At 40.2% G+C, this 259,693-nt stretch overlaps 6 protein-coding genes and 1 long non-coding RNA gene across 10 annotated transcripts; 2 read left to right on the top strand and 5 right to left on the bottom strand.

Moving 5' to 3' along the window:
* Positions 1-5,907: 5,907 nt before the first annotated feature.
* Positions 5,908-39,249, bottom strand: slc26a3 (solute carrier family 26 member 3). 2 transcript variants are annotated; one of them, XM_062981704.1, is made up of 20 exons: positions 38,792-39,249; positions 34,862-35,001; positions 34,626-34,736; positions 33,693-33,862; positions 29,961-30,125; positions 29,362-29,514; positions 28,943-29,025; positions 25,681-25,828; positions 25,471-25,584; positions 25,310-25,387; positions 24,739-24,834; positions 22,707-22,813; positions 19,575-19,644; positions 19,399-19,491; positions 18,270-18,365; positions 13,982-14,215; positions 12,172-12,226; positions 10,946-11,094; positions 9,797-9,868; positions 5,908-6,392 (listed from the first exon to the last, which is right to left on the bottom strand). In XM_062981704.1, the coding sequence occupies exons 1-20, from the start codon at positions 38,920-38,922 to the stop codon at positions 6,369-6,371; spliced, it is 2,289 nt and encodes a 762-aa protein (XP_062837774.1). In that variant the 5' UTR covers positions 38,923-39,249; the 3' UTR covers positions 5,908-6,368. The 2 variants fall into 2 exon arrangements, with proteins under 2 accessions (XP_062837774.1, XP_062837773.1); XM_062981703.1 differs by lacking the exon at positions 5,908-6,392 and having other exon boundaries at positions 7,040-9,868.
* Positions 39,250-76,870: 37,621 nt separating this feature from the next.
* On the top strand, positions 76,871-91,087 carry LOC103278961 (uncharacterized). The gene is made up of 3 exons (XR_506451.3): positions 76,871-77,194; positions 79,546-79,773; positions 90,011-91,087. It is a non-coding gene; the product is annotated as an uncharacterized LOC103278961 (long non-coding RNA).
* An 8,273-nt stretch (positions 91,088-99,360) lies between these two features.
* pkdrej (polycystin family receptor for egg jelly) lies at positions 99,361-105,637 on the bottom strand. The gene has a single exon (XM_016994182.2). It carries the CDS (start codon positions 105,130-105,132, stop codon positions 99,634-99,636), a length of 5,499 nt encoding a protein of 1,832 aa, XP_016849671.2. The 5' UTR covers positions 105,133-105,637; the 3' UTR covers positions 99,361-99,633.
* A 2,710-nt stretch (positions 105,638-108,347) lies between these two features.
* On the bottom strand, positions 108,348-135,206 carry LOC107982938 (polycystin family receptor for egg jelly-like). Of its 2 annotated transcripts, XM_062981700.1 has the most exons (3): positions 134,156-135,206; positions 111,507-111,685; positions 108,348-109,798 (listed from the first exon to the last, which is right to left on the bottom strand). In XM_062981700.1, the coding sequence occupies exon 3, from the start codon at positions 109,764-109,766 to the stop codon at positions 108,411-108,413; it is 1,356 nt and encodes a 451-aa protein (XP_062837770.1). In that variant the 5' UTR covers positions 109,767-109,798; positions 111,507-111,685; positions 134,156-135,206; the 3' UTR covers positions 108,348-108,410. The 2 variants fall into 2 exon arrangements, with proteins under 2 accessions (XP_062837770.1, XP_016849672.2); XM_016994183.2 differs by having other exon boundaries at positions 108,348-111,685.
* Positions 124,416-134,165, bottom strand: LOC103278971 (polycystin family receptor for egg jelly). The gene has a single exon (XM_062981699.1). It carries the CDS (start codon positions 132,196-132,198, stop codon positions 124,450-124,452), a length of 7,749 nt encoding a protein of 2,582 aa, XP_062837769.1. The 5' UTR covers positions 132,199-134,165; the 3' UTR covers positions 124,416-124,449.
* A 46-nt stretch (positions 135,207-135,252) lies between the features above and the next one.
* On the top strand, positions 135,253-158,903 carry dld (dihydrolipoamide dehydrogenase). 2 transcript variants are annotated; one of them, XM_062981702.1, is made up of 14 exons: positions 135,253-135,423; positions 140,014-140,089; positions 141,577-141,656; positions 143,615-143,683; positions 145,050-145,119; positions 145,837-145,937; positions 147,020-147,163; positions 147,322-147,423; positions 148,962-149,152; positions 151,057-151,227; positions 152,707-152,896; positions 154,821-154,958; positions 155,664-155,734; positions 156,219-156,308. In XM_062981702.1, the coding sequence occupies exons 1-13, from the start codon at positions 135,385-135,387 to the stop codon at positions 155,727-155,729; spliced, it is 1,437 nt and encodes a 478-aa protein (XP_062837772.1). In that variant the 5' UTR covers positions 135,253-135,384; the 3' UTR covers positions 155,730-155,734; positions 156,219-156,308. The 2 variants fall into 2 exon arrangements, with proteins under 2 accessions (XP_062837772.1, XP_062837771.1); XM_062981701.1 differs by lacking the exon at positions 155,664-155,734 and adding an exon at positions 156,678-158,903 and having other exon boundaries at positions 135,255-135,423.
* Positions 158,820-259,425, bottom strand: lamb1 (laminin subunit beta 1). Its single transcript, XM_016994011.2, has 33 exons — positions 259,191-259,425; positions 243,855-244,027; positions 235,924-236,059; positions 231,900-231,973; positions 227,603-227,791; positions 227,454-227,517; positions 225,101-225,303; positions 223,737-223,857; positions 221,890-222,078; positions 219,973-220,152; positions 218,968-219,080; positions 217,737-217,816; positions 214,504-214,639; positions 212,462-212,620; positions 211,429-211,556; positions 211,083-211,203; positions 209,368-209,572; positions 207,682-207,825; positions 206,771-207,002; positions 202,255-202,418; positions 200,977-201,201; positions 197,001-197,218; positions 194,859-194,955; positions 182,306-182,675; positions 175,376-175,560; positions 172,729-172,970; positions 170,045-170,248; positions 168,933-169,077; positions 164,428-164,635; positions 163,378-163,519; positions 161,828-162,004; positions 159,502-159,661; positions 158,820-159,210 (listed from the first exon to the last, which is right to left on the bottom strand). Exons 1-33 carry the CDS (start codon positions 259,225-259,227, stop codon positions 159,077-159,079), a joined length of 5,355 nt encoding a protein of 1,784 aa, XP_016849500.2. The 5' UTR covers positions 259,228-259,425; the 3' UTR covers positions 158,820-159,076.
* Between the last annotated feature and the right edge of the window lie 268 nt (positions 259,426-259,693).

The following is a 259,693-nucleotide window of genomic DNA, read 5'->3' as shown; positions in this document are numbered from 1 at the left end:
TTTTGTTATGTAGTGTAATGGATTTGTGATTACTATGTCGTTTCCGGGATAAGATGTTGGGTCTTTTCCAAGAGTGAGTGAAACGAATGGGTAAATATTACTGAACAAGCACAAAAACTTGAATCATACTGCTCTTTAAAATGTGTACTGAGGTTGAAGTCTTGTGTTCTTATCTAGAATGGGTCTTATTGTCTTCAGTGGGATGTATGGCTGATTATACATATATATATACTGGAATTCCCTGTCTGAGAAAGTTTTGCTTCACTTTCCAATGGACAACATTGATGTTTGCCTTAAAGCAATAACACAACAGCAAACAAGCTTATATTTGTTGTTGAAGGTTTTCATGGCCGGAATCACTGGGTTGCTGTGAGTTTTCCAGGCTGTATGGCCATGTTCCAGAAGCATTCTCTCCTATCGTTTTGCCCACATCTGTGGCAGGCATCCTCAGAGGTTGTGAGTTATATATGAAACTAGGCTAGTGAGGTTTATATATCTGTGGAATGTCCAGGGTGAGAAAAAGAAAGTTCCTCCAGCAGACAAGAGTTATTTCTCCCACCCTGGACTTTCCATGGATATATAAACCCACTAGCCTAGTTTCCAATATACCTCATGACCTCTGAGGATGCCTGCCATAGATGTGGGCGAAACGTTAGGAGACAATGCTTCTGGAACCTTGCCATACAGCCTGGAAAACTCACAGTAACCCAACCTTATATTTATTCCAAGCAAAAATAGAGTCCACAGCCTTAAGGATAGCTCAGATTGAAGTCATTATGATGCTAAAAACACAATGTTTTTTTCTTCCCACAATCACTTCTTAGGTAGTAAAGATGGCTTTGTATCCTCAGTTTCATGCCTTTCCATTCCTTATGGATGTACAGTATTTCGAAAAGTTTATAACATGTATATAAAAAGTAATATTGGTGTGAAAAAGATAAAGTGTGTGTGTGCACCAAATTAGTGCTTGCCACTGTGTGCATCATACAGGGATATATCAACTTCTACTAGACACATCTGTTTGTGATAGTAAACATAACTTGCTGCCATGTAATCTGTGAAGTGGCAACAGATTCATTCATGTACTATGTAAAATATTCACATTTAGGAATTTGATGCTATTCTATTGCTGGGAAGAGAATCTCACTCAAATCAGTAAAACGAGTCTCGCACACATATTTGCTAGGGAGTTCATCCCATTGGACACAACAGGTTCCACTAAACAATGGGCTTTTGAGCAGATACCCAAAAATCTTCACTAAATAGTTTTATTTTCTGCTTAAAAGATTTAAAAACTCAAATTTTCCTAAGAGCTTTCACACTTCACATGTATTTATTAGGCATATATGTTTCCCCTACCTTTTGACATCTCGCTTTCAGTGTTTGCGATTTATAGACAGGTTTCATTAATTTGATGAGGGGAGGGGGTCAGGTCTGGTCTTTTGTCCGTTCTTGCCTAAAAACCTTGCTTGGGACTGCTTACATGCACAGTAGCAAGACTTGCCTATAGAAAGAGCAGGTCCCTCATCAAATCACTTTCAGTGTGTCCAAAAGCGCTTTCAGCTTTTTCAAAATGTGCTGTTTAATTTTTTTTCAGTGGGCAAAGTGCATTTGCAAGCTAGAATAAGCTCTGCTCCAATTTTCAACTGATTTACTTTCTGACAGTGTTCCAGCCCCTAGCTCACCAGATAAATGGTGGCTTCCTGTGCTGTTAAGAATTAAACACTTTGTTTCGTATTAGTCCAAATATCATCTACCCCCTTAATCTGCACAGACACTCATAACAGTGAATAAGAGTCACCAGGATTTTCAATTTGATTTAAAGCTGTTTAACAAACTACGGGGTGTTTGAAAAAGAACTCCCTATTTCACAATTTAATTAAATGATGAAATAGGGAGTTCTTTTTCAAACACCCTGTATTTTGGGAGAGCATATTCTTCAATTGCATTTACTGTCAGAACAGATGGGACCTGTGTGCAACAAGAATGAAAATGAGAGCAAAACCTGCGCTTGATTTAAACTGCAGTGAACAACCTTGTTTTAATACATGTGCTATTTTTTTAGCGCTTACATTTACAGGGTGTCTCTTTTCTGTTTATTGCTTTTATTGATCTGCTATATAATTTTTATTGTGTTGGGAACTTCTCAAGAACTCTTAAAATGAAGGTTGTAAGAAACATGCCATGTTCTACTTTATGTTCTTGAATTGTTTTTGGTACTGACAGCATCCCCTTTGTGGTTCCACATACTTCCCACCTGCCCCAATTTGGCAAGGAGAATCCCTATTAATCCTCAGTCATCCCGTTTTTTCAGCTGCTTTTAAGGCATCCCAGTTTCTCACACTTTCCCCCTTTGTGCTCAGCTTCCTTGAGTTGTTGTAATCTGAGTTCAAAGTGCAGAAGGGATTTACACTCAGTTAAATCAGCGGGCCAAACCACTGAGGTGTTGAATTTGCTGACCAAAAGGTTGGTGGTTCGAATCCATGGAGTGGAGTGAGCTCCCACTGTTAGACCCAGCTTCTCCCAACCTAGCAGTTCGAAAACATGCAAATGTGAGTAGATCAGTAGATACTGCTTCTCCGGGAAGGTAACGGCATACCATGCTGTCGTGCTGGCTACATGACCTAGGAGGTGTTTTTGGTCAACGCTTGCTTTTCAGCTTAGAAATGGAGATGACCCTGAGAGTCCGACATGACTAGACTTAACGTCAGAGGAAACCTTTCAACAGGGGGAAAGAACAAAGGAGGGCAAAATCTCACTCTTTTCTGTAGGCTCAGGCAAAAGCAAACTGCTGCAGCCTCTCTTAGCTTTGTCATTGCTATCTTAACCACTTTGAGTTTGCTTGGCTTCATGTGTCCTGGTTTCCACCTGTAAAATGTTGGATGGCATTGTTCTATTCTTGGTATGAACCCATAAAACCCATTTTTCCATTTTGTTCTTGTTCAAATTATACTGAATTTGCATTCTAAAAGGGAAGATAAGCAAAATCTATTTGGCCATTGTTGCTTTGACCAATGATGAAGGTCAAGAAGAAGAAAATATATGAAGGGTGGAGGAGACAGGGCTGGGAAAAACTTGAAAAGAAGGATCTTCCTGACCTTGTTTGAAATGTTAGAATGAAAGCTCTCTGGTACATGCTGGCAAAACAAGAAAATCTTGTCAAACTGGCAAGATGCAATACCCATATTGACACCATATACCCTGAAAAACTTTTTTAAAGTTCCAAAAGATACAGGGCTCGAAGTTTCTAGAAGATCCATTAACTCATTACTAGAGGTGAGCCATCTTCAAAGGATTAAGAGATGCTACCAGTCAAAATGACTCACTTGAAAAAAAAGATGTCAACATTTTAGGTCAGTAGGAACCCAGATATTTGTTTTGTAGCTTATTTTTAAACAAAGGAATGAAGAACAGAACATTTCTTACTGATGTGAAGAACTGACCTCTGACCGCTCATCTCATTAAGGACTTTATTCCACTTTATTTTTGTATTGCAACAGACCTAACTTTGAAGGCCAAGTTATGTGTAATAGCGAGCACCATCACTATGAAAGATAATGGAGATCATGCAAGCAACATTTATGAATCAGGATAGGAACTGAGAGAACAGGACTCCCTGAAATGACTGAGTTGGGAGCATGCACAGAGAAAAAGATCTTCCAGAACAGATAAACAAAACTCATGATGAATATAACTGGGATGAAATAGTGTAATGTCCTAAAATCTGTCCAAACTACTAGTTTTTGTGCAGAAGATGTGCAGTTTTTAATTGAACAGGGAAAGATTTGTGTCCTTAATGCAATTCTTCTCTTGCAAGTTTAAGTAGTTAAATCCCATAAAAATATGTATATCTTGTCCCCTCCTTTGTGTTTCTTAAAATGATACTTGAGGAAAATGATTGTATACACTTTATGGGAATATTTTGCATACTGCTAACAACATTACTGTTTTCATCTTCTATATACAGTCCTTGTATTGCTTTATGAATAATATTTATGCATAATAACTTCACACAAAAGCTCTATCCTTGATCAAAGTATTTCTCCAGAGGAACCATGTCTCTAGAGAGACTAACCCCTCCTCAAGAGTAGTGATTTTCAGTGTTTGCCCTTCTAGATGTTTTGGACTTCCAGTTCTCGGAGTTGCTAACTATAGGCCATGCTGGCTAGAGCTTCTGACATTTGGAAATATTTGAAAAAAATAAATGTCTGTTCTTCAACTATAGTTGGCTCTACACATTCACAAGTTTTAACTTTTGCAAATTTGGTTAATTTGTGGATTTCATTAATATGTTCTCTCAAGGAATTTGTAGTTCATCCAGCTGTTTCTATTATGGTCAGCTTCTGCCAGAGGTTGACCATAGATTTACCTGGGAGGACTTAAGAGATTTCTAGCAAGGTATTTTCTCAGTTTAAAAAAGATAGTGTTTTTTTATTTGCTGTTTTGCCACTTTCGTGGAGGATGTTTGTGTCCTGCACCCCTAACTCTATGAAAGTAGAGGATCTCCTGTGCTTCTCTCAAAATCTGCAGCTCTAAACACCTTTGCAGAAGCATACAAGAAGCTCGGCCTCTCATTGAACATCGGGAAAACCAAAGTGCTCTTCCAGCAGGCACCAGCTGATCCCTCTGCAATGCCAGAAATACAGCTTAATGTTGTACCATTAGAAAATGTTGACCATTTCTACTACCTTGGTAGCCACCTCTCCACAAAAGTCAATATTGACCCTGAAATACAACACCGCCTGAGCTCTGTGAGTGCAGCATTCTTCTGAATGAAGCAGAGTGCTTGAGGATCGGGACATCCATTGGGATACCAAGGTGCTTGTTTATAAAGCTGTTGTCCTCCCAACCCTGTGAAACGTGAACTGTCTACAGACGTCACACTCAACTCCTGGAACGATTCCACCAGCGTTGCGTCCGAAAAATCCTGCAAATCTCTTAAGAAGACAGGTGGACAAATGTCAGCGTGCTGCAAGAAGTAAAGACCACCAGCATTGAAGTGATGCTCCTACACAATCAATTCTGCTGGACTGGCCACATTGTCTGAATGCCCGATCACCATCTCCCAAAGCAGTTACTGTACTCCCAACTCAAGAATGGAAATTGGAATGTTGTTGGACAGGAAAAAAGATTTAAAGATGGGCTCAAAGCCAACCTTAAAAACTGTGGCATAGACACAGAACTGGGAAGCCCTGGCGCTTCAGCGTTCTAACTGGAGGTCAGCTGTGACCAGCAGTGCACTGGAATTCGAAGAGGCACGAATGAAGTGTGAAAAGGAGAAACGTGCCAAGAGGAAGGTGCATCAAGCCAACCCTGACCAGGACCACCTTCTACCTGGAAACAGATGCCCTCACTGCAGAAGAACATGCGGGTCAAGAATAGGTCTCCACAGTCACCTACATACCCACTACTAAGACACTACCACTTGGAGGACCATCATACTCAGACGAGGGATCGCCTAAGTAAGTAAGTAAGTTTGTGTCCTGCACCCCTAACTCAAAGTAGAGGATCTCCTGTACTTCTCTCAAAATCTGCAACAGACAAATGTCTTGTCTTTTATTTGAAATATATATTCTGAGGTTAATCCCCTTTCCACATTTTTCTGATATATGTTGAGAACCTGCAAGGAGAACCTTTATGTCAAATTTGGATTGGTTACCTACATGTAAAATGTTGACGTCTGAGATGGAGATGCTTTCATCACTGAACGAAAATAGCAATCTGTCTTTGTCAAAGGCCTGCTTTTAATGATCTCAAATTCCCCTAAATAAGTAATTGTGGAAGGATGTAAGAACAGTTACTTCAAATTGTAATAAAGATGAAACAATGTGCCGGTTGTGCATGGGTATCATCCTGCCAGTGGTTTTGGAAACCTTTTGTTTAATCAATAATTGATTACATTTTTGAAGGTATAAATATACTTTTAATAAGAATAATATAATTCATAGAATTCATTTGTATGGTACTTTGCAAAGTAAATTCATTTGAAAATTTAACAAGATAGAGAAGAGCTTTGAAAAACTCTGAATGTAATTCATACAAAATAAAATATGTTTTGTATAAAATGTAAAACATTTTGAAATACAATATAAACCAAGTATGCAATAGTGACTGTACAATGCACCTATAACCTGACTTATTTACAAATATACATGAATATAAATTACATTTATATTTAATTTTTGGATAATTCAAGATTGTATAAAATCAGAACTTTCACATAATTTTGATATTCTACATATATACACGCAGATAGACAAAGTTACACAGCACTTTCCTGAAATCGTCCACTATAGTGGCAATGCTTCCATTCTGTCTCAGCTTTTTATATTCCGGCGGTTTACTTTCTCATTGTAAAAATTTATGAATTAAAATTTTGTTTCTGGTGGTGCCTGTGGGCAGAAAGAAGAAAAACGTGTTACCCTTTGATCTCAAGAGAATATAAGGCATTTTCGATATGTAATCCTGAGCACAGTCCTGTTTTGTTTACTGCATCAGACTGAAGGATCTTTTAACTTTTGAAACACACTAATGAATAGTCTCTTACAAACTGAGGGTTGAACCAGTCCAAATTTAGTGGTGGAGTGACCATGGCAGTTTTCCTTAGCCTTAGCTATGGAAATACAGGTTGAGTATCTCTTATCCGAAATGCTTATGACCAAAAGTATTCAATATTTTAATTTGGGGGAGGGGATTTTGGAATACAGTAGAGTCTCACTTATCCAACCTTCGCTTATCCAGCATTCTGGATTATCCAACGCAGTTTGCCTTTTAGTAGTCAATGCTTTTGTAGTCAATGTTTTCAATACAGTGCAATGTTTTGGTGCCAAATTCATAAACACAGTAATTACTACATAACATTACCATGTATTTAACTGCTTTTTCTGTCGATTTGTTGTAAAACATGTTTTGGTGCTTCATTTGTAAAATTATAACATAATTTGACATTTAATAGGCTTTTCTTTAATCCCTCCTTATTATCCGACATTTTCACTTATCCAACGTTCTGCCGGCCCGTTTATGTTAGGTAAGCCAGAGGGGGTTTGGCCGAGTGGGTGAAGGTGGTGGTGAATGCCTCCCTTCGGGAGGGCAAGTTTCCAGCGAGCCTAAAAATGGCTGTGATCAAGCCGCTGTTGAAAAAGCCATCATTGGATCCCACTCAATTCGGAAACTTTCGGCCTATTTCCAATCTCCCCTATTTGGGCAAGGTCTTGGAACATGTGGTTGCTTCGCAGCTCCAGGGATTCTTGGTTGACACTGATTTTCTGGATCCGGCACAGTCTGGCTTCAGGCCGGGACATGGTACCGAGACAGCCTTGGTCGCCTTAGTCGATGATCTTCGCCGGGAACTGGACAGGGGGAGTGTGTCCCTGCTGGTTCTGCTGGACCTCTCAGCGGCCTTCGATACCGTCGATCACGGTATCCTTCTGGGACGCCTCGCGGGAATGGGACTTGGAGGTACTGTCTTGCAGTGGCTCCACTCATTCCTGGAGGGTCGGTCCCAGATGGTGTTATTGGGGGACGCCTGCTCGGCCCCACAACCGTTGACTTGTGGGGTCCCGCAGGGCTCTGTATTGTCTCCCATGTTGTTTAACATCTACATGAAGCCGCTGGGAGAGATCATCAGGAGTTTCGGGGTCCGGTGTCATCTGTACGCAGATGATGTCCAGCTCTGTCACTCCTTCCCACCTGTCACTAAGGAGGCTGTCCAGGTCCTGAACCGGTGTCTGGCCGCTGTGTCGGACTGGATGAGGGCTAACAAATTGAAATTGAATCCAGACAAGACAGAGGTCCTCCTGGTCAGTCGGAAGGCCGAACAGGGTATAGGGTTACAGCCTGTGCTGGATGGGGTCACACTCCCCCTGAAGGTGCAGGTGCGCAGTCTGGGGGTGATCCTGGACTCATAGTTGAGCCTGGAGCCCCAGGTCTCAGCGGTGGCTAGGGGAGCCTTCGCACAATTAAAACTTGTGCACCAGCTGCGACCGTACCTTGGGAAGCCAGACTTGGCCACGGTGGTCCACGCCCTTGTTACATCCCGTTTAGACTACTGCAATGCACTCTACGTGGGGCTGCCTTTGAAGACTGTTCGGAAGCTTCAGTTAGTCCAACGGGAGGCTGCCAGGTTAATAACTGGAGCGGTGTACAGGGAGCGTACCACTCCTCTGTTACGTCAGCTCCACTGGCTGCCGATTAGCTACCGAGCACAATTCAAGGTGCTGGCTTTAGCCTATAAAGCTCTAAACAGTTCCGGCCCAGCTTATCTGTCCGAACGTGTCTCCCGCTATGACCCACCTCGAAGCTTAAGATCGTCGGATGAGGCCCTGCTCGCGGTCCCGTCAGCCTCACAGGTGCGGCTGGCGGGGACGAGAGACAGGGCCTTTTCAGTAGTGGCTCCCCGCCTATGGAACGCCCTCCCCATTGAAATCAGGCAGGCTCCCTCCCTCCTATCCTTCCGTAGGAAGGTAAAAACTTGGTTGTGGGGCCAGGCTTTCGAATAAGAATCAGCAGCATTAATTACTATTATGTATGCTGGAACTCAATTGACAGACCCAGTCTTTTAAACTTGTACACGCCTATCTATATTTTATAAATGCATTTTATGAATGTTTATGTAAGTTAATTTTTAACTGATTTATAGTGTATTGTACTGTTTTTATATGTCTGTTTTATTGTAAGCCGCCCTGAGTCCCCTGTTGGGTGAGAAGGGCGGGATATATATATTGTAATAAATAAACAAATAAATAAGCGAGACTCTACTGTACTTATAATTACATATATTTGTTTTGCTGTTTGTGCCCCTGTTTAGAAGATTTCACCTCACTTTCTGTTCCGGTGACAATTAGACGTAGAAAAAAATAGACTTGTTGTGGAAATAAGGATTGGTGAGAAAGCTTCACTGGAGACACCTTTTCTCCATGATAACTCTTTCAGGAGTGGATTTCTTCTCTGAGGGATAGAGTTCTCTCACTTCCTGTTGCCTCACCCCTGTAGTTAACTATGAGTTGTTTGTAAGTTGGATGTTTGTAACTCGGAGACTGTTTGTACATATACACAGATATTTTGGAGATGGGACCCACGTCTAAACATAAAACTCGTTTATGTTTCTTAAACACCTTATACCTGTAACCTAAAGGGACAGCAGTGGCGCAATGGGTTAATCCTTGTGACGCTGAACTGCTGGAAAAAGGCAATGAAGATGCTTCAAGCGGCAACACAACCAGGAGGTGTTTATGGACAACACAGGCTCCTCGGCTTCAAAATGGAGAAGAGCACCTCCCTCAGAGCCTGAGATGAGCACTGCCTCCAGAGCCGGAAATGAAAGGAGAAGCCTTATCTGTTTATTTGTATTTTGTCTCATTGTCATTGTAACAAGGCACTGAATGTTTGCCTGTGTCTGTTTATATGTTGTAATTTGCTCAGAGTCCCCTTGGGGATAAGGGTGGAATATAAAATGTTATTATACATTATTACTATTGACACAAAGACAGAGTATGACACAACAATCCAGATATATATGCTGGATTTCGTATCACAGAATCACTAGTCGAACACTTCCCAAGTGTTTAGAATTGTGAGATATATACTGTATTATTATAATAATAGTCCCTGAAATTCTGAAGAATATACAGATTCATAGCAGTTGTTGTTGTGTTATTATTATTGAACCATCTCAGCTATTCAAGTGTCAATTTTAGATAAGGTATTTAGTCATTGGTACTAGGGGTGCTACTTCAGGACAGTCATGCTGTTAACCTAAGCAATTATTTAAAAACGTGGACAAAATAGTTGGCCTTACTGTGAATTCCCGATTGCGTAGTCCTCCATTTGTATTGATTATAAAATTATCTTTGTTTTCCTTTTCCTTCTCCTGTGGTGAAAAACATATTGCAGAGTGAGGGATTTTTCATTTTTTTCATGCACCTTTACAAAGCACTTGATTTGTAACATTGCTATCCTGATAGTAGTTGCTCTTCTATTAGTTCAAAATTGTTCTCATAATAGGAACAGTATTTTGTTAACTAAGGGCACATGCAGTGATGAAAATGTCTCCAGATTTTGCTCCTGATCTTTCTGATTTTATTGACTTAAATTTCTCAGATCATACCAGGATTGACAGAAAGTATTTCACCCCTCTCCGAGGATGCCTAAAACCACAAATAACACTACCGTATGTAACAAAATTTGAAAATAAATTGCTCCTGGTTTGAAAGTGTTATTTTCTGTTTAATTGTGCAGTACTTACTTTGAAATTAGTTGTTATACTCCAGAAAATTCATTTTTGTGGCTGCTACAAACTATGTTGAATTGTTTGAGACTCTATGAGTTATTCCTTGTAACAAAATGTGCAGCAGGATGTTCCGCAAAAACAAAGTTTCCGCAGTTGAATAAACCTTTTCCATGTTTTTATGATATAACCAATTAGGAAATGACATTTTAACCCAGGAACAAAAATCGTGTTACATCGTGTAATAGCTAATCCTGAATTTCAATTATACTTGAGCTGGACACATGATATAGAATTGTACTGGAGGACCACAAACACTTCTATGACAGAGTATTTTTTGGATTGTGGGTAAGTGAAAGCGTGAATATTGAATTCATGGTTAAAGGTGCTATATTATACTACGTATTTCTCTCTCTTTCTGTATGTGCCTTCAAGTCTACTTATGGTGACCCATTAATTTCATGGGTTTTTTTAAAGGTAAGGAATACCCAGAGGTGGTTTTGCCAGCTCCTTCCTCTGGAATATAGTATACAGCACTTGTTATTTCTTGGTGGTCTCCCATCCAAGTGACCCTGCTTTTCTTCCAGCATCAGACAAGATTGAATGCCTTTAGGGCATCTACCAAGGCTTAGATGTAAAAGTACAGCAGTGACCTTTACGGTAAGGTCCACAAAATTCACTTACGTATGATAGTTAAGATGCGATCTAGTAAATTCTTACCATAATGGATGTGTACTTTGGTAAACTTTCCACAATGCCTTTTTCCCTCATTACATATATAACTGCATCGTGAATAGTAACGAAGAACATAGATGGTTGAATTTCATCATCAAAGAATCCACATCTTTCCAGTTTGTCCAGAAGGCCCTCTGCAAGATAAAGGAACAAATAAGATTTTCAGGCACAGAAAACAATTTGGGGGTGGGGACAAAGTGCTATTCTGCTTCTGGATTTTACATCTAATGTTGGGTCCCATATAATAATAATAATAATAATAATAATAATAATAATAATAATAATAATAATAATAATAATAATAATATAAAGATACCCTAGCATATCTATCTTGTTTGCTGTGTCATACTATGTCATTGTGTCAATAATAATAATAATAATAATAATAATAATAATAATAATAATAATAATAATATTATTTTTATATCCTGCCTCCATCTTCCTGAAAGGACTCGGGGCAGCTTACATGGGGACAAGCCCAACGTCAACATAGATTAAAACACAATCCATGAATTAAAACATAACAGTCTGGAAAACTCACAGCAACTCAGTGATTCCAGCCATGAAATGCTAAATAAAACGCAGCACAAAAGTAAGATTTTTTAAAATCCAGCCATATCCCAATATACTGTGGCTTCGTCCACTCTTTTTTTCCCCTATGTAAACTGTAGTGTAAGTAGGGTTTCTGTTCCTCCCCATCATCCCCATCATAGGAACCCCCGGTGGCGCAGTGAGTTAAACCCTTGTGCCGGCAGGACTGCTGATATGAAGGTTGGGTTGCCTGACCTAAAGGCTGCCGGTTTGAATCTCTCTTTGACAGTTTTGCCCCTGAATATTGTGGTTTTATTTCATTGGCCTTTGCATTATTATTATTATTGACGACACAAAGACATAGTATGACACAGCAAATGAGATATATATGCTGAATTTCGTATCACAAAATCACAAGTTGAACACTTCCGAAGTGTTCAGGACTGTGTGATGTATTATTATTATTATTATTATTATTATTATTATTATTATTATTATTATTATTCTCCCATCAAGTAGTGAGGTTTTGGCCAGGCTGGATAAGCACATGTTTCCCCCAGGTTTAAGCACTTGATCTCAAGCCCATTGTTTTGTTTCTTTGGGACATTAAAGATTGGCTAATAAACACACATAGACCATGCTACATGGCTTGAATGATATATGGAACTGGATCAGCTTACCATGTGCTCCTACAATATATACATCCACATCAATCCGGATAAACTCTTTCAAGGACTGTTAAAGAAGAAATGGATAGTCATTAGCAATTAGTTGACATTACCGTACAGAGCAAACATTAAGAAAAGTTTAATCTTCTAAGCAGAGATTAAAGTGTTGCCATATAAGGAAGCACAGACCATTTATGTTCAATACAGTGTGTGTTGTGATTAGCGGCACATTTGGCCAGAAGCTATTCTGCTATTTGGTTGTCACAGTGTCACAAAGGATGTCACAGTGAGGAGGGTGCAGACTTGTTTTCACCTGCTCTGATAACTAGGATGCAGAGCAATGGATTCAAATGGCAGGAACAGAGATTCCAACTAAACATCAGGAAGAACTTCCTGATGAGAAGGGTTATCCAAAAGTGGAATATACTGTCTCACAAGGTGGTGGAATCTCCTTTTCTGGAGGTTTTTAAGCAGAGGCTGAATGATCATCTGTCTAGGTGCTTTGATAGTATGTTTCTGCATGGCAAAGGCTTAGAATAGACAGCCCTGTGGTCTCTTTCAACTCTATGATTTTATAATTTTAACACTAAAATCAGAATTATGCCAATTTACACTCTCAACAACTGCTAAAACTGTTGTAGATCCTTAGCATCTTGAACAAATAGCAATCCTAAACATCAACCTTCCCTTTGACCATATTTTCAGATATTGATAGCATTATATGTTTATGGTAATATACGAGGGCTATCCAGAAAGTAGATTACGTTTTGGAATTAAAAATGAACAAAGTATAGGAGAAAACATTTACTAAATGCAGTTGAAAGCCACACCCAAATACCACTTCTCAACATAGTCGCCATTCAAATCTAGGCACTTATAGTGATGAATGAGCTTTGCAACTCCTTCCCCACAAAACTCTGCCGCTTGCGTCCTCAACCACTTGTTTGCAACAATGGGGGCATGGCTGGCAACGCAGCGTTTTGGCGACGATGCGCAGCTGCGGAAAGGGGTGACTAGCTGGTTGAGGACGCAAGAGGCAGAGTTTTGTGGGGAAGGAGTTGCAAAGCTCATTCATCACTATGATAAGTGCCTAGATTTGAATGGCGACTATGTTGAGAAGTGGTATTTGGGTGTGGCTTTCAACTGCATATGGTAAATGTTTTCTCCTATACTTTATTCATTTTTAATTCCAAAACGTAATCTACTTTCTGGATAACCCTCATATATCTATTCTCCATAATTGCTCTGCCACACTTCAACTGATGCTCGTTTTTCAGGGTCCTTTTAAACTACCTTGTTATAGCACTGATTCTATTTGTAACAACCATGGCAACATCCTATAAAATATTGTGTTTGTGTTTGTGAGGCGCTAGAACTCTCTGCCAACCTAGCAATTCGAAAACATGCAAATGTGAGTAGATCAATAGGTACCACTCCGGTGGGAAGGTAACGATGCTCCATGCAGTCATGCTGGCCACATGACCTTGCAGGTGTCTGTGGACAATGCCGGCTCTTCGGCTTAGAAATGGAGATGAGCACCAACCTCCAGAGTCAGACACGACTAGACTTTATGTCAGGGGAAACCTTTATCTTAGAACTCTCTAGCTGAGAATATTAAATACTTAACTGCAAATCCCAGGATTCCATGACAATTAAAATTAAATTATAGTGCTATAATAGGATAGTGGTAAAGGATACCAAGTTAGGGTTGAGGGGAGAAAGATTAGGGTGCCATCAGTTGCTTAGGAGTGTAAAAAGATAGAAATGGAAAACAATTCCACTTCTACATCCACTGTCTGGACCGTATGTGGAAGACAATTACCTCTTTGAGGACTCTCATTGCAGAAACATCAAGAAATGACACTGCAGAGAAATCAAGAACGAGGCTGTGAATATCGACCGTTGGAACGGTGATGTTGGGAGGAAGGCTGGAAGTCCAGTCTATCTGAATTGGCAAGTCTTTGGTATCTGTGGGCTGATCCAGTTCTTCAATGTGGTTGTTATCCAGTTCTTCGTCGGAATCATTCACAGAATTAACAGTGCAAATAAAACCTTTCTGTATAGAAAAAGAACCATGTAAAAATGAATGATATATAAGAAGATGTTATAAGACTCTTACTGCTATTCAAGGTAAGCTGCTTACCTGTGTCTTCTATGGAGAAGGGGACTGAAAATAACACCCAAAACAAGAGTTTTCATTCTGAAATAGTTCAGCTATCGGGATCTGTAGAATTACAACTCCTATAATTTTCCATCTGACCAAAAGCTTTCCAATGTATTATAATCTCAATAATCCATTTATTATAATATATGGCATAGGGGGCCTTGGGTTAAACCACTGAGCTGCAGAACTTGCTGACCGGAAGGTCGGCAGTTACGAATCCACGGGATGGGGTGAGCTCCTATTGTTAGCCTCAGTTTTTGCCAACCTAACAGTTCAAAAACAATATGGATGCTTAAGTCTAACAAGGCAAATAGGTTAATGACTAATTTCACCCCTAATAGATTTCTCACCAAATTATCCTTCAAAGCCATGTATTTTTTGCCCTGACAGTGATTTACCCTCACCCTAATATTGCCACCAGCCATCTATATGTGTATGTGTGTGTGTGTGTGTGTGTGTGTGTGTGTGTTATCACACACGCATATAGATGGAGCCCCCGGTGGAACAGCAGCTTAAACTGCTGAGCTGCTGAACTTGCTGACCAAAAGGTTGGTGGTTTGAATCCGGGGAGTGGGGTGAGCTCCCGCTATTAGCCCCAGCTTCTGCCAACCTAGCAGTTTGAAAACATGCAAATGTGAGTAGATCAATAGGTACTGCTTCAATGGAAAGGTAACGGTGCTCCGTGCAGTCATGCTGGCCACATGACCTAGGAGATGTCTATGGACAACGCCAGCTCTTCAGTTTAGAAATGGAGATGAGCACCAACTCCGAGTCGGACTCAACTACATGCAATATTTGACCACGATTATAAATTGGCACGAGAGATGTTTTGCAAGGAAGAGTATTTCTCTGCTCTGTGCATCTAGACACAGTGACCTCTGTATCTTTACATGGCCAGATTTAAAACCATCCATGATCTGAGGGTTGTCTTTCTTTTCATGCTACACTTTCGCACAAAACAGTTCACTGGAGTTCAAGCAGTAAATGTTTAAAAGCCTTTACTGCTTACCCTCTGCCTACTTGCTTTTCCCAGAATTAACTTGTTATATTTGAGAGGGTGTTATTTTCATTCTTCCTTTGCAACACAATGCACAACTTTAATTTCAAGATTGTGGGGGAAGATAGGACTGGGCAATGGATTCCATTCAGAAGGAAGAGATCCGGAATGGCTGGATTCTCATTACTTAACCAGATTGTCCTTTGGCAGAGAACGCTGAAGTTCTCTCCTAAATCTCTGTCAATTCCTCCCAAAACCTTGCTTCATTTTCTGTTAGTCTTGAGGGTTCTGGCTCAATTATATCCTTGGTGGGGTTCAAGGGGTTCTTTGATTGAAGGTGAACTATAAATCCCAGTAACTGCAACTCCCAAATGTCAAGGTCTATTTTCCCCAAACTCCTCCAGTGTTCAAATTTGGGCATATTGAGTATTAATGCCAAGTTTGGTCCAGATGTAGGTGAACTACAACTCCAAAACTCAAGGTCAATGCCCACCAAATTCTTCCAGTATTTTCTGTTCATCATGGGTCTGCTATGTGCCAAGTTTGGTTTAGTTCCCTTGTTGGCGGAGTTTAGAATGCTCTTTGATTGGAGGTGAACTATAAATCCCAGCAACTACAACTCCCAAATATCAAGATCTATTTCCCCCAAACTCCACAATTGTTCACATTTGGGCATATTGAGTATTGGTGCCAAGTTTGGTCCTGATCCATCATTGTTTCAGTCCAGTGCTCTCTGATATAGGTGAACTACAACTCCAAAACTCAAGGTCAATGCCCACCAAACCTATCCAGTATTTCCTGTTGGTCATGGAAGTTCTGAGTGCTAACTTTGATTCAATTCCATTGTTGGTTGAGTTCAGAATGCTCTTTGATTGTAGGTGAACTATAAATCCCAGCAACTGCAACTCCCAAATGACAAAATCATTCCCCACCCCACCAGTTTTCAAATTTGGGTGTATCGGGTATTTATGCCAAATTTGGTCCAGTGAATATACATCCTGCACATCAGATATTTACATTACGATTCATAACAGTGGCAAAATTACAGTTAAGAATTAGCAACGAAAATAATTTTATGGTTGGGGGTCACCACAACATGAGGAACTGTATTACATGGTCGTGGCATTAGGAAGGTTGAGAACCATTATCTTAGTTCTTTCTTGACTGAAGCTTGACAGGAAGTTTAAACACTTGATTGGAAGACTACTTTTTCCCACACTAGGGCTATAAATCTTATCTTTATGAATGTGGTCATAAAGTCTCTTTTTCTGTTTTCCCTTTTGTACTTTGACAAGCAATGATGTACATTAAGCATGACAACGTGTCTGGGCCCCTGTTTAGAAGGTTTCACCACACTTTCTGTCCGTATTACAATTGGATTTTGGGGGGAAAAAAGGCTTGCTATGGAAACAAAAATTTGTGAGAAAGCTTCAGTTGAGACACCTTTTCACCATAAGAAGATTCATGGACCCTGGGAAACTGCAATTCCCAAGACCATGGCATTTAAAGTAAGGCCCAACTGCATTCATTCCACAGAGTAGATGCATCCAGATAAGGATATGGACCTTGGGAAACAATAACTCCCAGAAGGACTCAATCGCTTGGAGCCATGGCATTTAAATAGGGTGCAAGGACATTCATTCCATACTGTAAATGCACCAAGAGAAGGGTATGGACCTTGGAAAAATATGACTCCCAGGACTGCATAACATGGAGACATAGCATAATAATAATAATAATAATAATAATAATAATAATAATAATAATAATAATAATAGGCCCCTACTGCATTTATTCTCCAGTGCAGATGCACCAGAGAAGGGGAACTATAACTCCTAGGAACGCATAGTATGGGGCTATAGTATTTAAAGTGGGGTCCAAAAACATTCATTCCATAGCGTAAATGCACCCAGAGAAGAGCATGGACCTTGAGAAACTATAACTTCCAGGAACGCATAGTATGGAGCTATGGTATTTAAAGTAAGGTCCAACTGCATTCATTCCACAGCGTAGATGCAGCCAGAGAAGGGTATGGACTTTGGGAAACTATAACTCCCAGGAGGACTCCATCACATGGAGCCATGGCATTTAAAGTGGGGTGCAAGGGAATTCATTCCATATGGTAAATGCACCAAGAGAAGGGTATGGACCTTGGAAAACTATGACTCCCAGGACTGAACAGCATGGAGACATGGCATAATAATAGTAGTAGTAGTAGTAGTAGTAGTAGTAGTAATAATAATAATAATAATAATAATAATAATAATAATAATAATGGTACCATGGGCCCTTACTGCATTTATTCTCCAGTGCAGATGCACCCAGGGGTATGGACCTTGGAAAACTATAACTCTCAAGAACGCATAGTATGGAGCTATGGTACTTAAAGTAGGGTCCAAGAGTATTCATTCCATAGTGTAAATGCACCCAGAGAAGAGTATGGCCCTTGGGAAACTATAACTCCCAAGAATGCATAGTAGGAGCTATGGTAATTAAAGTGGGGTCCAAGAGCATTCATTCTATAGTGTAAATGAAACTAGAGAAGGATGTGGACCTTGGGAAACTATAACTCCCAGGACTGCAGAGCATGGAAACAGGGCATAATAAACTTTCCCTAACTTTCCCTAACAAGGGTATCTTGGCTCCTCCCACAATTTCCCCACCCACAAATTGGGGAAATGTCTCAATTTAATCCTGAGAGCAACGAATGCCATCACATTACTCAATTAGCCATTCATCCAGATCATTCCCCCAAAATCCACTTCCCCACCATCTCCTGAAACGTTTGAAAAGAATGCTGGCCCCCATGCTTAAAATACGCAATGAATGCTCTACCCTACATTTGAACCCAACCTAATGTGATGAACACAGTGGGTGACCGGATTTTAAGTACAGGACTCGGTGGAATTTAGTAAACACGATGAAGTGGCAAGACGGGTTCATACTTACAGGTGTCACTTGAAGCTCTCCTTTCTTCAGCATCCTTCTGATTTTCCTCAAAGCTTTGTTACGCTTGCGTAGCACTCTCAATGGTTTGAAACCGACCTGGTTTTATAAAAATCAAGATTACAGAAACCAGCTTACTTTCACTGCAGTGCAGGCAAATGCTAAATAGCTTTCTAAGTAAGTAATACAGACCTTGGTTTAAAAATGATTTTAAGTATGCATATAGAGCTAGTAGTAAATACTATTTATATAGTGACTAGCCAAGACTCGTAATCCTGTCCCAAACTGTAACAGGTTTTAAAATACCGTATATACTCGAGTATAAGCCGACACGAATATAAGTCGAGGCAACTAATTTTACCACAAAAAACTGGGATAACTTATTGACCCAAGTATAAACCGAGGGTGGGAAATGAAGCAACTACTGGTAAATTTCAAAATAAAAATAGATACCAATAAAATTACATTAATCGAGGCATCAATAGGTTAAATAATGCATATATATGGGTACAGATATACAGGTACATGGATCTATATGTATATAGGATTTGCAAGGACCTGCAAACATGAGGGGAAAATTTATATATAAAATTAATGTATATAGAGATAGATAGATAGATAGATAGATAGATAGATAGATAGATAGATAGATAGATAGAGATATGTAAGTACATAGGGATTGCAAATGCATGCCTATATATCTGTAGGAGAGATTAACAAATATTTCAGGGGAAAATGCTTTTATAAGGTTAATGGAAATATATATTTCTTCTTCCTGACTTGCAAGGGCGTCTTTCCCTTTTCAAAACATTCCCTTGGTTAAGAATGTGGGAGGCTTTGGAAAACACACTGATAAGGGAGGGTAAGAGAGAAATATATCATATATTGCAAGCAATGGCCTCCAGATTCTTTTGCCTGGCCTTGACCTTGACCCCATTATAAGCTGAGGGAGGCTTTTTCAGCTCAAAAAAGGGCTAAAAAACTCGGCTTATCTTCGAGTATATACGGTACATCAAGCAAAATAGCCGGACTTTCCTCTCAATGCTCCATTAAATAAGGCAGAGTTCCATCATTCCTAAAGGAAGCAGTTATAAAATCACTACTGAAAAAATATTACTAGTAAAGTACTTACAGCTGCTGTCAATTTGTCCTTGAAGAAGTCAATATTAGCAAAGAAGATTGGGGATGGACATCTGAATATCTTCACACCCTCTGGCTCATATATCTAGGTTCCAAAATATGAACTATTAATATACTCCATCCTATCATAAACAGCTCAGATATGGTAGCATAAAATAATATACTTACATCTGTGTAATCCTTTCTGTTTCTGTAGATATCTTTTCTTCCAACGTTGGCTAGGAGTGTGCACTTTGGACTGTAAAAACAAAAGCCTTATATCAGACTTATATAGCCACAAAGACTTATATCACAGAATATCAAGGCAAAAGCATATTTACTAGTTATAATATCTACCAATTTGCTTATTTCAAGGCCAGAAATATAGTAATTTGTTGAGGACAGGGAGAACTATCTTGCAAAATACCTAGGGAGATCCATATAAGATTGCAGGCTAGGAAACTGGTTGTTGGTTCGATGCCTTTTTATATATTGTTATAATGTTGTTGTTTTATTTCATCTTATATTGTTGTTATGCATTTTAAATGTATTACATATTAAACTGTGTCATCCAGGCTTGGCCCCATGTAAGCTGCCCCGAGTCCCTTCGGGGAGATGGAGGCAGGGTACAAAAATAAAGTTATTAATATTATTAATATTTTTATTTTATAAGGCAGAAACCCCTACAACATCTGAACTGGAATATATGGCAGTGTGGACTCAAATAACCCAGTTCAAAGCAGATACTGTGGGTTTTTTGGCCTTGATATTCTGGCTTGTGTGGTTGTGTGGAATGGCCCATAGCAACAATTACAGCAACTGCCCAGCACGTTTGCTCTGTTTTGAGGAGACCAGTCCCAATATTAGTGGTATATTTATTATAATGCTGACATTTGTAAAGCCTTATAACTATATGTGGCTTCATAAACAAAAGCATATTTACTAGTTATAATATCTACCAATTTGCTTACTTCAAGGCCAGAAATATAGTAATTTGTTCAGGACAGTGAGAACTATCTTACAAAATATCTAGGGAGAACCATATAATATTGCAGGCTAGGAAACCTTCATCTCTTCTTCTGTCCTGTCTGAATGCTGTTGTCAGTGTTAAAACACAGACAAGGTGGATGGGAGGAAAGTGTCTTTTGTATAATAGAACAGTGTTTTACAATATTCGTATTCAGGCAGTCCCTGACTTACAAACATCTGATTTACAACCAACTCATAGTTACAAACGGGGCGAGACAACAAGAAGTGAGAGAAATCTACTCCTTGGAAGGGCAATTGACTCCCAAAAGAGTTATCATGGGGGAAAAGATGTCTCCACTGAAGCTTTCTCACCAATCCTTGCTTCCACAAGAAGCCACATTTTTTCAGACTCCAATGATCACAGGGACAGAAAGTGAGGAGGGAATCTTCTGAACAGGGGCAGAGAGCAAAACAAATACTGCAGGGGGTTAATCTTTCCCTATGATATCTATCTATCTATCTATCTATCTATCTATCTATCTATCTAAATTGGCAGATCTAAAATCTGCTTTAAGGGCTGCAAAACATGAATGCATTCTTCTGCACTCTCCGCTTGTCCCTATCTCTCCCACAAAGTTTCTCACTTCATCTATACCTAATTTCCTCCTCCCTGAGAGCCAGCCGAGAATGTTTATCTAAATCCACTGTTCCCTCAGATTAGCTCATGGTATCTCTCGGCTGCGGTTACTAGGTGAGAGTTCACGTCCCTGACTGCTGGAGACCAAAACATTAGTCCTTTCACACGGTTGCTCTAATAGCACCTCCTGTCCAGTTTTATCTGAATTCAGCATTCCCCCTGGCTCTGAAACTGCATCTCCCAGTCTCCCAGGCCCAAACACAAATCCCTCAATGTCATCAGGCTGAACTACAACACCCTGAAAATTTTCAGGTAAAAAACCCCTGGTTTACTCATGAATTTTAACTGGTTAACCAAATCTCCATGCCATGAGAAGCAAAAATTAGAGTCCCTTCAGAACTGTAAGCACTATCTCAACCAGAAGCTGTGTCATTGTTAGACCTTGGACTTTATTTCAACAAGACTGTTTCTGATGAGCAAGTAAAACTCAATTGGTGCAAAATCCACAGACTCCATTTTCAGGATATGTATTTCCTGTGGATAAGATGAGGCATCTAAGATTTCAACCCTCATGGTTCAGAAGATTTCCCTGGCTAACCTACCAATTTCATCTACAAGGTGCATCTGTGGAATTGTGGAAACTATTGTCCTTCGTGGCCGACAAGTACTGGCTTAAAGAGGGAGAAATGATTCAGGACGTATTACCTGTGAAGAACCTTTGCACAATGATGGTAATTTCAGGGGCTTGTTGAGATCTTGTGCCAGATCAGGAGACACTGACCTCAAAAGTCATCTCAGAAAAAAAGGTTCAACCTCTCTCAATTTTTTTTTCTGGCTACGGGCCTGGTTAGGTTATCATTACATCTGATGATGCCATCCTTCAAAACCCTATCTTTCAAGATCGGCAGTGCCACAACTAAAGTGTTTCCAATGAGATATTGGGGAATTACATCTGAAAAACTCCCCGGTTGTAGCATATCATGAAAAGACAGTTGGAGAGGTCCCGTGGGATTTTTGGGTCATTTGAAATACAGTAGAGTCTCACTTATCCAACATAAACGGGCCGGCAGAATGTTGGATAAGTGAATATGTTGGATAATAAGGAGGGGTCAAGGAAAAGTCTATTAAACATCAAATTAGGTTATGATTTTACAAATTAAACACCAAAATATCATGTTATACAACAAATTTGACAGAAAAAGTAGTTCAATATGCAGTAATGCTGTGTAGTAATTACTGTATTTACGAATTTAGCATCAAAATATCACGATGTATTGAAAACATTGACTAGAAAAATGCGTTGGATAATCCAGAATGTTGGATAAGCGAATGTTGGATAAGTGAGACTCTACTGTACTTGCATTTAGATAAGGCAAACAGATATCTTGGAGATGGGAGCCATGTCTGAACACAAAATGTATTTGTGTTTCATACACAGCTCATACATATAGCCTGAAGTTAATTTTATACACAGTCGTTCATGACCGTAACCATGAATCCCCAACAGTTATGAGCTTATGAATCCAGCTTGCAATCTCATAATTGCTGAACAGCATGCCAGCCTATAGCTAATTAATTTGATTACTGTGCTAATTACTTGGTTAACTACTTAGTTCATTACTATAACAAATACTTAAAAATAACTTTCAAAACTTTCGCTGCTACAAGGGTTTCAGGTGACAAGTTGGATAGACATGGTATAAACGTTTACTCACAATTGCGCACGGAATATAACAGTTAGGAGTTCAAATCCGAGCCCAGCTGCAAGTCCAAGATCCAGCCCCAGTAAAATAGCAGCCAGGAAGGTAACAATCCAGATAAACTGACAAATAAACAAGAAAACAAATAAATATCAAACAATCAGATAATGAGAATACATTCAGTTATTTTTTTTTAAAAAAAAGAAACATGGAGATGCAAGGCATTCTGGGCCCTCACTTCTAATAGCAATGGTAAAAGTATGGTAAAAGAGTGAGTTGAGGAGAGAAGCCATGCTAAAGGTAGTAGCAAGGATCAGAGTTTGGAAAGTTACTTTTTGGATCATAATTCCCAGATTTCCTAGCCAACATAAATTTCTCATGCTCTGTGGATGATTAACAGAAGATATATGTAGTCATAAAGTTTATCACTTAGGGTTTAGATTTAGACATTGACTAGAGTGATCTTTGACTAGAGATGTAAGGAACATAATAATTTGGCACCTTCTATATTTCCATATAAAATCCAGATTATCTACTTTGGATTATATGGCAGTGTAGACTCATATAATCCAGCTCAAAGCAGATAATGTGGATTATCTGCCTCTTTCTTGGGTCCCGTTTTTTGTTCAATAGAGTTTTAGGGAACAGAGAGATAGCCCTTGGACACAATGAGTTAAATCCTTGTGCTGCTGAACTGCTGACCTGAAGATTGGCAGTTTGAATCTGTGGGATGGGGTGAGCTCCCGTTGTTAGCCCTAGCTCCTGTCAACCTATCAGTTCAAAAACATACGAATGTGAGTAGATCAATAGATACTGCTCTGGTGGGAAAAGGCAAAAGATGCCTCAAGCAGTCATGCCGGCCACACGACCAGGAGGTGTCTAGGGATGCAAGCTCTTTGGCTTGGAAATGGAGAAGGAGTACCGCTTCCAGAGCTGGAAATGAAAGGAGAAGCCTTTGCCTTTGTTTGTGTATTTGTGTCTTATTGTATGTCATGTAACAAGGCACTGAATGTTTGCCTGTGTCTGTTTATATATATTGTAATCCACTCTGAGTCTCTTTGGGGAGAAGGGTGGGATATAAATAAAGTGTTGTTGTTGTTATTATTATCATAATCATGTTGTGCATTATGTTCTTTGAGACAATCAAAATCAAAACAGAGTGTCATAAGCTACTTAGGACAAAAAACTAAAAGGGATACTATACATTTTCCAGATAGTATTCGAATTCCTTTCTCCAAAAACAACTTTAAAACACAGGTGTTGCCAGAAATCTGGAAAAACACAGTATCTAAATTAAAGGACTTTTAATTTAAATCAAAATAGATAAAGGTAAAGGTCTTCCCCTGACATTAAGTCTAGTTATTTTTGACTCTGAGGGTTAGTGCTCATCTCCATTTCTAAGCCGGAGAGCCAGTGCCGTCCATAGACTCCTCCAAGGTCATGTGGTCAGCATGACTACATGGTGCGCTGTTACCTTCCCGCCAGAGCAGTACGTATTGATTTACTCACATTTGCATGTTTTCGAACTGCTAGGTTGGCAGAAGCTGGGGCTAATAGCGGGAGCTCATCCCGCTCCCTGAATTCAAACCGCTGGTCTTTCGGTTAGCAAGTTCAACAGCTCAGCAGTTTAACCTGCTGCACCACCAGGGGCAAATCATAGGAATAGTCATGCCTAATTATATGTTCATTTCTTTCTCTGGTAACTCTGAGTGCACAGGTAAACTATCCCTTATTCAAAATGCCTACAATCAGAATTGTTAGATTATTTTTGGATTTTGGAATACTTGCATATACATAATGAGATATTTTGGACTTAGGACCCAAGAATAAAAATACAAAACACATTTATTTTCATATACCTCTTATCCATATAACCTAAAGGTATTTTTATACACAATATTTTGTGCATGAAAGAGAATTCACTAAAGCCCTGATGCTGATTTGTAAAATTGTGATTTACAGTATTACTTGCATGTACTTCTAACCAATCACAAATGGAATTGCACCAGGATTTCATGCTGGTTTTTTTAAATCATTATGTACTTACACAGTCATACTTGTCCTTTTTCCACAAAACTCCAATCTCTTTGAACTGCATCAGCATTCCTTTTAAATTGCCAAGAGCCAGAGCTGCAAGGACGGACTGGTGGTGGAAAACAACAACACCATAATACACTTTAAAGCTTTCAAGTTTTTAAAGAGAGAAATTAATACTTAGACGGGTCCACCACATATTATCTGACTGAGATTCCCACCTACCTTATCCGTTGTAAGGTCAAGGATTATGGGTTCTAAAAATTTCAGTTCCCATAATCCTTGACTTTACAATGGATAGTACAGATGGAGATCTCAGTCCGACAATATGTGGTGGGCCATGCCTTTTCCACTCTGTCTTAAACAGTCACCAATCCCGTAATTATATTGGTACTAGATCTCAGTATTAAACTGCATTTAAATTCAGGGAATATTTGGCAATCATTTATGGCATCGGTTTCTACTGAAAATAACACAATTTCCCATCTGTCTTATAAGAAAGAATAAACGGCGTTGTTATTGAACAACAAGTTGTTTTTTGGATGAAGAAGAAAGAGACTGTTGCTGTGCAGAAAATCCATTACCTTCTGCAGTGGTTCCAAGAGATGACTAATGGCAAGGATGACAATCATGACAATAACTGCTGAGAGGAGTCCAGCAATCTGAATGAGAAAAAAGTCCATTGTAAAACTTCATCCTAGAATATACACTATCCACTGGTAAATAAGTCTTGGTTATGCAATACCTGTGTTTTGCCTCCTGTGCTTTCCTGTACACCAGACCTCGACAGTGACGTGCTTGCAGCAAATCCTTTGAATGAACCACCAAAAATGTTGCCTATTCCAAAGGCGATTAGTTCCTTTAAAAAGAATCAAAACAATTGTATTACCAACCAACCCAAATGTTTCTTTGACTGGCATAGGGACAGATCAATAGAAAGATGTAGAGCGATTACCTGGTTGGCATCAATGGCGTAATCGTGCTTGATGGAATACACTTTAGCTACGGAGAAGGCTACAGCGAAACCAACAATGGCAATGGAGAAACCATCACCCAAACAGCTTTGGAGGATATTCCCATCAGGTGCAACGGGAGCCTGGAACCTAAAAGTGAAAGTGAAGCAAGAGAAGCGCTTTAAAAACCAGTAGGTTATGTGTGTGCATAAAATGTTATCAGCAGGTAATTTCCTACAACCAGTTCTCATGTCACATAAAATGAATATACAATGTATGTGTACGTGCTTTCAAGTCACCCCATGGCGACCGCATGAATTTCATAGGGTTTTCTAAGGCAAGAGTTTGTGCCTCTGTTCGGCTCTATAATATCTGGCATTTCTAGGGCCCTTCTACACTGCCATATAATTCAGATTATCAAAACAGATAATCCATATTACCTGCTTTCAACTGGATTATATGAATCCTCACTGCCATATAGCCCAGTCCAAAGCAGATAATCTAGATTTTATATGGCAGTGTAGGGCTGGATTTACACTGCCCTCTATCTCAGGATCTGATCTCAGATTATTTATTTATTTTTTATTTATATTCCGCCCTTCTCACCCCAAAGGGGACTCAATAATAATAATAATAATAATAATAATAATAATTATTATTATTATTATTTTATTTTTGTACCCCGCCACCATCTCCCCAGAGGGACTCGGGGCGGCTTACAGATATAAAACCAGCATACAGTAATATCAAATGCAAAAACACACAAGGCAGATCACAATGCACATATACGTGGCTAACATTCAATGCCATTAGACATACAACATATATACACAGACACAGAGGCAATTTAACATTCCAGCTTCCGGCTTCATGAGGGTATGCTTGATTCCAGCCAGAGGGGGAGCTGCTGCTTCACCGTCCACTTGTGACACTGAGTCCTTGATGGAGTACTTCCTCATTTTTCCACATGCTGCTGAAAGGTTTTGTGGTGTCGTAAATTCATTAAATTAGCCTCCCCACATAAAGTGGTACCTAAATTTTCTTCTTGACAAATGCAGCTGTCTTTCGGGCTGCATAGATCAATAGAAAGTTAGACGATTAATGGGGTTGTTGTGTGTTTTCCGGGCTGTATGGCCATGTTCCAGAAGCATTATCTCCTGACGTTTCACCCACATCTATGGCAGGCATCCTCAGAGGTTGTGAGGACACAACCCAGCCATGAAAGCCTTCAAAAGCCTTTACTTTGTTATTGTATAGGCATTTTATTGGAAGTTGTTGTGTGTCTTGTATGTATTTTATGTTGTTTTATTGTAATTGTTTGGGCTTGGCCGCGTGGTAGCTGCCCCAAGTCCCTTCGGGGAGATGGAGGCGGGATACAAAATTATTATTATTATTATTATTATTATTATTATTATTTGACAACACATAGACTATTAATGGTTGGGAGCTTACTCTGACCCGGGCTGGCTTCTTGGTCAGTAGTGATTTATTGCAAATGGCTACTAACCAGCTGCCACAGCCCGCTTCTAGTTCTTCCACAATGGCTACCCCAAATTTTTCATCAAATTTGAAGGCATAGGATAGCCCAGATTATCCACTTTGAACTGGATTATATGAGTCTACACTGCCAATAATAATAATAATACTAATAATAATTCATTTATTTATTTATTTACAGTATTTATGTTCCGCCCTTCTCACCCCGAAGGGGACTCAGGGCGGATCACATTATATACACATAGGGGAAACATTCAATGCCCATATACATATAGAACTGAGACAGAGACAGACGCAGAGGCAATTTAACCTTCTCCTGAGGGGATGTTCGATTCTGGCCACAGGGGGGAGCAGCTGCTTCATCATCCACTGTGACGGCACTTCCTCATTCCAACGTCGTAAATTAGTTAAATTTGCCTCCCCACTTTATAAGTGGTACCTTATTTCCTACTTGATGGATGCAACTATCTTTCGGGTTGCTAGGTCAGCAACGAGCAGGGGCTATTTTTTTATTTTTTTAATTGACGGGTGCTCACCCTGCCACGGGCTGGCCTCGAACTCATGACCTCATGGTCAGAGTGATTTATTGCAGCAGGCTGCTCACCAGCCTGCGCCACAGCCCGGCGATACAAAAATAATACTTTATTTTTGTATCCCGCCTTCATCTCCCTGAAGGGACTCAGGGCGGCTCACATAGGGACAAGTTTAAAACACAGATCCATAAAATTAAAACGTTGTAAAAAATATAAAACAACATACAACACAGCAAAATTGAAAACCTGGACAATAATAATAACTGGATATTCAGAGAGTAAAATTGTGCAGAAGTATGATAGTCTGGGATAAACAGATAATCTGGGATCAGATCCTGGGATAAAGCGCAGTGTAGATCCAGCCTAGAAGGGCCTAGGTGGTATCCAATCCAACCAGGGCTGCTTGCTTAGGCTGGATCTACACTGCCATATAATGCAGCCTGAACTGCATTATATGGTTAGTATGCAGTTTGATGCAGTTCCAACTGCATTATATGAGCCTACAATGGCCATATAATGCATTTCAGACTTTATAACCATACTAGCTGTGCCCTGCCACACGTTGCTGTGGCAAAGTATGGTGGTATGGGAAATAAAGTATTGAGGAATTGGTGGTAGTCAAGGTAAAGGATAAAAGTTTTCCTCTGACATTGTCCATTATAAATGGGTTATATAGCTGTGTGGAAGGGCCTTGAGTCTACACTGCCATATAATCCAGTTAAAATCAGATAATCTGTATTTTATAGGCAGTGTGGAAGAGGCCTAAGTGAGGCCTAACTCTGCCTGTCCCCTGGGCTGCATGGGTTGCTAGGAGACCAAGTGGGCGGAGTTTAGCCTTCTAACTGGCAGCAATTGGATAAAAACAATGCTTCCTCTACTTCTAATTAGGACTTTATTTTTCTTTTCTTTTTGTTGTATCAACCTAGAGGCATGGATGAGGGGTTGTGCTGTCAATTTTCTATGTTGTGGGGTGTTTAGTTTTGTTGTTTTGTTGGTCGCTGGGATTCCATCACTCTTTTATATATATAGATCTATAAAACCATCAGAGAATATATACACAGACAGCAGTCCCTTCCTCTCAATTTTCCATCTCTTCGCTATTCCAGGTATTTCAACTATCTTTGAAATTTCAGTTATGGTATGACAAAACATTCCTCCCACAACTTACACATATAACAAAGTAATTTATACAAAAGATGCAGCCTGCCATTATAGGGTAAACAATATAACTTACCCTGCTTCTAGCTTTCCCACAATGGCTACCCCAAATTTTTTATCAAATTCGAAGGCATAGGATAGACCAGTTGCTATGACTGTCTGAAAAGAAGCACAACATTTCAGTGAGGTGATTCTCATGATTTTCCTCTCTTTGTTAGCAGTATAATTAGACAATTATTTGTTTTTATATTACTGAACATTCCAGTGTGATATTAATGTAGATAAGCTGGACTTCTTGACGATAATTTGATACGGTCCCATGATGTACCGCTGAATATGGGTGCATCTACATTGTAGAATGAATGCTGTTTGAAACTACTTTAACTGCCATGGCTCAATGCTATAGGTGCATGTGTGTATTATGTGGGAGGGGAGGTTCTTAAACAATAATCTACCCTGGAACCATTTTTTAAAAAAACAAACCAAAATCTTTACCACAATGAGTTCGATGGGAATAGGTGCTGGGAGCTTGGCTTTGTAGCGTTCATTGATTTCTTTGACCACAAATACAATGACCAGGATTATAAGTGACGTGACGAGATCGGCAATGTTTGTATTTGTTATTTGACTGAAAACATCTCTTAGTACCTGTTACAGAATGGAAAGAGAAACAGAATGTTACAATGGATAGCAATAACATACATAGCATTCTGAAATTTCATATGGAATATAAAGATTTAGCAACCTAGGGACCAGATCCAGCATTATGTAGTGGTTAGAATGCAAGACAAGGACTAAAGCCCCATCCACATTGCCATATAAAATCCAGATTATGTGATTTGAGCTGAATTATATGGCAGTGTAGACTCATATAATCCAGTTCAAAGCAGATATTGTGGATTATCTGCCTTGATATTTCTGGTTATATATGGCTGTGTGGAAGGGCTCTGTGAAGACTGAGAAAATGGTGGCTTTTGTAGGATTGAGACAAACAGCACTCTTGTACGTACATTTCTTGTGGTTTACTATTTTACAAAAATAAAACCCAGAGAGGTTCTCTGAGGTATAATCACACATGAGTTTGAGATACTTACCCATATAATTCCCAATGGTGTATTATAACCAGGAACTGGCAGTTGAAATATGAATTTCAGCTGAGACATTACCACATGGATAGCTGCAGCTGTTGTAAATCCACTTATTAATGATTGAGATAAATACATAACTATGAAACCAATCCGCAGGACACCCAACAGCAGCTGGAATACAAGAAACATATTGTGTTTGGATATATGTACATATTTAATACAAAAACCATAGTAAAACCAAAAGAAAGGTCATCACAAATTCATCACCAAGCAGGTGATTTTTAGACTGTGCTTGGCCCCTAATAATAATACAGTAGAGTCTCACTTATCTAACCTTCGATTATCCAGCGTTCTGTATTATCCAACACAGTCTGCCTCCCACCCAGATCCATAGCTGTTTCTTTTTTGTAATAATTTGTATTAAGGTTTTCCAATAAAATATGATAAAACAACAGAAGAAAGGGAAAGAAAAACATAGGAAAAAGGTGAGTATATTGCAAGGGTATAGAGAGGGATGGGTAGATAAAATTTTTAAAAGCCAGGGCATAAGGGTGGTCAAAGAGTAAGCATGGGGATAGTAAGTGGGGGAGTTTCTTGACCTCCAATCTCTTTCCTAGAGATTAACAGTCTTTATTTGTAGTTTAATCTTCTCTGTCTCGAACCTCCCATTTGATTTTGTTTTCCTATAGTTTAATTATTATTTTCATTTTACTTGTTTCGTGTTTTCTTTGACTAATGTCCAATCTGTTGTTTTTCTTGGGACCCTTGGTTATTTTTAAGCTGTTGTGTTAAGTTGTCCATATTCATAATGTCTAATATGTTAAGTAGCCAATCTTCTACTGATGAAATTTCTTTCTGTTTCCAATTTCTTGCGTAAACTATTCTTGCTGCTGTTGCCAGGTAGTTAAACAATATGTCTTTATTTAAATCTATTTCTACGTCTATCATTCCTAAAAGGAAGTATTCTGGTTTCATTCGCATTTTTATTTTCAATGTTTCCTGTTTTTTTTTTTTCATGAATTTTTTCCCCCAATAATGATTTGCTATTTTACATGACCACCACATGTGGAGAAATGATCCCTCCTGGGTCTCACATTTCCAACATTTGTCCTGTAGATTTTTGTATCATCTAGCCAATTTTTGAGGGGTTATATACCATAGATACATCATTTTGTACCAGTTCTCTTTTATGTCATACACGTACGTATATTTCAGTTTTTTATTCCAGCTTCTTTCCCAATCTTCCAATTTAATTGAATGGCCTATATTAGAGGCCCATTTTGACCCACAGCTTTTTCTCTAGGCAGCAAGGACTGAGCTTTTTACAGATTTAACTTCTGACAGAGTTGTTCCTGTAAGTTCATTTTATGCAATTCTATCTTTATTTGTAATCAATTTTTTTAGTAGTTAATGTTTTTGTAGTTAATGTTTTCAATACATTGTGATGCTTTGGTGTTAAATTTGTAAATTCAGTAATTACTACATAATGTTACCATGTATTGAACTGCTTTTTCTGTCGATTTGTTGTAAAACATGATGTTTTGGTGCTTAATTTGTAAAATCATCACGTAATTTGACGTTTAATAGGCTTTTCCTTAACCCCTCCTTATTATCCAACATTTTTATCCAACATTATTATCCTTTTTATCCAACATTTTCGCTTATCCAAAGTTCTGTCGGCCTGTTTATGTTGAATAAGTGAGACTTTACTGTACGTAACATCCACATATTACTCTTTTATGTGCTGAAAGCACTTCACATACTAGTTCTGAGGTTATCTCATGTGCACTGGAGTATGTTGCCCAAATGTATATAGCTAATGAATGCCTGTGCCATTGCCACTAGGCATAAGCTAAGTCTGGCATATGCCGGTAATTAAAACATCATATCCCGATATAAAAACCCAATTAAGATATCAAATAAAACAATTTTTAAACTTACAACAAGCACCATATTAAAGATATCCATAACCTCTGGCCACTGAAGTTATTAGTCAAGTATTACAAAAAAAAATCCGACTGGCAGTGCCTATTTTCATTCATCTGGAAAGGCCTGGCTCCACAGAAAGGTTTAGCCACCATGGAGCTGATTCCGCTCCCCTTTGTGCTAAGAGATCAGTGTAGACATACCGACTCAGAGATATGGGTACCCAATGAGTTCATTGCTGAGCTGAAATTTCAACCTGGGGTTTCTTGATTCATTGCTTGTGCCTTTAACTACACCAGTCCTTTGGCACTTGCATGGAATCATAGAATCATAGAGTTGGAAAAGACCTTGTGGGTCATCCAGTCCAACCCCATGCCAAGAAGCAGGAAAATCACATTCAAAGCACCCCCGACAGATGGCCATCCAGCCTCTGCTTAAAAACTTCCAAAGAAGGAGCTCCACACACTCCAGGGCAGAAAGTTCCACTGCTGAACAGCTCTCACAGTCAGGAAGTTCTTCCTAATGATCAGGTGGAACCTACTTTCCTGTAGTTTGAAGCTGTTGTTCCGAGTCCTAGTCTCCAGGGAAGTAGAAAACAAGCTTGCTTGCTCCTCTCTATGACTTCCCCTCACATCTTTATATATGACTATCATGTCTCCCCTCAGCCTTCTCTTCTGCAGACTAAACATACCCAGCTCTTTAAGCCACTGCTCATAGGGTTTGTTCTCCAGACCCTTGATCATTTTAGTCACCCTCATCTGGACACATTCCAACAACAAACTGTTGCCTAAGGGAGCTTCTAGACAGGGGTAAAACCCATGCTGAAGTGGGTTAAAAATACGTTTTTGTCCTCACAAGCTTCCCCAAACCTGGGTTTTTTTCCAGGCAGGGTGTCTAGATGCCATCTCAGTAATTACAGAGATGGCACCCAGCCACCCAGAAGCCACCCAAATTATGCTTGAAATTTTTCTAAACGTGCTCGGCAGCCATAAAAGTACTCCTTGAGTCCTCTTGATACATAGAAATGATGCTCCAGGAGACTGGAGGTGGAGAGGGAAAATCGTCCCCTCCCAGCATCTCCTGGCGCATCATTTCTATGCACCAGGAGGACTCAAGAAGTACCTTAATGGTGGACAGGTATGGTTTTGTTACACTTTAAGGCTTGTTTTGGGGTTTCGGGGGAGGGGCCAGGTGTGCTCTCAATATTTTAGGCTCATGAACCCCGAAAACCAAGATGGGTATGTAGATGGGGCCTGGGCATCATGTGATGCAGTCCCTCCAGCCCAATCTATATAGGGCCCACACCTTGTAAGGTCCAGATCTTATTGAAGATCCAGGTCCTACCAGGTATCTAATTAATTCGGAACAGTGCAGGGAAATCCTGCTTTCTACCGAATTCATTTGGTTTTACCGGAGGCATCATTTAGATGCCTCCGGTAAAACTGAGACAGGTCTCGGGTTAAAGGTTGGTCTGGATGGGCTCTCAGTTTTCCAGCCTCTTGACTCTCCCTACTCCTTGCTCCGTACAGAGAATCCACACTGATAGCTTTGTTATTTTGTTGAGATGAACGTTATCACTATGTTCCATATGAGAGGCTTTTCCAATGTCAAACATGGAGATGAAGTCAATTTGAACGACTTGCATTTCAGGCCCATTTGTACAACATCCTTGCTTTCTACTCGTGATAAATTTTATGGCGTGACTCATGGTTGATGAATAGGTAAATCAGGAATGGAAGTTGTAATTCAAAAATTCTGGAGAGCTACATCTCCCCCACCCTTCATTCAATATATTGTTCCGGAAATACCCACCTGAATGATGCCAGCAAGGACAGTCACAGATGCGGCTACCATTACTCTTTTCTGATCAATCAATGAATCGTTTTGTGTGGCATTGCTGTCAACTATGCTGTCTTCAGGTGTATCTGGGACAATTCTCAAAACTGCTGCTCCTACCATCAAGCTCAGGACAGGGAAAGGACCTGTGTGGTATAAGTGTCACAAGAGGAAACATTAATCTTTGTTTGTAGCTTAGAACATTCTGTCAATGGAGGAGATGTACGATATGGATGCTTAAGTCTGAAAAGGCAAATAGGTTAATGACTAATTTCACCCCTAATGGATTTCTCACCAAATTTTCCTTTAAAGTCATGCTTTTTTTTTTTTTTTTTTGCCCTGACAGTGATTTACTCTTACCCTAATATTGCCAACCCACTTCCCTGGAAACAATGCATAGGAACTTTCTTAAAAGTTAGTCTATGAGAATTTTTACCATGCATGTCCTGGTTTTCCTTTACGAAATGTTGGAGGGTATGTCATGCTATAGTGTAAAATCTCAGTGTGAGATTATTTATATAGGTAAAGGTAAAGGTTTCCCCCTGACATTAAGTCCAGTCGTGTATGACTCTGGGGGTTGGTGCTCATCTCCATTTCTAAGCTAAAGAGCCAGCGTTGTCCATAGACACCTCCAAGATCATGTGGCCGGCATGACTGCATGGAGCACTGTTACTTTCCTGTTGGAGCGGTACCTATTGATCTACTCATATTTGAAAGTTTTCGAACTGCTAGGTTAGCAGAAGCTGGGGCTAATAGCAGGTGCTCACTCCGCTCCCTGGATTTTAACCTGCGACCTTTCGGTCTGCAAGTTCAGCAGCTCAGCGCTTTAATATGCTGCGCTACCGGAGGCTCCTATGCTTGGAGGAAATATCATAGCCCAAATTTACATCAGTATATCACTCAACTTACCAACTGAAATATGTCTGGAAGTGCCAAAGAAAAAATAGATAATTACTGGGAAAAAGGCTGCATACAGTCCATAGCTTGGAGGTATATTTACCAGCAAAGCAAAGGCAAGACCTGAAATGAAAGAGAAGGAAATTCACATCACACTGAAGAATATATGAGTACACTCGAGACTGCATGGAGATTTCTATAGAGATGAATGCTTTACTAGTCAAATAACAAATGAATAAATAGGTTACCTTGTAAGACAGCTACCAGCCCCGTGCTAATTCCTGAGACAATGTCACTGAGGATCCAGTCCTTAACACGATATGCAGGGAGCCAGGAGATGATAGGAAACAAATTTAGAGCAATTTTCTTGGCCTTCTGTGGAGTGCAGCTGAAAAGACACCGTGCAATAGCTTAAATGCTCATGTTTTTGTGACATCGAACAAAGAACAATATAATAGAAAGATATTTGATTCAAATTTATATTCTGCTGCTAGGGTTAGTAATAAAAGTTTATTCAGGAAAGTCAGTAGACACTATCAGTGCTCTGTTCCCCCCCCCCCCCCAAGAAATAATATAATGATTGGTTGGTTGATTAGGCACTTCCTTGAAGAACTAATGTAACTAATAAAGGAGTCAAGAACCATACCATAACCAGGTTAAGTTTGCTTAGCAAACTTCAATGGGAGCACAATGGTTCTACAACCTATGCTAGGAAACAATTCTCTAAAGGGTTGTCTAGCTCATGTTTGATAATAGAAAACAGTGTGAAGGGAGAACAAGGACCCTATGTTGTCCCTTCATGTTAATTTTTTTGGAACATCTCCCCCCTCGCCCAATCACTCAAAAGTATTCCCATTTTAGCATTTGGAAAGTAGACTAATTAGCTCCAAGAGTCACTTCTGTCAAACATTCCATACTGTTGGGATATGTACTGTTTCTGATAATAATAATAATAATAATAATAATAATAATAATAATAATAATAATAATAATAATCTAAACGTTTGGATTATTGATGTAGCCATACCAGGAGACAGTCAAATTGATGAAAAACAGCAGCAAAAACTCAGCCGTTATCAGGACCTCAAAATCGAACTGCAAAGGCTCTGGCATAAACCAGTGCAGGTGGTCCCAGTGGTAATCGGCACACTGGGTGCCGTGCCAAAAGATTTCAGCCAGAATTTGAAAACAATAATCATTGACAAAATCACGATCTGTCAACTGCAAAAGGCCACCCTACTGGGATCTGCGTGCATCATTCAAAATACATCACACAGTCCTAAATGCTTGGGAAGTGTTCGACTTGCGATTTTGTGACACAAAATCCAGCTTGTACATCTTGTTTGCTGTGTTTTTGTGTTAGCAAAATAATAATAATAATAATAATAATTCTATTTTCTACCTGCCTCTCCTCATGGCACGAGGTGGATTACAGAATAATTAAAACATGAACATTGTAAAAATACCACAAATACACATATTAACATGTATTTCTATAAAAAGATATATATTAAAACATATTTCTATAAAATACATATTAAAAACACAAAACAGATTAAACAAAGAACACGAGTTTAAAATTCATGCTTAAATGTTTTTATTTATGTTGATGTTTTTTACTGGGATAATTGTTTTATTGCTTTGTTACTGTTTTGTTTGTTTTATCGGGCCTGGCCCCATGTAAGCCGCCCCGAGTCCCTTCGGGGAGATGGGGCGGGGTATAAAAATAAAGTTGTTGTTGTTGTTGTTATTATTATTATTATTATTATTATTATTATTATTATTATTATTAAAAACTGGCTGGGTAAGGCCTGCTGAAAGGGAAAGGTTTTTAGAAGGACTCAGTGCCCTGAGTCCCTTCGGGGAGATAGGACGGTATGTAAATAAAGTTTTATTATTATATTATTATTACTATTTTTAAATTCCAACAGCTCATTTAGCTGTTGGAGCTCTTCCAACAGGTCATTCCAGAGTTTTGGGGTGGTGAATGAAAAGGTCCTCTGGGTGGTGGTTGCCAGTCGGGTTTTGGCTGGTTGGAGTAGCCACCCCGCAGAGGGCCTAAGTGCTCAGGATAGATTGTATGGAAGAAGCCAATCCTTTAGGTAACCTGGACCCAAAACCATGTATAGTTTTAAAGGTCAAAACCAACCCTTTTTGAACTAGTTGGAGTTTCCGAGCTTGGTACAAAGGTGCATTGCAGAAGTCCAACCTTGAGGTTAGCAGTGTGTGCAATACTATCTTCAGGTCCTCCAAATCTAGGAAGGAGCATAGCTAGAATATCAGCTGAAGATGATAGTAAGCATTCCTGACCGTTGCATCTACCTGGGCTGACACTTGGAGAGAGAGATTCCCAAGTTGTGAACACAACCTTTCAGGGGAGTGTAACCCCATGGTATTGAAGGCTGCTGAGAGGTCTAGAAGCATCAATAGGGATGTCGTTGTTGAGTTGGAGATCATCCACTAAGGCAGTGGTTCAGCTGGTAAACTGACTGGGATTTTTGGGAGTTGTAAGCCAAAACATCTGGGGTTGAGAACCACTGCACTAAGGCGACCATAGCAGTCTCAACTCTGTATCCTGCTCTGAAGCCAGTTTGAAATGGGTCAAGGAAGTCTACATCATCCAAGACTGCCTGGAGTTGGAGGGCAACTGCCTTTTCAACCACCTTGCCCAAAAAGGAAGGTTACACACTGGTCTGTAATGATTAAAGTCCAGAGGATCCAGAGAGGGCTTTTTCAGCAGCAGTAACTACGACTTCTTTTAAACAGGATGGAAGTTTCTTTCCCTGAGAGATGCCTTAATAATTTGTTGTATTTGAGATCTAATTGCAATTCCTCCCTGGATGTCAAGCCAAGATGGATAGGGATTAAGAAATCAGGTTGTTCTCCTTATTTGCCCCAGGAGATCATCCTCTAGAGGTGTATTTGTTGTTGCTGTTGAGTACCTTCATTTCCAACTTATGGCAAACCTGTCACAAAACTGTCTTGGCAAGATTTGCTGTTTTTGAGACTGAGGCCCCTTGTACACTGCCATATAAAATCCATATTATCTGCTTTGAACTGGATTATATGGCAGTGTAGACTAAGATAACCCAGTTCAAATCAGATAATGTGGATATTTGATTACCTGGGTTATCTGGCAGTGTAGAAGGGGTCTTAGATAGTGGGACTTGCCCAAGGTTTTGTTCTTCCAAAACAAGCTGGTCCAGATATTTTCTGTGGACTTCGGATGGACTGGCTCTGTCATCCAGATGTCAGTGACTCTCAGCATGATGCGAACAGCATGACTGAATAAAATAGAAGGCACTTTGTATTTCAACATGCCCTTCTAGAATATGGAAAACTCACTGGGAATAATTTATTTGGAAATTCTTTACAGAAAATGATAATATAAACTGTATTAATATGGTTAAAAATTGAGACCATCCACACTTCGGAATTTGTTATGGCATTAAGGCTCTGTGGCAGAGAAAGGTAAATCCCTCACAAAACCACAAATCCCAGAATTTCATAGCATTGAGCCATGCAGTCAATGTGGTCTCAAGCTGCTATAATTTCCAGTAATTATTACTGTTCAGGTTTTAAATTGCTGTTGATGTTGTTTTATGTGGTTATAATGTTGTTAATTTTACTGATCTATGTTTTAATCTATGTTGATTGGGCTTGTTCCCATGTGAGCTGCCCCAAGTCTCTTTGGGGAGATGGAGGTGGGATACAACAACAACAACAACAACTATTATTATTATTATTATTATTATTATTATTGACACAACGACGTTGTACGACACAGCAAACAAGATAGACATGCTGGATTTCGTTTCACAAAACCACAAGTCAAACACTTCCCAAGTGTCTAGGACTGTGTGATGTATTTTCGGATGATGCGTGCAGATCCCAGCAGGGTGACCTTTTGCAGTTGGCAGATCGTAATTTTGTCAATGTCTATTGTTTCCAAAAGCCGGCTGAGATCTTTTGGCACGGCACCCAGTGTGCCCATCACCACCGGGACCACCTGCACTGGTTTCTGCCAGAGTCTTTGGAGTTCAATCTTGAATTATTATTATTATTATTATTATTATTATTATTATTATTATTATTATTATTATTCTGCCTTGTGGACACAGCCCGTGCACATAACTCTTTGTCTCTAATATTAATGTTTACGAAAGAAGAGCTCTTACCTAAAGCATACTCGGAGGTGATCCATGAAGGTTTTGTGATATCTATGCACTTTCTCGTGCTCTTGATCAAATAAGATGTCTGAATACACTGGCCGTGCCACAACATACTGGTTGCCAGCTGGTTCCACCATTTCTCCAGAAAATTCTTCCTGCCAGGGTTTTGATTCTGCCTTATTATAATGTCTCCAGAAACTCTGAAAATAAATGGCAAAGCGTGCTTTTAAAATATCTTGGACTCCACAGATGAGTAAACTCCAAGTTGAGCATTACCACCTTTGAAGATCAAACAAAACCGGATTATGACATTGAAATCTAGTTTTTACAACAACATTCCTCCTCCCTTTTCACACTCCAAACAGCTGTAAACCGTAAGTGCCTGGTTGTTTATCTCTGAGTCACTAGCTAAAGATAAAAAAGATCAAGTATTTTTTAAAAAAATCCAGTCATAATGGTGAGAAAAAAAGATCATTGCTGTCTTCTGGGAAAGGATGAATGCTTAGCTAGATTTGTATAACTATGTCAATGTTAATGATGGACTTGGCCCAAACCATGAAATTTTATCCTCTTTGTGTTCCTGACAATTCAGTAATCCAAGCCCAGGCTTTTTATTTAGATCTATAGAGATTTACAATTCTATCAATCAACGGTTGTTTCCTTTAAGAGGTTTTTGGAAACTGGACCTTGCAAAATATGAGGACATCCTCAAATATGGAAAATTAACTCATTTGTTATACGAGAGAAAATTGTATGTGTTTTATTATTTTTGTTTTGTTTTGTTATTCTCATTCCTAGGCTCCTTCTATACTGCCACATAAAATCCATATACTGTAACTGGATTATATGGAAGTAGACGTATATAATCGAGTTCAAAGCAGATAATGTGGATTACCTGCTTTGATAATCTAGATTATTTGGCAGTGCAGATCCAGCCTTATACTGGCTTTTCAAGTGTATGATTTTTGTGTTTGTGGATCTTTGGCCGTTCTGATTGCTTAATTTTAATAATTTTTCTCTTTCTTATTTATAATTTTAAGAAAAATAAACACCTGGGTTAATGGTAGATATACTACGACCAATACAGTAGAGTCTCACTTATCCAACACTCGCTTATCCAATGTTCTGGATTATCCAACGCATTTTTGTAGTCAATGTTTTCAATATATCATGATATTTTGGTGCTAAATTCGTAAATACAGTAATTACTACATAGCATTACTGTGTATTAAACTACTTTTTTCTGTCAAATTTGTTGTATAACATGATATTTTGGTGCTTAATTTGTAAAATCATAACCTAATTTAATGTTTAATAGGCTTTTCCTTAATCTCTCCTTATTATCCAACATATTCGCTTATCCAACATTCTGCTGGCCTGTTTAGGTTGGATAAGCGAGACTCTACTGTATATCTTTCCTCCTTTTAGCATATAGCTAGACAGGGGGATAGATATTTTGTTGTTGTTGGTGTCTTCTCACCACTTCTGACTCCGGCCCCTTTTACGCTGCCATATAAAATCCAGATTATCTGCTTTGAGCTGGATTATATGGCAGTATAGAAGGGGCTTCATAGTAATCTCAGCACAGGCATTTCTTGCCAAGATTTATTCTGAAGGGGTTTGTCTTTGTCTTTGCCTTTGCGTGAGGCAGATAATCCACTTTTTTTTTTGCTTTGAACTGGATTATATGAGTCTACACTGCCATATAATCTAGTGAATTGCCCAAGGTCAACCAGTGGGCTTTCACAGCTGAGTGGGGATTCCAATCTAGGCCCCTCCTACACCACCATATAATCCAGGTTATCAAAGCAGATAATCCACGTTTTTTGCTTTGAACTGGATTATATGTCTACACCGCCATATAATCCAGTGACTTGCCCAAGGTCAGCTAGTGGGCTTTCACAGCTGAGTGGGGATTCCAATCTAGGCCTCTCCTACATCATCACATAATCCAGATTATCAAAGTAGATAATCCACATTTTTTGCTTTGAACTGGATTATACGAGTCTACACTGCCATATAATCCAGCGATTTGCCCAAGGTCAACCAGTGGGCTTTCATGGCTGAGTGGGGATTCCAATCTAGGCCCCTCCTATACCACCATATAATCCAGGTTATCAAAGCAGATAATCCACATTTTTTGCTTTGAACTGGATTATATGTCTACACTGCCATATAATCCAGTGACTTGCCCAAGGTCAGCTAGTGGGCTTTCATGGCTGAGTGGGGATTCCAATCTAGGCCTCTCCTACATCATCACATAATCCAGATTATCAAAGCAGATAATCCACATTTTTTGCTTTGAACTGGATTATATGAGTCTACACTGCCATATAATCCAGTTCAAAGCAGATAATCTGGATTTTATATGACAGTGTAGAAGGGGCCCTAGTTTCCCAATTTTGCCAAAGTGGCTTCTGTATGAATTTTACAAACACCTTAATAGGCTTAGGGCCCTGTCACACAGCCATGTAACCCAGAATATCAAGGCAGATAATCCACAATATCTACTTTGAACTAGATTATCTGAGTCCACACTGCCATTTAATCCAGTTCAATGTGGATTTTATGCAGCTGTGTGGAAGGGCCAACGGGTTAAACTGCTGAGCTGGTGAGCTTGCTGATGGAAAGGTAGGCGGTTCGAATCCGGGGAGCGGAGTGAGCTCCCACTATTAGCCCCAGCTTTTGCCAACCTAGCAATTCAAAAACATGCAAATTAATAGGTACGGCTTCTGCTGAAAGGTAACAGTGCTACATGCAGTCATGCTGGCCACATGATCTAGTAGGTGTCTATGGACAACGCAGGCTCTTTGGCTTAGAAATGGAGATAAGCACCAACCCCCAGAGTCGGACACGACTAGACTTAATGTCAGGGGAAACCTGTCCTGTGTGGAAAGGGTCTAAATAATTTTTTATCTTGGTTTCATTGCTCTTGCAATTATTATGTATCACATCTCTTTCCTAGACTTCTTTCCTCCCTGAAACGCCATTCTCCAAACACATCTTCAGTCTGACTAATCTAGATGATAGCAGAAAGTTGATAATTTGTAATGTACCTATTTTTCAACAGATCCGGGATTTCCTGTGAATGTGTGTGCAAATGAACACTTCTAGAAAAGGATTATAAACCTACGTTAGTACAGGACATGAGTCCATTTCCTGCCAACCATTGGATATCAATGGAGAGAAGTGAAGTATTGCACTTAATAATTAATTGGAAGAGTACATCTTGTAACACCTCAGACTTTCTATTCATTTCTGGAGAAGTACTTCAGCGTGGAGGGTAATTGAAATGGGAACAGCATTCGATTTTGACGGGAGAAATTCCTTTATCAGAAAAGTTTTCAAAATATTATAATCCTTGTAAAGGATTTATTTAAGTTCTGGTTTGCCGGTAAAACTGAATGACTGAATGATGCGTGTCCAAACCGTGCGAAATATTTGGAAAGCTCGCGTTTAGAGCCTTCTTCTTGTCAATAAGTAGGGCATTGACATGTTAGTCCATAAATACTTACTTCTGTGCAAGCCTGCTTTTGAGCTTAGACCCTGGTTTCCCTTCAAAACGGTTATTAACAATGTAAACTATTTACTGCCACATGCTTACACAACACTCCAGTTCGATTACTTTGTTTGCTTAGCTCTGGTTTATGTTTGGAAATGCAGGCAGAGGGAACCAAACCTCCGCACAGTTTGTTAATTATTTTTAGACGCCATTTCTTCATTTCCTTTTTTATTTACTCTGTTTATTGCTTTAAACTATTTCGATTGTCACAGGGCACTTAGCTGATGCTTGGGCTCTGCAGGGAAGACGGATTTGACTGTAACTTTGTTCTACTATCGCCATACAAGGTCAGCTTAACCATTAGGGGAGTGAGGCAACCGCTTCAGGAAACAGATGATGAAGTGCTGGGAATGGACAGAGCTGAGTTTCATTGCCTTGCTTGGTACTAAAGATGCTGTCCCATTGTCAGTGCTGAAGTACAAGCTTGTCTGCCTTATCATTTGCTTCAAGCAAAAAATTTTTTTATCTTGGATTGGTTCTGTTCTCATATGAAACATGCCCAGAACAGTGTCAAACCAGGGTGCATCTACACAGCAGAATTAAAGCAGTTTGAGCCCACTTAAATTGCTGTAGTTTACAAGATCTTTAGCCTTCCCTAAAGACTGCTGGCACCACATCAAACTACAACTGCCATGATTTCATAGCATTGGGCTATGTAGTATCAAACTGAATTGATTCTACAGTACGGATGCACCCTTAGTTTATATCCAGTTTCTAAACCCAACTAGAATAGATCTGCTGAATCAATGGGATTTACCCAAGTGCCAATTTACTAGGTTGTTGTGCATTTTGCGAGCTGTATGGCCATGTTCCAGAAGCATTCTCTCCTGACGTTTTGCCCACATCTATGGCAGGCATCCTCAGAGGTTGTCAGGTATATTGGAAAACTAAGCAAGGGAGGATTATATACAGTAGAGTCTCACTTATCCAACATAAATGGGCGGGCAGAACATTGGATAAGTGAAAATATTGGATAATAAGGAGGGAATAAGGAAAAGCCTATTAAATGGCAAATTACGTTATGATTTTACAAATTAAGCACCAAAACATCATGTTTTACAACAAATTGACAGAAAAAGCAGTTCGATACACTTTATGTAGTAATACTGTATTTACGAATTTAGCACCAAAACATTGAAAACATTGACTACTAAAAGGCAGACTGCATTGGATAATACAGAACGTTGGATAAGCGAAAGTTGGATAAGTGAGACTCGACTGTATCTGTGGAAGGTCTAGGGTGGAAAAAAGGACTCTTGTCTGTTGCAGCCCAGTGTGAATGTTGTAATTAATCACCTTGATTAGCATTATGGCCTTGCAAGCTTCATTCCTGCCTGGGGGAATCCTTTGTTCGGAGGATTTAGCTGGCCCTGATTGAGTCCTGTCTGTAATTCCTCTGTTTTCAGAGTGTTATCTTTATTTACTATTCTGATTTCAGAGTTTTTCAATACTGGTAGTCAGATTTTGTTCATTTTCATGCTTTCCTTCCTTCTGTTGAAACTGTCCCCGTTTTTGTTGTCCACATGTTTGTGAACTACCAAACGCAGCAATGCCCATGAAAGAACATGAAAGGCACTGCAGACTAACTCAATCAGAGAAATCAGCCATAGCAGAACACTTGATGAAGCAACCTGAACACAGCATATTATTTGAGAACACAGAAATGCTGGACCACTCCAACAACTATCATGTCAGACTACACAGAGAAGCCACTGAAATCCACAAGCATCCACAAGAAAGGAGGAAACAATGAAAATGAATAAAATCTGGTTATCAGTATTAAAAAACTTTAAAATCAGAACAGTAAATAAAGAACAACACTCTGAAAACAAGGAAAATCCAGAAATGAAACAATCAGGGGCAGCTAACACCTCCGAACAAAGGATTCCCTCAGGCAGGAATGAAGCTTGCAAGGCCATTAATGCTAATCAAGGTGATTAATTACAACATTTACACTGGCCTCTAACAGACAAGAGTTCTTCCTCCCACCCTGGACCTTCCACAGATATATAAACCTCCCTTGCTTAGTTTTCTAATATAACTCACAACCTTTGAGGATGCCTGCCATAGATGTGGGTGAAACATCAGGAGAGAATGCTTCCAGAACATGGTCATACAGCCTGGAAAATGCACAACAACCCAGTGATTTCAGCCATGAAAACCTTCGACAACATGCCAGTTAACATTTGAGGTAAATGAGCTATTCTAACTAGGGCTGGATCTATTATGCCTTATATCCAGGATCTGAGCACAGATTATCTGCTTTGACCTGGATTATATGAGTTGCCACAGCCATATAATCTGGGATCAGATCCTGGGATATAGGGCAGTATAGAAGGGGCCTGAGATTAGCCATTGGAGATAGACCAAAGTATTTGGATTACTCCTTCAGCCCTTTTCCAGTTTACCAGTGGTGCCTTTGATCAGATAATAAGATACAGGAAAGTTGTGTGTAACAAAGGTCACGGCACCTGGATACTGGAAATGTTTAGTTACCAGATACAGGTGCCTACTTTGAGCTGACCATCTTAAAGGGAAATACAACTTCAAATGTGTACCTTAGAATTACTATTTAAACCTAAGGTCTTTATGAAACTCTGAAACACTTTCTTTTACACTTACTGTTTAAAAAGGAATTGTAGGAACTGTCGAAGGCTTTCATGGCCGGAATCACAGGCTTGTTGTGTGTTTTCCGGGCTGTATGGCCATGTTCCAGAAGCATTCTCTCCTGACGTTTCACCCACATCTATGGCAGGCATCCTCAGAGGCTTTGAGGTGAAACGTCAGGAGAGAATGCTTCTGGAACATGGCCATACAGCCAGAAAACACAATACAACCCAACTGTAGGAACTATCCAATAATTCCAAAGCCTGTCCTCTTACCAACTAAGAATCTAAGTGTTATGTGTTTCTGATCCCCTCGTCTTTATATCCCAACTAATGTTCTGCTTTTCCTCCAATTTCAGATTCTAGAGCCACAATGCCATATAAGGGACAAGTGCAATTTTGAAAAGTGGATAGTCCTGCATGAGAGGAAAAAATAGAACCCTCAATCAAATTTCTTTTATTTAATTAGTTTGGTGATATTCCTATCTATCTAGCTATCTTTGATAGCATATGGAAGGGTTAACATCCCCATGGTGTTTGTTTGGTCTCTGTATTCCTATTCAGAAGATTTCACCTCACTTTGTGTCCCTGCGATCCTTCGATTTTGAAAGATTTGGCTTGTGGTGGAAACAAGGATTGGTGAAACAATGAAAGCTTTCGTTGAGACACCTTATCCCCATAGAATCCTAGAATAGTAGAGTTGGAAGAGACCTCATGGGCCATCCAGTCCAACCCCCTGCTAAGAAGCAGGAAATCGCATTCAAAGCACCCCCGACAGATGGCCATCCAGCCTCTGTTTAAAAGCCTCCTTATCCCCATGATAATAACTCTTCCAGGAATGAATTTTCCTTCCCAGGAGTAGATTTATCTCACTTCCTGTTGTCTCACCCCCATTTGTAACTATGAGTCAGTTGTAAGTCTGTAGGTCGGGAACTGCCTGTACTATACTATATTGGTTCATTATCATGTACATTATTATTGTTTTAAGAGCCCCTGATACCTCAGCGGGTTAAACTGCTGAGCTGCTGCACTTGCTGACCGGAAGATTGGCGGTTCAAATCCAAGGAGTTGAGTGAGCTCCCACTGTTAGCCCCAGCTTCTGCCAACCTAGCAGTTCAAATACATGCAAATGTGAGTAGATCAATAGGTACCGCTTCAGTGGGAAGGTAATGGCGCTCCAAGAAGTCATGCCAGCTACATGATCTTGGGGGTGTCTACGGACAACGCTGGCTCTTTGGCTTAGAAATGGAGATGAGCACCAACTCCCAGAGTCGGACACGACTAGACTTAATGTCAATGGAAAACCTTTACTTTTACCTTTTATTGCTCTTTAGCATTGAAAGCAATTTCTCATGTCCTGTTTGTGAAGAAGACAAGTCTAGGGTTTATGTTTTGTCTGATTGGATCATTTTCCTTCAATGGTTTCTCCTTCTGTGTCTTCATACATAGATCCTGCATCCACAGATGCTGCCATCCACAACTTGAAAATATTCCACTGCTACACTTTGGTTTTGAATTTTTTTTAAGGGACACTATTTTGCTACACCATTGTAGATAATGGGACTTGAACATCCACAGACTTTAGTCCTAGAACCAAACCCCAGCAGATATAACACTAAGAGTATTTTTTTAATCGTGTCAGAAGCGACTTCAGAACATACTGCAAGTCATTTCTGGTGTGAGAGAATTGGCTGTCTACAGGGACGTTGCCCAGGGGATGCCCAGAAGTGTTGCTAGGAGGCTTCACCACTATTTTATGACCCTGTTCTTTGTGGTTTTTATTCTTATTTCTTTTCTCACCCCGAGTTTTAACTTAGTGTTCATGTGGCCCGCCCTTGTTTTTATTGTTCTGCTGATTTTGCGTTGTAATGTATATTATCATTTATTGTATTGGTATGATTTGTTGTTCTTTTATATTCTGTTATATTGTATTGTTCTGGGCATGGCCCCATGTAAGCTGCCCCGAGTCCCCATTGGGGAGATGGTGGCGGGGTATAAATAAAGTTTATTATTATTATTATTATTATTATTATTATTATTATTATTATTATTCTCTCATGTCCCTGCAAGATAGAGCTGACAGATGGGAGCTCAACCCATCCCGTGGATTCAAAGTGCCAACCTTCAGGTCAGCAACACAACCTTCAATTCAGCAGTTCATCCGGCACAAGGGTTTAAGCCATTGCACCACCACGGCTCCTGGCACTAGCAGTATGATCCTACAATTAAAAGTACTTGTTGGGGGTCACATTTTAGGAAATGAATATAATTTGACAATCATTTGACAATGATCACCCAAGAGATGACAGTGATCCTTCTTAATATGGTTCAGTCGATTGCTTCCTATGATTACAAAGCATATGTGCATTCGTCATAAGAAAATGCTTAATTTTTAGTCTATGGATATCACTTGAGTTCTAGTGAATTGGCCGCTCTCTGTCAAGAATGATTGAGGTGAATGTCAGCATTCCATATACAGTAGAGTCTCGCTTATCCAACATAAATATGCCGGCAGAACGTTGGATAAGCGAAAATGTTGTATTAAAGAAAAACCTATTAAACGTCAAATTACGTTGTGATTTTACCAATTAGGCAACAAAACATCATGTTTTAAAACAAATTGACAGAAAAAGCAGTTCAATACATGATAATGTTATATAGTAATTACTGTATTTGCGAATTTAGCACTGAATTTAGCATCTTACCTGAGGAAGTCTTCAGCTGAGTTCTGTAGATGTATTCAACTCGATTACTCAAGGAAGATGGGCAAATTCAGCAGAAGAAATCATTTCAAGGGTTCTGCTTATATAGCTGTGGAAGACAATCAGCTGTAATAGCTAACTTCCATTAACTTTTACGGTGTATGAAGATTTCATAGTGTCCTTGACCATTGAATCTGTGATCAATAAGGATGATAAGGATGGGCCCCTGAAGTTTTCTTGGCGATTGCATAACACGGTTAGCAAATTGCAGGTTTGGGTAGGTAAATACGTGGTTAAAGAACAGCAATGAGCCATGATGGTGTATTCCAAATGATGGGAAATAACTATACATATTGTAAAAGGAATGGTTGCAATTTTCATAAAGAGATTATATAGTAAAAGGTGACAGCTCCTGAATAACAGGATTCAGGTTCAGTGGAGGATGTTACAATTCTCTCACACCAGAAGCGACTTGCAGTTTCTCAAGTCGCTCCTGACACAGAAAAAAAAAAGTGGAGGATCTTCTCCTATTGACAACATTGTATTAACATTCAAGTGCCAACTCTATGGGATGCCATTGTGTCCATTGCTTCAGGCTGCCCTATATCCTAGGATCTGATGCCAATTTAGCGGCTTTGAACTGGATTATATAAGTCTCCACTGCCATATAATCTGGAATAAACAGAAAATCTGGGATCAGATCCTGGGATACAGGGCCTGTATAGAAGGTTCCTTACTCAACAAAATGTCTTGAATCCGGATACAAAAAGATTATCCCATTGTCTCTGTGGGCTGAGAAAAAAAAAGCATCTGTTGCAGGTCCTTTTCCATGGTCATTGGTGTTTCTGAAACACAGTGAGGAATGCAGTAATGGGGAAACATTTAATCAGCTGGATTTCTGCCTGTCAGGTATGGAGGGGCTAATAACAATAATAATAATAATAATAATAATAATAATAATAATAATAACCAGTGCAGGTGGTCCCGGTGGTGATGGGCACACTGGGTGCCGTGCCAAAAGATCTCAGCCGGCATTTGGAAACAATAGACATTGACAAAATTACGATCTGCCAACTGCAAAAGGCCACCCTACTGGGATCAACACGCATCATCCGAAAATACATCACACAGTCCTAGACACTTGGGAAGTGTTCAACTTGTGATTTTGTGATACGAAATCCAGCATATTTATCTTGTTTGCTGTGTCATAATAATATAATAATAATACAGTAGAGTCTCACTTATCCAACACTCACTTATCCAACGTTCTGGATTATCCAACGCATTTTTGTAGTCAATGTTTTCAATATATCGTGATATTTTGGTGCTAAATTCGTAAATACAGTAATTACTACATAGCATTACTGTGTTATGAACTACTTTTTCTGCCAAATTTGTTGTCTAACATGATGTTTTGGTGTTTCATTTGTAAAATCATAACCTAATTTGATGTTTAATAGGCTTTTCCTTAATGCCTCCTTATTATCCAACATATTATCCACATTCTGCCGGCCTGTTTACGTTGGATAAGTGAGACTCTACTGTAATAACTTTATTTTTTATACCTCGCCACTATCCCCCCACGGAGACTTGGGGCGGGCAACATGGGGCCAAGCCCAGATAACCACAATAAAATATATTCAGAACAAAAGCATCATCAACGAGAAAAATATAAACAGAATAAAACATCATATTAAACAATAATATAGTAATTAAAGAATAAAAGGAACCCTGTACATAACATCTGCATTTATTACACTATGTAACACAATTTTTGTTCCTGGGTTACAAATGTCATTTCCTAATTGGATCTATCATAAAAACATGGAAAAAATTTATTAAACTGCCAAAACTTTGTCTTTGCGGGACATCCTGCAGCACATAGTTTTTCGATGAATATCTCCTAGAGCCTCAAGCAATTCAACATAAAATGTTGTTTCTGGAGTATAACAACTACCTTCAAAGTAAGTACAGGAAATAACACTTTCAAACCAGGGACAGGAATTTTTTCAAAATTTGGGCTGCTGTGAGTTTTCTGGGCTGCATGGTCATATTCCAGAAGCAGCATAATAATAATAATAATAATAATAATAATAATAATAATAATAATAATAATAATAATAATAATACAAACTAGAGCTGACAGCTGACACAACAAAGCATTGCATGGACAGTTCCTTGACAAAATTGAAGGAAAAGCTGATAAGGAGAAGACCTGGCTATGGCTCATGAATGGGACCCTGAAGAAGGAGACAGAAGGCCTGATCCTTGCAGCCCAGGAGAAAGCCATCAGAACAAATGCAATTAAGGCCAAGATCGAAAAATCAGCTGATGACCCAAAATGCAGACTGTGCAAGGAAGCTGATGAAACCGTTGATCATATCCTCAGCTGCTGTAAGAAAATTGCACAGACAGACTACAAACAGAGGCACAACTGTATGGCCCAAATGATCCATTAGAACTTATGCCTCAAGTACCACCTCCCAGCAGCAAAGAACTGGTGGGATCACAAACCAGCAAAGGTCATGGAAAATGAACATGCAAAGATACTGTGGGACTTCCGAATCCAGTTCTGGAACACAACACACCAGACATCACAGTTGTGGAAAAGAACAAGGTATAGATAATTGATGTTGCCATCCCAGGTGACAGTCGCATTGATGAAAAACAACAGGAAAAACTCAGCCGCTATCAGGACCTCAAGATTGAACTTCAAAGACTCTGGCAGAAACCAGTGCAGGTGGTCCCGGTGGTGATGGGCACACTGGGTGCCGTGCCAAAAGATCTCAGCTGGCATTTGGAAACAATAGACATTGACAAAATTACGATCTGCCAACTGCAAAAGGCCACCCTACTGGGATCTGCATGCATCATCCGAAAATACATCACACAGTCCTAGACACTTGGGAAGTGTTCGACTTGTGATTTTGTGATATGAAATCCAGCATATCTATCTTGTTTGCTGTGTCATAATAATAATAATAATAATAATAATAATAATAATAATAATAATAATAATAATAATAATAATGCTTTATTTATATACCACCCCCTCTTCCAAAAGGGACTCAGAGCAGCTTACAACATGAGAAGACAATATACATGGCATCAATAACACAATAAAAAATAAATCAAATTAACAAATCAAAGACAGATCACAATAAATAAAAAACAAATAAAATCCAATAAACATAATTACTTACAATTTATAGACACCACTCATATAAATATAAGATTTTAAACAATTAAGACTATTAAGCTATCGGCTCATAGCTCTGTGAACTCTTTCATCTTTGCTGTGCTTCATTTGGAGGAATAGTTTTAAATTGGAATCACAAAACAAATGAAAACTGAAAAGTAAAAAAAAGTAAGTCGTTAAAGACATCACAGGTCCTACTCTCAATGGTAGAAACAATAAAAACTCTCTCTTGATGTTTCGCCCACATGTATGGTAGGCATCCTCAGAGGTTGTGAGGTCTCTTGGAAACTAGGCAAATGGAGTTTATATATCTGTGGAAGGTCCAGGGTGGGAGAAAGAACTCTTGTCTGTTTGAGGCAAGTGTTAGTGTTGCAATTGGCCACCTTGATTAGCAGTGAAAAGCCTTGCAGCTTCAAAGCCTGGCTGCTTCCTGATGATGTAGCTGATGAAGAAACACAATCTACAAATTATCTACAGATCCACTAAGAAAATCCAACGAATGCTACCTGTATGCTGAATACATGAAGGTTGTGAGTAAACCAGATATGTTACTTTTACCGAAGTCTACTTTATTTTTCTCTCTTGAGAGCATGATATGGAAACAAGATATTTTGTGGGAGAGTAGATGTATTTTTGGGCATTCTGAAACTCTGCTGTTTTTGTGCACTGGCATAATCTCTGTTCCTTACAGATCAGAGACGACTAGGTTATCAGTCTAGTAACTGAAAGCCAAATTGCCTTGCATAAAAATGTGGTCATATACCACTGAAGAGAAGATTTTACTTAAACGAGTTTTTGACTCTTCTCTGGAAGATCATACTTCTACAAATGGTTATGATTTTCAAATTGTTGTGAATGCCATTATTCTCCAAAAAGGTTATGGAGAATCTGGTTTTCCAAAAGTTTATGATCTTTAAAAGGTAATGCCTTTTCAAAAGCAATTCATGGCCTGCTTCCAATAAATGATAAATAATGCATTTTTTTAACTTTTCAGTTATCATTTGTTTTGTGATTCCAATTTAAAAATATTCCTCCAAATGAAGCACAACAAAGATGAAAGAGTTCACAGAGCTATGAGCCAATAGCTTTATCCAAATACTTCTGGCACAGAAGCATTTCTTCCTCTAGTGCCTTGGCAGGATCATCAATTGTTGCAGAATGGTGCAATTTCATTGCAGCAGAGAACATGATATTCCTGCCGATGTGTGCAATTAGACGGGGAAGAAAGGCTGCTGGAGTGGGCAATTGCATAGCTATTGCGAGCTTATATGAGTCACATCTTACTGTCATTCACAGAGGCGGTTCAACCACCAGGCCAACTAGGCAGTTGCCTATGGCGCCATATTGTTGGGGGCGCCATCGAGGCAACTCGTATCTCCTGCGGCCTGCCTCCGCAAGGTATTGTACTGCTTTTTCTGTTGATTTGTTGTAAAACATGATGTTTTAGTGCATAATTTGTAAAATCTTAATGTAATTTGATGTTTAATAAACTTTTCCTTAATCCCTCCTTATTTTCAAACATTTTCACTTATCCAACGCTTTTATTTTTCAGTGATTGGCGAGGGGGAGGGGGCGCCAAAATTCTGTTCGCCTACACTTGAAAAATACCTAGGGCATCTACATAGTGAAGATGTATTTCTTCTGAGCTGCACAAGAGTTTATCAAATCAGTAACAAACATGAGAAGTCAGAGTGTTTTCTTTTAAGAATTATTATCTAACATCAATCTAGTAGCGCAATGGTTTAAATTGCTGAGCTGATGAACTTGCTGACCGGAAAGTTGGCAGTTTGAATCCGTGAGACGTTGTAAACCTCAGCTTCTGCCAACCTAACAGTTTGAAAACATGCAAATGTGAGTAGATCAATCAGTACCGCTCCGGCAAGAAGGTAACAGCTCTCCATTCAGTCATGCCAGCCACATGACCTTGGAGGTGTCTATGGACAATGCCGGCTCTTTGGCTTAGAAATGGAGATGAGCACCAACCCCTGGAAACGACTAGACTTAATGTCAGGGGAAAACCTTTACCCTTATTAGAATGATCACTGGACAGTCCTGGGCAGGCTATATTCCCTCAGTTTATTTGACTTCTCAGAGAATCTTTAAGCATCGCTAAAGTTCCAAGTCCATCCTTCGACTGCTAGTAATGACCCTATTAGTCTTTATATTGATGGTGATCCTATGAAAGAGCCATCCAATAACAGTCCTGCTCAAGTCTTGCTGCAGCTTGTCTGTCCATCTGGAATTGGTCTCCCACTTTTCTTACTGCCCTCCACTTTATCAGATTATCATCTTTTTATTGAATTGTGTCTTCTCATAATATACTAAGAGTCATAGGCCCCTTCTGCACTGCCTTATACAATCCAGGTTATCAGCTTTGAACTGGATTATATGGCAGTGTGGACTCATATAATCCAGCTCAAAGGAGATAATGTGGATTATCTGCTTTGCTAATCTGGATTATATGGCAGTGCAGAAAGGGCCTTAATTTATTAATCTTGGCTTCTAGGGAAATTTCACATTTGATTTACTCACTACAGGATCCAATCATTTGTCTTTTTTAACAGCTCCTCAAGATGCCTTCTCCAACGCAAGTTGACTTTCTTCCTGTCAGCTGACTCGGCTGTCCAGCTTTCATAACCATACATACAAATGGGGAATATGACAGCATGGAACATCCTAACTTTAGAATTCTTTAGCTTTACCCTTGAGGATTCCAATTAGTTACCCCTTTAGGATATTGTTATGTTCTTATTTTTTCTCCTTTTTAACATAAATGGAAAATTTCAGCATTGTCTCTGTCCAACAAATGCTAGAATATAAAAAATGCAAATAGAATGAAATTATCAAGTTTTTGTGACACATGTTATAGAATCATAGAAACCATGGAAGCATAGAGTTGGAAGAGACCTCATGGGCCATCCAGTCCAACGCCCTGCCAATCTCATACAAAGCACCACCGACAGATGGCCTTCCAGTCTCTGCTTAAAAGCCTCCAAAGAAGGAGCCTCCACCACACTCCGAGGCAGAGAGTTCCACTGCTGAACAGCTCTCACAGTGAAGAAGTTCTTCCTAATGTTCAGGTGGAATCTCCTTTCCTGAAGTTTGAAGCCATTGTTCCGCATCCCAGTCTCTAGGGCAGCAGAAAACAAGCTTGCTCCCTCCTCCCTATGACTTCCCCTCACATATTTATGTGAGGGAAAGTCATAGGTGGTGAAGTGCGTTAAAGCACTGAGCTGCTGAACTTGCCGACCGAAAGGTCCCAGATTCAAATCCCGGGAGCGGAGTGAGCACCCGCTGTTAGCTCCAGCTTCTGCCAACGTAGCAGTTTGAAAACATGCCAATGTGAGTAGATCAATAGGTACCGCTCCAGCGGGAAGGTAATGGTGCTCCATGCAGTCATGCCGGACACATGACCTTGGAGGTGTCTACGGACAACGCTGGCTCTTTGGCTTAGAAATGGAGATGAGCACCAAACCCCAGAGTCAGACATACCTGGACTTAACATCAGGGAAAACCTTTACCTTTACTTATAATATCTCCTCTTCTGTAGGCTAAACATGCTTGGCTCTTTGAGCCACTCCTCATAGGGCTTGTTCTCCAGACCCTTGACCATTTCAGTCGCCCTCCTCTGGACACCTTCCAGCTTGTCAACATCTCCCTTCAATTGCAGTGCCCAGAATTGGACCCAGTATTCCAGGCAGAGCATGACTTCCCTGGATCTTACACTATATGCCTATTTATGCCGGCCAAAATCCCATTGGCTTTTTTTTGCCGCCGCATCACATTGTTGGCTCATGTTTAACTTCCTGTACACGAAGACTCCAAGATCTTTTTCACACATACTGCTGTTGAGCTAGGCATCCCCCATTCTGTATCTTTGCATTTCATTTTTTCTGCCTAAGTGGAGTATCTTGTATTTGTCCCTGTTGAACTTCATTTTGTTAGTTTCGGCCCATCTCTCTAATCTGTTAAGATGGTTTTGAATTCTGCTCCTTTCTTCTGGAGTATTGGCTACCGCTCCCAATTTGGTGTCTTCTGCAAACTTGATGATCATGCCTTCTAACTCATCATACATTTTCTAATATTGAATTTGGGATTGTCAAGGGTGTGGAAAGTTTTTTTAAAATGTTGTTAATTGCTCAAAATGTTACAAAGCTACTTCAAATAACTTGCCACTATTGATGCTTTATAGAAGAGACAATTAGGGGTATGCAAATCCATTCTGCTTTTGTTCTGTTTTTGTTTCAAATTTCAACCCCCCCCCCCCCAAATTCTGTTTTCAGGAAGATTCCTGGAGATTAGAAGCAGATTCATAATTTGAAACCCTAAGTTCCATTTCCTTTTCAGGAAGAATCTTCCCAATAAAAGAACCAAGAAGTGTGTGTGTGTGTGTGTGTGTGTGTGGGGGGGGGGGGGGGTGATCTGAAAACAGAACAAAAATGAATGAATTCTGTGCAGTTTAGCACACCCCTTCTATTTATGTACTAGCTGTGCCCGGTCACGCATTAGTGTGATTTGGTTCAGTGGTTTTGTTGTTTACTCCATGGGAAAAATGCACATTACATTTTTATATATATAGATGTTCCTCCTTTCTTTTATTCCTTTTTGGAATTTCTTTTAAAAAGGACTAGAATTTCAAAATGTCTTGGTTAACCCCATTAAGTTTTTACAGCCTCCCAAAGTAGCAAGAAAATCAAGTAAATGTTATTCATTAAGTGGGGAAAATCAAATGTGGAAGACGGACAGTGTTGCTAGCAATTACTTTGTTTGCTAAAGGATTGACATTATGTCCCCCAAAGTAACATGTTATCTATGTCATTGTTAATGATAATGTGCCACCTCATCATTGCAGGGAAGCCCAGCCGACGAAAATGCTTATTTCACACATTTGTATCTCAGTCTTCCAGTTCCAAGGGCACGGATGATCATCAATGGTGTAGGTTAGAATGAGAAGATGTAGCTCTCATCAGTCCAGTTTTTTCTGCATTATATCAAATGGACTGTGGGGTTAATCCAATGAGGAGAATCAGAGGGCCCTTCCAGACAGGCCCTATATCCCAGGGCCCATCCAGTCAGTGCTTTTATCCCAGGAGCTCCTGCAGCAATCAAGAGAGTGGCCATATGCTATTCCCTGAAAACCTGGAAATAGTTGCTACAAAAGGTAAAAAATGCAAGATTTCCAGGTGCAGGAATATCACGATTTTAGCAAAATATCCAGTTCTTCACATGTCTGTATATCCCTGCAATCGGAAATCACAGAGTTTTTTATCTGGGTTTGTTCCCGGGTTTTAGATGTTTGTTCCTGATGATTGGTCAGTTCCTAAAAAGAAGGTGACACTTGAGTAGAAGGCAAAAACTTTGTCCTGGGAAGAGGAACTTCGTCCTTTACCTGTTTGTGGCAGAAAAAGTTCCTGGGGTGCAACAAATACTTTCACATTAAGTAGTACACAATGAAACAGGAACAGACACTTTCAGACCAGGAACAGAATGTCATCATTCCTATAATTAGTCAGACCTTCTGTGGCCATCTGTGCAGACAGGTTTTGTGGTGTACTTGTGCCAGGGAACAACAGGATGATGTTGCTTGGTTGTACATGTCGGTTCCTCATTGGGTGTATGCTGACAACATGGGTACAGTTTAGCAAATGACAAAACTTGTTACTGGCTGTTGGGACATACTGAGAGCCAAGGTCATGCAGATGGCTAATAGGAACAACCATGTTCCATGTTTCCCCGAGAATAAGACAGTGTCTTATATTAATTTTTGCTCCCAAAGATGCAATAGGTCTTATTTTCAGCTGATACCTTATTTTTCCATGAAGAAGAATTCACATTTATTGTTGAACAAAAAAAATGAACATTTATTATATACAGTAGAGTCTCACTTATCCAAGCTAAACAGGCCAGCAGAAGCTTGGATAAGCGAATATCTTGGATAATAAGGAGGGATTAAGGAAAAGCCTATTAAACATCAAATTAGGTTATGATTTTACAAATTAAGCATCCAAACTTCATGTTATACAACAAATTTGACAGAAAAAGTAGTTCAATACGCAGTAATGTTATGTTGTAATTACTGTAGTTACGAATTTAGCACCAAAATAGAACGATATATTGAAAACATTGACTACAAAAATGGCTTGGATAATCCAGAGGCTTGGATAAGCGAGGTTTGGATAAGTGAGACTCTACTGTACTGTACAGTAGTTGTCGTCACAAACCAGCATAACCAGACAAACTGTGAATCCTATCAAGAATGTCTTGTTACTACCATTATTTCCATGTACTACAATCTATGGTACATACATTTACCAATCCTGCATGCTCTGGTGTTCTCTTTGGCGGGCATGCTTCCAAACAAAAACTTTGCTAGGTCTTACTTTTGGGGGAGGCCTTATATTTAGCAATTCAGCAAAACCTCTACTAGGTCTTATTTTCAGGGGATGTCTTATTTTAGGGGAAACAGGGTAAAATCCAGGAACAGCACCCTGTTGTTCAATGCCACAAGTACACAACCAAATCTGTCTGGACAGATGGCCAGGCATCCAGGCTGTAAAAATAGTCAATAATGACAAAGTTCTGTTCCTGGCTTACAATTGTATGTTCCAGTTTTGTTGTGCAGTGCTGACTTGGACAATAGTGGTTCTACCCCATGAGGTTTATTTGTGAGGTGGATACTTCATGAAACGTTTGGAGGGCACAGTTTTTCTGGCCGGACAAAGAACTGAAACTTTTGCAAACATTCGCATATCTGTATATCCGCATATCAGAGCCGGTCCAACAATAAGGCGAATTAAGCAGTCACTTGGGGCGCAAAACATACGGGGGCGCAGTTGAGACTGCTTTTTCTGTTGATTTTTTTTGTAAAACATGATGTTTTGGTGCTTAATTTGTAAAATCTTAATGTAATTCGATGTTTAATAGGCTTTTCCTTAATTCCTCCTTATTTTTCAGTGATTGGTTTGGGGGGGGGGGGGGCAAAATTCTGTTCGCCTACACTTGAAAAATACCTAGGGCCGGCTCTGCTGCATATCCATATATCCACATCTCAGGACTTTAAAAAAGCTGTCAAGGCTTCTGCCGGAAGTCCCGTGTTGGCCATCTTGAGAGCCTCTAAATCTCGGAACAAAGCAGCAAGTCTAGACAATGGAGGCAGAAGACCAGGTCTGTATGTGGACCTCTTCTGAAGTCCTGAGATGTTTTGCCCCTGTTTAAAACCAGAGATTTAGTGCTGTCTGGAAGGACTCCCACAATGTAATCCCAGGTTTTCTACTTTAAACTGAATGATATGAGTCCGCACTGCCAGATATTCTGGAATAAACAGAAAACCTGGGATCAGATCCTTGGATATTGAGCCTGTCTGGAAGGGCCCAGAGATTTGTTCTTGCTTCAGTAGTCCCTTGTTAAAAGCTTTCCAAATCCTCAACGCTTTGCAGTTTGTCACGCGTGCCAAGGATGCTCAGTCAGCTACTGGGAAAACGTTGAGCATGACTAGCCCTTCGGTTAATTATTGCTGCATGTCTGTCTGCAGTGGGCAAAGCTATTGAGATGCTGCCCTCAGAGTGACCTGAAGATCTCGCCAAGTTCCTTAGCAATATGAGGCACATGTGTGGGTGGCACATGGCCATAGGAGAGGCTTTCATTGAAAACTTATAAGGCTTGACAAACCAGTGTCTTTCCTCTGAGAGCGGAGTGGAAATTTACAGTGAACGGGGATAAAAGAAAACATGCCCCTCTTATTGTCTGGCGGAATTTTAATTCATTTTATACAGCATAATAAACATTCAAAAGCTGCAATTTTAGAGCTGCATTAAAAGCCTCATTATATAAAGCCACAAAGTATATTGTTTTAGTTTGTCCTGCCAATGACTTATTATATGGTCCTGCTCCTTACCTTTGAAAATGTTCCTTGTTCTTCCAAGAACTCTGCACATCCTGGTTAGAGTTTGGTACAGCGTTGTACGTAGTGTTTAACTTTAAGATTTAAGTGAAGCTTTAAATGTGAAACAAATCTAGCTTTTAGCCTAAGGATTCTTGTGTTTTGGAAATAAGAACTCTGTCTCCATCCCCCGATCCTCAAGGATCAGTGCCGTGGTTGGGTCAACCCTTTCTTCCAAGGAGGCCATAGTTCTGATGACAAAGTTTCTTTTCCCAAACCATAACTAACTCTGACATGTTGATTGTGAGGACCCTTCTACATTGCCATATAATTAGCACATAATCCATGTTACCTGTTTTATACTGGATTATATGAATCTACACTGCCATATAATCCAGTTCAAAGCAGATAATCTGGATTTTATATCACAACTAGCTTTGCCCGGCCAAGCGTTGCTGTGGCTTATGCTTTCAGAGTGTTGCTCTTTATTTACTGTCCTGATTTTAGAGATTATATTGTTCTGTATTATTATATCACAGTAATTATTACATATTATATTTATAATCTTATATTATCTGCTTAGAACTGGATTATATGAGGCCCCTTCTACACAGCTATATAAAATGCACACTGAAGTAAATTATATGGCAGTGTGGAGTCCAGATAATCCAGTTCAAAGCAGATAATATAAGATTATAAATGGGTTATATAGCTGTGTGGAAGGGCCTTGAGTCTACACTGCCATATACTGAAATCCAGTTAAAATCAGATAATCTGTATTTTATAGGCAGCGTGGAAGAGGCCTAAGTGAGGCCTAAGTCTGTCTGTCCCCTGGGCTGAGTGAGTTGCTAGGAGACCAAGTGGGCGGAGCTTAGCCTTCCAACTGGCAGCAATTGGATAAAAACAATTATTCCTCTCCCTCTAATTAGGACTTTATTTTTCTTTTCTTTTTGTTGTATGAACGTAGAGGCATGGATGAGGGGTTGTGCTGCCAAGTTTGGTGTTTCTGGGATGTGTAGTTTTGTTGTTTTGTCCTAGGCTAACATTTCATTACCCTTTTATATATATAGATGTAGAAGAGGCATAAGGGTCCTTCCACATAGCCACATAATCCAGAATATCTAGGCAGAATAATTTACGATATTTGCTTTGAACTGGGTTATCTGAGTCTACACTGCCATATATTCCAGTTCAAAGCAGATAATGTGGGATTTTATTCAGCTGCATGGAAAAGCCCTGAGAGGGAAGCATTTGATAGGAAACGATCAGTGGCACATGGGATCGGCAGACTATTCACCAATCTCCTCTTCCTCATCAAGAAGATGCCAATCAGTAATTCAGAACTATATTTATTTTAAAAAATCATTTATACAAAAGAGTTGAGGTTAGTGTCAAAAACATTTCTAAGTAAAATTTTGAGTTTTGTCTACGTTGATTGCGTACACACATTTTTCGCACACACACAAAAATCCAAAATGTAAGAAATTGTCACCAGATGCTTTAAAACATCTTGTGAATGTGGAATGTTTTAGCCATCTGGAGTATTATCATCATCATCATCATCATCATCATCATCATCATTTTATTATGACACAGCAAACAAGATAGATATGCTGGATTTCGTATCACAAAATATTATTATTACTATTATTATTATTTTGACACAGCAAACAAGATAGATATGCTGGATTTCATATCACAAAATCACAAGTCGAACACTTCCCAAGTGTCTAGGACTGTATAATGTATTTTTGGATGATGCGCGCAGATCCCAGTAGGGTGGCCTTTTGCAGTTGGCAGATCGTAATTTTGTCAATGTCTATTGTTTCCAAATGCCGGTTGAGATCTTTTGGCACGGCACCCAATGTGCCGATCACCACCGGGACCACCTGCACTGGTTTCTGCCATAGTCTTTGAAGTTCAATCTTGAGGTCTTGATAGAGGCTGAGTTTTTCCTGTTGTTTTTCGTCAATGTGACTGTCACCTGGGATGGCGACATCAATGATCCAAACCTTTTTCTTTTCCACAACTGTGATGTCTGGTGTGTTGTGTTCCAGAACTTTGTCAGTCTGGATTCGGAAGTCCCACAGTATCTTTGCGTGCTCATTTTCCAATACTTTTGTACATTTGTGATCCCACCAGTTCTTTATTGCTGGAAGGTGGTACTTGAGGCATAAGTGCCAATGAATCATTTGGGCCACATAGTTGTGCCTCTGTAGTCTGTCTGTGCGATTTTCTTACAGCAGCTGAGGAGATGATCAATGGTTTCGTCGGTTTCCTTGCACAGTCTGCATTTTGGGTCATCAGCTGATTTTTCGATCTTGGCCTTAATTGCCTTTGTTCTGATGGCTTGCTCCTGGGCTGCAAGGATCAGGCCTTCTGATTATTATTATTATTATTATTATTATTATTATTATTATCAACACAACAACGTTGTATGGCACAGCAAACAAGATAGATATGCTGGATTTCGTTTCGCAAAACCACAAGTCGAACACTTCCCAAGTGTCTAGGACTGTGTGATGTATTTTCTGATGATGTGTGCAGATCCCAGTAGGGTGGCCTTTTGCAGTTGGCAGATGGTGATTTTGTCAATGTCTATTGTTTCCAAATGCCGGCTGAGATCTTTTGGCACAGCACCCAGTGTGCCCATCACCACCGGGACCACCTGTACTGGTTTCTGCCAGAGTCTTTGAAGTTCAATCTTGAGGTCCTGATAGCGGCTGAGTTTTTCCTGTTGTTTTTCATCTATGCGACTGTCACCTGGGATGGCAACATCAATGATCCAAACCTTGTTCTTTTCTACAACTGTGATGTCTGGTGTATTGTGTTCCAGAACTTTGTCAGTCTGGATTCGGAAGTCCCACAGTATCTTTGCATGTTCATTTTCCAATACTTTTGCAGGTTTGTGATCCCACCAGTTCTTTGCTGCTGGGAGGTGGTACTTGAGGCATAAGTTCCAATGAATCATTTGGGCCACATAGTTGTGCCTCTGTTTGTAGTCTGTCTGTGCGATTTTCTTACAGCAGCTGAGGATATGATCAATGGTTTCGTCGGTTTCCTTGCACAGTCTGCATTTTGGGTCATCAGCTGATTTTTCAATCTTGGCCTTAATTGCATTTGTTCTGATGGCTTGCTCCTGGGCTGCAAGGATCAGGCCTTCTGTCTCCTTCTTCAGGGTCCCATTCGTGAGCCAGAGCCAGGTCTTCTCCTTATCAGCTTTTCCTTCAATTTTGTCAAGGAACTTTCCATGCAGTGTTTTGTTGTGCCAGCTGTCAGCTCTAGTTTGTAGTGTGGTTTTCTTGTACTGGTTTTTTGTCTGCTGTGTTTTGAGGAGTTTCTGATTTTTGACTTCAATCAAAGCAGGTTCTTCACTTTGCTTGACATATTCTGCCAGGGCATGTTCTTCTTCTTTGACTGCTTGCTTTACTTGCAAGAGTCCTCTGCCCCCTGATCTTCTAGGCAGATATAGCCGGTCAACATCACTGCGAGGGTGCAGTGAATGATGAATGGTCATGAGTTTTCTTGTTTTTCTGTCCAAATTGACCAGTTCCACCTGTGTCCAATTTATAATGCCAGCAGTATATCTTATGACAGGTATGGCCCAGGTGTTTATGGCCTTGATGGTGTTGCCTCCATTGAGCTTGCTTTTGAGAATTTTTCTGACCCTTTGTGTGTATTCTTTACTGACCACAGTCTTCACATGTTCATGCTTGATGTTGTCCAGCTGTAATATGCCCAGATATTTATAGGCCTCTGGCTGGTGACACTTTATTGTTTGGCCATTGGGCATATTTATGCCCTCACTTTCAATGATTTTTCCCTTCTTCAATGCCACTGTCGAACATTTGTCCAAACCAAACTCCATGTTGATATCAGTGCTAAAAATTCGGACAGTGTTGGTCAGAGACTGGATTTCAGTTTCCGTTTTCCCATATAGCTTCAGGTCATCCATGTACATTATTATTATTATTATTATTATTTGCTTCTCTTGTTTTTGAAGACATGTGTGTTACTGATATTTATACTTCTAGCAATATGATGCTTGAAACCTTTCGTTGCCCACTTTATCTCTTTCTATAGTCACTTCTGTTTCCAATCATTGGAGCCTTGTTTTTTCCTTTTAAAAATTAAATATTCTGGGTTGACATGAGTTTTTCGGGCTGTATAGCCATGTTCCAGTAACATTCTCTCCTAACGCTTTGCCTGCATCTGTGGCTGGCACCTTCAGAGGTTTTGTTGGCAGGGAGGCATGTGGAATGTATATATATCTGTGGAATGTCCAGGGTGGGAGGAAGAACCTTTGTTTAAAGAAAGTGTGAATGTTGTAATTAGTAAACTCGGATTAGCATTTGAGTAGCCATGAAGTCCGCCTTCCACATTCACTGCATTTAGGGGTAACAGGACCCGGGTAAAAGTGAAAAACTGTTATTTTAAAAAAATTCTTTTTAAAATTGTTTTTCTTGTCCATTGGCATTATATAGATCTCTCTCTTCTCTTCTCTCTCTATCTCTCTCTCAAATTACTTTAAAAACAAACAAACAGAGAACACATCATCTCATGAATAATGTTTTATGGGGCCATGGTGGTGCAATAGGTTAAACCCTTGTGCTGCTGACCTGAAGGTTGGCAATTCGAATTTGCAGGACAGGGTGAGCTCCTGCCGTTAGCCCTAGCCCCTGCCAACCTAGCAGATCGAAAGCATGCAAATGTGAGTATATCAATAGGCACCTGCTCGGCGGGACGGCAAAAAGACGCTCCATGCAGTGATGCTGGCCACATGACAAGGAGGTGTCTATGCACAATGCAGGCTCCTCCAGAGCTGAAGATGAGCACCGCCTCCAGATGCCGGAAATGAAAGGAGAAGCCTTTGCCTTTGTCTGTGTATTTGTGTTTCATTGCATTTCATTGTAACAAGGCACTGAATGTTTGCCTGTGTCTGTTTATATGCTGTAATGCACTCTGAGTCCCCTCGGGGAGAAGGGCGGAATATAAATAAATTATCATCATCATCATCATCATCATCATCATCATCATCATCATCATCATCATCATCATCATTATATAATTTTAAAATGCTGCTTTATTTTTAAACTACAATTCCCAGAAATCCCAGCCAGTTTACCAGCTGTTAGGATTTCTGGGAGTTGAAGGACAAAAACATCTGGGGACCCAAAGGTTGAGAACCACTGACCTAGAGGTTCATAGAGAAAATATTTTAATCAAATCAATGAATAATTATAGATGAGTAAACTCTATTATTTCCCGTTTTTCAAAGTACATCTTTGTTTACGAGTTTCTGATGAAATGGATCTTGCCTTATGTGACAAGACACACACTATGCGTGTGTTCTAGATGAGGTTCTAGAATTTTTTTTGTATTTTTCCCCTTCATGAGTTTGCTGTTCAACAATGTGACTTTCCAATTCTGGAGTCATGTGTATACTGCTTTTTGATAGCATTGTGACCGCAGTTTCCACTATGTTTGACGACGCTTATCTTATCTTGCTTCAGATCGAGGAGAGCATTTATACGCGTCAACTTGTCATTTTCATATGCCACCGCTCAAAAGCAGGATTTATTGTTTCTAGATTTTTTGCTTACTTTTCAAAGATCTTAAGGTTGTATTTGTCCCAATAAAGAAAGGAAGCTACACAAAAAGCCAAGATGGAATTTTAAAATAAAAATCCAGATGGGCTACTGTGTTAATCTGTTGCAGCCAAAATAACAGAGTCTTCTTGCAAGTTTTAGTTTGACAAGTTTTATTTGGCATACAGCTTACAAACTGCATCTGATGACATGGGCAATTCATGAAAGCTTATATCAAATAAAACTTAATAGATGTTAACACCCATGTATCTCCATGGCATTTTGTTGCAGAATCACTCAGCACACACCAAAATACTTGGGAGTAAAAGAAGCACTGCTTGACTATCAAGCAAAAAGCGGGCACTAGAAATGACAGCTGACTGGCACAACCTGGGGATCACAACCAGACATAGTGAAGACATCTGCCCTTGTGCCTTGCTACTCTGCTGCGGAATACACATGCTCAGTGTGGAATACTTCTCGCCACGTTAAAACAGTGGATGTGGCTCTTAATGAGACATGGCGCATCATTATAGGATGTCTACGCCCCACACCACTGGAGAAATTATACTGTTTAGCTGGCATTGCACCACCGGACATCCATGGGGAAGTAGCAGCCAGCAATGAAAGGGCCAAAGCATTAACATCTCAGACCCATCCCCTGTTTTTGGGTATCAGCCATCACGCCAACACCTTAAATCAAGAAATAAAGATCTACACAGATACTCGCAGGAACACCGCAGCAAGCAAGAGTCCAAAAGTGGCAGGCTAAAACCCGGAATCTCAATCAGCGGCTAACGCTGGATGAGAGATTCCCTCCCGGGCACACAGAAGAGTGGGCAACTTGGGAGGCGCTGAACAGACTGTGCTCTGGCACCACGAGATGCAGAGCCAACCTTAAGAAATGGGGCTACAAAGTGGAGTCCACGGCATGCAAATATGGAGAAGCGCAAACCACATGCCACCTACAACAATGCAATCTGAGTCCTGCCACACACACAATGAAGGACCTTCTTACAGCAACACCAGAGGCACTCCAAGTGGCCAGTTACTGGTCAAAGGACATTTAGTATAATGCCAAGTTTTCTAATACAACTTGTACCCTCGGTTTGCTTCTGACACGATAAATAAATAAATAAATACCCAGACGTGGACCTAAAATCATGTACTAGACATACTGGACATAAGAAATATCCTAAGCATATCCTAACAGCCCGAAAGACATACAACAACCCAACCATCCTAAGCATACTTTGTAAGCTCACATTTGATATACGTAGTTTGAGGATAGTGTTGCCAGATTTTCCAAACAGTAATACAGGACAGTCAGTTGCCAGAACATGTAAGTTGGGCTTAAATAAAGCCAGCCTGGTCTAGTCTCATGAGAGTTCCAGGCTACACCAAGTTATCTAATCTTACAGGAACCCCAAACAGTCACTGTGAGATAATTAATTCAACTCATGCATGCACATTGCTTAACTTGACCTGAAGAGCCAAAGGGAAAAAGAGTAGGTGTCAGCTTATACCACAAAGGTAGGATTTGGAGTGTCTGATATCATACAGATAAGAGACATGCCTTTTGGCAGTTACATACAGGATTTCCTGTACAGAAGGGAAAACTGGCATTGGTTTCAATTTTCACAAGAGTCATGAATTAGCATTGCACATTGAATGAATGGAAAAATTAGTTTTGCTTTATATCCTCATGTGCAAAGGTTAAGGTGTGCAAGATCACTTTGTTCTTGGATAAAAATAGCATATACTGGGTCACCAGCAGGGACAAACAAAAATAGGTCAGAAGCAGTAAGTTGCTGTGGATTTTAGAATGAAACTTTCTTCGGCATTAAGAGTGCAACTCTTTTAAACTTTTTTCTTCATATTGCCGTATCTTTCAGACAATATATGTAGTTGAAGGATTTTCAGATATCCAGGTCCTGAGTCACCACTGTACTATCTATATGTGTGGGAACTGCACAGTCCACAAGAAACATTGGTGTATATTTCATGTTTCATTTGGGTTTTCAATGTGAGTTAGGTCCTGTAAAGAAGTGTGTGTTTTTGTTTTGATTTATGGATGACAGGTTTGTTTGATTTTGTTTTAGAAGTCATGTTTGGCTATGTTTAAAATGGGTAAGTATTAGAGTTAACAATATGTGGGGGAAGGTAATCAGCTCACCATTCTGAGGCAGGTTACCATAGCAATGGGGGCAGAGCCAAACGTTTGGAAGAAAAGGAGGGAATGTTTTAAACCCAGTTTAGTCTGTGATCTGAGAGTCACAGGAGATAGACTGGTTCCAGGTTTAGGGAAACCAGGGAAGTTCAAATCTTAGTCTGTGATCTGAGAGTCACAGGAGATAGACTGGTTCCAGGTTTAGGGAAACCAGGGAAGCAGACCTCTAATAGTGCCAGACTAAGCAAGTTGGGTGACTTGTTTAGGGTTATGTGTCTCTACACATACTGAGAAGTAAGGGGAAGTAATCCCAGTAGATCCAAGAGATCAGTTAATAGTTTGGATTGAAGAGGAGAAAGTATTTTGGAAGTTGGAACACCTCAACATCTATTTGTAACAGTTATTTAAGTGCTTTAAAGAAGTTATTGAACCACTAAGCTCTGTGCAGGAAATAAACTTGTTTTGTTCTTTAAACCATCTAAGTCTCTGTCACACTCATATTCTAAACTAAGCAACGTTACCATCAAAAGTGAAATAAGTAAAGAAAGATTAAAAAGAATAAATTATCCTCTGCCTGACATCTTCACAAATTGGTGGCAGCAGTTATATAAGCCCCCACCTTGATGGCATTTCGGAAGAGTCTGAAAACTTGGCTTTTCACTCAGGCCTTTGGTTAAGATCATCTTTTTTCCATCACAATTATTATGCTCCTCGACCTTTTGCACTGGTCGCTCTTCCCGATTCCTGATTGATTGATATTACTCAGGACTCCTCCCTACCGTACCTAATGTGACCTTAAATGATTCTAATGCACTTTATCTATTTATGAATTTGTTACCCATAATGTGCACCGTACACTTTGCTTATCCACTATTGCAACCTCATTGTTTTTAACCTGATGTTTTAATTCTGCGTTGTGTTTTTTAACTTATTGTGTATATTTTTTATTGGTTTTGTTTTTGTCCTGATGTTTTATATTTTATCATTGTTTGTATTTTGATTTTGCTGTAAGCCGCCTCGAGTCCCCTTCGGGGGAGATGGAGGCGGGATACAAATAAACTTATTATTATTATTATTATTATTATTATTATTATTATTATTATTATATATAATTAAAATCATAATCAATTCCCCTTCCAGACATCTTTACATTTTGGTGGCAGCTGTGGGATAAAAAAAAAAAAAAGGATTCCTCCCTGCCTCAATTCTTTACAGGTCCCTTCTACATTGCCATATAATCCAGATTATCAAAGCAGGCTGTGGCGCAGGCTGGAGAGCAGCTGCAATGAATCACTGCAGTGAATCACTCTGACCAGGAGGTCATGAGTTCGAGGTCTGCTCAGAGCCTATATTTGTTTGTCTTTGTTCTATGCTAAAAGGCAATGAATGTTTGCCTATATGTGTAATGTGATCTGCCCTGAGTTCCCTTCGGGGTGAGAAGGGCGGAATATAAATGCTGTAAATAAATAAATAAATAAATATATGAGTCTACACTGCCATATAATCCAGCTCAAAGCAGATAACCTGGATTTTATATGGCAGTATAGAGGGGATCTTCCATACAGCGGTTTAAAATCCATATTGAACTGGATTATATGGCAGTGTGGACTCAGATAATCCAGTTTAAACCCGATATTGTGGGTTATCTGCCTTGATATTCTGAGTTATATGGTTGTGTGGAAGGGAGCTAATTCACATTAAAAACCCAAATGAAACATGAAATATAAACGAATGTTTTCTGTAGACTGTGCAGTTCTAAGAAACACTTAAGTCTACTGATTTCAATTGATTTAAGTGCATCTCACTTTTTTTTTCATTTGTGACCATACAGTCAAAAGGATATCAGCTGTCTGGCAAGATAATTCTGGCTCGCCAAAGGTTTCTCTAGAAGATCATTTCTGCCATGTGAACATACTTCCTGATATCTTTTTGCTAATTTCCTTATCAATGTTTCCATTGCTCTATCGGTTTCTGCTTATTTTATAGTATGAGAAAAGTGAAAAGCATTATCTTGCCCCTTGTCAGACTTGTATGAATGGCATTTGCTATGTGATTTGAGCTTTGCTGAACCGTGGGCCCAAGTTCCAGGTGTGCCTGAGCTCCAATCCGAAATAAGACATGGCAGGGTGAAGGCAAGGAGCACTTTGGCCAAAAATGGATGTCGGAGAAACAATGCTCTTAAATCAGATATCAAGGCAATGGAAACATATAGAGAGTTTTATAGAGACTTGACAGCTATTCAAGCAATGGACTTCTGACACTTGGTGCTGATTGGTGCAAGTTATGATCTGCGCACTCTTTGAAGAAGGTGCATCATTTGTCGTTGCAGCCGATTGGTTTCCTGGTTTGGCAGGAACTTTAATAAACTGTCATTTTTCAGTTTGAAGCTTGTGGCTGTTTCCTGGGTTTTCTGTATGTGTGCATGGGGAAAGGAATGTGAGCAGTGTTTGGAGCTGATGGGTGTTGATGGCTTTAATCTTGCCAGCCAGGGTTTGACTATGGGTTCGCGCTGGTGAAACAATGGATGGTTTCTCAGGGTGAGACAAAATTGGGTGACTCCGTGACCTTTCTGGCTAGTCAGGGATTAAGCAATTGTTGGGTGTAACGCCAGGGAGAGATGGTCACTGGGTGAATATACAAGCAGGAAAAGAGAACACAAAACATCAGGGATATTTTGATTCATTCGGATATAGATCCCAAACAAGTCATCACTAAACCCAATTTGATAGGCAATTTTGCATGTCATCATTGTTCCATGTGCCCACAGCTCGTACAAGCTAAGTTCTTTAAGAATCAACTCACTAATCAATCACTTTGCTATCTGCTCACTTATGTACAGTGACCAACGGGCAGGGAAGTCAAACTTCGGAACATAAGCAAGATCAGAAAACATTCAATCAATTCTATTCTATATAAGCATTTCGCAGATGCAAAGTTCCTTGCAGTGGCAGCAAGGCTGAGAAAGAGCCTAGTCTCTGATCAGGATATTACCTGATCTTGTGTAGTATGTGTCTGTTTAGCACATCTCTGTTTTGATGTTCTGTAAACTCCTGTATGCTATACACTTAAAAGCTGCGAGTCCATAGACCGTAATAAAGTTTATTGTTATTGTTATTGTGACTTGGATCACAGCCCTGAGTCATTTCGAGTACAGGTTTCAGAGGTGTTACACCATCCAGGGGCACTGATTTTCAAACCAAGCTTTTGCAACGGGAATCCTTCTGGATTTTTACTCAACAAACTGAATATCCAAAGAGGTTAAGCAACACTAATTCATATGACTGCTTGTTATAAACATTGTAGATGTTCCCTTAAATGCTATTCAGAAACAACAATGCCATTACAACTACCTGACCGATGGGACTTACTATATTAATAATGGGCTGAGTTGTTGTGTGTTTTCCAGGCTGTATGGCCAGGGGCTGTATGGCCAGGCCGGGGCCGGGCTGTGGCGCAGGCTGGTAAACAGCTGCTGCAATAAATCACTCTGACCATGAGGTCATGAGTTCGAGGCCAGCCCGTGGCGGGGTGAGCACCTGTCAATTAAAAATAAAATATAGCCCCTGCTCGTTGCTGACCTAGCAACCTGAAAGATAGTTGCATCTATCAAGTAGGAAATAAGGTACCACTTATAAAAAGTGGGGAGGCAAGTTTAACTAATTTACAACGTTGGAATGAGGAAGTGCCATCAGAGTGGATGATGAAGCAGCTGCTCCCCCCGTGGCCAGAATCGAACATCCCCTCAGGAGAAGGTTAAATTGCCTCTGCGTCTGTCTGTCTGTTGTCTCTGTCTCGGTTCGATGTGTTTATGGGCATTGAATGTTTGCCCTATATGTACATAATGTGATCTGCCCTGAGTCCCTTTCGGGGTGAGAAGGGCGGAATATAAATACTGTAAATAAATAAATAAATAAATGTTCCAGAAGTATTCTCTCCTGACGTTTCGCCCACATCTATGGCAGGCATCCTCAGAGATATACCTCACAACCTCTGAGGATGCCTGCCATAGATGTGGACAAAACATCAGGAAATAATACTTCTGGAACATGGCCATACAGCCCGGAAAACACACAACAACCCTGTGATTCTGGCCATGAAAGCCTTCGACAACACAATGGGCTGAGTTCTTTCAATTAATACTTGCAACAGAATAAAATACCTCTGCAGTGTATGCTCGATAAGAAATAGAACTTTCTGTGAGTATTACTATATTATTTTTGTGGGGCATATTATATATCTTTGTTATGCATGTTGTATGTTCCATGCAACTGCTTAGAACTACCTTGAGCCACTATGTATGTTCCCTTTAGAATTCACCCTTCAGAAATACTACATGAAAAAGAGAACTGTTAATAGACCACACGTCTCAAGTGTTGAGCTTTTTGATAACTGAGTAACTAGTGTGTATATATTTTCAAGCTTGTTTTTTTATAAGACAAATTGTATGGTTGTATTAATAATATGCAATATTTGCAGACCCAACAACCTGATGAAGGCTGTTGTGGGCCGAAACCAGTTATGGTGAATGTTGGAGTCTACACTTGAAGTCTACTAATCTGTAATAAAGATCCAATAACTATGACTAGACATATGAAGAGGAGTTTATTGATTCATTTTTTGATAAAATAATTTTTTTCTTTTCAATGTGAATGTGACAATCTTATGTTTTGCTGACCTCACTTGTGTTTGTATGTATGAATTGAACTTTTATATGTTTAAATACCTTTGCATCACTGTAATTTAGTGGATACTAATCTTCCTGATTATATTAGCTGCCCTGATTTGTAATGGGATTTGCCTTGTGTGTGCCTCTGCAACTATGTATCTGGAGCAAAGATCGACTTTGAGTGCCAGCCAGATTATGTTTTTGGAGAAAGGTTGTCCTCAGACTTTTGCAGTGGGATCCTTCACGGCATCTCCATTGGACCCCGGATGAGAAGATCCATGCCCAGCGAGCATTCAGGCTAATCCGAATTAGACCAGGATAGAGAAGTCTCTCACCAAGGTGAAGGCAAGTCACAGAGATTCTATCTGGCCAGAAAGTTTGCATGTATAAGCTAATGCTTTCAAAGATACAACATAACATGAATACGGAGACAGAAGGTTTTATACATTTGACAGCTATTCAAACCTCCCACTCCCTCCCCTGATTGGTCGAAAGAGACAGGTTTGGATCCACGTCCTGATTGGCAGGCGCTCCAATGACGTTGCCACCTCCAGGCGGGGATTCCCTTTGGCAGAGAAGAGATGACAAGGGGTTGGTCCAACTGTGGGAAGTGTCCCCATCGGAAGGGACGAGCTCCAGAAGATCCATGTCCATATTTGGAAAATGAAAAGGAATTTCTGAGTGGCTTAATTGTCCAGCTCCAGGTGATGGGAAATGTCTTGGAAAAACAAGGAACAGGAACAAAGGGTAATGATCTCTTTAAATCAAGCCTTGGATTTGGACTAAAAGGAGTTTGAAAATGTACATATCTTAAGCTTCTGTTTCCACGCTCAGCCCAAGTGCGATACCTGGCTGAACAAACATTGGCTGGCTTTACCAGATAGGGCACGGAAACTATCTATTCTTCTTCTTCTTCTTCTTCTTCTACTACTACTACTACTACTACTACTACTAATAATAATAATAATAAACCTTTATTTATATCCCGCTTTTCTCTCCCATGGGACCCAAAGCAGCAATTAATCTTGATTATCACCTTGCCAGGGTGATAATCAATTAATCTTGATTATCACCAGCCCAGCCTCACCTGTTCCAGGAAATGTCTCTGTGGGGTGGCTGAAAGGTGCAGACCTCTGAGGTTTGTTGTTGTTTATTCGTTCAGTTGCTTCTGACTCTTCGTGACCTCATGGACCAGCCCATGCCAGAGCTCCCTGTCGGCTGTGGCCACCTCCAGTTCCTTCAAGGTCAAGCCAGTCACTTCAAGGATACTATCCATCCACCTAGCCCTTGGTCGGCCCCTCTTCCTTTTTCCTTCCATTTTTCCCAGCATCATTATCTTCTCTAGGCTTTCCTGTCTTCTCATTATGTGGCCAATGTACTTCATTTTTGCATCTAATATTCTTCCCTCCAGTGAGCAGCCCGGCATTATTTCCTGGAGGATGGACTGGTTGGATCTTCTTGCGGTCCAAGGCACTCTCAGAATTTTCCTCCAACACCACACTTCAAAAGCGTCTATCTTCCTTCATTCAACCTTCCTCATGGTCCAGATTTCGCATCTACAGGGAATACCATTGCTTTAACTATGCGGACCTTCATTGTCAGTGTGCTGTCTCTGCTCTTCACTATTTTATCAAGGTTGGTCATTGCTCTCCGCCCAAGAAGTAAACGTCTTCTGGTTTCCTGGCTGCAGTCTGCATCTACAGTAATCTTCACACCTAGAAATATAAAGTCTGTCACTGCCTCCAGGTTTACTCCCTCTATTTGCCAGTTATCAATCAGTCTGGTTGCCATAATCTTGGTTTTCTTGATGTTTAACTGCAACCCAGCTTTTGCACTTTCTTCTTTCACCTTGGTGATAAGGCTCCTCAGCTCCTCCTCGCTTTCAGCCAACAAAGTGCTATCATCTGCATATCTGAGGTTGTTCATGTCTCTTCCAGCAATTTTAACTCCAGTCTTGGATTCATCAAGCCGCACACATTGCATTATGTTTGTCTTGAGGTCTGTCTTGGTATAAATCATATATATTATATACACATACAGGAATAGAAATAGCATTAAAGGATACAAAATAGGCAGAAAGTTGAAAGAAAGATATGTTTTATTAAGGGTTTGGAAACAATATAGTCTTTATGGGCGAATTGCTGCTAGTCCGCTGCCGGCATCCTTCTTCTCCACAATTGCGGAAGTCCAGAGACATTTTTTAAAGGAATTAAAATTGTGTTTTTATTCTGATGCCTTTGGGAAACCATAAATCATTGTGGGTGGGGGGTATCATGCTCGACAACACAGTGACTCTATTGGGGAGGTGGAAAAAGCCTGCCCTGATAATATATTTGCTTTTAAAAATTAAACTTCTTACCGACAAAATATAAATTAGTCAGAAAATTCACTGGGAATGTTGAATGAATCATTTATTGCTAATCTGAAATTGGACAGTTTCACAAGTTACTACCGACAAATATAGAGGCGAGCCAATGCAATATTATCTTTGAATTAACTCAAGCAAGGGAAAATAAGGGAAAAGTCCATGAGCTAAGTTTAGCAACAGAGGGGAAGTGATACACATGAGCAAAGGGGTCAAGTCAGCAGCCAAGTTTTGTTCTTAAGATACTACACTATTATCTCTCAAGTAACCAAGTAACTAGCCTTGTGCTAACCTGTCAGGAAGCAAGGTGAGGCCACACAGAGGAAAGAGGTGGCAGAGAAGTCTATGCACCCAAGGGGAACCTGAGATAGCACAAAAACATTACTTTGATGGAAAATACCCACAACAACGTTAGCAGAGTGAAGGACAAAACAGATTCATGCTACAGTACATATTGCATCAAAATGTTTTAAGTCAGTGTACTGAGAAGTGGCTTTTTGCAAAGGAAAAGGCAATCATAGGGCTTCTTTGCTGGGATCGCATTGAATGTTAGGGAAAGGGTGGTATTACAATGCTATAACACTACAGTGCTACAATGCTATAATACCATGATGAAAAGGTGTGATGATAATGCTTTGGGGGAGGTAGTGGATGGGCAGTCAAAATGCTGTCTGTGATACGATTTTCGTGCAAACAGACCTTGCAATCCCGATATGGTTCTGAAGTTACTGTATGAAAGAAAGCAATCCAACTTGAATAGTGTATTTACACAGCTGTAGCAGGAGAGGAGGCCTATGTGATGAGGCTCCTTCAAATCACAATTTTACTACTACACACAATTTATCTACTTATACATGTTTTTATATTATTATATTATGACACAGCAAACAAGATAGATATGCTGGATTTCGTATCACAAAATCACAAGTCGAACACTTCCCAAGTATCTAGGGCTATGTGATGTATTTTCGGATGATGCGTGCAGATCCCAGCAGGGTGGCCTTTTGCAGTTGACAGATAGTGATTTTGTCAATGCCTATTGTTTCCAAATGCCGGCTGAGATCTTTTGGCACGGCACCCAATGTGCCGATCACCACCGGGACCACCTGCATTGGTTTCTGCCAGAGTCTTTGAAGTTCAATCTTGAGGTCCTGATAGCAGCTGAGTTTTTCTTGTTGTTTTTCGTCAATGCGACTGTCCCCTGGGATGGCGACATCAATGATCCAAACCTTTTTCTTTTCCACAACTGTGATGTCTGGTATGTTGTGTTCCAGAACTTTGTCAGTCTGGATTCAGAAGTCCCACAGTATCTTTGCATGCTCATTTTCCAATACTTTTGCAGGTTTGTGATCCCACCAGTTCTTTGCTGCTGGGAGGTGGTACTTGAGGCATAAGTTCCAATGAATTATTTGGGCCACATGGTTGTGCCTCTGTGCGTAGTCTGTCTGTGCGTTTTTCTTACAGCAGCTGAGGATATGATCAATGGTTTAGTCGGTTTCCTTGCACAGTCTGCATTTTGGGTCATCAGCTGATTTTTCGATCTTGGCCTTAATTGCATTTGTTCTGATGGCTTGCTCCTGGGCTGCAAGGATCAGGCCTTCTGTCTCCTTCTTCAGGGTCCCATTCGTGAGCCATAGCCAGGTCTTCTCCTTATCAGCTTTTCCTTCAATTTTGTCAAGGAACTTTCAATGTAATGTTTTGTTGTGCCAGCTGTCAGCTCTAGTTTGTAGTGCGGTTTTCTTGTACTGGTTTTTTGTTTGCTGTGCTTTGAGGAGTTTCTGATTTTTGACTTCAATCAAAACAGGTTCTTCACTTTGCTTTACATATTCTGCCAGGGCATGTTCTTCTTCTTTGACTGCTTGTTTTACTTGTAAGAGTCCTCTGCCCCCTGATCTTCTAGGCAGATATAGCCGGTCAACATCACTGCAAGGGTGCAGTGAATGATGAATGGTCATGAGTTTTCTTGTTTTTCTGTCCAAATTGTCCAGTTCCGCCTGTGTCCAATTTATGATGCCAGCAGTATATCTTATGACAGGCATGGCCCAGGGGTTTATGGCCTTGATGATGTTGACTCCATTGAGCTTGCTTTTGAGAATTTTTCTGACCCTTTGTGTGTATTCTTTGCTGACCACAGTTTTCACATGTTCATGCTTGATGTTGTCCAGCTGTAGTATGCCCAGATATTTATAGGCCTCTGGCTGGTGACACTTTATTGTTTGGCCATTAGGCATATTTATGCCCTCACTTTCAATGATTTTTCCTTTCTTCAATGCCACTGTCGAACATTTGTCCAAACCAAACTCCATGCTGATATCAGTGCTAAAAATTCAGACAGTGTTGGTCAGAGACTGGATTTCATTTTCCGTTTTCCCATACAGCTTCAGGTCATCCATGTACATCAGATGTGAAATTTTGTGAGATTTCTTAGATGTTTGATAGCCGAGATTTGTTTTTTGTAAGATTGTTGACAGAGGGATCATGGCAATAATGAAAAGCAGAGGGGACAATGAATCCCCCTGGAAAATTCCTCTTCTGATGTTGACAAGTCCATAGCTTTCATTTCCAACAAACAGTTCAGTTATTATTATTATTATTATTATTATTATTATTATTATTATTATTTCCCCCCCCTCTTCCCCTTACCCTTATTTTGTGCCATGAGGACCAACAAACTCATATTGCTTCACAAGTCCAACATTTCATTCCATTGTTGCTGGCTTGTACCCCTTTCCTTCATTAAAGATATACTCAATAATTTTCCCCATATTTTCCTAAACAAACAAATCACAGTTTTACAGCGATAAGAGATATGCTTCTAAGAACAAATATCTTTTTCCAATTTGTTTTTATTAGGGTTGTGCATTTGGGGTAAACCTTGACCCGTTTCATGTCCCGGCTTTTGGTGGGGGCCCCAATCCGTTTTTTGGAGCCTCCTGAAATTGGGAGGGCAGATATCTATTTTCACTCTGGGTGCCAAAAGATCCATTTTCTATCAGCCCATTATGCGGGGGGGGGGGGGGGGGGGAGGCTTCCTAGGCTCCCCTTCCCATCATTTTTGGCATTTAAGCTGTTCTACTCTAGAGGAGAGGTGCTTAGGTGTAGGTGCTTTCTCTCTAGGGCCTGCACGCCACACACACACTCTTTCAAAGGCACTTCAAGGAAATAAGCAAGTTCTTAAAGCTGTTTCTTATTCTAGAGGAGATGCTTGCACGTTAGCAGCCACACACTCTTTCCATTCCAAGGCATTTAAAGGAGGAAAGCAAGTTCTTAAAGCCATTTCTGACTCTAGAGGAAACGTTCGCACATTAGCAGCCACATACTCTTTCCATTCCATGGCATTTAAAAGAGGCAAGCAAGTTCTTAAAGCCGTTTCTTACTCTAGAGGAGATGCTCACATGTTAGCATCCACATACTATTTCAATTCCAAGGCATTTAAAGGAGGCAAGCAAGTTCTTAAAGCCATTTCTGACTCTAGAGGAGATTCTCGCACGTTAGCAGCCACATACTCTTTCCATTCCAAGGCATTTAAATGAGGAAAGCAAGTTCTTAAAGCTGTTTTTTTACTCTAGAGGAGGTGCTCAGCTGCTAGCAACCACACACTCATCCAAGGTATTTTAAAGAGGCTTCCCACTTCCAGGTATGGAAGAGCAACGACCTCCTGGAAGAGGAGAGGTAACTGTTAGTAGCTTTCAGGGAATGAGGGTTTTCTTTTTGTTTGCAAGGGGATACATAGAAAAGATTAAACTGTGATGTCGAAAAGCAGGCGAGGAGCCGGGATCAACTCCTGCTTGCTTTTGTGTCGAGGTGATTTTCGTAGGGGGAAAATCCTGTTATGTGCTCCCAAAAGTAACGAAAGTAATGAAAGAACAGATGAAATGAAGGGAAACGGTTCCGCGCACAGCTCCAGTTTTTATTATTATTTTATTAAATGTTCAAAGTCAATCATAAACTAAAAATATAAATGCTAAAACAAGAACTACATAAGAGTCCATTTCTTAATTTTCCCCATACCCACCAATACAGACTAACTAATCTCTATCCCCCTGTTTAAAAAAACAAACAAAATAGTGAAAAAAAGCCAAAAAACAAAACAAAAATCTGTTAAAAACACAGCGGACTTTTCTTCTCTCCTCAAGCAAAGGCAGTTTTCAAACAAATACTTATACTTCTTGTTCAACTTATTGCATTTCAGCTTCTGCTAAATATAAACCAATTTATTCAAAATTAATACATAACCACGACTAGTTTTCATATTCATATCAACAATTTATCAATTTTTATCAGAATTATAATTCATTTCAAGCTTTGTAAATCCAACTTTAGGTTATTAATATCTCTCCAAATTTAACTCCTTTTTAATTTGAATTAACTATATCTTATCTTTCAATGTCCCCCCATTTTTCATTTTAATCTACATCAATCTTATTGTATTCCAACTTTTTTCAACATAGTATTTTGCTATATTTCCCCCTTCGTTTTAAAATTTTCACCTGTTCACAAACAATATTAATTAATTCAAAAATTTTGAACATTTGTCTGAAGTTCAATTCTTGTAATTTCTCTACTGATCTTACTATATCTCAACAGTATTATATTTTCTCCTTAATGTTTTGTTAGCACAAACAATATGACTTATATGTTCTCTATCACAACTTGGAAAAGTTGCCCGGCTTGCTGGGAAGGGAGAGGATTTCCCAAGACCTGTTGTATATAGTCTTTAGCATGGTATTATTGAAAAGTGTAGGATCAGAAAAGGAAAAAAAATGTTATGATAGCCAAATTAAGATAAAATTGATCTCAGATTCTCACTGGACATATAGTAGCAAATGCAATAGAATGTAAATATCCATATGAATTTCATAAACAAATAAACACAGCAAAGCTTATTTTCAGAATTTGAATGCAATCTGTATATTGATTCACGTCCATTTGTACGTACTATTTATTTTTAAAGGATTGTAAATAAATAGTACCATTTATTTTTAAAGGGATTATACCACTATACATTCAAGATTTATGTGGGCCCTTCCATACAGCCATACAACCCAGAATATCAAGGCAGATAACCCACAACCTCTATTTTGAACTAGGTTATTTGAGTCCACATTGCCATATAATCCAGTTCTATACGGATTTTATACAGCTGTGTGGAAGGGGCCATAGATAAATCTGATTTCTTTTGTATGCCAGTATGCCACAATTAATAATTAACTTTAAATAACTCCCTTATATACTCTTAATAATGATCATAAATACCTTTTACCTTGAGTTTAATAACAGTGACAAGTCATTTTCCTATGAAATGATCTTGAGGCAATTTACTTAGCTGATAGATAACATTAGATTATTGTTCACCTGTTGATGTACCGGCTTTCACAGACGCATTATGCTGAGACCGGATGTGCGAAATGTCTACTGATTCCACACTGAGTGCTTCGGCCAAGGATGAAAAACACAAACAGAAAACATGAAATTGGCATAAAAACTATGTCCATATTTTTTCCTGGAAACGTGACCTTTGCTCACCAATTAGGGATGGTGAGCACAAATGCACACATGTTACCTACACGTGAAGGAAGCTAATGGACTTGCAACAAGAAGGATATACATTCCCAGTATGGACATCACAATCACAACATGACACTAAGGACCTTAGTAAAAGATAAAGGTTTCCCCTGATGTCAAGTCTAGTCGTGTCCAATTCTGGGGGTTGGTTCTCATTTCCATTTCTAAGCTGAAGAGCTGTGATTGTCCGTAGACACCTCCAAATTATGTGGCCAGCATGACTGCATGGAGTGCTGTTACCTTCCCGCCGGAGCAGTACTTATTGATCTACCCACATTTGCATGTTTTCGAACTGCTAGGTTGGCAGAAACTGGGGCTAACAGTGGGAGCTCACCTCACTCCCCAGATTCGAACCTCCAACCTTTCGGTCAGCAAGTTCAGCAGCTCAGTGGTTTAACTCGCTGCGCCACTGGGGGCCTTATCCCACTCTAATGTCTCCCGTTTTCTTACCATCTTAGTACACTGGCAAAACAGATTCCAACGAAGGCTTTCCTGTGATGCACAGTCACTTCTGGTGTTTGACTGTGAAAATCTGTCTTACCAGCATGCAAAGATAGAGAGCATAGTCCATTTTCAGGAGTTGGGTGTTCCCTGACTCCTGATTGAAGAAAACGTTGAGAAGCAGAGGACAGCTGGAAGAATACGGGGAAATGTTGTGGCCATTCCCAAAGACAGATCTTGCAGGGGTAAGTCGGGTTCCCACTCCTAATAATGCTTTCCCCTGCTTTCCAAATAATACAAATAAAGTTTTATTATAACGTTTTATTATTATTCCTCCCCTATAGAACTATCATCATAATCATCATTTAATTACTTATTAATTGCCCTCCATCCACGATGCTTTAGGCGATTTACAAGATAAAATTGTAAAGGATAAAAATACATACATACAATTATTGATAAAATTAACATAGATTAAAAGCTCTAGTAAAGAGCCAGGTCTTGAGTGCTAGGGTAAAAGGCCCTAACTCACGCATGGCTCTCATATAGGGCGGCAAGGCATTCCATAAGGCAGGGGCAGAAATAGAAAAAGCTCTGCGTCTGGTCCTTTCCAAGTGCACTTCTCTAGGACCTGGTACATAAAGTAAGTCTCGTTGGGATGGTCGTTGCCATGTATTTCCCTCTCGACTCCATCCACGCCGCAGCAATAAAACAAATCTTCCTTCTGCAAAAAAAAAACAAAACACACACACACACAAAAAGAAACAAGCAAAATCACCTACAAAAATCACCTCGACACAAAAGCAAGCAGGAGCTGATCCCGGCTCCTCGCCTGCTTTTCGACATCACAGGCATAGTCATGATTGCAAAGTTGTTAATGAGGAAGAGCCGACCAGCTAGTGGAGCCTACAGAAGTTTGATTTTGTTTGAGTCTAGAGCCTTCGCTTCCAATGTGGGGCACACATTGGGGATTGATTTTTAAGGGGTGGGGCAATTCGAGAACAAGTTATTAACAGTAATTATTGCAATTCTTATGGTTCAAGGGGCCTGATATACAGTAAGTAAAGGTAAAGGTCTCCCCTTGACATTAAGTCTAGTCGAGTCCGACTCTGGGGAGTGGTGCTCATTTCCATTTCTAAGCCGAAGAGCCGGCATTGTCCGTAGACGCCTACTAGGTCATGTGTGCGGCATGACTGCATGGAGCGCTGTTACCTTCCTGCAAAAGTGGTACCTATTGATCTACTCACATTTGCATGTTTTTGAACTGCTAGGTTGGCAGAAGCTGGAGCTAGCAAGGACAGCTCACCCCGTCCCGCTGATATAAATATATTTTGTGACATACACATTTTAGAAATTAAAATCAGAATGTACACAGCAGTCAGCTGGTGACAATAGAGAGGGGGCAATCTGGCTCATTGAGAGGAGTGCGTGAGCACAGAGAAGTGAGGCCACTTTCATTCCAAACCCCCCACTCCTCTCAGTGTTCTTTTAACACAGGGGTCCTCAAACTTTTTAAGCCGAGGGCCGGTCCACAATCCTTCAGACTGTTGACGGGCCGGATTATCATTTGAAAAAAATACAAACAAATTCCGATGCACACTGCATATGTCTTATTTGTAGTGAACAAACAACAACAACAACAACAATGAAAGAACAATACAATATTTAAAAATAAAAACAATTTTAACCAACATACATTTATCAGGATTTCAATGGGAAGTGTGGTCCTGCTTCTGGCCAATGAGACATCAAGTTAATTAGGGTTGTTGTTGTTGTTGTTGTTGTTGTTGTTGTTGTTGTTGTGTGCCTTCAAGTCATTTCAGACTTTGGGCGAGCCTAAGTCTAAAATTTATTTATTATTTATTTACTGCATTTATTTACTACATTTGTATCACACCCTTCTCACCCCAAAGGGCACTCAGAGTGGCTTACAAATTATATGTACATACAATATATTATATTATTAGCATAGCACAATATTAGTATTATATATTACTATACTGAACTATACCACTATACTGTAATATTATTAGTAATATTATATGTAATATAGAATATATAATTAATATTATTATATGGTATTATTATTACTGTTATATTGTATTACATTATAATATTATTATCAATACAGTAGAGTCTCACTTATCCAACATAAACGGGCCGGCAGAACGTTGGATAAGCGAATATGTTGGATAATAAGGAGGGTTTAAGGAAAAGCCTATTGAATGTCAAATTACATTATGGTTTTACAAATTAAGCACCAAAACATCCTGTTTGAAATACAAAACCCCTGGAAGCTGGGAACACACTAATATGGACAGGTTGCTTACCTGTAACCATGTTTCTTCGAGTGTACTCTGTGAATTCACACTAATGGAGAGGCTGCGCCTGCGCAGGTCCCAACGGAAAACTCTTCCCAAGCTGAAGTTTAAATTTAGGCGGTAGCCACGCCCCTCCGTCCCCGGAGGGCATATAAGGCAGCCCTCGGCGTCTCCTCCCCAGTTCCTACGCCGCTAAGGCAACGAGAAAGGAAGAGGGTTTGCCAGAGGGGAAGGAAGGGCGGGCTTGTGTGAATTCACAGAGTACACTCGAAGAAACATGGTTACAGGTAAGCAACCTGTCCTTTTTCTTCGTGTACTCTGTGAATGCACACTAATGGAGACTAGCAAGCTTAGGTCTCGGAGGCGGGCTAAGCAAACCCTGACAACGAGAAAATGTCCAAACATATGTTTATTAAACATCAAAACATGGTCCGAGGACCCATTAAAGTATTGCATTAACACACACCAAACACCGAGAGCAACCCGGTAAGGCATGATATAACCATTTAAGAGCACATGTGCAAGTAGGAACATCATTCCCCCAAGGGGGGAAGGCAGTTGCAAATAAGGCACAAATTGTCAAAGAGAACAGTGCAAACATGTACCGAACAGGGAAATCGACAAAAGAGTCGCATGAGAAAACATCCACAGAGAAGTCATAAATGCATAAGGTTTAGGACAAGCATGAAGATAAGACTGCCCTAGCAAAGGCTGAATCCTTTAAAGTTTTTTGGTCTACCCTATAGTGAGACACAAATGTAAGGGGGTTGGACCAGATCGCTGCCCTGCAAATGGAGTCCAGGGGGATGCCCCTTAGGAAGGCAGTCGACGTGGAGAGACCTCTCGTCAAACGCGGGCGGACCGACGGAGGGGGAGGTCGTTTGGCTAGTTCATAGGCTAGTTCAATGGCCTGAGCGATCCAATGGGACAGTCTTTGTGAAGAAATAGGATTGCCCAGTTTATCTGGAGCATGGGCCACAAAAAGTTTTGGGGTCTTTCGAATGTCCTTAGTACGGTCCCGATAGAAAAGAAGTGCTCTACGCACATCAAGGAGGTGCAGTCTCCGCTCAAGGGGAGACGAGGGGTCCGGGAAGAAAGCGGGAAGGACAATGTCCTGGTTAAGGTGAAAAGCCGAGACCACCTTGGGAAGGAAGGTGATGTCCGGACGGAGAACGGCGCGGTCATGATGAAAACGGAGGTAAGGTTCATCAACCCGAAGGGCCGCCAGCTCCGAGGGTCTGCGCGCCGAGGTTATGGCCACCAGGAAGGCAACTTTCCAAGAAAGGAGACGTAGGTCGGTCGAAGCCAGTGGTTCAAAAGGGGAGGCAGTGAGCTGGGAAAGCACGAGCTCGAGGTTCCACCCCGGAGTAGGAGGTTGAGACGGTGGGCAGATGTTATTGTACCCTTTTAAGAAGGTTTTGACAAGGTGATCGGAGAACAACGACGGTCTACCATGTTGTTGAAAACACCAGGATAGAGCGGCCAAGTAAGATTTCATAGAAGCAAGAGAAAGTTTTTGGTCTGCCAGAGACATGAGGAAGTCCAGCACAATCGGTACCGAGGTTGGGAAGGCAGTAATTCCCCGGGAGCGGAGAAAGGAACGAAAGCGAGAAACTTTATAAGTGTAGGCCCTGGTTGTAGCCGGCTTGTGGGCTGCGCGGAGGACCTCCTGTAGGTTGTGCGGGAGGGAGGTCAGGCGAGAATCCTCCAAGCAGTGAGATGTAGAGAGGGGAGATCCGGGTGCAGGATCTGGCCGTTCTCCCTGGACAAGAGGTGAGGTAGAAGGGGCAGAGTGAAGAAGGTCGCTCTGGAGAGATGAAGAAGAGCCGGGAACCAAGGTTGACGGGGCCAGGCTGGAGCTATCAGGATCGCCGACGTCGGTACCGACCGGAGTTTCTGTAGGACCTTTGGTATGAGAGGAAAAGGCGGAAAGAGGTAGATCGGTTCCGCCGACCAGTCCAGAAGGAAGGCGTCTCCCAGGCAGCCTGGAGAGGAGGACGGGGGAAGTCTTGCCCCGTATCGAGGCAGCTGAGCATTGTGGGGAGAAGCGAAAAGGTCTAGAGTGGGGAAGCCCCATTTGCGAAAAAGAGAAAGAAGAGTCTCGGGGTCGAGCATCCACTCGTGGGAGGAAGTCGTCATCCTGCTGAGGGCGTCTGCCAAGTTGTTCTGGATTCCGGGAAGGTGAATCGCCGAGATTTGGATGTTGCGGGCTATGCACCAATACCACAGCTGGGAGGAGAGGAGCATCAGCTTCCTTGAACCCGTGCCGCCCTGTTTGTTGATGTAGAAGACTGCTACTGTGTTGTCTGATTGGACGAGGACAGAGCTTTGGGAGATCAGGCGGGAGAAAGCTTTCAGAGCCTTGAAGATAGCAAGGAGTTCCAGAAAGTTTATGTGATTGGCCTTCTCGGAGGGAGACCAGAGGCCTCGAACAGTGAGACCCTTCATGTGGGCTCCCCAGCCGAAATTGGATGAGTCCGTGGTTATGGTGGTGGAGGGGGGAATCGGGTGGAACGGGAGACCCCTGCAGACGTTGGAGAGGGATTTCCACCAGAGAAGCGACCGACAAACGTGGGGCGGGACCGAGAGAAACCTCGAGTTGGGGTGGCGAAATGGCTTGAAAACGTCTATAAACCACCTCTGTAGGGTCCGGAGATGGAGCCTGGCAAACGGGGTCGTGAGGACTGTGGAGGCCATGTGGCCGAGCAGTACCTGGATGGATAGAGCCCGAACCCTCCGGTGGGTCTCGCAGAAGATGATTTGTTGGCGAAGGGCTAGAAACCTGTCGAGCGGGAGGGAGACAGTCCGAGCGATTGAGTCGAACAGGGCACCGATGAAGCGAATTTTGTTCGACGGGGTGAGGTGAGATTTGTCGTGGTTTAGCTGGAGACCGAGAGATTTTAGAAGAGAGAGGGTGTAGTCGACGTGACGTCGGAGGAGGGCAGGGTCGGATTCGACCAGAAGCCAGTCGTCTAGATAAGGGAAGACTGTGATCCCCTGGAGCCGGAGGTGGGCAGCCACAACAGCGACGACTTTGGTAAAGACCCTTGGGGCCGTAACGAGGCCAAAGGGTAAAACGGTGAACTGGTAGGTTTGGTCGAGAACTTTGAAGCAGAGGAAGCGCCTGTGGGCTTCTCGAATCGCTACGTGGAAATAAGCGTCTCGTAGGTCTATAGACACGAAGTAGTCCCCGCGTTGAAGCATCGGGAGGATGGAGGCGATGGACACCATCCTGAACTTGGTCGGGCGTATGAAGGTATTGAGCATACGTAAGTCCAGAATGGGGCGGAGGCCCCCGCCTCTCTTCGGGACCGTGAAGTATCTGGAGAAGAAGCTTTGAGGGTCCCGTACCGATGGAGAGGGCCGAATAGCCCCTTTGGCGAGGAGGGCGTCGACCTCTGCAAGAATTTCTCGAGAAGGGTTGGAGAGGAGAACCTGTCCCGTGGGCGGGAGCCCCTCGAACTCTAAGGCATAGCCTTCTTGGACAATTTTGAGAACCCAGGCATCTGAAGTAATAGATTTCCAACGGTGAAAGAAGGGAGCCAGGCGGTCCAGAAAGAGACCATGAGGTTGATTTGGCGGAGGAGAGAGGTGCAGAGGAGTGAGAACCGCATCGGTACCGAAGAAAGAGTCTCTGGAGGTAGAGATGGCGTCAGGAGCGCCGGTGAGGTTGACCAGCGGTGGGGGTGGTACGGCCGCGTTGTCTCTGCGGCTGAGTCGCCCGTCGAGGGTGTTGGCGGTTCTGGTTGTTCGATACCGAGGGACGCCTGAAGGATTGTTGGCGGTAAGAGGGAGGCGGGAAGCGCCGAAAACGTTGAGGAAACCACTTGGTGCGGTGTGTTTGGGGTTGGTCACCACATTTAGTGGCCAGAACTTTAAAGTCATGGTTGGTTTTGAGCTTGTCATCCGTACCGGAATTAAAGAGGCCCATGGCGTCGAAGGGGAGGTCTTCGATGACTTGCCTGGAGGAGGAAGACAAGCCGGACGACCTCAGCCAGGCGTGGCGACGAATGGCAATGGCGTGGGCGATCATTTTGCCGGCTGTGTCGCCCGTATGCTTAGCCATCTGGATTTGATGATGTGCTAGCGAGTCGGCCTCTTGTTGGAGGGTGGACATGACGGACCGGTCTTCATCAGACAATTTAGAGAAGAAGGGCTGAGCTTTTTCCCAAAGGATCTGCTGGTATGCCCCCATACAGGCCCCATAGTTCGCCATTCTACAGAGTAGAAGGGCTCCGGAATAGAGCTTCCGACCGACCGCGTCAAACCTCTTGCCCTCTCTGTCTGCAGGGGTAGTGGATTCGCGACCGGAAGACTGAGAAGCTTTAACGACCATGGAATTCGGGTCGGGATGGTGTTTAAGCCATTCTAAAGTGTCGTCGTCTGTACGATACCAAGACTCGATTCTCTTCGAGGTAGGAGGGATCGAGGAAGGAGTCTTCCACGAAGATTGGATGACATCTAGGAGATAAGGCAAAAATGGCAACAGCGTGGCTGGAGGGGCCTGGGCTTGGACCCGTTTGAAGACCGGGTCAGTCACTGCCTTGGAAGTCTGCTTGATTTCTAGACCCAGGGCATCGGCCATTCTAATCATCTGTTCGGAGAAGGCCCGAATGTTGTCGGTAGGCGAAGGAGGGTCCACCTCATAGGCGTCATGAGGAGGAGAGAGATCAAGGCCTAAGGATACCACCGAGGCCGAGAGAGCGGAATCAGGGCGATCTATATCGATCTCATCGTCCCCAGCCCCTTGAGGGGACTGAGGGGGAGATGACAACACAGTCTCTGGTGGCGGCAAAGCCTCAAGAGCAGGAGCCATCTGTGGCCGCGTATCTTTGGAGGCCGAGGCCTGGGCCGCTCGAGCCAGGCGAGTGGTCTGTCTACCCCGTTCCGGTGTCGAGGTCGGGGGAAAAAGCTGTTGACGAGACGAACGATGAGAGACGGCAGGTCGAGGAGATGGCACCCTGACCACTGTCTGAGTGGAGTGGTGGGGTGAGTCCTGCAACTCGCCATCAGAAAGTTGCTGAGGAGAAGGTTGGCGAGGTCGCTGAGCGGGAGCGATTGGAGAGGATCTCCTAGAGGAAGTCGCCGAAGAAAGGACGTCCATCTTGGAGGAAGCAGAAGAGGAAGAGCGTTGGGTTGCCCTCTTCTTAGCGAGCGGTTGTTTCGATGGAACCCTCAGGGATTTACCCGGTGTGGGAGGGACCATTGCTGAGTCGGATTGGGTCCGACGAGCTTCCTCATGAGCCCTTTTAAGGGCGATCTTCATCGCAGAGGTCGACGGAGGAGCCCCGAGATGGGATCGAGCCGAGGATACGGAAGCCACCGAGCTCTATGTCGAGGAAGGGCCGACCCGACCAGAACGTGTCGACACCGTGGCCGTGGTGAGTGTGCACGGTGGTTTAGCGGCTTTAGACGATCTGGAGGCTCTGGACGCCTTAGACGAGACCGAGGGAGCTTTAGCTGTTGGAGCCGACATCGATCCCGGATCAAGCGGCGGCTTCGTGCCTGAAGTCGACGGAGCGGGTTCAGGGGCAAGCGATTTTTCGTAGAGCGCCGCTCTAAGCCTCGCGGCTCTATTTTTCCTAGCCTGGGCCGTTAGGGCCAGGCAGAAACGGCAGGTACCGACGACATGTGCCTCCCCGAGGCAGTAGAGGCACTTGGCGTGGCCGTCGGAATCAGGAATTTTAGCGGCACACTGAGTGCAACGCTTGAAGCGAGTCGTAGACATGAGAATCCGAAGTGAACCTTGCGGCGGAAAAAAAGGAACTGGGGAGGAGACGCCGAGGGCTGCCTTATATGCCCTCCGGGGACGGAGGGGCGTGGCTACCGCCTAAATTTAAACTTCAGCTTGGGAAGAGTTTTCCGTTGGGACCTGCGCAGGCGCAGCCTCTCCATTAGTGTGCATTCACAGAGTACACGAAGAAAAAACTGTAGATTAATCATCTCTAGAATCCCATATTGAGCAGAGCAATGGCAACACTGGGAAACAAAAATTTGCTAAATATTTGATATTGGTCAACTGTCTCCAGAATCTCACCTGGAGCTGGGTGGCTCTGTGTTGGGAGGAGGGCTTGGCTTGTGCCTTCCAGCCTGGCAGAACGGGGCTGGGCTGGAGAGCCTCTGAAGGGAGGAGGGGGTCTCTTGTGTTTCTAGGGTGCTATGCCTCTAATGATTCTTGCTTGGGTTAAAAGAGGAGGATGAGGAGGAAGACAGAAGTGCAAGTTGCTGCAAGGCTGACAGGGGTAAAAGAGGGAGAAGAGGGAGGAGGAGGAGGAGGAGGAAGAAGAGTGCGTGGGGGAGAAAAAGGAAGGAGAGAGAGAGGGGGATCTGGAGCAAAATGTGTGTGTGTGTGCAGGAGGAAAGGGGGGTCCTCCGCCCACCCACCCAGGAAAGGAGATTACAGAAGGCAGCCAGCTGCTTTGGCTTCTCTCCCTCCCCATTCTTTCCTTCCAATCACGAGCCATTGATTTGGAAACAAGGCCGGTTTGGAGACACGAGGCTCTGCCTGCACCAAGAGAAAGAGGGAGGAAGAGCCATGCGTTTCCTTTTTTCCCCCTCCTCCCTCCCTCCCTCGCATATAAATGGCCCCCCATGGGATGATTCACCCCCCTTCCCTCCCTTCCCTTCGGAGATGCGTTTTCCTCCTTCCAGTTTTTTCGAAAGGGAAAGAGCCACAGCTCTCACCTTGGATTGAGTGAAGGATGCAATGTTTCCAATTGGCCACTAGATGGCGTCGGATAATACGGAGTGTCGGATAAGCGGAAGTCGGATAAGTGAGACTCTACTGTATTATATGTATATACAATATATTATATTATAAAACTGAGGGCGGGGGCCAGGTAAATGACCTCGGAGGGCCGCATCCGGCCCCCGGGCCTTAGTTTGGGGACCTCTGTTTTAACATAAGCTATACAAAATATATAAATACTGTATGTCTTTTTGTTCTCCATATGAATGTAGGAAGAAATCTGTCAAAGAGCCCAAAGTACAATTGTTATTTTCACAGGATATTTTTTAAAAAGATGATCAGCCGCAAAAAAATTAACACCATGTGACAGAATATTCTTGCAGATTCTCACCAAATACACACATTGAAGCTGGACACTTACCGTATATACTCGAGTATAAGCTGACCCGAATATAAGCCGAGGCACCTAATTTTACCACAAAAACTGGGAAAACTTATAGACTCGGGTATAAGACAAGGGTGGGAAATGCAGCAGCTACGGGTCAAATTGAAAAATAAAAATAGATATTAATAAAATTGCATTATTTGAGGCATCAGTAGGTTAAATGTTTTTGAATATTTATATAAAACTGTAATTTAAGATAATAATAAGACTTTAATAAGATAAGACTGTCCAACTCTGAATACCTATGTACTCAAGTATAAGCCGACCTGAATAGAAGCTGGCCAGGACCCTCACTCGAGTATAAGTGGAGGGGAGCTTTTTCAGCCCTAAAAAAGGGCTGAAAAACTAGGCTTATACTCGAGTATATACAGTAAAGTACCCTGAATTGAATGCAGATTACTCAAATAAATTGTACTTTAAATATTACTACTGCCCGTGTGATAGTTGTTCTATTTCATTCAGTCGCTTCTCACTCTTCGTGACCCACGCCAGAGCTCCCTGTTAGCCGTCGCCCCCCCCCCCCCCCGCGCGCTCCTTCAAGGTCAACATCTATTAGATGTTAGTAGAAACCTACATTCTGATTTTAATTTTAAAAATGTGTATGTCACAATATATATTCATATATATTCATATCTTGTAAATCGCCTAGAGCATCGTGGATGGAGGGCGATTAATAAGTAATTAAATGATGATGATGATGATGACATCGACGGCACAGAGTGAGCTCCCATTGCTAGCTCCAGCTTTTGCCAACTTAGCAGTTCAAAAACATGCAAATGTGAGTAGATCAATAGGTACCGCTTCGGCAGGAAGGTAACGGTACTCCATGCAGTCATGCTGGCCACAAGACCTAGTAGGTGTCTACTAGGTGTCTATTTCATTACTTAACTTTATCAAGCGTAAAGTTTTTTAATTAGCAAAAAACCATTATTCTCCAGGTTCAAGCCTAGAAATCTCACATTTTCCATCCCTGAATTTTTTTTCCTGGTGTCTTGCTGTCTATTTAAAATACTTGCATTATTTTTTAGGGAAATGGACCTTGCAAAGGATGGGGATTGAAACAAAAGCTCCCTTCATCAGGAGGCAAAGAAGCCCATCTAGCTTTCAGTCCTCTTTTCCTGCTGTCCCGAGTGCCACTCCTCCCATTTTGAAAAAGTGACTTATGCTGGAATAATGGATTGCTATGTTGTCACGTGTCATCAGCGGGACTTCAGCCTTCGTCTGTCTTCCTTCACCACCATTGTGCAGCACTAGAAAAAGTGCAATCACTACTCTTGGATTCTGAAATTATTTGTTCAATAAGAAAGACGTTGGCACATTTGCGAGTACCCATTATAATATTTGATACTGTTATGCATTTGTGGAGAGCGTGGCTTGTATATGAGTGGGCGGAGGGAATTATTTTCGTATTCTAGTTTGATAATCAGTCCCACATGAAAATCATGTCTAAAGCCTTCCAGGTGCTGCCCACTCAAAAACATCAGACAACACTGGTCCCAAACTTTCCATTCATCTCTCATCCCACACCTTCATTAATATGTTACTGAATGATGCTCCAGGAGCTAGCAAGAGGCTTGATGAAAAGGTAGCTTAAATGATGGAAAGTCATTTTCAGTAGTTATGCTTTTATGTTTATTGATTCAGCTAGAAGAGAGATAATAATTAACATCAGTTATCTAGTAAACCTGTGAACTTGTTCCTGAAGCACAACCTGCTGGGTTAACAGCAGCTATTATGTTTGTGACCTTCTCTGCTTATTGTTTCAGCGAAGACAGGAATGTTCATTTTCTGTATCAAGAACAGCTTGGAATCCAGAGAGGAGAAAAGGAACAAGGCAAGACAAATTGCACTGTTTAGGAATCTGGTTATACCCCACTGGGTTGGAGATACATTACCTGTTATATATATGTGTGACCACCTATGTGCATATAGCTGTTCTGGGGGCCTCCTGTCCAAACAGGTTGAAGAGGGTTTAGCTATTTCTGATTTAACCCCGCCCCCGCCCCCCATTTTTCATGTATATGTTTAACATATACTGGGAGAGGTCATCCAGGGTTTTTGAGTGCGGTGCCACCTACATGCAGATGACACCCGACTCCACTATTTCTTTCCACTTAATGCCAAGGATGCTGTCCTGATCCTAAACCAGTGCTTGTCATCAGTAATGGATTGGATGAGGGCAAACAAATTGAAACTTAATCCAGACAAGACAGAGGTACTCCTGGTCAGTCGGAAGGCAGATCAATAATATTTATTTATTTATTTATTTATTTCGGGTATTTCTAGCTTGCCTTTCTCCCAATAGACCCAAGGCGACTCACAGCAACATTAAACAGCCCAAAAGAATTGCATGGATACTACCTAGTAGACAACGTAGATGGTGTATCAAGTAGCCTAGACCAAAACCATGTAGGGCAGAGTCCAGGATCACCCCCAAGTAGTGAACCTGAGATTTCTGGGAGGAATGTAACCCCATCCAACTCAACTTGACTTGGATGAGGTTACACTCCACCAGAAATCTCAGGATCAATCCTACGTGAGACCTACAGTATCTCTGTCTTATCTGGATTAAACTTCAATTTGTTTGCTTTCACCCAGTCCATCACTGCTCTCGGGCAATGGTTCATGTGCGGAACTGTTTCCTTGGCATCTGATGGAAAGGAGTAATAGAACTGGGCATCATCTAGATCAGTGGTTCTCAACCTGGAGTCCTCAGATGTTTTTGGCCTTCAGCTCCCAGAAGCCCTAATAGCTGGTAAAATGGCTGGGATTTCTGGGAATTGTAGGCCAAAAACATCTAGGGACCTCAGGTTGAGAATCACTAATTTAGATGGTACCGAACTCCAAAACTCCAGATGATCTCTTCAAGTGCTACCATGTAGATGTTAAATAACATCAGGGATATTGATGAGCCCTGCAGGACACCACATTCCACAGGCCATGGGGCTGAGCAGGATCCTCCAACACCATATTCTGGAGATGGCCCCTGAGGAAGGACCAGAACCAATGTAGTGTAGTGCCTCCAAGTCCCATCCCCTTCAGTCGCTCCTGAAAGATACCATGATTGATGGTATCGAAAGCTGCTGAGAGGTCTAGGAGGATCAGCAGGGTCACACTCCCCCTATCCAATTCCCCCCAAGGATCATCCACTAAGGTGATCTAAGCAGTTTCCATCCCATGTTCTAGCCTGAAGCTGGATGGAAAAGGATCTAGAAAATCAGGGTCATCCAAAAATCCTTGGAGTTGTTTGGCCACCACCCTTCCAAGATCTTGCTAATAAATGGCAAATTTGACACTGGCCTATAGTTGTCCAGATTGGTGGGATTTGGGGATTGTTTTTCAACAAAGGTCTCACCATGGTTTCTTTCAAGGCTGTGGGAACCTTGTCTTGATTTAGAGGCATTAGGGATCCAACCTGTGCTGTCTGGGTCATCCTCCCCCTTAATACACAGGTCTGCAGTTTGGGGGTCCTCATGGACTCAGCGTTGAATCTGGAGGCCCGGGTATCTGCGATAGCCAGGAGGGCCTTTGAACAATTAACACTTGTGCACCAACTGTGCTCATTCCTTGAGATATCGGATCTGGCTACAGTAATACATGCCTTAGTTACATCCCATCTGGATAACTGTATTGCACTCTATGTGGGGCTGCCTTTGAAGAGTGTTCGGAAACTTCAGCTGGTCCAGAGTTGCAGCCAGGTTGCTAACTGGGGCTGGCTATAGAGAGCAGACAACCCTCCCCCCCTCTTGCAGCAGCTCCACTGGCTGCCAGTTTGCTTCCAGTCACAACTCTTTTTTTGGAGAGAAAAAATGAAGTATAAATAAAATAAAATAAATATTTTCTTTGAAACTCTCCTCTATGTGCTCCAGCAATTGAAGAGGCCATTGAATTGAAATGGAATCCCTATGAGATGGAGGCTCTGTGAATGGATGTCTCTCAGGCCCAAGAACTGAGTAAGGAACCTGGCCTGGATAAAGTCTCACTTCCCTGAAGAATCAGTCTGTGCGGTGTTCCTGGACACATCTCTGTCACTGGAGGCCTGGGCAGATAGCACACCTCAGAGTGCCTGGGGCCAGCTACAACCAATCTTGGAGAGGAACAATCTGGTCCCATAGTTCATTCATGAGTGACTTTCCTATCAGAATATTGCAAGACACCCAAGGTGCCCTTGAACATGACTCAGAGGCCGCAGCCAGTGCAATTTGCAGTTAGCCAGATTGTTATCAGGAACACCCTACATCATATCACACTGGATTTAAAGCAGTTTCACTAGATGCCAATATAGTACTTTCATGTCAAGAGTGCTTTGATTGTGCTTTAAAGAAGATGCTAAAAAGGGATTCAAACAAGAACGGGGAACATGGGAAATTATAATGAAAAAAGACCAAAAGTTAATAAAAATATTATACCAACAACTACTAAAATGGGCAACAGAAGAGGAATACATAAAAGAATGTATGATAAAATGGGCAAAAGACATAGGCCATAGTTTGAATTTGGAACAATGGGAAAAAATTTGGAAAGAGAAACTAAAATATACAGCTGCAACAGATATTAAAGAAAACTGGTACAAGATGCAATACAGATGGTATTACACCCCAGAAAAATTATCAAAATTTAATAAAAGGAAATCTGATATGTGTTGGAAATGTGGGGAAAAAATTGGGACATTTTTTCATCAGTGGTGGACCTGTGAGAAATTAAAAGAATTTTGGAAGACAATACATCAAATAACACAGGAAATCATAGGAATCAAATTTAAATTAGAACCTGAAATGTATTTACTAAGCTTTACAAATTCAAAATTTTTAAAAAATGAGGACAGAATATTTTTCTACATAAGCACAGCGGCCAGACTAACAATAGCGAAAGTCTGGAAAGGGAAAAAAACTTCCTACTCCCAAGGAATGGTTAATCAGAATCTTAGACATGATACAAATGGATAAGCTAACACAAAAAATATGAGAGGGTAAAAATAAAACAGACTGGACAAACTTCATAAAATTATTGATAAAAAGAAGAATGGACTTCACGATAGACTTATCTACAATATAAAACGGTTTAAGCGAAAAGAGACTAAGGGAAAATACCAATATGTAATCAACGAAAGAGAAAACTCCGAGGTCAAGATGGGAAGTCAACTAATTTTTTTATCTTTTTTTTTTCTTTCTTTTCCTTTTCTTTTCTTTTCTTTCTTTTTTTCCCTCTCCGGTTTTCTCTCTTCACCTGTTTTCAGAACCCTTTCACCTCCCTGACTTTCCTATAATATATTGTTCCACCACTTTCGATGTATTATGTTTCTTTACAAAATAAAAAATAATGAGTCAAATAAAGAGTGCTTTGATTGTGCATTCCTACAAGGTAAGTGGTTAGACTGAATTGCTGTAATGGTATCTTCTGATTTTACAATTCTAAATTCAAGTACTGATGTCTCTGGGCTTTTAGAGCCTTATGTAGCATGTCATCATGGAAGGGTGTTATGGTTTTTTCCATGATTACATGGCGCATAAGGCTCTACAAGTCCCGAGACCTCTCTATTTGAAGAAGCCCTATAAATCTGCCTGAGGATAGAGATTTGCCCTTGGCTGTTCTGCTGTCACCAAGAGGGACATAGAAGTAGGCCTTCTCTATTAAGGTACTCCAGTTGTGGAACAGGATTTCCAATGATGGAGGAATAATTTCTTTATTCCTCTACCAGGTTGAGAGACAACGTGACCCACTTATCCACAAATATCCAGGTTTCACTTACCTATGACATCATGATATGGGCCTTCTTCCCCATCCTAGGAAGCTGCCAAGAACGGAGCCCACCAGAGTCCATTACATGACGCAGGGCTACTTCTGGCAGGGCTCCAGTGTGTTCAGAGGTTGCCCTGAGAATACAGGTGTTTACTCATACGGGTCGAAACCGGAGGCAGATAGGAAATGCTGTGTGACGATAAGGGGGAGATGCGGGGTGCTGCCCACTGCCTTACAGATTCGCCCTGTTGCCCCTTGGATTTCCCCACTGTCACCCAGCTTATGGACCCCTGTCTGATGGGGTCCTTACACTCCAACAATGTTCCTCCCGGAAGTGTTTGTGGGCCTTTCCAGTGAAATTCTAGTGAAATTCCAGCCCTAGTATAGTCAAAATATAGTTTTCACTATTATCCATGGTTTGGGGTATCCATCATCACGGGTGATCACTTGAGGCTGAGTATGAATGTCTTTCAGAGGTAGAGCCTTGGTGGGGGTCCACAAATGACTGTGAAGACCTATTCTGGATCCACGCGGTCTTTCACATTGATGACTAACAACAACAACAACAACAACAACAACAACAACAACAACAACAACAATTTTATTTTTGTATCCCTCCTCCGAAGGGACTCGGGTGGCTCACATAAGTTAAAACACAGATCAAAAATTAAAAACATTGTAACAACATAAAACGCATCAACAATAATTTAAAACCTGGACAATAATAATAATTGAACATTCAGAGGGTAAGATTGTGTAGAACTCTGAATAGGGCTCCTGAGTGGTATAAGGACAATCAGGGATAGGGTGGAGGAGACATATGACGATATCACATTAGTGCTTTAAAGCGGAGGTGCCCACTTTGCTATTGCCTGCTTTGCTCCTGCAGAATTCTAGGAAATGTAGTTTAGAGTGGGGTCATTGGCTTCCCTAAACTATATTTTCCAGAATTCTTCAGGAGGCAGCAAAGTGGATGGCTCCACTTTAGAACGCTAATGTGATATTTTCCATAGATTTCCTGATGGAAGGCAGTCGTGATAGGGGTTTGTTTGGCGTGTTTTTCTCTTGGCATGTTTCTCCCTTTCACCCTCTATTTGTGCCTCTTCAAAATCCATAGCACCATTGGTAACAGCCAAACTCTACTTCAACAGTTCAAGTTGCACAGATTTATATTTTAGCTCTGATTAATTTACAGCAAGAGATTATAAAAATATCAGAAATGAGCAGACACTGCCATCTCATGGAAGTGTGTGTTACTGGGATAAACTGTGGCAGGTGGGCAGCGCAATTCATCTGTTTTTTAGGAATCATGTGAATAGTCAGGCCTCCGCTGTCATTGGGGTTGGGTCAAAAGATCCCTATGCAAATAAACACTTCACATTTTTAAATCTGAGAGAACACTTATAAGAATCTTAAGGTTCTCCATCACAACTCTATAATGAACATCCAGCAGATGTTGACCACAGAATCATGCTGGAGGACCTTAACCTTCTTAGAGAGGACATATGAATCATAACCTAATCACACCCACAGAAGTAAAACCTACAAATGTGGCTGACCTACTATACTTTTATTTTTATGGCTTTAAACTGGAATCATATTAATGTACATTCATAAAAATCTACGGCGCTCCATGCAGTCATGTTCAAACTTGTATGAGGATTTCAGCTCACTATGTAAATATATGTGCATTATAGCATCATTGTGTTATATATTCCTGCCTTTTAACCTCCGTAGGGAAAATCCTCACAAGAATCCTTGCAAGCCACCTTCTATCAATTTAGAAGACATCCTCCCTGAATCCCAGAATGGTTTCCGCCCCTTCAGAGGAACAGTGAATAAGATCTTCGCTTCACAACAGCTCCAAGAAAAATGCAGGGAACAAAATCGACCTCTGTATATGGCATTCATTGACTTTGCAAAGACATTCGACATAGTGAATCGCTGTGATCTCTGGACCATCCTCCTAAAAATCAGATGCCCTGATAAATTTGTGAATGCCTTGCGGCTCCTCCATGATGATATGATGGAAAACCTTGGACAGCAGTGGCTCCCAAAGTGACTCATTTAAGGTAGAATCAGGCGTCAAACAGGGATGTGTTATTGCCCCAACCTTATTTTCCATCTTCATAGCAATGATTATGCACCTTGTAGATGGGAAGTTTCCCACCAGTGTGGAAATCACCTATGGGACAGATGGCAAGCCAAAAGTAAAATAACAATTCCTAATATAGATCTCCAATATACTGATTCAGAGGAAGACCTACAAGTCACTTTAAAAACCTTTGCAGAAGCATACAAAGCATTCTCTCACTGAACATTGAGAAAACCAAAGCGCTCTACCAGCAGACACCAACAAATCCTTCTGCAATGTCAGAAATAAAACTTAATGATACAACACTTGAAAATGTTGACCATTTCCGCTACCTAGGTGGTCACCTCTCCACAAAAGTCAACATTGACACAGAAATACAACACCATCTGAGCTCTGTGAGTGGAGCATTTTTTTTGGAATGAAACAGAGTATTTGAAGATCAGGACATCCATAGGGATACCAAGACTCTTACCTGTTGTAAGCCTTTCATAAAACACACATTAGCAGTGATAATGCATAGCAAATCTATATTGTGTTGTGTCCTATCCTAGATTCTATTTGTAATCTACATTTCTTTGGCTACATATGTACCAAGTTCCAAGATGAAATACAACATAAAAATAACTTTTACCAATGGAGTGAGAAAAATCTTGTTACCAAAGGCAATTGTGGAGCTGTGAGGGCCATCTGGGAGGCCTCCTGGACATTATACTTGCTGTGAGCTCTCAGAACAAAGGATCCTATGGTGAACATAGGGAAGGTCTTTGTGCATCTTTTTTGAGTTCTCTTCATATACATTGAAATGCAAGTAGGTTCTTCCCTCATGTACACTGGGCATGAGATTGGGGATCTATCAATGGGGGCAGAACTAGCCCAAGCCATTATACAACTTTTTATATCTATCAGGAAGAGCAACTGCAGTGGGAAACATTTTTTTCCTGGCATGTCTACTTCTCAGGGACATGGAACACACCACAAAAACTCCTAAAAGAGAGTGGAAATCTGCTTTTGGTTTTTATTTCCTGATCTTTTGTTTAGTTATATTGGGATATTAATAGGGAAACTGCCACATTTGCAAGTATTAGGTAGTCTTTTGGGGGCCTTTTGTACTCCAAAACATGCAACTGGGAAAAAACTGGGGAGGGGTGTGATTGGATGCAAAAAATGGTTGGGGTCATGTGGGGTTAGTGGGCTGTGAATTTCCCATTCTCCATTTGCATAAAGTGCAGTGTCTTATGAGACATGCTGGGTAAAGAACTAAATCTGTGAACATCCTGCGGCTCCTCCACGATGACATGATGGCAATAGTCTTGGACACCAATGGCTCTCAGTGACCCATGTAAGGTGGAATCAGGTGTCAAACAGGGATGTGTTATTTTCCATCTTCATTGCTATGATTCTTCATCTTGTTGATGGGAAGCTTCCCACTGGAGTGGAAATAATCTATCGGACAGATGGCAAGCTATTTAACCACAGCAGACTGAAAGCCAAAACCAAGGTCACAACAACATCTGTTATAGAACTCCAATATGCTGATGATAACATAGTCTGTGCGCATTCAGAAGAAGATCTACAAGCCACTCTAAACACCTTTGCAGACGCATACGAGAAGCTTGGCCTCTCATTGAACATCAAGAAAACCAAAGTGCTCTTCCAGCAGGCACCATCCAATCCCTCTGCAATGCCAGAAATACAGCTCAATGGTGTAACATTAGAAAATGTTGACCATTTCCGCTACCTTGGCAGCCACCTCTCCACAAAAGTCAACATTGACACTGAAATACAACACTGCCTGAGCTCTGTGAGTGTAGCATTCTTCTGAATGAAGCAGAGAGTATTTGAGGATTGAGACATCCATAGGGATACCAAGGTGCTTACTTATAAAACTATTGTCCTCCCAACCCTGTTATATGCCTGTGGAACGTGAACTGTCTATAGACATCACACTCAACTCCTGGAACGATTCCACCAGCGATGCCTCTGAAAATTATTGCAAATCTCTTGGGAAGACAGGTGGACACATGTCAGCGTGCTGGAAGAAGCAAAGACCATTGGCATTGAAGGGATGCTCCTACGCCATCAATTCAGCTGGACTGGCCACGTAATCCGAATGCCCGATCACTGTCTCCGAAAACAGTTACTCTACTCCCAACTCAAGAATGGAAAACGGAATGTTGGTGGGCAGGAAAAGAGATTTAAAGATGGGCTTAAAGCTAACCTCAAAAACTGTGGCATAGACACTGAGAACTGGGAAGCCCTGGCCCTTGAGCGCTCTAACTGGAGGTCAGCTGTGACCACCAGTGCAATGGAATTCAAAGAGGCACAAATGGAGGGTGAAAAGGAGAAACGTGCCAAGAAGAAGGTGCATCAAGCCAATCCTGACTGGGACCGTCTTCCACCTGGAAACATATGCTCTCACTGCGGAAGAACATGCGGGTCAAAAATAGGACTCCCCAGTCACATACCCACCGCCAAGACACTACAATTGGAGGGCCATCATACTCGGACATCGCCTAACTTAACAAAGAACTAAATGCCACAACATGTACAAAATGTGTTTTATTCCACAATAGTATTCTTTCCTGGCAGTGGAATGTTCATACAAGACTTTGTAACCGATTTGCCCAGACATTACACCATAAAATAGCAAAGCAACATAAACAAAGCAGCTTGTACATATTAAACTATACGTTCACTCTTAAGCTTGCAGCTGCAGTCGATTTGCATTGATTAATAATTTGGGCAGTGTTTTTTTTTTAATTCCAGCTTTTGTTCTTTTTATTCAGCTGCATAGAAGAGTTATAAGACAACCAAGAATTATATGACAAGATAAACTATTTTACGGCCATTTACTTTTCTGGCTTTGAGGCCCAGGTGGTGCTTATTTCTTCTCTCTGGATGCCCAAACAGAACTCGATTGAAAAGTTCTGTATCAGCCGTAGATGCTTTTTTGCAGGTTATAAAAAAACATATTCTGCGAACCTTATTAAACAGATAATTTACCACCTCTGCTTCATCAGAAGGTTCTTCATAGACAGGCTGCTTCATGTCCTCATAAGCAGACATAATCACAGCTTGAAATAAATTGATCAAGACACAGATCATTACCATCATGAATGTAGCTAGAAAAAGACCCCCCAGCACCCGGTTGGACTCAAAGGCAGTGTCTTTAAAAGCTGAAACACAATATGAGAACACAGTCTGAGCAGAATGAGTCATGGTATTGTAGTTCCATTCATACTGGCCAAATACCAGGTAGCCAAAGGTCATGTAAACAAAAAAGTACACCGCCACCACTAAAGCCATGGAACAGATACCAGGAAGGGCTGCTAAGATGGATCGTTGAGCCAAACGCACATCATAAAAGAATCGGGAATACCGAAGGGTTTTCAAAACAATCAGGAAAGCCAAAAACCCCAATGTTATCCGCAGTGTTCTATCAACATGAGAAACCCTGTGAAATGGAATGAATTCATCTGGCTGAAGTAAATGCAACTCAGATAAGTCAGAAGCCAGCTCAAATTTGAATCCAAGTTGCAAGAGAAAGAACAAGCACACACCCTTTATTCCCAAATTAATTAAATTTGAGACAGTTTTTATGTATTTTAGCCTTTGTCGTTCCACCACATAACATTCATCAATAATATAAAAGACAAGCATATAGCCAACAGCTACATAAACAAATTTTTCTGTCTTGCTTAGCTCCTTGAAGACAGGCAGTTTGTATGAATGGATCCACAAGGTTGTGTTAATAGGGCCCAAATAAGAAAGCTCAAATATAACTGATATACTGCAAAATAAGTCTACATCTGAATTAAAAGTTGTCATCTCAACTATTAGTGCCCAGGTATTTTCATCAAGCCAACTGCTCTCTTCTAAAAAATCAATTCTTTTTGTTGAATTCCGCAAATTTTCTTCTGAGTAAAAATTAAAAGTATACCCTCCTGCTCCATATGTGTTTAGTTCTCCATATGAGCTATATTTCCATCGTTCAGTGACCGATTGATACGTGAAGCCTGAAATATTGGTGAAATTATTCAAAACAGGTTTATCAGCTGGGAGTGTCCAGGACCCAAGATGGTCTCTTTGATTTTCTTCGTCAATACCATATTTATGAAGACAATGGCTTTTACTAATCACAAATTTATGTACAAAACTTTGTTGATAGAAACATGCTTTTTTCGTAATTTTTGCCCTTACTTGTCGCATTCTGGGTACACCAAGGATTTTGGACCAAGTCTCAGAAAGATAGGTTGGTTGATCGTCATTGTGAATCAAGGGCAGAAAGACTTTTCTTAACCAGGTGTAAATGTCCTCCACTTTATTGACACGTGAGAGCCCATTAGAAAATTTATTATGAATATCCTGATTGTAATAAAAACTGGTGGTGTTTTCCATTGAGTAAGCAATGTTTAAAATAAGGATCAGAAAGACGAAATGGCATACAACATCCTTTATGAAAACAAATGCTTGACGTTGAATTTTCTGTCTTTTCTTAAAAATAGTGATTTCATCCTCTTCCAAGGAATGATACTGCTTGGTGCCCCTCATTCTTACTAAATCGTAATGTAATTCACGCATATCATCAGCATCCATATTTATGTCACTGAGTTTAATCTCTAAGTAGGCCGCTTTGCTTGACCACTGAAGGCTTTTACAGTTTTTAGGATAGAGTGTCTTCAAGGATGAAAAAATAGCTATATTCATAATTTGAAGCAAAAACACATTCACCCATAGTGAAATAACAGAGGCCACTAACCACTCTACCGAAGCTTCATAGTCAAAGGTCAGACCATGTAGTAGGATAAAAAATGATGATAATGTAGAAGTGACCAAAACAAATATCCACAAAACATATCTATTCCACCAGGATACTTTGATTTGCGGCCTTAGACAGAACACCATGTTGGCAATATTAGGTGACCTAGTTTGAAGATATGATTTGTGCTTCTCTAGATAATTATTGTTTACATTGTTGTTGGTCTTAGCACCTTGTGACATGTCATCTTCTATTGCAATTACATTTGCATCACCCTCCGGAATTGTGCAGTTGGTCCAATTTTTAGATGTGTGTCGCCATGTTATCGTTTTTGATTGTTCTTGTTTCGGTGAGTCTAAGGCCTTGGGAGGGAATTCCTGCAAATGATCTCCCAAGTCTTTTGAAGCAGTTTCTATAAGGTACCATTTCTGCAGGCACTCCTTCCAGTTACTAAGATTTCCAAACATGAAAGTGGAATATTGTGCAGGCAGTGCATGAGTTGTGCTCTGTACTGAAGGCTCCTCCTGAGAATATTTGAAAAAAGCTGTTACAATCATTTGCAAAGGGATGGAAATAAAAGCCCCTTGAACCCCAATTAAGATAGGTCTCAAATATTGTATATGTTCAGAAAACATTTGCCGTTCCTCATCAGCACTAAAAAACATAATATTGACAAACAGGATGCATAACAATATTGTTAAACAAGCAAACAATCGATGAAGCCTGTTCAGAGAACCAGTACACACATGAGCAAAGATGGAGAGCCATAAGTGGTTGTCTGCCACAGTATTAGCAAAGTCTATCATGAAAAAATCAAGTTTGTGTAAAGGTGCTTTCGGGTGAGCAACAATAAATGACCTATCTATTAAGCCATCATCTTTATCAAGTGCAAACCATTTCCGGCAAATGAACATCCAAGACTTTTTTGTGTATATGTTTTCCACCTTAATTCTGCTCAAGAACCAGTTTGGGGAAGAACCCTCATTATTGTGCCAGACTCTAAAACAATAAATTTCTCCTAGGTCAATTTTACTAGTCACAAGAAAAGTATTGACGGCCCCACGGAAAAAAGTAAAGTGTTCGGGGTGTCTTAAGCAATGTACATCGCTGACGGCTCTTTCTCCTGTCAGCTGAATAAAAACATCAGCGGTCGTTCCTGCTCCCAAACGGCTGCCGGTGTATACCGTGACCAGATAGCACACTTTATCAAAGGGGTCGTTGTCTGGCAAGACTATAACATGCTCAACGCTGTTTATATCAGCCCTGTCTTTTCTCATGGCCCAAATAGCCAAAACAATGAATAATAAAAATATGAAAAGGAGTGTTAGCAGTATCACTAGATTTTGGTGTATTTGAGTTGACTGGCTCTTTCCTACGTTTACTGGGTTTGAATATTTTATTTTCCCAGCCAAAAATGTGGGACTGTGGCTGAAGGCTGTTCTTAGTTGAGGGTTTGCAGACCGTGAAACACGTCTTTTTCCTGTGCAGATGCAGTGCACCTTTTGCCAGCTGGTCTGAGGACCAAGAGTGCAGAAGCCTTCTTTCCAATGACTTTCAACTCCATCCAGGTACAAACACTCAACAGTAAAAAGCCGAACGTCCACAAGTTGAGTATCTCTGTCCCATGGGTCTGACTGTAAAACCACAGAAATGTTCAGTTTGTCTGCTCTGCTGTCTTGGAATATGGATCTGAGCAATATCTGGGAAAGACAAACTATATAAGGGGCCTTAAATGCACAGTCACCATCACTAGAATACTTTCCCATTGGCACTGACGTCTTATTATAGGAAACACTGAAAAAAGCTATGGGATCATAGCTGACCTTGTGACCCGGATATATGAAGACCTGGAAAACAGTTTTCTTATTTGTCACAATCTGAATAAAAATGTTTTTGGATTGCCTAAGTACTTCAACACTAAATTCTCCAGTGGCTTTAGGGAGTTTTTTATCATGTCTGATCATGACCTGAAAAGTGGCATTCCTTTTCTCGTCTTTTCTAGTCATGATCATTTCAGCAACATCAGGCACGATCCCAATCCTGTCACCATTATATTTGGTTCCTGTCATCTTGAATCCAGTTATCATTGTGTTGATATCACTGGCGTACGGCAACCAAGGAAAAGGGTTATTATCAAACTCATAAAGAATCGTGGAAACTACAGCATCTCTTGTTAATTCATCACTATCCTCTTGTTTCATTTTGAAGTAAAAGTAGTTCTTGCCATCTCTTCTCCTGGAGGATGGATCAGAAATACCTCCTTTTTCATTTTTTCTTAATGTGATAGTCCAGTCTTTGGCTTCCATAATAGTTTCATTTTCTTCTGGAATTTTACCTTCTAAGACTAGATCTGCTAATATCTCGGTCATATAAATGGTTTCCTTAACCCCATTTATGTGGATATTTCCACCTTCTAACAAAGATGCTTTCTGTACATTGGACAGTCCTTCAAGAATAGCATTGCCAAGCATCTCTCTTCCTTTCAATCCCAAATCTTTGTTGCCATGCTTTTTCAGTTCTTCGATAACTTCTTTGATTTTTTTCATTGCAAGTAGTTGTGATTTTCTGTTTATCTCTGCAACTTCATGTGTTATTTGAAAAATATTTGAGATCATTTGATTTGCTCCCGTTACACTTGTAGTAGGAATTCCTGCAGACCTATTTAGAAGGAGTTCCCGCAGCTCAGTCTTCGCGGAATGTAATCTTTGTGTAACTTCTATATCATTTAAAATAGAAGCCACTATGTAGATGACATCAAGTGCCCTAAAGTAATCCCTACTTTTCACAACAGCTGTTATTGGATCTGTTGGTCCACTAATCAAACTTTGTAATTCATTCAGAAATACCTCTGTTCGCTGGCCTTTTGATGGGTCATATACTTTTGTCTGTAAAGTTATATGGTTATATGCTCCATGGACATCACACACTTCAATGTGTGCTGTCAAAGCATACTGCTTGGAAGGTATTACCACTGGAAATATTTCTGTTGGTATTACTGCTATCCCACATTTTTCAATGTATGTGTTGTTCAGCAAAAGAGCAGGGATAAGCCGTACCTGTACCATTTGGTTTGCATGTGCTAAGTGGCTTTCTTTTCTAACAACCAGGTGAAAATACTCGTAATAAACAGTATTTTTCTGAAGTATTTTGGGTTGCACTGTTTGAACTGGATCTTTGGATGCTGTCCATTTCAAATCTAACTGTTCTGGGTGGCATTTCCCATTTTCGCTTAGGTTCATGATTTCATAGTCTGTTTTATGTTTGTTGCAGTAGCCGGTAAAAGGAGAGCTCCAGTACCAGCAGCAGAAAGATGGCAGTTCTGCCTGTTGCTTCCCAGTTCTTGAAATAAACCCTGCAGTTCTTACATAATACGTTTTAGTAATCCTGCCCCATAAATGTGAAGTCTGGTGTTTGTTGTCTTGCTGCTGATAAATATGGTTTTCTTGGTCAGAGCAGATGAAAAACAATGGTGGTAATAATAAATAAGGACACATTGCTCCTGCATACTGAGAAAAGACTGAACACAAGGGGAGTAGCAGAGAGAACAGGGGATGCATCTTGAAGTAAGAAGACAGCTTGCTTGGATTAGGAGAGAATGCTGTCCTTCAACTGCCATAAAGTGAATGACTGTGGGAATTCTAGAACTTTGCATGTCACTGGGCAACCAGTGTCCAAACCTTCCTATCTGCTGAAAAGAAAAGATCCCTTGACATTATTGAAACATGATATACGAAGAAACAGATGTTCTTTGATACAGAGTTGGGGACCCTGTAGCATCTCCAGATGGACTGAATTTGGAGTCCAGTAATATCTGAATGAGTAGTGGTTCCTTCCTCTAAGAGTTTTCCTTGAGGCACCAGAGTTACGTATCAAGAATGTTCTGTATGTAAATATTGGCTCTGACACAGAACTATGGCCTCTTCCTCATTATATTATGATGCAAGTATGGGCAAACTTCGGCCCTCCAGGTGTTTTGAACTTCAACTCCCACATTTCCTAACAGCCTACCAGGCCGAAGTTTGCCCATACTTGATTATAAAGGGTCACATTTCATCTCTGAATGTCTAAAATTACATCAAAATTGTGCTGAATTATGGTTTGTTTTAATTTTCGTATTAAGAATAAATAGAAAAGAACCAATTATATTGGCATTTTAAAATCATTTACATAAATGGGTCAATAAATTGTAATGAAATTTAAATTTGGCTTGTGATTTCTTTGATTGTGAGAAGAACATATGGGTCAAACCTACAGGACATATTTAGCCTATTCCATGTCTTTTATGCAGATATGGAAATGAGAGGCTTAATCTGCCCAAGCCATTATTATTATCTTTATTAAATGGTGTTAATACATCCGGTCAGTTGTTACTTTTCTGAATGGCAGAAAGGAGACGAGATGGCTTAGCTAGATTTCTCACTCTTTGCTGGTTGAGTGTCCACAAAAATGAACCTGCCTTTTTCATTGCCACAGACAAACTGAGAAATGTTAAAACCAAGGTCAGTGGAACTCTGGAACAGTTGTAGTATTTGCCGTAATGTTAATGCTGTGAACTTCTACATAGGATCAACCTATATTTTCATAAATATAAGTAAATCTTAGAAAATATTAGGGTGAAACCTATTTTGTTTTCGTTTTGAATCCCCCCCCCCCCGATTCTGTTTTTTGGAAGATTCTTCCCAAAATAGAAACGGAACTCCGGACCCCAAATTATGAATCCGAATGGCCCCCTCCTAATCTCTAGTAATCTTCTCAAAAACAGAATTGGGGGGGGGGGGGCGCACTGCAAACAGAACAACACAACAAAAATAGGACAAATTTCTGCCATTTCACACACCCCTACAAAATACCCTATTGTGTCTCAAGCAACCCAGGTCAAAGAAAGGTGGGATAAAAATTAAGTAACTAAATAAATAAATACATAAAAAGCGAACTCTGAGCAAACAGCTTACATCTGGAGATTGTAAACAACTTGGCAAACAAGGACAGAGAAGATAAAGCCGTATTCTCTTTAATGCCATTCAACTGAATATAAGATAGTATATTCTGAAACAAATAGTTTTAATGTGTAATAAAGACACACTGTTTTTCAATGCTGTAGTTAGCAATCTACTTTCCTTATGCAACATTTCCTAAACAACTGGTGTGTCTTCAGAAGCACAGTATATTCCCCATGTCTGCTGTATACCCATCTTTAAATCATAGGAGAATAATCATATCTTAAGGGAGCATTACGGTTTGTAGATCACGTGATGCTATAGTACACAATTTCTGGGGTTCAAAATGACAGTTTACATTAAAATTGTCAGGAGGTAGCACAACAGGAAGCATGCCTGAGAAGCTTCCCTGAAGGGCTTCTACCCTGGAGTGCTTAGAACCACAGCATCCCAAGGACTGTGGTTATTCCTGGCTGACTAAGAACACATGGTGCCCTGGAAGCTGGGTGGGCCCAGGTTTTTTTTTTTAACCTGCATTATTGCTGCACATGCACCTATCAGTGTTTATTATTTATTTATTTATTTACCCCCACCTTTCTCACCCCAAAGGGGACTCAGGGCGGCTCACATATATACATATAGGCAACAATTTGATGCCATACAAACATACATTCAGCAAACAAACATATACATTAAAACATCTCAAACATTAAAACCAATTATTAAAACCACGCAATCCAATATCATAGTCCGAGGATGTTCCAGTTGTCATTGCACTATTCCATATTCACTTATTGCACTGAAAATTTTCTATCCAAAAATTTGGTCCCACATCCACGTTTCTAGTTTTTTTTCCTGAAGGTCAGGAGGGAGGGGTTGATTTGATTTCACTAGAGAGGGAGTTCAACAGCCGAGGGGCCACCACTGAGAAGGCTCTGTCTCTCATCTCCACCAACCACACCTGCGAAGGAGGTGGGACTGAGAACAGGGCCTCCCCCGAAGATCTGAGCTTCCGGGGTGGTTCATAGAGGGAAATACGTTCGGATAGGTAAGCTGGGCTGGAACTGTTTAGGGCTTTATAGACTAAAGCCAACACTTTGAATTGTACTCGGTAGCAGACTAGCAGCTAATGGAGCTGACGTAACAGGGGGGTTATATACTCCCTATATGTAGCTTCAGTTAGAAATCTGCCTGCTGCCCATTGGACTACTTGAAGCTTTCGAACAGTCTTCAAAGGCAACCCCACGTAGAGCGCGTTGCAATAATCTATTCAGGACGTAACACGAGCATGGACTGTTGTGACCACGTCTGACTTCCCAAGGTACAGGCACAAATGGCACACAAGTTTTAATTGTGCAAAAGCTCCTCTGACCACCACTGAGACCTAGGGTTCCAGTCTTAGTGATGAGTCCAGGATCACTCCCAAGCTGCGAACCTGTGTCTTCAGGGGGAGTGTAACCCCATTCAGTACAGGCTGTAACCCTATACCCTGCTCGGCCTTCCAACTAAGCAGGAAGACCTCTGCCTTGTCTGGGATCAATTTCTTCTCCCTCATCCAGATTGTCTCAGTTGCCAAGCACTGGCTCAGGACCTGAACAGCCTCCTTAGCAGCAAGTGGAAAGGAGTAACAGAGTTGTACATCATCTGCATACAGATGACACCAACATCCACATTTAATTAATCAAATATTTAATTCAGTAACCATGCAGGTAAAAGAAAGTTATCCCATGGAACAACCTGTGTGGAAGCAAGGGAAGACAGGCTACAACCAAAGAAACCTGACCACATGGTGTATGTGTGCATTTTAAAATCATTGAATGCCAACAACATGGAGAAACTATTACAAAAATTAATTTATTTTACACATTCATCAAACATAAAGATAAGCCTTTGTATCGCTACATACACTGCCTATTAGTCTGTCGCTTATTATGTTTTTCAGTTTTTCCATACAGTATCCGATTTAAGAACGTAGTTTCTTTTGAAGTTTTTCTACCAGTGGTAAGAAAAAAACAGAACCTGTAGATTTTCTGGACTAGGTAGTTTATCACTTCAGCTTCATTTGATGGTAGTTCATAAACAGCTTCTTTCATGTCCACATGAGCAGAGATTATAATAGCTTCACTTAAATTGACAAAAACACAAATCATCACAAACTGAAAACAACCTAAGAAAAGACCACCTAGAAGCTTATCAGATGAAAATTCAGTGTCCCTAAATGCCAAGGCACAGTAAGACAATACAGTGGTAAAAGAATCTAATAGAGTTCGAAATGTTACTTCATGTTGTCCAAATGCTAGATACCCAAGTGACATAAACCCAAAAAAGAATATGCCCCCTGCAAAAGACAGATTAATCATTTTAGGCAAAGCTTCATGTAAGGATTTCTGGGCCAGGCGTACACCATACAAGAATCTGAAATAGCGGAACATTTTCAAAACTAAGAGAAAAAGCAAAAATGCCATAACTATCCTGACTGCTTCATCAAACTGGGAAGCTGCATGGAAAGGAATGAACTGATATGGATTAAGAAGATAAAAATGCACTAATTCCACAGCAAGATGAAATTTGTATACAAGGCATATTATATAAATAATACAAAATGTCTTCATTCCAAGATTGATTAAGTTGGTAGCTGATTTTATATATTTCAGCCTATCTTTATATATCATCCAGCATTCATCAGAAATATATGTTATGAGCATATATACAGTGGCTAGCAAAAAGAAAATCTCACTGGTGGATTGGTCAGTGAGAATAGGGAGATGGCAAGATTTAACAGACACCTTAGAGACAATAGGGCCAATGTAAGAAAACTCAAATATGACCGAAATACAGCAGTATAGATCTGTATCTGGGTTAAAGGTGGTCAGTTCAATAATCAGTGCCCATGTCTTATCATCAAGCCACTTGTTTCTTTCCAAAGTTTCTAATCTCGTTGTTGAATTATCTTGTGGCTCCCCTGGAAAAAAATAAAAGCTATATCCTCTGGCTGAATAGCTGTTGAATTTCCCATCTGAGTCATACTTCCACCCATAAGCAGGATGTTCATAAATGAAACCTAAAAAACCAGGGCTGTCAATAGGAATTGCCCTCTTGGCCGGTATTGACCATGATCCAAGATAGTCAGCTTGATCTTCAGGATCAATTCCATATTTCTTTCGACAATGAATATCATTCATACTTAATGTATTTGTCAAACCATATGGAAAGGAACATTTTGTCGGAGAACTTTTACTTCTGATTTGTCTCATTCTGGGCAATCCAAGAATTTTGTACCAAGTGCCTGAAAGATAAGTTGGTTCATCGTCATTGTGTATCAATGGCAGAAAGACATTTTTCACCCATGTGTAAACATCCTCTATTGTAATTACTTTAGATAGATCAACAGATAATTTCTCTGTCATATATTGATTGGAATAATATAAACTTGTGATTTCTGCAGGGTGTGCAACAGTTAATATTAAAGCAAAGAAAAAAAGATGGCAGAACATATTCCTCACATAAGCATAAGACAGATGTTTAATCCTCTGTATTCTGCGCAATTTTCTAACAACTTCCTTTTTTAAGGGTTGGTATTGTTCGGAAGCTCTAAGCACAGTCAGCTCATGATGCTGGAATTTCATCTCACTGGCAGTCTGAGATCTACTTTTAAACTGAATGGCTTGGTAGCTTGGCCATGAGATGTCTCGACAGTATTTTGCAGAACCAGCACTCCAAGCTGAAATTACAACTATCTTTAAGGTCTCAAACAGAAACATATGTACACAAAATGATGCCATGGAAGCTAGCAACCATTCCAAGGATGTTATGTAGCCAAAAGACAGGCCGTGCACTATGATGAAAAACGCTGACACCCCAGGGATACAAAACACCAAGGACCAAGCCGTGAGTTCAGAACAGCGATTAAGCTGTGGGTTCTCTGTTTTCTTACGATGTATTACGGTTTCTATATGATAATTGTTATTGACATTGGCATTGAAGGGAGGGAATGGCTGAGATGTCACCTCCGCAAGTGGAGCATCTCCTATATTGTCCTCAGTGCAAAGACTTTCAGTTACTGGGGAGGGTCTCTTTTTTTGCTGACTTTGGGCTGGGCTATGTGGTGATGGCCTCTTTTCTGAGTGCTTAAACAAGGTGGTCAAAATTAACTGCACAGGGATGGAAATTAAAGCACCTGCTATTCCAGTTCTTATAGATCTCAGGTATGACAGTTTTGAAAAGATAAATTGATCTTTCTCACTAGCAAAGATCAAAGAGTTAAACATCAAGGAGCTCAGCAATATTGCCAAGCAACAGGACAACCTTTGGAATCGGCTCAAAGAGCCATGGATTCTATTATAAGTGAAGACAGTCAGCCATAGGTGGTTTCCTCTCACGTCATTGCTAACCGTTATTAAAAAGCAATCAATTTTGCTTATGGGTGTTTTTGGGTTTGTAACAGCAAATGTCCTTTCAATTTGGCAATCACTTATGTGAAGAGATAACCATTTTCTACACCAAAACAGCCATGACTGTTCAGTCTCTAGGTTTTGAACTTTGATTCGGCTTAGGTACCAACTAGGACCAAAGCTGCAATTATCATGCCAGATATGAAGAGAAGTAATGTCTCCTAAGTTGATCTTCGTAGTTAAAAGAAAAGTGTCTATAGATCCTCGGTGGAGGGTACATGGAAAATGTGGATGTTTTAATTGGTGCACATCACTGGCTCCATTTTGGCCAATCAGCTCAATAAAAACACTAGCTCTTGTGCCTGATCTTGGACGACTTCCTGTATATATTGTGATTAGGTACTTTATCTTGTCAAATGGATCATTATCTGGCAGATCTATAATTTCATCTTCCCTACCTACTTTATCTTTTGTTAAGACCCAGATAGCCATCAATGTGTAGAGTATAAAAATGATAAATAATGTTAATTCTGCTATGGGATAATGCACATCATCTATTAAAATGGACCCTTTCATATCCTTATGATTTGGGAATGAAAATACCTTGCTGGCCAAAAATCGGAGGCCAGTTTCAGAGTTCCCTGCTGTCCTGGGACTACCTGTAATTGTGCTGAGTTCTTTGGCTTTGCAAATGCAATGTATTTTGGACCAGCTTGTTTCAGGGCCAAGGCTGCACGTTCCTTCTTTCCATTGCTTCTCGATCCCATCCAGATCAAGGCATTCTGCAGCAAAAACAGCAATGCGGACAATCTTTGTAGTCTGTTCTCTCACAAATGGGTGCGATTGTAAGACAATAGAGATGCTCACTTTGTCTCCTCTGTTGCTATAGACTGGAGACCAGAGCAATGATTGCGGAAGACAAAGGATATAGGGAGCCACAACTGCACATTCAGGAATAGTAGTGTCATTTTCAATAGGTGTTGGGGGACTGTGATGGGAAACAGTAAATGTAGCCAAGGGAGGGCGGCTGATGTTGTGACCTGGGTAAATAAATACCTGGAAAGTGATATTCCTTTTAGAAACAATCTGGATGAAAATATCTTTGGTACTTCTCTTTGTTTCAAAACTAAAGCCTCCAGTTGTTTTAGAAAGCATTTTGTCCGGACCTATAGTCAAGTCAAAGATGACCTCATCTTTTCTGGCCATAATAATTTCAACTAAATCAGGCGTGATGCTAATTACGTCACCATTAGTTTGGGTACCTGTCATTTTGAATCCGGTTACTATTGTTCCAATATCTTCTGTAAAAAGCAACCAAGGGAAAGGATTTATCTCAAATACATAAAAAACGGTGGTAACCACAGCATCTACATTTAATTCAGCATGACGACCCTCCTTCAGTTTGGGATAAAAGCAATTCCTGCAATATTTTCTATTGGAGACATTTCCAGAAAGGTCTCCCTTCATGTATTTTTGTAAATGAATCCTCCAGTTTTCTGTTTTCATTATAGTTTCATTTTCTCCAGGGACTTTATCTTGTAAGACTAAGTCTGCTAATATTTCCATCACAGAAATAGTTTCTTTAATTACATTGATATTGACCTTTTTGTAGTCCGAGAGAGAAGCTTTCAACACATTGGACAACCCAATAAGAATACCACTGCTAAGGATATCTGTTTCCTTCGAACTGAAGTCTTTGTCCCTGAGCCTTATTAGAGCTTTACTGGCTTCCTTCAGTTTCTTGATTGCAATCAGTTGTGATTCTTCATTTATTTCCATGGTTTTATGTGTTACCTGGCAAATACTTAAAATAACCTGGTTTATTTCCTCTGCAGTATTTGCTGGTATTTCTGCACTCATGTTAAGGAGGATTTGCCTCAAATCAGATGTAGAATCCTGTCTAGCAAATGAAGTCTCAACATTATTTAAAACTGAGGCTACCATATAAACGAAGTAACCTATATCAAAATAATCTTTAGTTATCCGAAAAGTTGTCATAGGAGCACTTTGCCCATTAATTAAGGAATGTAATTTGTGATGAATAATATCCAGTGACTTACTTTTCTTTTCATCATGAACAGTTGCTTGTAAAGTTACTTGAGAACTTGCTCCAAGAGCATCATATACTTGAATGTATATAACCAAGGCAGAGTTCTGAGATGGCACACCGTTTGGGAGGAAAGATCGAGGGGTTTTATAGTCATGGCCTGAATATATTATTATTCCCAAAGTATTATTCTCTATTGATGATATAGTACTAGTTTCAATTTGATTGTATGCTGCTATTACTTTATATGTAAGGGGTTCATTTTTGTCTTCAAACCCGCTGCACTGAATAATAAATTTGGTTAGGAATGCTATACCAATGTTTGGGTTAAGGACACATTTTCCTAATCGAGGTGGTCCATTGACATAAAAAGAATATTTATAGATGGCTGTTTGTCCTTCTGTTGTTGAGACTTTCAAGGTAAGAATATATGAATGCTCTGTCATAGTTTCAAATGCAAATGCATTTATACGTAAATATGGAATGGATCTTCCTGTTGTAGTTTTGGAAAACCAGTCAAAATCTATTTCATTGTATTGTATTGAATACAGTGACCAGTAATAGGAAGACTGATTAGGTCTGCAATTTAGGCATTTGCCAGAAAGACAAAATCTTTCTGTTGGAACTAATGCTTTATCACAGTTTTCTATACATGCAACATTCAGGATTAAGGGGGAGTGAATACGCACATATACTGCTTGTTTAGCATGAGCTGTCCTACTCCCATACTGAACCATCAAGAGAAAATAGTATGTATTGTTTCCTTGAAGTGTTTTAGGTCTCACTGTTTGAACTGGGCCAGATGAAGTTATCCATTTCAAGTCTGCCTGATCTGGATGACATTTCCCATTTCTACTTAGAGTCATTGAGGCATAGTCTGATTTGTGTTTGGTGCAATACCAAATAAAGGACAGTCCTTTTTGAAAGGATTGGATCATTTCACCATTAGAGAAAATAGATCCATTCAGTATCCACTGGTCAGAAAAGCTAACTGTCCGGAAATTGCCTCCAACAATGGCAGCCATCAAGTTATCTGGCCCAATCTCAACAAGCACTGAATCTGAACTTTTAGTAATATCCCATGTATCTAATGATTTTAATTTCATGGAGAAATTAAAGACATACAAGCCATCGTCTAAGCTAGAACTGGGAATGTTTAATGTCATGTCATTTCTTTTTCTAATTCCAGGTGGGTTAAAAGGTTTTGACCAGTCTGGGGTACTGGCCCTATTTTCGACTTTATAAATGTTCCAGATGACATCGGTTTGTTTAGGGCCTGGGCAGTTTATCTGTGTATCAGTAGCCAGGGTAAATTCTGTCCCTGGAGCATAATGTAGGATGAATTTAGATGTCTCAGACCTCTGAATATTAATTTTTGCAATAGAACAAGCGTTTTGATGACAAGCTAATCTGGATTCTATGACTTTAGAACCATAAAGGTTGAATGTAGCTTTCAAAACCATTAGTACAAATTTACTGCTAATGCACTTCATTTTTGCTACAAAGCCAGTATACAGAGCAGGATTGAAAGGTAAGACAGAGTCAGGAATGAACTGTGTTGCATTTCTGACATGATTTCCATAGGCATAACTATAGTTCTCAACCACATTCTTGTCTTTTGAATCAAAAAGTTGCAAGTTGAAAACCCATTTGCACTGCAGCAGAGGATGTTGTACGGGAATAAACCATACGATATAGGCCAAACCTTCGTCTGGAAAACTGCTGTTGAAAACATGAATTTCTATCTCTTTTTCTCTTAGAGACTTGAAGAGTCTTCCCTTCCGGTTCAGATATATGTGCGTACTGAACCTGAACAATTGTAGCTGAACAAACTCCACAACGACCAGGTAGGAAAAGCCTGCTTGCTGGTAAAAGATATAGTGGGAGCTGGAATTTTTATGGATGGCATTAGCAGTTCCACCATCTTCCATTGAATAGTAAAGCCCTATGGTATGGCTAACAATATATGTGCCTACCTTGACTTTCTGTGGGTTGATTGTGAGGTAATTTGGAACTGCATTGCTTGCACTAAATATCAGAGTCTTATTGGAGAAATCAAGTTTTCCTGACAGCTCTCCAAATGACCTTTCATTGGTTTGGAAGTAGATAGTAGCCACCACCTTCTCCTTGGATTGTTGTGGTTTATGGACATCACAGAAATTACTATGCAAAGCAAAAGAGTTATAACTGTAGGAATGAGACCACCCTCTTGTGTCATGTATATTCAATAGTTTATAAGCTACTATCCCTTGACTGAGGTGTAGAAAACTCCAAGACAGGCTGAATGTCCCATGTGGATGACTCAGCAATTTGGAATTTGCACTAAAAACATGTAGCAAGGCAGGCTCTACATAGAAATCCGTACTAACGCTGACCTGAGGCCCGTGCTCAATGGTGACTGAAGCAGTGTAGAACCCACGGTGGGAATAGCGCACAGTCAAGTGGTAGCTATAATAGGACCTACAGACCTGCTGCAGCTCTGCATTAAGGTATGCAGTGAATGGAGGAAGCTCAGTATGTTGATCACTGGGAATGAGGAGATCAGCAGGACTACCCCCTTGACTCCTGAAGTGGTAGATCCATGTGGAACTCTTAAGACGTGCACACCAACCCAAGTGCACCGGCTGCCATTCCAAAATCGGACGGGTACGTGGCCAGAACAGGAAGAGACGGACATCTTGCCCAGAAACCTCAATACTCAGGTTGCGGTGAAAGCACAAGGGAGGTGGGCAAAATGTTGATGTGCATTGTACGGTGATCTGACTATAAGCCCATGTCGGATGAGGGCTGTTTCCTGGCAGGCCTGTGCCCAGTGTTAGATTTCCTGACCAGAGATTTGTACTGTTTACCAGAACGGAATTTTGGAACCAGCGACAATAAGGCGGTGCTTGGAAATCTGACTCTTCTTCCCCGAAATTTACTCCTGGCATTCTTGAGTAATGCATCACAATAAGGCCATCCCACAGACATGAGAGACGAAGCTCATTGTCTTGTCGTTGATAAACACGATTTCCTGGCTTTGAGCAAGTTACTAACAATGGTGGTGGCAGGAAATGAAGTGGTGCAGCCACTTGGTAGTAGAGGCAGCAGAAAGAGCAGAAGAGAAAGATATGATGCAAAAGATTCTGCATCTTTGGTATGGTAAAGAAACCTGGCTCAACAACAACAACGGCTGTTTCCTAGCAACATGGTGGAAGAATCTGAGTGGATTCTAGAGTCTTTCCCTTGAGCAATCAATGTCCATTGGCAATATGGTCATAGAATGTCTTACACATCCTTCTCTCCAAGGATTCCATACTCCTCTTCAGAGCTCTTCTGTATAATTTTCTTCTGGGTTTAAATGATCTTCTTATATCTATACTATCCAGATGTATTTTTCACCTTTTGTGAATATTTGGTGATTTATAAGTTCAACTTCTAACTAACATACCTGCCTGGTAGAATAAAATGAAGTAGAAGAAATAATTGGTGGATGCCTGATCATGTTGACCTTAGCACGAGAGCATACAGGAAGAGATGGTGTACCATATATTTTTCACTCCCAAGCAACACGGCTTGGCAGGGGTAGAATGCAGCCAAGCCAAATTTGGGGGATCCCCTTCCATAGTAGAAGAATTTATTCAACGGATTTTGAAACAAGAAGCAGAACAAGATAAGGACACAAAAAGCTGTGAAATTGAGTATGTGTTGCCTCTGTTACACACACACACACTCTCTCTCTCTATATATATACACACACACACACTTTATCACAAGTGCAGCTGGCGGGGACTAGAGACAGGGCCTTTTCAGTAGTGGCTCCCCGCCTATGGAACGCCCTCCCCAGTGAAGTCAGGCAGGCTCCCTCCCTCCTATCCTTCCGTAGGAAGGTTAAAACTTGGTTGTGGGGCCAGGCTTTCGAATAACAATTAGCAGCGTTAATTACTATTATGTACGCTGGAACTCAATTGACTGACCCAGTCTTTTAAACTTGAACACGCCTATCTGTATTTTATAATGCGTTTATGAATGTCCGATGTAAGTTAATTTTTTAACTGATTTATAGTGTATTGTACAATTTTTATATATGCGTTTTATTGTAAGCCGCCCTGAGTCCCCTGTTGGGTGAGAAGGGCGGGATATAAATATTGTAATAAATAAATAAATAAATAAATAAATAAATATTACAGTCCATGGACCCGCAGCTGTTAAGTGGATAACATACAAGAGTTTACAGAACATTCAAAATCTGGGAAGTGTTCTAAACAGACACATACGACACAAAGTCAGGTAATGACCTGATCAGCTTTGATGACACTGCAAGGAACTTTTCCACTGTGAGGGTCACATCATGGTGCTTATCCTCCATAAGATATCTGACCTTCCCTTGCGGGGCATGGTCAGACAACCGGGTCAGGATTGGGTGTATGAGTTGACCTCGCTGAGCTGAGTAACAGCAGCACTGCAACAAGATGTGTTCTAATTATTCTATTTCATTTCCACCGCACGGGCATAATCTTTGGGAGTAGGGGATACCAGATAGTCTGCCATTTAGCAGCTCTGATGCAAGTACATTAGCCTCACTTTTGTGAGGAGTCTTCGGTAATTAGACACTGTGAGACTGTTAAGATAATTACATAACTTAAATGGCACAGTGTATGGTAAGTTCAGAGCCCTAGGGGAACATGGTGAATCTGAGCGAGCTCTGAGCTCTCTCAGGGCAATGTCCTTCAACTGTTGCTTTAGTAATTTCTGTGCCATTTTGAAACCAGTAAAATCTTAGTATGACAGCTCAGCTGGCCTTAGCTTTTTGGGTCACTGTTTCTCTGTGTTCTTTCCATGATAGTGTATGGTGGAAGGTGAGTCCCAGGTACTGGAAGCTTTTTACCTGCTCTAAAGGAATTTTTCCAGTAGACCATTTGTATTTTGTGTATTTGCATTCAAAAACAAGATCTTTTGATTTGCTAAAATTGATATTTAGCTTGTTAGTTTTGCAATAATCTGTAAATATCTTGAGTTGATGTAGGAGCCCTGGTCTGGATCTGGACAGGATGGCTGTATCATCTGCATAAAGCAGAATGGGATCTCTCCTTATAGAATCATAGAATCATAGAATAGTAGAATTGGAAGAGACCACATGGGCCATCCAGTCCAACCCCCTGCCAAGAAGCAGGAAATCGCATTCAAAGCACCCCCGACAGATGGCCATCCAGTCTCTGCTTAAAAGCCTCCAAAGAAGGAGCCTCCACCACAGTCCGGGGGAGAGAGTTCCACTGCCCTCACAGTGAGGAAATTCTTCCTGATGTTCAGGTGGAATCTCTTTTCCTGTAGTTTGAAGCCATTGTTCCGTGTCCTAGTCTGCAGGGCAGCAGAAAACAAGCTTGCTCCCTCCTCCCTATGACTTCCCTTCACGTATTTGTACATGGCTATCATGTCTCCTCTCCGTCTTCTCTTCTGCAGGCTAAACATGCCTAGTTCTTTAAACCGCTCCTCATAGGGCTTGTTCTCCAGACCCTTGATCATTTTAGTTGCCCTCCTCTGGACGTTTTCCAGCTTGTCAACATCTCCCTTCAATTGCGGTGCCCAGAATTGGACACAATATTCCAGATGTGGTCTGACCATGGCAGAATAGAGGGGTAGCATGACTTCCCTGGATCTAGATGCTATACCTCTATTTATGCAGGCCAGAATCCTGTTGGCTTTTTAGCAGCCGCATCACATTGTAGGCTCATATTTAACTTGTTGTCCACAAGGACTCCAAGATCTTTTTCACACGTACTGCTGTCGAGCCAGGAGTCCCCCATTCTGTATCTTTGCATTCCATTTTTTCTGTGCCCAAGCTGGGAAGGTGTCCTTATGGATCCTTCATGACTTCTTCTAGGTCATTTAGGAATATGTTAAACAAGGTAGGAGCTAAGATACAACCCTGCCTGACCCCTCTGATCATTTGAATTGGCTTAGAAATTTGGCCCTGGGGACCACATCTAACTTGTAAGTGGCTGTCTCTATATAATTCTTTGATGAGGAAGAGTAGTCTACTATCGGTTAGGCACTTTTCTAGCTTCTGGAGACATAATCAAATAATCTGAGTCAGGAGACAGAATCAAATGCTGCTTTTAAATCCATGAAGGCCATGAAGAATTTGCCTTTCAGTATTTTATGGTATTTCTCTGCAATGTAAGAGAATTAAGCTATGGTCCATAGTGGATGAGTTTTTCCTGAAGGCCGCCTGTGCATCTGAGAGAGTTTTGTTTGCCTCCAATTCCTTCGTCAGTTTCTTGCAAAGGAATCGTGCATACAGTTTGCCTGGGATGGAAAGCAGGCTGATCGGTCTATAGTTACCAGGCTCTTTTGGAGCGCCTGTCTTATATATTGGAACTGTAATTGCCTGTTTCCAACTCTCTGGGAGTTTTCCTGAATAATTTATTTGGGTGAAAAGAGCAGCCAGTAATGGGCCCCACCACTGAATATTTGATTTTATAAATTCTGCTGGAATAAAATCATTTCCTAAGGCTTTGCCATTTTTGAGTTGTGAGATGAGTTTAGCCATCTCCTCTGGTGTAACTGCACGCCACTTTGGGGCACCTACGAGTGGGAGATCTGAGGGGTTGGGGTGATGCAGGGTGGTTGGGTTATTTCCAGAGAAGAGGCCTCTGAAATAGTTTTCACAGACCAACTATGGTAGCTGCTGACTGGTTGAGAGGGAGTGGGGGTTAAGCGCACCTGAAATGAGGTGCCAGAAAAGTCTGGAGTCTTTTTTTTTTTTTTTGTTATGCTTCGAGCAAGGTGGACCACACTTTTAATCTACATTGCTTTTTTTGTGAAGCAATAGGGCTTTGTATTCTTTTTTCTGCCTGTTGTAGTTTATTAGAAGTGACTCTCGTCCATTTTGTCTAAAGGCTATGTAGGATTTTTTTAGAATTTCTTCTTTTTTGGAGGGCATTCTTCATTGAATCAATTCGATGAGACATGCCTAAGATGATTTTTCTCTCTAATTGACTGACTGTTTGGGTAAGATTCGAACTGCCTTCCTTCCAATCAGGAAGTTCAGCAGCTCAGTGGTTTAACCTGCTGTGCCACTGTGGCCCCTTGCAGAACATTACCTTTTCCTTAATCAAAACATTTCTATTTCAACATACTTTTACACTTTGCAATAAAGAACTGTCATTAGGAATTAAACTTAATAAGAGTTTGCAAGGGCATGTGTGACAAGAGTCTCCCGCCAGCAAATCCAAAGATGAGACACACACTGTGCTGGGATAACAAACGGCCACAACTTGTTCATTGCTTACAGAAGAGACTCGGGGTTGGCAGCCATGCATGGGTCCTGGATTTGGAGATCCAGCAGCCCACTGCTGCCTGATACCACTTAACCACTCCAGAGGGTGCTGCTGTTACCGACCGACCCAATACCGGGATCCTGACACAATTGCACCCCTGGAGAATCACCGGGCTTCCCCTCCTCCAATTTGGGGGGGGGGGGGGGATAAGCAAGTCAGATCCAGGGCCCATGCCACATGCCATATAGTTGTGACAAAGGAACAATGCTCAACAACAACAATGAAACTTGAACAACATATATAGAGGGTGGGTGGGCTGGGACACCAGAAAGGTCAGCTGCTTGGTGTGGCCTTTCGCAGCTTTTTGAGACTGCCAGGGGATTGTAAGGGTGGCCGCCTGGCCAATCAGGGTTTGAGCGGGGGCCACCACTGATTCGCCGGGCCTCCCAGCTGGCGGGAACTTCTCACGCTGCAGAGGGGGCTTCTGGGAGGAAGAAGCCCTTCCAATGCCATGGTGGCCTGGAGGGTGCCCTGCTACCCCAACCTTCCTGCCCAGTAAGCTTTTAACAAACCAGTTGCATTAGAACTTATAGTCAAATTACAATTGCATTAGAATTCACAGAGAAACTAGACTAGACAAAATGTATTGATATTCAGTATGTTATCACTACTTATTTATAGCTTGGTATTTAAAAAAAATAATCACCATATGTTAAACCTCTGCATAAAAAACAGTCCAATTGATGGGATGTCTCAAAAGAGAGCCATGAAGAGTGTTTCATCTTGTCTCTTTGCATCAGCTGAGGCCCCTCCCACCATCTCCAGCTGACGCTGGGGTGCCAGAGCTAAGAGGGAGCCATGAAGAGAGTTTCATCTTGTCTCTTTGCATCAGCTGGAGGCCCCTCCCCGCAATAACATGCTATGCTAGTTCCATATATATATATATATATATATATATATATATATATATGTGTGTGTGTGTGTGTGTGTTTATATATATATATATATATACACAATATAATTTACAATAATATATAATAATTATAACATATTGTATATACATATAATATTCATAATATTATATTGTAATACGATATAATACTAATAATACAATATAATATATTAATTATATATTATATTTTACATGTAATATTACTAATAATATTACAATATATTGATACAGTACAATATAGTAATTTATTACCAGTATTGTACTACGCTAATATAATATTGTATGTAAATTTAATTTGTCTGAGTCCCCTTCGGGGTGAGAAGGGCGGCATAAAATGTAGCGAATAAATAAATAAATAAAAGGAGAAATTATTTGGATTATCCTGAACCAATGGCTGTGAATTAGATTCCAGGCAAAGTACAAGGTGTTGGTTGTGACCTTTAAAGCCCTACATGGTTTGGGTCCAGGTTACCTACAGAATTTCCTTCTCCTGTACAGTTCGCCCCAGACACTGAGGTCCCCTGGGGGATGCTTGAAACACATCTGAAGATCTATTTCTTACGACAGCTCTATCCAGTCAGTTTTGACTATGAATTTACTGTATTTTAATCTTTGTTCTGTGTATTTTAATATATGTATTTCATAGAAAAAACATTTTAACATGTGTATTTTACAGTATATAATATTTTTATGATTATGTATTTTTAGCTGTGTTGTGCCCTGCCTTGAGCCATGGGGAGAGATGAGTAAGAAATAATAATAACAATAATAATAATAATAATAATAATAATAATAATAATAATAATAATATAGACAGTGACAAAATTACGATCTGCCAACTGCAAAAGGCCACCCTGCTGGGATCTGCACGCATCATTCGAAAATACATCACACAGTCCTAGACACTTGGGAAGTGTTCGACTTGTGATTTTGTGATACGAAGCCCAGCATTTCTATCTTGTTTGCTGTGTCAATAATAATAATAATAATAATAATAATAATAATAATAATATAGAATCAGATTTTTATAACGTGGAATTAGTTTAGGAGGAGTGATATTAGGACAAGAATATGAGAAAATATAGGTCTGGATCCAGTGGTGTGATGAATCCTGCACTTCTGCCAAAATTGGTAAACTCCCTATGTTCCTACATTCTGACACCCTAAAAATCTACATTATAGAGCTAGCAAACCCAATACAGGACACTTTGTTATGCCTTAGAGATCTATAGCAGTGGGGTGAATTGAAGAATGTCTTCTGGCTTTGGAAAGGGTTAAGAGCACAGGTAGATATTGATAAAAGGAAACAACGAATGGCAATTAATCTAAACCAGTTTCCTTTATAAAAGCCTTCTAATTTTAAAAAGTTTTGTACCTTTCCATCTATGATCAAGGTAATATATGGTACAGAATTAAACAAGTTTGGTATTATTTTAAATATCGTTTGAAAATTTGGAATTGCTCCTAAATTAAGCCATAATGGTTTATATTTTATCCCATTTGTTTGTCTAATGTCCTGCTATTTTCCAATAGCTCCTGAGTGACTGCAAAATCAGCATTTGCAAGGCTTGCAAAAAGGGCATGGTTATTTTCCTCTTTTTATGATGTACAGCTGAAGCATTTGCTGTATCTTGTTACTAACAGATTCATGTAATCTAAGATACTAGATGGCATACAGAAACCTTTTACTATTACCAATTTTGTCCCCATCCCACCCCGATTCAGTTAATGTGATTTAGGGGTGTGCAATTTGGGAAAACCCCATGCTGTTTCCAGTGTCCCAATTCCCCCCCCCCCCCGTTCTGTTTTTGGGAGCTTCCCGAATTTGGGAGGGTGAAATGCTTCTGGCAGCCAGAAGATCAATTTTAGCTCCGGGAAGATCTAGCCCATTGGCAGCAATGGGAAAAATTTCGAGGCTTCCCTTTTTGTCATTTTTAGGGCTATTGGGATGAAAATGGCCACTCTTGGAGGACATATGTGCCATTGCCAGCCCCCCAAGTTTCAAAACATTTGGGTCATCTCCTGATTTTTTTGGAAATTCTTAAAGTTTCTAGAAATAAAATCTCCTTAAAAAAGGCCCAAAAAGGTATCCCATGGGAGGATCTGATTGAAATTCAGAAGTACCTCTCCTTCAACCCAAATGGTTAAGCAAATTTTCCTGGTTGGTCTACTCATTTCATGTACAAGGTGCATTCTACAAGTATGGTATGGTGTTTGGTGAAGTTGTGGGTAAAGGTGGTCATCAAAAGCTTGGTATATTGGTTGCTAAGTTATTTGTGCAATGGAAAATGCAATAGAAGTCTTCAATAGACATCAAAACACAATACCATCAGAACAACTTGTGTTTGGCTGAAAATTTTGTGCTAATTCACAGGGGAAAACGTTTTAATGATAAAGGAAATAAGAAGAAAGAAGAAAACAGAAAGAAACTTCTACCAGTTGTGGAAACTATTGTCCTTTGTGGCCAAAAAGAACTGGCTTTGAGAGGGAGCAAAGATTCAGGATCTATTACCTGCGAAGAACTTTTGCACAATGGGGGTAATTTCAGGGCCTTGTTGAGATTTCATGCCAGACCAGGAGACACTGGCCTGAAAAATCATATCAGGGGGAAAAGTTTCAACCTCTCCCAATTTTTTTCTGACTACAGGCCTGATTGCAGTCCCCCTTCTTCCCGATAATGTGGGTGCTCTGTCCTGCTATTGGCAGAGATACACACACAACCCTCCTCCTTCTTCCTAGTTGCATGGACAACTCTGCCAATCTTAGAAGAAGGCCCTTGTGGAATCAGGAAAAAGAGGAATTGTCCCCTTCTTCTTCCTTATCATACAGGCACCCAGTTCTGATGTTACCAGAGGCAACCACCATAACCCAGGAGTAACTAATTGAGCTCCATGACCCACTAGGAGCAGCAGTGGTGGTGACACGGAGAAGGTAGGTTTTATATTGCCTCAGAGAAGTGCTGTGCTCCATGGTTGTGTAAACCAGGGCCCAGATACAGAAAAAATATGTTGGATCTGGGGCTGCTTCAGGACACATTGACACCAAGCTAAACAGCTGGTGTAGATGAGCCTTATGGGTACAAAAACATATGCCACAATTGCTTTAAGTTAGCTTCTAAGCTGCTACAAGATCCCTTTGTATACTAAGAGGACATAGAAAATCGTCAGAGGTGGAAACAGCAATGAGGGGAATTGAATATCCCACGATAGTATTAGTATAAAAACTCTACTGAGATCAGCTTGTGACGGAATTATAATCACATTTATTTAGTGTTTATCACTACCTTTCTCAAACAGAAAGATAAACCATTTTCTTGCCATCTACCCGTGTGGTTTTTAGCCCTCGCTGTTTATCACCCTTGGCTATAGGCTTTCCAAAAATAAAAGTGTTGGTAACATCACTGTCACTTATAGATGATCCCGGCTTGGTGATGGAAAGCCACATACGGCGAATCTTCAAAACCACAAAATTTATTGCTTCAGCTTCATCCGAATGTTGTTCATAGACAGGGTGTTTCATTGTCATATAATTAATGATTATTAGGGCTCTCCATAAATTGAGACATATAAATATTATTACAAATGTAAATGAAGCTCTGAAAAATAGTCCCAACCATCTGTCAGATGTAACGCCAGTTGTTCTTTGTCCAAAAAAGCAGTATGAAACTACAGTCTGGAGAGAATGAATCAAAGAATTATAATTCCACTCTTTTTCACCAAATATGAGATAACCAAATAACATATATGCAGAAAGCAGTAGAGCTGTGAACATTGTCATATAAACCAACTCAGGAAAGGCAACTGACATAGCTTTTTCTGCCAACCGCATTTTGTATAAAAATCTGAAATAGCGGTATGGTTTTAAAATCAGAAGAAAGGCCAAAACACCGGTAACCATCCTATAGAGCTGATCAACTTGAGAAACTACATGAAAGGGAATAAATTCTTCCGGGTTACTTACAAGAAGCTCTAACAAATCACGGGCCAACTTAAATTTTAGTGCAATTATCAATATAAAAAACAAGCAGATGGTTTTTATTGCAAAATTATTTAAGTTAGTTGCTGTTTGGAGATAACCTATTCTTTGTTGACGCAACATGTGAAATTCATCAGCAAGGTAAAAAACAAGAATATATGCCATAAGTCCATATATAAACAACTGAGCGTTGCTTTGATAGTAAAAAACAGAGAGGTTATAAGAATGAACAGACAAACTTGCATTAACAATACCCAGATTGCTAGTCTCAAATATGATAGTGATGCTACAATATAGATCTACATCCGGATTAAATGTTGTTAATTCAAAAATCACTGCCCAGGTCCGCTCATCAAGCCAGCTGTTTCTTTGCAAATCAACCAGTCTCAATGTTGTATTGGGCTGCTGTTCTCGTGGAAAGAAATAAAAAGAATACCCTCCAGGTCCATATGCATTTAAAACACCATATGACTTATATTCCCACTGTTCAATGTCAGATTCATATGTAAATCCTTGAAAATTGCTGATGTGATTTGAAGCAGACCCAGTGGCTGGGATGAGCCATGATCCAAGGTAGTTACGCTGATCTTCTGGATGGGTATAATAATTTTGGCGGCAGTGGCTCTTACTAATCTCATATTTATTTACAAAGCTGTGTGGAGGAAAACATGTTTTTTCAGTATTCTGTGCCCTTATTTGCCTCATTCTGGGTAAACCGAGTATTTTGGACCAAGATTCTGAAAGATAAGTTGGTTGGTAGTCATTGTGTATCAGTGGCACAAAGACATTGCTCATCCATATGTAAATATGTTCCAGCTTATTTACTTTTGACAGGCCAGGAGAAAATTTTTCATATATAGCTTTATTGTAATAAAAGCTAGTGGTGGGTTCTGTGGAATAAGCAACAGATAAAATGCAGGATGAGAAAAGAAGGTGGCAGATTATATCCTTTATAAAAACAAAAGCTAGATGTTGAGCTTTTACTTTTTTCTGCAAGACAATCAATTCATCCTCTGTTAATGGTTCATATTTCTTGCTGTGTCTGAGTCTGTGAAGCTCATGATGAAGCTTTTTCATCTCTTTCTCGTCCATATTAACTTGGACCAGCTTCATCTGAAGGTACTGTTCTGTGCTTTTCCAGGGGATACTTTCACAGAATTTAAGAGTAATAGTACTCACGGCTGAGATAAGACACATCTTTAGAGTTTGCAACAAAAATACACTCTCAAAAAAAGATGTCATTGATGCTATAAACCATTCCATTGTAGTTGTATAGCCATAGGTCAAACCATATAATATAATGAAAAATGAAGAGACCACAGATATTATAAAGATCAATACCCAAGAGACATATCTCCACCACCATGGAAATTTTGGTGTTTGAAAAAAGAATAAGAACTCCGCATGCACTGTTCTATGTTCTGCCTCATTTGTTTCCGCATCCTTATCTTTCGCATCATTATTACTAGCATTGATATTTGAAAAGTTTACATGATGCTTTTTCATGCTTAACATTTCAGGACTTGATGAAGTGTTATCATTCGGGGAGGTTTCAGACAAAGAGGGGAGAATTTGTTTTAGGCCACTCTCACCCTTGGTACTTACAGAAGGTTTCTCTTGTGAGTACTTAAACAACCATGTTATAGTCAATTGTATAGGGATGGAAAATAAAGCACTCACAAATCCGATATAGAGAGATTTCATATACCGCTGTCTTCTAGAAGTAAGTTCTTTTTCCTCTACAGCACTGAAGAACATGATATTGAATAAAAGATTAATGAGCATGATTACCAAGCAACAGGATACTCTTTGCACCCTGGTGAAACTACCAGTAACAACCTGAGAAAATACTGAGAGCCATACGTGGGTCTCTTCCAAATCTTTGGCAAGGGATATAAAGAAGTAATCCATTTTATTTAAGCTTGAGTGTGCATGTTTAGCAGGAAACAATCTTTCTATTTTACCATCAGCCTTGCCAAGACCTAACCAGTTTCTACATATAAACAGCCAAGATTTTTTAGTTTGCACATTGTACACTTTGACTCGGCTTAAATACCAGTTAGGGGATGAACCGCCATTATTGTGCCAGATATGAAGGGACAAAATATCCCCTAATTCATATTTAGTAGTTAGAAGAAAGGTGTCAACAGATGCACGAAAAAGAGTTGGAAACTGGGGGTGCTTTATGCAATGTATATCGCTAACGCCATTCTCACCTGTCAGTTCAACAAAAACATCTGCTGTAGTTCCTGATCCTAACCGACTTCCTGTATATATGGTGATTAAATAGCGCACTTTGTGGTAGGGGTCATTGTCTGGCAAGACCAGTATTTTGTTTTTCCTTTTCAGATCAGCTTTATCTTTGATGGTAGCCCAGGTGGTAAAAAAGATGTAGCCTGCAAAAATGGAAAATACCGTAAACAATGGAACTGGGTTTGCGTCAAATTCTGCTAATATGATCTTGTTAATATCCAAAGGATTGGGGTATAATGCAAATTTGCCAGCCAAAAATCTGATGTGAGGATCAGAGTCAATCAATAATTGACGACTGGTTGTTGTAGTAATCGTTGTATTATGCTTTTTTGCTTCACAGATACAATGGATCTTGGACCAACTGGTGTGAGAGCCAAGACGACATGTTCCTTCTTCCCACTGGTTCTGAATGCCATTCAAAACTAGACAGTCTGCTGTAAAAACAGCAATGCGAACAACTTTGGTGGTTTGATGTCTCACAATTAGTTCTGATTGTACTACAACTGAGATGTTCCACTTCCTTCTTCTATTGCCAGATAAACTGCTAAGCAGTGACTGAGGAAGACAAAGCATATATGGTGCCTTAACTGCACAGTCAGTGGTGGCAGAATCCATTTGATGTGGTATTGGATCTTTATCCGGGAAGGCAATGTAAGATGCTATTGGAGGGTGGCTGACATTGAGTCCCAGGTAGATAGATACAGTGAATGTCACATCAATGTCACATAGGATCTGGATGAAAACATGTTTGGAACCTTTCTTTATTTCAATATTGAAGCCGCCAGTTGTTTTGTAGAGTTTTTTATCAGGTCCTATCGTCAAATTAAAAGCGGCAGATTTCTTATCGTTTTTATCCATAATGAACTCTGTTACCTCAGGGTTGATCCCTATAATGTCTCCATTGGCTGTGACTGCTAACATTTTGAATCCAGTCACTACTGTGTGAATATCTCCTGAATTTGGCAACCAAGAGAAGGGATTCTCCTTAAATACATAATGAAGAGTGGAAATTACAGCATCTGCTGGTAGTTCCGTGTATTTCTCCTGCTTCAGTTTAAGATACAAACAATTTCTACAATGTAGTCTCTGAGATATAATTTTAGAGAGTTCCCACTTTTCATTTTTCCATAAGTGAATAGACCAGTCTTTGGCTTCTATGCTAGTTTTACGTTCCCCGGGAACTTTTCCTTGTAAGACTAGGTCTGCTACTATTTCTGTCACCTGAATTGCTTCTTTAACTGCATTTATATTGGTGTTCCTATGGTTCAAGAGAGATGCTCTCACTACATTAGACAATCCAGTAAATATACCATTGCTAATTATTTCTGCTTCCTTGGACCCTAGGTCTTTGTCCCTGTGTCCTTTTAGAGCTTCACTGGCTTCTTTTAGTTTTCTGACTGCAAGTAGTTGTAATCTCCTGCTAATTTTATTAACATTCTGTGTTATTTGACAAATAATTGAGACAATTTGGTTTATCTTCCCTACTTCATTCATCGGAATCCTGGAAGATGCATTAAGGAGGATTTCCCGTAAATCATTTTTTGAGTCATATGTAAGGGGTGAAGCTTCAATGTCATTTAATACGGAGGATGCTACATATATAAGAAAACCGATATTAAAGTAATCTTTCATTTCAAGATAAGAATTTATCCCACTAGTTAAATTATACAGTTCGCTCAGAATAATATCAGCTGGCTTACTTCTTCTTGGATCATGCACAATTGCCTGAAGAGTTACTTGAGAAAATACGCCATAGGCATCATATACTTGGACACATATTTCCAATGCATATTTTTTAGATGGCGTGCCACTTGGCAGGAATGATGGAGGAGTTTTGTGGTGATAACCAGTGTACAATATTGTTCCAAATTTATTATTCTGTAGAGAAGATATGTTAGTCATTTTTGTTAAATCAGAATGTGCTATCACTTTATATGTAAGAGGTCCATCTTTGTCTTCAAAGCCAGTACACTGAATAACAAACTTTGTAAGGAAGGCTGTGCCTTTCTTTGGATAAATGTTGCACTTTCCAGTCTGGGGCGGAGCATTTACATAGAATGAATATGTGTAAACAGCTGTGGATTTTCCCTGTGAATTTACTTTGAGACTAAGAGTATAGTATTTGTCAGTCATATATCTGAATGCTAATGGATTTATATGTATGGATGGATTTGACCTTCCAGTTGTAGTTTTAGATGCCCAGTCAAACTGTATTTCCTTGGAATTTGCTGAAAGAAGGGTCCAAAAGTAAACGGATTGAGATTTTTCACAATTTAGACATCTTGCAGACAGAACAAAACTTTCTGTTGTTTTGATGGTTTTCTCACAATTTTCAAAACAGGTGATGTTCAACACTGGTACAGAACCATGAAGCACATGAACTGTCTGGAGTGTGCGTGCTGATCTATTCTGCTTCAGAATTATTAAGGTAAAATAGTATTTTGTATTTTCCTGAAGTGTGTTGGGCTCCACTATTTGAACGGGATCAATGGAAGGTGTCCAGTTTAAATCAACCTGAGTTGGGTGGCATTTTTCATCGGGACTCAGCCTCATTGTTGAATAATCCAATTCCCGTTTTGTGCAGTACCAGTTAAAAGTGATTCCTTCCAGGGGATTGTGTGAATCAGGATCAGATGAGGTGGACCCATCCAGAGTCCAATGATCAGAAACACCAACCGTCCGGAACGATCCTCCAATTATGTTTGCTACTAAATCACTTTCTAGAATTTGGAGTAATATTGAATCTGACTCAGTGATGTTTATATTATATGCAGGTAGAAAAACTGTCATGGTCACATTAACATAATAAAAGCCATAATACAAAACATTCCTGGGCATGTGAAATATTACACTATCTGTAGTTATTTCATTAGGTAGCTTGAGAGGATGTGACCAGTCAGGAATAGACAATGCAGTTTTAAGGCTGTAGATCTTCCAGAGTATATGTATAACTGAACTTGTCCTGCATTCTGCTTTTGCAGTTGATTGCAAGCTAACTGCTGACATTCTCCTGTATTGTATGACTGACTGAAATGAATTTGGTTTATGGATTGTAGCTATCAGGTTATGACAGTAACTTTTTTGACAGGCCACATTTAACTCCCTCATTTCTGAAGAGTAAGTATTGACCGAGGCTTTGAGAACAGCATGGACAAGCCCACTTTTTCTGCAGTTCACTTTTGCTACAAACCCTGCATACAGGGAAGGTTTGAAGAATGAAACAGAGTGAGAAAGAAGAAGAGTGGCATTTTTTACATGATTTCCATATGTGTAAGTGCTATTCCAAAGGAGGTGCTCCTTCCCAGAATCAAAAAGCTGCAAATCAAAGACCCATTCACACTGCAGCTGCGGATGTTGTATAGGAATAAACCACAAAACATAGGCCAAACTTTCATCAGTAGAATGTCCATTGAAAATCTGAACTTCTGTATCCTTTTCTCCTAAAGCCTTGAACAAAGTCTCCCTTCGGTTCAGGTATAAGTGTATGTTGAACCGGTACCACTGTGGCTGTATAAATTCGATGATGAGTAGGTAAGAGAGGCCCTGTTGTTGATAAAAAATATAGTGAAAGCTAGAATTCCCACCAGTGGCACTGGTATTCTTTCTTTCTTGGGTAGAATAGTATAGTCCCAAAGCATGACTGAAAATGTAAGTGCCTGCTTTAGTTTTTTGTGGGTTGAGCACGAGGTAAGTTGGGTTTGCATTGCTTTCTCTGAACATCACAGTCTTATTGGAAAATCTAATTTCCCCCTTGAGCTGTCCAGATATTTTCTCACTAATACGAAAATAGATGCTGGCCATCACTTTCCCCCCAGAATTCCATGATTTCGGAGCAGCACAGAAATCACTTTGTAGAGCAAAAGGGTTATAATTGCAGCGAGGAGACCACTGGTCCAGTCCCTGCACATCTATCAATGAATATGCCATTATTCTGGGGCTAAGGGGTTGGAGAGTCCAAGAAAGGTTGACAGTCATGTAAGTGCGACTGAGCAGTGTGGAGGAAGCACTAAATACATGGAGGAGAGCAGGCTGTACATACACGTTAAGACTGCGTCTGAGTTGAGGCCCATTCTCAATATGGAGTGAAGCAGTGTAGACTCCACGGTGTGGATAACGCACGGTTACATGGTAGTTATAATATGACGCACATGCTTGGTGCAATTTTGCATAGGGATAAAGAGTGGGTGTGAGTGACTCATTGTGCTGGTTGCTAGGAATGAGATGGTCTGCAGGACTACCCCCAGGGCTCTCGAAGCGGTAGTTCCAGATGACATTTTTTAGGCGTGCACACCAGCCTAGCTGCACTGGTTGCCATTCCTGGATGGGAAGAGTCTGTGGTGAGAGGAGGAAAAGATGGACATCTTGCCTAGAAATTTCAATGGTCAGGTTGTTGTAAGCACAAGTGGGTGCATGGCACCAGGCTGATTTGCATTGCACTGTGATATGACTAAAGGCCTGGGGTGGATGAAGGCCTCCTTCATCTAGGCCCATATCCATGACTACCTGACCTGACCAGTGATTTGTATTCTCTATCAAGTTGGAATCCCGGTACCAGCTACAATGGGGAGGGACTTGCATGCCTGGCTTCCCAATCTCGATATCTAATCCTCTGTTTCTTGAATACTTCAGCTCCATTTTCCAGTCCCAGATACATGAGAGATGATGTTCAGTGTCATGCCTCTGATAGACTCGGTGTTGTGGATCTGTGCAGATGACCAACAGTGGAGGTGGCAAGAAATGAATGGGCGCAGCTATTGTATACCAGAAAGAGTACCTCAGGAGGAAGAAAAGGAACACAGGGCAATGCATCTCTAGTGTAATGGTTCAGAAGCAATAGCTGTTTAGCAACATCACCAACTGTTCTACACAGATCTATGGTTTTAATTCTAGAATCTTTCTGCTGTTGCCCTAAGCAACAGGCCCTTCCATAGAAGTATTCCTTGATATTATCTATATACATAATAAAAATGAACAATGTGTATGTGTGTATGTAGAGGAGGTGTCTACTTACACAGACAGCCTCCCGTCTCCACAAACAGCTGTTGTTCCCACTGAGCAGGAGGCACCAGTAGTCCTCCCTCCACTGACATGCAGATTATAGTGAGTGCCATAAACATGTAGCCTAAACCCTGCTAGTGTCCTCCACAAACACCACTGTGCCCCCCACTCAAGTTAAGGCTTTCATGCGGGGACATTTTCATCCTAGATGTTCTGTTTTTCCTCCAGAATGGACATCTCAGGGTTCCTTAATTTGCGTGACCCTGCCCACTGCCTCTACCTTAACCATTAACCCTTTCTTATCCTTTCCTATGGAACACAGTTAACAGAGGAATTGATCAGCATCTGAACAACAGGTTTGGGGAGAATTCACAATGTTTTACAAGAGTTGTACTTAACCTACATCCAGAGAGCACTGTTAATCCAACCAACAATGGATCTGACCAAACTTGCAACTGATAATCTGACCTGCAGTACCTTCACTGATACTGTGACCCCCACAGACAGTGGACTGGGACCAAACTTGGCACACAGAAGTCCCAAGACCAACTGAACATACTGCAGGGGTTGGGGAATGGACCTCGATTTTGGGATTTATAGTTCACCTGCATCCAGAGAGCATTGAACCCAGCTGACGTTAGATCTGGAACAAACTTGGCACACAGACCCAACATGGCCAATGGTGCATAGAGGCCTGGTTTGGAGGTGATTGACTTTGGATCTGGGAGTTGTAGTTCTCCCTTATCCAGAGAGCCTTGAACCCAGCCAAGGACAGACCTGGACTAAATTTTGCACACAGACCCAACATGACCAACTGCGAATACCAGCAGAGCTTGGGGGTGATTGCCCTGGGAATCTTGGAGTTGTAGTTCACCCTTCTCCAGACAGCAATGAACCCAGCCAACGATGGATCTGGACCAAACTTCAGTAACATTACCTAACATCCCAAAATCTACCTAACATCCAAAAACAAACAATGCCTTCTTCTAATAACCCAGGCATCACCGGGTCCCCAAGCTAGTAAACAATAAAACCAACTGTACTGAGGGGGACGTAGTTTTAAAAGGGAATTTTCAGGGATACTTCCAATGACTGTAATTCCCATATATCCTGATTTACTGCTATTTGACCTAATTTGCAAAAGGCCCTTGTGAGGTCCATGTTTGTGAGAAAATGCTGATGTTTGGAAAAAGAGCTGCTGGAGAGAGGAAATTATTTTTCAAGGATAAAAGTACATGAGGACAAAACTGATTAGCTAGTACTCCCTAAGTTTATGCTTGCAACAGAAGTCGATAAGCCTAGCCCACGGATACAATGCTCAGGGTCAGTGACATGAAAGTACCATTGTCTAAAGAATCACATGCTGCTTTTTGTTTGTTAGAACAGAGAAACCAATGGAAACGTATGCTATTTAAGATGCTTGTGACGTAATCAATTTTAGACCAAAAACATGATTGATCTTTGAAGACCAATAAGAATGTGTTTCAACTTTCTGTGAAAGTGATAAAAAGCCTTGCAACCCCATTTCAGGTTGCGACAAAACATTTGATTGCATTCCTGTATGCATTTTTGTTGTTATTACTAAGCTCGCAATAAACAGCTTATGCAATTTGAAGATTCAGCTTTTGGTGTCTTTCCTAACCTTGCCCTCTTTGCCAAGGGGGCTCCTGCTTTCAGTGGAAACGTAGGAGTACCGGAGTGTCTTTGCCCCTTCAGTACAATAAAACATAAACAAACATTTTAAAATCATTTAAGAAATACCAGATACCATTGTTGCGAAAACTCATCAGTTCAGATGGTAAACTTCGCTGGACTCACTGAAAGTTAGCCTTCCTGGATCATCTGGACAGTGTGTGGTTTGTGGTGAAAAAAGGCTTCAGGGCCATGCTGTTGTTTATTGGTTCAGCCGCTTCCGACTCTTTGTGACCTCATGGACCAGTCCACACCATAGCTCCCTGTCGGCCGTGGCCACTCCCAGCTCCTTCAAGGTCAAGCCAGTCACGTCAAGGATACCATCCATCCATCTTGCCCTTGGTTGGCCCTGCTTCCTTTTTCCTTCCATTTTCCCCAGCATCATTTTCTTTTCCAATCTTTCCTGTCTTCTCATGATGTGGCCAAAGTACTTCATCTTTGCCTCTTAATATCCTTCCCTTCAATGAGAAGTCGGGCATTATTTCCTGGAGTATGGACTGGTTTGATCTTCTTGTGGTCCAAGGCACTCTCGGGATTTTCTTCCAACACGAGTTCAAAAGAGTCTATCTTCCTTCACTCAGCCTTCCTTATGGTCCAGTTCTCGCATCCATAGGTTACTATGGGGAACACCATTGCTTTGACTATGTGGACCTTCATTGTCTCTGCTCTTCACTATTTTATCGAGGTTGGTCATTGCTCTCCTCCCAAGAAGTAAACATCTTCTGATTTCCGGGCTGCAGTCTGCGCCTAAAAATACAAAGTCTGTCACTGCCTCCACATTTTCTCCTTCTATTTGCCACTTATCAATCAGTCTGGTTGCCATAATCTTGATTTTCTTGATGTTTTCAGGGCCGTAGTGCCACAGTTTTGGCAGTTTAATCCACTTTCCCCATGTTTTTGTGACAGAACCAATTTGTAAGTGGCATTTATATCCAGGGACAAAAGCTGTGTTTTATAGTGTGATCAGGGACCAGAAGCTGGATGTTATGCCAGCGTAAATTCAGCCTGGGAGAGATGCCTGCTCCGGGGACACCTCGAGGAAAGAGAGGCAGGGCGAGTAAGTGTCCAGGCCGCATCTTGCTCAAAGTTCCCTTTTGAGGAGACAAGATACGTCATCAGCTGCAGTGGGCGGCCTCTTCCGCTAGGGGGCGCGCGCCTCCTCTTCCTCCTCGAGGCGGCTGCTTCTGCTGAGGAGGACCTTGAGGGCACCCCGGCCTCCTCTCCCGTTGTGCGCCTGCGCGAGTCTTCAGTGTCCTTGGCGGTGCCGCTGCTGCTGCCTCAGAGGGAACTGTGAAAGCAGCCGCCATGCAGACGTGGAGCCGAGTCTGTTGCGCCCTCGCCAAGGTAGGGCCAGGAGCCGTGGGAAAGGGGAAGGCGTAGGCCCGAGGTGCAGGCCTGACGGATAAATAGAGAGAGAAAGAGAGGGCCGCATCCCGTCATGCCCCGCGCCGCCCTTGGGTCCTCTCTGGCCCTCAGCGCCGTCCTTTCCTGAAGGGGAGCCCCGTCTGCAGCCAGAGCCTGAAGGGCTCTCAAGCAAAGCACGCTCGTCTCTTTTCCTGAAGGGAAGTGGGCTGGAGGGCGCGGAAGGGTCACTGGGAGGGGGAGCTGCGCCTCCTGAGTGACACCGTCAGGGGGAATGGCACCAAACGCAGGTATGGGCAAACTTCGGCCCTCCAGGTGCTTTGGACTTCAACTCCCACAATTCCTAACAGCCTACTAACCGGCTGTTAGGAATTGTGGGAGTTGAAATCCAAAACTCCTGGAGGGCTGAAGTTTGTCCATGTCTGCACCAAAGGGCCTGCTGACTTAGGGACCACTAGAGCATGGATCCACTTTAAATCCAGTTTCTGCCTCTTGCAGAATTCTGAGGCTTGTAGTTTAAGGGAAGGGCCTTTAAGCTTCACAGCCAGAGTTCTCACTAAACTTCAAACGACAGATTTCTGCATGGGGCAGAAATCAGATTTCAAGTGGGTCCATGCTCTGGTATGATGAGGTTGCAAAACAGAGCTTTCCAAACTGTGTTGGCTGTAGGGCTGCGGTGTCACATGAACATAAGTGAGAATAATAATAATAATACAGTAGAGCAGGGGTCCCCAAACTAAGGCCTGGGGGCCACATGCGGCCCATTGAAGCCATTTATCCAGCCCCTGCGCCGGCAGCTCCCTCCTCCTCCGCCTTTCCTGTCTCCCCCCTCTCCTAGTGCATGCCTTCCAAAGCTTTTCTTGTTTATAATGGTATTTTAATTATTATTTAATTAATAATTAATTCATCATTAAGGGGTGCTTTGCTAGTGCTTTTGGTGCACAAAGGCAAAAGGAGGTTGGACTAAATGGCCCAAGGGGTCTCTTCCAACCCACTTTATTATTTTTATTATGATTATGATTAACATTGAGGCTGTATTTATTCCTTTGTTTTTTTACTTCAAAATAAGATATGTGCAGTGTGCACTGCATAGGAATTTGTTCATAGTTTCTTTCTTTTCTTTTTTTTAAACTATATTCCGGCCCTCCAATGGTCTGAGGGACCATAAACTGGCCCCCTGTTTAAAAAGTTTGGGGACCCCTGTAGTAGAGTCTCACCCATCATAAACAGGCCAGCAGAACATTGGATAAGCGAATATTTTGGATAATAAGGAGAGATTAAGGTAAAGCCTATTAAATATCAAATTATGTTATGATTTTACAAATTAAGCACCAAAACATCATGCTTTACAACAAATGGATAGAAAAAGCAGTTCAGTACACAGTAACGTTATGTAATAATTACTGTATTTATGAATTTAGCACCAAAATTTTGCAATTTATTGAAAAATTGACTACAAAAACATTGACTACTAAAAGGCAAACTGTGTTCGATAATACAGAACCTTGGATAAGCGGAACTTGGATAGGCGAGAGACTACTGTACTGATAGTTTATCCAACATAAACGGGCCGGCACAACGTTGGATAAGCAAAAATGTTGAATAATATGGCAGGATTAAGGAAAATACTATTAAACATCAAATTACATTATGATTTTACAAATTAAGCCCCAAAACATCATGTTTTACAACAAATCAACAGAAAAAGCAGCTCAATACACAGTGATGTTATGTAGTAATTACTATATTTACAAATTTAGCACCAAAACATCGCACTGTATTGAAAAAAATTGACTATAAAAACATTGACTACTAACAAAATGACTACAAATAAAGATAGAATTGCATAAAATGAACTTGCAGTAACAACATTGTCAGAAGTTAAATCCATAAAAAGTTCAGTCCTTGCTGCCTAGAGAAACAGCTGTGGATCTGGGTGGGAGGCAGACTGCATTGGATAATCCTGAATGTTGGATAAGAGAGACTCAACTGTAAATCTTTATTTATATCCCACTTTTCTCCCTCACGGGACCCAAAGCGGCTTAGGTAAAGGTAAAGGTTTCCCCTGACGTTAAGTCCAGTCATGTCTGACTCTGGGGGTTGGTGCTCATCTCCATTTCTAAGCCGAAGAGCCGGCGTTGTCCATAGACACCTCCAAGGTCATGTGGCCGGCATGACTGCATGGAGCGCCGTTAACTTCCTGCCGGAGCGGTACCTATTGATCTACTCACATTGGCATGTTTTCGAACTGCTAGGTTGGCAGAAGCTGGAGCAACAGCGGGCGTTCACTCCGCTCCCGGGATTTGAACCTGGGACCTTTTGGTCTGCAAGTTCAGCAGCTCAGTGCTTTAACACACTTCGCCACCGGGGTTTACAACATATTAAAATCACATAAACAACAATCAGAGTACATCAACAATAAATATGAGCATAATAAACAAATTAAGAAAAACAACTACAATATACATTCAAAATTCATGTGGCATCTTATTGAGATATGTATAGCACTTTACTCAAGTCCATAACATATGATCTTTCTTGTCACTCCTGATTAATTTTCTGAAATCCCCAACAGGCAGAGATAGCAAAACAAACCCCACAGGAGTGTTAGCCCTTCCCTGTGCTATCCAAAATGCTCTCTGTCTCTCTCTTTCTAGCTGGAGATATACTTTAAAAAGTTCCTGTTCTGACTTACATACAATTCAACTTAAGAACAAATCTACATAAACTATCTTGTTCATAATTTGTGGGCTGCCTGTATAGTGGGCCCTTGTATCTGCTGGGATTTGGTCCCAGGATCTTCTGTGGATACCAAAACCTGTGGTTGCTCAAGTGTCATTACAGTCATCCCTACACATTTGCATTTCGTGACTTTTGTGAATTTGATTACTCACCAATTTGATTAATACTCAGTAGAATGTCAGTTAACCAGCACCCATAGGGGTTGGTAGATGCTGGATGAATGTAATTTTGGGTTACTTGAGAGTAACTCCAAAAATTAGATCTATTTAATTCTATGCCTCATACTATACCATAAACTGTATTGACTTGATCTTAATAATGAAATGCAACAATTAAAACCAAATAAAGACAAATTTAATGTAACAGAGTTTTATTGTATTATAAAAACAGCTTTAAAAAACTTTATTTCTGTAATTTCTTTGCTGGTTGCAAAGTTCCAGCTGCTTGAGTTCTAGTTAACTGAGACTTTACTGTATTATTTCTAGGAATCTCAAGGTCATCCTGTGTAATCCTCTGGTTTCTCCAGTCATGCTGGAGGACCTAGAGATTTCTAGAGACAACAGCTCTCTAGGAACCTGAAAATCCTCCAGTGCAATTCTGTGGTCACCTTCCAGTCGAATTCAACCAGAGTCATGCTGGGAGAAGTGTTCAGTAAAGAAAAATAGTAATTTAGTTGTTCACATTTTTCACTTTCACAGGGGTTCTGTGTCTCTAACCTCAACAAATGCATATAGCAGCTTTCTAGGGACTGTTTGTTTTTCTTCTCTGCCTTTCCCAGCTGTTGATTAGATAGTACACTGACATTGGTTTTGGGAAACCACAGCAAACACAAAAACAAGTAAAGTTACTAACTTTTAGTCCTGTGGTGGCTTGCTGATAAGTCAGTCAATATGTGTCACCCAAGTGCATGTTTCATTGCAGATGTAATTTCTGAAGGATGGTTTTAGATCTCAGCTTTTATAGGGAGTAGACAGTGTTACTGTGTGGGAGAGCAAGGCAGGAGTGTATCACTTACTGTGCCCTTAACCAGGTTTGTGGACCATTCTGCTAATGCGTTGCCCAGTTGGTTGTACTGCCTTAATGCCCTTTAGTACTCCTGTCCTGAGTTGATGAGCATCTAATGTGTATTTTTAACAGCTCACCTTTTATTAATGGCCATGGTTATTACTCCTACTAAGGGGTATTAGCTATGTTGGCTTGCCTTATGAAGATTGGCCAGAGTACAGAATACTGACTTAGGATAAAGAAATTTGGCCACCTGCAAGACCTTTTGAAATTGGCCATTGTAGCCCATGTACTAATATTTCAGAGATGTCAGTCTTGAAATTGCCTCATATATATGACTTACTAGATAAACAAAATATGCAAGGGTTAATTCCAAGGGCTAAATATCAAACAAAAATGAGGAAGTATTAGCTTGTGAACTTATCTGAAAATGGACTTTGTCACTTCCAATCAACAGTGGTAAGCAATCTCCAAAAGAGTCATTAATTAAAATTAATTTCCAAAGAGCTTCTCCAACTTGTATTTTTCTATTTCTGTGTAAAAATCACAAATGGCCAGAATATAGAAACCATATTTTATAGTTTTTACAAAATACACATTTATACTGTGCTATTCTAACTTTGGTGATTCAGATTAAGATGAAAAGACATACACACACGTGTGTGTGTGAGAGAGAGAAAGAGAGAAATGCAGATATTTAATTTGCATCAGTGTGAAAATGAGTACACCTTGAGAATGATAATTTAATTTTCCATCAAAATGTATTATTATATGACATTTTTATTGGAATGATTTTTAAATGTTTTATTTCTCTTTTCATTTCAGAGGGGCCATTTTAGCCAGATTCATCATGGCTTACAAGGCATTTCTGTGGTGCCTTTAAGAACCTATGCTGACCAAGGTACAGATTAAATAGCTTTTTTATTTGAAAATATAGTTGGATAAATTTATAGTTGGATAAATTCACAGGTCACACTATCAGTATTCTAACTTATATGGTTTCTTGTGTGATATATGATTAAGCTACATCATAGAGAATGATTAAAATTCTTCTGCACTGTATAGTGTTACATCTTTGTTCTAAGTCTGAATGTGACTTCTCAAGGTGTTTTGGGGTGATGATGATGACAATGATTGCAGATAGCCTATAGAAGTGGTTCTCAACCTGTGGGTCCCCAGATGTTTTGGCTTTCAACTCCCAGAAATCCTAACAGCTGGTAAACTGGCTTTCTGGATTTCTGGAAGTTGTAGGCCAAAATACCTGGGGACTCACAGGTTGAGAACCACTGCTATAGAATGTTCTGTTTTTGCTTCAGCACAGAGCATTGTAGTCCCAAGATCTTGCCGTTGTAATATGCAAAAATAAATTTTGCCATATGTTCCCAAGTTGCCGAAGTTTTTTACATAAAGCTGATGATTTAACAATACTGTTAAATATTTATCTCTGCTTTGTTAAAAGTAGAAGCAGAATCTACTCAAAGCTTCAATACGCCATTTTAGTGTGATAATATTCAAAAGTATAGCTCTTCTGTTGTTCTTAGATATAGCCAAAGGTTTGATTAAAAGTGGAATTGTTTTGTCTAGCCATAGCTGCAGTCCTGTAGAAAGTGGAGTCTTGCCATTCAGTATTTAAACAACATTGGATTGGGTCTCATTGATTACAGCTTTAATAATAGTTGGGTGGGATTGTCAATTTACTTGGGGGTATTGTGTAGAGAGCGGGACATAATTGTTCAGATAATCAAAACTTGTAATATGAAGTTGCTGACTTCAGTTATTGCAATCCAGAATAGTAGAACTGAATGATGTTAGAAAAAAATAGCTTGCAAGAAAGTAGAAATCTACTTCATCAGTGGCAACATTTGCATGGTTGCTAACATGTTAGAAATAATTGATGTGGAAATGGCCCTTAAAACACATTTGAGACTAACAGAGAGAGAAATCTGTAATGTAGGCTTTCATAAACTTAAATCTACATCAGATGCATCAGAAGCAGACTCAAGTCTACAAAAGTCTGTGCTTCCAAGTTTTTTCTTTGACGTAATCTTAAAAGTGCTACGAGATCCTTTTGTATATTGATCCAGATTAACACAGCTTTGTCTTTCAATAATAGATAAGGATTCACAGATAAATGTGAAGAAGAAATAGACTTGTTTTGGAAGATGTGATGAATATAATATTTATAATATTTATGATGTTTATAATATTCATTGTGATTATTAATATGGATATTTGTAACAAGTAATTGTGAAGCACTCAGGAGTGCTTCTTTAGATATATTTCTTTTTGGCTATCTTTATATGTACTTGTTAAGTAAGGTGATATTTTAGCAGAAATCTTATATTTTCTCCAACACTTCTTTAAAGATTTTGTTTTCTCTCCTTTTAGTTGATGCTGATGTAACAGTCATTGGTTCTGGTCCAGGGGGTTATGTTGCAGCTATCAAATCTGCTCAGCTTGGCTTTAAGGTGAGCAGACATGGTGAGATAAATCAGAAAATGTTGCAGTAATCCAGATAATCTTGTGAAGAGTTAATCATGTCAAAAGTCAAGTGACTATTTATAGGTGGACCATTGAGATCTTGGAAACTTCAGCATCTGAAGTCTAAAGAAGCTGTTATAAAGACAAAATTGTTTGCTGAAGAGAAGTGCTGTTGTATACATAAAGGCAATGTACATGCTTCATATGTATAAAGGAAGGGAGGCTGAATATACTAGATAAACAGCGTGTAGAGAATATGCATTGCTGAAAGTTCATATTGAAACAAGTACTTTAATAATTCCCCAATAATGTATCCCCAAATCTATAATTTCAGTAGTAATCATAACTAGCAAAATACTTCAGTAGATCAGATCCTTCAATCTCTCCCATACCCTGCTGAGATCCTGCTGGCAGAGCAGAAGTAATGATGCATCTAGATTTTGATGCCTTGCAGTTGTCTGAAAAAAAGTCTTCCCTCTATGAGGAAAGGAATGACTCTAGACCAGTGCTATTCAAAATGGTTATCCATGGTCTTTCAGTGATCTGTGGCCATTGGTTACCAGTCTGTGACATGCTTCCAAAAAAGCAAGTAACAGTTATAGCCAACGGGCATAAATATGGTGCCAGTCCTTGACATATTGGAGGAAAAACCTTTGATGTTAGTAGTTTTAAGGAATAATGTAAATCAGCAATAATGTAAACCGACCCTGATGTGTACATGGATTAGCCACCATATTTGGACTGACTCCTGTCCACGGTGGCAATCCTTGGTTTCTACTCTTAGAAAACAATAGTGCTTTAAAATCTTGCAGAGTGGCTGGGATGAGCCAGGAAGGGTTTCATTGTCAGATCTCATCTAAGATCTCTGAGGGAAGTGTCAATTCAGTCCTATGTCCCTGAACTCATGATTTCAGATAAATAGGCTCATATGCCAATATGTAATACAGAATCTATGAAGCTCTTGCTGTACAGGTATTCAGTAAAAATTACAACATGAATATCTTGCAAGAAGAACCTGGATCAAGCATGGGCAAACATCGGCCTTCCAGGTGTTTTGGACTTCAACTCCCACAATTCCTAACAGCTGTTAGTTGGCTGGGATTTCTGGGAGTTGAAGTCCAAAACACCTGGAGGGCTGGAGTTTGCCCATGCCTAACCCTAGATGCTTTAGGCAACTGTTCACATGGGGCAATTCTTGCCAAATGATAAATTTATTTAAACCTGAGGCAGTTCACAGTAACTAAAAAACAGTTGTTTGCCAGACCATGTTGACCAGATTCCTAATTTCTGGCAACATCTGGAAGTGCTGTTTATAATTGTTAAATGCTTGACAGCTACTAAGCTAGAAATTGAAACCTTGGCAGCTTGAAAAATGCTACTGGGTATAGCAAGTTACAATGTTTATTTATTTGCTAGTTAAAATAGCTTACCTGGCTAAAACAATTTCAAGTCAAGTACATGTGCATTTAAAAGTACATTGTGTTAAAAATATTAATAAAAAGCCATGTTTTGACACTAGAAGGAAGCCAAAGTTGGCATCAACTGGACCTCAAAAGGCAGGTGTGTTGTCGGTTCCAAGCTGCTTTACATGTCTTTAACACTAACATGTCAACTTTCTATCAGCTTGGGGGATGTTGGTTTGCCTTCCTGTTTGAGTAAGGAACCCCAGAGAATCAATGTCCATGCTATTGCTTTCAGGGAACAGTAAAGATTTATTAATTGGTCTTGGGCCTATCTCCACCCAGGCACTATCTTGATTTCTCCACAATAAAGTCTATTATTAAAGTTTGAATGTAACTGGTTGTTCTGACATGCTCATGGATGATTCTGGAACAAAGGACAGATGAAAGTTTCCCTTGCACAAAAAGTATAGGAATATTTTATACTGCATTTGATCTATGATGCAGACGCTTTAACCAAAAAATTCCTTTCATTTAAATCTTAGACAGTCTGTGTGGAGAAGAATGAAACATTAGGTGGAACCTGTTTGAATGTTGGGTGTATACCTTCTAAGGTAGGTAAAGGATTTAGTATTCTTTGAATTGCCTATCTATATCAGTTTTTGTATGAAAGTGTTACTGGGGCTTAATGGAATTATGTTCATTTGATCAAATTGTAATGAGAGCATTGAGAAGTCCTAAACTGTCCTTTCAGAACGTGATGTGGTTAATATTTCAGACTAAGATTTAGATTGAGACACCAAGGGCCACATTCCTTATCCAGGAATATTATATAATATTCCTGGATAAGGAATATTATATAATATAACGGTTCTGGCCCAATCTACTTGTCCGAACGTATCTCCTCCTATGAACCAGTAAGATCACTAAGATCATCTGGAGAGGCCCTGCTCTCAGTCCCACCTGTCTCACAGGCGCGGCTGGTGGGAACGAGGGACAGGGCCTTCTCGGTGGTGGCTCCCCGGCTGTGGAACGCCCTCCCTGGAGATATCCGACAGGCTCCTACCCTGCTGGGATTCAGAAGGGCCGTGAAAACATGGTTATGCGCCCAAGCTTTTGATGAGTAAATGGCAAAGTTGACATGGACTGATTTAAGGATGTAGAATGAGGATCTCGGACGAATTGAATTAATTATATATACGTTTTTAAGGTTTTATAATGTGTTTTAACCATGGTATTAATAGATCTGTTACTGTTTTGTTTATATGATTGTATTTTGGGCATTAAATTTTGCCAATTTTTGTAAGCCGCCCTGAGTCCCCTCGGGTGAGAAGGGCGGGATATAAATGTTGTAAATAAATAAATAATAACTTTGGGACTGGCCTACATTATAAAGTTGTGAGGAGGATTCACCATATGCCATATAAAATGTAACTTTTATTTTGAGTAGGTTTATGTATGTAGCTCATCAAATTGTCCATATATGGGATGCTTCAAAAAGATGAAACCAGTTTGAAATGGCTGTGTTTCTGTCACGATTTTGTTACAATGCTTAACTGGTAGTTGCTTTTATTTCTACTTCACTTACCCTATGTCTCTAAAGATTTGTTTGCAGGTAACAAAATGGATTTCCAATTTACTACTACCTTTCCTTTGTTTCTCTCCTTCTCCTTTTCACCCCCATTTAAACTAGACCTGTGTGGGTGGTAAAAGAAGAATTATTAAAAGAAAAAAATCCTTTGAAATTGGTTATGGTAATACTTTCTTTGAAGTACTGCACCAATTCTGCCATGTACAAACAGGTTTCCTCCTGAAACCTTCTATTTCAGGGATCTGAATGTTCTAGAGTAGTACTGAACTTCCATTGATGAGCAATGTTGAATCACTCCATTATAATCTTAGAAGAAATAATTATGCCAAACAAATTCATATTTTAATGGAACATGCTTTGTTTCGCTTTATTTTGTTTTTATGTCACAGGCCTTACTAAATAATTCACACTTCTACCATTTGGCCCATGGAAAAGACTTCGCGAGTAGAGGAATTGAAAGTAAGTATGTAGTGCATCTATTCACATTTCACACATCCCAGATTCTGCTAAGTGTGCCTGAGATCAGGCATTTTAGGAGACTGATATGTTGGGTCATCTGTGTAAGTAATTTAGGCTACTATCTTAAGCTCCTTCACCAGAAAGTAAATCCTGTTGAATCTGGTGATTCTAAATAAATATTGACTGTATTAAACAATATTAATAAAATTATAAACAGTGGATGGTGATGATAATGATGATGATGATGATGATGATGATGATGATGATGATGATGATGATGATATTCTTTTCCTCACAGCTCGAGACAGGTTACAACATTGCTAAAATACACAGTCACCTAAGAACATTTTTTAAATACACACATTAAAATGTATTTCCACAAAATACATATTAAAATACACAAAACAGAGATTAAACATAAGATGCAAGTATAAAATTAGTCATTGAAATAGTCTGGGTAGGCTTGCAGGAAGACACTTGTGTCTTAAATTGCGATAACTGATCTAGATGTTGGAACTCTTCCGGCAGGTCATTCCACAGTCTTGGGACAGCCGATGAAGGGTGGCCTTCAGAGTGACTAATTCCACAATATTGGGAACTGTTTGCCACCTCCTTCATTATGAGTTTAATCTAATTGATCTGTGAATTGTGCTTAAAAGTATTAACTACTCAAAACTACATATAACATATCACAAAAATAACACCTGTATTAAACAGTTACAGGACTCCGGCTGAATTTAGAGAAGATGATGGAACAGAAGAGCGGTGCAGTGAAAGCCTTAACAGGTGGAATTGCTCATTTGTTTAAACAGAACAAGGTATGTTTTGGCTCATGCATAAAAACAGCTTTTCCCTTGCACTTTTCCTCTCCATAGTTTATGTCCCTTTAACCTTTAGTTTTTTTTACTTTTTTAACAGGAAAGTGGGGGGGGGGGGCATTTTTGTCTACATAGGCTGCATTCTTTGTCTGATTGGCTAATCAAATTGGCTTGACAGCCATCAATTTCCTGTTCATTCAGCAAGCAGGGGGGATAAGGCTTTTATCCCCACTTTTAAATTTAAATGGATGGGCTTGTGAGAGAAGTTATGAGTGATCATGGTTATTTACATTAATCAAAAAAGAAAAACAGGAAGTTGTTTGCTCAGCTAAGATTTGGACATAGTGTCTACATCCCGCAACACTCTGTCCCTTGAAACTTTTCTTCTATTGTGAAGCATGGAACTGGAGAGTCCCAATGTTTTTTTAGCCACCTCATCCATATTGTGTCAGGGCCTAGCGTCCTTTCTGAATAATTATATTTGTATTCTTTGTTCATACATCTAATTGTGATTGGCTGACTGTTCCCTTTATTGTCTTGGGAACTGTGACCAGACTAGGCTGCTGCTAGAAGAGTATTGTGAATGGTGTACATTGAAAGATAGAGATAATTGTTTAAACAAGACATTCCCTTGATACAGTGGTTCTCAACCTGTGGGTCCCCAGATTTTTTGGCCTTCAGCTCCCAGAAATTCTAACAGCTGATAAACTGGCTGGGATTTCTGAGAGTTGTAGGCCAAAACACCTGGGGACCCACAGGTTGAGAACCTCTACTTTAATACATCCATAGGGAATGCGTAGTCTTGCTAACAGAGCTAATGAAGGATCATAGAACTTGCAGCCCAGCATCTGGAGAGCTACATATTTCCTATCTATGATCTAGCATTTGCCTCATGGTGAGTCCTCAATGCTCAATGCTCTGGAAATCGCTGCTACATCTATTTTGTATATCAGATTTCAGATCTTCCTCTAAAATATCAGGAAAAGTGTTGCAGTTAGTGGTATAATTGGTAAAAGACTGAAATGCTTCTTAGTTCATTGATTTTAAAAAATGTACCATGTTTGTTTACTTGTTTTTGGAAGGTAACACATGTGCCTGGATTTGGAAAAATAACAGGCAAAAACCAGGTCACAGCAACCAAAGAAGATGGCAGCACTCAGGTTATTAATACAAAGAACATCCTTATAGCTACAGGCTCAGAAGTGACACCTTTTCCAGGAATTACGGTATGAAGTACTACTATTCAAGAAGTCATCATTGTGTGGCAACTTTTAAATGAGGGAAAGCTGATGGTATTTCATATACTGAGTATCTTTGTATACAAATAAATATCTTTCATGTAAAAGTGGAAATTCACGCCCTCTCCTGCTTTCCATTTGTTTAGATTGATGAAGAAACAATAGTATCATCCACTGGTGCACTGTCATTGAAGCAAGTTCCTGAAAAAATGGTTGTTATTGGTGCTGGAGTCATTGGTGTGGAACTGGTGAGAAATGTCCCCCCCCCCCTTTTTTTTTTAAACTGAGGTGTGATGTTTAAGAAAAAATAGCAATTTTTGCACTTTGATATAATGTAGCTGCAGTAGAGATATTAACTGGAAGGTGATGAACAAAAATAGGTAGTGTACTTAATACAGGCAGTCTCTGGGTTATGAACAAGATGGAGCCCCCAGATGGCGTAGTGGACTAAGTGACTTGAAGGTTGGGTTGCTGAAAGCTGCCAGGTTCGAATCCCAGAGTGCGGATGAGCTCCCTCTATCAGCTCCAGCTCCATGCGGGGACATGAGAGAAGCCTCCCACAAGGATGGTAAAAACATCAAAAACATCTGGGCGTCCCCTGGGCAACGTCCTTGCAGACGGCCAATTCTCTCACTCCAGAAGCAACTCAAGTTGCTCCTGACACGAAAAAAAAATGAACAAGATAGGTTCTGTGGGTTTATTCTTCAGTTGAATTTGTATGTAAGTTGGAACAGGTACATACTTGGATAGCATAGGGAAGGATTAACATTCCTGTAGAAGAGTATTGTGAATGGTGTGCATGGAAAGATAGAGATAATTGTTTAACCAAAACATTCCCTAATACAGTGGTTCTTGAGGAAACAAGGATTGGTGATAAAACTTCAGTGTAGTTACTTTTTCCCTATGATAACTTTTCCAAGAATGAATTTCCTTTCTGAGGGATAGATTTCCTATCCATTCCTATCCTCTCATCTTTCACGTTTGTATATAAGTCGGATGTTTGTAACTCGGGGACTGCCTGTAGTTGATTAAACTCCTGCCTCTGATGGCCTTTGGCGTTAAGGCTTTATGAGGGCATTTATCATGCAGGTACTTGTCTGTGAATAGATGAAATACATCATCTTGGTGAATTGACTTGTCTTGCATAATTTTTCAGGGGTTATTATTGAGGCAGCATTATTAATTTGAGCAGAAAGGGAAGAACAGTGCCGCCAAGTGGCAGAGCCAGCTTGTTTTCTGCTGAATACACTATGTAACGAAATTTGAAAAAAATCTGTTTCTGGTTTGAAAGTGTCATTTCCTGTTTAATTGTGCTGTACCTACTTTGAAAGTGGTTGTTATACTCCAGAAACTTTGTTTTTGTGGCTGCCACAAACTATGTTGAATTGGCTGAGACATGATGAGATACTCATTGAAAAACTAGCAAAATGTGTGCAGCAGTTTAATCAACTTTTTCAATGTTTTTATGATAGAGCCAATTAGGAAATGACGTTTATAACTCAGAAACAAAAATCATGTTTCATAGCGGTATTAGAGAACTGAATATGGTTATGCTCTGTTAATGATCTATTATTTTTCAAGTTGACTAGTGTGTAAAATTCTGATAATCTGCAAGGCATTTTGTAAAAGATTAAAAGATTACTAGTTTGTTTTAAAGGTTCATAGTTGAAGTTACTCTTCCATGTTAGACATACTGTTATTGTAATGAGTGTGTAACTGAAACAATACAATGGAACTATAAAATTGCCTTTTTTCTTAAAATCTCAACTTGCTTTGCTTATTGCAGGGCTCGGTCTGGCAGCGCCTAGGTGCTGATGTGACAGCTGTGGAATTCTTGGGCCATGTTGGTGGATTGGGCATTGACATGGAGATATCAAAAAACTTCCAACGTATTCTCCAGAAGCAAGGGCTTAAATTTAAACTAAATACCAAAGTTACAGGTGCTACCAAGAAACCAGATGGAAAGATTGATGTTGCGTAAGTTCTGAGCTTGCAAAATATATCCCCATATTAGGTTGCTATATAAAAACCTAAACTAGCCAATTATCACATTTAGCACTGAGAGAAATGTGGTTCATTTCAAATATCTGTGGAGAGGTGTTTTCAGCAACAAGATGATAGATTATTTAATTGAACGTACTGGTTTTTGACATTTTTGAAACGTAAGAATGAGTAAATGCTTCTTGCTCATGCACAACAGTGAATGTCTTAACAAGGTTTCAAGCAGTTTTTCTCTCCATTTTGAATAGAGGGCTGGCTTCCCACTTCCAATTATACTCTGTTGCTGGGGAAGGTCTCAAAAAGGAGCCTCCAACTGCATTTGGCTGAACATAGTTAATAATGTTTCATTCTATCAGAAACCCCATTAAGACAGGGTTTCCAGTGATGCAAAGCTTGGTAAATGCATTCACTTGGTTACCATTCATAGTTTTCAGACTTTTCTCAGCAACATAGGGAACAAGTGAAGGGTGCAGGATTTTAAAATACACAGAGAAGGGGTGGAAGCATGGTGATGGAACACCTGACTAGAACTTTGATTGAAACAATTTGTTGAATGCATCCATTCATTACTGAAATGGTGATTTGGTGATGAAGTCAGCAGAAAAGGTTTATAATCTGGGTTGTTTGTCTGTATGTGCTCTAATGTGTTCTTTATGTAATTACACATATTGTCAAGAGTCAGACGCCAGTTAACATACAAAACAAAGTTTATTCCGAAGATAAGCCAAAAAATAACATAAACACAGGAAATATCCTTGAAACACTTCACTTTTCAGTGTTTCGAGAGTAGATTGGACAATAATAACTCAAAAAACGAGCCACGCTAATTTCCCATGCTGGCATTCAATTAAAAACTAAATAACGCTTCAATTCAGCTTTGGAAAACAAATAGAGTTAATTGCTGGAAAATAAACAAACTAGAAAAGCAGTAAAGCTGCTTCCACGGTGCAGATAAGCCGAGAGCCTCAAAGGGATGATGAATAGCCGTCGTCAGAAGAATCCAAGGTCAGGTCAGGAGGCAGCAGAAATTCCGAAAGACAAACCAATAGTCAGAAGCCGGGAGTAGCCGTCAGTCAGAGGGCGTAGACAGAAGCCAGGTCAAATTCAATCCAAAGTCCGAAGAGGGTGCAGTCATCCAAAACAGGTCCACGATAAGACACAGCGAGAGCCAAGCCAGATGGTATCAGCAGATCCGAATCACAGTCCAAGTCCAGAAACACAGAGATCCCAATGGCGCCTCAGCAACACCTTGCCACACGCAAAGTGCAGTGGCCAAACATTCCCATTTTATTCCCCTTCCTCCTGGGTGACCAAACACTCACACCCAAACACCAGGTGTCCCAAATCTACTCAGAGTCTGAACTCCACACAGCTAGAGCTCGTGGATCTGGAGTACCTAGCAATTCGTCGGAGTCCCAATCATCCTGCCCACACTTAGCCCCATGAACACTTAAAGAACCATCCTCCCTTCTCCAAGCATCCCAATTGGGATCAGCTCCTGCAGAAACCCCAGGTTCAGAAGTATCCATAAGCCCCAAATCCCCAGACATCTCCGGTGGCTGTGCCCATTCAGTGCCCGCTTCCCCAGCCACCACCTGTTCCTCAGCATCCATCTCCCCATCTGAATCTTCCTCAGAAGATCCCCCATATAGCTCTCTAAGTCGCTTCCTGCGCAACTCCTCCAGTGAACCTTCATCACGAGGGTTTTTTCTTCCTCTCCGAATTCCATCACCATCAACCATAATCCCCGAAGGCGCAGTCACAACACATATCTGCAGGAAAAAACAAAATAATTAAAATTTAATTCTATAAAATGTGTTAACAATGTGTGGCATTTATGCTTATGTACCAAGATTTTCCTACTCCTTTTTTCCTCTCAGGATTGAAGCTGCTGCTGGTGGCAAGGCAGAAGTGATTACTTGTGATGTCCTTTTGGTTTGCATTGGGCGGCGTCCTTTCACTAAAAATCTTGGTCTGGAAGATGTTGGTATTGAACTAGATAACAAAGGTAGAATCCCCATCAACAACAGATTCCAAACCAAAGTGCCAAAGTAAGTAAAATAATCAGGCGGTTTTGTTTGATTACACAATGTAACAAAATTTGAAAACAAATCTGTTCCTGGTTTGAAAGAGTTATTTCCTGTTAAATTGTGTGGTACTTACTTTAAAATTAATTGTCATATTCCAGAAAGTTCGCTTTTGTGGCTGCCTCAAACTATGTTGAATTGGTTGAGACTCTATGAGATATTCATTGAAAAACTATAGCAAAATGTGCTGCAGCTTGTTCCACAAAAACCCAGGAACAAAAATTGTTTTACGTAGCGTTATTATAATTCTGATATTTTTGTTTAATAACATGGTGATTGAAATCACTCATTTTATTCTTGCATTAAATGGAACATAAGGGCTACATCGTTGAAGTGCATGAAGATTTATAAACAAGTAGATAAGTTGGTTTGACTTTCCAAGTTTTGCTATGATTATTCTGTAGCTTGGTTGCTATCTAAATGACTGATGTTTCTCAGGAAGTATATTTACGGGTACAGTAGAGTCTTGCTAATCCAACCTTCGCTTATCCAGCGTTCTGAATTATCCAAAGCAGTCTGCCTCCCTCCCAGATCCACAGCTGTTTCTCTAGGCAGCAAGGACTGCGTTTTTCCAGATTTAACTTCTAACAGTGTTGTTACTCTAAGATCATTTAACACAATTCTATCTTTATTTGTAGTCAATTTGTTAATAGCCAGTGTTTTTGTAGACAATGTTTTAATACATTGCGATGTTTTGGTGCTGAATTCATAAATACAGTAATTACTAGGTAACATTACCATGTATTGAACTGTTTTTTCTGTCGAATTGTTGTAAAAGATGATCTTTTGGTGCTTAATTTGTAAAATCATAACAATTTGACATTTAATAGGCTTTTCTTTAATCCCTCCTTATTATCCAACATTTTCGCTTATCCAGTGTTCTGCCGGCCCCTTTATGTTGGATAAGCGAGACTCTACTGTAGTTGTGTTGGATATACAGTAACATACATTCATGAGCAGTAATGCCATTATTGGGCCAACTCCAAAGGATAAAATTCATTTTTTTAGCTTTCAAAGTTTCACTGGCTTCTTCTTTCAGTATGTGGGTTATGAATCCAACAGAAGAAACATGGGGAAAAATCATACAGCTCTAACATTGCCACTATTTGTCTCCTATATCTTTAAAAAAGATTTCCTGATGAAGAAGGTGAAACCCTGCAGGCATGCATAATATATTTTATACTTTGGAATTGGTTCAATACAGGCATCACTGCCTGGGAATTTTGAATTTTCTTAGTTGTCTTTGGATCAAAAAGAAGCTGCATCTCAAAAATATTTTTGCCCCAAAACATAAAGCATTTCAAATACAGTTAGCACTATTTAACTGTTTCAGTCTAGATTTCTGTAGGTAATTATAGTCATGCTAATGCATGTAAAACATACCTTGATGTTTAATATACATAACAATATGGAATTTCTCACTTGAGTTCATTTTCCCTACAGCATTTATGCTATTGGCGATGTAGTCGCTGGGCCAATGCTTGCTCACAAAGCTGAAGATGAAGGCATTCTTTGTGTTGAGGGAATAGCCGGAGGTGCAGTTCATATTGACTACAACTGTGTGCCTTCAGTAGTTTATACACACCCTGAAGTTGCCTGGATTGGCAAATCTGAAGAACAGCTGAAAGAAGAGGTACTCTTCATGGATTCTGTTCTTTTCCTATCAGCAAAACAATGTGATTGTATTCCATTTCAGAACCTATGATTTGTAGCAAGCTTATTCTGCCTCAAAGATTCATATTAGTGGACCTGACAATGGTAGTGATGCAATTGTAAGCCAGTGTTTGAATCAGGGAGGTAGTTGGGGGTTGAAAGAGATTTTATTCAATTTAAAAACAATGTCATGAAGCAGTCTGTCCAAAGGCACACGTTAATGGTGATGCAATTGATGTAGTAGTGGTGATGTAGTTGAAAGCCAGTGTTTGAACTGGAAGAACGTTTGGCCTTCCCTTTTGTAATGGCCCCCAGATGTTGCTTAGGCAAGCTATCAAATGAGCATAATTTATTTAATGGGGTGAAGAGCAGCGGGAAGTAGATAGCGTCTTCAAAACTAATGCTTGAGTGATTATGTTGAGTTCTATACTACAGCGTTAAACATAGATAGGCCAGCTTGGTATTTTCTAATCCCTCATACACTGACCTGTCTGCTCAGTTGAAACCTTACTTGGTTTTGATTGAACTGGCAATTGGAGAAGAGTGTGAGGGATTGGATCTTGACTAAGATATCACACTTTTGCCTCAGTGAAGCCAATGGAATACATATGGCTCTTGTTTAGTATAAAATGATAATAATAATAATAATAATAATAATAATAATAATAATAATAATAATAATAATACTTTATTTATACCCCGCGACCATCTCCCCGCGGGGACTCGGGGAGGCTCACATGGGGCAAGGCCCAACTAGCGCAATTTACAAAAACAACAGCATAAATACATTGAACAATATACCAAAAAAAAATGAAACACAGTAAGACAATAAAACAAGAGTTAATAATATCAATCAACCACCAAGTAAAATGATGCCCTTTCTCTTTGTCTAACTCTGCATTGAAATCAGATAAAATGGATGTTCTAATGGAAGCATAATAACTACTGTACATTGAGTCATTTGATTTATAGTTCTCTATAGTAGCACCGCAATTGTGAAATCCCTTCCCATTGGAGGTCAGGATGGGTCCATCCTATTGAGCTTCTGGCAGACAACCAGCACTGAATTCTGCATGGTCTTTGATCCTTAAAAGTGACTTTGTTGTTCATTTGGAGGACTGTTTTAATTAAAGATATATTTTGTGACTATTATAACATTGCTAAGTTGATTTTATGGAACTGAAACAGAAAGAGAATCTCACCTCCTTATAGCATACCTTCTGGTCATTTTTTTCTCCAAGTACCTTTTTGTTTTTAGCAAAGCAAATTTCCAGAATTGGGGTCCCAGTTGGAGGAAAGGGAATTGTACAAGCCTCAGGTGTGGACAGGAAAGGGGTGTTTCACACTCTTGCTCATATGTCCCTTTCTTAAATCAGTTCTAGGCCACAGTTCTGCTTTTAGTGAATTGTTAGAAGATCTTGCACAAAGATATGCAGTTGTCTCTAGGTTGGGCAGGTAGAAGGTAGGAACTCTATGATGAAAGCTCTTCTGCATAAAGCAGTGATTCTCTCCTGTAGGTCCCCAGGTATTTTGGCCTACAACTCCCAGAAATCCCAGCCAGTTTACCAGCTGTTAGGATTTCTGGAAGTTGAAGACCAAAACATCTGGGGATCCACAAGTTGAGAACCACTGGTATAAAGTAATCACTTGAAATTTCACTCAGACCTTTCTGTATGATATCTATCTCTAAAGTTTAGCATTTATTTATTTGTATTTGTATGATGGGATATTAATGTCCGCCTCCAATGCCCTGTGAGTTGCTTTATCCCAAGGTTCAGGTTTTCCACCTCCAAAGAAACTAGAATATGTGTGATGCTTTTTAAAACAATTGTTAGTTCATTTTTGCCAGATACAATTGCTAATTTTCAATAACATATAATATATATATTATGTTTTCTTTTAAGGGGATAGAGTACAAAGTTGGGAAATTTCCTTTTGCTGCTAACAGCAGAGCAAAGACCAATGCTGACACAGATGGGTTGGTGAAGATGTTAAGTCACAAAACAACTGACAGGATGCTCGGAGCTCATATTCTAGGCGCAGTGAGTACCTTGCAGGATCCTCCTGTATTATAGTGCTATGAAACCTTGAAGGTCTTTATGTCTGATTAATAGAAATCCATAATAACTGAGCTATGTGCAATGCTGCTGTTGAAATATTTGCATATAGCTTTTAGGAATTCAAAATATGTTACATATTTAAACATATTTTATCTGTCCCAGACAGCTGATTTAACTTCCGAAACACTTGATATGCATGCCCCTTCGTTTTATATGCAGCATATTTATTATTTAGGTCAAGTATTTCTGAGGAAAGTATTGGAATAAGTAGTTTTATATTTATGGGTAATTCAAATAAACACAGATTTTTTTCGTAACTCAGTTACTGAACACTTTAGTTGCATTCTGTTAGGTAGTTAAGCTCCACCATCTTGTAAAATAGAAATGGGCTATAGCACTACATTTGTATTCTTAGAATGAGAGCAGAGATTTAACAATATCATGAAAAGAGCTGCTTGTAGCAACATGTCTCCTATTGTATTGCAAGGACTCCATTGCATATTGTCCACTTACACAATCGGGCTTCCCATTATGCAATGGGACACTGCATAAGATTGCTCTGGATGCACATTGTCACAATTATTAGAAGGGTTGCGTATCATGTGGGAGATGTAGGTACGTCCGTGTTAAATTATGAAGCATTCATAAGATTCACTCTGAGCAAGATACCGTCCTTTAATTTTTTAGGATGGAAACTTACATATGTTCAGCACAAACATTGGCAAGTACAGTCCCAAGTTACAAACAAGATAGATTTTGTAAGTGTTATTAAATTGAATTTGTATGTAAGTCGGAACAAGTATAATTTTTAAGTGTAACTCCAGCCAAATTTTCCCCAGTTTTGGGTAGCATAAGGAAGGGTTCACATTCCTGTAATGTTTGTTTTGCTGTCTATGCCCTTGTTCAGCAGATTTCACCTCATTTTCTGTTCTTATGACAATGGTATTTGAAAGTGTTGGGTTGTTGTGGAAACAAGGATTGGTGATAACGCTTCAGTGGATACACCTTTTTTCCAGGAATGAATTTCCCTTTCTAGAGGTAGATTTCCTCTCACTTCCTGTTGTCTTAGCCTCGTTCTTAACTATGAGTCGGATGTAAATTGAACATTTGTAACTCAGGGACTGCCAGTATCATATATTTGATCTGCACAGTTAACACAGATCCTACAATTTAATCTTTATTTAGTTATCTGCCATTCTGCTTTTCCTCTTTCATGTTTTTCTTGTATTGCTGTTTTTTCAGGGGGCTGGAGAAATGATCAATGAAGCTGCCCTTGCAATGGAATACGGAGCATCATGTGAAGATGTAGCCAGAGTTTGCCATGCACATCCAGTAAGCTCTTTGTCATTTTGTCTCTAATTGGATTAAATATCCAGCCTGCTGCAGCTGGAATTCATAGTCACAGTTACAAATGTGTAACCTAGAGTTATGCATGTGTTATTGATTTGGATTCACAAAAACTATTCATGACTGAAGCACTTTTGTCATGATCTTCAGAGCTCCCTAATCCTGCTTTACTAGGCAGCAGCCATTATAAGTGATGGAGGGTTGTCCCCCAATTAATTGGGATGCACCCACTTCCTCTGGCACAACAATCTGAAGTCTGTTGCAATTTGGTCTAGAATCTTGACCTGCATATTTTTTGTTCTCTATACTCGGTGCCCTTTCAATTTTCTAATTACTTTCCTTTGTTTCTAACAGACTGTATCTGAAGCCTTCAGAGAAGCAAACCTGGCAGCATCATTTGGCAAAGCTATCAACTTCTAAAATGAAAGGATATCTATGGTGTACAAAGCTTATTTTCCTGTAAAACTTGACTAGAGGCTTTGTAGAAAGCTTGGTCTTCGGAAAGCTTGGTCTGTTTCTCAGACGACATCAATGGACTTTTGTTTAAAATGCGAAATATTTAAAACAGTATGAGGTTGTGGAGAGGGGAAAGCACCCAACACCTGTATATTGAATATATTGATTTCTGTTTGTTTCTACATTCTGAGTTTTGCAGGATACAAGCAATGGAGATCACTGCTTAAGATTGTATAGTCCTTCATAGTTCCATCATGTTGCTGGGCAAAATATAATGGCTCATTATTATCTAGCGTTGTTCTGTCATTGATGAGGAACCTTTACTACAGTGGGTTGACACTATATGCTGCGGTCACCTTCGCACAGTGCTATTTTAATTTCAGTGAAAGGAATAAGTAGTTCAGCTGGCCCTCCACATTTCTGGATTTGACTTTTTAGGATTTGGTTATTCACATATTTGATTAAAATACTCTCTCTAGGGATATCTAGGTACCCCAGTGATCATAGAATTAAGCTAAAGGACCTAGAAATTCTTTGAGAGAACATCTCAAGTTCCTCTGGGAACTTTAAGTCCTCTAAATACAATTCAGTTGAAGTTGACCATAGAGTCATGCTGGAGAAACTCTGTATTTTTTGAGAGGTGGTCTCTCAGATAAAAAAGAAACAATACTTGGTTTTTAAAACTTTTGCAAGGGTCCTGTGCCCCTAACATCAGTGAATGTGGCTGGTTAACTGTAGATTTTATTACATACCTTTTTTGCATTACAGTGCTCTGAACTAAAGCTAGACTTATTGTATACTGCTTTTAAATTACAGTGCAGAGAACTGCAAAATGTACGAACCTGATTTTGCTTTATACCTTTTTTCAAAGACTGAAAATACCTCCACTTTAATGAAACTGCGAAATTCTTTCAGAAAACAAAAACTGAGTGGGAAAACCATTGATAAGAACCCTCTCTTTTCTTGCTTAATTTGACAAACTTCTTGGTTGCAAACTTTTTTAAAAGTCTGAAATAACAAGTGAAAAGCTGCAGGTGGAAGATCAGTTTTGAATTGTTTTGTTACAGGATATATTGGCTATGCAATTAATAGCTTTTTAATTATGGACTGGTACAGTGCTCTGTAATGGTTTTCTTCCTGATAGTGATGTATAAATGATAATGTTTTCAGTCGGGTGTGTTGAGGTTTTCCAACACAGTTTCAATAAGACTTGGGTGGAAGAATGAAAACGCTAAGGGTCATTTCTTAACTGTAGATACAGAATAGTCACTATAAGAATTGTTTTAGGAGTATGGTTTCATGCCTGGGACAGAAATGAGGACATGTGTGCTGCATAAGGAAGAACTACAAAATAGTTCGATAAACAGACCTCTTTTCAAAACATCCCCAGCTTAGTTCAGTATAACTGTGACTTGGATTTGCTTTGAGTCTCCTTTGTGGAGAGAAAAAGCGGGTTATAAATAAACATAATTTTTTGGGGAAAAATACCATGTAAATAAATTGACTTTTTTTTTTTGCAAATAATTCATGTCCAGGGATAAGGTAACCCTTGAAAATAAAAACATGCAGTGTAAGCATATTTTTTATTGTAACTGCTTTGGATATAAAAATATAGTTTGGTGAAAGGGAGGTTCTCACATAACTCACACACTTTCATGTTAGTATAATGCTCCTTTCATGAGCACAAGTGCACTTTTGGATTCAACCTGTAAATTCAAAGGTTCATTTTCCGTACATCTTTCATGTGATGTGTCTTAAGTGGAGTATTGAAACAGTTTGAAACAGGTGCATGGAAGTTATTAATACATTGATTTTATGTAGCTATTCAAAGGAAATAATTTCATACTGTCACTAAGGGGATTTGTGTCTTGTTCATCCTAGTCTTATTATGTACATGCAAAACCAATTTGACTATGTAGCATTTCCATCAAAATGGGAATAGTGGCAATGAGCAAATGTAAAACAATGGCATCCCATGTATAGTGTTAAGGCTAGAAAGCAGGGGCCTATAATTGAAAGTAATTGGTTTAAAATCCCATCTTTGAAGCTAATATTTTATTGGCAGTTTAAAAAGGGTTAATTGCCATTTGGGATAATAAAGTAACATTGGTTAAATGAATCGTATACTTTGTTACAAAAGTACTATTTTTTATTTTATAAGGCAAGAGATAAAAAAAATATTTGGTTTCACGATACTAAAGCTGATATTTAGTCTTCTCGGGTGTCTCACTGGTCCACAACTTGTCTGCTGGTTTACATTTTTTCCTCCTTAAGGTCTTCATTCCAAATTCCAATTATTAACAAGTGCTGTAAACCGCAACTTTTTGGCTGATGGCCTGCAAGAGGCCACGAACGGTTTCTTCTAATTGCACCACTTGCCTGGCCTTGTCTTCTAAGATTCGTTGGTTTTTCTCATAGGTGTCTTCCAATTCTGCAAGAAAAGGGAACACAGGGTTAATCTAGCAGCAAGTGGCATGTGGGATAGTTTGGAGAAAAGGCCATGCTACAACTGGAAACGAGTTCAGTTTCACAATATAAGCTGTTTGGCCTTGTGAGAGAAAGGGGGGGGGGGGAGAAAGAAGTTTCTTACAAAAATTAAAGTAACAGCTGGATTTGATAATGTTTTGTGCCACGGTGCTGAGAAAATGGATTTGGGAGATGAGAAATGAATGTTACATGTAACTGAGAACACATTGACAGGCACTTCCATATTAGGCTTTACCTTTGAGGAGCTGAAGTTTGCTGTTTGCTTGATCTAACAGTGTTTTGGCTTCATTCTGTAGTGCTTCGGCTTTCTTCCTGGCACCTGCAGACTCTTCGGTTTTCTTGGCAATTAAGTTTTCTACTGTTTTATACTTGCCATTGACATCATTGTCTAGCACCTGCAGTTTGAGAGCAAAACACAAGGTGGCAGCTTCACCCAGGATGCAGAAACTGAATTCACTGGCTTGTTTTGACACCTCTCCTTTTAGTTATGACTACAGTCTTAAATATCCTAAGCACCAGATCCTGTCTTTTCTTGGCAGCTAAGCAGAGTCAAATTCTGGTTAGTATTTGGATAGGAAACCACCAATCAATATCAGGTACTGTGGGTTATATTTAAGAGGAAGAAACTTGCATTTCTCAATAAAATCTTATGAAATTCATGGGGTCACCATAAGTTAGTAGATTATTTGAAGGCACGTATGGACATAGTGTGATTGGGGTCAGCTAAGCGAAGTCTACAGAGGCATGATTTTCTTCCAAAATATTTCAAAACATCTTTTCTATTTTCTTTTGACATTTATCCCATTAGAAAGAAAAGCTACTCATTGTGATTTGATGTTCTCATCCTTTTCAAATGAGTCACAGCAAGAAGAGAGAGAGTGTTCATACTATTTTAGGAAGTGAAAATATTATTGGTGCTCTTTTCCTGACAGCACTGGGTTTACAGTAAGAACAGATGAAGGTTACAGGAGTTCCTTCAACGGGGAATTCTTGCCATAGCTGCTTTCAAACAGTAATAAGCAAGTATCATTCTTTTTTATAAATAAATGAATTCACAAATAATTAAATATTGCTGTGGTCCTTTTTTAATATGGAAAGGCTTTGTAGTCAGATGTGGTCATAACATTTAAGAGACCATTCCAGATAAATACTAATTTTATATATTTAGCTTTTTGTTAGTTACATACCACTCTAACTGCTATTAAAATCAATTATATAATAAAATGCCAGAATAGTAATAATACTTGATAAAGATAGATGCAGCAGATAAACATTAGGGACAACTAGTATAGAAAGTTGTAGTTTTCATAAACTGCTCTTGCATCCTCAGTGCCTGCTGACAGAAAATTTGAAATGGCAAAATTTAATTAAAAAGGCACTATCCCTAAATTCCAGTCTTCTGTTTAACCAGTCATTTTTATTTTTGGAAGCTCACTGAATGTTTGCTCTGCTATAGTATAACTTGGTCCATTTCCCACCTAGTAAGAATAAATAAGAAAGGAAAAATGCTTGTTGGTTCTTCCTCTTTCATCATGTTCCTGATTTATACTTGCTGAAGTATTTAAAAGCATAAATTATTTTGCTTTCAAATTTGGAAAAACCTAGAAGCTTCCCAGCTCATGGCTTCAGTTCCAATATATTGAGGGCAGAAGGGCAGGGCCATTGATAAGATGGAGAGGGATGGGGTTAGTGACAAGGAATATCAAAACTGTAGCCTCTTCAGTTAACAGACATTCCACAGTCGTGCAGACAATCTATATTACAGGTCTTCTACAACACACTACTAAAGATTATCTATATAAACTACAGAGTATGATCAAGAAGAGTCATTGCAGTGCTAGAATTGAGATGAATCTGTTGAACTGAGAGAAAAACATTCTTTGCACAATGGTTAATTAAAGGACTATTACAGTTCCGGATATTTTTGCCTGATAGGATGTAACACATGCAACAAATATGTTTAGATAGAATGGCTGAGTTTACTACCACGGCGTTTGGGAATTCACCTATTTCAAACTACGGGGTGTTATGAATGATGGACCTAATTTCAAAGCAGATGGAAACATTACACAAAAAGCTACAAATGAATGTATGGATTATCAAGTTTTACTAACCATTTTGAGCCATAAACAACCCCACCCCAACAAATGAAGAGTATCTCATTAGGCCTTTTATAGTGAGGTTGCCGTCTTGCAAATCACGGGCTAAGGGCTGTTTGTGCATTAGTAACGGCATCTAACAGTAATGTGAAAGTCTATGTCCCATATTTTCAAGGGATAAGTAAGAGTTTTATTTGTGGGAGGTTTGTGGTTGCAGAGATAAAGCAATATCAAATCGGATCCATCTTTTTGAAACACCCTATAGTATTGCATTTAACCAAGCCTGATCTGATTTTAAGCATTAACAACTAAACTGAAAAGCAGATATAATTTACCCACAGACAACTGACTACTGAAATAGATATGATGAAGAATCTTGAGGTTCAGAGCAAAGGCCTATATTTTTACCAGGGAACCTGTTTCTTGGGTACAAGCAAAACAATTTCAAATGGAATATCTTACTTTTTTAACATCTGTGGCAGTTTGATTCACAGAAGCAATGGTTTTTTCAGTTGCTTTGATTTCCTCTGTGTTTGCAGTAGCCTTTTGTCTGAGCAATTCCACATTCTTTTCCAGCTCAACAATACGCAAAGTAGCATTGTTCAGAGATTCTTCTGATGCCGTTGTTTCAGATTCAATCTAATATTTTACCAATGAGAAAGACATAGACATAGATTGCTGCCCGAACTGCAGTGAGTTAAAGTTTATACTGTAAATACTCATGTATATGTTGAGGGCTGGTTTTGGGGCCAAAAGTATGGATTTTGATGTGACCTGTGGTTTAAGTTGAGGATCATTTCATGGGTCAAGTTTTTGATTATAATTTCTAGACTTATACATGAGTATACAGGGTACTTGTCCAGTTTAAGCACTGAGTCTTTCCTAAACTCTTAAAAAATGTCGGGACACAATTCCTTTCTATGTTAGGACCAATGCTTTTTTCTTTTCCTAGCCTTCATAATCACTTTTATGCAATGATTAGTTCAGTATCATCTCTGGCCTGGAGATTTCCAGGCCAAAACCTAAGAACTAGGGACAGCCTTAATGCATAATGCTTAGTGATGGCTGCACCAAGCTCATAAAAACTGGCTCCATAGAAGTTGCACTCTGTCTTTTCTTTCAATTCACATGGAATGTTGTTAAGATGACCCATTCTTTCTATGCACGGGTAAGTACTAGTCCTTATGCAAAACTGAGGGTCAGCAATAACCTAGAAAGGGTATCCTGCCCACTAGTAGTTTTGGCATTATGGGAATTAGATGCAGCAGTTAGGGTGATATAATGTGTCATTCTTCAATCTGAATTGAACATTAAAGGGGTGATGAATCAGTCACAATGATCTTCTCATGAAGATAAATAAACCCCAGTGATTTCCCTACTTAATTTTTCTTTATGATGGTGATTTATCTTTATTGTCTTGTTTGCTTTTGGACTAAGGGTTCTCACTACCTTGACATTTCTTCTGGTCTATAAAGGAAGAGAGGAGCAGCTAGGAAAAATGCTAGTGATTGATGTATGTGCCAAATACGCATTAGCATGGCACAGGGCCCAAGCCAAAGCCGATCCAAAAGCAATTAATTTTTATTCCACTCCATTCTTGTTCTGCTCTTGCAAAGCTCTTCTAGACTGGATTTTGGTTCCTCATACCTGCTGTTTTTATTTGTTTTGTTTTCCTTTTGTTGTAATTATAAATACAACTGAAATTATATTCTAGAGAACACACATTTACAATGGCTAATAATAAAGTCAACAGTGAAGCATAAGGGGAATGGGTTCTACCCTCCAGTACTGCCAATCCACTGTACAAAAATGGTTAAGAGAATTGCTGAACACGCCCACAATCTGCATGCCTCAATGTGTAAGCAATGAAAAAGTGGGATTAAAATGATTGCATATTTTATCAGCCCCTTGTGCTATCTTACAGGAAATGGGAACTGTCTTAAGAGTATTTGTGTCCACAACTCAATGGGTAAACAAGTTGTTTCCAAAACATTTAGATAATCAAAACATACAGAGGTAAGAAGATCTTGTGTTCCTTGGATATCTTCATCTGCTAGTTTGATAGCCTTCTCAGCTGCAGTTTGGGCCTTTTCAGCTTCTTCCAGAGCCTCTTTCACCATGTCTGCAGTTACTTTAACATCTGTTGCACTTTTACTGTTCAATAGAAATTAACAATAGCAAAAAAATTTAAAGGACCTTGAAAACAAGGGAGTTTCTTCCCATTTCAAAGCACCTGGAATGAACTACATTTTTTCTTTGTATCTATGCCCACAATAGTATATCATATTTTGGTGGTTATGCTAGGAAATGGGTATTTTCTCACCACCAATTTCTGTTTTGTGAGATTCTTTTATCACCCATCAAGCAGAAGAGGGTGATTTTTCCTTACTCTGCCAGGGAAAGAGACTGGTTTGTGTTTTTAGAAAATGCGTTCTTCTAGTTTCTGAAGTTTGACATTCTGGAATCTACTGTCCTATCTAGATAGACGCAGCACCTTCACTAACATTGGAGTGGTGTTAGTAGAGCTCTTTCGGATGAATTGGCTTTGGACTGGTAACATAATCTACCGAGACCTGCAAATACCACATCAATATTCAAGATAAAGGAAAGATAAAGTTTGAGAATTGTCCATGTGAAATACACAAAAGTTTAAACTACGACGTAGAATCTGGTGCCCTTTTATGACGTACAATTATAGTACTGTGATTCCACTTCAACAAATTCCACATTATGGAGACCCAGGATTTGTTGTTTTATAAGGTGCTTACAATTCTTAACCACAGTATTCTAGTACCTCACCAAAATACAAACCCCCAGGATTTAATTGAGTGTAGCCACGGCAGTTAAACAGAAATCGTAGCACTATAATTTCATAGTGTGAAAAGTCCAGCCTAGATGCTTTGTTCCCTAGGCAGGGCTGTCTTGGAAGGTATCCTGAAGAAACTAAGAAAATTCACCCTTTCTCTCTCCCCCAAAAGGATGTTCCATATCAAAGTGTTCTCAGGAAATCTCATGAAAACAGTTTTATGTAGGAGGCTGCATAAAATGCTGTCAATAGGTACCTGGCCTCTTTGGCTTCATCTAACAGAGTTTTGGCCCTTGCTATATCTCCAGCACTCTGCTGCAGGACAGTCTCAACATCCGAAAGACTTTCCACTCGATCTCGAATACTGTTTGCCAAAGTTTGTAATTGCTCAGGCGTGCTGGGCATCTCCATGTTCAGCACTTCATTAGCCACTGCCTCAATGCTGTCCAGATCAGCGCTGTCTTCTGTTAAGAAGATGAACACAAACAATGAGTACAACAATGAGAGAAGGGATGGTTTACATTCCATTAAATTAAGTTAAAACAATACCACATGTCATTGAAAAATTGTATTGCAACACAATGGGTAAGAAATAGAAGTCTGTGGCAGCACTAATTTGACTCAGACTAGAAATATTTTTCCAATACAGGGAGAGGTGAAGGGAAAGTTATTTCCACCCGACATTCGGTTTGCTTCAGCATTTGATTAATGAACAGATTTTATAATACAGGAGTTGGTGCAAGTATTATAAGGGCTTGTGTTCTACCTATCTGTATAAGACTCGTAGGAAAAAATTTGAGAAAGAGAACACCAAGCACAGTTCTGAAAGTGCTGGATAAATGTGTTTCATGGGAAGGTAAAAGCACATGTCAGTTAAGGGCTGCCTAAGAATATCTCTCCCTGAAAATAATAATAATAATCATCATCATCATCATCATTTATTTATTTATATACTGCCCTATCTCCTCAAGAAGACTCAGGGCGGTTTCCAACATAAAGCAAAATATTCAATTGACCATGCAACAACGTGAACATAATAAAAATAATAAACATAATAAAACAAGAACATACAATTCAAAACAATCCACAAAAGTTAAAATCCAGTTTCAATATGCTCCATCAATGGGTTCAATATACCAGTGATCAGAGTTTCAGAGTGGACATGGCCAACTATGAAAGGCTAGGCTGGGACTAGTGCATCATAGAATCATAGAATAGTAGAGTTGGAAGAGACCTCATGGGCCATCCAGTCCAACCCCCTGCAAGAAGCAGGAAAATCTCATTCAAAACACCCCGACAGATGGCCATCCAGCCTCTGCTTAAAAGCCTCCAAAGAAGGAGCCTCCACCACACTCCGGGGCAGAGAGTTCCACTGCTGAACAGCTCTCACAGTGAGGAAGTTCTTCCTGATGTTCAGGTGGAATCTCCTTTCCTGTAGTTTGAAGCCATTGTTCCGCGTCCTAGTCTGCAGGGCAGCAGAAAACAAGCTTGCTCCCTCCTGCCTATGACTTCTCTTCACGTATTTGTACATGGCTATCATGTCTCCTCTCAGCCTTCTCTTCTGCAGGCTAAACATGCCCAGTTCTTTAAGCCGCTCCTCATAGGGCTTGTTCTCCAGACCCTTGATCATTTTAGTCGCCCTCTTCTGGACACATTCCAGCTTGTCAACGTCTCCCTTCAACTGCGGTGCCCAGAATTGGACACAGTATTCCAGGTGTGGTCTGACCAAGGCAGAATAGAGGGGGAGCATGACTTCCCTGGAGATCAGAATATCGTAGGTCCAGGTAGTGGATAAGATGCAAAGCAGGGTCCTTGTTGATAGCCGGGGGGGGGGGGGGGGGCGGGCGCTAGGGATTAATCCTGTTCAAAAACCTGCAGGAACCACCACGTTTTCAGGTCCTAGTGGAAATAAGACAGTGTAGGGGCTTGCCTGATCTCTCTGGGGATGGCGTTCCAGAGTCAGGGGACCATCACCAAGAAGGCCCTCTCCCTTGTCCCCACCACTAAGGGCCTCCCTGGAAGATCTTTGAGCCTGTGCCGGTTCGTAAGGGGAGAAGCAATCACGAAGATAAGTATACAATGATGCTTAAAAATAGCCATGCAACATGATAAGCATGCAGCCCAATTGCTTCTGTCTGCACTAGATGTGGTTTAAACAAAGGCTAGACCCCTACTGGTGTCTTACTCAGGCACAAGTATCCCAGTTATCGATTGTAGAAGATGAACTGTGCATTTGGCAATCTGCATGGTTGGTGGTGGATGTGAGGATTTGTAAAAGAGGCACCATGATGTGGTGAGTTGACTGGAAAGGCATATGTCGACAGCTGGTTGGCTGAGCCAGTCAGGAGCCAGAATTCCGATTGGCTGCTGTCTCTAGCTTGGTGCTGAGACAAACGATTTTAACTGCCACTTTCATCTCGGAGAGTGAGGAAAGCAGCTGACTGGAAATGGTCAGGAAAGAAATGGCTGCCATAGTCTCCAAAGCCTGATTATTTATAAGGCAAATAAGACATATTTAAAGACTATTTAAAGGGACTGTTTATTCCCTATATTCTCTTTGTGAATTCAGAAAGACTGCTATATATATATATGGTTGCCCTGTTTGAACCTTTGAACTGAAGTAAATATATTGTTACTCTGAGGATGCCTGCCATAGATGTGGGCGAAACGTCAGGAGAGAATGCTTCTGGAACATGGCCACACAGCCCGAAAGACATACAACAACCCTATATTGTTACTTATTACACAAGCCTGAGTGACATTTTATTATACAGCAGGGTTTATCTTGATTTAGAAACTGAGGTAAAGCTTCTATTGATTTATTTCTACAACCTTCAACAGTGGACTCTTCCTTCTCTGGAGGTTTTTTAAGCAGAGGCTGGATGGCCATCTGCCAGGGTGTTTTGATTGTGTTTTCCTGCATGATGAGGGGTTAGACTGGATAGCCCTCGTCTCTTCCATCTTTATAATTCTATGCATTATGCACCAGTATGCCTTCTTCTAAGACCCAGAGCCCTTCAACACGGCCCTATATCCCAGAATATCAAGACAGAAAATCCCACATTATCTGAGTATGGACAGTTCAAAGCAGATATTGTAGGATTTTCTGCCTTGATATTCTGGGATATAGGGTTGTGTGGAAGAGCTCCCAGAATGATGTATTGGTTTGAGTATTGGACTATGACTTTGGAGACCAGGGTTCAATTCCCTGCCTGGTCACAGAAACCTACTGGATGGCCTTGGGTGAGTCACACACTTCAAGCTCAGGAAAACTCAGTGATAGAGTCACCTTAGATGTGCCAAAAACCAGAAGCCACATGACCACATGCATGCTGTTACATGCTCACTGTGCACCAACTGGAATTCTGCATGGTAATGAACATGTGCATTCAGTTCTCAGGAAGGCAATTCACTACCAAGGCAGTGTTGGACAACTGTTTGTAACACTCTATGTGCAGTGTTACATTATGTTCCCTTGATGAAGATCTCAACCAAATTGCAGAGTTTTAGCTGCATGGTTTCTTAATTGTGTGCTGTGTGGACCCAGGCCTAACTGCTACTCTTGCTTATTTCTTGCTCAGCCAATGAAATCTATAAGCAAACCTTGAATTCGATTTCTAATTTGTTGGCAAAGAAAGAAACCAGAGCGGAGCTGTGCCGTACGTGATGTAACTGCTTTGAGTCTCCTTGTGGAGAAAAAGCAGGGTATAAATAAACATAATAATACTAACGATAATGAACCATGGTTTTGGTCAGGGTTTGGTTTAACCCATTGGTTCTCAACCTTCCTAATGCTGCGACCCCTTAATACAGTTCTTCATGTAGTGATGACCCCCAACCATAAAATTATTTTCATAACTATCATTTTGCTACTGTTATGAATCACAATGTCAATATCTGGATGTATTTTCATTCACTGGACCAAATTTGGCACAAATACCCGATATGCCCAAATTTGAATACTGTAGGGGTTGAGTAGGAAGATTTTGTCATTTGTGAGTTGTAGTTGCTGGGGTTTATAGTACAATCAAAGAGCATTATGAACTCCACCAACGATGGAACTGAACCAATCTTGGCATACAGAACTCCCATGACAAACAGAAAATATTGGAAGGGTTTGGTGGGCTTTGACCTTGAGTTTTGAAGTTGTAGTTCATCTATATCCAGAGAGCACTATAGATTCAAACAATAATGGATGTGAATCAAACTTGGCACAAATACCCAAAATGCCCAAATTTGAACACTGGTGGAGTTTGAGGAAAACAGATCTTGACATTTGGGAGTTGTAGTTGCTGGGATTTATAGTTCACTTACAGTCAAATAGCCCCTTGAACCACACCAACAATAGAATTGGGCCAAACTTCCTACACAGAAACCTCATGACCAACAGAAAATACTGGTCTTTGGCGACCCCTCTGACACCCCTTTGTGACCCCCCCCAGGGGGTCCCGACCCCCAGGTTGGGAAGTGCTGGTTTAACCATTCTGGCTCCATGTGCAGTGACCAAAAACAAGCACACAGATACCTCTTTTCTGTTCTCTTGGATCCTAGACTTCTTTGGGGAGATAATGGACAAAAGAGCAATTATCTTAGAACTACAAAAGTGGGAATGGCTGAAGTTTACAAATCTAGCTGAATATCCTAACCCAGTCTGTGCTCTAGTAAACATTCAATATTTTTCAGTTTTCAGGTCAAGTAAAGGAAGGAAATATTAATAAAAGGTGCAAAGTGGAAGCTCAGGCAAATTTGCACAATTCTTACTCATGAGAAATTCCCTGATCTGCTTAATCAGATTCCTCAGATCTTCGTTGCTCCTGTCCACTTGCTCTTTGGTGGCATTTGTTTTCAGCAAAACTTCCTGTGCATTCTGTTTCGCTTCATCAGCTCTCTGTTTTGCTTCTGAGACCTAAAAGTGAAGGAAGTGGGACAGTTATTTTCAATGCTATTTAAAAAAAAAACCCCAGAAAAAACCCCAAATGAGTTGTAGCTGTGTCAGAAAAGCCAGAACAAATGCAAATAATGTAGGATTCCAAAATTCCATCAACAGTGTTTTAAACAAATCAGGGTGCCTTTTTATGTAGCACTTGGTGGGATAATGCACCTGGAAACAGGGAATTATTTAGGATAAATTACACAATGTTAATTCGAAAAATGTTCTGTTCCTGGTTTGAAAGTGTTATTTCCTGATTAATTGTGCAGTACTTACTTAGAAAGTAGTTGTTATACTCCAGAAACTTTATTTTTGTAGCTGACACAAACCATGTTGAATTGGTTGAGACGCAATGATATATCCATTGAAAAACTATAGCAAAATGTGCTGCAGGATATCTTGCAAAAACAAAGTTTTTGCAGTTTAATAAACTTTTCCTATGTATTTTATGATACAGTAGAGTCTCGCTTATCCAACATAAACGGGCCGGCAGAACGTTGGATAAGCGAATTAATTTTACAAATTAAGCACCAAAACATCATGTTTTACAACAAATTTGTCAGAAAAAGCAGTTCAATACACAGCAATGTTATGTAGTAATTACTGTATTTACGAATTTAGCATCAAAACATCACAATGTATTGAAAAGATTGACTACAAAAACATTGACTACTAAAAGGTAAACTGTGTTGGATAATCCAGAATGTTGGATAAGTGAATGTTGAATAAGTGAGACTCTACTGTACAATCAATTAGGAAATGGCATTTATAACCAAAGAAGAAAAATTGCATTACACAGTGCAATTTGACATAAGCAAAAACAATCCTTGTTTTCAAGTCTAGCTATTCATGTTTGTGCTCGCATTGTTTGCCACTTTGGGTCCCATCCATGGGAGAAAAGCGGGAGAAAAGCAAATAAATAAATAATAAGAATAGTTGTTACCATTTTGGACAGCTGCTCAACTTCAGCCAGAGCGCTGAGGATGTCTCTGTCGAAATCCATAGCCTTTTGCCAGGCATTGTGGGCCACCGTAACCAATCCATCGCAGCCTGGCCCTCCGCATTTCATTTTCCCATCTTCAGTCCGACAGCTTAGGCCACCACACTCGGAATCGGCGCAGGAAGCCCCAGGGGGAGTTCCACATGTCTGCACCAGACAGGATTAGGCAGAGGAAGGAGTCAGAGGTTATCGCTCTCTCAAAACACGATCAAAGCCAGCTCTTTAAAACATGGCCATCAGCACAGAGCTGTATGGTCACAAACTGAGGCTCCCCATAACTGCAACTTTGAAACCTTTCAGAGCTTCCCTTTGGAATGCAAAGGCTTGTGAAATACATTTCGTTCCCAGGGAACTGGGATTAGGGGACAGGGGATGGTTTATAACTGGGTGGTTTGGTAGCCACTCGGGAGTCTTTCACGCAACCATGGTTGAGTTTGCTTCCCTCCACTCATCACAGCAGCCAGAGAGTGGAAACAAAACGAGAAAACATACTGGTATTAAAAATGGCATTCTGGTGATTTTAAAAATATATAATTAATTAAAAATAAATATATACACATGCCATTTCTTTCCAATGAGAGGAGACTGAGAAATGCAAGATTACATTTCCACTTTAAAGACTTTTAAAACTCTCAATTCGCAAGTGTATGTTTCCCCAAATCACAGGTCCTCAAGTTTTTTAAGCCGAAGGCCGGTTCACGATCCCTCAGGCTGTTGGGGTGCCGGGTGATACTTAAGAGTTTAATTAATTCCATGACCAAGATCTTGACTCAATATGCTCTTATCTCAAAACAAATCTTCCCACTTAAATGCTATTTATCTGTTCTGGCTCACCAAACCCCTTCTCGATTTTTTTTGTTATGTATTTTAAAATAAGAAAATGTACTTTATAAATAACAAATAATGTATAAATGCATATTCACATGGAGCAATAAAAAAGAAGATCAACTTTAAAATGGTAGAAGCACAAAGCTGTGGCAAGGAAGCACAAACTGAAGAGGCAGAAGTATTGTTTGCTTCATACTGAACTCATTCCTGCCTCCCTCCCTTCTCTTGCTCTCTATCCCCCTCTCTCTCCATGAAGCCAAACATATCAGGAATAAAAACCACACAAAATCAACGAACCCTAAGTTGCTCAAAGTGGACAAGAGCAAAGCGGACAGCAATCTCCCAAAGCGGTCAAGAGCATGAGGCATGGAGGCTGCTCCCCTGAAGCTCTAAAGCCCAATACTCTCATGCTAGCACTCCCTCTGGCTCTAGCTCTTAGCTCAAAATGCTGCTCTTATGTCAAAGCAAAACCTGGGCTGAGCAACAGCTCTTAAATCAATATGCTCTCAAGTTGGGGCACTCTTAAGGAGAGGTCCCACTTTGGTTAGAAAAAAACATGTATCTCTATTTCTATGCACATTGTATGTATCTTATTTGTGGTGCAAAAACACAAAAGATCAATACAATATTTAAAATATAGAACAATTTTAACCAACATAAACTTACCAGGATTTCAATGGGACTTGTGGGCCTGCCTTTGGCTGATGAGATAGTCAAGTTAAGTAGGATTGTTGTTGTTGTGTGCCTTCAAGTTGCTTCAGGCTTAAGGTGACCCTAAGTCTAAAGTTTAGGGCTGGGTAAATGATCTGGGAGGGTAGCATCCAGCCCACGGGTCTTTGTTTGTGGATCCCGACCCCAAATCCACATTTTTCCTCAAAAAGGTGCATAGTAGGATATTTTGGGACATAAATTTATCTTTCCCCATGCAATACAAATCAGAAACTGCATGCAACTGTGGTTATTTTATATACTTTGCAAAATAGAAAATAAATCATGTTTCCTGTCTTCTATATCCAAGGAGCAGCTGGCCTCAGCTTTGGTTAGTTCTAAGGCCCCCTCCACACAGCTGAATAAAATCCCACATTTTCTGCTTTGAACTGGAATATATGGCAGTGTGGACTCAGATAACCCAGTTCAAAGCAGATATTGGGATTTTCTACCTTGATGACTCCCAAGTATTTTGGTGTGCTGCAATACTCCAGTGGGATTCCTTCCTAGGTAATCCTCAGAGCTCGAGATGCTTGTCTGTTCTTAAGGTGAAAAGCACATGCCTGCATTTTAGATGGATTAGGAATCAGTTGTTTTTCCCTGTTATAGGCAGTAAGAGCACCTAAGGCTTCTGAGAGCTTCTACTATTTCAAAGCTCCCTGCTTGGGCTGTGATGGCACAATTGTCAGCATGGATGAAACTCTCGGTGCCTTTTGGCAATGGCTGGTCATTTGTGTAGATGTTAAACATTGATGGAGCAAGTACACTCCCCAGAGGCAGGCTGTTAATCTGTTTTCGCCCTTGGTATCTGCTTGGGTTGAGTTCCAGGACCCCTTATAGATACCAAAATGTCATGGATACTCAGGTCCCATTATACGTAAATGGAATAGTAAAATGGTATCCCTTATTTAAATTGAAAAAAATCTATAGGTTTTCTTTTTGGAATTGTTTTGAATATTTTCAAGCTGTGAATGGTTGGATCCATGGGTATAGAATCCAGTGTTACATGTACAAACAGCATTACCAATATATTTCAGACACCACTTTGGATATTTTTTTATTTGTTAGCCATTAAAGACTCTGCTATTTACCTTCTCAGCCACTTCTGCAAGATCCAGACTCTGGAGTTTGCCTGCAAGTTCATCCAAAAGGCGCGACTGCTCCTCTTGCTTCACCTTGAATGCTGTCTCTGTCTCATTGATCAAACTTTCAATTTCTAGTCGCATTTCAGCCGACTGCTCCACCACACTGCCGGGAAGAATGGCGGAGGCATTGGCTTGCCTTTCGGCATCCAAGGACATTTGGAAATATTTGGTAATGCTATCCAAGGCACCTGGAAAAATAAGTGACAACTGTTGAGTATTTACTGCTTATCTCCAGACCATTGTAGACAACGTCCATGACAGGGAACACAATCCTGATAGGCTGTTCTTCCACAAAGCTAAACAAAAAGTGTTAGTGGCATTGCTGGTTGTTGTGCTGTGCACTGGACCTGATTCTAATGGTAGTAGGGCCTGTAAAGCTACAGTGTGTTAAGGGATCACATAGCATAGAGAATGATTTTGGTAGTGTATGTTTTTGTAGACCAAGTCTAAGATCCTAAGGTGAATGGAGTGAAGGTGCCTAGGAATAGAATATTATAGGTAAAATGTGTGCAAATAGCTACAGAAATGAAAAAATATGTCATTATGCTGATGAGGTGACAAGCTCAGGCCCCTTCTACACTGCCATATAATCCAGTTCAAAGCAGATAATCTGAATTTTATATGGCAGTGTAGAAGGGGCCTTAGTATCGTCTTTGAAGGACAAGGACAGGAAGGATGATGTTTCCTAAAGTTACATGAAGTTCGGGTTTTGTGGCATTGCTCAATTGACCATATACTCTATATTGAGAAAGTCAGGGTTCACCACTTCATCAGGTCGTCCCTTATCAAAGTGGGAAAAATTCAAGAAGCATTTCTATTCCAAGACATCATTATGGCTCTCACCACTGGAAGAAAATCAGAGGAGGATATTAGGTTGGATGAAAGGGCCGACATATAGAGAAATATTGACAAAAATAATAATGCAGAATTATTACAAATAAGAACATTAGAAGAGTTATATCAAAATTATAAAAATGTTTTGTGGGTCCAATATATGTAAATTAAGGAAGCATATAGTACAGATAAAAAATGGGATTCAGTGTGAACCAGGAATTTTGGGACAAATTAATTGATTGGGAAACGGAAACAGAAGAGATAAAGAACTCCATGATACAGTGAGCAAGATCCATAAAATTAAAAGAATTGGAACCATTATGGACAAAAAACTCAAATATACTGTACATATGCTACAGATCTTAAAGAAAACTGGCTGAAAATGTTGCATAGGTGGTACATGGCACCGGAAAAATTAGGAACTATGTACAAAGATACGAATAAAAAATGTTGGAAATGTAAATAACAAGTTGGTTCCTATTTTCATACATGTTAGAGCTGTAAAAAAAACTCCACATACTGGAAAATGAATCACGAAGAATGCAATAAAATCTTAAAGTTTAATTTGTTAATGAAACCAGAGTACTACCTATTAGGAATGTATGATACACAAGTAATTGAGGACAAAAATAAAGATAATTTTTTTGTACACTTTATAAGAGCGGCCAGAATAATATCTGCAAAATTTTGGAAATCTGAAATTATTCCCAAGAAGGAGCGCTGGATAGACGAAATAATAGAGATAAAAGATATGGATAGGCTAACTTTCTTGATGAAAAGAAATACTGGCAGACCTATGGCTGAGACAGACTGGATGGGTTTTGAAGAATACTTAAAAAACGAACCCGAGTTAGACACTTACAATTAGAAGGAAAGAGTGTTTTTTTAAAGGCAATTGAAGTATTTATAAGAAAATACAGAAAATACGGAAGGAAGAAGATCGTAAGTCTAATGAACCCCTCTCCCCTTCTCTTTCCTATAATCTTTCCTCCCATGTCTCACATACCCAGATCCCCCTTTTTACCCCTCCTATCCTTTATTTTTACCTAGCCCAATCCCTATACCCTATAAACTTTTTACTCTTATTGTAAAAAATCTTTCAATAAAAAACTATCCAAAAAAAGAGAAAGTCAGGGTTTGATCCCCCAAAATGCGACAACAGTAATTCCCTTGAATGTCAGTTTGTCTTTATGGCAAACAACCACATAACTTCAACTTCGCAAAGATTTATACTATTACTTACTTAAGTCCTCTTTGCAGATTCAATAATTTAATTTATTATTATTAGATTGATTAAACAACTCGCTGCAGCAGACCTCATTAAGTCCTTCAGATGCTGAGCATTGCATTCTGGGAAATGTAGTTTAGGGCAGGGCCTTTTGCATACTCTGTCACAGGGGGCATCACCTTCCCAAACTACATTTAAGATGGCCGTGTTTTAGTCTCCTGCCCATTCATTTTAGTCCCATCCCCAGTGTCTTTGCTTATGGCCATCGGGACAAAGAAAAAAGATTTGTTTTTAAAGCACTTTATGTTCTTATAGCTTTACCAAAATTAAACTGACCGTGGGAGGCATCCAAAATATTACAGAATCTTAACGGAAATTATTGGTGAGTGTTTGTTTTGATTCTTAAATCCGCCCCACCTTTCCTGCATGTTTCTAATATTGCTTCGTATGCACGAATCTAACGAATTTTATATGACTTATGAGAGAAATGATTATTTTGCACAAGACTATGAAACCCAGATAAATACTGACCCCGGACATCAGAGATTTTAATGAACTCCAATTGCTCTGCCAGCTCTTTCACGACACTGTCTAGGCTCTTTGCATCAGCCTCGAGGGCACTCAGTTGAGTGTCTGTATTATTGCTTTTTGCTGCCATCTTGGATACTTTTTCTTCAACTTCGGCAATCTTTTCGGTAACATCTGCTATTAGCTTCCTGTGAACCAAACAGAACCCAGTTTATTGAACTGAACAAAACTCTAATTGACCTCGAAAGGGGAAAAAAACTAAATGGTAAGTTAATTCCTGTTTTCCCCTGACTCAAAAATGTGATAAATTCTTTTGTTACAGTTTTCCTACTTTAAATACTGATTTAACAGAGACATGCCATCCATTAATCACCAGTATTATAGAAATTCAAGGAAGCAAAAGGCTCAGAAAACAGTTGTTCTGTGTGAAACTTATCTCGGTCTGGATTCCTACAGTGTGCTGTAATGCACTTGAACTTTGCCAACCACAAAGGCCAGAGGATTGACTCTTAGAATCCATACATAATTTTTATATCCCAAACAATTACCAAATGTGTTATTAAAAATATGTTTTTTTCAGTCTGGTTCTAAGTGGGGTGACGTTACACAATAGATTCTTTTTAAGACTCTGTAAAATAGGCAATGAAACAGAAATTTGCTGTGGGAGACACATTCCAAGTTTAATGGCTTCACTATAATGCAGATTCTTTTAACTTTAATAGGTTTAATACTGCAAGCTTATACAGCAGCATTTCTCAACCTGGGGGTCGGGACCCCTGGGGGAGGGGTCTTGAGGGGGGTTCAGAGGGGTCTGTTGGTCATGAGGGCCTTGTGTGGGAAGTTTGGCCCAATTCTATCATCGGTGGGTTTCAAGGACCTCTTTGATTATAGGTGAACTATAAATCCCAGCAACTGCAACTCCCAAATGTCAATATCTATTTTTCCCAAACTCCACCAGTGTTCACATTTGGGCATATTGAGTATTTGTGTCAAGTTTGGTCCAGATCCATCATTGTTTGAGTACATAGTGCTCTCTGGATGTAGGTGAACTACAACTCCAAAACTCAAGGTCAATGCCCACCAAACCCTTCCAGTATTTCCTGTTGGTCATGGGAGTTCTGTGTGCCAAGTTTGTTCAATTCCATTGTTGGTGGAGTTCAGAATGCTCTTTGATAGTAGATGAACTATAAGTCCCAGCAACTACAACTCTCAAATGACAAAATCACCCCTCCCCAACCCTACCATTATTCAAATTTGGGCATATCGGTTATTTGCGCCAAATTTGGTCCAGTGAATGAAAATACATCCTGCATATCAGATATTTACATTACGATTCATAACAGTAGCAAAATTATAGTTGTGAAGTAGCAATGAAAATAATTTTATGGTTGGGGTCACCACAATATGAGGAACTGTATTAAAGAGTCCCGGCATTAAAAAGGTTGAGAACCACTGTTATACAGGTCTTATCAGTGCAAGTTCCTCTGCATTCAATGGGACTTGTTCCCAGGAAGGCCATGTTGTGATCTATGGCTTTTTTGCACATTTACCTGGGGTGTCTCTAGGAGTATTGTAATACTAGATAGAGATAATTTGGAAGATTAAAAAAGATTATTAAAAGTATGAGCTATGATAGTACAACCAAATCTTGGAGGTAAGCAACACTGTGTACCTTCAAGTCATTTCCAACTTATTCCGAATTATTCAGAGAAGGTTTGACATTGCCTTTTTCTGAGGCTGAGAGAATTTGATTTTGCCAAGGCCACTCAATAGGTTTTCATGTCCAAATTGGGATTCGAACCCTGATCTTGAGGTAGTCTAGTGCTTAAACTACTACTACACTTTGCTGGTTTTCTAATCTATACACATATTAAGAGTGAAAATATGTATGTATGTATGTGGCTAGGGTGTCCACTTCGACAGACAACTCCCACTTCCACAAATAGCTATAGCTCCCACTACTCAGAAGACACCAATAGCCCTCCCTCCAATGACATTGCAGGTTATTGAGAGCATTGTGAACATATCCAAGAGCCCTGCCAATGTCCTCAACAAACACCTTACTGCCTGTGATGACTCATGGGCCATGTAGTCCCGTTCCTAGCGCTGTTGTGACAGATGAAGAGGAAAACTTGGGTTTTCCACTGTTTCAGCCAGAATTGGAACTTTCCCAGCCTGAATTGGAGCCCTTGCACCTGCAAGAGGTTTGTCTTCCAGAAATCTGCCAAACAAGCCCTGAGTCAAAATCTCCCCCATTTTCTCGCCGTAATTATTATCAACAACAAAAAGGAGTTCAACAGGCTAATCGCAGAAGCCTGAGAATCGCAGCCAGGCATTCAGCTGATTAAGACTGCTTTCATGAGAAACTTTAGGGAGTCATGCATCTGGACACAGAGATTGACTTTCGGTTCTGGTTCCCCAGAGAAGTGTTCTTTGGTGGGAAAACGAGACCCTATTTAGGTTCTTTGCCCTGAAGGAATTTTGCGGAGTCAATTCGTCAGCTACTGGAGTAGGTTGTGTGTGGACAGCGCTACTCCCGTTTCCAAGCCTCGTTCCCGTTTCCAAGCCTTCGTTCACGTTTCCAGCCTTGTTTTGCTTCACGGACCTTGCCTTGCTTCCTAGGACTCAGCCTTGCCTTCCAGGACCTTGCCTTGCTTCCCGGACCTTGCCAAGTATTTACCACGGATCTTGTCCCTGTTCCTCGTTCCTTGTTGCCTTGTATCAAGCCTTGTGTTCCAAGAATCAAGTTTACTTCCTAGCCTTACATCTAGTTCCTTGGATTAAGAACCTTGTCATCTCCCCTCACTTTGCTTGGCAAAGTGGGTGTTTCGGTTACTGGATTACAACTTTGGACCTTACTATTTTATATTGGACATTGTTTTCCTGGACTATAATTGACCTTTCCTGAAAGGTCTTCTTCTGAACTATATTCTACACTTATTTTTATTGCCTTTACTTATTTCCTTAATAAAGATATTAGATAGATTCTGGCCTCTGTGTATGGTTATTGGTGCTCTGCAGCCTGGGTCGTGACACTGCCCACCACCCAAGTTAAGGCTTTCATATGGGAACAATTTCATCCTAGATTTTCTGTTTTCCTCCACCAGACATCCCAATGTTTCTCTCCATTTATGTGGAATTTGCATAACCCCACCCACTGTCTCTCCCATAACCCTTTCCTATTAATTTCTATGGCACACAGCAAACAGAGGAATTAATCAGTAACTGAACATACTAGAGAGGTTTGGGGAGAATTCACCATGATGTATAGGCGTTGTTGGGACTGGAATGTATAGTTCACCTGCAATCTAAGAGCACTCTGAGGTCCACCAGCAATGGACCTGGAACTAACTTGGCACATAGAACCCCTATGGCCAACAAAAAATACTGGAGATCTTTGAAGGGATTTATAGGAGTTGTAATTCACCTACATCCAGAGAACACTATGAACCCAAACAATGATGGATTTAGACCAAACTTGGTATGCATACCCGATATGCTCAAATTTGAACACTGTGGGTTTTGAGGGGAATTGGCCTGGACATTTTGGAGTTGTACTAGGATTTATGGTTCACCTGCAATCAATGAGTACTCTAAACTCCACTAAACATGGAATTGGACCAAACTTGGAACACAGAGCCCCCATGACCAACAAAAAATACTGGATGTCTTTGGGGGAAATTCACCTTGATTTGGGGAAGTTGTAGTTTACCTACATCCAGACAGCACTGTGAACCCAAACACTGATGAATTTGGACCAAAATTGGCACACATGCCTGATATGCTGAAATCTGATTACTGGAGGCGTTTGGGGGAACTGACCTTCCTTTCTGGGAGTTGTAGTTCACCCACAACCAGAAAAACTATGACTTCTACCAATGATGGATCTGGACCAAATTTGGCAAACAGAACCCCCATGACTAACTCGACCTACTGGAGGGCTTTGAGAGGACTAACTCACCATAGTGGGAGTTGTAGCTTACCCTACAGCCAGAAAGCACCCTAGAGCAAACTTGCTCAACATAACAAACTTTAAGTACTGGTGAGAGTTTCTGGGAGATAACCTGGCATGATTCTACAACTCTATGAATCTACAACTCTATGCATTTTGTCCAATTTTTTAAAAATGACTTTTTCTAATAACGCTGAGTACCCAAGCTAGTAGGGCAATATAAATAACCCAAAGTGATAGTACCTGAAAATAGATGTTCCGCTTGGTTAATCTATGCATGAGTGGTTTACGTTTGGCAGCATTTGGGGAGTAATTGTGCCAAATTCAAAAGCATGAGCTGCCTTGTGAAACATCATTTAGGCAGGATTGTGGTAGAATACCAGGCCCTAGATCAGAGGTCCTCAAACTTTTTAAGCCAAGGGCCGGTCCACTATCCTTCAGACTGTTGTGGGGCCGGATTATCATTTGAAAAAAAATACAAACAAATTCTGATGCACACTGCACATGTCTTATTTGTAATGCAAAAACAACAACAACAGCAACAACAACAACTAAAGAACAATACAATATTTAAAAATAAAAATAATTTTAACCAACATACATTTATCAGGATTTCAATGGGAAGTGTGCTTCTGCTTCTGGCCAATGAGATAGTCAAGTTAATTAGGGTTGCTGTTGTTGTTGTTGTTGTTGTTGTTGTTGTTGTGTGCCTTCAAGTCATTTCAGACTTTGGGCGAGCCTAAGTCTAAAATGTATTTAATTATTATTTATTTATTTACTACATTTGTATCACACCCTTCTCACCCCAAAGGGGACTCAGGGTGGCTTACAAATTATATGTACATACAATATATTATATTATTAGCATAGCACAATATTAGCATCTATATATTACTTTATTGAACTATACCACTATACTGTAATATTATTAGTAATATTATATGTAATATAGAGTATGTAATTAATATTATTTTAGGGTATTATTATTAGTGTTATATTGTATTACATTATACTATGATTATCAATTTTATATGTATATACAATATATTATATTATAAAACTGAGGGCGGGGGCCAGGTAAATGACCTCGGAGGGCCGCATCCGGCCCCCGGGCCTTAGTTTGGGGACCCCTGCCCTAGATAATGAAACTGGTTTTTCAAGGATGCAGTTCTCTCTTTTGAAATCTAGACAAAGTGTCACAATTCCCCAGAACCAACAACGTACAAATTAGGACGGGTATAATATATGTCTAGATATTTTCAACACTATTTCATTCTGACATTAGTACTTGAATAAAACTATCCCACTGCAGCGCCCCAGGGTACACTGGGTTTGCTACAAAGCTTAATGGGAGTGGGCGTTTCTGTAATGACAATATCTCAAATGGTGAAGGCACCTTGTCCTGGGTAGTAAATGTTGCATGGTTGGACTATAAATCCCAGAATCCTCAGGAAGCCATTTGTAAACTAACAAAGTGACATTCTCAAACTCTGTTTATGACTAATTTCCATCAGTAGAGGGCAAGGTTTGAGAAAACTGCTTGCAAGAGTTTGCAGGAAAGTCGGTAATTTTGTCAACTGTCCCAAAATATTGGTTACACTATGTAACACAATTTTTGTTCTTGGGTTATAAATATCACTTCCTAATTGGTTCTGTCATAAAAACATGAACAAAGTTGATTAAACTGCAAAACCTTGTTTTTTTGTGGGACATCCTGCAGCACATTTTGCTATAGTTTTTCAATGAATGCCTCATAGAGCCTCAACCAATTCAACATAGCTTGTCTCAGCCACAACAATGAAGTTTCTGGGGTATAACAACTACTTTCAAAGTGAACGTTGCACTGTTAAACAGAAAATAATACTTTAAAACCAGGAACAGTTTTTTCAAATTTTGTTACATAGTGTTATAAGAGCTGGTATTTTCATGAGCAGAATTAACATACAGATGCTAACTATGCAGGACTGCAGAATTGTGACAGCAGAGACATTTTCATTTCGCAGTCACATGTGAAACGTACACAAAAGTTTCTGGCCCCTTCTACACTGCCATATAAAATTCAGATTATCTGATTTGAACCGGATTAATTGGCAGTGCAGACTCATATACTCCAGTTCAAAGCAAATAATGTGGATTATCTGCTTTGATAATATGGATTATATGGCAGTGTAGAAGGGGCTTCGGGTCCAACCTATGTTTGAGACCGCATCTCTTTCTATGAACTGGCAAGGACTTTAAGTTCTACTGTGGAGGCCTATGTTTTGTTTTGCACTTGTTGTATTTTGTACTTTGTGTCACACCTTGAGTGTTTTGTGAGCCACCCTGAATCCCTCTGGGAGATGGTAGCGGGATATAAATAAAGTTTTATTATTATTTATTATTATTCTGATCACAGCTGTGCTGTAAACAGGCAGCACAGAAACCTCTCACAAGTGATAATGAAAAAACCAGCAAATGTGTGAACATGGCCCGAATAAACCTGAATAATAAAAACAGTTCAATAAAATGTTGTTTTTCTTATATGGGGCCAACCTGCATTGGAAAAGTACAGAAAAGTTACACAGAAAACTTGTACAGTCATCCATCAACAGCAGTCACCTAATTTCTCTCTCAAATGACTTCTCAGTTGCAGCGGCGCTAAAACAACTGGTGGTATCAAAAGATCAAATCCGTTTTGCTATTTTGCCTTCCTTAGATGGAAGGAAGGAACACAAAAAACTAACATGCTGTGGGCCAAATATTTCAAGCACCTCATTTCTCATCCTGCATAAACAGATCTGCCATCCTAATATCCCAGGATAATACATACAAAATCAACACATGTGTCTAATTGCTAGGTGGCTCCACAGACTCCTTCATATTTTCCATCTGCTTGGCACAGTTCCAACTTCCTCTTGCTCTTCTTTTTTAGGGCAAGTTCTCGCTGAAATTGCAATATGATGAGCAAATGGGAAGGAACATTATTTACATGCCATACTTACTTGGCTTCCTCAAAGAGATTCCCAATGTTCTTAAGGGGCCCCGCCGCAGGATTTTGGGCAATGATACTTTTAATCTCATTCAGCTTTTCCTCCACGGAGTTGAGCATCTGCTGATAAGGTCCACTGACCCCTGTGATTTTCAGGGCATGTGCTCTTTCCAGAAATCTCTGCGTCCGATTAGTGAGCTCACTAATGATAATATCCCAGAGGGCAAAACACTGGTGGCAAGGCACACAGTCTGGGAAACTGCCAGAGTAGCCTCGGGTGCACTTGTCACACCTGTCTCCTTCCACACCCTCATTGCAGATGCATTGGCCGGTTGTGCGGTTGCACTGTGGGGTCTGAATGCCACGCTGATCACAGTCGCAAGCTGAAATAAACATAGAAATAAAAAAGCACCCTGTTATTAAAACAGCAACTGCTTAACAAAGAACAGAACTACCAGTCGCAATCCACTTGATACATTACATCCAGTTTTTCACTCCAGCTTTGATCCCTCCTTCTAAGTATATTCTTCCTTCCATTACCTTCATCTCATCAAATGCATAATTGTTTGGTTGGTGAGTGCACAAAGCCACATGCATGCAACAAGGTGTAGTACCAACAGCATGGAGGTCATCTGTGGAATATCTGCATCCTACTCCCAACTCCACCATTTCTAGTAGGCAACCTTAAGTTATTCACCACCTTTTGGTCTTTCCTATCTCAGAAGGTTATTTTGAAGGTGTTTTTCAAAAGAGTTGGAATTAATAACATCTGTGCAGTCTTGAGTTGCTTGGAAGAAGGTTGGGATATGTCTTTAAATGAAAGAAAGGATCCACGGGGGTTATTCAACTAATACAATGGCTCTCAACCTGAGGTTCCCAGATGTTTTTGGCCTACAACTCCCAGAAATCCTAGCCAGTTTACCAGCTGTTAGGATTTCTGGGAGTTGAAGGCCAAAAACATCTGGGGACCCCAGGTTGAGAACCACTGGACTAATAGAATGGCTTTTGTAAGATGCACAAGCAAGAGGACCACCCTCCCTTGCAGCAGAAGTGAACAACTATGGTGGTTCCAGGGGTCAGTTCTTTGGCCCCTGAGATCTTCTAGGGGCAGCAGCAGTCGATAGCCTCCATATCAATGGGACAGAAAACCCATTCCAGGTTTTGGATTGCTCCCAAAGTATCTCTTCAAAGTGAAGAACCTATTGGGAAATAGAGCTCAGAAACTTGGAGAGTTCCTTTCAAACCTGGATTAAAACCTGGAGTGGAACTACTACTCCACTGTCATGGGAGCCACAGACTTTAAAAAATGGCAACATACAATGTTTGTATGCCATTGAATTGTTGCCAATTTGGAAGTCGCTCTGAGCCCCCTTCGGGGTGAAATAGAACGGTGTAAAATATAGTAAATAAAAATATAGTAAATAAATAAACAAAGCTAAACTGTAAGTGCTCAGAAGTCTACTTCTAGTTATGAAATGTTTTTCTGGTTATGATTACATAGATCAGGGGTCCCCAAACTAAGGCCCGGGGGCCACATGCGGCCCATCCAAGCCATTTATCCAGCCCCCGACGCGACAGCTCCCTCCTCCTCCTTCACCTGGTGCATGCCTTCCAAAGCTTTGCTTATTTATAATGGCATTTTATTATTATTTAATTAATTATTAATTATTAAGGGGTGCTTTGCTAGTGTTTTTGGTGCACAAAAGCAGAAGGGGGTTGGACTAAATAGCACAAGGGGTCTCTTCCAACTCTCGTTGTTGTTGTTGTTGTTGGCACAAAGGCATAGTATAACACAGGAAATGAGATCTATATGCTGGATTTCGAATCACAAAATCACAAGTCGAATGCTTCCCAAGCGTTTATTATTATTATTATCAACAACATTGAGGCTGGGTGGCCATTTGTCAGGGGTGCTTTGTTTGTGCTTTTGGTGCACAAAGGCAGAAGAGGTTGAACTAAATGGCCCAAGGGGTCTCTTCCAACCCCCTTTATTATTTTGATGATGATTATGATGATGATTAACATTGAGGCTGTATTTGTTCCCATTTTGTTTGTCGTCTTCAAAATAAGATATGTGCAGTGTGCATATAAATTTGTTCATAGTTTTTTTTTAAAACAAACTATAGTCCGGCCCCCCAACGGTTTGAGAGACCGTGAACTGGCCCCCTGTTTAAAAGGTTTGGGGACCCCTGACATAGATAATACAGGTTTTTGTTTGTAAGCCACCCTGAGACCTTTTGGATATAGGGCAACCTTCCTAATGCTGTGACCCTCTTAATACAGTTCATTTCGTGATGACCCCCAACCATAAAATTATTTTTGTTGCTACTTCATAATTTTAATTTTGCTACTGTTACTAATCCTAATGTAAATATCTGATATACAGAATGTATTTTCATTCACTGGACCAAATTTGGCACAAATACCCGATACGCCCAAATTTGAATACTGGTGGGGTTGGGAGGATGTGATTTTGTCATTTGGGAGTTATAGTTGCTGGGATTTATAGTTCACCTACAATCAAAGAGTATTCGAACTCCACCAATGATGGAACTAAACCAAACTTGTCATACAGAACTCCCATGACCAAAAGATAATACTAGAAGGATTTGGTGGGCATTGTTCTTGAGTTTGGGAGTTGTAGCTCACCTATATCAAGAGAGCACTGTGAACTCAAACAATGATGAATCTAGGCCAAACTTGGCACAAATACTCAATATGTCCAGTATGAACAGTGGTGGAGTTTGTGGAAAATAGACCTTGACATCTGGGAGTTATAGTTACTGGATTTATTTTACCTACAATGAAAGAGACCCTTGAACCCCACCAATGATAGAATTGGGCCACACAGAACCCGCATGACTAATAGAAAATACTTTTCTTTGGCAACCTCTCTGACACCCTCCTCGCAACCCTCCCGGGAGTCCCAACCTCCAGGTTGAGAAACACTGGTTTAAATAAATAAAGAGTGACAATGTAAAGAACATTATTTTAACAGATATTGTAAGCCACGCTGTCTTGGGACCACACTTTGCAACCATCCAACATGCCCTCTAAACCCTGTGAATCTGGTTTTAGGATGGAGAGAAGAGCTATTAGGCGAAAGGAAGAAAGTCTTGACCGGTCAGTAGCCAGGTACTAAAAGAGAGTGGAAAACCCAGAAGTGAACAGGAAACAGAACTGCTTAAAATCCATACTGTCTGTATTCATGTTTATGCATGTAAATTTTAGCATCAGTCATAAATGCATCCTTTCTGGCTGAATCATAATCAACCTCTATCGCTTGTCTTCACCTGGTGAGTGAGTTCTCTGATCTGAAATTGGGCTGTTAATGTAATGCTTGCCAGGCATGGATCCTCTTATCTGCAATCCATAGCTGTAAATTTGACTACACTAGAGCTGCAAGTACCATTGTTATGAATGGAAACCAAATGGATCAAAAGCACAGACTCAAAGATGGCAGAAATGTTGATGTCCAGCCGATTAAATCAATGTCATATATTTCAAAAAGGTCTCAGAAAATTCACACATATAAATGATCTATAAATCCATCAGGAGCTTTTCAATGTATGGATTTCCTTCCTTCTCTTTCTTTCTAGTTGCAATCTTGTCCATGAGATTTCGTCTATCAAGATTGAACCTTCCCACAAACATAGGACATAGGCTGGACCTACACTGTCCTATAGAAGCCCCGGTGGCAAAGTTGTGTTAAAGCACTGAGCTGCTGAACTTGCAGACCGAAAGGTCCCAGGTTCAAATCCCGGGAGCGGAGTGAGCGCCTGCTGTTGCTCCAGCTTCTGCCAACCTAGCAGTTCGAAAACATGCCAATGTGAGTAGATCAATAGGTACTGCTCCGGTGGGAAGGTAACGGCGCTCCATGCAGTCATGCCGGCCACATGACCTTGGAGGTGTCTACGGACAACGCTGGCTCTTCGGCTTAGAAATGGAGATGAGCACCAACCCCCCGAGTCAGACATGACTGGACTTAACGTCAGGGGAAACCTTTACCTTTTACACTGTCCTATATCACAGGATATGATCCCAGATTATCTGCTTTCAACTGGATTATAGGAGTTTTGACTGACATATAATCTGGGATAAGCAGATAAACTGGGATCAGATCCTGGGATATAGGGCAGGGTAGAAGGGGCCTTAGAGAGAATGGTAAGAGAGTGCATAGAGAAAGACAAGACTAGGTTTCAGTAGTTTTATATGATTTAAATATATTCTCATTTTAAAGCCAGCTTTCTAGAAGGCCATTTAAAGGAGTAAGTTACCATAAACAAAACCAGCTTTCTCATGGAGAATTCATACACGGGATACTCCAACCTCGAGGGGGAGTGTTGTCTTGCTGCTCAACTTATCTTGGAGCAATTTAACAAAATGGCCTTTTTGTTCTCAAAATTATACCAACACAAGGGGTTTTATTTCCATCAAAGCAACTTTAACATTCCCAGAGTGAATTGCTTGCTGTGGAAGGTAAACCCCCTCAAGCAATTCATTCCTCTTTGAAGGCTATGGGGGGAAAGGAGTCACTTAACCCTCCCTCCCTACACCCTAACTATTAGTTTCTGGGGAAAAGACACTCAAGAGAATGGCTAATTATTCACATTCCTCACTCGGGTGTGACAAAAACAGAAGCCTGGTGCCTTCACTTGAAGATCTCATGATGTATCATGTTACACACTCAAAGCATCTTAGCAAGTCAAGTTACTCTTTTTGGAAGAGAATATACCATCTTGGTCTCACTGAAATGTATGGGCATTTTGAAGGCTTTTTCTCTTGGATGCCTATGATTCAGAGGCCTAATGTCAAAATGGACCTTGACATTTGGGAGTTGTAGTTGCCGAGATTTACCACTCACCTACAATCAAAAAGCCCCTTGAACCCCATCAACGATAGAATTGGGCCAAAGGACAGGTGGAGAGATCTTCAGCCTTCTCTGCCAAAGAGGTTGCCTAAGACCATCAGAAATATGTGTTTTCTGATGGTCTTTGGCGACCCCCCTGAAGTCCCTTCACGGCCCCCAGTTTTAGAAATGCTGCTATAGAAGGACACTAGCTGTGCCCGGCCACGCGTTGCTGTGGCGAAGTCTGGTGGTATGGGAAATAAAGTATTGAGGAATTGGTGGTAGTTAAGGTAAAGGGTAAAGGTTTTCCCCAGACATTAAGTCCAGTCGTGTCTGACTCTGGAGGTTGGTACTCATCTCCATTTCTAAGCCGAAGAGCCGGCGTTGTCCGTAGACTCCTCCAAGGTCATGTGGGATGACTACATGGAGCAGCGTTACCTTCCCGCCGGAGCAGTACCTATTGATGCACTCACATTTGCATGTTTTCGAACTTCTGGGTTGGCAGAAGCTGGGGCTAACAGTGGAGGCTCTCTCCGCTCCCCCAATTCAAACCTGTGGCCTTTCGGTCCAGAAGTTCAGCAGCTCAGCGCTTTAACACGCTGCGCCATCAGGAGATATTATTTCCTAAAGGTTGTGAATATACAATATTTCTGATTGGTTTTTTTTGTTTGTTGGAGGCAAGTATGAATGCTGCAATTAGGAAAAATGATTAGGATGTAATGGCCTTGCAGCTTTAAAGCCTGGCTGTTTCCTCCCTGAGTGAATTTTTTGTTGGGAGGTGTTAGCTGGCCCTGATTGTTTCCTGTCTGGAATTCCCTTGTTTTCAGAGTGGTGTTGTTTGCGATATTTTATGTGCTTCTACTGTCTGTGGCCCTGAGAAAACAGAGGATCTGCCAGACTTTGATGATGGGAATACTTTGTTGGGAGGTGTTAGCTGGCCCTGATTGTTTCCTGTCTGGAATTCCCTTGTTTTCAGAGTGGTGTTGTTTGCGATATTTTATGTGCTTCTACTGTCTGTGGCCCTGAGAAAACAGAGGATTTGCCTGATTTTGATGATGGGAATACTTTGTTGGGAGGTGTTAGCTGGCCCCGATTGTTTCCTGTGTGGAATTCCCCTGTTTATTTACTGTCCTGGTTTTAGAGATTATATTGTTCTGCATTATTCTATCCCAGTAATTATTTCATATCAAAGAAGAATCTCACTTATCCAACATTCGTTTATACAATGTTCTGGATTATCCAACGCAGTCTGCCTTTTCATAATCAATGTTTTTGTAGTCAGTGTTTTAAATTCATTGTGATATTTTAGTGGTAAATTTGTAAATACAGTACAGTAGAGTCTCACTTATCCAACATAAACGGGCCGGCAGAACGTTGGATAAGCGAATATGTTGGATAATGAGGAATTAAGGATAACCCTATTAAACATCAAATTAAGTTATGATTTTACAAATTAAGCACCAAAACATCATGTTAGACAACAAATTTGTCAGAAAAAGTAGTTCAGTACATAGTAATGCTATATAGTAATTACTGTATTTATGAATTTAGCACCAAAATATCACGATATATTGAAAGCATTGACTACAAAAATGCGTTGGATAATCCAGAACGTTGGATAAGCGAGTGTTGGATAAGTGAGACTCTACTGTAAATACTACATAGCATTACTGCGCATGGAACTACTTTTTCTGTCAAATTTGTTGTATAATATGATGCTTTGGTGCTTAATTTGTACAACGATTACCTAATTTGATGTTTAATTGGCTTTTCCTGAATCCCTTCTTATTATCCAACATATTTACTTATCCTGCCGGCCTGTTTACATTGGATAAGTGAGACTCTACTGTATATTGATAATCTTAAATTATCTGCTTAGAACTGGATTATATGAGGCCCCTTCTTCACAGCTGTATAAAATGCACACTGAAGTGGATTATATGGTAGTGTGGAGTCAAGATAATCCAGTGCAAAGCAGATAATATAAGATTATAAATGGGTTATATAGCTGAGTCTACACTGCCATATAATCCAGTTCAAATTAGATAATCTGTGGAAGAAGTCTAAGTGAGGCCTAAATCTGCCTGTCCCCTAACTGAAACCTGGCTGTCCCTTGGTTGCTAGGCAACCAAGTGGGCAGAGATTAGCCCTCTAAACTGGCAGCAATTGGATAAAAAAAATTATTGCTCTCCCTCTAATTAGGACTTTATTTTTCTTTTCTTTTTGTTGTATCAACCTAGAGGCGTGGATGATGGGTTGTGTTGTCAAATTTTGAGGTTGGGGGGCCTGTACTTTTGTTGTTTTGTGAATTGCCGTGATGCCATCACTCTTTTATATATATAGATTGTGTATGCTCCAGTATCCACATACAGTCTGATGATGACAGTTCATTCAAAAACATGCCCCATATCACAGTTAGCAATGAATTGAGTACTATCTATGTTCCCCATTATAGACGATAAGATATTCGACATCTAGATCAGCTGTTGGAATTTAAGACCAATTGAAGACCCATCTCTTCCGTCAGGCCTACTTGGTCAATTTTAAGTTGTGAGCTTTAATCACATCAGTGGATTTTAACTTGCATTTTAACTCTGTGTATCTGTTAATACTGTTTTATCTCTTGTTTTAATGATGTTGTACCCCAACTTGAGCCGCAGGGAGATGCGGGCAACACATTATTATTATTATTATTATTATTATTATTATTATTATTATTATTATTATTATTATTATTGACACAACAAACAAGATAGATATGCTGGATTTCATATCACAAAATCACAAGTCGAACACTTCCCAAGTGTCTAGGACTGTGTGATGTATTTTCAGATGATGCATGCAGATCCCAGTAGGGTGGCCTTTTGCAGTTGGTAGATCGTAATTTTGTCAATGTCTATTGTTTCCAAATGCCGGCTGAGATCTTTTGGCACGGCACCCAGTGTGCCCATCACTACCGGGACCACCTGCACTGGTTTCTGCCAGAGTCTTTGAAGTTCAATCTTGAGGTCCTGATAGCGGCTGAGTTTTTCCTGTTGTTTTTCGTCAATGCGACTGTCACCTGGGATGGCGACATCAATGATCCAAACCTTTTTCTTTTCCACAACTGTGATGTCTGGTGTGTTGTGTTCCAGAACTTTGTCAGTCTGGATTCGGAAGTCCCACAGTATCTTTGCATGTTCATTTTCCAATACTTTTGCAGGTTTGTGATCTCACCAGTTCTTTGCTGCTGGGAGGTGGTACTTGAGGCATAAGTTCCAATGAATCATTTGGGCCACATAGTTGTGCCTCTGTTTGTAGTCTGTCTGTGTGATTTTCTTACAGCAGCTGAGGATATAATCAATGGTTTCGTCGGTTTCCTTGCACAGTCTGCATTTTGGGTCATCAGCTGATTTTTTGATCTTGGCCTTAATTGCATTTGTTCTGATGGCTTGCTCTAGGGCTGCAAGGATCAGGCCTTCTGTCTCCTTCTTCAGGGTCCCATTCATGAGCCATAGCCAGGTCTTCTCCTTATCAGCTTTTCCTTCAATTTTGTCAAGGAACCTTTCATGCAATGTTTTGTTGTGCCAGCTGTCAGCTCTAGTTTGTAGTGCGGTTTTCTTGTACTGTTTTTTTGTCTGCTGTGCTTTGAGGAGTTTCTGATTTTTGACTTCAATCAAAGCAGGTTTTTCACTTTGCTTTACATCATCATCATCATCATCATCATCATCATCATCATCATCATCATCATCATCATTATCATCTCACTATCCACTGCTGCTTTAAACTGCTCGATAACAATTTCATATGGCAACATTTTATTGCAAATCCCAGCTCACTGTCCTAATTTCCACATGCTACAGTCGTGCAGAAACACAAGTCGCTCTGTGTTTTTATTTCTGAATCAATACCAGGAAGCTATCTTGTGCTCGTTGCCAGACTTGTCTTACAGATGATCAAAACCAGGACTGCACATGCTTGGAAAGAGTTTATCTTTACTTCCTAATGTTGCACAACACTGAGGAACATTAAGTGGTGCTGGATTAGCTAGTGCAGTGTTAGTTCAAAGCACATGTGGAATAAGGAATGTACAAATGTCTTTGGAACAAATCCCTGTATAATACATCTGCATCCCTCGAGCAGGCAATCCTACAAACACACTAAAGGAAGCCAAACTTTTAACATGCTTTTTGCTTTTAATGGTGGGACACATCTCTCTGGAGAACTCTGCACATAGATTCTGTCAGTTTGGATAGGATTCTGAACTAGGATGGCTTCAAAACAGGAGTAAGAACAGCATTCATGATATGTGGAGTTGACAGTCAGAAGGCAGCCATTTGAAATGAATGTACTGATTTCATATAACTTAGGCTGGATCTACACTGCTCTATATCCCAGGATCTGATCCCAGATTATTTGCTTTGAACTGGATTATAGGAGTCTCCGCTGCCATATAATATGGTGCAATGGGTTAAACTCTTGTGCTGCTGAACTGCTGACCTGAAGGTTGGCAGTTCGAATCCCCAAGATGGAGTGAGCTCCTGCTGTTAGCCCTAGCTCCTGCAAACCTTGCAGTTTGAAATTATGCAAATGTGACTACTGAGTAGATAAATAGATAACATTTTGGTGGGAAAAGGCAAAAAGACACTCCAAGCAGCCTTGCCGGCCACACAACCAGGAGGTGTCTACGACAACGCAGGCTCCTTGACTTGGAAAAGGAGAAAGTGTACCTCCCCAGAGCCAGAGATGAGTACCACCTCCTGAGCCGGAAATGAAAGGAGAAGCCTTTGTCTTTGTCTGTGTATTTGTGTTTCACTGTATTTTCATTTGTAACGAGGCATTGAATGTTTGCATGTGTTTGTTTATATGTTGTAATCCACTATGAGTCCCCTTGGAGAGAAGGTCGGAATATAAATAAAGTGTTATTGTAGTAGTAGTAGTAGTAGTAGTAGTAGTAGTAGTAATAATAATCTGGGATCAGGTCCTGGCAGTGTAGAAGGGACCTTGGCCATGTAATACTAACATATTGACCACACTAATAAATGAAATGAAAGGAGAAGCCTTTGTCTTTGTCTGTGTATTTGTGTTTCACTGTATTTTCATTTGTAACGAGGCATTGAATGTTTGCATGTGTTTGTTTATATGTTGTAATCCACTATGAGTCCCCTTGGAGAGAAGGTCGGAATATAAATAAAGTGTTATTGTAGTAGTAGTAGTAGTAGTAGTAGTAGTAGTAATAATAATCTGGGATCAGGTCCTGGCAGTGTAGAAGGGACCTTGGCCATGTAATACTAACATATTGACCACACTAATAAACCATGTGATTACATGTCTGACTACATGAAGAATCCACACTCGACAATGTATCTTGTTCAGTCTACATTACTGAAAAAGCCTCCTAACCCTCAAATAGCTAGTTTGGAGTATAAGAAAGGACTCCTGTGTTGAAAATCTTTCCCCTTTTTCACATCAGTTAGATACAAGCAAAGAAGAGTTTGCTATTACATCAAATTAGCAAACTTTGACCTGAATTCAACATGGGAAAACTGCTAATGACACCACTTTTATCAGTGAAATTAGGAGGAGAAGGGGCCACGACAGCGCAGTGAGTTGAATCGCTAGCCTCAGGAAACCTGCTGCTCAGAGGGTTGGCAGTTTGAAGCTGCAAGTTGGGGTGAGCTCCCACTGCTAGCCCTAGTTTCTGCCAACCTAACAGTTTGAAAGCATGCAATGCAAGTAGATCAACTGGTACCGCCTTGGTGGGAAGGTAAAAAGGCATCCCATGCAGACATGCCAGCAACACGATTGGAGATGTCTACGGACAACAGGTTTCTCAACATGGAAAAATGGAACATGAACATCTCCCCGTGGCCAGAGTTGAGCATCGCCTCCAGATGCCAGAGATGAAAGGGAGAAGGCCTTTATCTTTATCTGTGTATTATATGTCGTTATTCTTCACTGTGTAAAAGGAACTGAATGTTTACCTTATATGTGTATATTTTATCCGCTCTGTGTCCCTCCAGGGAGATAAAGTGGAATATAAATAAGATGTATAATAATAATCATCATCATCATCATCACCACCATCATTATCATCATCACCACCACCACCACCACCATCTTCATCACCATCATCATCATTATATACCTAGATTGGTGGAGGTTTTAGGCCTTCATATATGTTTTAAACTTCCTGAATGTTTTAATATCTATGTTCTAACTTTAATAACTATTGATGTTGAAAAACCACAATTTCACAATTTCTTTCCATCTCCTCTTCTTCATTTTGGGGTTTCTAAATTAGCAATAAATAGCAACCAGTAACAGTTTCCACCTCACTTTTTTTTTCAGAAGACATTTCTGGAGAAGTAAGGCCTGAAAGACTGAACTAAACTATGAGTAAAGTCCAGCTTTTCAGACTATCATAAATGGTCCCCATTCCCCTACTTTCCTTGTTGAGTAAATTAATACAGGACAGTGTGTATGGATGGACTCAATAGCAACCTTCACTACCCTTCTACAATGCCATATAATCCAGATTATCAAAACAGGTAACCCACATTATCTGCTTTGAACTGGATTATATTAGTCTACACTGCCATGTAATCCAGTTCAAAGCAGTTAATCTGGATTTTATATGGCAGTGCAGAAGGGACCTATGACAACATAGGTTTCAGAAATGGGAGATGAAATGTAATATGTGCCATTTCCTTTCCTTTCCCATCTCTAAGGTCTCAAAGGCAATGCCAAAGCAAATTAATTAGTTATCTTTCTTTAAAAAAGAAATATAATCCGCTGTTCATCAGACACAAAGTAAGATCACCAATTGGTGTACATAGTTTTTTGTTTATCTGGGGTGAGATCAGTAGAGTTTTCTGCATTTTTTTCCAATGATTTAACACATGTTCAACAACAACAACTACAACTTGTTCTAGACAGTGTCTGAAGTTTCATTCTTTTAGTAGCTATGTTTATAAAAACAAAAAGGCATTGCAAAAATATTTTTGCAAACAAACTAATTAACAAAGAGCATTTGGACTGCTTTTCAAAACCCCTAGTGATTCAGGACCAGACCTGTAAAATATTTTTCTTATCTACAACATGGAAATACATCCAATTGTGCAATAACATGGTTTATACCTTTGTGAAGAGACTACCACCTAAATCTAAGAAAACAGTCTATGGGCCCTTCTATACTGCCATATAAAATCCAGATTATCTCATTTGAACTGGATTATATGGCACTGTAGACTCATATAATCCAGTTCAAAGCAGATAATGTGGAATATCTGCTTTAATAATCAGGATGTTATGGCAGTGTAGAAGGGGCCTCAGTCAACTAAGAAGATAATGTCTTTTATTAAGATGCAAAGATCTACATTGCAATAAGCCTCTTGCTTGGATTAGATTTGAAATCACAAAATCAATATATGAGAAAAAGCCAGCTCAAACCATGGAGTGTCTTTGTACTCTATAGTAATACATATTGCAACATTAAGAAGGAAATTAATGATGCAATGTTGAGTCTTGCTCTTGCTTGGATCTAATTAAATGCCTTTTATATGAATGCTGCTTTGTCTTTTTTTTTTTTGCACATACAAGGACCAAGTGTGCTATCTGTCAACAGTGATCTGGACTCCTAATTGTAGCAAAAGTGACATATATTAAAACATATAAAGATGTACAGTTGGAAGTGTTCCTTTGGAAGGCCATTGTGTTGTGAAAATAACGTGCTCACCTTGGCAGTCTACACCAGGATCACCCCAGAAAAACTCTTGGCATTCATTACATGTGCGTCCTCCAAATCCTGGCATGCACTGACATTGCCCAGTAAACTGTCAAGTAAAAGGAAGTTGTTAATCAGAATGCCTTTTACAAAATGCTCAAAACTTTATTGGGCCACTGCAACAATTTGTTATGGAAGTTTCCAACCTTTATAGAATGTTATCCACGTTATTCTGGAGGACCTAGAATTTCCTAGAGAGATCACTTCTCTAGTTACCTCTAAGTCCTCTAAGGGCGCTTCCAGAGAGAACTAAAATTTGCACCGAAGCACAGTTAAGTCCATCTCCCCAAAAAACGGGTTATCCTGGTGGTGAGGTGGCTACATGCCACCCCAAAGTCCCCCAATTTCTCCCTAAAAGTTAAGTAAAAGGTACCTGGCCACCATAACATCCCTCTCTGTATCTTCCTGGCATGAGGAAATGATGCCTGAGGAGACGGGAGCGAGGAGGAAAATCTTCATGCATCATTTTCTCGCGCCAGGAGGATGCAAGGAGGGAAGTTATGGCGGCCAGGTATTTTTTACTTCACTTTTAGGGGGAGAATTGGGAGCTTGGGGGGGAAAGGTGGGCACCATCCTGCACCTTTGGTCTCTAGGAGCCCAAAAGATTGGGGAATGAGAATGGAGACTCAGCCCCGAGTAGTCCTGAGACTATCCGGAAGTGAGTCTCTACAGGCCCAATACCTCATTAGACCCAGGCCTTTCAGAAAGGCCCAGATCTAATGGGGTAGCAAATTAATTCGGAACAAACCAGGGAAACCTTGGCTTGTTCTGAATTAATTCATTTTTACCAGAGGCGTCATCTGGATGCTGCCAGTAAAAACCGAGACAGGTCCTGTTTTCTGGGCCTGTTTGGGCGTGCTCAGTCCTGTAGTGCAATTATATGCTCAATGTGATGGCACACCCGAGCCTTTGGGAAAACTATAGTGTCTGGCTTTACTCGGGGGCCATCTATATACCTTCTGTTAAGATCAAGACCCTTAACATACAGAGGCACTTCAGACAAGATGAAAGTAACCAAAACGAGTTTACTGAAAACAGGAAGAACAAAGGGCTAATTGTAAGATAGCTTAAAACAATACATTATGAAAGGGGATTTTGCTAGTTGCAGTCATCTCTCTGGAATCCTTGAAAGTCTTTTGACTCTGATGTAAAGTGATGGATTATAAGATGGAGCTTATAAACTGTCTTGGTCTTCTACTTTGCGAAACTTGGGCTGAGCTCAAGCTTCTGTTGTCTCTGGGACTAATAGTATATGAATACTGCTACATGCAGGTGCTAAGGCTGCCTGTTTGGATTGCTGGGCCTAAGATTACCAGACAACGACCAGGCCTCTAATCACTGTAGCTCTGATGCAGAAAGAAAAAGGGGCCTAGCAAAAAAGTTCTGAACAGGCAAATGGAATAGACCATCTAAGGCTGGCCTCTAGGAGGATTTTATGCTCCACTCCAAAACTAATACAAATGGTGGCACAGTGTGTTAAAGCACTGAGCTGCTGAACTTGCGGACCAAAAGGTCCCAGGTTCAAATCCTGGGAGCAGAATGAGCAGCCGCTGTTAGCCCCAGCTCCTGCCAACCTAGCAGTTCGAAAACATGCAAATGTGAATATATCAATAGGTACCGCTCAGGCGGGAACGTAAAGGCGCTCCATGCAGTCATGCAGGCCACATGACCTGGAGATGTCTATGGACAATGCCGGCTCTTCGGCTTAGAAATGGAAATGAGCACCAACCCCCAGAGTCGGTCACGACTGGATTTAACGTCAGGGGAAACCTTTACCTTACTACACTATTGGGAAAACCTAAATAGAGAGAACTGAAGCAAAGGAGAGGAAAAGGCAAAACCAAGACATCACACTCAACTTCTAGCAGAAATTCACCTAGCAGTCCTAGCGATTCATCAGATTTTTTTTAAAAAAATCCACTTTTCCTAAGGGTCCTGTACCCCTAGCCCTCAAGAAAGTGGAAGGTCTACTGTAATTCAATTAAGTGGTTTCTCTTGCTAGTCTTCCCTTGTAATGTCCTTGTTCAATGACTACATGCCTAGGAAAGATCAAGAGTTTGCCGTTCTCTAATAATAGTGAAGACGGCTTCCTACCTCATTGCACGATGAGCCAAAGGAGCGTTCCTCTTCACAGCCACATGGTTCACATCCATTCCCACTAGCCAACCTCCATGTGTTTGGGGCACAATGGTCACAGCTCTGTCCAATCACATTAGGAAGGCACTGGCATTGACCTGTTTCTTTCTCACACTCACAGTCTTCAGAGCTGCTGCACTGCTCACGAACAGTTCCCAGGTAATTGCAGACACATTCTGGAATGGAAGAGTAGTCAAGGAGATGTGTGGCAGTTGTATGTAGGCACAAGAAATAGTTCAGCAAACTGAGAAATGTAAGACTTTACTGACTGAACTCTTTTTGGAGGAATGCAATCCCAGCAGAAAGGGGAAAACCAATAGCCACTTGGGAGATTTTCAGGTGAACCCAAGAAGGGTGAAAATCTCAATAGACAAAGATAAACAATGGTGACATGCAAACACCTCTGTTGAGCACTTTGTCAAAATTGTATCTAATTGGTGTAGTGGTAGCTAAAGAGCCCCCTGAAAACACACCAAAGAAAAAGAAACAGAGCTATAAAGTGTTTGCTTCTTTTCTAATACAAGATGAGAGTGTAAATAATAATCTGCAAGTTATTTTCTACAGTTCTCTCACTTGATTACTATACATCAGCATTTGAGCAAATAGCTGGCTCCATGGCCACCACTCACTGATTTATATCCATTCCCACACTGATGAGTCTCATCACAACCCACTAGGAGGTAAGAAAATATATCAATTGGAATTTAATTCCTCTGACAATGACACTTAGGATTTTAGGGACATTAAGGCCTATATAACCTAAAGGCATCAGATGCCATCTGGCTTTCAATGCTAAGCAGGGTCAGCCCTGGTTAGTACTTGAATGGGAGAAAGCCAAGGAATATCGGATGTCGAAGGCTATTATTTCAGAGGAAGGAACTAGCAAAACCACCTGTGAGCATTCCTCGCTTAAGCAAATCCTGAGAAATTAATAGGGCGCCGTAAGTCGACAGACTACCTGAAGCAGTGGTTCTCAACCGGTGTGTCCTCAGATGTTTTGGCCTTCAGCTCCCAGAAATCCTAACGGCTGTTAAACTGGCTGGTATTTCTGGGAGTTGTAGGCCAAAACAGCTGGAGATCCACAGGTTGAGAACCACTGACCTGAAGGCACATATGTAGGCTAAGAGATACTATGAATTAGATAGTAGGAGTTGTGAGACAAAAACAATCAAATTCCATTTCAGCCACAGATGCATTAGGAGGACAGGAAAAGCAACTATTTCTCATGGTACATTCCTAGAGTTTAAAACAGGAATGCTACTGATCTGTTTTAAGGAGATAGGTTTTGAAAGGATTAATAAGATAAGGAAGATGTTTATCCACCCACTGTCTTGGGGAGGGGGTAGTTTTACGCAGCTAAATGCTTTAAAAATCACATTCCAACACTCATTCAAAACAACTTTTGAAATCCAGCTTCTTTGAGCTGATGTTCTCCAGATGCATTGGATTTACCATCTCCAGCCAGCTAACATGCTTGGGGGTTATCAGGTCTGAAAGGGCTGTTTGAAACACTGAACAAAGGATGCCCCCAGGCAGGAAAAGCCAGGAGAAGAACCTTTCCAATGCTAATTAAGGTGATTAACTGCAACATTCACACTGGCTTCCATCTGACAGAGTTCTTCTCACACCCTGGACTTTCCACAGATATATATTAACCTTCCTTGCTTAGTTTCTCCATACCTCACAACCTCTGAGGATGCCTGCCATAGATGTGGGCGAAACGTCAGGAGATAATACTTCTGGAACATGGCCATACAGCCCGGAATACAGACAACAACCCTGTGATCCCGGCCATGAAAGCCTTCGACAACACATTCCCACTTTTATTGTTCCTGCTGATGCAAACTATGCCTTGGCACTTAGAATTCTCGGACTGTTTTCATGGTATTTATACTTAACAACATAGATCACCATTCCGCCAGAAGTACAAAATCTGATGCCATAATTGCTTTGTTAATATTCAGGATACAACAAGACTCATTGTTTCCCCCAGTTGCCCTCTCTTCCCACTATGAATGTTCAGAAACCCACTCTTTCTGCTCCTTATAGGAATGTTTCAGTAAACAAAAGAAAACCCCCCTCCTATCCAAAGCCTAAGGGCAGCAGGAAATGGCCAAGGCTACTCTCTTGATAAGAGGGAAAAGAATGCTAAAAGGAAAGCCTTCTCTCCCACAAAAACCTCATCTTTTCATGACATGCAAAAGATCAGAAGTTCTTTGTCATTTAAACTCCACTCTTTCAAAACACATGCCCAAGATTACCCCCAAGGTAATTAGGTTTCTGGTATAAGATTAAACCCAGAAGGCTCCCAGTCTAGCAGGCTCTTTTCAAACTAGGCTTGACTCATCTGTTGACCTTTAAGGAAGGCTTATCCTTCCAATCTGTGAATTCCTCAAATTTGCTGCATCAAAGAAAGCTCTAAGGCAGGAATAGGCAGTAGGCAGATGGGATCTACTGGCTAACTTCAGTAGATAAGGAAAAACTTCAAATTGTTTAACAAAGGCAGACCACATGTTGCTAAAATGCAAAGAACTGGGGAACAATCAGGAAAGGCATTTTTATAGGGATGAACTGCTGTGGTTAGAACAAATGCCTTGGCTCAGATTATTTTAATGTTAAGTGCATGCATCTGGTAGATCTTTGGGTTCTGGTAAAAATCAATCAAACTTAGAGTACATTGAAGGCTTTCATGGCCAGAATCACTGGGTTGCTGTGAGTTCTCCGGGCTGTATGGCCATGTTCCAGAAGCATTCTCTTCTGACGTTTTCCCCACATCTATGGCAGACATCCTCAGAGGTTATGAGGTCTGTCGGAAATTAGGTAAGTGGGAATTATATATCTGTGGAATGTCCAGGGTGGGAGAAAGAACTGGTTTTTCTGTTTATTTAAACCCTACCGCCTGACGAAGACTCCTGTGAGTCGAAACCGGTTGCAGGTTTGAGTCAAGTTATATGGAAACTGGAGTCTACTCATATATAATAAAGAACAGGACATTTACTCACATGAAAAACTTGTCCTTATACTTCAAGAGAAGAACCGCTGATTTCTACTTATATACGATTGGGACAGTCCTGTTTTTTGGATATACATTGAGTTTGTTTGATTATTTTTATATCACCACAAGCAGTGGATTTTGCTTCCTACCATATACCATGCAGCTGTGGACAAGTCTACATAGGGACCACCAAATGGAGCAATGCCCAAACACGAATCAAGGAACATGAAAGGCACTGCAGATTAAGTCAACCAGAGAAGGCAGCCATAGCAGAGCACTTGCTGAACCAACCTGGACACATATTATTTGAGAACGCAAAATGCTGGACCACTCTGGCAACCACTATGTTAGACTACACAGAGAAGCCACTGAAATCCACAAACGTGGACAATTTCAATAGAAAGGAGGAAACCATGAAAATGATCAAAATCTGGCTACCAGTATTAAAAACTCTAAAATCAGTACAGTAAATAAAGAGCAACACTCAGAAGACAGGGGATTTCTAGACAGGAAGCAATCAGGGCCAAGTAAAACCTCCTAACAAAGGATTCCTCCAGAAAGGAAGCAGCCAAGCTTTGAATCTGCCAGGTTATTCAATCAAGGTGACCAATTGCAACATTCACACTGGCCTCAAACAGACAAGAGTTCTTTCTCTCACCCTGGACATTCCACAGATATATAAACCCCACTTGACTAGTTTCCAACAAACCTCACAACCTCTGAGTACGCTTGCCATAGATGTGGGCAAAACGTCAGGAGAGAATGCTTCTGGGACATGGCCATACAACCCACAAAACTCACAGCAACTCAAGAGTAGATCTATCTCTATTCCTGCCCAGACCTAAGAAAAATATCCGCGAAGTTTGTAAAGAAACGTAGTTCAGGAGCAGATGAGAAACAACTGGATAATTTCACTAGTCAGTTGCTGACTTCACCTACTTCTACAGTCCTGCTGAAGGGCCCGTCCATAATAGCCGTGTTTACACAGTTGGCAGTTTTCCCCCTCTGTGTAATACAAGCACTTCAGGCACAATCCTGTCCTCTTGTCACAAGCCTCCGGGTCAGTTGAGTCGATGTTGTTGTTGCATTGGCAGGGCTGGCAAGTCCCACCAACTTCTTCAGGGTTTCCAAAGAAACCAGCAGCACATTCACCACATCTGCTCCCTGTTCAAGAAATGAGAGAAGGAAGAAATCTCTTAAGATGAATGATTGGAAAATCATTAGCCATAAAGGAAAAACATGGCAAAGGGGAGAAAGAGACCAACTCAGTTGGCAAAGCAACAAGGTAGGCAGTGTTTAGAGAAACTAGGGACCCTTCTACATTGCCATATAAAATCTAGATTATCTGCTTTGAACTGGATTATATGGCAGTGTAGATCATATAATGCAGTTCAAAGAGGATTATCTGCTTTGATAATCTGGATTATATGGCAGTGTAGAAGGGGGCTAACATACAGGAAGGAAAGAAAAACTTCTAAAAAGACAAATGGAAGGCCTTCATAAGCAGATACAAATTCACGGCATAGATTATGTCAAAAGGAGGTATCATTACTCATAATTCATTACAAGTTCCAAAACTTGATATGATGCCATCTCCCTATGCTTGGTAAAGAGGAATGCAGTAGGAAAAACGGAAGACCACATGAAAGCTGGGTAGATTCAATCAAGAAAGCCAAGGCCCTGAGTTTGAAGGAACTGAGTAAAGATGTTGATAATAAAGGGACTTGGAGATTCACCTTAGGTCACCATTGACTTGACAACAGTGAAGAGCAACTACTCTACAGCAACAAAGCTAAATTGCTGTTGAATAAACTTAATGGAAATAACGTATTAATAATTAGGGTTGTGCATTAGTATGGAATTACTTACAGCTTCTGTTTGTTCCATTCGTATAGCCCCATTTCCGTTTCCGCTTACGGAAATGGGCACCTATACAAATGGGCTTTTCCATCCAAGGTCTGAAAAAAACAAAACATTTTCAGGCCTTGGGCAGCAAAGCACCAGGCCCTGCGAGCTGGGCCTAAAGCATTGAGCGCTCGATGGATCGTAGGCCCTACAGGTATAATAACAAACATAATAACCAATTCCAAAATACTTCCATATGATTTTAAATTTCATAAATTATTTGGGACTATAACAATCCCCATGTATACATTCATAAGGATGTGTGCACAAATGAATGACCTTAGTTGCCATTACTTTCAAAAGACGTCCTACCTTTATATCCAGTTTCACAGATGCACACCACCTGGAAGGTTGTGCGGTCCTGATAACAACCCTGGGCAAACTGGCGTCCACTTTCTGGCCCATCTGGACAAAGACAAGGCCGACAATGGTCTCCAGATCCTAGGACAGGATCTCCATAATAGCCCCCAAGGCATCTAGTTTTACAAGACACAAAGTTCTGCTAAGTATACCAAAAGAAAAGGACATATATTTGCACAGCCAAAATGGGAACAACCAAGGGTGAGATTTTTCACTTTGCCCCATAGGCTGAATAACACTATTTTAGAGATATTTTTGTTGGCTTGTCATTGATTTTAGTGGAAGAGGAGCCAAGCCAAACCGATTACTTTTTGCATTTCATATAAACACACGTTCGTTCACTAACTAATGTGGATTTCTGGGAAGTTTGAAAGAGTCACATATCTGTAAGGAAATCCAATTATAATACTTGGCAGCACAAACCTAGGCTTATTTCTTAACCCTATCTTTAAGCATCTACAGAAGCACTCCACACACGTGCCGCTAGCTAAACCAAAGCAAAACACTCCACAGTTCAACCCTTAACCAAGCCATCAGAGAACTCTGAAGGACTGGTAACACTGAGACCTAATGTCCAATTAGATCAATGGTTCCAAAATTGGCAAAGAAAGAGCTGGGAAGAAAGAGAACCAACAAAATTTGAAAATATTGTATTAAAAGAACAGACTAAAGAGGGAAATGAATATCCGAAAGGGATAACCAGTATGATATATAAAATATTAATAGAGATTAAAGGTGGGAGGAAAGGGATATTAACAAGGGAAATATGGGAGGAAGAACTGGGAATAAAAGTAGGAGAAAGAAATTGGGAAAAATTATGGAAAGCAAGGCACCTCAAAAATTTATCAATTAGAATAAAAGAAAACTACTACAAGATAGTATGGAAGTGGTATTTGACCCCAATAAAGATACATAATATGGATAAGAGTTATTCAGAAAAATGTTGGAGGGGTTGTCAAGAAAGGGGGACATATATTCATATGTGGTGGGAATGCAAGTATGTACAGAGTTTTTGGGGAAAGGTCATAGTAGAAATAGAGAGTATCATGAAGAAAAAAATTAATATAAACCCAGCGACTATACTATTATCTATTTATAATACAGAGGAATGGAAAGAAAATGAAAAGAATTTGGTAACAATGTTGCTAACGGCTGCAAGGTTATTAATAGCAAGAAATTGGAAAGGGGAGGTGGAAATTAAAATAGAAGATTGGTACAAGGAAATTTGGAAATTAGCAATAAATGATAAGTTAACATGCAATTTAAATGTCAAAAAAGGCCTAAGGAAGAAAAATGATTTTGAAAGCATATGGAAGAAATTTATTGAAGAGACATTAAGGAGAGAAGATGGGAATCAACCCCCACCAGAAGAGATGAGATTCTGGTTGGACTATAAAGAAATGGACTCCAGTGATGGGGAGCACAACGGGTAGAACACTGGGGGAGGGAAAAGACTTAATTATATGAATTGTAAAGATTTTTCTTTTCTTTGTAACAAATTAATAGTAATGTAATAAAAATATTCCAAAAACAAACAAAAAAAAAAAGACTGAGACCTAATAAGATGTCAATCCTTGAACAGTCTCTGGGCCCTTCCAGACAGCCATATAACCCAGAATATCAAGGCAGAAAATCCTACAATATCTGCTTTGAACTGGGTTATCTGAGTCTACATTGCCATACATTCCAATTCAAAGCAGATAATGTGGGATTTTATTCAGCTGTGTGGAAGGGGCCTCTGTGTGCAACTTACCAGAAAAGCGGTTTTCTTTTGCAAGTCCTAATTCACTGTTAAATCCTCCCCCTTTTCTCTTTTAGCCTATTGCATTGTTAGGTTGGAATAAAAGCCAGCCTTCCTGCACCACTCCCAATAGTTCAAAATGGACAAATTCAGTGCAGAATCATGCAGCACCATTCTGGATCTTATACTTTGCTATGTACCATAGCACTTCTTGTCCTTCTATCACACTGTTCTTACTTTCAAATTTATCTAATCATTAGAATAATACTGCCATAAAATTATACAAATACATTCACTGAATGTTTTTTTTATATTCTAAAATTTAATACAGGTGAAGAATATGAAAGAATGGCACAATGGATTGAACTATTGTGCTGCTGAACTTCTGACCTCAAGGTTGGCAGTTCGAATCTGGGGCCCAGAGTGAGTTCCCACAGTTAGCACTAGTTCCTGCCAACCTAGCAGTTTGAAAACATGCAAATGTGGGTAGATCAATAGGTCCCGCTCCAAGGACGCTCCAAGCAGTTATGTCAGCCACATGATCAGGAGGTATCTATATAGGCTCCTTGGCTTGGAAATAGAGTAAGAGCACCTTCTCCCAGAGCCGGAAATGAAAGGAGAAGTCTTTGCCTTTGTCTGTGTATGTGTGTCACATTGTTTGTCATTGTAACAAGGCATTGAATGTTTGCCTGTCTCGGTTTAAATACTGTAATCCACTCTGAGTCACATCGAGAAGAAGAGCGGAATATACGAGGGCTATCCACAAAGTAGATTGCGTTTTGGAATTAAAAATGAACAAAGTATAGGAGAAAACATTTACGATATGGAGTTGAAAGCCACACCCAAATATCACATCTCATGTAGTCACCATTCAAATCTAGGCACTTACCATAGTGATGAATGAGCTTTGCAAATCCTTCCCCACTAAATTCTGCCGCTTGGGTCCTCAACCACTTGTTTCCAACAATTGGGGTGTGGCTGGCAACGCAGTGTTTTGGCGACACTGTGCAGCTGTGGGAAGGGGTGACCGGCTGGTTGAAGATGCAAGCGGCAGAATTTAGTGGGGAAGGAGTTGCAAAGCTCATTCATCTCTATGGTAAGTGCCTAGATTTGAATGGCGACTACGTGAAATGTGGTATTTGGATGTGGCTTTCAACTGCATATGGTAAATGCTTTCTCCTATACTTTGTTCATTTTTAATTCCAAAACGTAATCTACTTTGTGGATAAAACTCATAAAGATGATGATGATGATGATTATAAAATGGTGGATGGATACATTCCACATACAGTTCACCTTCCCACTTTACTAGTCTAACTTTAGTCTTTCTTTTTCTGCAAAGGTAGCCAATGCTAGGTAAAGGTAAAAGTTTTCCCCTGACATTAAGTCTAGTCGTGTCCGACTCTGGTGGTTGGTGCTCATCTCCATTTCTAAGCCAAAGAGCCAGTGTTGTCAATAGACACCTCCTAAGTAATGTGGCCAGCATGACTGCATGGGGCACCGTTACCTTCCCACCGGAGCGGTACCTATTGATCTACTCACATTTGCATGTTTTCAAACTGTTAAGTTGGCAGAAGCTGAGGCTTCCTGGATTTGAACCGCTGACCTTTCGGTCAGCAAATTCAGCAGCTCAGCGATTTAACCCGCTGCGCCGCCGCAGGCCAGGGATAGGAAATATGCAACCCCCCAGATATTGCTGGACTACAACTCCTATCAACCATACCTGGATTATAATGGACAGGGCCAATGGAAGTTACAGTCAAAACACATTAGGCACCTGCAGCTTCATCCTTATGGTAGGAAGCTGAGGAATTATGTCCTAGCTTTGAACCCATACTTCAGGTGATCAAGGTATGTGAAGTAATATAATAATAATAATAATAATAATAATTATTATTATTATTATTATTATTATTATTTATATACAGATCCATATCCTCGAGAGGACTCAGGGCGGTTTCCAACATGTATGCAAAAACCGTCAATTGTCAAAACAACATACAACAACTTGAAACACAGCAAACATAATAAACACATCAAAGAAAGCAAAACAATTCAGTTAAAATAGACATAGTTACAGTCAGAATATTTCATCGAGGGATCGGAAACCAGTAGTCAGGGCGAGGTTGACGTGGTCCATTTTAAAGAGTAGATAAAACTTATGCAGCATATTGTAAGGCCAAGAGGCAAATAGTGTACAGAGCAGGGTCTGCTTTGTTGCACACTGAAACTAATCTTGTCTTGTTCAAAGAACTCCAAGTTTCATTGTACAGTAGAGTCTCACTTATCCAACACTCGCTTATCCAATGTTCTGGATTATCCAACACATTTTTGTAGTCAATGTTTTCAATATATCGTGATATTTTGGTGCTAAATTCATAAATACAGTCATTACTACATAGCATTACTGCGTATTGAACTACTTTTTCTGCCAAATTTGTTGTCTAACATGATGTTTTGGTGCTTCATTTGCAAAATCATAACCTAATTTGATGTTTAATAGGCTTTTCCTTAATCCCTCATTATCCAACATATTCGCTTATCCAACATTTTGCCAGCCCGTTTATGTTGGATAAGTGAGACTCGACTGTAATTACATAATCAAAAACTAATACATTTTATACACTAATATCCCACTCAAATTTTAGAATAAAATATGATAAATATTGCCTTAACAGTAGTTCTTTATTTAATAAATATTTCAATTAACCACCAAAGAAATGGTACCTTTCACAATTGTGGCCAGAGGTGTGATCACGGCAATTCAAGCATTGTCCACTGTATGGGTCACAGTCATCTGCATGGCCATTGCACTGGCAAGGCTGGCAGCTTGGAAAACCCCAGTAACCAGGCAAACATCTATCACACTGGCGGCCATATATCCCATGGAAACAGTGGCACTGCCCCGTCTCGGGGTGGCAGAAGGCATTAACAGAAGCTTGGACGTGACACTCACAGGCTTGAAAGACAAAATACAAAGAGATACTTTCTGTATATGTACATATATATACACACACACACCACTTGCTTCATTTCCAACAGACTTCTGAACAAACCTCTGAGGATTATTTGTATAATACAAATAATACATTATAATAACTGTATATTATATATTACATGTAATATTGCTAATAATATTGCAGTATAGTGGTATAGTACAATATAGTAATATATAATACTAATATTGTGCTATGCTAATAATATAATATATTATATGAACATATAACTTGTAAGCCACTCTGAGTCCCCTTCATGGTAAGAAGGGTGGGATATAAATGCCGTAAATAAAAATAAATAAATAAATGCTTGCCACAGATGCTGGCAAAACGTCAGGAGAGAATGCTACTGGAACATGGCCATACTGCCTGAAAATCCACAGCAACCCAGTGATTCTGGCCATGAAAGCCTTCAACAACTCATTGAAAGTGTTTACATTCACTCGCTTATTACTCTAGAAGACTGGAGTGACTTAAAAACAATCATTTACAGGCTGAGTGGCTTTATCTTACCAAGCTCAAAAGGATTCTTTAAAATGTACTGAAATAAAGAGTCCAGAAGATCTTTCATCTTCCTTAACAACTTATTCAAGCAAGATCAAAATACAACAAAACTTGCCAGTCTGAAAAGTAACAACCTACGTTTGCATCCGCTTGGTCCAAATCCAAATGTGCCAGGAGCACATCTGTCACATCTTCTCCCCACAACATTTGGCCGACACTGGCAGTGGCCTCCATTGGGATCACATACAGAACTTATTGAGCCTTGAGGGTCACACTGGCAAGCTAAAAAAGAACAAAAGAGACAGATTGTGGAGGCATTGCAACTCAAAAAAGTAGACAGCAACAGTGAGATGCCACGGTACTATTGAAGGACTGGCTTATGAACAGCTGATAAGATAGACACAGGCAATAACATTGGATGGCTTTAGCATTGGCAGAAGGGCAATAGATGGTGTGGACATAAGCAAATTAAAATGGATAAATCCTATTGTGATTTAAAATTTCCCAAGTTTTAACAGTTTTACTTTTGATCCCTTTCCTTATATAGCTTCATATAATCAATTTTGATTGATTTAGATATGCCACCAATATAGCTGTTTAGATATGGTTTGTTTTGGAGCTGGTGTCACAATTTCTTCCTCTGAAACAATGCTCTAGATCAGTAGTTCTCAAACTGTGCTCCGAGGAGCTCTTGGGGCTCTATTAGAGGTGCTCAGGGGCTCTGTGAGTGCTCCAGCTCTTCTAGGGTTTATGCTATTATTATTATTATTATTATTATTATTATTATTATTATTATTATTTTATTGTATGACACAGCAAACAAGATAGACATGCTGGATTTCATATCACAAAATCACAAGTCGAACACTTCCCAAGTGTCTAGGACTTATTATTATTATTATTATTATTATTATTATTATTATTATTATTATTATTATTATTATTATGACACAGCAAACAAAATATATATGATTTCGTATTACAGAATCACAAGTTGAACACTTCCCAGGCGTTTAGGACTGTGTGATGTTTTTTCAGATGATGCGTGCAGATCCCAGTAAGGTGGCCTTTTACAGTTGACAGATCATAATGTTGTCAATGTTTATTGTTTTCAAATGCCGGCTGAGATCTTTTGGCACGGCACCCAGTGCATCAATTACCACAGAGACCACCTGTACTGGTTTATGACAGAGCCTTTGCAGTTCGATTTTGAGGTCCTCATAATGGTTAGATTTTTCTTGTTGTTTTTCATTAGTTCGACTGTCACCTGGTATGGTGACATCAATAATCCAAACTTTTTTCTTTTCCACAGCTGTTTGTTGTTGTTGTTGTTGTTGTTATTTTTATTATTATTGACACAACGACATAGTCTGACACAGCAAACAAGATAGATATGCTGAATTTCGTATCACAAAATCACAAGTCGAACACTTCCCGAGTGTTTAAGACTGTGTGATGTATATTATTATTATTGCTACTACTACTACTACTACTACTACAATAAAGTATTTTGGGGGTGCTTTGATTATGTTTTTCCTGGCTGTCAGAAGGGGGTTGGCCCTAGGGGTCTTCTACTGAAATACTGTTAAGTTTATGTTGGTTAAAATTGTTCTTAATTTGAAATATTGTAAAAAAAATTTGCACTGTGTGAATTAGTTCAAACAAACTCCATCCATCTGCCACTGGCCCAGCCCATGCTTGATATATATATATAATATAATACCAAAACATTTCTTGGTGCTTCACGAGAAACCTTGGCTTCAAAAAGAGCTCCACATCTGAAAAAGTTTGAGAACCCCTGCTATAGATCTAACGCCTCCTTACCCAGAGCTGTCTCATGCAATAGGGCTGAAATGCTGAAAATTATATTTTTGCAAATGTCAGTCATCGGTGTTTTAACAACACTTCTGCTGTTCTCCAGACACCGGTATCTTTGAAATGTTTCCCAAGCACTGTTTGTTGTCACATCATCGCCCCTTCCTCCAACTGTGAATAAGTCCAACGATTTGCAAAAGGGCATGAGAACAAGCTGTGGAATAATGTAAAAAGGTATTGTTAGAATCAATTGATACTTACAGCACAATCTTGTATATAAATATAAATTTTCATTCAATTCCTTTAGATTTTCATCTATATGAGAATTAAAGAGACTAGATTTTGTTTGTTTGTTGATATGTTTTGTCTTCTAACAATGTACTGCCAACCTTTAGTATCCATGGATAATACCTCCATGTGTTCAATGTTTCATGCCTTGAAAATATTCCTCCCCTCTCCCCAAAGAAAATCCATTTTATATATGGGGCACAATTGTATATGATGGAACCTGAGTATCCATGAATTTTTCATCTCCAGTGATGGATCTGGTACTACACCCCAGTGGATACCAATGGTCCGCTGTAATCCAAAGAGTATTTGAATTGATGTTCAGGGGACATTTAAAGCACCATGATCCAGTTCAAATGCAATTGCTGCATCTTATGGAATCCTGGTTTTGTAGACTGGAATGGCAATAAATTTCTATTACTGAAAAGCTTAAATGCCCTTCCCTAATCATGCCATTTAAAACTGCATTACATGGTCAGTGTAGATTCATACAATGAGGTTTGATGCAGTTAAGCTGCAATATATGAACATACTCTGGCCATATAGTGCCATTTCAAACTACATTATATGGCAGGTAGATGGGGCCTCAGTCTCAAGTGAACACAATACATTAGAGACAGTTCTCAACATTCCCCATGCTGTGCATATTTTCCTATAGATTTCTGCAATAATTGCAAGTGTTGCAGCTCAGCAAACGGCAGATGATTATTCTGACATTTCAGAGGACAAGGAGTTTGATGGATTTCAAAGTGATGCGTCTGTCAGTGTTAGGAGATAATTGCAGGCAGATGAGGTTGATGCTTTGGATCCCTGTGATCATTCCCAGGCAACCAAGGAAAGTGAAATTGAAAGAACCGAAAGGTCAATTTTTCTTGAGAAATGGCCTTCGACCAATGGGGAGTTTTCCTGAGAAGCTAGATTAGGCTTGGGAATGGTGAGAGTGAAAAATAGATTAATTAGATGTTCTGAGAGAAGACCCTGAGGACCAGGTGCATTCAGCATGATCTCATGGCTACTTGAACGGGCTTAAATTAAGTGGAGTTGGCTTCATGCCTCAGCCATATGGGATGGCTCTCTTGTCTGTGTCTGCTGTCTAGTTCACGATCCAAGTATCCTCAAGTTTCCTGTTCTGGTCCATGCCTTTGTTTTCTTAAAGGGAAAAGTTCATGTTTTCTAGTTCATGGATTTATGTTTGTAGTACCATTGTAGATTTTGACTCTCTTGACTTTATATAATTTGTCATTTTTGGATTATTGCTGTTTTGTATTTTCTGTTCTTCTGATCCTTTTAGAAATGCCCCTTTTCTCTTTTTACCTGCTTTCTTCAATAAAATTTTAATATAGAATTACCGGACGTTGGCGTGGTGCTAGGTGAAAAGGTGTTTTCAGTGCTAAAGTTAAATAGCAGGTACTTTTGAAAAGTCATCCGACACTTACTGAATCAATGAGTGTGTATGGATTCTCCAACTCTGTGTTTAAAGAATACTGCGGCAGCTCCAAGCGAACAGTGTAATTGAGTCCCTTTTCAAAGCATATTGGTCGTGGAAGGACCACATATCTGTATTACCAAAAAAGCACACCATCAATAAAAGGAAAACAGAAATAAAAATGATTTATATTTGACAAAAATGGGACAATAAAATACACAGTGATCACTGGAATATCAATAAACAACAAACAGTTCATTTGAGTGCCATTATTTCGTGGAATCAAATCTCTTTCTCTCTCTTTACTTCCCAAGTGCTTATTGTTCCTTTATTTTGTCCCTTAGGATGATACTTACCTTGAACCTGGAGATAATGATACTTCTTGATTGTCATCATCAGGAACTGTATTGCCACATCTGCTACTAGCAGAAATCTGGCCTGGACGGAATACAGTAATAACAGCCTTTTCCCACAAATCTGGTAACTGAATAAAAGAACAAATAGTTCACATTAAAATCTCTTTCTTTTTTTGAAGTAGTCTGCATTGTAGGCCAGTTTTGTCTTATGCAGTGATTTAAACTTTATATATATATGTCTCTTATTCCAAAATTCATGGGATCAGAAAGGTTTTGGATTTCAGAATTGGATATATTTGAATATAGAAATTGGACTCAAGTCTAAACACGTATAATGTATAATTTTATACACATTATAAATGGGGGCTGCAGTAGCACAGCTGGTTAAAGCGCTAGCTGCAGAAGATTTGCTGACCAGAGAGTTGGCAGTTCGAAGCTGCAAGTTGGGGAAAGCTCCTGCTGTAAGCCCTAGCTTCTGCCAACCTAGCAGTTTGAATTGAACAGAGTGGGAATTATTTCTGAATACTCCTGAATAGAATTCCACTATCTTTTCCACCTTCTACAAATAATTACCAAATTTAGTGTGACTTGGTTGGAGTGAATGATTTATTAGAGCTTAAGCATTCATGGGATTATACCAAGCTCTACATAGATACAGACATGTTCCTTAAAAATCTGCTGTTTACTGTAACTACACACTTCTTTTTTATTTACTCTCTTTCCATCACCATAAAAATCCATCCAATCTTATACCCCAAACAGTATACAACTTTAAAACAGTACATATTATCTTTTTTTTTTTTTGCATAACTTACTGTTTCTAGCGTGCCGAAATACAAGAATTTCAGAAATGGTTTTATGTGATACAGACCATATACTATGCTAATGCATAAAAATGAATCAATTATTCAGATTTGCATTTGACTTAAGGATTAGTTAAAAGATGCATTTAATATCAAAACACAGATTAAGCAAGTCCACTTCCTTGGACAACATGTTTACAAGCAGTGTGGTCTGAAATGCTGACATTTACCTGTGGTTCATAACGAATCAGAACGTCATACTCCATTGAATAGGGAATGTTATCAATATAGAATTCTAGAAAAGCTCCTTCGGGAACTCTAACAAATCCAATTCCAGTCCAGGAAGGTGTCCGATCATGAGAATACTGACGCTCCACAATACTCACTCCCTGAGGAACAAAATAAATCATTATACATAGTTGTATGTATGTTAGAATATATCTTTCAAAAATGTCGGTATATATTATAAATATCCTTATCTGAACTGTCATATCATTTTATGTGACACTCCAGATGTTGAACTACAATTCCTGTATTCCTTATCATTAGACATCATTAGAGTTGTGATACAGTAACATCTGGAAGGCCGCAGTTTGTTCTGTTTAGTCAGAATAGTGTCCTGTTTTGTCTTTCAAGAACAGCCTTAAGACACTGTGGTAAATAAATGAAAACTGCTTTACTTCAGCAAAACATAAAGTACAGCACACTCAGTGGAACAATGCAAAAGGAAGCAAGGAAATCTTAGGGCAAATGAAGTTCTTAGTCTCTGATACAGCCCCAAATCAAAGACCAGTCTTACTTCAGACAAAGAAACAGCAATAAATCCAGATGCAGACTCGGAGCAGGCACATGGGGAGCGAGGGCATTAGAGACAGTTTGTTACCAGCAAGAGCTGGCTGCACCTGCTTCTGCTTTATAGCCCTGAGTCCCCTCACAGCTGCTAGGGCAGTTCCTAATTACTCAGCTGCATTTCTGGCAGCTATTCTAGCTGAACGACATCTCTGCTCTGTTTCCTTTCGCCTCTCCTGAAAAGTGGGTACTTGCAAAGTCTCCTCCTCAGATTCCAACTCACCCTCAGATTCATGAACACTTTTCTGTTCCCCTTCCTCTTCTGAAGAAGAGGAATCCCTAACAGATAGTGGGGCTTGGATTTAGAAACAAGGCTTGTAGATATGACGTCTGACTTCAAAATGTCCTTTAACCTCACTCACAAGTGCTGTTGGGGAGCAATTCCCATTTTCCAAGAACATGGTGGATAATCAAAAGTGACGGGAGCTTTCGTTTAGTAACATCTGGGAATCCAAACTGGGTAAAAACCAAAGAATACCAATGACAATGTAAAAAAAAATGTGGTTGGTGTTGGCTCTCTGTATCCACAAATTTTCCATCCATTGGTTCACTGACCTTATATGTCCCTCAATGAAAATTAGTTTAATACCCCTGCTGTACACCTTCTTCATAAAGACTTCAATTGCACCAGGAGGGCCTAGAAAACGTCTAGTGCAGACATGGGCAAACTTTTTTGTCTTGGGGCCACATTGCAGGCCCGGCCAGGAGGGCTGGGCCAGGAGGAACGAGGGCCAGGAACATGCTGGGTAGGGCGGGCCTGGGAGGGGAAGGGTCCGAGAAAGGATGCACCAGGAGGGGGAAGGGCCTGGTTCATCCTCAGGTTGTCCTCCCAGCATAAGGATAGGGTTGCTCACCCTATCCTTATGCCGGGAGGAAGGCAGGACAAGTGGCGACTGCCCCTATTCTATCCCTCGACCCCCCTCCCCATCCTCCTCCCCTGATCCTTAGGTTGTTCTCTTGGAGGAGGATGATGAACAGTGGGCAAAACCGGTGGAGGAGGGCAAAACCGGTGGTGGTTGAGAGTGCTCTGGAGCATAAAGATGGGGCCACTTGCAGAGTGCTTCCCAGCATAAAGATGGGGCCACTTGCACCGTCCTTATTCTGGGAGGAGGTTGAGACACATGGTGGTTGAGAGTGCTCCAGAGGGCTTTTAGCTACTGTGTGCCCTTCTCCCCCATCTTTTTGGCATAAGGATGGGGTGGGCTGCCATGGCCTTCTGCCAAGAGGACAGGGAAAATGAGGAGGGCCTGATGTGAGCACCCGCCCCCCGGGTCTTAGTTTGCCCATGCCTGTTCTAGTGCCTTACTTATGCAACAGTACTATAAAATCAATAGGGCCATCACATAACTGAATATATGGATATGAAAGGAACTGCTCTGATTGTTCTTGCATCTTTTGATCATTTGTTAAAACTAATACTCACAGGGCCAAAGATGGCTTCCTCTGCTTCATAGACATAATGATCCAAAGAAATGAAAAAATAGCCCGGTTGTACTTCGTTGCATTGGCGTCCAATCATATGAGGCCTGCATTGGCATTGACCAGATTCTCTTGAGCAGCTGAAAGAGAGAATGAACTTTTATTGCACATCTTCTAAGAAAGTACTCACTAAAATAAATAAGCGTAGAGAAGGAAATCCATTAACAATAAATTCTAGGAATTCCTCCATAACCAAAGACGTGTTCAGAATAGCATGCATTGACCACTGCATTGGTGCAAGCATCACAACTTTTATAGCTAACAGCTGAGACTTTTTGAAGCATAGGCATTTAGATTCGGATCCAACCATTCTCTCATACCAAAGCCATCTGGAAACTTTGGGGAGAGATAAATTTATAGTGGAAAAAAGTCCCACGGAAACAGTCCTCATTAAACAAATGGTCTTCCTGTGAAATTATTATATCTATACCAGATAGATGTTAAGAAGTATGGGAGTTTCCTGTGCTTGGAACAATGACGCCATTCCTTGTTATGCATCCCTGATTGTTTTTCCGCATTCAAACCCACAAATTAACATCCAGTCCAGCTGTGCATTTCAGGTGCTGTGTCAAGCGATTGTGCTGGAGGAAATTACAGCAAAAATTTTGCATCCTTCCAAGCAGGCTATTTTCTAATTAGAAACAAGTTTGCAAAAATAGACATCTTGACTACAGCAGTTTTGAGAATGAATGAGCCTATTTTATTGGGAGAGCCAAAAAGGAAACACATATTGGCTAGGCCTCTTTTGGTGAGTGACACCCACTTTCAGATGGTTTTGAAATCATTGTTGTCAACACGTTCAAGGGTTAGGCAGCTTCATGATTCCACTACGTCAGGTTTTGAGTATACTTAATGCCTGGATGAGGGACACATCACTAGGGACAAATCTTCATCAGGGAAACATGAGCCTGACTGAATACACTTCATTCTTAGACAGATGGAAGAATAAGTCACTTGAGGCCAGGATTTTGTTTTAATGAGATCAAGACTGTGTTTGTGACTTGTGCACTCTCATCCTCGAAACCTTCATAATACTCAGAAAATCTGAGATTTTGGGAGAACAGAGATAGGCAAGATTATCAATAGTGCAATTGCAGTAAATGCTCCAGGGCCCTCAGTGGCTAAGAATCTCGCGCTACTGTTGGAATTTTACCCATAAACACATACAAAAATGTCTTGTACTATGTGATGCTGTCAAGAGATCTCTCCAGGGCTTGGTGACTCCATATCCCAGCTATGTTATTGTTAGAGCATTTAAAAATCAGTTGATGAGTGTGTTAACTGAAAATACAAAACACAATGCTGATTAGTTCGGCTACATCCGGGGAGCTAACTGAGTCTGGGAGTTTTGGCAACAGTTACATATAGTTTTCTGTGCAGGAGATTACAAAGGCAGTGCTTCTGCACTGCTTGAAGAAGACCATTTACACCTAAGGACTATGTGAATCTCTCTCAAAGGACATTGTGTTAGTCAATGCAACTGTTCATAGTGATGTGTGCGGTATTTGTTCCATTAGTTTAATTCGTGTTTCCGTTTCGTACCGTCAATTCGGATGGCACGAAATGGAAAGCCCCCCCTCCACCCGGAACAAAAACAAACTCAAAACGAAAGGCAGGCGGGAGCTGGTAGTGGTGCCAAGCCTGCTTTTCAGGTCAATTGCCTCGCAGGGCCTGCAGCTGAGAGTGGAGTAAGGAGTGATCTTTACTTGGCAGTCGGCTGCAGGCCCTGTGAGGCCCGGATACGTAGGCCTAAAGCCCTGCACCTGTAGGCCCAGGCACTTTGGGCCTACAGGTGAAGTCTGTCCCCCCCCCCCCCCCAATAAATAAATAATGGGCCTAAAGAAAATGGATCATTTGGCCCCTGAAAACATAGAAACAAATGTCTAACCTCCCGACTTCAGGAAGTTCAGATGAAAACAGATCAGGGCCCCACTGAAAGCCGAGACACGGAAACGGATCAAGGTAAGTCCCTAATTCACATGACTACCGTACCGTATATATGTTGTTCTGCATTTTGTCTTTACTGATAATCTGCGTGGAATATCTTTTCTCTGACAAAACAGTGTGTGGACTGGCCAAACGTGAACTACGCGTGTTTTTCATTCTGCCATAGTTACAATTGAAGGGTATCGTAGAACACTAATAATATGTCATGGCAGCTGGAACAAGCAAAGGGAAAGACTGTCTTTGATCCAAGTGAGGGCTTCTCTTGGCGTAGAAGCATCACAAAGGTATCATCCAGCAGCAACACTTCTAACCATTCACCCAATGCACTAAAGGGGGGGGGAAGGGGGTGTTCTTGGGCTCAAATACTTTAATCCAACTATTATCGATAGCTACATCTGGAAATCAATAAACTTCTTTCACTATGTTATCTGCTCACAAACAAATCTCTCCACATTGCATTCCACCCAATTCAAACTACAAAATGGCAGAGCCTGGAAATATTACTTTTGGGAATAGCTTCTGGCATTCATGGGGAATCCATGGAGGCAAAATGTCCTATCTCTGCAAAATGGTGATCATGCTCATGATATTGATCTCCTTTATACAGCGCCCTTTTACATTTCACTGAATTATTGTATGTAAATAACTTTACATTTGGAGCCAGTGGAGGAACACTGGGTTAAACTGCTGAGCTGTTGAACTTGCTGACTGAAAGGCTAGCAGTTTGAATCCAGGGAGCGGGGTGAGCTCCCGCTGTTAGACCCAGCTTCTGCCAACCTAGAAGTTTGAAAACATGCAAATGTGAGTAGATCAATAGATACCACTCCAGCGGGAAGGTAACGGTGCTCCATGCAGTCATGACCTTGGAGGTGTCTACGGACAACACCGGCTCTTTGGCTTCAAAATGGAGATGATCACCAACCCAAAGAGTTGGACGCAACTAGACTTAATGTCAGGGGGAAACCTTTACCTTTACCTATAAACTTTATATTTTCTATGTAAATCAAGCATGGGCAAACTTCAGCCTTCCAGGTGCTTTGGACTTGGCCAGAAATGCCAGCCATCTTACCGGCTGTTAGGAATTGTGGGAGTTAAGGTCCAAAACACCTGGAGGTGTTTGTAAACTCTTAAGTATTATTACTATTATCATTATCATTTTTAATGTGGCCAATAAAGTAAAACTTTCTAAAATAATAAATAAATAAATCTCGTCACAGACATGGGACTTACTTATTGTTCAGTGCTCCTCCTTGATCGCAATCACATGGCCGACATCCATCCATATCGTTGCTCAGCCCCCAGTGTTGAGGCTGAAAGAGATAATTAAGGCCATCATATATGTAACCAGACCCTTCAAATGGCAAGTGCAAGTTAAACATACATAAAAGGCAGTGCCAATTACAGTATGGGTCCAGGGAAAACAATGAACAATGACAGCTGAACCATCTTCGTTTTTTTCCTGTTTGGGTAGTGGGAACCTTCATTTTCAATATTATTGTCTTCCCCTCCATTGATCTTTCTTGCATGATAGGCATGAAAGGAGTGACTTCTGAGGCTCTAGGGCACATGTTAGCATGGCCCAGAAGAAAGAAGAATGTGATCTCTTGCAGTATGCAGGGGTGTTGACGTGAGGCCCCTTCTACACTGTCATATAATCCAGATTATCAAATCAGATAATCCACATTATCTGCTTTGAACTGGATTATATGAGTCTACACTGCCATATAATCCAGTTCAAAGCAGATAAACTGGATTTTTTATGGCAATGTAGAAGGTGCCTGAGTTTACTAAACACTGAACTTTCAGCTGGCACATACATTTCCCTAATACCTATTCTGTATTTGTGGGTTGTGCGCTCTTAACTTGATCTTTTTTGGGGGTACTACACAGATTGTATGACTTCTGAACACTCCTTTGCAGAACTCTTCTTTGCCTCACGGAGAGTGGATCGAATTGTAGGAGCATCTGGCCTGACGTCAAATGAATACCACAGTGTTGAGGCCACTAAAGGATTCTGGAAGAGCTCAGTACTGATGTAATCATTCTGCATCTGGTTATGGGGGATGTAGACAGATGTTTCTCCTATCGTACTTGTTCCTCATGAGACATGGGGAGCCAGAGTTGTAGACATTTTATGGTAAGTCTGGTAGGAGGATTTATGGCTCAGTCTACTGTAGTTCCACAGGAGGAACTACTACACTACACTGAGGCCACGTACTCCTGAAAAGCAGAAGAGGAGCTGAGATCAGCACCCGATTGCTTTTGTTGTGGGCAGGTTTTTATACCAGAAAGGTCCTTACCGTTATGGGCTCCCGAAGGTACCGAAGGAAATGGAAGAAAACAAATTCATGCACAAGTCTAATTTTTAATGAAGCCAAATAGTCAAGTGATATTTTCTTCCTGATATGAAAAGGCATTTTTTAAAAAAGAAATCTCTACTTCTTTCAGCAAGACAACTTACCAGACACTGATCACAGTGCCTTCCGGTGACAAGACGTTTACAATAGCAGCTTCCTGTCTCAGAGTCACAAGGATTCCCTCCAGGAAGAGTTCCCAAAGGATTACACGCACAAGCTATATTGGGAAGCACAGGAAATAAATCAGGATCTAATTGTTTTTGTCATAATTTTCACAGACGCCAATGTATATATTTACTTCAACACTATCCTTCATTTTGCAACCTCGATGATAAATTACTTGTCTTCAACACTGCCTGCTTTCACTACCCTAACTTCTTGGCTTTCACTCCAATTAAGGGCCCTTCCACACAGCCCTATATCCCAGAATATCAAGGCAGAAAATCCCACATTATCTGAGTGTGGTCTCAGATAACCCAGTTCAAAGCAGATATTGTGGGATTTTCTGCCTTGATATTCTGGGATATAGGCTGTGTGGAAGGGCCCTTTCTTGACTGGATTTTGTTGTGGATCAAAGCTCAGATCTCACAGTACAAAGCCTTACAACCAGCACTGCTCAGCAGTCAGTGACAGAAATAGTAATTTAAAAACCAAAAAAAAAAATTATGAATGAATTATAACATAAAAACCTATTTAAAATTATAAGCCAGAAGCATTGAACTCTAGCATTGAGGAATTTTAAAGGATTAGTGGAGATCATCCATTGCCTTTGCATTCATCAATCACAATGATGGACGCCAGGTGCTAGTATTCCCCCTCTGAGTATTTTCATAAGGAACAGAGTTTCTGGCTTCTAAAACAAAACAAAAACAGCTGTCTTTTCCTCCAGATGACAATAGAACATACCGGGAAAGCATTAAGAATATCCTATAATTCCATCAAAATTCAATCCAAAATTCAAGATAATATGAATTTACTCTATCTAGATCTTCTGTTATGGTGAAAAATATGCAACGGCATAGTACATATTTGAAATAAAATAATATAGTTGTAAATTCAAAGGTAATATATCTCAATTAACAAAATCTATTAGCAAAATCTTTACTTACACTGACAACCAAGAGGATTATCAGAACTTAATCCGTAGAACCCCTCTTTGCAGAAATCGCAGCGTTCCCCTTCCACAAATAGTTTACAGCGACATTGCCCAGCAATAAGGCCAGCGGAGAAGTCAGTGTAGCGATCACATATTCCTCCATTCTGGGAGCCAGTTGGATCACAGTTGCAGGCTGCGGAAACCAACAAACAAACCCTTTAATAACAATCGTATTGAGTTCCCTTCAGGGAGAGAAGAGTGGGATATATATATATATATATATATATATATATATATATATATATATACACACACACACACATACACACACACACACACACACACACACACATACATACTAGCTGTGCCCGGCCACGCGTTGCTGTGGCGAAGTATGGTGGTATGGGAAATAAAGTATTGAGGAATTGGTGGTAGATAAGGTAAAGGGTAAAGGTTTTCCCCTGACATTAAGTCCATTATAAATGGGTAATATAGCTGTGTGGAAGGGCCTTGAGTCTACACTGCCATATAATCCAGTTAAAATCAGATAATCTGTATTTTATAGGCAATGTGGAAGAGGCCTAAGTGAGGCCTAACTCTGCCTGTCCCCTGGGCTGAGTGCGTTGCTAGGAGACCAAGTGGGCGGAGCTTAGCCTTCTAACTGGCAGCAATTGGATAAAAACAATTATTCCTTTCCCTCTAATTAGGACTTTATTTTTCTTTTTTCTTTTTTGTATGAACGTAGAGGCATGGATGAGGGGTTGTGCTGCCAAGTTTAGTGTTTCTGGGATGTGTAGTTTTGTTGTTTTGTCTTAGGCCGAAATTTCATTACCTATATATATATATATATATATAGCGCATAGGCGAAGAAGAAATTGAAATATAAACATAGGTTAAAATTATCAGGATAGAGAAACGATGTTACATAGAAAAATGATTGGTCGTTTTGACTTCCTGGTATCTTCCAGAGGTCTGTTCCTTTTCTATTTTTCTGTTCTATTCTTGTTTCTTTTCTCCCTTTCTTCTTTCTTCCCCTTTGTTTTTGTACATAGTTTTGTTTTTATGAATAGTTCTTATCATATCAATATTTTTTATTCTTTAACATGAGATACTCATTTACTTGTTTCCAGTTGGTTTCCTTTATTTTCATTCCTTTATTCTTAGTCATGAGAAAGGTAAGCCTAGCCATATTTTTAATTTCTAAGATTTTTGTAATCCAGGTTTCTTCATCAGGTATATCTTGATTTTTCCATAACTTAGCATAACACTATATATTCTTCTATATACTGCAATTAAGTAACTATAACAATAATAACAAAAAAATTAATTAATTTTTTCCAGAATATACACAATTTAGTGTAGGTAATGCACATAGCAAAATAGATACTCTAACTTACAGTCTTAAATCTGTTCTATTTATGTCCTTTTTTCATATCTATATATTAATCTTTCTTTTTCTCTTTTCTTTTTTCCTTTTTGCTTTTCCTATTTCTTCTTTATTACTATTATATTATTACTGTATTATAAAAGAAATCTTAATAAAAAGTATTTTAAAAAAGAGTGGGATATAAATGTCGCAAATACAGAAATAAATAAATAAATAAATCTTGACTACTGTATAGAATATATATGCATATGCATTACCAGATCCATTATCTGAAATTCGACTGTCCATATCTCATGCAATTTAGTCACTGGGCCCTAATAAAAAAGAAATCAATCTTCTCATAGATCCCTGACTCTGCTACACATCTTTTGGAATACAGAACAGCTGTTTAGCAAGTTTGCAAATTTTAGGACAAAAATTGTAATATTAATTCATATTAATTATTTCATATTCATGTATTACATGAGCAACAAAGAAAGTTAATTTGGCCAAAATGAACATTGCAAGCCATTAGAAATTGTGTCTCCTGAGTAATGTACCTACGTTCACATATGTAGGGATCCCGGATATCTCTCTCTGGATGTTGGAAGTAGAAGGGTTTACACTGCTCGCAGTTTCGCCCTATTGTGTTATGTTGGCAGTCGTCACACACTCCGCCACTGGTATTTCCAGTCGCAACAAAAACAGCCATATCAAAGTGGCACTGGGCAGAATGTTCATTGCAGTTGCATTCTAAGACAAAGACACATAGACGCTGCCATTAAAGAAGGCAATGTAACTGGTGCATTTCTGAAGAGAGCACTATATAAAGAAATGTGGAACTAGGAAAAGACTAGGAAAAGACTTCCATGAGTGCAAAACACAACTTCCCCTTTTCCCCCAGAGCCCTCTTTACTTAAAACTTGATCTGGATTGTCTCTCAGTTCTCAAGTGAAGACTTCATCAACCAAATGAGTCTATTAACTGTGATTTTTAAATACTGTTTATAATTAATTCTGTTTTAATGTTTGCATATATGTATATTTTAAATTGTAGGCTAATGCTTTTATGTTAAGCCACTTTGAGACTCCTTCAGGAGAGATAAAGTGGGATATAAACAACAACAACAACAACAAACATAGTATATTATCTGAGAACACAGAAATGCTTGACCACTCCAACAACTATAATGTCAGACTACACAGAGAAGCCATTGAAATCCACAAGCATGTGGACAACTTCAACAGAAAGGAGAAAACCATGAAAATGAACAAAATCTGGCTACCAGTATTAAAAAAGTCAAAAATCAGAACAGTAGATGGGAAGCAACACTCTGAGGACAGACGAGCTCTAGGGATGACTAATGACTCTGAACAAAGGATGCCCCCCAGGCAAGAGACGAACCTTTCCAATGCTAATTAGAGTGATTAACTGCAACATTCGTGCAACATTCCAACTGACAAAGAACTCTTCTCACACCCTGGACTTTCCACAGATATATATTAACCTTTCTTGCCTAGTTTCTCCATGCCTCACAACCTCTGAGGATGCCTGCCATAGATGTGGGCGAAACGTCAGGAGAGAATACTTCTGGAACATAGCCATACAGCCCAGAATGCATACAACCAACACATGCTTGTAATTGTGTTGCCCTTTGCTTCATAAAAACAAAGCACACAATTGCAGTTAATGTTGTTATTTGTCTAGACAATGTGTTGGGATGCTAGTTTGATATTGATGGTATCCCAGCATAGGTTTTTCAGATGTAGAATGGAGTATTAGCATATTAATTACTCTTCAATTGCAAACACTTGTATGTTTGATGTACAGAAACTTAACATTATCTATCAAACAAAAATACAATGTTTGTGACTGAAGATTCTAAAACAAAGTAACAAAGGGTATTCTTGTCACTTTTACCCTGTTTCCCCAAAAATAAGACATCCCCTGAAAATAAGACCTAGCAGAGGTTTTGCTGAATATAAGGCCTCCCTCGAAAGTAAGACCTAGCAAAGTTTTTGTTTGGAAGCATGTCTGCCAAACAGAATAGCAGAGCATGCCGGATTGGTAAATGTACGTACTATAGATTGTAGTACATGGAAATAATGTAGTAACAAGATATTCTTGATAGGATTCAAAGTTTGTCTGGCTATGCTGGTTTGTGATGACAACTACTGTACAGTATATAAATAAATGTTCATTTTTTGTTCAACAATAAATGTGAATTCTTTTTCGTGGAAAAATAAAACATCCCCTGAAAATAAGACGTAGCACATCTTTGGGAGCAAAAATTAATATAAGACACTGTCTTATTTTTGGGGAAACATGGTAGGCACTTTCCTCCCTCCCTCCTTCCTCCTGAAATGTTTACCATACTTAATAAAGCAGCATTTAAAAGTGTTAATACTTACTTTTGCATGCATTGCTATTGCGGCCTTCAGCAGGTCTCCATGGCAAATCATGGTAGAAGTCCAAGCATTGTTCACAGTTTAAACCTTTGGTGTTGTGTCTGCACATACAGTGACCATGAACCTTAAATTTGAAAAAAGAAATGGAAAAACTGTTGTAGACACACACAATATCTTAAAAACTCAAGCAAAATAATTTCCTCCTGTTAAGTCAGTGGTTCACAATCTGGAGTCCCCAGATGTTTTTGGCCTGTAACTCCCAGAAATCCCAGCCAGTTTACCAGTTGTTAGCATTTCTGGGAGTTGAAGGCCAAAACACCTAGGGACCCACAGGTTGAGAACCACTGTACCAAGTAATAGTTCATACGTAGAAAAATTATCTGACAAAGACAATTAAAAGAAAGGTATTTAAACAAAAATGAAGGGCTTTTCTCGAACCAGAAAATTGGAAACAATGGAACAGGAGGAAGAACTACTTCATTTTCACTGAGATTATACATAGCCTGTTTCCTCTGAAACGTGGAAGCATAACACTATGTAACAAAATTTGAAAAAATTCTGTTCCTAGTTTGAAAATGTTATTTCCTGGTTAAATGTGCGGAGCTTACTTTGAAAGTTGTTGTCATACTCCGGAAACTTTATTTTTGTGGTTGCCACAAACTATGTTGAGTCGGTTGAGACTCTGAGATATTCACGGAAACACTATGACAAAATGTGCTTCCGGATGTCCCACAAAAACATTTTATCGCAGTTTATTAAACGTTTTTCATGTTTTTATGACAGAACCAATTTGGAAATGACATTCACAACTCAGGAACAAAAATCATGTTACATAGTTTTACCTATACCCCGAGAAGAACACAGATAGATCCAGAAGAGGCTGGGAATCCAATGCCAGTAGGGTGGTTTTCAGGTTTTCATTGAAACCAGGGGCTCTCAAACTGTGGGTCCCTAGATATTTTGGCCTTCAACTCCCAGAAATCCTAACAGCTGGTAAACTGGCTGCGATCTCTGGGTTTGTAGGCCAAAACACTTTGGGATCTACAGGTCATGAACCACTGATCTAAACTTTAATGGAACTATCCGAAGTGCTGAATCCATTTTGGAGATAGGGTCAAAACTGGGATTGTGCTTTGCTATGGCAGGGGGTTGGAGTGGATGGTCTTTGTAGTCTCTTCCAACTTTACGACTCTATGGGTATAACCAGATCAGAGATCTCCTCTTGATTTTGTATTGCTTATAGTTTTAATGCCTTTTGTTTATGTTGACAGTTCCTTCAAGGGACTGTTCATTTAGGGAGTACAAGAGGCAGAATTGTATCAGAATGACTTCAACATTTGTTGTGAAAGCAATATAGAAACATTTACCTTTCCTTCTACTTCTTCATTATCTCCATGCACTGGTGCACACTCACTGGCATGACCATAACAGAAGCAGTTTCCACGGACTACCATGTCATAAATGGCGTAATAATATTTTTCTCTGATTTCCATTCTTGAATCAAGAAGGTTGTCTCCCAAGGTGTGTAGTTTGATAAATTTTACTCTTAAATTTGTGATCTTTAACATATCTGGAAAGAAGACAAAAGGGAGTTAAAAAAAAATAGAATAGGAAAGATATCCTGATAAGAATAATGGTAGTTATTTATTTATTTATTTATTTACAACATTTATACCCTGCCCTTCTCACCTGAGGGGACTCAGGGCGGCTTACAAAAATTGGCAAAATTTAATGCCCAAAATGCAATCATAAAAACAAAACAATATAAACAGATCTATTAATAACATTGTTAAAACACATTATAAAAACCTTAAAAACGTATATATAATTAATTCCATTCGCCCGAGATCCTATTAACCAGAAGTAACTTTATAACATAAATATGCATATGACAAGGCTTATGGAATTCTGGAGATTGCTCCACCAAAACAAAATGTAACTGCCAAAATACTTCAATGACAGCAGACTCGGTCTGATCTTTGAAGCTAAGCAGGGTCGTTTCTAGTTAATACTTCAATGGGAGCCTGCCAATGAATCCCAGATACATTCCCATTAAATGAATTCAAGAGGACTAAACTGAAAATACCACCCCATTGTCCAAAAAAAAAACTATACGAAATTCATCATGTGAAGGCACATATGCACACATGCTTCCTAACTCCTTACTATAATGCTTTAGCAAACCCATGGTATGGATGGGGAAGCAAAGAAAAATAGGAGAGTCTCTGTTCTTTTCTTTTTGTATTATCTTTTTATTTTTAAACTTAAACTGAAGATTTCCAGTTTTATTAAAACCATAGTATGTTATGCATTTTACCATTTTAATATGCATACTGATTTAAAAAGCATTGAAATATATATCAAAAACCATCCTTTAATATTGCATAATCTAGATCCACATGTCTTGGTAGTAGTAATATTATGATTATTCTACATTTGAATATGATACCTACAGATGCTCTCATTTCTCCTAAAGGTCGGCAAATTACCTAACATTTAGACAGGCACTATGAGCCCCTGGTAGTGCAGCGGGATAAACCACTTAGCTGCTGAACTTGCTGACCAAAAGGTTGGCAGTTCGAATCCAGGGAGCGGAGTGAGCTCCCACTATTAGCCCCAGCTTCTGCCAACCTAGCAGTTTGAAAATATGCAGATGTGAGTAGATCAATAGGTACCGCTTCTGCGGGAAGGTAATGGCGCTCCATGCAGTCATGCTGGCCACATGACCCAGGAGGTGTCTACAGACAACACCGGCTCTTCAGTTTAGAAATGGAGATGAGCACCAACTCCCAGAGTCGGACACAACTGGACTTAATGCCAGTGGAAAACCTTTACCTTTACTATGGGCTGAATCACATGTTCACTGCAATCAGAGCAGATCTATTTAAATTAGTTTTTCCAGTTAATCAAGTTGTATTAATTTAAGTAAGTCTGCTCAGGTTGAAAGTAACAATGTATTGTTTATTTTCATGATCTGCTTTTGATCTCAAATCAATCTAATTAGGATTTTCCAGCCAGCTACCAACTGGATCCAAACATGTTCAGCTTCGGCAAAGGTTAAAATAAGTTCCACAGACGGGAAAGGCAATGAAAATAAAGAAATACGAAATCATTCACTTTGTCGAAATAATGAAAGCTGCTGATGTGGCTGAAATATTTTGATTTAAGCACATTTTCATTTTATTGGGCCACGGAAAATATCCTCATGAATCGGGTTTATGATGGGCTCCTGAAGAGTTTTCAGCGGCCTTTAATCAGCTTATAAGTGTACAAGTTTAACAGCTCCTTTGATCCCAGTGGGAACATAGGTTGGTGTTAATGAAAATTCTTCACAATGTTTAGAGATTACATGACATCCATTTGAAGAAAACCCCTAAACTCCCTGCAGAGACAGTGTATGGTTCACTAGATACATGCCCACTTTGATATGGTTTTGTCAACTTGTACTTCTTTTCAAATTAACAAGAGATAGAGTATGCATAGTAACAGAATGTTATAATCTTAAACATAAAGATCAATGTTTAAGAGCAAGACATGTCTCAGAATGAAGATGAGGAAGAAGAGGAGGTGGGGAAGGGAGGAAAACTTCATAAATCTTTCTCAGTCTTTTATGTTGGTTATTTTAAATAGCATGTACAAGGTGGTAGTTATGAAGCATTTTTTGAGGCCTAAACACAATTGCAAACCATTTCACAGGAAGAGAAAATAATAGATACATACTTTGAATCCTCGGGCTATATGGATCCTCTATTCTAAACGCAGGATCCAGAACACGGTAAATTACCTGAAACAAACATGATGTGTTATCAGCATCATAAAGACAACTATTTCAAAAAGTAAGGCAGTTAAAAAACACCCAAAACACCAACCTCTCCTTCGGTGGAAGGTTCAATATCAGAATAACGGGAATCACACATAATGTCATCTACTTTCTTCATAGGTCCAGCAGAGATGCCCGGAAATGAATTCTCACAGTCGTAGGCAAAATATCTATATACTTGCCAGGTCTTTCCAAAATCTGAGGATCTTTCGATCATCATTGCAGCTGGGCGAAATGTCTAAGTATAAAGAATAGTAGAATAATAGACATTGATATATAACACAAATATTAGATTTTTAAGATATCAAATACATTTGAAATTATGTATTCCCAGTATTAGTTTCAGTTTTCCTAAAAAATATTTCTTTTTCCAATTTGTTTTCCTGAATTTTTAATGGTTGTTTTTAGGAAGAATAACTCAAACTCAGGGTGGACTATATATGTCAATCTACAGAATGTGCTTAAAACAACAATAATTCTCTTGTAATTGCAGGTGCTTAAACAGGACAATGTGCCCAAGGGCCTGAAAGCGAGGTAATAATATTCATCAATCACTCAGGCTGTACAAGAACAAAGTTCACCTGCAACAGCAAAATTCCCAGACTGTGTATGGCTTCCAGAAATTGCTTGATATGCATGAAATTCCAGGGAGGGCAATACATCAGTGAAGATAAAGGGTACATCTGCCTTGGAATGTTTTTGAACCATTTTATTTTACATCAATCAACCTGGCATCAACAGGACAATGTCAGAACAATACTCTGCACACAAAATGTTGAATGTCTAGTGTTTCCAAATGTGAAGTAGCAGGCATGGGAAGATGGCGAAGATAGCCTATTCTATACATTTCTGAGCCACTTGGTTAGATGGAACAGTAACTTGACTCAGTGTTTTAGGGCCATAGTCTTGGCCTTAGAAACTTTAGGTTACACGTGTTGAGTTCAATGCCCACAGGCCAAATCTGACCCACCATGTCATTTTGTGTGGCCTTCCAGATGCTGGAAAACTCCTATATTCCTCATCATTAGACATCATGACTAGAGATGATGGGAACTGCAGTCTGTTGTATTTAGTCAGTATAGGGTTTGAATTTAGATACAAGGCGTGTAGATATGATGCCTGGCTTTAAAATGTCCTTCAACCTTTCCCCAACCTCAGAACCACAAGAGCTGTTGGGTTGCAATTTCCATTATCCCCACTTTGCAGGGCAGATAAGCAAAAAGGTTGGGAGTTGCTGTTCAATAACATTTGGGGATGCAAATTGGGTAAAACTAGAGAGTACTGACTACTATGTGTTTTGTTTTTTTTAAAAACCCCTTATTTATGGATTCTCCATCCATTGATTCAATGGCCCTTAATAATAATAATAATAATAACAACAACAACAACAACAACAACAACAACAACAACAACAACAGAAGAGCTTGGGCTCCTACAACCAAGGCAGCCCCAAAGAAAATCGACTGGAAAACCAAAGTGGAAAGTCAGGCTAGAACTGAAAATCAAGAAACTCAGATCAGATGCAAGTAACCTGAAAAATATGAAAGAGAGGAAACTGAAGAATGATAAAATCAAGGAATACCTGATCCGAAAGTACTGGCTGAACACCAGAAAAATTGAAGAAGCTTTGGAAATTGTGAAAGAACAAATTACAGCAACAGCCAGAAAAATTGAAAGATTTGAAGCCAGAATCATCCAGTACAGACAAAATCAACTGTTTCAATCAGACCAAAGACGGTTCTACCAGAGTCTGAACCAAACAACAGACACAGTAACCATAAAGCCAGAGAAAACTGCAACAACAAAGTTCTGGAAAGAACTTTGGGAAAATAATAAGAACTACAACAAAAACGCTGGGTGGATAAAGGATTTTGAAGGAAAATTCTCACAGAACAAAATGGAACAGATGAAAATAACAACTGAAATGATCAGCAAACGAGTGCAAAAAGTCAAGAACTGGACATCGCCTAGTAGTGATCAACTTCATGGATTTTGGCTCAAACATCTGATTAGTTTACATGGAAAAATGGCCCAACAATTCAATGAGATGCTGCAGAAAGGAAGTATCAGTGAATGGCTAACAACTGGAAGGACTTACCTGATACAAAAGGATCCAGCAAAAGGAGCAGCACCAGGAAACTACAGGTCAATAACGTGTCTGCCCACTATGTTTAAACTACTGACTGGCATCATAGCTGACAAAGTTCAAGATTATCTTGAAGAAAAAAACATCTTGCCAGATGAACAGAAAGGCAACAAATGGAAAAGCAGGGGCACAAAAGACCAGCTATTGATTGACAAAATGATTCTGGAGAATTGTAAGAGCCAAAAAGCTAATCTTCACATGACGTGGATTGACTACAAAAAGGCCTTTGACTCACTCCCACACAGCTGGATCATCAAGTGCCTGGACGCCATCAGGATTTGTAAAAACATTGGCACCTTCAATGTTGGTTTGGTTTGGATGGATTGCATCACACCATTATATCCAAAGATGGGCAAGTAAGAAGTGGCTTCTAAGGCTTATCCTTGGATTATCAACTCAACAGTTTCATGTGATGCTTGAAAGGTCAGTTTAAGAACGGACTATGATGATTTTAAATTGCTAAGGTTTCAGCACTGTTTGTTCCCTGCTTCCCTGTGCCCAATTTCAGTGTTTTTGGTCCGATTTTCTGCTTGTCCATTTGCCATGAACAGTTTGCTTAATTAGATTAGAGAGGAGAGCTGAAATCTAGCATTCACAAGTAGTAGTAGGAGTTCAGGGCTTTATCCTATGACCTTCTGAACCTTACATGTCCAGCTGATGTTGCCTATATAGGGATGGGGGTTAGCATGGACATAAGTTAAGTTAGAATGGAAGTGAATATGGACAGTTACCAGGGAGATATGAAAGTATGCAGGGAAGAGGGATCAATCACTTCAAAACAGAAGACAGAAGTCTTCGGGAGAAATTTGACACATCTTCCCTATATCATCTTCCCTGTACCATCGGGAAAATGTATTAAAATAAAGGGCAAATATTACGCTTGAATGATTTAACTCATTAGGCTGCTATATCAGCTTACACTAGATGGTTATTCTATATATGTGAAATCACTAGTCCTGCATTCTTCAGTTTCTAAAAGAGAACCTCTATTGAATTCCTGATAACAATCAAGTAGGAAGAGTTTCAGAAAACAATTAACTGATCCTAAACAGCAGACCTTCAATGATCAGAAATGTTCTATTCTATAGACAGGAACAGCATGTCTTAATTACGGATATTATCATCTCCAACAACAACAAACACATTTGCTCACGAAGAACAAACAACAAATGTCCAAACTATTTTCACATAGATTAACCTTTAACAAATCCAATCCCAGCAAAGCTGCACATCTCAGGGGAGTCAAACTATTCTGTATCTCTCCAGTAAATTATATTTTAAACCATATGGTACATCTGTTCTGCCAGGACATCTGTTTCAGAAGGAAACAAAAGCACTTTGTATGCAGATGTTCTCCCAACCCTTCCCCCACCCTCCTTGATTTCAGTTGCCAAATGTAAAAGAAGTCTAAAACAATATTTTTGTTGTTTTAAGTCATCCTATTGCTGGAATCTGATATGGATATAAGGAGTTGTACAGCAAACATTAGGTGGAACTATTAACAACACATATCAATAGAGATTCAGTGATTAGTACTTTCAAAAATAGCCCGCGGTGGCACAGTGGGTTAAACCACTGAGCTGCTGAACTTGCTGACCAAAAGGCCAGCAGTTTGAATCCGGGGAGCAGGGTGAGCTACCTCTGTTAGCCCCAGCTTCTGTCAAACTAGCAGTTCGAAAACATGCAAATGTGAGTAGATCAATAGGTACCGCTTAGGCGGGAAGATAAAGGTGCTCCATGCAATCATACCAGCTACATGACCTTGGAGGCATCTATGGAAAACGCCGGCTCTTTGGCTTAGAAATGGAGATAAGGACCAACCCCCAGAGTCAGATAGGACTGGACTTAATGTCAGGGGAAAACCTTAACCTTTATCTTTTATTGCAGACTTAAAGGGGGGGAAAATCAGTGCAAGCTTGTACGTGTCCCCCAGAAATAAGACCTATAGAGTTGAACTGGACTTCCTTGTTCCCAAGTATATGTGTAGATGATTCCATCTTTAAATATTTTTTAAAACGTTTGGGATTCACAAAATGAATAAAACTTTGCATTCCAATTGGCTTTTAAAGGAGTTTGTCTCAAAACCAAAGACATTGATTGTCTCATTATGAAATAGCCTATTAACTGGCATCCCTGACTAGTACCAGAAGGATTACACAGAGCACATTTGTGATTGGAGAGAATGTTATGGATTCTTTACCTTGAAGGTCATGATGAGATGAGTGAAATGGAATTCGGCTTCCAGATCCAATTGGATGGTTACATTTTCTATTCCTGCAAGGGGGAGAAGGGAGAGGAAATTGCACTGTAAACAAGAACATTTGTTCAGCATTGGATTTCATCTCTCTTTGTCTCTCTTTTTTCCTTGGGGGAATCACTCTACTCAACCCAAAAGCCTGCTGTTGTTCTTTGGCTCCAGAGCATCATATAGATATTTTTTTCATGTCAGGAGCAACTTGAGAAACTGCATTACATGCTAGTTATTATAGAAACTTAAAAGGATCAGTATTTGCTATCCCCTGCAAGGGCAAGGGATATTTAATTATTTTAATTTATTATTTATTTATTTATTTACAGTATTTATATTCCGCCCTTCTCACCCCGAAGGGGACTCAGGGCGGATTATAATGAACACATATATGGCAAACATTCAATGCCAACAGACAAACAACATATATAGACAGACACAGAGGCATTTAACATTTTTTTTCCAGCTTCACGATTCCGGCCACAGGGGGAGCTGTTGCTTCACTGTCCACTAGTGGCTGTACTTCCTCATTCCTTTCCTCGTGCTTTGCTGGCAGTTTTATGGTGTTGTAAATTAGTTAAATTAGCCTCCCGCATAAAGCGTACCTAAATTTCCCTACTTGACAGATGCAACTGTCTTTCGGGGCTGCATAGATCAACAGCAAGCCGGGCTATTTAATGGTCGGGGGCTCAACCTGACCCGGGCTTCGAACTCATGACCTCTCGGTCAGTAGTGATTTATTGCAGCTGGTTAGTATACATATACAGATGTATTGAAAACATTGACCACAAAAATGCCTTGGATAGCCACAGTCTCTCAGAGTGGTTTACAAATTGCTAATTTAGTGGTTCCATGTACTTGGGTCAAAAATCTAAATAAGACAAGACACATAAAAAAGAGGGGGGTGATGGTGTAGTGACTGCTTGTTCTTCTCTCCCTCCAATGCCAGGGCAGTTGGGATGGATGTAGGACCATTCATTTGCTCCTGGGCCTAGAGTTGTGAACGGATTCCATTTCTCCTACCTTTTTTGTTTCTTTAATTTCTTTCAGGAGCATGCAAAAGGAAACCCCCTCCCAGTACAAAAATCAGCTCGACACGAAAGAAAGTGGGAGCTGATCCAGCTCCAACCTACTTTTCGGCATCACAGTTTAATCTTTTTTTATTAATCTTCCTGCAAACAAAAAGTAAACCCTCATTCCCTGAAAACTACTCTCCTCTTCCAGGAGGTCATTGCTCTTCCTTACCTGGAAGTGGGAAGGCTTTTTAAAATGCCTTGGAATGGAAAGAGTGCATGGCTGGCTAACATGGTGTAGCTTGGGAGAGAAAGCATGTACACCAGCTAGTGCCTGCAGCTGAGCGCCTCCTCTAGAGTAAGAATTTCTTACTCTAGAGAAGGTACTCAACTGCAGGTGCTGGCAGGCGCACATGCTTTCTGGGCCTCAACGCCACACATGCACTCTCTTTCCAAAAAAAGTGAGTGTGTGGTCTGCAGACGCAGAAAGTGTGCACACTGCCAGTGCCTCCAGCTGAATGCTTTCTCTAGAGTAGAAAGAAACAGAAGGTAAGAAGATGCCTCCTTAAAGAGTGCAGGAAGGGCTAGCTAGCCCAGTCAAGAGTGAAGGATGATGAAGGTTCAACAACATCTGGAGAGCTCTTTGTCTCCAGCCCTTTTCCGAAACTTTATATCACAAGATAATAATAATAATAACTTTATTATTATTAATAATAATAATAACTAAAGTAAACTAATAATAATAATAACTAAAGTACTGGAAAATGAGCACGCAAAGATACTGTGGGACTTCCGAATCCCGACTGACAAAGTTCTGGAACACAACACACCAGACATCACAGTTGTGGAAAAGAAAAAGGTTTGGATCATTGATGTTGCCATCCCAGGGAACAGTCGCATTGATGAAAAACAACAGGAAAAACTCAGCTGCTATCAGGACCTCAAGATTGAACTTCAAAGACTCTGGCAGAAACCAGTGCAGGTGGTCCCGGTGGTGATGGGCACACTGGGTGCCATGCCAAAAGATCTCAGCTGGCATTTAGAAACAATAGACATTGACAGGATTACGATCTGCCAACTGCAAAAGGCCACCCTACTGGGATCTGCACGCATCATCCAAAAATACATCACACAGTCCTAGACACTTGGGAAGTGTTCGACTTGTGATTTTGTGATACAAAATCCAGCATATCTATCTTGTTTGCTGTGTCATAATAAAATAAAATAATAACTTTATTTTTTATACCCCGTCTCTATCTCCCCAAAGGGGACTCAGGGCGGCTTACATGGGGCCAAGCCCGAATAAAAACAATAGCAATATAAAACACAACAATAAACAAAAGACATGCACAATTATAAAAATTTAAACATTAGCCAATAAAAACAAATGACAAGAACTAATAAAAACATGGATTAAAACAGAGAGGTTGTAAATTATTAGCCACTATGAGAAACATTAACAGAGCTGAAAGCTGAGTAGATGCAAATTATCACATCCACAGTATTCTCAGCATTTATACAAATTTACATATGATTGAACAGAAACAACGTCCAGCATGGTGTGTTAAATGTCCAGCATAGTGTTAAACTGCATTACAATATCTGAAAGTGATCTGTTGACACAGATATATTACACTACGTAACACGATTTTTGTTCCTGGGTTATAAATGTCATTTCCTAATTGGTTCTAACAGAAAAACATGAAAAAAGTTTATTAAATTGCAAAAACTTTGTTTTTGTGTGACATCCTGGAGCAAATTTTGCTATAGTTTTTCAATGGATATCTGATAGAGTCTCAACCAATTCAACAGTTTGTGGCAGCCACAAAAATGACAACTACTTTCAAAGTGAGTACCGCACAATTAAACAGAAAATAACATTTTCAAACCAGGAGCAGAACATATTTCAAATTTGTTACATAGTGTTATCAGCAGGACAAGAATATTGAATATGAACACAACTGGAACTTTTAGCTGTTTAGTTATCTCCCTTTTGTAAGTCTTCCTTTGGTCCAGATATTATGATACCGGGAAGAGAGGAGTTCATGTTATTCTAGTTCAGATACAGTTCAACCATGGCTATGTTTGCTTATGACATTAAAGTGTGGTTTGACATTAAAGATTAAGCTGGAAAATCCTTTAAGTGCAATAGACAGGAAAAGGATGCAACTGTGCTCTCAAAATTTTAAACAGCAATAATTTTAAATTAAATACGAATTGTAATAAATGTTCTTACTATGTAGAATACAAAAGCTGCACAAAAGGAATCATGTGTTTAGTTCTGGGGGAAACTTGTCTGAACTTTGTGCTAAAACTTTTTCTGATGCCAAGTTGAGTGCAATAAAATTATGGGACAGATATTTACAATACGGAATAGAAAACTCTGCAGAGAGCTCAACTTAATAAATTCATTGAAGATTAAGAATAAATCCCAAGAACATTGACTCAGAGGTAAGTTCAACAGAAAATAATTCTAAAGTAGCTTCACATAGAGTAGGTTTGTAACTTGAGGACTGCCTGTAGTTGTAAGGGCTTCACCAAAGGTTACAAATTTGTTTGGAAATTGCAAGATAAATGTCCCTTTCTGAATGCAATTACTATATCGCAACTGTCAAACGCACAAAACCAAATGCTAGTCGCCTGTACAGCGCATCCACCGAAACAGAGATTTACATAATATTCTTACTATTCAGTAGCTGATTCAATATGTGTACTCTAGTCGGGTCTAGCAACTGGACCAAAGGCCAATGCCTTCACTAGATGCTGTTATTTGTTATCAAGTGAACTTCAAGTTATAATAAACCTATGAATGAGAGATCTCCATGATACTCTGTCATTAGCTGCTCTGATCAAGTCCTGTAAACTCACAGCCATGTCTTCCTTGATTGAATCAATCTATCTGTAATGTCATCTTCCTTCTTTCCTCATATCTTCTACTTTACCAATATAAATAAATAACTTACCGGTTTCTGACTGCCACCACAACTTGAGACGGTTTGGCGCAAATGTTGTGACCACGTTTTCAATGCGATGGCTATCAGGGTTGATTGTCTCATGAAATGGGTCCCGTGAATCACAAATGAAACACTTTTTATCCTCCTAAAATAAAACAGGCAGATTAACGTTGTCTACTTTTTCTGAATGTCCCCTCCAAAAGCCGCAGATGCCCCACTGACAATCTCAGTATGCTTGATTGGATTATAAACAGAAAATAAAACACTTTAATGTGCATCATGTTTATTTCCTTCTCATGAAATACACATAAGTTGACATTCCTGTAAACTTGAAGCTATTGGGTCCATTTAATACATTAGTTCATCCAAAAATAAATTGTATTTATTTATTTGTTTATTTAAAACATTTATATTCCACCCTTCTCACCCCGAAGCACAACATATACCGTATATACTCGAAGATAAGCCAAGTTTTTCAGCCCTTTTTACGAGCTGGAAAAGCTTCCCCTGGCTTATAAACAAGTAAAGGTCAAGCCGGCAGCGGAGTCAGGAGGCTATTGCTTGCAATATATGATATATTTATCTCTCATCTTACCCTCCCTTATCAGTGTTTACTTTTCCAAAGCCTCCCTCACTCTTAACCAAGGGAATGTTTTGAAAAGGTAAAGAAGCCCTTGCAAGTCAGGAAGAAGAATATATATATATACCCATTAATCTTATAAAAGCATATTCCCCTGAAATATTTGTTAATTTCTGCTACAGATATATAGGCATTTTCCCCTGCAAGCCTTTGCAATCCCTATGTACCTTTATATTTGTATCTATCTATCTATATACATTAATTTTATATATGAATTTCCCCCTCATATGTTTACAAATCTTTACAAATCCTATATACATATAGATAGCTAGAGGTTACCATGTACCTGTATATCACTATCTATGTGTATACATTATTTTATATATGAATTTTCACCTCGCATGTTTGCCAGTCTTTGCAAATCCTATACAGATATGATTATTTATATAGAGAGAGATGTCTAGATAGATAGATATGAACATAGGGCTTGCAAATATTGCAGGGATTTCATTAGGATATATTTTTATTTTGAAATTGACCTGTAGCTGGTGCATTTCCCACCTTCGGCTTATACTCGAGTCAATACGTTTCCCCAGTTTTTTGTGGTAAAATTAGGTTCCTTTGCTTATATTAGGGTTGGCTTATACTCGAGTATATACCACATATGGCAAACATTTAATGCCTGAGCATAAAATAAACCATAAGTATACACAAATGCTAAAATCAGTTATCTTCACATTAAAACCATTATTTAAAACAATTACAAGTCAGCAGTGAAAATTCTTATTGCTTCCATTATTGCACTGGCCCAAAGGCTATATAGTCATCCATGGGAAATTGGGTTCAGGACCCTTTTCAGATATCAAAATCTACAGATATTCAAGTAAAATTATCTACTTATACAATAGTATAGAATTTAGATATAACCTATCTACATCCTCCTGTACACAAAACCATCCCTGGGTTGTTTATAATACCCAATACAATGTAACTACAATGTAAATACTACGTACCGTAAATAATTGTTATACTATATATTTTTGGGAATAATGACAAGAAGAAAGTCTATACATGTTCAATACTGACATATAGTATAGTCATTTCTTGGAGTTTGGATCTGTGATTGGTTGAATTTGTGGATACACAACTTGTGCATATAATGTGCTGACAACCTTTCGCTTAGGTCCCTTCCACACAGCTGTATAAAATCTACATTGAACTGGATTATATGGCAGTGTGGACTCAGATAACCCAGTTTAAAGCAGATGTTGCGGATTATCTGCCTTGATATTCTGGGTTATATGGCTGTGTGGTGCCCCTTCTACACTGCCATATAAAATCCAGATTATCTGCTTTGAACTGTATGGCAGTGTAGACTCAGATAAGTCTACACTGACATATAATCCAGTTCAAAGCAGATAATCTGGATTTTATATAGCGGTGTAAAAGGGATCTCAATCTTTACCCAGATCAGTTTCAAAACCCTCTATTGTTTCGACAAACCTATATTCTATTCTCCTTTACAGATCTGAGATTTGTTCATATTATCTATTATTTAGTAAAAAAAATTATTTTCTTCTTGGTTAAAAATACTTTTTCTATTTAAAATATGCTTTGGAAAATGAATGGCTGGTCACACAGAAATCACTTGCATCTGCATACATTGTATCTCTAAAACTGCTAAAATTTTAACAAAATATCTAGATGAGGAAGTAGTCTAGACAGCCTTCAGACGTCATGCTTGGGAGGAAAGACAACCAAATGTTTCTTATTTTATATTGTACAATTAGACATGTTATATTGTAAACAAATGAACTGTAACACTAACTACAGCTGAAAAGAGTAAATAACTCCAGCGAAAGTTTTGCGTATGTTTACAATTGAATGAGTATTGGGAATCACGCACATGTCCAAGTATGGATAGAGCAAAAGTCTTTGACCCTGTTGAAGAAAACAAACCTTCTTTCTCCCACATTACTCATCTCTCTCCCACACAATACAAATAGGGAATTGTTAGTTACAAGAGTTAGACCTCACAGCTAATAGAAGCCTTTACACAAGCTCATTGTGCAAGGAAATCCTCCCATGTTCATTGGGATTTAGTCCATTGTAAATCACTGTAGGATTGCAGTCTGAATACACACTCATATAGCCAAGTATTCTATCTTTAAAATGCATGCACAAGCATACTTCTGCCTTTTGATTTCCTTAGCAGGGTGGCTTTTTACTGACTTTCACAAACAACTCTGGTTGCTGTGAGTTTTCTGGGCTGTATGGTCATGTTCCAGAAGCATTCTCTCCTGACGTTTCACCCACATTTATGGCAGGCATCCTCAGAAGTTGTGAGGTCTGTTGGAAACTAGGAAAATTGGGTTTATATATCTCTGGAAAGTTGAGGGTGGGTGAAAGAACTTTCATCTGTTTGAGGCAAGTGTGAATGTTGCAATTGGCCAGCTTGATTAGCATTGAATAGCCTTGCAGCTTCAAGGTCTGGCTGCTTCCTTTCTGGGGGAATCCTTTGTTCTGAGATGTTAACAGGCCCTGATTGTTTTCTGTCTGGAATTCCTCTGTTTTCAGAGTGTTCTTCTTTATTTACTGTCCTGATTCGAGAGGTTTTTTTTTTATTAAAGCCAGATTTTGTTCATGTTCATGGTTTCCTCCTTTCTGTTGAAGTTGTCCACATGTTGGTGGATTTCAATGGCTTTTCTGTGTAGTTTGACATGGTGGTTGTCAAAGTAGTCTGGCATTTCAGTGTTCTCAAATATGTTGTATCCAGATTGGTTCATCAAGTGCTCTGCTATGCAGGGACAGAAAGTGAAGCGAAATCTTCTGAACAAGGGCACAGATAGCAAAACAAACACCATACGGGTATTAAGCCTTCCCTACGCTATCCAAAGCTAGCTAGCTTTCTCTCTCTCACACACACTCTGGAGTGACACTTAAAAATGTACCTGTTCTGCCTTACATACAAATTCAACTTATAAACAAATCTACAGAATCTATCTAGTTCTTAACTTGGGGACTACTTGTTCAGGCATACCTCTGCTATCAAAACCCCTGACAAAGAAGCTCCTTCTTACAAGGACCTTTTATGGCAGATCAGCTATCTTATCTACCTGGAAGTTTGAGCAAGAGTCAGCACTGGGAAGATAGTGAAGGGGGGCTGGAAAAAGACAGACTTGCAATGTTGGGTTGGAACAGAGTGTTTGTAGTAAACAATAAAATATCAATATAAATAATAATAATAATAATAATAATAACAACTTTATTTTTGTGTCCCGCCTCCATCTCACCAAAGGGACTATAGGCGGCTTACATGGGGACAAGCCCAATCAAACATGAGTTAAAAACACAGTTAGCAAATTAAAACATTATATCATACAAAACCAGATAAAACAACATCAACACATTAACAGCAGTTTAAGGCCTGAGTAGTAGTAGTAATAATAATAATAATAATAATAATAATAATAACAAATTACCTGCCTTTCCTTGCAGCTTGATAATAAAGTTTGACTTACGAAAGATTGGGATTCTAGTCTATATAATTCTACTGTAGCTGTGTATACGTCTATACAACAGTCAAGGATTTTTTCAACCCCATCCCTCCAGGTTTTGCCCCTATTACCTCCAAACATAAATCCTTTACCAATTCCAAGTGTATTTTTTAAATTTTACCCCAGAAACTTTGGGGGAAAGCTTATTATATTAAGACAATCCAAGCTGCCCAGTCTTTGAATTCAGCAGCAAGTCAAAACTGAACTGCCTTCTGCTTGCAATTGCAAACTATCTTACATCTGAAAATGTCATGGTGCAATTTGCCATGAGAGTGAGATTTGGCCTTTGGACCCTCCACAATTGTCCATCTCTGGCTTTAGCATCCTGAGGGTTCTGGAATGAACTGCTTGGATTATATTCTGCGATTTCATTTATTTTGTGTCAAGAGCATAACATAATAAATAAGCTTCAAAGTGATAAAATAAAGGAATCACAAGCACATAAATAGTTTTAGACCAAAAGCAGGCAACAGCGACTGCATTGTCCGTAGCTTTAAACAACTCTTCCCCCATACATGAGACAGGACATTGTGGGCAAGCATATATATGCAGAGTTGTTTGTTCTGCTCCACAGTCACGCAAAGTGGAGGATTCTTCTAGGTTGTGCCATTTTGCCAGGTTGCCTTTTGATCTGCCCATTCCGCTTCTGAGTCTGTTCAGGGACTTTGAAGTTGCCCATTCTTGGTTTGCTCCTGAAGGCAGATCTTCATTTGGGGGGGGGGGGCATCCAGTTGGGATTGCCTGGTTTAGTTGCCCAGAGGGATACTCTTGCTGTTGCTGGAGGAACATTAAGAGGAGGGGTGGTTCTCATGAAGTTTCTCCTTGATTTGAATCTACTGAGAGGAGGCTGATAGTCATGCAGTGAATGGCTTTCACAGTGTTCAACCTTATTTCTCTCACAATTAGCAGCAACTCCCATCACACATCAGGGGGGCAATGCCAGCTAGTTTATAGTTTATCAACAGATGTAGGTTTAAGACATCCTGTGATTATTCTGCATGTTTCATTCAGTGCTATGTTCACCTGCTTTGCACGGACAGACTTGTGCCAGACAGGACAGGCGTATTCAGCAGTTGAGTAAGACAAGGCCAGAACTGATCATAGAATCATAGAATAGTAGAGTTGGAAGAGACCTCATGGGCCCTCTAGTCCAACCCCCCCGCTAAGAAGCAGGAAATCGCATTCAAAGCACCCCCGACAGATGGCCATCCAGCCTTTGCTTAAAAGCCTCCAAAGAAGGAGCCTCCACCACGGCCCGGGGAAGAGAGTTCCACTGTCGAACAGCCCTCACAGTGAGGAAGTTCTTCCTGATGTTCAGGTGGAATCTCCTTTCCTGTAGTTTGAAGCCATTGTTCTGTGTCCTAGTCTGCAGGGCAGCAGAAAATATGCTTGCTCCCTCCTCCCTATGACTTCCCTTCACGTATTTGTACATGGCTATCATGTCTCCTCTCAGCCTTCTCTTCTGCAGGCTAAACATGCCCAGCTCTTTAAGCCGCTCCTCATAGGGCTTGTTCTCCAGACCTTTGATCATTTTAGTCGCCCTCCTCTGGACGTTTTCCAGCTTGTCAACATCTCCCTTCAACTGTGGTGCCCAGAATTGGACACAGTATTCCAGGTGTGGTCTGACCAAGGCAGAATAGAGGGGGAGCATAACTTCCCTGGATCTAGACGCTATTCCCCTATTGATGCAGGCCAGAATCCCATTGGCTTTTTTAGCTGCCGCATCACATTGTTGGCTCATGTTTAACTTGTTGTCCACAAGGACTCCAAGGTCTTTTTCGCACACACTGCTGTCAAGCCAGGTGTCCCCCATTCTGTATCTTTGTATTCCATTTTTTCTGCCGAAGTGAAGTATCTTGCATTTGTCCCTGTTGAACTTCATTTTGTTAGTTTCGGCCCATCTCTCTAGTCTGTCAAGATTGTTTTGAATTCTGCTCCTGTCTTCTGGAGTGTTAGCTATCCCTCCCAGTTTTGTGTCATCTGCAAACTTGATGATCGTGCCTTCTAACCCTTCGTCTAAGTCGTTAATAAAGATGTTGAACAGAACCAGGCCCAGGACAGAACCCTGCGGCACTCCACTTGTCACTTCTTTCCATGATGAAGACGACGCATTGGTAAGCACCCTTTGGGTTCGTTTGCTTAGCCAATTACAGATCCACCTAACCGTAGTTTTGTCTAGCCCACATTTTACTAGTTTGTTTGCCAGAAGGTCGTGGGGGACTTTGTCGAAGGCCTTACTGAAATCCAGGTAGGCTACATCCACGGCATTCCCTGTGTCGACCCAACTCGTAACTCTATCGAAAAAAGAGATCAGATTAGTCTGGCATGACTTGTTTTTTGTAAATCCGTGTTGACTATTAGCAATGACCGCATTTGTTTCTAAGTGTTTGCAGACCACTTCCTTAATGATCTTTTCCAGAATCTTGCCTGGTATCGATGTGAGGCTGACCGGATGGTAATTGTTTGGGTCGTTCTTTTTTCCCTTCTTGAAGATAGGGACCACATTCGCCCTCCTCCAATCTGCTGGGAATTCTCCTGTTCTCCAAGAACTCTCGAAGATGATGTTCTTATTAATTTTGGGTCTGCACCCCATGCACTGCCAGTAAATTTCCACTGGATGTTATTGCGTGCAGCAACTTTGTGCTTGGTGTTCATGCAGTGTTTCCTATATGTTAGTGTTTGAACTAAGATGATACCAAGATATTTAAGATGGAAACAGTGTTCGAGCTCTTGGCCTTCCGAAGTAACTGTCAGTTTCCTGTTGGCTTCACGGTTACGTAGGTGGAAAGCACACACTTGTGTCTTGGCAGGGTTAGGCTTCAGGTGGTTATCTTTGTAGTAGCTGGAGAGATCTTTCAAGGCATTAGTAAGTTGGATTTCAACTGTCTTTTGCTTGTGTTTTTAGGCCAAGGTCATCAGCATATAGATGTTTGAAAAAGAACTCCCTAGTTTCCATTTAAATTAAATGGAAACTAGGGAATTCTTTTTCAAACACCCTGTGTAAAAAGCTCTTTGCTGACTGTTCGGAAAGATGTTAAGCAAGGTCAGTGCAAGAACGATGCCTTGGGATAAACCATTCTTTTGCCTCCTCCATCTACTTTTCCTGCCCTGAAACTTCACATAAAAGCTGCGGTTTTCAAGGAGGGTCTGGTCAGCTTTTGTAAAATCATATTCTGTAATTGCTCTATGCCCTGAAATAATGGCCCAGCACATGAAACAAAACTTCTGCTATAAGATGTTGTTTTCTTACACCTTGCTTTGCCTTTTAAAAAAAATTGGCTTGACTTTTTTAGCCTTTAAAAAAAAAGCTAAACCCAGAGCAGAGGACTGGAAGAAATTTTGACATGGACATGCCCATAGACATGCCTTACGATTTATGGGAGCTACAAGCCCTGCTATTTTCTCTGAGATTGCCTGAAATTTTAGACAGAACAGTCCAGGAATTTGAGATAAGACTTTTCGTTGGCTTCAAAGTCAGGACTGCCAGAAAGAAGGGCTCACACGGCTAATAATCCTGGGAGAAGGTTACTCATTCAAGGCAGTAAAAGCAAATAAGGGCAGGAAACAGCAGGACACATGCAACTGTACAAACAAATCCGAGCCCGAGGGATGGAGCCTGTTTCCTCTCAACCTCTAGACAGCACCAGATGTTTCTACTTATCTAGAGAGGGAGTGAGGGTTACTTGGTCAATGGAGGGGGAGAAGAAAGGAAGACGAGGAGGTGGGACAATTGCGAACAATTGTCTCCGCCATATCATGAATCGAATGCTTCTCTCTAGCAAACTCTTTCGGATTAGGCTTACCTGAAGGTGGCTCACGATGCAGTATGGCTCAGGTTTTTGCAGTCCACATGTGGAGGTGACAGTCAATTTGTCATGTCGCCCAATCAGTAAGTCCCCCGTGGCTGGGTAGCAACTTCCTTCTGCACATCCATAGCTGTATTCTGGTTCCTGAGCTGCTACAAAAGCCCAGATACCTAAAAAAAGGAGAGCGAGAAAGATAAGGTCAAAGAAAGATGACGATGAGGAAGGAAAAGTGTTTTGTTAAAGAAGGCTTTGCACACTGGATTCTAAATCTTGGTTTGAAAAATAACCAGGAATAGCAGATCACTACAGGTAGTTCCCCAAGTTACGAACAAGATTGGTTCTGTAGGTTTGTTCTTAAGCTGACTTTGTATGAATAGGTATACAGTAGAGTCTCACTTATCCAACACTTGCTTATCCAACGTTCTGGATTATCCAACGCATTTTTGTAGTCAATGTTTTCAATACATCATGATATTTTGGTGCTAAATTCGTAAATACAGTAATTACTACATAGCATTACTGCGTATTGAACTACTTTTTCTGTCAAATTTGTTTTCTAACATGATGCTTTGGTGCTTAACTTGCAAAATCATAACCTAATTTGATGTTTAATAGGCTCTTCCTTAATGCCTCCTTATTATCCAACATATTCGCTTATCCAACATTCTGCCGGCCCATTTATGTTGGATAAGTGAGACTCTACTGTAGTTTAAAAATGTAACTCCAGGGGGCCACAGTGGCGCAGCAAGTTAAACTGCTAAGTTCTGACTTGTTGACTGGAAGTTTGGCAGTTCGAATATGCGAGGTGGGGTGAGTTCCCATTGTTAGCCCCAGCTTCTGCCAGCCTAGCAGAAATGTGAGTAGATAAATAGGTACTGCTCCGGTTGGAAGGTAATGGCACTCTATGCAGTCTGTGGACAATGCCGGCTCTTCGGCTTAGAAATGGAGATGAGCACCATCCCCCAGAGTCAGAATTGACTAGACTTAAAGTCGAGGGGAAACCTTTACCTTTACCTAACTCCAGATATAGATATAGACATAGATGGGGGCCCCCGATGGCACAGCGTGTTAAATCGCTGAGCTGCTGAAAGGTCGCAGGTTCGAATCCGGGGAGTGCACCTGGTGTTAGCCCCAGCTTCTGCCAACCTAGCAGTTCGAAAACATGCAAATGTGAGTAGATCAATAGGTACCTGTTTAGAAAAATTCACCTCACTTTCTGTCCCTGTGATCACTGGATTTTTTTAAAAATTGGATTTTTGTGAAAACAAGGATTGGTGAGAAAGCTTCAGTGAAGACTCCTTTTCCCCATGATGACTTTTTCAGGAGTGAATTTCCTTTCAGAGGACTAGATTCCTCTCACTTTCTGTTGTCTCACCCCCATTTGTAACTATGATTCGTTTGTGAGTCAGATGCTTTTAACTCGGGACACTTTTGGATAAAGGGAGATAGGTAATGTGCTATCATACTTTTCATATTTGGTAATATGTAACCGTTCTTTGAAAATATTGAGTATTCTTGTGGAGAGATAAAGCGGGGTGTAAGTAAACATAAACAGAAACATAATAACAATAATAATAATAATAATACAGTAGAGTCTCACTTATCCAACATTCTGGATTATCCAACACAGTAGTCAATGTTTTTGTAGTCAATGTTTTCAATATATTGTGATATTTTGGTGCTAAATTCATAAATACAGTAATTACTACATAAAATTACTATGTATTGAACTACTTTTTCTGTCAAATTTGTTGTATAACATGATGTTTTGGTGCTTAATTTGTAAAATCATAGCCAATTTTGATGTTTAATAGGCTTTTCCTTAATCCCTCCTTATTATCCAACATATTTGCTTATCCAAGGTTCTGCCAGCCCGTTTATGTTGGATAAGTGAGACTCTACTGTAATAATATCATCAGTTTTCACTTTCCTGTTCACATGCACATTAATTTGTGAACATTTAAGGTTCCTTCTACACTGCCATATAATCCCGATTATCAAAGTATATTCTATTAATATAAGCCAGCCAGGACCCTCACTCGAGTATAAGCCGAAGGGGTCTTTTTCAGCCCTTATACTAGAGTATATACGGTAATCCAGTTTAAAGCAGATAATCTGTATTTTATATGGAAGCATAGAAGGGGCCTAACTTTCCAGTTTTCACACACATTTCCCCCTAAGTCACTAATCTCTAAGCAGATGTGGAACTGGAAATGAGGAATATATTAACTGCTTGACTAACTCTTTGAGTATATAATCCATGCCGCAGTTAGCAGAACAGCAACAACAAAAGGCGATCATTGGTGATCACAACCACCAACCCCATCACCCTGTTTTCTCTGTTTAATTATATCCAATGATACTAAAGGAAAGAGAGCAAGCACATTTGTTTCCACCCCACCCGCATATTTTCACTCCCCAGTTATCTGCAATCTATCTTTTATAATTCAGCTTCTGGGTCAAATTCCATAGTAAGGGCAAGGCTGGAAAAAGTCAAAGAGACACAGGGATGCCCTTTTTCTTTCTTATCAGCCTTAACATATACAGGGCTGTACAATATTCAATAAGCAAATCAGCAAGCATTTTTCCTGATGGGAAATAACACATGACACTTAGGTCCCCGAAGCTCTGCTTTTACTGAGCAGTTAAAGCCACATGAATTTGATAGGAAAAGGCATTGATTTGTATCCAAATCTCCTTTCCTTCTCTAGTCAGCCCCACATCCATGGTTTAGGGTTACAGAGACACCTGACTTATACTACGGAGCGGTTTGAGACTGTAAGAATGGGCACACAGAGGATGGGGTGAGCAGAGAGAAACTCTTGAATGCAAGTAAAAACACTCGATTTAGTCCATATATGGCGATCCTATAGGATGCTATTAATCCTTTTCCTTACAAGCATTCCCAGAGTTACCATATGCATTGCGTTAAAGATGGCTATCATGCATCCTGTTTTGTTTTGTTCCTCTCTCCTGCTCCTTGCTTAAAAATAAATTTAATAAACCCAAGGTAAGGTAGTGGTCAGAGCACCAAACTAGGATCCAGATAGGTTAGGACCAAGGACCAGTAAGGAACTAGGAGTTGTATTGCTGTCTGATGCATTTGTATGAATTTTATATGTTGTACACCTCTTTGAATCCCACCCAAGGGATAGAAATGAAATAATAATAATAATAATAATAATAATAATAATAATAATAATAATAATAATAAGCAGCACAGTGTAGCTTGCACATGTTTAACTGATTTACAGAGTAAACCTGTACATGTCTACTCAAGATGTATGCCCCACTGAGTGAAAAGAGGCTTACATAGAATCATAGAATAGTAGAGTTGGAAGAGACCTCATGGGCCATCCAGTCCAACTCCCTGCCAAGAAGCAGGAAATCGCATTCAAAGCACCCCCGACAGATGGCCATCCAGCCTCTGCTTAAAAGCCTCCAAAGAAGGAGCCTCCACCACAGTCCGGGAGAGAGAGGTCCACTGCCGAACAGCCCTCACAGTGAGGAAGTTCTTCCTGATGTTCAGGTGGAATCTCCTTTCCTGTAGTTTGAAGCCATTGTTCCGTGTCCTAGTCTGCAGGGCAGCAGAAAACAAGCTTGCTCCCTCCTCCCTATGACTTCCCCTCTTGTATTTGTACATGGCTATCATGTCTCCTCTCAGCCTTCTCTTCTGCAGGCTAAACACGCCCAGCTCTTTAAGCCGCTCCTCATAGGGCTTGTTCTCCAGTCCCTTAATCATTTTAGTCGCCCTCCTCTGGACGCTTTCCAGCTTGTCAACATCTCCCTTCAATTGTGGTGCCCAAAATTGGACGCAGTATTCCAGGTGTGGTCTGACCAAGGCAGAGTAGAGGGGGAGCATGACTTCCCTGGATCTAGACGCTATACCCCTATTGATGCAGGCCAAAATCCCGTTGGCTTTCCTGGCAGCCGCATCACATTGCTGGCTCATGTTTAACTTGTTGTCCACAAGGACTCCAAGATCTTTTTCACATGTTCTGCTGTCTAGCCAGGCGTCCCCCATTCTGTATCTTTGCATTCCATTTTTTCTGCCGAAATGAAGTATCCTGCATTTGTCCCTGTTGAACTTCATTTTGTTAGTTTCAGCCCATCTCTCTAGTCTGTCAAGATCGTTTTGAATTCTGCTCCTGTCTTCTGGAGTGTTAGCTATCCCTCCCAGTTTGGTGTCATCTGCAAACTTGATGATCGTGGCTTCTAACCCTTCGTCTAAGTCGTTAATAAAGATGTTAAACAGAACCGGGCCCAGGACGGAACCCTGCGGCACTCCACTTGTCACTTCTTTCCATGATGAAGACAACGCATTGGTGAGCACCCTTTGGGTTCATTCGCTTAGCGAATTACAGATCCACCTAACTGTAGTTTTGTCTAGCCCACATTTTACTAGTTTGTTTGCTAGAAGGTCGTGAGGGACTTTATCGAAGGCCTTACTAAAATCTAGGTAGGCTACATCCACGGCATTCCCTGTGTCGACCCAACTCGTAACTCTATCGAAAAAAGAGATCAGATTAGTCTGGCATGACTTGTTTTTGGTAAATCCGTGTTGACTATTAGTAATGACTGCATTTGTTTCTAATTGTTTGCAGACCACTTCCTTAATGATCTTTTCCAGAATCTTGCCTGGTGTCAATGTTACCCTCAAGTAAAGCAGTTTACACTCAAGAAAAGTATGTGTAGACCCATTTAGGCCCCATCTACTCTGCCATATTATATGCAGTATCAGAATGGAAACTGACTACGGCTGGATCTACACTACCCTGTATCCTAGGAACTGATCCCAGATTATCTGCTTTAAATTGAATTATACGAGTCTATGCTGCCAGGATAAGAAGATAATCTGGAATCAGATCCTGGAATATATGGCAGTGTGGAAGAGGCCTGCATGTGTAAAGTGTAAAGTCCTATAATTCAGTTCAATGCAGTTAAACTGCATTCTGAAACTACATTTCTGGGAGTGTAGATGGGGCCTAAGACATCCTCCTCTTTGTAATCAGTGGGGATTCTGAGTAGTAATAGCTCTAGTTAGCACTTAGATGGGAGACATCAATGAATACCAAGTGCTATAGACTACATTTCAGGAGACGGAACTGGCAAAACCACCAGTGAGGCTGGATCTGGATCTGCCTTCTATCTGAGGCTGGATCTGGATCTGGATCCCTGCCTTCTATCCCTGCCTTCTATCCCAGAATCTGATCCCAGATTATTTTCTTTGAACTGGATTATATAAGGGCCCTTCTAGCCATATAATCCAGAATATCAAGGCAGATGATCCACAATATCTGCTTTGAACTGGGTTATCTGAGTCCACACTGCCATATCATCTAGTTCAATGTGGATTTTACACAGCTGTGTGGAAGGGACATGAGGGCCCTTCCACACTGACGCTTTATTCCAGGATCTGATCCCAGATTATCTATTTATCCCAGGTTATCAGGCAGTGGGGACTCATATATTCCAGTTTAAAGCAGATAATCTGGGATCAGGTCCTGGAATAAAGGGCAGTGTGGAAGGGCGTAAGTCTCTACTGCCATATAATCTGGAATAAACAGATAATCTGGGATCATATCCTGGGATATAGTGCAGTGTAGAAGGGGCCTGAGTATTCCCTGCCTAAGCATGTCTTTGTTGCTTCCAATTTGCGGCAATAAAACAAACCAATCATGGGATTTTATAGGCAAGATTTATTCATTATTTGCCTTCCTCTGAGGCTGAGAAAGTGTAATTTGCCCTTGATCACCCAATTGGTTTTCATGACTGAGTAGGGGTTAGTCATAGGTCCCTTCCACACAGCCATATAACCCAGAATATCAAGACAGATAATCCACAGTATCTTCTTTGAACAGGAATATCTGAGTCCATACTGCCACAGAATGCAATTCAATGTGGATTTTATCCAGCAGTGTGGAAGGAACCATAGTCCCAACACTTAAAACTACAACACCACATTGGTCTCCATAAGTCGATAGGAGACTATTTATTTATTGTGTCAGAAGCGAACTGAGAGTACAAATTGTAATGTATTTGAAAACACAAAGTTTTTTTAAAACTTGGTATTACATTAAATGTCCTTTGACTAGTAGCTGGCCACTTGGGGTGCCTCTGATGTTGCTGTAAGAAGGTCCTCCATAGTGCATGTGGCAGGGCTCAGACTGCATTGTAATAGGTGGGCTGTGGTTTGCTCTTCTCCATACTCACATGTTGTGGACTTCACTTTGTAGTCCCATTTCTTAAGGTTGGCTCTGCATTTCATAGTGCCAGAGCAAACTGTTCGGCACCTTCCAAGTCGCCCAGTTTTCTGTGTGCCCAGGAAGGAGTTTCTCATTCAGCGTCAGCCGCGGATTGAAGTTCCGGGTTTTAGCCTGCCACTTTTGGACTCTCGCTTGCTAAGGTATTTCTGCGAGTATCTCTGTAGATCTTAGAAAACTATTTCTTGATTTAAGGCATTGTCATACTGGCTAATACCGAAACAGGGGATGGGCTGGAGATGTCAATGCCTTGGTCCTTTCATTGCTCATAGCACCCATGATCTCATAGCACCTTAACGTCCTTCATGTTTACAAGTTTCACTCAGTGCACTTTGCTCAGTCCATTGTATGATTTTATTGCTGTGTTTATCATGTGTTTTATAATGACTGTGATTTTATTTTATGCCTTTTAATCTTATTTGTGTGTTTTTGGTATTTGATACTCTGTATGCTGGATTTATATTTGTGAGCCGCCCCGAGTCCCTCTGGGGAGATGGTGGCGGGGTATAAAAATAAAATTATTATTATTATTTTATTATGACACAGCAAACAAGATAGATATGCTGGATTTCATATTACAAAATCACAAGTCGAACACTTCCCAAGTGTCTAGGACTGTGTGATGTATTTTCGGATTATGCATGCAGATCCCAGTAGGGTGGCCTTTTGCAGTTGGCAGATCGTGATTTTGTCAATGTCTATTGTTTCCAAATGCCGGCTGAGATCTTTTGGCACAGCACCCAGTGTGCCCATCACCACCGGGACCACCTGCACTGGTTTCTGCCAGAGTCTTTGAAGTTCAATCTTGAGCTCCTGATAGCGGCTGAGTTTTTCCTGTTGTTTTTCGTCAATGCGACTGTCACCTGGGATGGCGACATCAATGATCCAAACCTTGTTCTTTTCCACAACTGTGATGTCTGGTGTGTTGTGTTCCAGAACTTTGTCAGTCTGGATTCGGAAGTCCCACAGTATCTTTGCGTGCTCATTTTCCACGACCTTTGCTGGTTTGTGATCCCACCAGTTCTTTGCTGCTGGGAGGTGGTACTTGAGGCATAAGTTCCAATGGATCATTTGGGCCACACAGTTGTGCCTCTGTTTGTAGTCTGTCTGTGCAATTTTCTTACAGCAGCTGAGGATATGATCAATGGTTTCGTCAGCTTCCTTGCACAGTCTGCATTTTGGGTCATCAGCTGATTTTTCGATCTTGGCCTTAATTACATTTGTTCTGATGGCTTGCTCCTGGGCTGCAAGGATCAGGCCTACTGTCTCCTTCTTCAGGGTCCCATTCGTGAGCCAGAGCCAGGTCTTCTCCTTATCAGCTTTTCCTTCAATTTTGTCAATTATTATTATTATTATTATTATTATTATTATTATTATTATTATTATTATTATTATTATTATTGCTGGCTGCTGCTTCACGGCAGATGTCAGGTGGTGCAATGCTGGCTAAACAGTATAATTTTTCCAGTGGTATGGGGACTTAATAGGGACATATAGACACATGATAGGGGACTTAAAAGGCACATATAGAAATGACCATAAGGCACTGAAAAGTTTGGTCTTCTCGCCTCTCAAAGTGTGAGTTTGAGAAGATAGCATTAATTCCAAACATGATTTTCTGTGGGAGTCTCTCCTTTTAACAGTGCTCCTGTAACAAAAGCAACCCCACCAATTTCTTCTTTCCTCCATCTGGGTCTCCTTAAAGCTCCCTGCCGCCTTCCTTTCTGCCTTTCCCGTCAAGTGAGGGAACACAATCCAGCTGCAAGGGGGGACCATCCAGCGGCAAAGAACAAGCAGGCAATTAAAGCCATATGGCGCCAGACGATTCCTCTTTCAAAATCCACGCCGGCCTTCCTTTGGGGAGAGGCATGCACACACGCCACAAGGAAGAGCAGTGTTGCACTTATGGGACTCACAGGAAGAACCAGAATCCGGTGGAAAGCTGCCCTCCGGGACACACTTACATTACCAGTTAAGTCCCCCACCAACAACTTATTACTTAATGGGCATGCCTAGGAGGGCATTGGCAGTGGTACTAAGATCCACAATAGGAGACAAATAGGAATTCTGCCAATCTCAATGGCATTTTCCTATTTACTTCAGTCCCTAATTTTCTAATGTGAGACACTGAAAAATCATTCACAATTCGAACTCCCCGATTTGCTGTATTCACATTCCCCTGGTAACACAGATGCCAGAACTATCGCTTCTAAAGGCTCATCTGAAGCTTAAAGATGCTTCCATGCTAGAAATTGACAGGAAGCTCATTGTTTTGAGTGGCAATGCTCTTTACTACACAAATATATCCCATAAGTACACCTCCTTCGGCTGCTTGTCTCAGGCGGGATCTGCAATGCCCTATATCCCCGGATCTGATCCCAGATTAACTGTTTATTCCAGATTATCTGGCAGTGTAGATTCAATGTGTTGTCGAAGGCTTTCATGGCCGGGATCACAGGGTTGTTGTATGTTTTCCGGGCTGTATGGCCATGTTCTAGAAGTATTCTCTCCTGACGTTTGGCCCACATCTATGGCAGACAACCTCTGAGGATGCCTGCCATAGATGTGGGCGAAATGTCAGGAGAGAATACTTCTAGAACATGGCCATACAGCCCGGAAAACATACAACAACCCAGTGTAGATTCACATAATTCAGTTCAAAACAGATAATATGGGATCTGATCCTGGGATCAGTAGATGCAGCCTAAGGAAGCCTGTGAGTGCTTTTTAGAGTAGGTAAAGGCAAAGGTTTTCCCTGATGTCAAGTCTAGTCGTGTCCGACTCTGGGAGTTGGTGCTCATCTCCATTTCTAAGCCAAAGAGCTGCATTGTCCGTAGACACCTCCTAGGTCATGTGGCCAGCATGACTGCATGGAGCACAGTTACATTCCCACCAGAGTGGTACCTATTGATCTACTCATATTTGCATGTTTTCAAACTGCAGAAGGCAGGGCTAATAGCGGGAGCACACTCTGCTCCCTGGATTCGAGCCGCCAACCTTTCGGTCAGCATGTTCAGCAGCTCAGGGGTTTAATCCGCTGCGCCACCGGGGGCTCCGTTTTTTAGAGTATGAACCTCAATATCTGAGACATGGGATCATTTCAAAGATTCTGTTTATTGCAGGCTCCAAATGATGTTTTGGAATGGCTGGGCAATATTTCTCAAATATATCTCAAATATTTCCCATGAATCATATCTGATCCTGATTTCATGAGCAAGCAGTCCTCTGTGGCCCCTTCTACACTGCCAGATTACCCAGATCATTAAATCAGATAATCCACATGATCTGCTTTGAAATAGATTATATGAGTTTACACTGCCATACCTATATATATATTTGAGAGCCCCCGATAGCACAGCGTATTAAAGCGCTGAGCTGCTGAACGTGCGGATCAAAAGGTTGCAGGTTCAAATCTGGAGAGCAGAGTGAGTGCCCACTGTTAGCCCCAGCTTCTGCCAACCTAGCAGTTCGAAAACATGCCCATGTGAGTAGATCAATAGGTACTGTTTTGGCAGGAAGGTAACGGCGCTCCATGCAGTCATGCCGGCCACATGACCTTGGAGGTATCTAAGGACAACGCCGACTCTTCGGCTTAGAAATGGAGAAGAGCACCAACCCCCAGAGTCGGACGCAACTGGACTTAACGTCAGAGGAAAACATTTACCTTTACATTATATATATATATGTATATTTATTTATTTACAGTATTCATACCCTGTCTTTCACGCCCTGAAGGTGAGAAGATCTGGTTAGATTGAATGGGACCGTACATCTAAGCAGACATGCAGGTACCTCTTACAGGCCCCCTTCCAAACAGCCCTATATCTCAAAATATCAAGGCATAAAATCCCACAATATCTGCTTTGAATTGAGATATCTGTATCCGGACTGCCATATAACCCAGTACAAAGCAGATAATGTGGGATTTTATTCAGCTGTGTGGAAGGGGCCTTAATTGCCATATAAAATCCAGATTATCTGCTGTGAACTCACTCCAGTTCAAAGCAGATAATCTGGACTTTATCTGGCAGTGTAGGAGGTGCTTGCATGTCTGCTTAGATGTAAATTTCCATTCAATCCAACCGGATCTTCTTCTTAAAGTGCATAGAAGTTTAGCACTATTTAAAGGAAAGGCATTCATTTTGTCGTTTTGATACGCCAAGTTGATCAATTTATCCTCATTACAGTAGTCTTTCGTATCCACAGATTCTGCATCTACGGATCCAACTTTCCACAGCTCAGACATATCCTCCCCATTTTACCAATCTGCTTCAACCTGATACTCACTAGATGTTTCCCAACAGCCATGTGGGTGAATCATGGGAATTCTAGTCCAAAATATCCAAAGTGGACTAGATTGGAAAGGTTGCCACACAATATTCACCCAGAAAATAAACAATGACAAAACTTGTGCAGACCCTCACAGAAAAAAAATACAATATAATTGCTAACACAGTCCTCTATACATTTAATCAGGACTAAGGGTGCATCTAGACTGTAGAACGCAGCTTGATACCACTTTAACTGCCAAAACTTAATGCTATGTTAATTATGGGAGCTGTAGTTTTATAAGGTCTTTAGCTTTCTCTGTAAAAGATTGCTGGTGTGTCATCAAGCTAGTAAAGGTAAAGGTTTTCCTTTGACATTAAGTCTAGTCGTGTCCGACTCTGGAGGTTGGTGCGCATCTCCGCTTTTAAGCCAAAGAGCCGGCGTTGTCCGTAGACACCTCCAAGGTCATGTGGCCGCCATGACCACATGGAGCACTGTTACTTTCCCACTGGAGCAGTACCTATTGATTTGCATGTTTTCGAACTGCTAGGTTGGCAGAAGCTGGGGCTAACAGCGGGAGCTCACCCCACTCCCCTGATTCAAACCGCTGACATTTCAGTCAGCAAATTCAGCAGCACAATGGTTTAATCCGCTGCGCCACTGGGGGCTCCATGTCATCAAGCTATCAATTCTAATATTCCACAGCAATGAGACTTTGGGTACATCTAGACTGTATAATTAATGCAGTTCAAGTGGTGTCAAACTGCATTAATTCTACAGTAGGTGTACCCTAACAAGTCTCTTTGGGTTCAATCTTACTGTTCAAAGAAATTGCTGTTTTGGCATGTTTTAGTATAAAAAGTCCAAAGGGATTTAGCAGAACCTTTGAGCACAGGCTAACTGGGAAAGTATAAGCTTCCTTGGACTCCAGTCCATTTGATAAGGCGGGTTGGAATCCATGAAAGTTTACACTTGAAATTTTGCTTTTGCCAGCCTATTTAGGAGGTGTTTCTAGATCCTCAGTCAGAGATCTTATAAAAATTTTGCAGAAGTCCAGCACCACTTTAGTCTATCTATCCCACTGAATGGAGTTGGTGCGTCAGGTCTGCATCTTTCTTGGAACGGAAACTCTTGCAGTCAATCAATCATTAGCAAGAGTGTTGGTATTCCAAGTGTTTTACTAAGTAAGAATGTGGGAGGAGGACTGTGCCCCGAGCAAATGGCAATTTCTAGTTGGAGAAGGAAGTAAAAGTTGGGAAACATAGAGGGAATGAAGGGTAAAGGTACAGTAGAGTCTCACTTATCCAACATAAACGGGCCGGCAGAACGTTGGATAAGCGAATATGTTGGATAATAAGGAGGGATTAAGGAAAAGCCTATTAAACATCAAATTAGGTTATGATTTTACAAATTAAGCACCAAAACATCATGTTATATAACAAATTGGACAAAAAAGTAGTTCAATACGCAGTAATGCTATCTAGTAATTACTGTATTTACGAATTTAGCACCAAAATATCACGATGTATTGAAAACATTGACTACAAAAATGCGTTGGATCATCCAGAACGTTGGATAAGTGAGACTCTACTGTACTTAATTTGTTGTGGAGCGATGCTTTGGAGATCATTTCACTCTGTCCCTACCCAAGCAACTAGACAACTGCGTAACCTAAGGCTTGAATATAATAGAAACGAAATTTTGTAGATAGGGATCCCCATCTTCTCCTGCTGCCTTGTTATTAGCAATGCTTCTTAAGGCCCATTCAACCTCACTCTCAACCACAGGTTGAGAACCACTGCTTTAGACAGACACAGTTACTCCTCTCCTTCCTCACCTTGTTATAATGTTTTTATTTCTCTATTTTATGTTACTGTTTATGCACTTCTGTACTATGTATGTACTTAGGATGTTTATTTTTATATTTTAACTATGTTGACTGGGCTCGTCCCCATGTAAGCTGCCCCGAGTCCCTTTGGGGAGATGGAGGCGGGGTACAAAAATAAAGTTGTTGTTGTTGAATATTGCACTCTGCCAAGGTGTTTTGGAGAAATGGAAGATAAAAGAATGGTTAGTGCTCAGGTTGTTAGCCTTCATGGTGCTTCAGATCTCTTTCCGCTCCTTCCTACTATACCAGCTCCTTCCTACTATACCAACGTTTCTCAACCTTGGGGTTGGGACCCCTGGGGGGGTCGCGAGAGGGTGTCAGAGGGGTTGCCAAAGACCATGAGAAAACACAGATAATGGCACAGAATCATAAAATCATAGAGTTGGAAGAGACCTCATGGGCCATCCAGTCCAACCCCCTGCCGAGAAGCAGGAAATCGCATTCAAAGCACCCCCGACAGATGGCCATCCAGCTTCAGCTTAAAAGCCTCCAAAGAAAGAGCCTCCACCACACTCTGGGTTAGAGTTCCAAAGTCTATTTCCCTCAAACTCCACCAGTTTTCACATTTGGGCATATTGAGAATTTGTGCCCAGTTTGGTCTAGATCCATCATTGTTTGAGTCCACAGTGCTCTCTGGATGTAGGTAAACTACAACTCCAAAACTTAAGGTCAGTGCTCACCAAACCATGTTGGCCATGGGAGTTCTGTGTGCCAAGATTGGTTCAATTCCATTGTTGGTGGAGTTCAGAATGATCTCTGATGGTAGGTTAAGTATAAATCCCAACAACTACAACTCTCAAATTACAAAATCAACCCCTGCAACCCCACCAATATTCAAATTTGAGGGTATCGGGTATTTGTGCCAGATTTGGTCCAGTGAATGAAAATACATCCTGCCTATCAGATATTTACATTATGATTCGTAGCAGTAGCAAAATTACAATTATGAAGTAGCAATGAAAATAATTTTATGGTTGGGGGTGACTACACTATGAAGAACTGTATTAAGGGGTCGCGGCATTGGGAAAGTTGAGAACCACTGTACTATACGGAGCAAATACAGCTACAGAGAATTTGACCAATGGAGGTGAAAATGAAGACATTGCTCAAAGAATTCCCCTTGCTCAAAGAATTCCCCCTTGACATTTTTCATTCATTCCCACATTTCGAGGGGCCTGAGGCCAGGAATGGTGGGATTTGAAGTCCAAAACATCTGGAGAGGCGAAGTTTGCCCATGCCTGATCTACTGTAGAATTAATGCAGCTTGATACCACTTTAACTGCCAAAGCTTAATGCTATGTTAATCATGGGAGCTGTAGTTTTATAAGGTCTTTAGCCTTCTCTGTAAAAGATTGCTGGTGTATCATCAAGGTTCCAATCCCAATATTCCTTACTTTAGATACATCCAGATCGTATAATTAAAAGCAGTATAGAAGGGGCCTGAAACAATGAGAATCCTTTGCATCTTCAGTGCTTCCATTGGCTGTGCTCGCATTCCCCTTGATCCCTTTGCCTGTTACTTTTTTTTTGGATGCCCAAAATGCGCTTCTAAACGAAATTTTAAATCACCGCAATGTTAGGTTGGATCTACACTGCCCCATATCCTAGGATCTGATCCCAGATCTTTTTTGATTTGGAATATATAGGTCTACACTGTCAGGTGGGCCCCGGGTGGCGCAGCGGATTAAATCGCTGAGCTGCTGAACTTGCTGACTGAAAGGTTGTTGGTTTGAATCCGGGGAGTGGGGTGAGCTCCTGCTGTTAGCCCTAGCTTCTGCCAAACTAGCAGTTCAAAAACATGCAAATGTGAGTAGATCAATAGGTACTGCTCTGGCAGGAAGGTAACGGTGGCCACATGACCTTGGAGATGTCTATGGACAATGCCGGCTCTTTGGCTTAGAAATGGAGATGAGCACCAACCCCCAGAGTCAGACACGACCAGACTTAATTTCAGGGGAAAACCTTTACCTTACCTTTACCTTACACAGCCAGATAATCTGGGATAAGCAGCTAATCTAGGATCAGATCCTGGGCTATAGGGAAGTGTAGATCCAGGCTGAGAAATGTGAGGACTCACGGGAACATTTCACAGGGGGACTGGATTCATATTTATGGGGCGATGCTTTCATTTGGCCTCCACCTCTGAACTAACTTCCATACAGATCAGGGAACAGTTACGGTAAAGTCTCACTTATCCAACATAAATAGATAAGTGAAAATGTTGGCGGGATTAAGGAAAAGCCTATTAAATGTCCAATTAAATTATGATTTTACAAATTAAGCACCCAAACATCATGTTTTACAACAAATCGACAGAAAAAGCAGTTCAATACATGGTAACATTATGTAGTAATTACTGTATTTACAAATTTAGCACCAAAACATTGCAATATATTGAAAACATTGAATACAAAAATATTGGCTACTAACAAATTCACTACAAATAAAGATAGAATTGCATAAAACGAACGTACAGTAACAACACTGTCGGTAGTTAAATCCATAAAAAGTTCAGTTCTTGCTGCCTCAAGAAGTAGCTTTGAATCCAGACGGAATGCAGACTGCGTTGGATAATCCAGAACGTTGGATAAGCAAAGGTTGGATAAGTGAGAATCTATTGTACTTTTTTTTTTTTTGCTTTTTACAGACTATGGGCCCTTCCACAGAACATCAAGGCAGAAAATCCCACAATATCTGCTTTGAACCAGGTTTTCTGAGTCCACACTGCCATATATTCCAGTTCAAAGCAGAAAATGTGGGATTTTATTCAGCTGTGTGGAACCCTTCTGAAATCCTCAGTTATTTTAAATGGAAAAAAGCAAAGCAATGCCCCAACACAACTCCAGAGACACTTCATTTAGTTGCCTAAAACTTGCAGATTATTTTAGGGGGTTTAAAAAAAGGTTTACTTACTTAAGAAACAGCCAGCAAGCACCTGGAGGGACCCCATCTCATTCCTTCTAGGAGGTTGGAGGGGATGGGGAGAGAAGAAAGTAATGACTCAGTCCAGTCTTTGTGTCTGTCGAGGGAGGAAAAAAGGAATTAAGTTTCAGGCGTCTTCTTTTTTTCCTCTTCCCACAATAAAGCAGGATGACAAGCGGGTGCTTTCCTCTCCCTGCGCCTTCCCAGGCTGAACCCAAGCAGGATAGTGGGATGGGAGGGAAGGAGAGCCAAGGGGGAGGCTCTAGTGCGCAGGCGCAGGCGGGTGGGTTGGGAGGGGAGGGAGGGGGGCTGGAGCCAGGCTTCAGGAAAGGCCACCAAGGCAGGAGACAGAGCCCTCCACAGTGGCCCAGGGGCTCCTGCCTTGTGCCTCAGCCCCATGACAGCTGTTTACCCAAGCATCACAGCCACAAAGATCCTGGTGCAAATATTTAGATCAGGGCTTCACTCCAGAAGATGCATCCCCTGGGCTCAGA

Source organism: Anolis carolinensis, chromosome 5, assembly GCF_035594765.1.
Source record: "Anolis carolinensis isolate JA03-04 chromosome 5, rAnoCar3.1.pri, whole genome shotgun sequence".
NCBI classification, from domain to species: Eukaryota; Metazoa; Chordata; class Lepidosauria; order Squamata; family Dactyloidae; genus Anolis; species Anolis carolinensis.
Note: the sequence above shows the minus strand (reverse complement) of the source record. Positions and strands in the feature narration are given on the sequence as shown.

Excerpts from the sequence above, each read along its gene's own strand:
- pkdrej (XM_016994182.2), bottom strand. The coding sequence starts at position 105,132 with ATGCATCCCCTGTTCTCTCTGCTACTCCCCTTGTGTTCAGTCTTTTCT.
- LOC103278971 (XM_062981699.1), bottom strand. The coding sequence starts at position 132,198 with ATGCATTGCCCTGTGTTCCTTTTCTTCCTCCTGAGGTACTCTTTCTGG.
- slc26a3 (XM_062981703.1), bottom strand. The coding sequence starts at position 38,922 with ATGGTGGAACCAGCTGGCAACCAGTATGTTGTGGCACGGCCAGTGTAT. Across the intron at positions 19,645-22,706 it reads GTTATATTCCGTGCGCAATT|TCCAAAGTGCACACTCCTAG; the intron begins GTGAGTAAACGT and ends TTGTTTTTACAG. Across the intron at positions 19,492-19,574 it reads ACAGAAAGGATTACACAGAT|ATATATGAGCCAGAGGGTGT; the intron begins GTAAGTATATTA and ends TTTGGAACCTAG.
- dld (XM_062981701.1), top strand. The coding sequence starts at position 135,385 with ATGCAGACGTGGAGCCGAGTCTGTTGCGCCCTCGCCAAG. Across the intron at positions 145,938-147,019 it reads ATTTGTTTAAACAGAACAAG|GTAACACATGTGCCTGGATT; the intron begins GTATGTTTTGGC and ends TGTTTTTGGAAG. Across the intron at positions 151,228-152,706 it reads TTCCAAACCAAAGTGCCAAA|CATTTATGCTATTGGCGATG; the intron begins GTAAGTAAAATA and ends TTTTCCCTACAG.
- lamb1 (XM_016994011.2), bottom strand. The coding sequence starts at position 259,227 with ATGGGGTCCCTCCAGGTGCTTGCTGGCTGTTTCTTAA. Across the intron at positions 194,956-197,000 it reads TTGGCTCATCGTGCAATGAG|TTTACTGGGCAATGTCAGTG; the intron begins GTAGGAAGCCGT and ends TTTACTTGACAG. Across the intron at positions 159,211-159,501 it reads CAAACTTCAGCTCCTCAAAG|AATTGGAAGACACCTATGAG; the intron begins GTAAAGCCTAAT and ends CTTTTCTTGCAG.